Here is a 245,211-nt window from a genome sequence, read left to right on the forward strand (position 1 = left end):
CTGCATAGGATAGGTTGAAAGGCTGAGACAAGGGGGAACTCCCTGGCATGCAGAACAAGATAACTACCTATAGTGTCTGTTAATATACTAAAAAAAATAGGCCCAAATTTGTCAGTGAATGGATTTACTAACTTACATCATTCTTAGGTCCCAATAATACCTCCTTAAAACCATGGGCAGGCAGGACCCAAGATTGAGTCCTGTCATTGGTATTTGTGAAGGGGGAAATGTAGGAGCCAACCATGATAAGCTAAATAGAAACAGACCACCCGAAGGAAGTTCTTTACTTCCAACCATCATCACCTGCCAGAGTAGGACTCAGCCATCGATAAGTTTAATGGAGGCCTGAGTCTCAGCAGTTTACCCTGAAGCAACACCTGGTTGCAGGAAGAACCACAAACTGAGATAGCTGAGCACCACCCAAGAACCATCCAACCGCTGTAGATAGGATCACCTGCCAGCACACTCACCAGGACACCCCTAGACAAATGTCGGTCAATTGGGGATCCTCTATCTTAGAAACCCCTCACCCCCACCTTTACTACTATAAAATTTCAACTCTAACTAAGCTCAGGGCTCTGCGTTTATTCCAATACGTTGAACATGCGGAGAGACCAAGTTTGCAAACTTGCATAAAATAAAGGCTCTTCGCTTTCACATACGGGACTCGGCCTCCTTGTTGGTTTTTGAGGGACTTCGCAGATCTGGGCATAACAGTGCCAATATGGATTTTAGTATAGATTACAAACAATGGTAATACTAACATACCTAAAACTTTTATCTCTTTTACAAACTTAAATCATGTAAGCTTCAGGAACTCAACTTGAACCCACCTGTCACAGGTCAAATGGTCAAAAAGTACTCCCATCAACCAACAGCCTAACTTTCCCCATTTGTATACTCTCTATTCCTGAAGGTGAAATCTCTCCCCCTTTCCCTGGTCTTGAGACTCTCCTCCCCCAACTACCAAGACCATGGGCCTAAAAGTATCTTTTCTTTATTTTTTTCTTTTTTTTTTCAAGACAGGGTTTCTCTGTAGCTTTAGGGCCTGTCCTGGAACTTGCTCTGTAGACCAGGCTGGCCTCAAACTCCCAGAGATCTGCCTGTCTCTGCCTCATGAGTTCTGGGATTAAAGGTGTGTGCCACCACTGCCTACCTTAACCTAAATGTTTCAAATGTATATCCAAGATAAAATGTTCCCCCATTCTGTCCCAGGAGATTTCAGACCAGCCCCTGATAGCTCTAGCAGCTCAGCAGCCCCAGGTGTTCCCTTGGAATCTGAATCCCTAGATAGCTCCTGAGCAGCTATTCCCGGATGGTCCGGCCTCCCAAGCTGCTCCAAAGCTGCCTACTCTCCCCTGGCTCCAGGTAGTCCTGCAGAGCCTGGACAGCACCTGGCACAGCCCACTCTTCCCAACCTTGACTGACCGACATTCTGGTTTCCTTGGGTTCCTAACAAAGATGCCCATACCCCAGTATCAGATGGGGGAGCCTTATGCATAAAATAAAATTTTTGTTTGTTTTTTGAGACAGGGGTTCTCTGTATAGCCCTGGCTATCCTAGAACTTGCTCTGCAGAGCAGGCTGGCCTTGAACTTACTGAGATCTACTTACCTCTGCCTCTCAAGTGCTGGGAATAAAGGAGTGAGCTCCCACAGTGTGTGCTGGGATGAAAGTCAGGGACAACTTGCAGGGCTTGATTCTCTTTCTACCATGTGGGTTCCCCAGGTTGTCAAGCTTGACGGTGCCACTAAATCATCTCACTGGCCCTGACTTTTTATTTTTGGCTTTTTAGGGTTGGGGTTTTTATTATTATTATTATTATCATTATTATTATTTCTGCATTTCCCTGTGACTGGGTCAGCAAGGTGGCATCATTGAGGAATTGCTTCGAGACTGGATTGGTGCTGATTGGCACTGCTGATCTGTCCTGGGAGCAGACCCATAAGGGCTTGAGCTACATCTTAAGAGATAGAGCTTAAAATGGCTCAGTGGTTAAGAGCACTAGCTGCTCTTCCAGGGGTCCTGGGTTCAATTCCCAGCACCCACATGGAGGCTCACATCCATCTCTAATGCGACCTGATGCCCTCTCCTGGAGTGTGGCACACAGGCAAGTAGAGCACTCATACACATAAAATACATAATAAGTAAATAAATCTCTTTAGAAAAAGCCTTAAGGTTAACATGGGCGGGGAGTGGGAATCACATGATGAGACGCGGGCACCCTTTGGCTGGAGTTTAACAAGTGTTTTGGTGGCAATGGCGGCGTCCTCTGAGCTGATACCATCTTCCACCTGTGAGCTAGCGCCAGGACTTGGCAGTGGTAGCAGGATTTATGGAGTGTGTGAGGAGCAAGCCTCCTGGTTGTTGATTTTGTCACCTGAGACGCAGTGGAAGGCCCTCCAAGGTAGCTATTTCATGAAATGACTGTCTTTGCTGGACTTTAAGAGCATTGGCCCCCAACTAAACCAGGTCAGGATGAGAACCCCAGCTGGAGGTTGGTAGAATGGTATTTTGTAACATCATTGTTTTACTTACCTTTCCCTTGGGTGTTTAAGACCATGTAAGTGACCAAAAAATAAACACATGTTTTATTCTTGTGAAAATCAGTTGAGGTCCTCAGGGGTTACTTTTAGGAACCGGAAGAAGCAAGTTGGCTACTTTAGTTTTGATTTTTTTTTTTTAAACCAGTAGTGGGATCTGCTGGAATAGGTCAGGGACTTGCTGAACATGTGGCTTCCCTTGCAGGCAGCGAGGACATTCCCTTTGTGGTGACCCTCCCTTCTGCAGAACATACGCTGGCTGGAGTCCAACCTCTGGTGGCTCATGGCTCCTCATGGCTCCTCTGATCAAGTTGACAGGTAAGGGTTGAGGATACAGCTCAGTTGGCTGGGTGCTTGCCTAGTGTACTGGCCGGTTTTATGTCAACTTGACACAAGCTAGAGTCATCAGAGAGAAAATGCCTCCATGAGATCTGGCTATAAGAACAGGTGGTGGTGGCATATATCTTTAATCCCAGCACTTGGGAGGCAGAGGCAGGCAGATCTCTGAGTTCGAGGCCAGCCTGGTCTACAGAGTGAGTTAGTTCCAGGACAGCCAGGGCTACTCAGAGAAAAACTGCCTCAAAAACAAAACAAAACAAGACAAAAAAGATACGGTTATGTGGTATTTTCTTAATCAGTGATTGATGTTGGACGGCCAACACACTGTGGGTGCTTCCATCCCTGGCTGGTGGTTCTGGGTTCTATAAGAAAGCAGGTTGAGCAAGCCATGATAAGGAGGCCAGCAAGCAGCACCCGTCCATGACCTCTGCATCAGCTCCTGCCTCCAGGTTCCTGCCCTGACTTCTTTAGTGATGGACTAAGATATGGAAGTGTAAGCCAAATGAACCCTTTCCTCCCCATCTTGCTTTTTGGTCGTGGTGTTTCATCACAGCAATAGAAACCCAAACAAACTAAGACACCTAGCTTACATGAAGCCCAGGGTTGTCATCTCCGGCACCATATAAAACCACATATGGTGGCACACACCTGTAATCTCGGCACTCAAGAGGTGGAGGCAGGGGGATTATAACATCAAAGTCATCCTCAGCTACAAAGTAAATTCCTGGACTGCCTAGGCCGCCTGAGACCCTGTCTCAAAAAAGATGACAGGTGCCTTTGAGCTGCATGGCCTTTCTAGAGTTACTCAGCATGCCCTGGTCCTCTAGGACCTAGGAGATTCGGGGACGGCTGGATTGAGTGATTGGATGGGCAGGAAGGGGTTTAAAGCAGCAGCATTAATGAAACACAGCCCCCAAGCACAGCCAGATTAAAATTACAAGCTTGTGGCAGTTTGAGCAAGAATGGCCACTGAGGGTCATGTATTTGTATGATTAGTCACCAGGGAGTAGCGCTATTTGAAAGGGATTAACAGGCATGGCTTTGCTGGAGGAAGTGTGCCACTGGATTTGAAGGTTTCAAAAGCCCGTGCCAAGCCTGTACATCACCTAGCTCCCTCTCCAGCACCAGGTTTGCCTGCCTCCAGGTTCCCCATCATGATGACCAGCCCCCAATTAAATGCTTGCTTTGGGTTTTGTTTTGGTTTCTTGTCTTTTGGGGTTTTGAGACAGGGTTTCTGTGTAGCCCTGGCTGTCCTGGAACTCACTCTGTAGACCAGGCTGACCTTAAACTCACAGAGATTCCCCCTGCTCTGCCTCCCGGGTGCTGGGATTAAAGCCGTGCACCACCACACGGGACAAAAGCTCTCTTTTGAAAGAGCTGCCTTGGTCATGATGTCTCTTCACGGCGACAGGACAGTGATTGAGACCACACAGCTGCAGCCCTAATCTCTCCCTCGTAACCAGCGCTGCCACCCCTGTAGGCAGAAAACACGGAATTCACCATCTATAAACTGCATCAGGAAGTAATCTTAACTTTTACTTCCCTTTCTCCAGACTGCTCCATCTGATTGCAGAACTTTCTGAGGCACCATTCTCTATCCTTACCCAGGCTCTCCACATTCCCAGACGTGAGCAAGGAAAGAAGTCAGAGGATGCAAGAGACATGGGTGATCTGCTCGCCTGAACTATGGCTGCAGAGTGAAACCATCCTTAGCTGGAGTGCTCTCTACCCACCAAAACCCGAGCAAACCAGAAGGCTCCTGCTGAACAGACAGGCTGAGCTCTGAAGGTGCATTTCTGGCTTCTCCTCCTTATCATCCACATCTTGAGACCTCTGAAGACACCATCCGGCACACAAAACATCTTCCAGGAAGGTTTTGTCACAGCTGTGGCCTCAGAGCCACAGGTTTTAACTGCCCTGCCTTATCAGCCCAAACAGGGTGGGGCGCCATCTGTTTTCCCTCTCGCGCCTCAAGCGCCACCTGGTGGTTGCATACTGTAAGAGGCGGTGTCTCAATGGACAAGGCTTGCGGGTGCACAGGGAAACTTTATTTTTGCCTCCAGCGGGAAGCACAGGGTCAGATGTAGTATTCAATCTCAGCACTCTTTAGAAGACAGAAGGAGAGACAGGATTTGAGGAAGCTTTCTTCTTGTCTTCAAAATCTACTGTCAGTCGTCAGTCGGATAATGCTCCCCCATCCTTGGTTGCTATCAGACCTCATTATAGTCTGGAGTCAGGACTGTCTAATTGAATGCTGACCCCATTCCTTAGTAATCTCAGAAGCCTGGCAGAATATACATGTATGTTTGGCTTTCAATTTCTTAAAATTTTTATTATATCTAATAAAATTTTATATTCTTACAATTATATTTATAACTATATATATTTTTCCATGATATTTATTGAGCTCTACATTTTTCTCTGCCCCCCTCCCTGCCTCTCCCCTCCTTCTTCAATCCTCCCTCAAGGTCCTCATGCTCCCAAATTACTCAGGAGATCTTGTCTTTTTCTACTTTCTACTTCCCATGTAGATTAGATCTATGTAAGTCTTTCTTAGTGTCTGTATTGTTGTCTAAGTTCTCTGGGATTGCAGTTTGTAGGCTGACTTTCTTTGCTTTATGTTTAAAAACCACCTATGAGTAAGTACATGTGATAATTGTCTTTCTGTGTCTGGGTTACCTCACTCAAAATAATGTTTTCTAGTTCCATCCATTTTCCTGCAAAATTCAAGCTGTCGTTATTTTTTCTGCTGTGTAGTACTCCATTATATAAATGTACAACATTTTTCTTATCCATTCTTTGATTGAGAGGCATTTAGGTTGTTTCCAGGTTCTGGCTATGACAAACAAAGCTGCTATAAACATAGTTGAGCACATGTCCTTATGACACAATTGAGCATCCTTTGGATATATACCTAAAAGTGGTATTATTGGGTCTTGAGGAAGGTTGTTTCCTAATTTTCTGAGAAATCGCCACACTGACATCCAAAGGGGTTGTACCAGCTTGCATTCCAACCAGCAATGCAGAAGTGTTCCCTTTTCCCCACAACCTCTCCAGCATAAGTTGTCATCAGTGTTTTTGATCTTGGCCATTCTTACAGGTGTAAGATAGAATCTCAGAGTTGTTTTGATTTGCATTTCTCTGATGACTAAGGATGTTGAACATTTCCTTAAGTGTCTTTCAGCCATTTTAGATTCCTCTGTTGAGAGTTCTCTGTTTAGGTCTACTCCATTTTTTTTTGTTGGATTATGTGATCTTTTGGTGTCCAGATTCTTGAGTTCTTTGTATATTTTGGAGATCAGACCTCTGCTGATGTGGGTTAGTGAAGATCTTTTCCCATACCGTAGGCTGTCGTTTTGTCTTGTTGACCATGTCCTTTGCTTTACAGAAGCTTTTCAGTTTCAGGAGGTCTCATTTATTAATTGTTGCTCTCAGTGTCTGTGCTGCTGGGGTTATATTTAAGAAGTGGTTCCCTGTGCCAATGCATTCAAGTGTACTTCCCACTTTCTCTTCTATAAGGTTTAGTGTGGCTGGCTTTATGTTGGGGTCTTGGATCCATTTGAACTTGAGTTTTGTGCATGGTGATAGATATGGATCTATTTTCATTTTTCTACATGTTGATATCCATTTATGCCAAATTTTATAATTTTATAATTTATATGTGTGTGTGCGCGCACACATGCCCGCGCTTTGCCTGCATGTATGTCATGAGTGCCTGGTACCTGAGGAGGTCAGGAGAGAGTGTCATTCCCCTGGAACTGTAGTTACAGAAAGTTGTGAGTAGTGATATGGATGCTGGGAATTGAACTCAGGTCCTGTGGAAGAGCAGCCAGTGCTCTTAACTCTGACTCATCTCTCCCTAGGTGCAGTTTCCTTTTCTTTCTTTTTTTTCTTTTGTTTCAATTTAGGAAAAATTTTTACTTTTCTCCATGCCTATTTTTGTCTACATCATACATTGAATATATGTCTATATGAATAACGTTTAAATTTTCCACAATGAACAGTTGGTTTTCCTGCAGTAATCTTTGAAATTTCCAGGAAGAAGATGGGGCCCCACAACAATGACTCCACCTGGTTGAGAGGACATTATGATGCTGATAGCCCTACTACAAGACCAGTTTTGAGGTACCAGCTGCTGAAACGGTGAACCTTCTTACAACATTCTGGCCAGAACTCCAAATAAGAACTTCAGAAAAACCCTACTGACTACTCAGAGAGCGTTTTCAAGACAGCAATCTTGAAACTTAATCATCACTTTACTTTCACAGGATCCCATAGAAAGAACATTGCCCCCATGACAGCTGGAAGCAATTCTAGAAGACAACGTCCCCTCTCCCAACGACGTTTGTCCTCAGGGTTAAGGAGACCATTTGGGGGTTGATTATTACTTGTACAGGCTTGAGGGTTAGGATGGAAATTATGTAGGCCCAGAGATGGCCTTTAAAAAAAAGGAGGGAAAACTGAATGGGACAATAGGTAGTTTAGTGTGAACTTACTCACACTAATAAAATAACAGTGAGTAATAGTACACTGTTATAGATTCTTGTATATTGATACAAGTTCAAATTGTATTTGTTATATTGAATATGCTATTTCTATCTACAATATTTGTACACCTATGCAAAGTTATTTTGTCAGATTGTATGCATGCATGTTCCTACCTCTGTTTAAGACATTTTGTATATTGATACAGTTTTTAGAATATAGTTATCATATTGCATTATATATTTCTACCTCTGATCAAGATATTTATACATTGTTTACATTTTGAGGTCATTTTCCTCATTTACTGCACAATTGTTTAAAGATTATTTAATATTTTTGATATGAAGTCTTAGCCTTTAAGTTATACAGGTATTAAGTATTATAGGTCAATAGTCAATCATGTTTCTTATCCTTATAGTCAGACTAATTAGGTTCTTTAGATACATAGAGATTGTATTCTGCATAGATAGGTAATCTTCAACTACTTCACAGATTTGTAGAACATAGCATTTAAATAACTTAGGGTTCTGTTGATGTGAGACATGATTGCTCCTGGCAACACCAATCTATTCCCATGAATCAGCACACACGCAGACAAACAGATCTCATGTGTGTGCGTGTGTGCATGTGTGTGCGTGGGTGCATGTGTGCATGTGTGCGTGCATGTGTGTGTGTGCATGTGTGTGCGTGGGTGCATGTGTGTGCATGTGTGCATATGTGTGCGTGCGTGTGTGTGGGTGCATGTGTGCGTGCATGTGTGTGCATGTGTGTGTGTGCATGTGTGCATGTGGGTGCATGTGTGCATGTGTGTGCATGGGTGCATGTGTGTGTGCATGTGTGTGTGCGTGGGTGCATGTGTGCATGTGTGTGCATGGGTGTATGTGTGTGTGCATGTGTGTGTGTGCATGTGTGTGTGCATGTGTGTGTGTGTGTATGTGCGTGTGTGTGTCTTGAGCACGTGCCAGGCAGTTATGAACTGTGATTTGAGTCCTGGGAACCACACTCAAGTCCTCAGGAAGAGCAGTGTTGCTAAAACTCTTCTGAGAGAGACACACAATATATCCCTCATTCTGAAGTTTCAATGACAACCAAAGTTCCGGGGGAGGGGGGCGACCCAGTGAGTTATTAGGCTTCTTTACAGAGCAGCGAGTGAGAAGTCATGAGCGGGAGCACAGGTGACCTTAGAGCAGCACACTGGACAGTCTGTCCCCAGGAGGGACGATGGCTTCCTCATGGCTGTGTAGAGACAACCTCATTCCCTCAGTCTTTCCCACCGATATCCTCCAGCCCCACCCCCAAGAACCACGAACCCAAGTCATTTAGGGCAAAACTCCATAGAGCTGGTTGGCAGGGTTGGCTGGATACTCAGATGAGGGTCCCATGACCCTCCTGCCTCCTCCTTCTAGGAGAGCAGACCCAGGAGAACTCCTAGACGGCAGTTCGGGTTGGAAGTTAGTCCCGCACAAAACCTCTACCCCTTCTTCCAGCTCTTACATTCTTTCCACGTCTCTTCCATAAGCATCCCTGAGCCTGGGAGTCAGGGGCAACAAGTTGACCATTCTAACTCCAGTGAGGTACCACCCTTGTGCCCTTTCTGTCTCAAGGCTGTGTGTCTTCTACAAACACCCGAGAGGAAAAGCACGAAAATAGAAAGGAAGGACAATCCGAGTGGACATGGACTGTAGTAACAGCCTACCACTGTATGTACGGACGTGGGAAGTCACCTGACCTAGGGCGTCCTTTAACCAGGTGACAGCAACTGCTCTCCACCGGAGCTTAGGGCTTCTCTGCTCACAGGTTTTTAAGTTCACACTAGCAGACACCTTTCCCCCAGTGAAACAGCCTTACATCCGACCAGAAGGCGGGATCATATCCATCACAAAGCAGCTGGGTAGGATTTGGACCCCAATCTCCCCAGCATCCCTAGCAGCACCCTCTGGAACTTACAGGAGCTAGCTGGCAGGAAGGGGATACTTCCTACCCAACCCTAGCCTTATTTCTCCGAGTCCTGTGACGGAAGCATGTGACATCTTCAGCAATAGGTTACCATTACAACTTGTTGGGAATATTAAGGTGTGATACTTTCGTTTATGTTGCATTTGTTTAACTCTGTGAAGCTGTGATGCTTGGCCTGTCGAGAACACCTGATGGCCTAATAAAGCTCTGAATGACCAATAGTGAGGCAGGAGAAAGGCAGAGAGACTATGCAGAAGACTAGGAGAAAGGGGTCCTTCTAGAAGGATGAGGACGCTAGGGGCCAGCCACCTAGCAATCCACACAGCAATCCACAGAGCAAGAGTAAGATTTAAGGAAATAAGAAAAACAGAAGGCCAAGAGGCAAAAGGAAGAGGGGATAATATAAATTAAGAAAAGTGGGCAAGAAATAAGCCAAGCTAAGAATAAGCCTCTGTGTAACTTATTTGGGAGCTGGGTGGTGGGCCCCCCAAAAGAGTCCAAAGAGTTCAACATTATACTGCTACCATAGCAACCGAGAACCTGCTAGTAGCATGTATGTTTCAGGGGCCTCTAGGACCTCTGTGGCCAGCAGCTCCCAGGGAGATGGCGTAGTCCTAGCACTGGGACTCCTGACTAGCAACCTTCTAGCTTCTGGGAGCACCCATTTCCACCTCACTACATAGCTCGCTCACCTTCGGCATGTGCAGGCCCTGGCTGTAGACTTCTCTTATCCACCTTGCTGAGTATCACTTGGGCCTGAGACAACCCATAGAGCTCCCAAGAATTCCACAGCAACACCTGGCTTTTGAATGTTTTGAGAATTACTTCCCCATGTGGGATTCACTTAACAGGCGTTCACATGTTGTTGTTATGAGGGTTTCACTAATGTAGCCCAGGTTGGCTTCAAACTCAGAGATCCACCTACCTCTACCTCCTGAGTACTGGGATTAAAAGTGTGTTGGGGGCACCTTTAATCCCAGCACTCAGGAGGCAGAGGCAGGAGGACCTCTGTGAGTTCAAGGCCAGCCTGGTCTACAGAAGAAGTTCCAGGAGAGGCTCCAAAGCTATAGAAAAACCCTGTCTTGATAAACAAACAACATCCAAAAAAATATTTAAAAAAAATAAAAGAAAAGAAAAGAAAGAAAGAAAAACAACAAAAAAAGTCACCAGTCAAGCACTGGGCTGAGCTCCAGGAGTCCAGTTGAAGAGAGGGAAGAGGGATCATATGAGCAAGGTGGGTCAAGATCATGATGGGGAAACCCAGAGACAGCTCACCCGAACTCCTGGGATCTCATGGACCCTGGACCGACAGATAGGGAGCCTACATGGGACCAACTTAGGCCCTCTGCATGTGGTGACAGTTGTGTAGCTCAGTGGGATCACGACCTGTCTCTGGTGCATGAGCTGGCTTTCTGGGATCTATTCCCTATGGTGGGATGCCCCGATGCGGTCTTGATGCAGGGAAAGGAGCTTGTTTCTGCCTCAACTTGATAAGCCGTGCTTTGTTGAGGCCCATGGGAGGCCTGCCCCTTTCTGAGGAGTAGATTGGGGAGGGGAGGCAGGAAAGAGGAGGGAGAGGGAACGGGAAGAGGGGAGGAGGGGAAACCATGGTTGGCATGTAAAATTAAAAAATTTAATTAAAGGGCTGGAGAGATGGCTCAGTGGTTAAGAGCATTGCTTGCTCTTCCAAAGGTCCTGAGTTCAATTCCCAGCAACCACATGGTGGCTCACAACCATCTGTAATGAGGTCTGGTGCCCTCTTCTGGCCTGCAGACACACACACAGACAGAATATTATATACACAACAAATAAATAAAAAAAAAAGAAAAACAAATTTTTAAAAAAATTTAATTAAAATAAAAATGTGTGTGTCGCCACATCTGGCCCAGAGATTATTTTTTCCTATCCCCAGTAGCGTCTCAGCAAGCCCTGCAGGCGCTTCCGCTGCCCTGGTCTCTGGAGCGTTCCTGTCTCTGTGCATCCCCATAGTCACATGGTGGACCCCACGCTTCAAGCTGTTGTCACTTGAGACTACACAGAAGAACGCCACCAGGGGTTCCCCTACAGACACCCTACGATCAGGTAACCCCACCAGTTACGTGTGTCAATATCCTCTATACTACCCAGGCCTCTGTCACCACCCCCACAAGCCCTCTAGGGATGCCATGTCCCTCTATAACCAACCTACTTCAGACTGTGACACCTCAGCTGTGCGGGTCATACTTCTAGCAGGATCAGTACCATGTTCTTCCCAAACTCATCCTGGATTTTGTTATAGCCTGCCAACTATGGCAAGTGTTTGGAAAATTCCTTCCCTGTAGACATACACGATGCCTACCCCTAATTCTAAAGTTCCAAAGACTAAGGCACAATTGCACCAGTTCACCCGGGGCTGAATGCGTTGTTAGGCTTACTGGGCAGCGAGTGAGAAGTCGTGAGCAGAAGCACAGGTGACCTTAAAGCAGTACACTGGACAGTTGCACCCGGGAGGGACGATGGCTTCCTCGCAGCTGCGCAGCTGCATAGAGAAGACCTCATTCCTTCAGCCTTTCCCACCTACGTCCTCCAGCCCCGCTCCCAAGACCATGCTCCCCCCCCCCCCCCCCCCCGCCCCCAGGTAGAAGTGCGTGCAGTTGGTTGGCTCCCATCACCCTCCTGCCTCCTCCTCAGAGAGATGGAAAGCGTGGACAGATTCAGCAGTGATGCGCTCTTGCAAGCAGGCCGGGTGAACTCTTGAAGATGGTGGTAGTCTGGCTCCTGTACAAAGCAGCAAGCACAGTTCGCTAGGCTCAAACCTGGCACAAAAGGCTAACGGAGGTGCCTATTACCTTGTCAAAGCGGACTCAGGCCACCAGCCTCCCTCAATCCCTACCTGTTACAGAGTCTCCTGGCTGGCACATGCAGCCACCTACTCCAAACTCTCCAGCTCAGGATCGGGCTGCCTTTCCCTAGATAACCAGTCATTTGGCTACCCGGGTCTCTGCCTCTTGTCCTCTTGGTCTGAGGCTCCTGTATTAGCCCCACTCTCGGTTCTCTGTCTTAATCAGAGCAGCTATGATAACCTACAGATACCCCTCCCTCGGCAAGATCTTCGGCCTGCTGAGGTTGCCCCAAAGATGGTGGAGGGTCATCAGAGCCCTCCTCGTGAGAGACCAGCAATTCGCTCCCTCCTTGGCATCCTTCCCCAGTAATCTTGCCCCGTGTCACAGGGGCTCACGAGGTGCTAGCGTACATTTCGCGGCTCTGTGGAATTATCACGCGTGTCGAGGGAACACTTGATAGCGCTGTTGGGCATCACGTCACTCACGTCCCTTAAAGTGACCCTAATGATCCGGGCGGTGGTGGCGCACGCCTTAAATTCCAGCACTCGGGAGGCAGAGGCAGGTGGATCTCTGTGAGTTCGAAGCCATCCTGGTCTACAGAGCTAGTTCCAGGACAACCAGGGCTACACAAAGACCAAATAAATAAAACCTAATGAACTCATTGGCTTCTCAGGCTGGTTTCCAATGGCTAGTTATTATGGTGTGTTGTCGGTACCCTGAGGTGAAGAGGGGATTGATTATTCACCTCTTCCCAAAGTTCACAAAGTGTGGTTTCTTGTGTTCTTGAGGCAGGATCTCATGTAGCTGTGACTGATTTTGAACTTTCTAAGTAGCCAAGGCTGACCTGGAGTGCTTTGCTGTTGATAATTTACTTTATGGGTGTTTTTAGAATCCACAGAAGCCAGAAGAGGGTGTTGGACCCCTGGAACTGGAGGTACAGACTGCAGTGAGCAGCCGTGTGGGGGCTGGAAATCAAACATGGTCTCCTGAAGAGTAGCCAATGCACTGAACCACTGAGCCATCTCTCCAGTTTGGGGCGGGGGAGAGGGAAGGGAGTCCTGGAACTGGAAATGTGAACATGGTTGAGCAAGTGCACACACACACACACACACACACACACACACACACACACTATCTACATAATTTAAGCACACCTACACCACACACATATCTCATGATGTCTGGCCTGACAGAGCTGAGCTGATGGGCTCACAGTTTTGGTGTTGAGCCTAATACAAAATATTAGCACAGCCGGGCGGTGGTGGCGCACGCCTTTAATCCCAGCACTCGGGAGGCAGAGGCAGGCGGATCTCTGTGAGTTCGAGACCAGCCTGGTCTACAAGAGCTAGTTCCAGGACAGGCTCCAAAGCCACAGAGAAACCCTGTCTCGAAAAACCAAAAAAAAAAAAAAAAAAAAAAAAATATTAGCACAAAACAGTCATGCCAGGCGGTGGTGGCACATGCCATTAATCCCAGTACTTAGGAGACAGAGGCAGGCAGATCTCTGGGAGTTTGAGGCTAGCCTGGTCTACAAGAGCAAGTTCCAGGATAGCTAGGGCTATTACACAGAGAAACCCTGACTCAAAAACAAACAAAAAATCCATAAACCAAAAAAACCCCAAAAACCTCAAAACCCAACACCATCTGTGCTTCAATGACTGTGATGAAGACAAGAAATATATATTTTTTTCTTTTTGCTTTTGTTTGTTTTTCGAGACAGGGTTTCACTGTGTAACAGCCCTAACTGTCCTGGCACTAGCTCTTGTAGACCAGGCTGGCTTCGAACTCAGAGATCTGCCTGTCTCTGCCACCCAAGTGCTGGGATTAAAGGCACGGGCCACCACTGCCTGGCCTCCAGTCCACAATTTTAAGCACTAAACAAGGTCAGTGTACAAGGCACAAAGAAACAGACGTCTGCTCCTGAGCTGTGATCGCTGCTCCACCGCCACCACAGCTCTAACCCATTTATAAGAGTTGATTCTCCTTTCCCCCGCCCCCCTGAGACAGGGCTTCTCTGTGGCTTAGGAGCCTGTCCTGGAACTAGCTCTTGTAGACCAGGCTGGTCTCGAACTCACAGAGATCCGCCTACCTCTGCCTCCCGAGTGCTGGGATTAAAGGCGTGCGCGACCATCGCCCGGCATCACCCAGCTTCTTAATGACTCCCGAGTGGCTTAAAACCTTCTGTTCTGCCGGGCGGTGGTGGTGCACGCCTTTAATCCCAGCACTCGGGAGGCAGAGGCAGGCGGATCTCTGTGAGTTCGAGACCAGCCTGGTCTACAGAGCTAGTTCCAGGACAGGCTCCAAAACCACAGAGAAACCCTGTCTCGAAAAACCAAAAAAAAAAAAAAAAAAAAAAAAAAAAACCTTCTGTTCTTGTGTAGAGACAGAGAAGAAAGGATCAACTCCTTTTCCTATATTATTTTTTTGAGATGAGGCCTCAGGTTGACCTTGAACTCCGGATCCTCTGGCCCCCTCCTCCCAAGTGCTAGGATTAGAGGTGTGCAAATACATATCTGCCTTTTCCTAGCATGACGGAAGCCTGGAAAGCTCAAAGCTCTGGCCATGAAGTATTGGAGCAGGACACAAACTGCCATCAACAGCTCGGAGAGGCACCACCACCTGTCCCACTGTGTGAACAAGGGAAGTATCTGTCAACATAACACCCCATAGCCCCATTTCTCAGTACATACACCCTCCTCATTACCTGCCCCCCTAAATGACCCTAAGAGCCCTGGTTACTAAGGCAACCTGGGAACAGCACATGAAGACAGAGACTAGAAACAGATGGGGCTATTTTTAAACTAGACTAGGTGGCTCCATTTCTTTTATCCCACAAAGTGCCTTCCCAGACCAAAGTCCCATCTGGACATCTCACATCCCTGCCCTTTGTCGCTGGCATCCACCCAACTTACACAAGCCACATGAGGGCAGGTCTTTACCTTACTTTATGCTCCCATCTTCCCCAACAGTCATCTAAGCAATTTTCTCTTTCTTTGTTAAAAAATAATGTTCTTTTATTTCTTTGGAAAGTAGTGGGCACTGCCCTACAGATTTCCAGGCCAAGCTTGGTAAATGAATGTTCCCCAGTCTTTGGGTTGGAGTATTATGGTCCCAGCCTTCCCAGGGACCCAGGAGCATTCTGGGCCCCAAATCATCTGAAGGCTTGTGTGAGGCCTTCTCTCCTGAACACTCACTCTCCCGATCTTTCCTGGCTTTCCCTCTGAGTGGGGAATTTTCCTCTCCCACACCAGTGCTGGAACCTGTGATGTTCACGAGTGAGGACAAGACCAGGGACATCTCCAGCTTCCTATGAGTGAACACAGTCCCTCAGTCCCTTCTTTCTGCTGGCTTCAGTCTCGCCTCCTATGCAAGCCTCTGTCTAGGAGACCTGCAGGACAAGAGAACCTCAAGCACAGCCCTGTCTCAGGAGCTGCTCCTGCAGAACTTCCCTTGTGGTCTCTGGTCCTCGTTTTTGAGTGCCCTGCAGACAAAAGGGCTGGGCAAGTGGGGAGGGGCCATGACCCTCACCCCAGATGCTGTGACAGGGAGCAGTGTCCATTAGTCCTGTCAGTGCGGCATGGCTGTGATGCGCATGCTCTGGGAAGCAATGGGGTAAGTCACCATCGGAGTAGTAGTGTGGCTCATGGTGATTCCTGCCAAGGGCTGCGCCATGGACACAGCCACAGGAGCCACAGGTGCCACAGACACAGCTACAGGGGCCATGGAAACAGGCGGGGGTGCCATCCCCTGGGCGATGGTTTGAGCCAAAGCGGCTGACAGTGGCGTGATCTCTGGGTTCAAGTGTGGAGGTGGGGGTGGTGGAGCAGCAGGAGGTGCAGCATTAGTTGGGGGAGCAGCTGGAGCTCCAGCAGGGGCCACAAGTTCTTGCTGGGACACAGGGCGAGGCTGCAGAGCCTGGCTGCTCAGCGTAGTGTGGGTCTGGGCGATGCCGTGGTTAAAAGTGGCCACGGTGCCCACCGTGGGGGCCAGGGTCTGCTCAGTCGCCGGTGCAGTGGAGCTCAGGGTCATGACCTTGGCCTGATTTCGGAACTGGGCATTTTGTTCCAGAAGTACCTCATTGGTGGCCAGCAGGTTGCTGACCTGTTTCTTCAGCTCCTCCACTCGTTTCCTGAGCATGGCATTCTCCTCCTCTAGCAGTCTGCATTCTACTCCACGGGACGGAGCCAAATTATATTCATAGGACTCAAAATGGGGGCCATCAGGAGGGCAGCATCCACCTCTCCGGCGCTTAGGGCCTGGCTCATGGTCCTCAAAGCCCCTTTCAGGAAGGTCGTAGATATCATAGAGATCATGGCGTCGCCCCGAGGGAATGGAGCCTGTTGAGCCTCCACCTCCAGTACCCCCTCCACCTCGAGCATCAAATTCAAAATCCCTTTGCAGGTGACGGAACTTGCACTTGGTGCCTCTCTGACAGTCACCTTTGAGGAAGTCCCGGCAGATAGGGACCTCCTCCTTCCCATTGGGCAGGTCAGCAGGGGAGAGACCCAGCCCAGCCGCCACTTTCTGCCTCAGCCGAGGAGGTAGCTCTCCTGTCTTCTTGTAGCCGTCCTCATCCTCCTTGGAGCCGTGGATGAAGCGGCAGTTTGGGCGGCTGCACTCCTTGTTTTGAAAGTCATGGCAGAAGATAAATTCATTCTTGCTCACCCCCAGGTTGGACACCTCGCTCATGTCTGGGTGGCGGTACCGACAGCGCCTGCCCCGCTTGCACACATTCCTCAGGAAGTCTCTACAGATGGCATCTGAGGTGGCCCCCCCACTGCCTGTCCCTGCCCCGCTGGCCTCCTCATTGCCACCACCTCCAGGGACTCCACCGCTGTTCCCAGTGCCGTTGGCATAGTTGTCCCGGTCAGGCATCCTGGTCCCCCCCAACTCAGGATTTTCTTCCTTTTCTTGCCACTCTTGGGGACTGTTAAGAAAGAGAACCGTGTCAAACAGGGGCCCTCCAACGAGCTGCTACTCTCCCTGACTCTACAGTGGGCAGTCCTCTGGGGCAGTGGCTCCGCAGAGGAGAATCTAAGGGAGAACTCTAGCTGGCCTGGCTGCCTTGCCAGAAGCCCCGCCCTGGCCCTTGTGCACCTGGTCTTGGTTGGAGTGATTCACACTTGCCTGGCTAACGGAGGAGGGAAGAGAGCTGAGTGAAACCACTCTTACAAATGATGATGAGCCAAGAAGGGGGCAGGGAGAGACTAGTGTTATATTTTACCTTCCCTTCTTACTGTGAGAGAGAAATGAAAACAGGCGTTGGTGTGTGAACAGACAGACTGGAGACACCGCTCTAAGACGGGCTATTTCGCTTTAAGAATTTGTGGGTGAAGGGGCACCAGTGACAACACATCCCTGACCCCCTCTTCAATGGGAAGTCAGCTGATGTCTCTATGTGTTTTAGACATCTGGGGTGACCCTTCAGGTGACTGGTGTCACCGGCTGCAGGGCAGTCCTTGAAGCTTGTTAATGTCCAGCCTGCTCACACACAGACCCCTCCACTTCAGGGAAAGAAGATCTCAGTTCAGATCTCTACCTCGAGGACCCCAGGACAAAACTGGAGCACGGTCAAGGTGGGAAGGGGTTAATTTCATAGGAATGGTGACCTTTCCCCATTCTCCACCCCGCCTCCATGAAAAGATCCCACTATCAAACCACAGCACTCCCTACCCCATAAAAATCCTCTTTATTTATAGACTCTATAAAAGCTTTTTAAGTCTCCTGTTTCCCAGGAGAGCTCTGGAATGTCAGTCCACTGCCCTAATTCTAGCCCCCCTTCTCTCTATCCCCCCAGAAGACTGGAGTCCCTGCAACCACGTGTCTGATCGCCTAAAGGTTTCCTAAGCAGTATTCAGGCTCCCCCTGCTGACCAAATAGGAGTCCATACATTTTGCGTTGAGCATAAGGATACGTTTCTCGATTTCCCCATTCACACAGCCTTTAGATTTCCCTAAAATGACTAACCAGACCAGAGGCCAGAAATACCCAAGAATCTGCACAGTGGAAGAGAGTTACCCCAGAAGAAAACAAAGAAGTTCTAAAGAGAGACAAACCCTAAACGACCAGGTGAGGAATAAATGTACTCAAAGCCTGACCTGCGTTTCAGGTCGCACCAGAAGCAGATAACAGAAAAGGACGATACTTTTCCTCGCCCAATTATCCCAGAATCAATACCTGAGGTAGCTCAGGTGAAGTCCGGGGCTCCTGCGAGTCTCCACTCCCACATCACTGCTGGGTTCTGAACAAGAAAATAAACAAAAACAAAAGCAAAAAAAAGAGAGAGAGAGATTTGAGTGGAAGAGGGGAAAAGCGTGAAGGGCTATGGGGTGGTTTTCATAAACTGGAATGAATTTTGACAAAACGTTAAGAGCTTTGCGGCTTTTCAGGATTCTCTTACAAGTTCAAACTGAACGTCACCTCCGAAGGGAAAAGGATAAAGGTTAGAGCCTACCAATAAAGTCTGGGAGGCTCGGCTGGAAAAAAAAAAAAACAGTTCTCGGTGAAGGATGAAGGGAGCTTTACCTCATGATGAGAAGGATATGGGGGTCAGAGTCCGGTCTAGGGTTGGAGTTCGGGGCGCCGAACCTGAAGGCTGGACAAGGGCAACAACTGACAGTAGTGGGAAAGCGAGACTAGCCTCGGGGGCGGTGATTAAAACGGTCCCCAGCACCCTAGAGTTCCCGGGAAGTCTTCGGGCTCGGCAGGCCCCGTCAAGTGGCGCCAGCACTCAGCGTGGACCAGGTGACTAGGACACTGAGGAAGCGCTCAGTGAGCGGGGAGGGGGTGACATCAGGCTGAGGGGATGGGCAGGGCTGTGACGTCACGGAGCTGGCGTTTGCTCGGGAAGCGGGGTCAGTCAGAAAAGGGGTTCTGCTCTGGGTAGCCGGGACGAGCCAGCTCGGTTCGGGGGGAGGGGGGCTCGTGTGGCCCGGCAGAGCCCGGCCGCTGGGCCGGCCCCGACTCCTCCCCTCCGGGCGCGGCCTCCACCTAAGTCTCCCGCCTCCCTCACCTGCCGCCGCCGCCGTAGTTGCTGCTGCCGCCTGCCGGTCCTCTAGCTTCGACAAAGAGCCGCCCACCCTACGGTTCTTCCGCTTCCTGCGGAAGCAGTGGCGCTCTAGCCACCAGACCCGGAACCACACTCTATGGTCTCCTTTGCGCGCTACGAGCCGCAGGAAGCTCCCAGCAAGCCTTGCGTGTCACCATGGCAACACAGCTCCGCCGGAAGATAAGTAGCCGTACCTGCCCACAAAAAGCAGGACGCGAGCGGCGAACGCTCGAGCTGCCTTGCATGGCCTCAGGCGCACACGCTAGAGCCAACCTGCTTCCAGCCCGGTCACAAACACCCAGGCTGTCGCCTGCGCAGGTTCTGGACACGCCACAGTACAGACAAAGCTACACTGAAAACTTCCCACCCAATGGAGCCGCAAAAAACACGTAACAGCAATTGCATTCTTCAGCTGACAGCGACAATGATGGTTTATTGTACACGGGTTACAATTGGCCACAGTAAGGACAGAACTAGTCCAGAACGCCACAGGTCCAGGGCAATGGCCAGCGGGCTGTTGTCATGACGGCAGGGCGTCGGTCTCTCGGTGGTCTCCGCGAGCGGGTGGCGAGGTCGCGGGTCCTGAGACTTCCTCCGGCTGCAGCTCAGTCCAGCTTGTCCCTGCGTCCCGGCCTCCAGCGTCCCTTACTGCTGCTCCTGCGGCCTTCGTGGGTGGGCAGGCGAGTTTACTTGGACCTCTGCCTCATCTTTCTTCTCTTGCGCTTCAGTCTGCAATGCAAAGCACACCAAACAGCCGTAAACCCGTCTGCACTGCATATCAGGGCTGACAGAACACACGAGCAATCGTTCCGATTGTACCGGGCTCACGCCGACACTGACACTTTCAGTTTAAACTTGTAGGTGTAACGAAACCCCGAAGCTTAGCCCCACCGCCCTTCTCCGCGGTCCATCAACATACCTGCGCATTCTCTTCTTCCTCCACTAGAAGCCCGATCACGTGAGGGGGGGGAAAAAGAGGACGTTAGCAATAGTAATCAGAAAAACAGGCTAAAGAATTGGTAGCAATACCGGTTGCAGATCAATTTAGGACCCGAACCCCGCGGTTCCCCAGCCCACTTCCCTCCGCCAAGGGCTAGGGCGGCTCTAGTCGGCCTCCCCAACCGTCTCCTGAGCACCTTTGAAAGCCCGGAGAGGGCCGATGGCGGGCGGACTCACTGCCTGGATCCGCCTGCCTCCAAGCCCAACACTTCAGGAACGCTCACCTTCGCTCTCATGGCGCAGGGATGTCTACGGCAAAAGAGAAAAAAGTTACGGTTAATTTGCTGCGATGATGGTAAGTGCTGAAGTCAGATGCTAACGGATTGTACTCGAAGCCCGAAGACCGGCTACAACGAGACTCACCAAGGAAGATGGCGCTAAGGCCGAGAGAGCGGGGAAGCCGGGCTACTGCTTTTTAATGGCGTGCTCTGTGTCGTCACTTCCGGTACCACGCCTCCTGATCCCCGAGGGGCGGTGCTGCTCAGGCGTGTGACAGTGACTTCCGGCTGCCTTACCGAGGGAAACAAATATTTTGACTGCGAGTTATCAAGCCCCACCTTCTCTAAGATTTATTTTAAGGACATTGTATTATTTCAGCACGAGCATCTGTTTCGAGTATGGGACAGAAAAAAAATTACATGGGGAAAAAAAAATAACTTCCGTCTTCTCCCTCGTTGCTTCTTGGGAGTTGCAGTTTCTTGGTAAATACCTCCATTTTATTATGAATAGCTGTGGCTTGTAAAAAGAATTACTGGCTTTAGAATTACTGGCTTTGAGCAGGGCTTTGATGCACACCTTTAATCCCAGCTCTTGGGAGGCAGAGGCAGGCGGATTTCAGTGAGTTAGCGGGCAAACTGTTTCAGGACAGCCAGAACTCTTACACAGAGAAACCCTGTCTCGGAAAAACAAAGAATTACTGGTTTTGGCCTGGCAAGTTAGTGCACACCTTTATTACCAACTCTTGGGACCCTTGGGAGACAGAGGCAAGCAGATTTCTGTGTGTTAAAGACAAGCCTGGTCTATATAATGAGGTCTTGCCTAAAGTAAACAAATGCATAAATAAATAATTTCTAGTTTCGTTTTGGTTTGACGCCCACAGATCCTCTCCCCCTCCCCTAGTTAAACTACTTTGGAAATAGTTGATCTCTGAGTTTCTAAAGATTTAAGATTTTAGAATCATCTGAGCAGAGGTAGCACAAACCTTTAATCCCAGCACCCTGGAGGCTGAGTAAGGCTGATCTCTGAGTTCAAGGCCAGCCGGTTTCTACAGAGTGAGCTCCAGGACGTCCGCGACTGTTACACAGAGAAATCCTATATGGAAAACCAAAACAAACAACTTAGACATGGGAGAACAGAAACTGGCAAGCTGAGAAAGCTGTCAACTGCAGGCACAGCCACGGTGCCGCACTTGTAAGCACTAGACCTAAGAATTTTTCCAGTCTACACTGAAAGTAGGCTTGGGTTTTTTGTTTTGTTTTGTTGTTGTTTGGTTGGGTTTTTTTGTTTGTTTGTTTTTTGGATTTTCGAGACAGGGTTTCTCTGTAGTTTTGGTGCCTGTCCTGGAACTAGCTCTTGTAGACCAGGCTGGCCTCGAACTCCCAGAGATCCGCCTGCCTCTGCCTCCCGAGTGCTGGGATTAAAGGCTTGCGCCACCACCGCCCAGCTTGGTTGGTTTTTTTAAGACAAGGTTTCTCTGTGTAGCTTTGGAGCCTGTTGTTCTGGAACTCACTCTGTAGACCAGGCTGGCCTTGAATTCACAGAGATCCTCCTACCTCTACCTGCTGAGTGCTGGGATTAAAGGCGCGCGCCACCACTGCCTGGCTAGTAGTCCCTATTTTATTTGGCTACCAGGATATGGTGGCACACAACCTAATTCCAGGAGACAATGACAAGGATATGAGTTTGAAGCTAGTCTAAGCTAGCCTACTCTGCCCAGTGAGTTCCAGGCTCACAGAAGGGTGCAGAGGCAGGCAGATCTCATGAGTTCAAGGCCAGCCTGGTCTACAAAGAGTTTCAAGACAACCAGCGCTACATTGAGAAATGCTGTCTGAAGGAACCAAAAAAAAAAAAAAAAACCTATAGAAGAGTGATATAAAAAGAAGGGGAGAAAAGGCTGGGTATGTGTCTTGAGTTCCAAAGGAAAAGCAGGCATAATAGCACACATCTGTCTGTAATCTTAGCACTTAGAAGGCTGAAGCAGGATCATAAACTTGGTAGCTTGTGATACATAAGGAGTTCAAGGCCCATCTACATTAAAAACTCATAAACGTAGGTATAGAAACTTCATCTTGGTAAAATAATTTAGATTTTTGTTTTGAGACAGGGTCTCACTATGTAGTCTTGGCCAGCCAGGATCCATAGATGACAATAGCCCACTCAGAGAATGGGATTAAATCTCAAGAACTGGGATTAAATGGTGTGTAAAACATCTCTGGCTCAATATTTAAGAGAATTATTAGTATGTTGATTATAATCCTTCCTTTCCAGTGGCTTCCTTAACACTTCCTTGTTGTAGCCACGTAAGGTGGTGTATGAACTGGCACTTGGTGGGTCTCTTGAGAGTTTGAGGACTTCATAGAGACCCAAACAAAACAAGTCAGGAGCAAACTGCTGGGGTTAAAGCATTAACTGAGCCATTCCCAGTTTTAGCCCTACATTTTTCCTTTTTCAGACACCATTTGACAGATAGGCCAGGCCTTCACTGTCCTGGAATCAAGAGATCCACCTGTATCCAGTGTGCTGGGTTAATGGTAGGCACCACAACCCAGTTTAACCCTTCAAATTTTGAGTTGGATTCTTGTTAAACAAATGCTACCAACTGAGCTACAACTGCAGCTTGAGCTAAAGCTCAAAAATCCAAATAAAAACCTATTGAATGACTTTATAGCCTGAGCTGGTGTCTCAAAATAAAAGAGCATTTTACAAATTCGAATTACCAGTTTATATGAACTCGGAGGGACCCGGCTCATGTTTGGTGGTTTTAGGTTTGCAGAATTAAGGACCTCTGCACACTATTCTAGGTTCCCATATGGTCTCTCAGTAATCATGCCCATCAACAGCCAATAGGGTGAGAAAAACATAACTCAGGAAAAGCAAAGATAGCCTACTGTGTATGTAACAGGGTGTGTACCTCCATCCTGAAGCTTCTGCTCACCCAAGTACTCACAGTTCAGCAGTGAATATAGTAACCTTATAGTAACCTTACTCAAGACCATCACAGCTTGGCACTGAAAACCTCAGCACTAAGGAACTAAGGCAAACTTGCCATGTTGCCCTTGTTAGTACATAGTAAGTGCCCCAGTTCTAACATAACAATTCTTGCATAAATTACCAAAATTCCACACTAAGTAGTTGAGATTCCAAAACCAGGTATACACACCTTTAAACCCAGCACTCCTAAGGCAGAGGCAGGTGGATCTATGAGCTCAAGGTTCCAGGACTGGCTCCAGAGCTACTGAGAAACCCTGTCTCAAACAAAAAGTAGCTCAGCTGGACAGTGGTGCTGCCCTCAGTTAGTCCCACCAGGATATAGAAGCAGGGAGGTCTGAGTTCAAGCCAGCCTGGTCTGCAGTTTTCCAGGAACAGCCAGGGCTACACAGAGAAATTACCCCATCCCCACCACAAAGACAAAAAGAACAAATGCATATTATGAGCAAATCCAAATTTATTTTAAATGCCGTGTCATTTCAAAAACCTCTTAAGTTAGTGGGAGCCTTGATTCCCTGGGACAGCATGCCAGAGGTACAAACGGTAACCTTTCTCTACAACCCCCAGCGAGTCACCCAAGTCCACAGCTTCTGAAAGTCAGCTCTCTTCAGTCTGCTCCTCTGGTTCCTGGCTTTTCTTTCATGGGAGGGAACTCAAAATATTTCAGACAGGAAGCTGGGCGTGGTGGCGCACGCCTTTGGTTCCAGCACTCATGAAGCAAAGGCAGGCGGATCTCTTTGAGTTTGAGGCCAGCCTGGTCTACATAGTTGAGTTCCAGGACAACCAGAGCTACATGGTGAGAACCTGTCTCAAACCAAAAAGACAAAAGAAAAAAAAAAAAGATCAAATAGGCAACAACAAAAAAACCCAGTGGGATTTTCAATGTAGGTTCAACGATGGAGCATGAGGAAAAACCCACTGGTCCCAGAGAGGGGGGCAAAACCAGCAACAACAAAAGACATGGGTGGGGATGATTGCTGCTGCTCAACTGTGAAGATGGATGGATGTAGGACTCTGCAGAACAAAAATGTCTACAAAAGTTTACAAACGAGAATCCATTTGACAGATGGTAATTATCTTCTTAATGGAGACATCAGCATCTACCATCGGAAGGCCCTAACCAGATACCCTACATCACGAGGTGAATAAAAAATACAACTGGTCCTCCTCCTTGATGGCAGATTAAATTCTCGGTGACAGTGGGAAACAGATAAGCCCCCAAAAGAACGAGAAAATGACATTGGTGATGTAAAAATTTCAGCAGAGGTTCTAGTGGTGGTGGCAATTTAGCCTCCTTTGTTCTGTTGTAGGCTCTCAAACCTTGACCAAGCAGAGTAGAAAAGGCCAGAAAGAGGGGCTTGAAGACGGTGCATTTTGACTCCTGATTTTATTATCAATTTCTTTTTCTACTGAAAGTAGTCTTCAGTGGCTGGGAAGCCTGGCCTCCCAAGACCAGAGTCAGTTGGAGCTGGTTTTTTGTTGGAAAGAGTGGGTGGGTGAATGGGCGGGGATCTGGGATGAGGGCAGAAGACCCCGCTCTGCTGGCGGTCTTGGGTGGCGAAGACGAACTGCACTTCAGAGCCTGGGGTGCGGTGGGAAGGGGGTGAGGCAGGAATGACAAGCTGGGGATACGGGACCCACCTCAGTCCCCAGCTTCATTCTCTTCTAATGTCTCTCCACTGGTTGCATTCTCTGCAGTCTTGGAGGCCTACATTCCAAAACAAAAAGACATCAATCCCTAACTCCTTTGGCACCAACTCCAAGCAGAGAAGGGTGAGCTCCACCCCACCATTATCAGAAGACTTCCCACCAGAAGATCACACACACCTTCTTTTTCTTCTTTTTCTGTGTTTTTCTACTTGCAGAACTCTGGAGGAGAGCCTGAAGACAGGAAGAAGACAACTCTGAGAAATGTGGGCTAAGCAACTTCACAGGTAAGTGCCCCATGGTCACCATTTTCCATCCCACACTGACCTTTAGCTCTGCATCCTGGACTTCCATCTCCGACTTGTAGAGGTCAGGCTCGAAGGGACCACTGGTTATCCGCATGGGACCATTAGGCATGAGTAGGACTGTAAATTTAAACTGGGCAACATATTCACCTGGGGGGAAACAGCAAGTTCCAGTCCCACTTAGCTTTCTGAAGTTAAGGGAGGGAAGCATGTAACTGGGGTCTAAAGTGAAGGCCTCCTTAGGACTCACCCTCCTTCTCATAGAGAACATTAAATGGCTGCAGTAATTCATGCTTGGCACATTCTACCACACCCATCCGAGCCTTCTTCTCATCTTCAAATGCTCTGGGAAGAGAGACAGCACTCAGGTCTCCTTAACAACCGACCAGGTCATTACCACTTATTCTCATTAGTGTGACTACAGGCATGATGGGGGCTGGGGGCAGGGCATGGGTGTGCAGACCAGGACTTTCTGAGTTGGTTCACCCCCTACTGTTACATGGGTTTCAGGGTTGAACTCAGGCTGGCAATCTAGCAAGCTCCTGACCTGCAACTGTACAAGCAGCTGGCCCTATTTTTTACGACAGGTTCTTATTTAATGTAGGTCAGGCTAACTTAGAACGCTTCTTCCTGCCTCAGCCTTCAGAGTGTGGGCATCACAAACACTGAATCATTTCTATCCTTGTAAAGAAATTATGTTTGGGGTTGCTCTTCTGTATTATATTCAACCAGGAGATGGGCAGGACAGAGGACGTGCATTCAGGCAGGAGCTACAAGTCTGGGCAGGAAAGAGAGGAGGGAGGGGTCAAGGGAAGGGAGAATGTTTCTGAGGTACAAACTGAGTCAGACTGGTTCCCAGCCCTGTTCTTGCTACATGCAGTACCTTAAAGTAAATGGCATGGCATCAAAACGCCTTTCCACCTCGCTGAAAAAGGCACGTGAAGTTTTCATCTTCAAGCCGTACTGTTTAGAGGGGTCACGTTTGTAAATGGTGGTTCTCTGTCCTGCATCTTTGGCCTAAAAGAGTTAAATCAGGTCAAATGTGGTCTGGTGAACACACCTTCAAGTTATCCCCTTTGTTAGTTATGGAATTCCTACCTTGCCTTCTCCTGAGCTGACGAGGACATCCACAGCATAAACTTCATGTACCTCAAATTCAGCCTTTTCATGGTCCTTCCTAAAAGAGGGAACATAAGCCAGACATAAGGATGCAAGCCTGTGATCTCAGCATCAGGAGGCAGAGGGGAGCAGTGCAAGTTCTAGGCCAGTCAGGACTACACAGTGACAACTCCCCACAAGAAAGATGGCTCAGTAATTAAGAGGACGCATTGCTCCAAGCCAGGCGGTGGTGGCGCACGCCTTTAATCCCAGCCTTTGGGACACAGAGGCAGGCAGGTCTTTGTGAGTTCAAGGCCAGCTTGGTCTACAAGAGCTAGTTCCAGGACAGGCTCCAAAGCTACAGAGAAACCCTGTCTCGAAAAAGCAAAGAGCATGCATTGCTCCTTAAAGGGACTGAGTTCGGTTCTCAGCTCCAAGGGGGCTGATGCCCTGGCTTCTATGGTCTGCACTCACATGTTCAGACACTTGAAAGGCAAAGAATGGGGCTGGCACCTACTTCTGCTGGTCTGTAGGGTTCTGGATGATGGTTTTCTCCCCATCGATCACGTGCTGCTTCAGCTGGTGTGACAACATACCTGTAGACAGGATAAAGCCTATGGTACCAGCTATACCGCCCCCAACAGCTCCCAGATCCACACATGTAAGCAGTTTGATGGGGCACAGACAGGTATCTATCTGCATAAGACAAGGCTAGATTCCAATTCTACCACACCTCTCACTGTTAGACCTTTAACCCCATTATCTGAGGTCTCACCTTCTATTGGCGTGCAATTAAATGAGTGAGCAACTTTGTTCCAGGCTTCTGTCACTTGCGTGTTCTATAAGTACAAGAGCAAAGGAAAAGTGATATAGCTGATCTTTCCATCTTATTCTAACACCCCCTCGCCAAATGCCAGTGATTCTCATTCACAATCTTAATCCTATAAACTAAAACACAGATTTTAATTTTTTAAAATATTTATTCATTTATTATGTATACAATATTCTGTCTGTGTGTATACCTGCAGGCCAGAAGATGGCACCAGACCCCATTACAGATGGTTGTGAGCCACCATGTGGTTGCTGGGAATTGAACTCAGGACCTTTGGAAGAGCAGGCAGTGTTCTTAACCTCTGAGCCCCAAACACAGATTTTAAAAATGCAGCCACGCTATGGTTGGAGGCCAGCTTGGTGAGTTCTAGGTCAGCCAGAGCTATAAACTCTGTCTCCAAAAACAAAAACAATTGCTTTCATAAAGGTGACAACAGTTCTTAAAGACCAGAGCAGATCAAGATGAGGAAACAGGCTCAAAATGGCTAACTGATTTTTCTTCAGCTAAACCAGTATTCAGCGGAGAAGCCTCGCCAACCGTGCTTTCCAGTGTCAAATCTAGGGTTTATCCTTAGCATTCTACCCGATGGAGAAGAGAAACAATAAAGCTTATTTTTAATTTTTCAAAAACTTCTGTGCTAGCCGGGCATTGGTGGCACAGGTAAGCCTTCAATCCCAGCACTCGGGAGGCAGGAGGGTCTCTGTTGAGTTTAAGGTCAGCCTAGAACAGAGTGAGTTCTAGGACAGCCAAAGATACAGAGAAACCTTGTCTCGGAAAACCAAAAATAAACTAACAAAAGAAAACAAACATTACTAAATAATGTAACATCTAGGATTCGGTTCTCACTTTCCATCAGGTAGGTCCTAGGATCAACAGGTCAGCAGGTTTGGTTGCGAGGGTCCTTTCTGATCCTAACACTGATGTTTACCCAAAACACTCATTTAGTCCCTCTGACCCAAGAGCCCCAGGTCAATCCCACTTTTCCTATTTTACAGACGACAGAATTTGAGCTCAAGACTACTTACTACTGGCCAGCTATGGTGGAGGAAGACGGAGTCAGCGACACCGGGATGGGGAAGATGGCTTTTAGAAAGCTAAGTGCACAGATCGCATGATTCCACAGCTATTGACTAGCGACTGTGCAGATAAGCAAGTGACAACTGCTTTAAGAATTGCTGCAGGCAGGCACTGCTCAAAGGGCTTGGGAACACTCGGAAGTCAGTGTGCCACAAGGGACAAAGGCAGGATTTTAAACAGAAAGTATGCAAGTAATCATGAGGACGACACACCAGCTGAGTGCAGCATGAGCAACGAGAATGCAGAAACGGAAAACAAACTTCTGAGTGCTTCTCTGAAGTTAAGCTTCAGAGAGAATGTCCAGAGAATCTAAGATGCTACTGTTCGCTCACAAGAACTACCTGCTCGCCGGGCGGTGGTGGCGCACGCCTTTAATCCCAGCACTCGGGAGGCAGAGGCAGGCGGATCTCTGTGAGTTCGAGACCAGCCTGTTCTACAAGAGCTAGTTCCAGGACAGGATCCAAAACCACAGAGAAACCCTGTCTAGAAAAACCACAAAAAGCCGGGCGGTGGTGGTGCATGCCTTTAATCCCAGCACTCTGTCCCTTGTGGTCCCTTGGGTCAGAGGGACGCAGAGGCAGGTGGCAGGTGGATCTCTGTGAGTTCAAGGCCAGCCTGGTCTACAGAGCTAGTTCCAGGACAGGCTCCAAAGCCACAGAGAAACCTTGTCTCGAAAAACAAAAAACAAAAAAAACAAACAAACAAAAAAAGAACTACCTGCTCCAGGTTTCCTGATACTTTTTTTTTCAAACAGAAGAATTTGATCTCTTAGACATGAATTTGCCTGTACTTTTTCTACCTTTTAAAGAGTTTTAAAAAACTTGTTCCATTGTTAGTTACCCACCTCAAATTATTTTAGGGTCAAAGTGCACATACAGAATCTAAAAATGGCCTTTATAGGCTCCGCAGTGGACAGTTAGACCCCCCCCATCCCTTGCATGGACTGGGGTAGATACTCAAGAGTTAAAATAAATGCTGTTTGTAGGTGCCTGATTCCTCTTTGCTTCTGCCAAACTATGTAAGTGCAGGAAGCACCTTACCTGGTTTCCAGGTTTGACCAGTCGTAAGGCAGCTTCAGCACAAAGATGAGCTGCCTTAATGACGTCTGCTTTCCGCCCTGTGACCTGGGTCCCCTGTGGAGAACAGAACCATGATCATTCTGGAAAGTTCCACTAGTGTGCTTCATACACAGGGCCAGTCAATCATACAGGAGAGCCAGAAAGGCCTTCCTTTCGTTTCTCTAGATACTCCACGTGGTACTAGAGTGGAGATGAAAACCCAAATGGCAGCACGCCCCTCCCCAAGACAACAAAGCTGAAAAGCATGCTACCTACCTGAGCTACACCAATCACAAAAGTGTGAGCCACGTTAGCAATGAAGCCGTCCACATGGACTCCAAGGTCACTGAAAGGCAGGGACAGAGCGCTGCATTAAGAGCCAACACTGTGGACATGTAGAAAACGACAAATTCTCCAGAATGGCTTAACCTTACATTTTTACCAAGTCACCTTCCTTGAGTATATAGTCCTGGTCACTCTTCAGAGGGGAGAAGTGACATACACAGTTATTTACCGAAATGCTGGTAGGAAAGGCAATACCTGTAAAAAGAACCATCAACCTTACTGCCTTGCTGTCTTGGGAGCACCTGTTGCCCTTTAGGAAACCGAAGGGGTTTTTATTCTAGGGACTTGTTTCCTCAGCTGGGAAGAAACTACCCATCCCACTGCTACTCCAGACTTCCAGAGATGGAGAGAAGTTCCTCTGGGAGACGGGGCTGGATGGGGTCAAATGGGGGGAGTTAAGAGGGGTTCTTTCTCTTTACCTTTCTTCATTTCCTTCTCTTTCTTGAAGATTTTCCCTGTCTCTTCCATGATCATGGCATCTCCTTTCTCACACAGGCTCAGTACTGACACACCTGAGCTGGCAGCGTCCACCAAAGACCGAAGTACCCCTGGGAACAGAATCCCACAGGTCAGTCCTGCATGCATTCATAATTTAATTAAACCTAAAGTGGAATTCATGTTTCCAATACTCCCTAGTGCCGTTGTTGAAAAGAGGAAAGGAAACAAACTTTGTGTACAATCTATCCTCCTTTAATGCCCACCTTTTTTGTTTGCTTATTTTGAGATACCCCTGGCTGTTCTAGAACTCACTATACCAGGTTAGCCTGGAACTCAAAGGTGAGCCTGCCTTTGTCTCCCCCAAAACAAGTGCTGGCACAAAAAAGCACCACCACACCCAACCTTACTTTCTACCTTTCCTTCCTAAAATAAAGGTTAGCGCTCACAGTTCTTTCAATCTGACACCAGGGCAGATGGAGACCTCGCACCTTCCAAAGATGTTATGGTATTCAGAATCATGGACATTAGGGAACTGTGCCCAGATACCCCAGATGCACAGGCAGAGACCAAGAAATTTATAGGCGTCGGGGACATCGGGAAGGTACGCCCAGAACTGCTGAGTCAAAGCTGAAGCAGTGTTAAATGCTGCCTTCTTCCCTCCCCTAGACACTCTAATTAGGTGTTAGCAATCACAATTTATGTAGATGCATTTCCCCATACACGTATATAAACCCAGGGGAATTAATCTAAGGTCTCAAAGGTTCAGGGGACTCAAGGCTTACTTTCAGTAGATGAGTTTCAAAACTATTATAGGAAGTCACAACGGTCTAAAGCTGTAAGATGTATGGACAGAAATTGTCCGATTTAAACCAATAATAAACTACTAACACATCATCCCAAATAGGGCTATTATTTTGTATATGTCCTCTTTATGATCCATGGGAATTCTAGGTTTGACTTCTTCCATCTTATTTTAGTTATTCTTTGGAATCCAGAAAAAACTCGGGTTTAAACCAAAGGCATCCTAAATACCTTCTATTTTGTAAAGACCATTTTAAAATCCTAAGTGGCTTTTAAAAATGCAAAGAGGAGCCGGGAGTGGTGGCACACGCCTTTAATCCCAGCACTTGGGAAGCAGAGATACAGGGATCTCTGAGGCTAGCCTGGTCTACAGGAGTACTAGGTCAGGCAAGGCTACACAGAAACCGGGGGGGGGGGGGGGGGGGGGCGCCTCAAGCACTAACTGGAAAGAGAAAACAAAGTTATCTGCCCAAGTGGCAGACAACTGTTGAGACAGAGCAAGCAAGGCTCCAGTAAGAATTGCTTATGATAGCCCTAAAATCAGCCCCTCTCCGCCCCGCTCCAGCATTATTGACAGGCTCGCCTAGCCGTGGTCTGCGCAGGACCTCCGAACACTGTCAAGCCTCTAAGAACAAATATTAAAGGCCATCTCACAGACGGGGGCAGCAGAAAACCAGGTATCTTTCAGAGTTGTGTGAGAAGCTCCAGACGAGCCCTCCAACGGTCCCTCGAGCTAGGCTAGGGGAGCAGGGGGCCCCCACCAGGAAGACCTGAAGTAAAGACTTTGCAAAGCACGTGGTGGGGAAGCACGGTAGTAGAGGAAATGGGGAGCCAGCGGTCCGCACAGGGACCTGGCAACACGTGCCGGCCTGGCTCCCACGGGTCAAGACCCGCGACTGCCAGAGGGGCGCTTCTGTCGCCAACAGCTGGGAGCTTCTTTTTCGAGGTGGCCTCACTGCTGCCAGTCAGAGGAAGCAGAGATCCGGACAGACCGAAGGGTGATGGGCAGAAGACGACGCGCCTTGCCTCCTTACCAACCGCCTAGGGTCGGAGCAGGTCTGGGCCCCTCTGCGCTCCTCGCGGTCGCCGGCCCGCACCTCCACTCTCCAGCCCAGGCATGGCTGCTCAGTCCCCGAGGCGACACCAGATCTCCCCACCACGTCGCCCCCGGTCGTCGGCACGCGCCCCTCGGTGGCTCACTCCGCAAGACCCAGCCGCTCCAGCCCCTCCGGAGACAGCCCCAAACCTCTCCCTCTCAGCCTCGATTCCAAGACCCCCGAGGCCGCACTCACGGTTGGCGATGTCGCCCCCCATCTTATACTTGGTCACGACCAGGTCCTCGGCGATAGTTTGCTCCTGCTGCTCGTCTTCGCCCGACATCTTCCTACCACCACTACTGCAGCTTCACTTTCCCTGAGCTGCGGCCTCCGTCTCCCTTCCCAGCCACAAGCTGTAGCCAGAGTCTCTACGATCCGCGAGGAAAGCGCGAGCAAGCAAGGGAGCGGGAGGGCGGGCGGAGAGAGCGAGAAGCTGCGAGCGCGCGGTCTGAGGCGCAGGGCACCTTGGGAGAATGAGTCCCGCCGGCGCCCAGCCTCCAGCCGCCCTCGTGGCCTCTAGAACTACAATTCCCAGCCTGCTCCCCGGCCTCCTTTGCCAAGCCCTGGGGCCTTGCCCTCCCAAGTCTGCGCACGCCGGAATCGCCGGGCACGCTGGGAAGGGTCTGGCTCCGGCGGGAAGGCGGAGCCGTTGGGGAGCTTGAGGGAAAGCGTGGTCTCTCCGGGAAAAACCTCATTCACCGGAGCTGGGAGCCAGAACTCGTAACAGAGGGGGGCGGGCTAGGCGGGGCGGGGCGGAGCCACGCGGGGAAAAAGGTTCAGAGGCCGCTGGGCAGGGCGGAGCAGGGTGGGGCCGGGTGGAGCCAGGGTACCTGGGTCACTGTTTGTACACCTAGGGCGGCTATAGTGTGCACGTAGCCTTGGAATCCCGGGTAGGCTAGCGTGACCGGCCTGGCCAGTCCAGTCCTCCTTCTCTTCCTCCTCCTACTCTGCTGGCAGAACGGGAAGGGGCAGAGCGGAGGTGGAAGATTTAGGGTGAGCGAGCACTAACTGGACAGTTTGAGAGATTATTCATTTACCATGACTTGTTAGCATAACAAGACCAGACTTCCTACTGTACTAGAGTAAAATGGCACTTTTGTCCCGACGATAGGTTCTGATGGGGGCCTCTAAAAGAAATGTTTAGGAGGTATGTGGTCACTCTCAAGAGAATGCTTTCAGTATTCCATCTGTGAAGGAAAATCCACAAAAACAAAACACATTTATGGCTTTGGGCTTTTTCCATTTTCCCAAGCAAGCGCTTTGACTTTTTTTGCTTACACTTGCTACTTTGTAGCAATTCCCAGTAAAACCGGTTGACAAAAGGGATTAGAAACAGGGTCTGGAGAAATGGCTCCGCGGTTATAACCTGGTATTCCTGCCGAGGAAGGGAGCTCCTAGCACCCACGCCAAGTTCACGAACCACCTGTAACCTGAGCACTCTTTGGAGCTCCTGGGGCACTGCACTCTCCCCATTGCCAAACCTCACACTCTCTCACATACACGTAATTAAGAGTAAAATCTTAAAAGCATTTAAATAAAAGTTTAGATGAGACAGAATAATAATGTCAAGAGAGAAAGCTAAGAAGCAGATAAGAGCCCAATGGTGGTGGTGCACGCCTTTAATCCCCCCACCACTCAGGAGTCAGAGGTAGGCGGATTTCTGTGAGTTTGAGGCCAGCCTGGTCTACAAGAGCTAGTTCCAGGACAGGAACCAAAAGCTACAGAGAAACCCTGTCTTGAAAATAAAAAAATAAAAAGGAAGAAGCAGATAAGAATGGTCTCATGCACTTTTTAGTTGGCAAGAATCCAAAAAGAAAAAAAAAACTTTGGCAATTTTTTATTCAGACACGTATAAAAACAAAACAAAAAAACTTTAATGGTACAGGAAGACATTTTTCCCCAGTTCCCATCCAGGAAGACTGAGGTCTGAAGATGGATCCTCTTTCTATCCCACCAGAAGTTTCTTATTACTGGTTAAATATGAGTCTCAGAACCTTTGTGAATTGTCTTGTAAGGAGTGTATATCATCTACAACATATGTGGGCTATGGCTTGCACAAAAAATGTCCAGTTAGTTGCCCTTCTGCGTTGTCTTCACTTCTTCCTGAGATGAGAAGCCTGGGTACTGGAGGAAAATGTAGCCGTTGGCATTTGCTTGATTCAGTGCATAAACAAGAAAAGGAGTCTGGTTCACACGTGCAGTCACGGCCTTTGGAAGGCTGAGACAGGATTGCTGAGAGCTGAGTTCAAAGCTGTCCTGGCCTACGTAGTTCCAGGCCAGTCTACAGTCTACAGAGTGAGATCCTCGCTCTCTCTCTCTCTCTCTCTCTCTCTCTCTCTCTCTCTCTCTCACACACACACACACACAAACAACACACACACACAAAGCACGCGCGTGCCCCTTACAAGGACTTGACATAGGTACTCCTTGACACCTTATAATAAAAGTACAGGTATTGGAATTGGGAAGAGTTTGAATCCTGGACCGGCTGCTTAATTTCTTCAAGGCTCAGTCCCCCATTATCTGAGGTTTTGCTGTCCATAGTTTTAGTAGCCTATGATCAACTACAATCTGAAAATGTCGGATGACAAATTCCTGAAATAAATAGTCCCTTAAGTTTAGATTGCACACAATTCTGAGTCATCTTTACCTAGCGCGTCCATACCAGTAACCTTAGTTATTGGCTAATAGCCCATAAGTCACTTCATAACCCACCTGCTATCAGACTGACTGGCAGTGATATCATAGTACTTGTGTTCAAATATCCTTATTTTACCTACAAACAGGTTCAGAATGCAAGAGTAGTGATGCTGGCATTCAGACATGCCAAAGGGAAGTGGTTTTTGTTTGAGAAAAGGTGAAAGCTCTTGACTTCATATGGGGGGAGAATCATGTGGTATTATCTATAATAAATCCATGAAATTATGAAAATAGACAAAGTAGTACTACTTTTGCTGTGGCACCTCAAACTAAAAACACTGCGGCCATAATGCATGATGACGTCTTAGGTAAGATGGAAAAGGCGCTAAACTATAGCATTCAGTTTTGTACAACAGCTAAAACATTGTTTAAAAAAACTATAGGCCGGGCAGTGGTGGTGCACGCCTTTAACCTCAGCACTCAGGAGGCAGAGGCAGGTGGATATCTGAGCCAAGTTTGAGGCCAGCCTGGTCCACAGATTGAGTTCCAGGACAGCAAGGAGAACAGAGAAACCGTCTTGAAAAACCAAAAACCAAACCAAACCAAACTACAGAATTCAGTACTATCCACAGACTGAGGAACCTGCTGGCTATCTTGGAACACTCGGGGGACTCCTGTATTGGTAAAATGGGATCAACTCTACCTCACAAGATTGTAGAGATGTGGCTGAGTTCACCTTGATGGCGCCTGGCTCACAGTGAGCGCTCATTCATAGTCACTGCTATCTATTCCTAACTTTAGTCCATAAAGCTTTAAGTTTCTCAATCTTTCCATGGGATTTGGCCTCACGAGCCAAAAATTTCCTTTCCTCTTCCAGCTCTATGTCCTTTTCTCTTCCTTAGGACAGTCTGATGAGAAACAAGGCCGTCTAACCCTACCAAGTAAGAGCGGAGAGAAAGGGGCTTAGAGAGTAACCCTTCATATCTCCAGGAGTCTCCCTGAGGAAGATGAGGAACGGGATTGGGAAAGTGGGCAAACAGGAAAACCTTCTCTTCTCCTGGGGCTGGGGAAGAGGAGAAAGTGCACCGCTGGCTACGTACCACAAATATTGCGTAAGGATATGTATACAAGTCTCCGAAGACTGGACGGCATTGTCTAGGGCTGGAGAAATGGGGGTGGGACCCGAGGGAGAGGGTGAGGGAGGGGTACCCTCAAGAGGCACTAGCTGCCATCAGATGCTCCCTGAGAGTCTCAAGGAGCAGAGGTTAAGTTCTCTGGGCATTAGCCTTGGGGAAAAGCCTGCTGTGCCAGTAGTCAGGGTTGTCAAAGGCAGAGTCAGTGGCTTCTAAACTGCGCAGAGTTTTGAGACGGGCATAACGAACATGAGGGGCATGATGTCCAGGCCCCTGGAAGGCTCGCATCTCTTCATACCCTTGCTCCGCTGCTGGGCAGGCCCCCATGGCGGCGTAATCACCCCCGGCACCACCTACGCCACGCCTGCGGTTCATATACTCATAGTCCTCATCTGGAGTTGTACCAGCAGACGGTACGATGGCCATAGGATGCAGTGGGCAGCTCTGTGTACTGCCCAGAGAGGCACTGAGCTCTGAGCCCACATCCATGTACTCGTAACCCAGCTCCTCAAGGGAACCGGGCCGAGGGGGCCGTGGTGGACTGTTCCTTCTCTTCCGGTTCATGTACTCATACTCCTCATCTTCGTCTTCCTCTTCGGTACCCAGCACAGAACTGAGACCTACTGAAGAAAGCGTACCTTCCCGGGAGGAGGATGTACCTGTGGGTGAAAAAATTCAAAGTGTGTATAGTACTTCAGAGAAATAACCAGAAGGAATGGGGGTGTGACTAGGAGATATCAGAGATGAAAGAATTAAAGGGAGTTTGGAGAAAGAGATTAGAAGATTTAAGGGAAAAGCTGGAGGAAGAACCAGGTACCTTTGAGGTGTGTATCTGGCATGACATAGCCATTGACATCCTCTTCCTCTAACCCTGGTGGGGACAGCGGGGTGACAGGAGTCAGCAGGCTGTGTCGCTGGGAATGGTAGGCACTGTCTCCACGTGGCCGAGGGCTCCGACTTCGGCTCCGGCTTCTACACATCAATACTTTCTCCTGGAGTTCAGCCTCAGAGCCTGTCACATGGCCCTCTGATGACTCTGACGTCAGACGTCCCCGTGGGATTGGGTGCAGAGAGATGGGACGAGGGCACTGTTCACTACCCCCAAAAACTGCAGAATCCTAAGGAGGAAAATAACAGGAAACGATACAGGGAGAGGCAAACAGATTCAGAAGGAGGTGCGGCCGGCCGTTTAGGGCCTTCTCAGTTGCAGGACGCTGATGAAATCTTCAAGATTTGAGGTGTTTCCCTCCATATTTCTATCAACACTTCCAAGCCCATAAGACTCCGCCACCCCAGCTCCCAGCGACAGATCTTACCAGACAAGCCTCCCCGAGATTATTCTGGTTCATGGGCATGTATCCAGACGAGGGGCTTAAAAGACTCTGGCTCTAGGGTGAGAAGGGAAAGGAAAGGGTTAAAATGAAGGAAGAACTCTTATTAGCACTGAAGCTAATGAGTGGGGATGGCTCATAGGGGTTCATGGGGCCGAATCTCATGCAGTTAGAAGGTCTCCTACCCCACGTGGCCGGGTAAGTGTTCCCACTGGTAAGCTGAGGGCAGAACCCAGTGTGGTCGCCAGGCTGTCCTCCTCTGCCTCCAGGTCTAGGTCGAGATCCAGTTCAGGCTCCAGCTCTACTTCCTCCAGCTCTTTGTTTGTGAGAGCAGAGGGCTCTGCCCCAGGAGGTATTCCAGGCCCACTCTCTCTCTACAGGAGCAGACAAGCGTTAGGGCGGATTCTAGTTCTCTGAATGAACTTGACATCCTCTGGCCCCCACTCACCTTTATCACCAGATATCGCGGTGGGTCACGGGCCATCCTGGTGAACTCATTGGCTAGCTCTTTAAAGGTCGGGCGAATATTCTCATCAATCATCCAACCTGGGGATGGAGGGGGGGGGTGATGTAACAGGGGGCGGGGTCAGCAGAGAAGAGAGCCGGAGGAGAAAGGAGGGAAGTCGGAGAAGGCAGGGTCAGCAAACAACTCACACTTGACCATGACCATGTAGACGTCAATGGTGCAGATTTGGGGCTGTGCCAGCCGCTCGCCCTTCTCCAGCAGGTCTGGTATCTCAGCCAGTCTCAGCCCCGCATAGGGCTCTGCCCCAAAAGTCATCAACTCCCAGACGGTGACACCTGACAGAGAAGTTAACTAGTAGGCATGAAAAATAGACACAGGCCATTTAAAAGTAGTAAAGGAAGGTCAACTTTGCTTTAAGGCAGGGTTGGAAGTTAGGCTGGTAGTTCCTAAGAAGAGAAGACACAAAAGATTGGGGGCTTGGGCTGGTAATGACACGGGAGGGGCCGCCAAGTATACTCACCATAACTCCAGACATCACTCTGGTGTGTGTATTTCCCGAAGTGGATACACTCGAGGGCCATCCACTTAATAGGAGTCTGAGGATGAAAGAGAAAGGTGCCACTGGTTAATTTTCACAAATTTTCTTACTGTCTTAAAAATCCCAAGCTCTCAAACAAACAAACGAACAAAACACCCAGGTTCTCTACCATCCTGTTGTCTGAACTGAAGTTTTTAGCCATTCTCAGCTCCCTCTCCCGGAACTGACCGTGACTGCCCTGCTCATCTCAGAAGGAGCCCCGGACCACTCTGCATCCCATGCACACTCCACCCTGGTCACCTCACCTTGGCCTCACTGTGTAGTAACTGCTTGTCTTCCGGGGGCAGCAGGTCAGCCACACCGAAGTCGGCCACCTGGACCTGACTAGGTGACTTGAGCAGCACGTTGCGGAGCGCCAGGTCCCTGTGCACCATGCTGTGTTCCTCGAGGTAATACATACCCTAGAGACGGAGGCAGTCTCAGGGTGGGGGTACCAGGCACTGAGCAGCAGGAGCTGCCCAAACCCTGAAGACGGTCCCCAGACTTCAAACCCTGGGTCTCCCTGCCCCTGCCCTGGCTATCGTAGGCTCCTCCAGGTGCCCCTCACCTTGGCAATTTGTACTCCCCAGTTGAGCAGCAGCTGTGGTCCCAGGGCTGCGCGGTGCTGTCTCACGTAGTCAAGGAGGGAGCCCAGAGGCAAGTACTGAGTGACAAGCTGCAGCGATGATCCTGGGCACAGCCCCAGGAGCCGCACGATGTGGGCGTGGTCTAGGCTACCGATGGCCAGCATATGCTGTGAAACAAAGGAGGTGTCAGCCAGGAAGGAACAGGTTCACGTGTGCTCCACAAAAGCACGCCGAGTCCAGAGGTCCCACTAACGCTCAAGAACAGCATGCCTAACACAGAGCTAACATGCAAAGTCATATGCCAGCACGCCTGGATCCAACACTGCCTCTCCTCTGGCGCGGCAGAGACTGCCTCCCTTCACTTACGTCAGTCACAGACTGGAAACTTTGCCGCCCACTCTTATCCTCGATGACTTTGATGCAGACTGGAATCTTGATGGATTCACCCTCAGGGATCCAAATACCCTGGAAAGTTTGGGGTGGACATGATGTCAAAAATCATTCTTTTCGTTTTCTTTTTTTTTTCTTTTTCTTTTTTTGGTTTTTGAGACAGGGTTTCTCTGTAGCTTTGGAGCTTGTCCTGGAACTAGCTCTTGTAGACCAGGCTGGCCTTGAACTCAGAGATCCGCCTGCCTCTGCTGGGATTAAAGGCCTGTACGACCACCACCTGGCCAAAAATCATTCTTTTATGTCACTATTTTTTTATATTTATTTATTATGTGTACAGTATTCTGTCTGCATGTATGCCTGCAGGCCAGAAGAGGGCACCAGACCTCGTTATAGATGGTTGTAAACCACCATGTGGTTGCTGGGAATTGAACTCAGGACCTTTGGAAGAGCAGGCAATGCTCTTAACCACTGAGCCATCTCTCCAGCCCCCTTATGTCACTCTTTTGCCAAAATCCTTCTCCCATCTTCTCTCCATCTCTTTCCCAGCTCTGCAGACTTCCCGTGAGCCACTCACCTTGTGTACGGTTCCAAAGACACCAGAACCCAGCACTTTAAGCTTCCTCAGCTCTGGCTCTTTGAAGATTCTGGCCAAGACTTTGTTTGCCTTCTCGCTGGGGTCCAGAGGCTCGATGCTCTGAGGAGCACACGGAAGAAGGTGTTCAGAAAAGCCTACTCCCACAAACCCATCCTACTTACTGCCCATAGGAGTTGCCAAGGGCAGCAGGGCCCGGAGCTGAGGGCGGGAAGAGAGGGACACCTCTCTTCAGGAACAACAGTTCACACTAGGTTTTCTGTCCAAGGGAAAGCAGTTTCTTCAGAGTCATGGCAAATGGCAAAAGCAAGATGAGAACACGTGTTCCCACTTCCGATGTGGACTGGTGCGCACATATATGTACATGTGTACACGCGTGTTTCTGGGATTGAACTAAGGTCCTTGCACATGTTAAGCAAGCAGTCTGAGCTATATCCATTGCTCTACATTGTCCTCTAAAAGACAGGGACTAAATTCCAGGGAAAGAGGAGTAGGGACCATCCAACCACTCACCCTAGGAACAGATTATAAGTGTCCCCCAAAGTTAAACATACTCACCTCACCCCGTTCCAGGTAGCGCCTCATAGCCCTCTTATTCTGAATCCTGCGTCCACGCCAATAGAGAAAAGAGCCTCCCAGAATCAGAAGAGCCACGGGCAGTCCGACCATCCCAGCCATGGCCAGATGGGTTTTGCTATGGGATAAAGAAAGGCCAACATTCTAGGTTTACAGCAGCTTCACAGAGGTCATCTCTATGGTCTGGATGTGATTAGTATTCATCTCTACTCATATCCATGAGCACCAAAGGAGCTCTAAATATGAGACTTCCCTCTTGTAAGCTCGCGTGAGTTAATTTTAGGAAGGGAATGCCGGAAGCCACAATTCTTGAGCCCAGGGATGGCGGACTATTTATAGAAGAGGAAAGAATAACCCTAGTGGACGCTTCCACGCCCACATGCATACGGTGGCACTAAGAGGACTCGGGGTTATTAATAGCAATAATGAAAAGGAGGACAGGAAACCAGGAAGATGACAGGCTAAGGGAACGAGGGAATCTGGAGGGAGATAATGGTGGGTTGGAATGATAGAAATACATTATATAAATGTACTAAATTTCCAAAGAATAAGTAACATTATTTAAAAGGGTGAGGTGGGGTTGAAAAGATGGCTCCATGGTTAAAAGCACTGACTGATCTTGCAGAGGACCTAGGTTCGGTTCCCATCACCTATATGGTGGCTCACAACCACCTGTAACTCCAGCTCCAGGAGATCTGATGCCCTCTTTTGGGTGCATCTGTACCCAATGTACCCACACCAATACAAGTAATTAAGAACTCTTACAGAGGACCCAGGTTTGGCTCCCAGAACCCACGACATGGCTCACAACATCCATAAACTCCAGATCCAGGGGAATCCAGGGCCCTCCGCTGGCCTCCTCAAGAACCAGGCACACATGGTGCACACACACACATTCAGCTTTACTCATACATAGAAAAAATAATTTTTTAAAAGGGAGAAATAAACTGGGCAGTGGTGGTGAATGCCTTTAATCCCAGCACTCAGGAGGCAGAAGCAGGTGGATCTCTGTGAGTTTGAGGCCAGCCTAGTCTACAAGAGCTAGCTCCAGGACGGGCTCCGAAGCTACAGAGAAACCTTGTCCAGGAAAAAAAAAAAAAAAGTGGTGCACACCTTTAATTTCAGTACTTGGGAAGCAGAGGCAGGCAGATCTCTGTGAGTTTGTTCAGTCTGGTCTACACAACAAGTTTCATATCAGCCAGGGCTATATAATGATACCCTGTCTGTCACAAAAACAAAACAAACAAAACTATATATATATATATATGGTCGGGGGCTGGAGAGGTAGCTCAGAGGTTAAGAGCATTGCCTGTTCTTCCAAAGATCCTGAGTTCCCAGTACCCACATGGTGGCTCACAGTCATCTTTAACGAGATCTAGTGCCCCCTTCTGGCCTGTAGGCATACATGCCAGCAGAACACTATATACATAATAAATATTTAAATATATAGATAATAAATCTTAGGAGAAGGGCAGAATGGGACACTGGAGTGTTGGAGCACTCGCTGCTGTTGTGGAGGTCCTGAGTTTGAGACCCAGCACCTACATGATGACTCACAAGCATCCTTAACTCCAGTTCCAAGATATCCCATACCCTCTTTTGGTCTCCAAGGAGACCAGGCAAGCAAGTCATGCAAAGATATACATGCAGACAAAACAACCGTACACATAACATTTTTTTAAAAGGCAGAATGGGGCCAGGCAGTGGTGGCACATGCTTTTAATCCCAGCACTCGGGAGGCAGAGACAGGCGGATCTCTGTGAGTTCAAGGCCAGCCTGGTCTACAAAAGGAGTTCCAGGACAGACTCCAAACTACACGGAGAAACCCTGTCACAAAATAAAATAAAATAAAAAACAATAACAACAAAAAGGCAGAGTGAATAACATGGAATAGCATGGGTCTCCCCGCAACCTTTCTCCCAAACATTCCTGGTTCCACAATTAATTCCCCCTTACCTCATTAATACCTCTGTTTGGCCTAAACAGTCTTGTAGTTCTGGTCCCTTACACCTAGAAAAGAAAATGGTCTTCTTAGTTAAGTAGACAATAGAGGCTTAGCTGGCTCAGCAGTGAAGGATTTACTGCCAAGCCCGAGGACCCGAGTTTGATTCCTGCGACCCGTCTACGGGAAGGAGAGAATAAACTCCTTATGTTGTCATTTGATCTCCATACACACACCACAGCACACACACACACCCATATCCGCAACAAATAAACACGATTATAAAGTAAATGGAGGCTCAAGTCCAAGAGCCTCCACTTATAAAAGCTTGTTTCAGGGGCTGGAGAGATGGCTCAGTGGTTAAGAGCACTGGTTGCTCTTCCAGAGGTCCTGAGTTCAATTCCCAGCAACCACATGGTGGCTCACAACCATCTGTAATGAGATCTGGCGCCCTCTTCTGGCATGTGGGCATACATGGAGGCAAAATGCTGTATACATAATAAATAAAATCTTACAAAAAAAAAAAAAGCTTGTTTCAGAACAAAGCTACTGTGACCTCTCATCTTGGAACTGGAAACCCAGCCCCTGAACAGAGAGGACTCCACCCCCCCACCCCCCACACCCCATCCCCCCCCCATCTCCATGGTCTTATCCTCCATCTCCACCCAGTGAGCCTTTCCTGAACGATACTCCTGAGCTTCTTCCAGCTGCCCTATCCGTGCGATACTTTCGTGTCGTGAGTTTCATGTCCTCCAGTCCTCCACAGATGGAAGTGAGGCCTTAAGCAGCCAACCCTTTCTTCTTGCTTCTCCCCGCACCCTAATTCTGTGTTCCTACTCCTGCTGGGCCCCTCCTTCCTTTCATCCCGTCACTGACCCCTGGGTGCAGTTCTCGTGGCAGGGCCGACATTCATTCTGAGCGTCTGGATACTTGTAGATTGGACCCTTGGCACCTAGGATTCCATTGGGGCAGCTGTTTACACAGTGGGGGCCATCACGGAAATGGGCACAGCGAGCACAGGCGTCAGAGCCCTGAGTAGAAGAGAAGGGGATGTCGCCCTTGAGATCTCAGTGCTAATTCCAGCCTTCCCCATAAGGCCCAGTCCAGCCCTCAGGGTCTTCCACGGACAAATTCCAGGCTTCTCTGACCTCCCTGGGCGCACCTGGAAATCTGGCCACCTCATTCCCTAGACATTCCCCGCCTCCCATACAGATCCCAGGGCTGTTACTGTACCGAGCCATTGCACGTGCTGATGCCCTCCATGGGTAGGCATTCGGGGTGGCAGGAGAAACATTCACCCTCCTGGGCAAACTCACGAGGTTCCCTGCCATGGGGAACACAGAGAGAGGTCACTGCCAAGTTCCGACCTTCATGTTCTTATTCTGTAATGAGGACCCCTGACTTCATGCCCACCAAAACACAAGCAGAAGGCTGGCTACAAAACCAGGTGTAGTGGCTCCCATCTGTAATCCCAGCCCTCTGGAGGCTAAGGCAGGGAGATCTCCACAAGTTCAAGGCCTGCCTGGATTACAGAGAAAACCCCAGTCTAAAAACAAAAGCAAGCAGGAAAGCAAGAGAAGAAGAAAGCAATGGGGGGGGGGGGCACGGGCAGCAGAACACACTTTTAACCTCAGTGCTCAGGGAGCAGAAGCAGGAGGCTCCCTGAGTCCTGTCTGGTCTGCATAGCAAATTCTAGGCCAGGACTATGAGGTCCGGTCTGTCTGTCTCTCCCGGCCCCCCTCACTTGCACACTCGTTCACATGCTCAAGCCAGACATGGTGGCTCATAGCTGTGATCCCAGCATTTGGAAGGTTTAGGCAGAAGGACTGAAGGCCTGCCTGGCCTATAGACTGAGTGGGTTAGAGGGGGAGTGGGGGTGGGAGGAGAGGGAACGAGAAAGAAACACAGCCTGAAGGTCACGGCACCTGCACTACTCCAACCCTCCCGGGCCTTACTCCCACCACCTTGGCCTTCTCCCCACTGTACCCTTCCAGAAAGTGGCAGTGAGTCACACAGACGCCTTCTCGGCTGTAGTTTCGACAAGACAGGCACTGAGCAGGGCCTGGGCCCCAGCATCCCCCAGAGGAGCAGAGCGGGTCACATACTTTACCCTCTGACACTGGGAAAAGAACAGACACGTTAGGAAAAGACTCCGGACTCCCAGGAAGCCTTCAAAACCCTCCACGGCTGCCTCCGCCCTCACACCCTCTTCCTCATCGGTCCCATCCCTCAGGGTCAAACTCTCCCTGTTCCTCTCCCCGCCCTCTCCCCAAGACCACCCGTCCTCACCCCTCCTAGGCCCTCTCTCTCACCACAGTCTCTTCGAGGCCGGTTATACTTGATGTCGAGTCTGTCTTCTGGAGGGCCCCGAAGCAGCCTCGTCCAGTTCAGAGAGTGGTGGTAGCAGAGCTGCTGGTTGGCACTAATGTAGACACGCCCAGCACTGATTTCCTTCAGGGACCGGAGGCCCAGCGAGGTGACGTTCAAGTTCTTCATGATCAGCAAGGAGAAGCCCCGGCTGGAAGAAGGAGGTAGGGTTAGAAGGCAGACGACAGAAGGAAATTAGACCTACAGGAGATTTATGTCCATTCAACCATTGCTCCAGGTTACATTAGAACCATGGAAAGGGGATGCCCTCTGTGGCAGATGCATTTTCTGAGGCAGGTCTGGAACTCACTGGTCTTGAACTTGCTGTGATCCTCCCGGGTCAGCCTCCCCATTGGTAAGACGACAACATTGCAGTTGGCTTTCCCCTGCCTTTCTGCCTTTCCCCTGCCACGTTAGCACACGATTGCCCCGCTCGCTGTCTGGAGACACCACCGCCTCCGCAGCCTTACTCACTTGTAGAGGCTTCTGCCCCCGATGGTTGTCAGGTTGGAGAAAACACTGAAGTTCTGCATGTGTGGGGGCCAGGACTGGATGTTCAGGTACCCTAGAGGGTTGGAGAGCGGCAGATAAGCAGGGAGTTCTCCATCACCCGCCTCGCTCTGCTGTGATTGGAGAGTGATCTTTCTTTCTTTCTTTCTTTCTTTCTTTCTTTCTTTCTTTCTTTCTTTCTTTCTTTGTTATGTATACAATATTCTGTCTGTGTGTGTGCCTGCAGGCCAGAAGAGGGCACCAGACCCCATTACAGATGGTTGTGAGCCACCATGTGGTTGCTGGGAATTGAACTCAGGACCTTTGGAAGAGCAGGCAATGCTCTTAACCTCTGAGCCATCTCTCCAGCCCGAGAGTGACCTTTCTTAAGTGGCTTAACTTAATACACGCCAGAAAGTCATCTGCTCCTCCCAGGAGGAGAAGCCTCTCTTCCTCACCTGTGATCTCCCGTACTGTCCTGAAAACATTGAGCTTCTCCGGGTCCAGAGCAGGGATCTTGTGCCAGGGGTCTCTGGGGGAACAGTAAAAACCTCTCAGTACAGCAAAGGTATGTCTCAGTGGTAATAAACACACCACACCTCAGAACATGGTTTCTAGATGTCCTTCTCCCCTCAGTGCTGGGGATCAAACCCAGGGCTTCAAATATGATAAGCAAGCTGTTCTCCTAGAACCAACCCAGCCTCTTGGCTCCTACATCAAGTCTTCAAACTAAGGAAACAGAGCTCCTCGGAGAAATATAAATACATGTGCCGGGTGCATCCCATGCCGGAAAGAAAGGAATTGATGCTCCAGGGCTGCCCACAGCAGGCTATAACTCCAGCTCCATAGCCTCAGACGCCCTCTTCTGGCCTCCTCAGGCACTGCATGCACATGGTGCACAAACAAACATGGAGGCAAAGCATCCATATACATAAAAAGATAAATAAACTAGGGCAGAGATGAAAGCACCCACCTAAAATCTCAGCACTAATACTTGAGGAGCTGAACAAGGGTGGCAAGATAGAGGTCAAACTGGGCTACTATGGAGACCTTATCTCCTTGGGAACAAAAACAAAAACAAAATAAAACTGAGGTCAAAGGTGTGCATACCTGTGTATGCACAAAAAGAGAGAAATGGTTTGTTTTTGTTTTTGGGGGGCCTGTCCTGGAACTAACTCTTGTAGACCAGGCTGGCCTTGAACTCAACAGGTGAGCATTACCATCACTCCACTGAGAGAAATTTTTAAAAAATGATCAAAACAAAAAATGTATAGTTGGGCATAATGGCACTTGCCTTTAATCCCAGCACTCAGGAGGCAGTGGCAGGAAGATCTCTGTGAGTTCGAGGCCAACCTGGTCTACAGATCAAGTTCTAGGACAGCCAGAACTACATAGAAACCCTGTTTCAAACAAACAAACAAACAAACAAACAAACAAGCAAACAACACTAGCTGCTCTTGCAGAGGGCCTGGGTTTGATTCTTAGCAACCACATAATGGCTCACAGCTGTCTGTAACTCCCGTTCCAGGTGACTGACTCAACCTCAACACCCTCTTCAGAGCTCTGAGGACACCAGATACACGCATGGCTCATAGACACATGTGTAGGCAAAATACTCACACATGCAACACATATAAAATAAATAAATGTAAAGAAATGAGAAATAGACAACCATTTTCATTATTTTTAGTCTTGTGTGTGTGTGTGCGTGCGCGTGTGTGTGTGTGTGTGTGCGCGCGCACGCCCACTGAGACCAGAGGCATAGACAGCTGTGGACCTGTGGGAGAGCAGTATGCAATCTTAACCCGTGTTGTCTCTCCAGCTTCCTCTTATTTAAATTTAAGGAAGAGCTTCTGAAAACTTTAGCTGGTCCATACTGCCCATGTACCACATCGTTCCTCAGGGTAAACTGTGCTGCCTAGGGATGGCCTTGAGGGACACTGAGGGACAGCAAGCTCCAGGTGGAAGGAAGGCGGAGCTACGCATCCTCTCAGGTTCTTTGTAGCTCTTACGACTTCATGCCTTACATTTCTAGCCAGCTGCACTGGAGGGATTTAAGTCACTGAAGCAGATTGTGTGGTGGATGGGGCCGGGAGGTTAGGGTGGGAAGACAGAGTCTCTTACCCGTTGAGGCCAGTGATAAGGAAGTCCAGGTTGCCCAGGATCTTGGTGCAGTTCACAAACCCATCGATGTTGCTAGAGTCCACGGTCTGGTAGCGGCTTCCAGAGCCTGTCCCCTCACAGGCTGCCAACACAAAACAGTCTCAGCGCTGGGTTCTGGCTCATCTCAGAGACAAGGCTGGATATAAGACTGCTCACCTTTTGGGCACAATCCTCCGCAAGGCTCACATATCTTGAGTCCATTTTTATCTACTTCCATCTTGTCAGGAGGGCAGGCCCTGACACAAGATGTCTGATCAACCACAAAGTTATCTAGGAAGGAGGAGATTGATAGTCATTAGATATGAAAAATGCTGCCAACTACTAAGACCCCTCCTCTTTTTTTTTAAAGATTTATTTATTTATTATGTATACAACATTCTGCCTCAATATATGCCCGCACGCCAGAGGAGGGCGCCAGATCTCATTACAGATGGTTGTGAGCCACCATGTGGTTGCTGGGAATTGAACTCAGGACCTCTGGAAGAGCAGCCAGTGCTCTTAACCTCTGAGCCATCTCTCCAGCCCCCAAGACCCCTCCTCTTTACCCCTGCTCCCCTTACACACCTGCAACCTAGAGTTCCTCAGGTTTGTCCTATAAATTAGACATCCCTTTGTTCTTAAGAGAGCCTCAAGGGGCTGGAAGGATGGCTCAGCAGGTTAACAGCACTGGCTGCTCTTCCAAGAGTCCTGAGTTCAATTTCCAGACCCCACAGGGTGGCTCACAACTGTCTTTAACTCAGTCCCATGAGATCCAATGCCCTCTTATGGTGTGAAAATATACATACAGACAAAACACCAAGGTACATAAAGTACATGAATAAATAAATCCCTTTTTAAAAAGATAGCCTCAAGCCCTTTATGAGAAAAAGATTTAATTATGTATTTTTTTAAAGATTTATTTATAAAAAAAAATAAAGATTTATTTATTTATTACGTATACAGTATTCTCAGTGCTCTGCCTGCAGGCCAGAAGAGGGCACCAGATCTCAATACAGATGGTTGTGAGCCACCATGTGGTTTCTGGGAATTGAACTCAGGACCTTTGGAAGAGCAGGCAGTGCTCTTAACCACTGAGCCATCTCTCCAGCCCCTTAATTATGTATTTTTAAGATTCATTTTTGTTATGTTTAATTATGTGTTTGTGCACGCACAGGTGCTCTTGAAGGCAGAGGCATCAAATTTTCCTGTGTGGGTGCTGGGAATCCAACTCGGGTCTTTCGGAAGAGCAACAAGTCCTAACCATTGAGCCATTTCTCCAGCCTCCTATTTTATGTGTATACATAATGCCTGTGTGTAGGTATGTGTACCACATTTGTGCCTAGCATCCGAGGAGTCCGGAAGAGGACGTCAGGGCCCCTAGAGCTGGAATTGTAGGCTACTACGGGCTGCCTGATATGGGCACTAGGAACTGAGTCCGTTGGAAGGGCAGCGATTGGTCTCCTCAACTGCTGAGCCATGCTGGCATCAAACGCTTCACGTAGCTGAGGAAGACCACGAGCCTCTGATCCTCCCGCCTCTACTTCCGAGTGCTGGGAGTACAGTACACTGTTTTGCCCAGTTCATGGTACTGGAGTTTTCGAAGCCAGGGCTCTGTGCACACTAGGCAAGCACTCTCTCAACATTCCCAACCTCCTTTGCTCTTTGTTGTTCCAAGTGGCCATGGCCAGAAGCAATGTCACTCACTAGTTGAGGTCACATGATCACACATAGGTTCCAGAGTTAACATCTATCTTAATCCCTCTTCTTTGTTTTTTAAAGTCCTGGCTATTCTGGAACTCACTCTGTAGACCAGGCTGGCCTGAACTCAAACTGAGATCACCCTGCATTTGCCTCCCAAGTGCTGGAATTAAAGGTGTGTGCCATCATTGCCCAGCAATTTAATCCCTTTTGCATTCCAAATTTTTCTTGGTTTTTCGAGACAGGGTTTCTCTGTAGCTTTGGAGCCTGTCCCTTGTAGACCAGGCTGGCCTCGAACTCACAGAGATCCGCCTGCCTTTGCCTCCCAAGTGCTTGGATTAAAGGCGTGCACCACCACCACCCGGTTTGCATTCCAAATTTTTGTCTCGGATCTTGGGTCCACTATGTTGTCCCTTCCCCTCAGATACTTACGGGGACAGTTGGCAACGCAGACCCCTCCATACTGATACTTGGTGTGGGGGTTGGGCTCAAGCTGGAACGTTAGCTTGTTATACACAAGAGGTTGTGGACAGCGAGGCACACAGGCCCCACTATCATTGAAGTGTCGGCAGGCCTGGGGATGAAGAAGATTCCTAGCATTTATATTTTCCATATACCCCTACTCCTCTCCAAAGCCTGTACCCCGGTTTCAGAACACAGACACTACGTACAAAGCAATCCGTGTCCTGGGGTCCAGAGCAGCCCCCTGCACACTCGTCATGGCAGCACTGGTTGGGGTTGGGCCCAAAGCAATGACCGTTACACTGAGGGGCACAGATGGTCTTGGTCACTGTGGAAAGAAGTATAGCGGTCAGGGCTAAATTCCGAGGCCATTGCTCATTTTGACCATTAGGATCGACCCAGGCAGGGTGAGGATGGCCTAGGGGGGGTATGAGAGGATATGAGCTTTAATGTTTTAGAAGGAAATTCAAACCCACATATCTGGCAGTCTTCTGGTCCAGGCCCCCAGCATCGCCCCTTGCAGGCCTCATGACAGGGTGGACCTGGATGGGAAACAAGACAGCACCCTCAGGACCGTGGGGCTGAGAAAGACTTGCTTGAATCAACAGGGTATGATGTCAGCACAGAAACACCTCAGCCCTGGGAGCGAAAGCCCTGGGCTGTGTCTCTCCCTGCCCTTGGAGAGCAGGGCTGGGCACAAGCGAACCTGTCAACAAGGGTGGAACCACTCCCCCACACTACCCACTGGGCAGCTGAAGGGGAGGGACTGGGACAGATGCCAACTTCAGCCCCAGTGCCATCCCAGGAACTTGGTTCCTCCCAGACAAACAGAGTGTGTACTTGAGTGGATAGGAGAGGGAGACTACTAGGTCAAGGTGGCAGGGAGATGTCATATTGGCAAAGAGCAATCGGGGTTGGTCCAGATCTGATCTCCCCGCTCAGCATCTAGACAACTTTGACCTCTTTTCTGGATACACTGGTTTGGGCTCCAGGAGAATGACCTGGTCCCTCCTGGCAGACAGACTCTTGGGTCAAGGGCCTGAGGTAACTGTTTGGGGAAGGTGAGTGTTCAGATAAGGGGTCCAGTAGGGATGAGAAAGGAGTCACTCTGGTTTGCAGGGACAAGGGGAGCCATCTTGATTGCCGCCACCGCCGCCTCTTACAATTTTTCCCGTTGTTCTTCACCACGATGTCGGCCCCTCGGACCCTCACGATGTCGCTCCAATCAATCGTATCCATATGGCAAAGTTTGTCATTCTTCTCAATATAAACACCCCCTGACAGAATCTCTGTGGTGGGGGAGAAAAGCCACAGGCTGAAGTCCGCAGCGTGACTCCTCTATTATACCTTCCTACCTACCCAAAGACTCAGGCTGGTGGGGGGGCCACAGGCCTGGCCCACAGGTGGTCCAGCCAAACACAGGCTTCTGGAAAAGCCGGCCCTGGAAGAGGAGGAGTCAGGAGCGCCTGCCTCTTCAGACACCTGTCTAGATCCGGTTTAGCCAGTGGGGGAGGGGTGGGGAAAGCAGGACAGGACACCCTGATTCAATCCTCTAGGTTTAGCTGAGTGTTTTCCAAGCAACTGGAACCGAGCAGAGGGTGCTCAGATTGTGTTTTAACCCACTGCAGTCTTCCCTGGTCGAGGCAAAGGTAAGATTCCAGGGAAGCGGAGAGATGGAGCGACTCTTGGACTTCAAAGTTGGAGGCATAGGCAACTGATCCAATTCCCAGTCCAGCCCCACGGTCACATAGGGTCCCTTCTTCCCGGAGCAGACACCCCCAGTTCCCTCCTGGGCCCCTCTACTGCTTAAAGAACGGTGGGCTTCTAAACCAGCAAGGTAGTGGGTGGCTAAGACGAGCTGAGAGTTAGCCATCTTGGGTCCTCACCAAGGCCCTGCCTGTCAGCAGGGAGGCTGGGAGGGAGACCACGAGTCATGGACACTAACCAGTTAGCTGAGTGAAGCGGAGCTGGCGCAGGGCATGGCTGGAGTTGGTGTTGTAATTCAACATGACAAAGATGGCAAACTTCCCGTCGTACACCTGGGTTCCCCGGACCACTCGGAGGTTAGGCAAGGGTAGTGTAGAGAATTCATTCATTGCCACGAGGACATAGCCTGTCACTTCTCGGATCCACTATGACAGAGCAGGTCGTGTCAGTGAAAGGCAGAACAAGGCAAAGTCTCAGGGATCCCTCTTTCCTTTAAGGCATGGAGGAAGGAACCCTTAACTCACTGAGCCACAGCGGCCCCTTGACTCCCATGGCCCCCTGACTCCCGTCCTGAACTCTCTGGTCTTGAACTCTGGGCTCCAGCAAGCATTACCCCACCTCAGTTTCCCCAATAGACGAGCTTACAGGCCCGTTCCTGGACCAGCCTCCCTGTGGACCGATTCCAGAACCTCATGCATGTTCTCCAAGCACCCCACCACCGAGCCAGCACCCCAGCTCTGAATTCTTTCCAGTTCCTCATTCGTAGGAAGTATTGCTATCACACTGCTGTGCCGCTTTTGTGAGCAAACACTCCCAGAAATAACCAAGGACCTACGTCTGCAACCCATTTCTTCTCGGAACCACTTATAACGGGAAGGTTCCGGCTGGGTCCCTCTGTCATCTCCCCAGCTGCTTCTGGGTCCTTGCATGGCTTACTGTTCAGTTCTGCCTACCAGAACACCAGCTGTTCTGTCCCTTTCTGTGGCTTCTACACCTCCCTGGTCATAGGACCAGACTCCCCGCCCCCTCCCCATTAGGAAAAGGAAGAGGAACCAGGAGAGGTGGGCTGGGGTGGGGGGCTGTGCACACTCACCTGCAGGAAGGAGAGGTCAGCGTTGTGCCCTGTGAGCACAATCTCCAGGTTGCCCATCACCACCTCACACCGGTCGTAGAGCTTGTACAACGTCTGGTACTGATTCTCTGCGTCACCTGTGACGCTCAGCCCGTTCAGCGTCCCAGGACACACTGCAAAAGGGGAGAGAAGACAGGCAGGTAAGCTAGATGTCCCCTCCACGGAAGCCCCTCGGGTGTTTACGGTTGCATTCACTGCCTCTAACTAACCCTGCCTTCTAGCCCTCCAAGGCTGGGGCCGCCCCACTTCCCGTGCTCCCCTCATCATTACAAACAGAAAGATGAAGTGTGTTGTGTGCTTTGCCACACCAGAGTCCCCACCGTGCCTCTGTCAGGCACTCAGTCAGGCACTCATTTGGTCACTGAGGGGTTAACGCAGAAGGAAGACATCAGGGGACTTTTCTCCTCCCTTGATAGGACACATAAGGCAGGGATCAAACTTTGATTACCCTCTTCTCAACTAAGGCACTTACTTCTCTGCCCCCATCCTGCCTCTCTCTAGACCCTGGAATAAACATCTCTTTGGGGCTAGCACACAGCCCCTATTGTGTCTACAGAGGGTGGGATGGGGGCAGAGGGTGGAGGCAGTGCCTGGGGCCACAGTTCAGCCCACAATGAGGCGATTCTATCCAGGAGGAGGGGGCTGCCCCACCCTATCCCAGACACCCCATCCTTAGCAGCACCCCCCCTCTTATCCTGGAGCTTTGGGCTCAGACAAGTGACCTCACTGGAGGGAGCAACCCTGGTAGTAGGGTAGGGGGGTCAATGGGAGCTTTGTCTCTAAAGCTGGATAAGGAACTGCGGCCTCCCCCTTCCTGAACTCTGGTTTCCCTTCTAGTCCCTTTCCCTGAGCCAACGTGTTCCAGCTTCCCCCAGCATCACAGGGCAGCCCTGGAGAGAAACAGCACAGAGCCTCCACTCTCGAACCTTCTTCCAACTTCACCGTCAGCAGTAGTCAGTAAAAAGACCTGTATGTAACTGTGCCAGTGCTCCCAGGGGAGCCCAGAAGAATGGCCTGGGAGTCCAGTCTTGGCTTTCACTTCGTTCACTTTCCTTCGTAAGAAGGGAGGGTAATGGGGTTTAGGAAGACTTGGCCCTGGAAGTGCTAAGGATCTTTCCTCTAACACAGCACTTGTGGAGGGTGGGGGCAAGGGGGTGAGCCACCTGTTCTAACCACCCTTCCCTGAGGCGGGGCAAGAGCGGAACAGTGGGAAAGAGAGAGACAGAGGCCCCAGCTTCTCCTGCTAGCTACACCTCTGGTCTGACCCCTTCTTTAAGATCCTCCATGAAGGAAGGAGTGGGCCAGCCAGTCCCAGCAAGGAGGTATAAACAGGTTAGACGCTCCCAGAGGCATCCAGGAACCCCAGGGTCCTTGGACTGAAGTAAAAGACTAGGCAGGTTAGTCATTTCTGAAAAGGCCCCGCCCCTGTCCCCTTCCTGGCAGGACACCCCTCTTCCAAGTCAAGGCGCCAACCCCTTCTCCCCGATAAGGGAGGAGCTAGGATCTCTGGATAGGGAAGTGATGCGTGCATAGGTGTGCATGAGCACTGTCACACCGTGAGTGCACACACCGTGTACTGGCACACAAACACATACACAGTTCCCCTGGCTCACACATAGAGATTGGTTTGCCCCTGGGATCTGTACTGGGAAGTATTACAAGGGGCCAGTCCATCCCACTTGCCCACAGTACCTTGTACACTTTGTGTCTTACGCTTTGCAAGGCCTTACAGGTCTCGGTTACCTGCCACCCTGAGGGTAAAGTCCATATTTCATAAACAGGGGCAAAGGGCCTGGGCAGGCCAGGAGTATAAACAACTATCCAGGAGGAACCCGGCAACTTGGGGAAATCAGCAAGGAAGCAGTGAGAACCGTCCGTGCACAGAACCTACGCTCCCAGAGCAATGGCAGAGCCCTTCTTAGGTAGGGAGAGAGAGCACTGACTGGGGTTGGACACAACAAGAACATCCAGCCCCTTAGAAGCCTCCCCTCCGTTGCCCTAGCCACACACACAAGGGGACAAAGGGGCTATACAAGGTTTGAGACAGGGCCGGATGCCCAGAGGCTGCAGGACAGAGATAAAGGGTAGAGAGAGACCCAACCACGGCTGCTCCCTGCCTCTTGGGGAGGGTGGTGAGAATCCTGGACTCTTGGGTTCCTGGTTAAGGGGGGGACACAGTCAGATGGAAGAGTGATAAGGTCACTCCCCTGGCCCCTCCCACTCCAGTCTCCAGACCACCCCCTCCACCAGCTGGGAGTGTTCACTTCTCAAGATCCCAGGGGCTAAATTTAGGCCCAGCAACTGTGGGGGAAGCACAGGTGGTTTCTCCCACTCCCATCCTGGGGAAGGGGCCCTGGCTGTACCCCAAGCTGAGCTCTGGGGGTGAAGTGAGAATTACACCAACCCCAGAACTCTTCAGGTGTCCACAGTTCTGGAGACACCCATTCCATGGCGGAACGGGAGGTACAGTCTGGGCTGTGTCTGAAGTTAGACAATAAACTGAATGGAAGGGGGGGGGACCTAGCAGGGAGATCACGGACCACACCATTCAGAAGGTGGGAGAGGTGACCTCAGAAATAGGTCTAATTGTCCTTTCTCCCACACCTGCAGGCTCAGGCATAGACCCTGGAAACGTATACTATATAGTAGATGCCCAACATGTTAACTGAATTGACCTGGGTCTTGGTAGAGAGAAGGTGGTTAAATTGGGGACCAGCTTATCTTGTGGGAAGGCAGCCAGCCAGCCTCCGTGAGGCCTCTCCCTCTGATGTCACCTGGACTTGGCCCTCAGGTTAATCTCGGCCTTCTCAGGGCAGCCCCACTCACGGAAGAGGAGGTGCCGCTCTTGTTTTTCCAACATCAGACAACAACAACTTCAAACCCTTGCATAGCTCCGCCCTGTCGGCAAAACAACGAAACTGGGGGTTGCTGAAACCTGGGGTGGGGTGGGGGCCACGGAACCGCAGAGCAAACGGAGACCCTCAAGTCAAGGCTTCTCAGGTTTACAGAAGGGTCCCTACCCTCCCTCTCTGCAGGCTCTCAGAACTACTGTTTACATCAACCTGATCAGAAAAAGAGCAATCAGAGGGTCCCCGACGCCCTGGGGAGAAGAGTAGGCATCCAGGAATGCGGTCCCTGCCCAGCCCACTCCGAGAACCGAGCCACACGGTCCCCTCTTTGCTTGTTCCAGTAGACTCGGGGTCGCACCCCCCAGTTCAGCGGGGCAGAACCCGAACCCCCTTGCCCAGGGTCTGCGCGCCCTCAGGTCGCGCTCTCCGCTTCCAGCCTGCTGGTGCTCCCCGCGCGGCTTACCTGCCTGAGAGTTGCCCATCTCGGAACCCCGGGCCAGGCTGAGAAGGAAGCCCAGCACCTGCAGAGTCGCCTTCATGGTGAAGGGAGGGTGAAGGGAGCCCAGCCGAGTCTGGCCCGGGGGCCCCTGGATTAGGACATCGAAGCGACGGCCACCTGAGCAGCCAGCGAATAGGTAGTGCAGCGGCGGCAGCGGAGGTTGCGAACAGCAAGAGGAGCCGGAGTCCGAGTCCGGAGCGGGACTGCAGGGGAGGCTCTGTCTGGGAAGGAGGGAGGGAGGGAGGGAGTGAAGGGGGAAGGGGGTGTGAGTCACGGCCGCGCCCCCTCCTGTGCGAGGCTGGAGTCGCGAGGGTTGCAGGCAGCCTGGGACAACCGCCCAGAGCGCGCCCCGCCAGCCCGCAGCTTGGCCAAGAGGGTCAAGGAGGGGTCTCCCTCTAGCAATTTCCCCCGGAGATGGTTAAGAGGAGATCAAGAATTCAAAAGTCCCCAGGCCGGGGAAAGGTAGTGAATGCGGGTGGGGAGAGCGCCAAAGCCCAGCCCCCTGAAAGCTGGCCTCGCCCATTAACCAAATCACTCAACTCCCCTAGCCGGTTGGATCACTTGAGGGATTTTTTTTTTCTTTTGGAGTATGAATATTTCCATTTTTTGAGTGGGAGGTTGTTTTTTAGCCTTGCGTTCACGCCACCTCAGTTTCCCCGAGACGCAAAGCCTCATAACTCATGTATCCGGCCCGGGAACCCGAGCCCCGGAGGCCGCGTGAAATCGCTCTGTCTCCGGCCGCTTCCTCCCGCAGACCCGGCGCCGGCCCGGCCTCTCGGGGGGATTTACTTGGGGGGTGGGCGGGGGTGGTTTCCAGCCTGGGAACAGACCCCGGAGCCTGCCTTCCCACTTCTGCCCTGGGAGGGGCTCCCGCACCTGTCGCGGTCCCCTCTGCTGCCCCCCACGGCCGCCGGAGAGAACAGCTGTCTCCAAGTCTTCGCAGGGACGAGTGACCGACCGCGCCGTCCGGGTGCCCGCGGTTCCCGCCTCTCTTCCGCGGACCCAGAGGAGCACACCGTCGCCACCGCGGCGCTCACACCCGGAGGGGACAGTGGAGAGGAGCGCGGAGAGGTCACTACAGACGGCGCGCACGAACCGCACGGCTCCCGGGACCTCCCGCCTTGCAAGGAGGTGGTGTGGCTACCGTGGGTTGCTAGGTCCGGGACGGGTCCGACTAGTGCCCCCTGGTGCCCAAAACGTTGCATTTCACACCCCTTAAGTTGGCGTTCCAGATCTTGCCTAGAGAACTTATTGTCCCCTTCCCCTCGGGGAAGACTACTAGCTAAAATCCTTTCTTTTCTGTGTGGGTTTTTTTTTTTTTTTTTTTGAGACAGACAGGGTCTCACATAGTTCAGGCTGGCCTCGAATATATTATGAGGCTGAGACCGGTGTTGATTGGAGATCTTTCCTCTTCCACCTTCCAAGTACAGATGAGCGCCGTGTCCAGCTCTCCCCCTACACTTTTTTTTTTTTTTTTTTTTTTTTTTTTTTTTTTGGTTTTTCGAGACAGGGTTTCTCTGTGGCTTTGGAGCCTGTCCTGGAACTAGCTCTGTAGACCAGGCTGGTCTCGAACTCACAGAGATCCGCCTGCCTCTGCCTCCCGAGTGCTGGGATTAAAGGCGTGCGCCACCATCGCCCGGCCCCCCTACACTTTTAAAAAATATTTTAGGGGGCTGGAGAGATGGCTCAGTGGTTAAGAGCTTTGCCTGCTCTTCCAAAGGTCCTGAGTTCAATTCCCAGCAACCACATGGTGGCTCATAACCATCTGTAATGGCCTGCAGGCATACATGCAGGCAGAACACTGACTACATAATAAATAAATAAATAAATAAATAAATAAATAACCTTAAGAAATAATAAAATTAAATAAAAAAATAAATAAATAATATTTTAGTTTGTTATTATTACCGTGTGTATTTTTCGGGGGCGCGTGCGTGCTACCGTGTGAGTGTGGAAGCCGGGAGACAACTTCATGGAGTCAGTTATCTCTTTCTGCTTTTACGTGGGTTGGGGATGGAACTCAGGTCAACAGGGCTTCTCTGCAAACCTGTGAAGGCTGGAAGAGAAGTCATCGCATCCCCTGGACCTGAAATTACTGCTGCCATGTGGGTCTAGGGATCGAACCCTGGCTCTTTGGAAGAGCAAGTGTTCTTATCCACTGAGCCGTCTCTCCAGTTGCCCCTATCCCTCGCCCTCCTGGAACAATTCTTTAAACTTGCTGCTGCACAGATGTGCCACCTAAGGGTTTCTCTACTCTCGGCCTTTCCCGGGACCAGCTACATAACAGTCACGCTAGGAAAAGCAGGAAGAACACAACCGTTAATGGAGATGGGTTGAAGCAGGATGCCAGCAAATTTAAGGCCAGCCTGAGCAACTTAGGGAAACACTGTCTCAAAAGAGAAGAGGGGGGAGGCTGGTGTTTGCCTAGTATTCTTGAGGCTATAGCTTTGATTTCCAGTACCCAGACCCAAACCTACAAAAAGCATATGAGCTAGGGATGTCACCTCAGCTTTTCAGAACTGGAAACTTGTGAATTTTCTCCAGATCTATCTATTAGTGACAGAAGGAGAGGGGCTCAGAATTTGACCTAGGATTTCTTGATTCCTTCCTTCCTTTCTTTCTTTCTTTCTTCCTTCCTTCCTTCCTTCCTTCCTTCCTTTCTTTCTTTCTTTCTTTCTTTCTTTCTTTCTTTCTTATTTCTAGTCAGGGTTTCATCTGTGTAGCTTTGGAGCCTGTCCTGGAACTTGCTCTGTAGCCCAGGCTGACCTCGAACTCACAGGGATCTGCCTGTGATTAAAGGCATGCACCACCACTGCCCAGCTGGCCCAGGATTTCTCATGATAGTATACCAAGACTTCATGTGGTCAGATTCAAACTCTTTTCAGCGCTAGATGTAGCTTAGTTAGTATTCAAATGTTGCTTAGCCATAGGCCTGGACTGTTTGATAACCCCTACAACGGGGGGGCGGGAAATGCCTCCCATCACGTGCCAAGGATAAGGTTATTAAGAGCCTCCTCTTCCACCTATATACCCCCAACCAAAGAGCCTTTCACATCATCACACGTTCATCTCCATTTGGTGAGTGTGAGGGATAGTTTTCAATTTGACACAAACTAAAGTCATCTGAGAGGAGTGAATCTCAATTAAGAAAGCACTTGGGAGGCAGAGGCAGGCGGATCCCTGTGAGTTCAAGACCAACCTGGTCTACAGAGTGAGTTACAGGACACAGAGAAACTCTGTCTCAAAAAAAAAAAAAAAGAAAAAGAAAAAGAAAGAAAGAAAAGAAAATGCCTCCATAATATTCAGCTGTAAGGCATTTTCTTAATTAGTGATTGATGGGGAAGGCCCAAACCGTAGAGGGTGGTGCCACCCCTGGGCTGGTGGTCCTGGGTTCTATAGGAAAACAGGTTGGGCAAACCATGAGGAACAAATCAGTAAGCAGCACCCCTCCATGGCCTCTGTATCAGCTTCTCCAGCTTCCTGCCCTGACTTCCTTCAAGGATGGACTATGATGTGACCTTGTGACCTTGTGAACCTGTCCTTCCCAACTCGCCTTTGGTCATAGGGTTTCAACCCAGCAACAGAAACCCTAAGACATTGTTCAAGACCCTATTCTCGCAAAGAAGTTTCATTGTTCAAAAGCCGTTGTAAGGCTGGGATGTAGAGCAGAGGTAGCCTGATTGCCTGGTGTGTGCAAGGCTGAGTTCGTTCGTTGCCCAGCCGGAGAGAAAGAGAACGCCGTTGACTGTTCATACAATGGTTTGGACTTGAGAGGAAGAGCCAGGCGTGGGCATCATGGCTCACACTTGTAACCTCAGCACTGGAGAGGCCGGGGCAGGACGATTGCCAGGAATTTGCGGCCAGCCTGGGTTACACAGCGAGTTCCTACACATAGGGAAATCCTATCTCAAAATAAGTAAATGAGTAAATAAATAAGGAGGAGGCGGGCCGAGAGTCCTCGGTAACTGTGCTGTTCTCGACCTTTATGAAGCATTTAGTGAATGCTAGCTGTGTTATCTCCAACCCCACTGCTGCCAGCTAGATCCGGGCACTTCAGTTCCTTCTTTCCCTAAGTGAGATGGCACCCTAAGCATCTGGGATATAAACAGTGCTGCCAGGCTCTGCAAGAGCTTCCACGAATAAATTAACGGGAAGAAGGGAGGCTTTGTGAGCGAGCACTTTCTGTTTTCCTGCATCCATAATCTTTTTCCATTCGTGCCCCTGACTTTGTGGTCTGGTGTGTGTGTGCACGTGCATGCACAAGTCCACATACATGTGTCAAGATCAGAAGATAACTTGGGTGGGTAGGAGTCAGTCCCCTCTGTCCACCAGTGGGTCCTGGGACCAATGGGTGGGTGGGGGAGAGTCAGTGCCCTCTGTCCACCAGTGGGTTCTGGAGACCAAACTCAGGTTTAGTAGCAGGTGCTCTGTGTTTCTCTGTGTAGTTTTTTTTTAAAATATTTATTTATTTACTATGTATACAATATTCTTTCTGTGTGTATGCCTGCAGGCCAGAAGAGGGCACCAGACCTCATTACAGATGGTTGTGAGCCACCATGTGGTTGCTGGGAATTGAACTCAGGACCTTTGGAAGAGCAGGCAATGCTCTTAACCTCTGAGCCATCTCTCCAACCCCATTCTCTGGGTAGTTTTGACTGTCCTGGAACTCACCCTGTAGACCAGGCTGGCCTCACACTTGCAGAGATTCCCTGCCTCTGCTTTTCGAGCGCTGGGATTAAAGGCCTGCACCACCACCACCCGGCTGTCATTAATTTTAAATTACATTTATTTAGCTATTTGTGTGTGAGAGAACCATCTCATTAGCCCTGTTTTTGAGACCTCAAACTTACAGCAATCCTACTGTTTCAGTTCTTGGCTAGAGGTAGTGTTACCATTGTTGATGGTCAGTGTCTGACCGGGGTGCTTCCAGGTTCTTGGTGTCTTATTCAGAGGATTGAAAAGGAGGTACACATGAGCTGGAAAATATCGACAGGAGCCCAGTTCCGGTGGACACATCTACAAAACAACTTCTGAACCCAAGTCTCAGGGAACACTCCAGAAGAAAGGTGGGAAGACCAAGAGTCAGAGGATCAGGAAGCGAATATGCTGTGAGATTGTCACTCCTAGTAAAGCCACAGCCATCGAGTCTCAGCTACTCGGCTGCCCAAACATGAGCTGAACAAGGACGACAGACAGAGAGACAGACAGACAGAAGTGGATGGGGAAAGAGAGGGGGCCTCGACCCCACACTAGGAAAGCTGAGGGAAGTCATTTACAATTGGACTCCGAATATCAAGTGGTCAGTCCTGAAAACATACATACAAACAAGAGCATAGGACTGAGCAGGTCACATTTAGGAACATGGATATGCAGGTAACAACCAACCGCTAATGAAAAGAGGCCAGGAATGAAAAGAGAGCAAGGAGTAGTATGTGGGAGGCTTGGAGAAAAGGGAACTGGGGGATGATGTAACGATATTATAATTTCAAAAATAAAAGGCATTATAATCATAATAGAGAGGAAGCTTTAGTCAGAGGCAAGGTGACGGCTCAGATCGGAAAGGCTGCCAGAAACAGCAAGTGAGATTCTCTGGGGGAAAAGTCGTCAAAGGACCCAGGTTATTGCCTGAGCTTCTTTATGGGATCCGAAGAAAAGAGGAGGTGGATGGCAAGGGTGTAATTTAAGAGGTTTTCTGTTTTAATTGACAATTTACAGTTTTACTCCATTGCACACGTCCCTTCCTGTACGTGTCTGAGCTGAAGCATTTGCACACCCCATTATTTGTAGGCATAAGATGGTAAACCCGAGTTTTCTCTAAAGGTTCACTGACTCTGTATACCTTCCATGTGCAGATATGTTCTGAATATGTTTGAACAGAAACTGAATTTCTAGCACTTTCCTGTCTCCATTAAGCTACAAATGCATTGTTATATCCTTTCTCTCTCCTCTGTCTTTTTTGTTTTTTTGTGGTGGTGAACACTTTTAATCCCAGTACTAGGGAGGTAGAGGCAGGTGAATCTCTGAGTTCCAGAACAGCCGGGGCTACGGAGAGAAACCCTGTCTTGAAAAACAAAGACTAAACAATAAAGAAACAAAATTTTATAGCGTGTGTGTGTGTGTGTGCGCACACACACATGAGGAGTTGGCTCTTTCCTTCTATCATTCAGGTCTCCGGCCAAACGCAGGTCTTTTGATGGCAAACCTCTTTACCAGGGACCCAGCTCCTGCCACTAGCCCATCATTTTTGTTTGTTTGTTTTGTTTTTTCAGACAAGGTTTCTCTGTGTGGCACCTGGCTGTCCTAGAATTTGCTCTGTAGACCTGACTGGTCTTGAACTCACAGAGATCAGCCTGCCTCTGCCTCTGCCTCTGCCTCCTGAGTTCTGGGATTAAAGGCATGGGCCACCACTGTCCAGCCCATAATTTTTTTTACCTTAATTTTGTCATATGTTAAAGTCCCAATTTTCTTTTGGATTCTTTTTCCTCATTGCTGTTCTCTTCTGTTCATGGCAGGAGTTTCCTGGAGGCCAGCCCCAGGGGAAAGTCGTACAGGGCATTCACGGGCAAGAGCTCTTGCAATCAGCTCTTACAGTAAAGAAGGGAAGAAAACAGGACAGAAGGCCGTTCAGCTGCAGGCTGTTCTTCGGTTAGTTCTGAAAAGACCTTTAAGATAATGGTAGCGTGCGTTACTGAGGTTTTGGTAGCGTGCCTTACGGAGGTTTGTGAGGAGCCTGACATTCCTGGGTGGACCAGTTCTTGGCATGATGTTATGACTATCCTGAGGATCTGGGAGACGATCCTGTGGTCAGTTGCACTCTGGTTATTTTATGGTAGAGGGCAGGAGAACTCACAGAGCCCCGGGGCAAGGTATGTTGTTGTCTCTTCCAGGGAAATGTGAACTGTTGCTTCTCTCTGCAGAACAGGGGAGAGTGTGGCTTCCCATCAGCTTCCTGTGATTTGAGTGAGCTAAGAGTTAAATTGGCATAAAACTGGAGAGTCAGAGGGTAATTGTAAACAGTTTCTAGGCCATCCTGGGCTACGTGGTAAATTCCTGCCTAGCCTGGAAGAAAGAAAGGAACAAAGAGCAGGAACTAGTAAAGAGCTGGCGTGGCAAGCCCACCTGTGTGCACAGCTGGCGTGGCAAAGCCCACCTCTGTGCACAGCTCGCTTAGCAAGCCCACAGCTGGCGTGGCAAGCCCACCTCACCTCTGCGCACAGCTGGTGTGGCAAGCCCACAGCTGGCGTGGCAAGCCCACCTCTGCGCACAGCTGGTGTGGCAAGCCCACAGCTGGCGTGGCAAGCCCACCTCACCTCTGCGCACAGCTGGTGTGGCAAGCCCACAGCTGGCGTGGCAAGCCCACCTCTGTGCACAGCTCATGTGGCAAGCCCACAGCTGGCATGGCAAGCCCACCTCTGTGCACAGCTCATGTGGCAAGCCCACAGCTGGCGTGGCAAAGCCCACCTCTGCACATAGCTCATGTGGCAAGCCCACGTCTACAACCCCAGCAGTTAACAGGCAGCAGCAGGACTAGTCTTTATAGACATCCAGACTGGCCATGGCTACATAGTAAGACATTTTGTCAGAAGGAGGAGAAGAGGAAGAAACTAAAGAAATACAAAATAATTGTATAATACTGAAGATGGACAAAGCTGTTGGTTCTGACATCAAAGATTTTTAAAAAGTCAGGCCTGCACTCAGGAGGCAGAGGCAGGCAGATCTCTGTGAGCTCGAGGCCAGCCTGATCTACAGGGTGAGTTCTAGAGCAGCCATGGCCACACAGAGAAAACTTTTGGTCTTAAAACCAAAAGAAGAAAGAAGTCACCAGGTACGCAAACGTGAATGGGGTGGGGGTGGGGTTTCCTGCATTGCAGAGGATGCTCTGGAATTTATGGTTGGCCAGAGTGTCCTATCACAGGTGTGTGACATCACACCTGATAAGGAGCAGGCTTTTGTGGACCAAGCCCGAAACCTGAGTTCTACTCCCTGAACCTACGTGGCAGAAGGAGAGAACCAGTTCCTGCAAGCTGTTCTCTGACACACAAGCCGTGTCCTGAGTGTATACACACACAAAAACAGAAAGTAAATAAGTGTGATACTTTTAAATTTTTACTTGTTTGTTTGTTTGCTTGTTCGGGACAGGGTTCCTTGCTGGCATGGAACCCGCTGTGTAAACTATTTTTTTTTTTTTTTTTGGTTTTTCGAGACAGGGTTTCTCTGTGGCTTTGGAGCCTATCCTGGAACTAGCTCTGTAGACCAGGCTGGTCTCGAACTCCCAGAGATCTGCCTGCCTCTGCCTCCCGAGTGCTGGGATTAAAGGCATGCGCCACCATCGCCCGGCCCGCTGTGTAAACTAGATCAGCCTAGAATTCTGCCCCTTTTTGCTTGTTTGTTTGTTTATTTATTTATTTATTTAGGTTTTTCGAGTAGGTTTTTCTCAGTGTAATCCTGGCTGTCCTGGAACTCACGCTGTAGACCTGGCTGACCTCGAACTCACAGAGATCTGCCTGTCTCCTGAGTCCTGGGATTAAAGGCGTTTGGGTGTGTGCTACCACTGCCCAGCTGCTTGTTTATTTTTAAAACTTAGTTAGTTAGTTAATTTTGAGACAGCAGGTCTTGTAGCTCAGGTTGGCTTCAAACTGGCTATGTAACCAATAATAACCTTGATTCTCTTGCTTCGATTCCTATAGTGCTGGGATTGGATTACAGACCTATGCTATCAGGCCCAGTTTATGTTCAGGTGTAGACTAGGTACGGTGTTGCTGGTATAGGGGTAGGCATGGCTGTCTTCTGTCTGAACAATAATGATAAAAACCCAAACCAGAAAACAAAGATTAAAACAGGCAATGGTGGCACATGCCTTTAATTTCAGCGCTTGGGAGGCAGAGGCAGGCAAATCTCTGTGAATTCAAGGACAGCCTGGTCTACAAGAGCTAGTTCCAGGACAGGTTCCAAAGCTACAGAGAAACCCTGTCTCAAAAAGCCAAACCAAAACAAAACAAAAAGCCAATCCAGAAAATATTTAATGTAGTCTTATACTAGAAGATACAAAAGGATAAATATTATATGTATACATGTTTTTTTTATTTTTATTTTTTTATTTTTTGGTTTTTTCGAGACAGGGTTTCTCTGTGGTTTTGGAGCCTGTCCTGGAACCAGCTCTTGTAGACCAGGCTGATCTCGAACTCACAGAGATCCGCCTGTCTCTGCCTCCCGAGTGCTGGGATTAAAGGCGTGCGCCACCACCGCCCGGCTACATGTTTTTTTTTGTACAAAAGTTTTTTTTGTTTTTGTTTTTTTTGTTTTGTTTTTTTCGAGACAGGGTTTCTCTGTGGTTTTGGAGCCTGTCCTGGAACCAGCTCTTGTAGACCAGGCTGATCTCGAACTCACAGAGATCCGCCTGTCTCTGCCTCCCGAGTGCTGGGATTAAAGGCGTGCGCCACCACCGCCCGGCTACATGTTTTTTTTTGTACAAAAGTTTTTTTGTTTTTGTTTTTTTTGTTTTGTTTTTTTCGAGACAGGGTTTCTCTGTGGTTTTGGAGCCTGTCCTGGAACTAGCTCTTACAGACCAGGCTGGTCTCGAACTCACAGAGATCCGCCTGCCTCTGCCTCCCAAGTGCTGGGATTAAAGGCGTGCGCCACCACCGCCCGGCTTTTTTGTACAAAAGTATATCAATAAAAACCTTTTATGCAGAGTGATGGTGGCTCATACCTTTAATCCTAGCACTCAGAAAGCAGAGGCAGAGGCGGGTGAATCGCTGGGAGTTCAAAGCCAGCCTGGTCTACAGAACAAGTTCCAGGACAGCAAGGACTACACAGAGAAAGTCTATCTTAAAACAAAACAAAACAAAAACAAAAAGCTTTTATTGTTTTGCATTTGTTTGTTTGTTTGCAGGGTCTCGTGTAGCGCAGGCAGGCTTGCAACCCTCTACTGTAGCAGAGGCTAGCCTTGAATGCCTGATTATCCTGCTTCTACTTCCCACCTGCGGGGACTACAGCCGTGCACAATGCCAGGCCACCAAACTCTTTTTATTGATATATAATATATTAGCCAGGCGATGGATGGTGGCACACACCTTTAATCCCAGCACTCGGGAGGCAGAGGCAGACGGATCTCTGTGAGTTCGAGGCCAGCCTGGTCTACAAGAGCTAGTTCTAGGACAGGCTCCAAAGATGCAGAGAAACCCTGTCTCGAAAAACCAAAAAAAAAAAAAAAGAAAGAAAGAAAGAAAGAAAGAAAGAAAGAAAGAAAGAAAGAGAGATATAATATATTAATATATGAGTAATATTTTGTGGAGGAAGAGGACTTATAGCACACATCCAGGGCCAGAGAGATGGCTCAGCAGGTGAAGGTGCTTTCCACGTAGTCTGATGATCTGAGTTCAAATGCCCAAACCCCCTACGGAAGGAGAGAACATACTCCCAAAAGTTGTCCTCTGACCTCCATGCACCTGATACGCTGTAACACACACATGCTTACACTCACACGCACACTTCATACTTTGAGTTTTGATTTTGAACTTCTGGTCTTGCTGACTCCAGCACATGAGTGCTAGGTTTACAAGCAATGGGTCACCATGACTGGTTTTATTCCGTGCCAGGATCTAGCCTAGGGCTCTGTGCGTGCTAACCAAGTAATTACTTTTCCACCTGAACTGCATTCCAACCTTCTATCTCTACTTTTTATCACACATAATCACCTCGAGAAATCTTTTTTCTTTGTTTGTTTTTGAGACAGGGGACAGGGTTTCTCTGTAGCTTTGGAGCCTGTCCTGGAACTATACTTCGAGAAATCTTTTTTTTTTTTTTTTTGCTTTTTCGAGACAGGGTTTCTCTGTGGCTTTGGAGCCACCACCGCCCGGCTACTTCGAGAAATCTTAAAGCTCAGATAATGCCAAACAAAGAATGAATTTTGTGCACAACACAGGTACTTTACAAGAAAAGAATGTGTAGAACCCTGGCTGAAATCTCTTTTTTTTGTTTGTTTGTTTGTTTGTTTGTTTGAGACTGGGTTTCTCTGTAGTAGTCTTGGCTGTCCTGGAACTTGCTCTGTAGACCAGGCTGGTCTCGAACTCACAGAGATCCGCCTGCGGTGGCTAGAATCTAAAATTCTCAGCCGGGCGGTGGTGGCACACGCCTTTAATCCCAGCACTCGGGAGGCAGAGGCAGGTGGGTCTCTGTGAGTTCGAGACCAGCCTGTTCTACAGAGCTAGTTCCAGCACAAGCTCCAAAGCCACAGAGAAACCCTGTCTCAAAAAACCCAAATAAAATAAAATAAAATAAAATTTTCTTCTATACATGAAGACAAAAAAACAAAACAAAACAAAACAAAAAAAAAAAAAAAAAAACGCCTGTCCTAGCATGTGGTGCATGCCTTTAATCCCAGCATTTGGGAGGCAGAACCAGACTGATCTTTGATGTCAAAGCCAGCCTGGTCTACACAAGAGTTTTAGGACAGCCAGGACTACATAAAGAAATCCTGCCTGGAAAAAGAAAAGAAAGAAGAAAAGAGGGCTGGAGAGATGGCTCAGAGGTTAAGAGCATTGCCTGCTCTTCCAAAGGTCCTGAGTTCAATTCCCAGCAACCACATGGTGGCTCACATCCATCTGTAATGGGGTCTGGTGCCCTCTTCTGGCGTGCAGGCATACACACGAACAGAATATTGTATACATAATAAATAGATAAATATTTTAAAAAAAGAAAGAAAAAATCTCCTGTCCTTCCCATTGTCTTTCTTCTTCACCACCCTAGAAACTAAGTCCAGGCCTGCGTGCAGCTCCAGGAGGCAGACTAGCAAAGATCTTTCCTTAAGTCACAGTCCTTCCCACGCCCTGATAAAGTACCCGTGAGCACAGACTGTGGGGAAGGCTGCAGAGGTGTCGGTCCATGGTCACTTGGCTCTGTTGTTGCTGTGCCCACTCATCCCGAGGCAGAACATCACTATAGGGACAGGGTAGCAGAGCAAAGCGTATCCCTTCATGCTGGAAGGAAGGCCACAGCCCCCGCAGAAGCTGGAGGAAAGATGTACGTTCCAGGCACTCTCCCTCAGATGGGGTGTACATATCCTACTTTCTTCCATGTCCCAAGAATGCCGTTAATTTGAAATGACTTTAATTAGATTAACCAATGCATTAACCTTTTGAGGAAGTCAGAGCAGCCAAGCTGTGACATTTCAGATCCAAGTCATGACATTTTTGTATGGTTTGAATGAGAACAGCCCCCACTGGCTCCTATATTTCAACACTTGGTCCCCAGCTGGCAAAACTGTTTGGGAAGGATTAGGAGGCGTGGCCTTATTGGAGGAGGTGTGTCACTGGGGGGGTTGGTCTTTGGGCTTCAAGAGCCTCCACCATTCCCAGTGTGCTCTCTCTGCCTTCTTGTTCTAGACGTGAGCTTTCGTCCATCTCTTCTGTCCTCCACCATGGACTCTGGCCCTCTGAGAGTATAACTGAAATTAGACACTTTCTTTTTTTTTTTTATTGAAAAGAAAAAAAATTTTCCGCCTCCTCCCAGCCTCCCATTTCCCTCCCCCTCCTCCCGCCCCTCTCCCACTCCCCCCACTTTTCTCCTTTCTCCTTAGACACTTTCTTTTACAAGTTGCCTTGGACATGGTGTTTTATCATAGCAATAGAAAAGTGACCAAGACAGTTTCCCCCAAATAAACAAAGGATTGAGGGCGTCGTGGCACACACCTGCTGTGGAGTATTCCCTCACACTATACTGCGATTGGTTTAATAATGAAGCTGGCGGGCCAAACACTGAACAGAATAAGGTTAGGCAGGAGAGCCAGACCAGGAGAATGCTGGGAGAAAGAAGGGCAGAGTCAGGAGAGTCAGAGGAGACACCAGTCAGCCACTGAGGAAGCAGGACAGAGAAAATGGGGTAACAAGCCAAGAGCTACATAGCGAGGCATAAGTAAGAAATTTGGGTTAAATTTTTAAAAGATTTATTTATTTATTATGTATGCACTATTCTGTCTGCATGCATACCTGCACACGAGAATCTGCACCAGGTCTCATTACAGATGGTTGTGAGCCACCATGTGGATGCTGGGAATTGGACTCTGGAAGAACAGTCAGTGCTCTTAACCTCTGACCCATCTCTCCAGCCCCAAAATATAGGTTTATTTAAGTGTAAGAGTTAACTAGTAATAAACCTGAGCTATCAGCCGAGTGTTTATAAGCAATATTAACCCTCTGTGTTGGTCATTTGGGACCAGGCAGTTGGAACAGGAAACGCCCATTTACAAAGGCCTTTAACCACAGCACTCCCGAGGCAGAGACAGGAGGATCTCTGTTATTTTGAGGCCAACCCAGTTTATATGGCCAGTTCCAGGACAAGTCAGGACAACACAGAAAGATCCTGTCTCAAAATAAACAAACAAAAGGACATTTGTGAAGGGAATATTTGACCATTTCCTATTTTTCTTTTTTTAAAGATTTATTTATGTATTCTATGTATAGAGTGTTCTTTTTTTTTAAAATATTTATTCACTTATTTTATATATATAATATTCTGTGTTCATGCATGCCTGCAGGCCAGAAGAGGACACCAGATCTCATTACAGATGGTTGTGAGCCACCATGTGGTCAGGACCTTTGGAAGAGCAGCCAGTGCTCTTAACCTCTGAGCCATCTCTCCAGCCCCCTAGAGTGTTCTTTTTTGAACGTACAACTTTAGGGTATCAGATCCCTCTGTAGATGGCTGTGAGTCACCATGTGGTCACTGAGAATTGAACTCAGGTCCTCTGGAAGAACAGCCAGTGCTCTTAACCTCTGAGCCATCCCTCCAGCCCCTATTTATTTTTCTTGAGACAGGGTCTCAAGGAGCTCAGTCTGGCTGGCCTTGAACTAGTTAGGCAACTGAGAGTGACCGTGAACTTAGATCTTGTCTCTGCATCCCTGCTTCTGGGATTACTGGCATGTTTTGCTACACAGAGTTTTCATGTTAATGGAAGCAGAACGTAGGGCTTCCTAGATGCTAGGCAAATGCTCTACCAACTAAGCCACATTCCCTCGGCTGAATGTTTCATACTTCAGGGCCTAGAGTCTCTTCTTGTTTCCCACAGCCGATTGATATTTTGATTTTATAATTGCCAATGCCGAGAATGACACTTTGTGTAATGCATAGTACAAAATGGCCACAGTACGCTAAGGACCATTTCAGGGATTGTTGGAAATTCTGTCCTAGTCCTAAGCTAAAATACAGTCTGTGGTTATTTGTACCGTCCGTACTACGTGTACTACGTTACTGCGTTCCTGCACTACAGGACCATTCGTGAGCCCCGCAAGGGCCTGGAGATTTAAACACCCCAAGACACACAGACAGAGACAAGGGTCATCCTTGAAACAAGAATGTCAGCTTTATTGTAGACCAGAGCTGCTTATAAGTGGACTCTTAACTGATAGCCATGCCCCAGCCAAACCAGCCAGAAACCACTCCCCTGCCATCAGGAACTCCTGAGGGTATGGTGCTCAGTGTAGCTGCAAACAGGAAAACAGGTTGTTTTGCTCAGCGTAGCTGCAAGCAGAACCAGTTGTTTACAGGAAATTCAAGGTCTGGATCCACAGCCCCCAACAGTTACTTTATTTTGGAGACAGGGCTCACCTGGTAGCCAAGGCTGGTCTTGCCTCTCAGCGCTGCTGGCTCTTCCCACCTCACTGTCCTCAGTGCTGGGACCATAGGTCTGAGCCACCACCATGCAAGGCTTCCTTGTCTCCTTTCTGTGTAAGGACCCTTTAGAGTCTTGAAGGTATCTTTTGTTTCTCATTGGTTTTCTTACCTCCAGCTAAATGCTTGTAGATCTTCTCACATTCTTCAAGTGGCTTAGCTGACAATCCCTACTGTCCCTTCAGCCTCTTTCAGTTGTCCCTGGTCCAGCATATCACTGTGTGTTGTCTAGAGAGAGTAACAGATTACTGTTAATCTGGTGGAGGTATCATTTAGCTCCTCCCGAACGCTATATCTTATTAATGGAGCAAAAGAGAAAATGGCCCGTCCAGTCAAGTCCTGAGTTCATAGAGAAAAGAAACAAATCCTCATCAAAGCTCTGTCCTCTTGGTAGCACGGAAGATGTAATGTGGGCTTTGTGTATGCCAGGCAAGCACTGACGCATCGAGCTCCACCCTCAGCATGGATTGTTCATAATAGCCACGAGATGGAAGTAGCCAATGCCCATCAGTGAAAGGATGACTTTATAAAATGTAGTGTATTGAAACAGTGGCTACTGTCCGGCTATAAAAGAATGGAGGGGCTGTTGAAATGTCGTAGCTGGTGAGAGTATTTGCCGCTCAGTACCTGAGTTTGATTCCCAGAGCACAGGGAGCCATGTGGAAAGAAGAACCAACTCTGATCTGCACACACACACACACACACACACACACACACACACACTCATACACCACAATGCCCTCATCTGACCTCCTCGAACACCAAGCATGCCAGTGATACACAGACAGACGTACATACAGGCAAACACTCGTGCACATAATCGTGATTGAAGAAGACTTCCTCACATTCTGGTCTGACATCCTTACACATGCACACACACCATACACATGCGCATACCACACACACACATACACACAGATGCACACACACACACACACAGAAAGAATGAAAGGTTCTGGTAAGGACCCAGCTTGAGTCTGTAGGGTAAGCACCCTGTTTGCTCCCCATCCTCCTACTTCTCCAGCATTGCTACAGGGGAACAAAACCATTAAAGCAACCTGTGGTGGGAAATTACCTGCTTTTCTTTTCAGAGGCAGCCACAGCTGTCCCGCACTCCTGGGCTCAAGCTGTCCTGTTCTCTGGGCGGCTGAGACTGCAGCAGGAGCTAGCATAGGCACCGACCTTGCCTGACGCCTTTGCCTGAGTTTTAGGTTGAGATAAAGCAGGCTAGACAAAAGCCATCTTTCTTCTGAGAGCCTCTTCCTGCTTACCCAGGGCTTGGGCTCCAAGTCCCAGCTGCTACCCTGAGTCACAATTCTGTCACTGTCCGTGAGTCCTCAGGAATTTTACTCTGGCATCCTGAATCCGTCTGTCTTCTCTCAACACCTGCCTGTGGGTTATTTTACCGTGGATTTCCCAACACAGATACCTGAAAACACTGGACTTTAGTAACTGTCATCAAAGCGTAGCTGTGAGCTATAAGGGAAAAGTCAGGCAGCTGTGTTGTTGTTGTTGCTGTTGTTGTTACTTTGATCCAGCTGTAACCCAGAGTAGCCTTGAAATCACAAAGACCTTGTTTCAGTCTTTAATTTTTTTAAATATTTATTTATTTATTATGTATACAATATTTTTTCTGCGTGTATGCTTGAAGGTCAGAAGAGGGCACCAGACCTCACTACAGATGGTTGTGAGCCACCATGTGGTTGCTGGGAATTGAACTCAGGACCTTTGGAAGAGCAGGCAATGCTCTTAACCGCTGAGCCATTTCTCCAGCCCCTAATTTTTTTTATTTTTTGGATTTTTCGAGACAGGGTTTCTCCGTAGCTTTTGGTTCCTGTCCTGGAACTAGCTCTTGTAGACCAGGATGGTCTCGAACTCACAGAGATCCACCTGTCTCTGCCTCCCGAGTGCTGGGATTAAAGGCGTGCGCCACCACCGCCTGGCTCTCTAATTTTTTTTTTAAATTACCTTTCTAAACATTTAATCCCAGCACTAGGCAGGCAGAGACAAGCAAATGTCCCTGTGTCTGAGACCAGCTTGGTCTACAGAGCGAGTTCCAGGACAGCCAGGGCTATTACAAAAAGAAACTCTTGTCTTGAAAAACAAAAACAAACAAACAAAACAAAAAATTACCTTTCTAGCTGGTTGTGGTGGCTCTCCAACCTTTAACCCCAGTGTTAAATCGAGAGCATAACCCCAGCTCGCATCCCTGCATCCATCCTAGCCTCCTGGCCTGGGAGTTGCATTGTTCTGGACTCCAAATCCCAGCATGCCAGGTCCTGAGCCGCCCACTTCCACAGGGTATTTTGGGCTCCCAGAGGCAAAACAGTGGTTCCTGGTTTGCATGTGCTCCCTGCTTTCCTGTTTCCTCGCCATGTGCTTGGCGACCCAAATAAAACAATGGGCATTTTAATTTATATTTATTTATTTAATTTATGTTTTGGTTTTCTCGAGACAGGGTTTTTCTGTAGCTTTGGAGCCTGTCCTGGAACTAGTTCTTGTAGACCAGGCTGGCCTTGAACTCACCGAGACCCGCCTGCCTCTGCCTCCTGAGGATTAAAGGTGTGCGCCACCACTGCCCAGCTTTTTAATTTGGTTTAGGCTGACCTAATTGGATTTCTTCGCACTGATGGAGCCTCCCGTTTTAGGATTTTTTTCCTAACACCCAGCACTCGGGCGGCAGATCTCTAAAATTTGAAGCCAAGGTAATTTACAGAGTGAGTTCCAGGACAGCCAGAGCTACACACACACACACACACACACACACACACACACACACACACACACAAAACAACTTGTTTTAAGAAAAACCCAAGAAAAGCAAAAAAAGAAAATTGTTCCCTAATCTCCACACATGATGCACGTTTGTGCCCTGCTCTCTCTCTCTCTTCTCTCTCTCTCTCTCTCTCTCTCTCTCTCTCTCTCTCTCTCTCTCTTTTTCGCGCACGCGCGCGCGCGCACACACACACGCACTGTTGCAGCTACTACTACTTCTAAAGAATGCAGGCAATTGAAGACATGCATAGGAAGAGGTCAGGGAGAGTCATGAACTTTTGTTAAAGTTGGAATACGTACAGTTCCTTCCACCTTCCACTGGACTGAGAGAGATCTTATATGTGTTTTGGGAAGCCTTCCCTTTTTTGTTTGTTTGGCTTTTTAGAGTCCCAGACATGTACTGCCTTTTTTTGTGTTTTGCTTTGTTTTGGAATTACGGTTTTATATCTGTTAGTGTGATGGAAGGAATGCACCCCAGAGGCTCTGGCATCTGAACAGCTGGTGCCCAGCTAGCGGTGCTGTTGGAGGAGGGTCTAGGAGATGCAGCCTTGCCCTACGGGAATAGCTAAGCATTGACAGCTATGCAGAAATGACAGCACAGTGGGACCAGGATGTCAGTGGCCTGAGAGGGAAGCCCACAAGGCCTGTTTGTTTGCATTCTCCCTGTCTTCTTTGGTCAGCCAGCCTTCCACCCTGCAAAAAAGGTAGGCCACTTTCAGAAATGTCCTATGCAGCCGCACGATGGTGGCTCACGCCTTTAATCCCAGCACTCGAGAGGCAGAGGCAGGCGGATCTCTGTGAGTTTGAGACCAGCCTGGTCTACAGAGCTAGTTCCAGGACAGGCTCCGAAACCACAGAGCCTGTCTCGAAAAACCAAAAAAAAAAAAGAAAAGAAAAGAAATGTCCTATGCAAAGCAGACAGACAGAGGGTGGAGAAGATTAGTTGGTGTGACCTTCCTTAAAGAAGAGCAATTTTAGCTTCTGTGTCTTGCCTTGGGAAGGTAAGTTATGAACAGTAGGAAAAACAGAATACTTATTTCTTACATCCTACCCACAAGTGCACACCTTGCTTCAACAAAAGCAAAATTTAATCAGCTAAATATTAAACCTCCATCCTGTCTTCTAATTCTCACTACCTGAACTCAAGGGTTGGAATCTATGCAAAGACAGAGCCGATTGGTGGTGGTGCATGCCTTTAATCTTAGCACTCAGGAGGCAGAGGCAGGTAGATCTCTGAATTAGAGGCCAGTCTGATCTACAGAGTGAGTTCTAGTACAGCCAGGGCTGCCCAGAGAAACTGTTTCAAAAGAAAAAAAAAAGACAAACTAAAACAAAACAAAAATGGAATCCACATAAGATGAAAGGAGAGAACAGACTCCCCCAAATTGTTCTTTGACCCCTCACGGTCTGCCTCACTGTCTCAACACAACATGCAGGCACACACAATAAGAATTAAATATAAAGAATTAAACCTCTGAGATGTATTTATCTACCTTACTATTTGAGTATGTGTGTGTGTATGGATTAAGGTGTGCCACTTGTGTAGGAGTTCAGGAGGCCAGAAGAGGTTGTGGAATTCCGGAACTGCAGTTCAGATGCTGGTACATTTAACTGCGGGGCCATCCTCCCATTGCTAGGACTACAGGTTTGCATCACTGGGCCTGGCATTTTTACATGGATTCTGGGGCTTGAACGCAGATCCTCATGTTCAAGGCAAGCCCTTTGCCAACTGAACCATCACCCTAGACACCGTATTACTTTCTACAAAGACGTAAAGACATTTCAATGGAGGAATAATAGGGTTTTTGTTTGTCATTATTGTTTTGTTTTGTCTTGTTTTTCAGTATGAAGCACTGTTACAGGGTTTTGTGACGGGGCTTTGTGTGTATGTTATTATGTTGTTTTTTGAGACAGGGTTTCTCTGTGTAGCCCTGGCAGTCCTGGAAGTCCTTCTGTAGACCAGGCTGTCCTGGAACTCGCACAATCTGCCTGCCTTTGCCTCCCACGTGCTGGGATTAAAGGCATGCACCACCACTGCCTGGCTTGTTTTGTTGTTTTAAAGAAGGCCTAGTGCAGCCAAGGCTGGCTTTGAATTTGCATGTAGGGAGAGATGTCCCTGAATTTCGGACCCTCCTGCCTCCCACTTCTGAGAGCCAAGATTACAGAAGTGCACAGCCATGTCTGGTTTTACCCAGTGGGATCGAACCTAGGACTCTGTGCATGCTAGGCAAGCGTTCTGACACCGGAGCTCTGCCCTAGTTCCAAATGGGAGGTTTATTAAGGAAAGACTTCAACGCGGCTCAAACACAGAAGTAGGAAGTGAAGTCAGAGAGATCAGGAGTTCAAAGCCAGTCTTGAGTTCAAAGCCAGCCTAGGCTACATCAGACACTGCTTCAAAAATAAAAATAGGGTCAGCAAAATGACCCAGTGGGTAAGGTGCTGGCCACGAAGCCTGGCAACCCGAGTTCAGGAACCCACAGGGTGGAAGGAGAGAAGTAAATCCTGCAAGCTGTCACATGACTTCTCTGCATGTGCCATGATGGCTGGAGTCCAAGGGTCATACCCAGTACCCAGGCAGTCCTAGGGGACAGGTACCTTTACCCTTTACATTTAGACAGCCCTGTTTGGTTTTCTTTTGTTGTGTTTTTAGACAGGGTTTATATTTTGTAACCGGAGTTGGCCTGGACTCCTTATGTAGTTCAGACTGACCTCTCAAATCCTCCTGTCTCAGCATTAAACGTATTGGGATTATAGGTACTCAGCAAAAATAATTGATGTATATACCCATGAAACCACCACTGTATTCAAGATGAACATGTAGGTCTCCCCCAAACTGGCTCTTATAATATCCCCACGCTGTCTGTCTCTCCTACCCTGTTCCTAGACACCACAGCTTTCTGTTGTTGTAGAACACTTTGCATTTTCTAGGGTAAATGGAATTCTACAGGTTATGTTTTTAATCTTAGATTCTTTTTACCCAGCATGCTGCATATAGTAACCGCTGGCTCCTTTAATTGATCAGTAGATCCTATTGTATTGTTTGGGGTTCGTCTGCTGAGGGACATGAGAGTCACCTCAGGATCCCCACTCCCCTGTACACTCTATTTCTCTCTCATTCTGGGATTACAGGTGTGCAACACCAACCCCCACACGACAGACAATCCTCAGTAAAGCTGTTAAAACGTTAATCTGGGGGCTGGAGAGATGACTCAGAGGTTAAGAGCACTGTCTGCTCTTCCAGAGGTCCTGAGTTCAATTCCCAGCAACCACATGGTGGTTCCAAACCATCTGAAAAGAGATCTGGCACCCTCCTCTGGCGTGCGGGTATGGGGCAGAAAGTTGTATACATAATAAATAAATCTTTAAAAAAAAAAAACAAAAAACAAATAAAACGTTAATCTGGGGGTAGTAAATCGAAGGGCTAAACCCAGGGCCTCACGCATGCTAAGGTTGGGCTTTTGCCACTGAGGTAGTCTCAGTGCACTGAATGGTTGGGGTTTGTTTTCCTCTATAAGGGTGCTGGAGAGCAAACCCAGGGCCTCCTGCACAGTAAGTATGCAATCGCCACCTCGGTGTTGGTTTTGTTTGTAGACAGGGTCTCATGCAGCACAAGCTTTTTTTTTTTAATATTTATTTATTATGTGTACAATATGTCTGTATGTGTGTATGCCTGCAGGCCAGAAGAGGGCACCAGACCCCATTACAGATGGTTGTGAGCCACCATGTGGTTGCTGGGAATTGAACTCAGGACCTTTGGAAGAGCAGGCAATGCTCTTAACCTCTCAGCCATCCCTCCAGCACCACAAGCTGGTTTTGAACTTACTGTGTATCTAAAGATGGAGAATGACTGGCCTCCTGAAGCTATTTCCTCCTCCGCGCCCTCCACCCTGAGGGCTAGCGCTAGTAAACTGGGCAGCACATCTTTTTTTTTTTTTTTTTTGTCCAAAGACTTTATTTATTTTATATACAGTGTTCTACCTGCATGTATGCCTGCAGGCCAGAAGAGGATACAAGATCTCATTACAGACACCATGCGGTTGCTTGGAATCGCACTCAGGACTTCTGGAAGAAGAACCAGTACTCTTAATTGTTGAGCCTGGGCTGTAATCTCTAAAGATCAACTTTAGAGTTAGACTAGGTGTTGCATACCTAAAATTCCATGCTTGGGTGGTAGAGGCAGGAGGGTCAGGAGTCATTCTCAGCTACAAGGAGAGTTTGGGCCAGCCTGGGCTATATGTGATGCTAACTCAAAAAAAAAAAAAAAAAGCTTTGGGTGTGGTGGCACACATTTAATCCCAGCTCTTGGGAGAAAGTGAGAGAGGCTGGCAGATCTCTGTGAGTTCGAGGCCAGCCTGGTCTACAGAGAGAGTTTCTGGACAGCCAAGGCTACACAGAGAAACCCTATCCCCAAAAAACCAAGAAAAGTCCGATCCATCCTTCTTTCCTTAGCACACTCTCACTTTCTCCTTTCTTTTACAGCTTTTTATCTTACTCTGTAGCCTAGGCTCCTGGTCCTCAGTGACTCATTAGGCAGCCCTTGCTGACCTTGGCTTCGCCTAGGTTGAGCAGGGCTCCCTGTGAAGCTCTTAGCCTGAAACTCACTATATAAACCAGGCCAGTTTCTGACTTGTAGCGATCATCTCATCTCTAGGTGCCCGGATCACAGAAGGGCACCCCCACATCTGGTTTATTTCTACCTATTTTCTCCTATTTTGCTGCAGAAATAGTAAGCTTGATCCTCGTTGCTGTTCTAAATCCCTTTTAGGATGTTATTATATATGAAGCAGATATGCACTATGTTACTACTATAATCTTTACCTCTTTACAGATGGTTGTGAGCCACCATGTGGTTGCCGGGAATTGAACTCAGGACCTTTGGAAGAGCAGGCAATGCTCTTAACCTCTGTGCCATCTCTCCAGCCCTTACTACTATAATCTTGAAACTCATGGCAAAACAAGTAAGGGCCCAAAGATAAAGGCTCATAAACCTGAACTGTTCCACCAGACACTGCCTGCCTCGCTCTCTGTAACATACCAGCGTGGTAGGCATGCTCCTGCCTCAGACACTTTGTCTTGTCACTTCCAATGCTGGCTAGAAAGGTCTTTTCTGATGTATCCAATTGGCTTCTTTGCCTTTCCAATCCCCCTTCTCTTTTTGGGGGGAGTGGTGGTCTCATAAAGCCTTGAACTCCCTGTGTACCTAAGGATGACCTTGAGCTCCCGGATCCTATGCTTCCCCTTCCTAGATTCTGGTATGCACCACTACCCCTGACTTTCCTTCGTATTTTTTAGGTTTATTGTTAAACATCATCAGTAGTTAAGTCTATCAAGAAGTAGAGATGACTCACTGGTTACGAGCACTGACTACTCTTCTGTAGGTCATGGGTTTAATTTCCGTTTACCTACATGGTGGCCAACAACCATCGGTAACTCCAGTTCCAGGAGATTCAAGGCCCTCTTCTGACCTCCACAATCACCATGGGGTACACATACATACATGCAAGCAAAACACTCATACACATAAAAATAAGTAACAATTTTTAGAAGCAATGGCTACCCTAGGAAGGGGTATGGGGGCACATACCTTTGATCCCAGCACTGGGGACACGGAAGGGGGAGAAGGATCTCTGAAATGCAGTCCAGGCTGGTCTACAGAGTGAACAAGTCTGAGAGGGGCAGGGGATGCTACTTGAGTGGGTTGTAGATGTGGTTCAGCTGGTGGAGTGTACGATGGCTTCCGTCCCCAGCACCACATACTCAGGCGTGGTAATTGTGCCTGCAATCCCAAGCGACAGGAAATTCAAGGTCCCCCAGTGAGTCTGACGCCAGTCTAGGCCATGAGAGACCATGCCTCAGAAACAAAGGGGAGATGGCTCCTCTGATAAGAACTGGCACTGCTCTCTAGAGGACATGAGTTTGGTTTCCAGCACAATTCCAGGGGACCTGATACCCACTTCTGGACTCTTCGGGGACCTCCACACACATGGCATGCATACACTTATTCATGAACACGAATAAAAATAAAATCTTTCTTGTTATTTTGTTTTTTTCTAGACAGGGTTTCTCTGTGTAGCCCTGGATATCTGGGAACTTACTCTATGTCAGGCTGGCCTTGAATTCGTAGAGATCCATCCTCCTAAATACGGGGATTAAAGGCATGTGGTTCTTTTAGAGTCTTAATCCTTTGGCTTTGTGTAATTTAGGACTTGGACTCTGAAGGAAGTTCCCAAGAACATAGGAAATGAATATTTACTGAACAAGGCTGGAGGGCTAGGCTCAGCAGTTAAGAGCACTGGCTGCTCTTCCGGAGGACCCAGGTTTCACGTCTAGTAACCACACCTGAGTAACCAGTCTCAAAAAACGGAAATAAAGCCAGTTCCAGAGGATCTGGTGCCCTCTTCTGGCTTTCATTGGCACTGCATGGTGCCGTGCACGGACATAATAATCAGGCAAAGTATCCATATACAAAAAATAAAATTTAAAAATTACTGAACACATACATTTATATTCTAATGCCAATATTTTTCATCTATGGTGATAAGACTCATTAGCTTAACTTGTAAGACTTTAAGACAATCCTGAAGCTATTTTTGACAATTCTGAATCCTCTCAGCCTCTGTGCCATAGTGCTTCCCCTCCTCCCCTGGGAACCAAGGACCTAACAGCTACACACGTACGCACTCAGTTCCTGAACAATTACCCATATACGTATGCTTTGGTTCGGTCCCCTGGGAAACGGGGTCAAAATGACCTCTTACCTCATCTGATCTGGCAACAGCTCTCCAGTCAATTATTGGTAATAGCCCTTTCGAATAAGCCAATCAGAATAGTCAAAGAACAACCCCCCTTGCTTCTGTGGCCCTTTTAAAAGTAGACTGTACCAGCTATTCGAGGTCTCTCAGCTTTCTGAATGCTGGGGGACCCTGTCATGACAGAATTAATAAAATCCTCATGCTTTTGCATCGGCTGTGGTGTGTGAGATGGTTTCTGGGGGCGACTCCTCTTTGGTGTTTGGATGCTAGAGTCCAACAAACTCATTTGTGATGGCTAAAGAAATTCCATTTTATGCCAGGCTCCATCTTGGTACCCATTAGCGGTTGTCTCTGACTCCAGTCCCTGGAAGGTAAGCTCTCAGTAACCCTGATTCAGTGACTCCCCCAAATGTACAACAGTGACTATCTAACTTGTTATGATTAATTGCTTACTTTGGTTTCTGTAACTTGCTTATGTAGAAACCCCAAAATTGTTTTAAGTTGCTTTAACCACTTAACTTGGTAGAAGAGACAAGTTATTACTTGCCTGCCTAGATACTGAAGGTCTTCTTATGGTTTTCCCTTTTTATTTTGTTGGGGTTTTTTTTGTTTTGTTTTGTTTTTGTTTTTTTCTGACAGGGTTTTTCTGTAGCTTTGGAGCCTGTCCTGGAACTAGCTCTTGTAGACCAGGCTGGCCTAGAACTCACAGAGATCTGCCTGCCTCTGCCTCCCAAGTGCTGGGATTAAAGGCGTGCAGCACCACAGCCCGGCTGTTTTCCCCCTTTTATTAATTAATTAATTAATTAATTTATTTATTTGGTTTTTCTTTTTTTTTTAAAGATTTATTTATTTATTATGTATACAGCATTCTGTCTGCATGGATGTCTGTGCACCAGAAGAGGGCACCAGACCTCATTACAGATGGTTGTGAGCCACCATGTGGTTGCTGGGAATTGAACTCAGGACCTTTGGAAGAGCAGCCAGTGCTCTTAACCTCTGAGCCATCTCTCCAGCCCCTTATTTGGTTTTTCGAGACAGGGTTTCTCTGTGGCTTTGGAGCCTGTCCTGGAACTAGCTCTGTAGACCAGGCTGGTCTCGAACTCACAGAGGTTTCCCCCTTTTAAAAGCTCTTCCTGGACTGGAGAGAAAAGGCTCAGAGGTTAAGAGCAATGACTGTTCTTCCATAGGTCCTGAGTTCAATTCCCAGCAACCACATGGTGGCTCACAACCATCTGTAATGAGGTCTGGTGCCCTCTTCTGGCACCATGCAGGCAGAACACTGTATACATAATAAATAAATTAAAAAAAAAAAAAACCTTTCCCATACTCCTTGAAACCTGAGACTGGGCTTCAAGGCTATTTTTCTGCTAGCAGCTAATGAATAAATCTTTAAAGTATAATTCATTGAATCTACGGTCTTTTCTCAGTGGTCACAAACGCCCTAACACATTAAGTGGATGTATCCATATCCCTCATGGTAACTGCAAGAATTGACTTTGGGAACTAGCAAGATAGCTCAATAGATAAGGGTGCACCAGGCAGTGGTGGCCCACGCCTTTAATCCCACTCAGGAGGTAGAGGCAGGCAGATCTCTGTGAGTTCGAGGTCAGCCTGGTCTACAAGAGCTAGTTCCAGGACAGGCTCCAAAGCTTCAGAGAAACCCTGTCTCGAAAAACAAAAAAAAAAAAAGATAAGGGTTCATGCCATCAGTCCTGATGACCACAAATACACACACAATAAATATAATAGAAAAATTGAAAGGGGAGGACAGAGAGATGACTCAGACTTCTTGTCCTTGCGGAGGATCTGGGTTCAGCTCGCAGCACCCACATGGCCACGTGACGGCCCACCACTATCCAGCGCCCACATGGAGGTCTAATGGAGGAGGGTCATCTTTCTATCTGTTGTTTCATTGGTTAAGTAATAAAGAAACTGCTTGGCCCTCTGATAGGGTAGAATTTAGATAGGCGGAGTAAACAGAACAGAATGCTGGGAGAAAGAAGCAGATTCAAGGCAGTTGCCATGATTCTCCCACCGGACAGAGCTGCAGGTTAAGATCTTCCCTGGTAAGCCACCTCGTGGGCTACACAGATTATTAGAAATGGGTTAGATCAATATGTAAAAGCTAGCCAATAAGAGGCTGGAACTAATGGGCCAGGCAGTGTTCAAAAGAATACAGTTTCCATGTAATTATTTCGGGTAAAGCTAGCCGGGTGGCGGGAAGCAGCTCCGCTGCTCTTATTTCTACAGAGGTCCACCACTATCAAGCGCTCACGTGGGGCCCCACCACTATCCTTGACTCCAGTTCCAGATCTGAATCTCTCTTCTGACTTCTAAGGTTGCTAGGCACACATGTGGTGCACAAAAATACTTGCAGGCAAGATACCCATACACAAAAAACTAAAAAAATTAATATTGCCGGGCGGTGGTGGCGCACGCCTTTAATCCCAGCACTCGGGAGGCAGAGGCAGGCGGATCTCTGTGAGTTCGAGGCCAGCCTGGTTTACAAGAGTTAGTTCCAGGACAGGAACCAAAAGCTATGGAGAAACCCTGTCTCGAAAAAATCAAAATAAATAAATAAATAAATAAAATTAAAAAATTAATATTAAAAAAAAGTTTTGGAGGCAGTCGGTGGTCTGGCTCATGCCTTTAATCCTAGCACTCAGGAGGCAGAGGCAGGTGGATCTCTGTGAGTTGGAGGCCAGCCTGGTTTACAGAGCAAGTTCCAGGACAGGCTCCAAAGCTACACAAGAGAAACATTGTCTCAAAAACCAATAGAAAAGAAACCCTGGGGGCTGGAGAGATGGCTCAGAGGTTAAGAGCATTGCCTGATCTTCCAGAGGTCCTGAGTTCAAGTCCCAGCAACCACATGATGGCTCACAACCATCTGTAATGGGGTCTGGTGCCCTCTTCTGGCCATCAGGCATACACACAGACAGAATATTGTATACATAATAAATAAATATTAAAAAAAAAAGAAAAGAAAAGAAACCCTGTCTCTGAAAAAACAACAACAACAACAACAAAAAACAATAGAAACAAACAAGAAAGAATGATATTAGCTGGGCAGTGGTGGTGCAGGCTTTTAATCCCAGCACCTGAGAGGCAGACTCACAGAGAGGTGGATCTCTGTGAGTTTCAAGTCATCCTGGTCCACAGAGTGAGTTTCAGGACAGCCAGGCTACGCTGGCAGCTCTTCTAGAAGTCCTGAGTTCAGTTCCCAGCAACCACTTTATAGCTCACAACCCCCAGCTCATCTGTAGTGAGATTGTTGGACTCTAGTGTCCAAACACCGAGAAGGAGTCACCCCCAAAGACCATCTCACACACCACAGCCGATGCAAAAGCATGAGGATTTTATTAATTCTGTCATGACAGGGTCCCCCAGCATTCGGGAAGCCGAGGGACCTCAAATAGCTGGTACAGTCTACTTTTAAAAGGGCCACAGAAGCAAGGGGGGTTGTTCTTTGACTATTCTGATTGGCTTATTCGAAAGGGCTATTACCAATAATTGACTGGAGAGCTGTTGCCAGATCAGATGAGGTAAGAGGTCATTTTGACCCCGTTTCCCAGGGGACCGAACCAAAGCATACGTATATGGGTAATTGTTCAGAAACTGAGTACGTGCGAGTGTAGCTGTTAGGTCCTTGGTTCCCAGGGGAGGAGAGGAAGCACTATGGCACAGAGGCTGAGAGGATTCAGAATTGTCAAAAATGGCTTCAGGATTGTCTTAAAGTCTTACAAAACCTAGCACCCTCTTCTGGCTTTCAGGCTTACATGCTGACAGGATATGGTATACTTAATTAAATTAACAAATAAACTTTTTGGGTTTTTTTTTTTTGTTGGTTTTTCGAGACAGGGTTTCTCTGTGGTTTTGGAGCCTGTCCTGGAACTAGCTCTTGTAGACCAGGCTGGTCTCGAACTCACAGAGATCCGCCTGCTTCTGCCTCCTGAGTGCTGGGATTAAAGGCGTGCGCCACCACCGTCCGGCTTGTTTTGTTTTTTGAGACAGATTTCTCTGTGCAACAACTCAAGTTGTCCTGGAACTAGTTCTGTAGACCAGATTGGCCTCGAACTCACAGGGATCTGCCTGCCTCTGCCTCCTAAGTGCTGGGATTAAAGGCGTGTGCCACCACTGCCCGACTAATATTTTAATACTTGTTTACGTATAAAAAAAAAAGAAACTGAAGAAAAAAATTACACAGTGATAGTGGATGAGGCTATCTTCCTCACACACACTAACCAGTTCTGGGGTACGCAAAAGGGTAACTCCAAGCATTAGGGGGTGCGTGCAAAGAACCTCAATAGTCAATTTTCCATTAAATGGCCACCACAGGTCCACCTCACAGCTGAACACCAACCTACAGTTGGTAGAGCCAAAGACCCCATCTGCCTTGACCACTCTTGAGCACGAACACTTTAGAAGAATTTAGGTTGATTCCAGGCCGCAGCAAGCTCTTCTTCTAACAATGTTCATTACACCAGTTACAAACCAAACCTAGGGGGAAGGTTAATGTTGTCTTCAGTGTCATCAACTTGAAAGTCAGTTCTCAACAGGCTAAGCAGAAGGCTACTGGCTCTAATATCTGAAGAGGGCTGGAGATTGCTCGATGCATACTGCTTACAAAGGACCCTAGTTCAACTCCCAGCACCTCTCTAAGTTATCAAAGGCCTCTCAGGCACCCCCATCCACACCCATCTACACATCTGGAGATCCTAAGAACTCAACCGAGGGCCACTTCTGATAGTACATGACTTTCCTGTTTTGTTTTTTTCTTCTGATTTCTCAAGACAAGAGTTTCTCTGTGTAACAGCCCTGGATGTCCTGAACTAGCACTTGTACACCAGGCTGGCCTCAAACTCAGGAGATTCGCTCGCCTTTGCCTTCTGAGTGCTGGGATTAAAGGTATAGGTCACCACTGACCAGCCCAGCGACTTTCCCTTTTCAAGTAGGTGATGGGTATCTGTATCCTAGGTGACTTTCCCAGAAATGGCAATTGGTATGCTGAAGAAATGGGATAGGCTAACTCCAGAGCCTGATGCTGGTCAGAATCTAGCTGACCTTGAACTCCCAAATGCTCAAACAACAAGGCAGGACAATTTCGGATTATCAAGGGGGAAAAATAATCACTAAATATTTTGAACTAGAGTTAATAGTCGTGAGCTGCCACATATGTAAATGTGCCAGGAACCAAAACCAGGTCCTCTGAAAGCGTAGCCAGTATTTTAGTAAAGCTCTCTATAGTCTACCACATTTTTAAAGTTTGTTATGTATGGTTTTTTTTTTTTTTTTTTTTTTTGAGACAGGGTTTCTCTGTGGCTTTGGAGCCTGTCCTGGAACTAGCTCTGTAGACCAGGCTGGTCTCGAACTCAGAGATCCGCCTGCCTCTGCCTCCCGAGTGCTGGGATTAAAGGCGTGCGCCACCACCGCCCAGCTTGTTATGTATGTTTTAACTATGCCCCTCCCCCAGGGTCCTCATGCTCCCAACTTAGTTTTTCTACTTCCCATGTACATTAGATCTGTGTAAATCACTATTAATTCTTATTGCTAAATCTTTAATTAGAAAATAACCAAACTACTTCGCACTGAGTTAATTATTTGGGAAAGACTGAGGATTGATTATAGATGCTTCTTTTTTTGGCTTTTCGAGACAGGGTTTCTTTTTAGTTTTGGAGCCTATCCAGAACTAGCTCTTGTAGACCAGGTTGGCCTTGAACTCGAGATCCAGGCTTCAGCCTCTGGGACTGCTAGCATTAAAGGTGTGTGCCACCACCACCTGGCAGGTACTTGTTTCTAAACAAACCCGAGGATTGATTCCAGACCCTCAGTATAAAGAGCTCAGTGAGGATGAACAAGTTTTTTTATATATTTTTTTATAACTTAATGTGCATTGGTGTGGCGTCATCCCCAGGAACTGGAGTCACAGTTGTGGGTGCTCTGGAAGAACAGCCAGTGCTCTCAACTGCTGAACCATTTCTTCAGCCCCCATGAGCAAGTTTCATGTTTTCTTTTAACTAGCTCTTGTAGACCAGGTTGGCCTTAAACTCACGGAGATCCACCTGCCTCTGCCTCCCAAGTGCTGGGATTAAAGGTGTGGGCCACCTATTATACAAGTTTAAGAGGCAATGATCTCGAAGGTAGAGATCACACCTGTAATCAATTTCAGCACCAAACACACCAAGAAAGCCTGGGCCAGACCTTACTTCAAACCCACAAATATAAGAGGACAACGATAAACAGGGGCAAACTCCAGCCCAGAAAAACCTCTTGGCTTGGATTTTCTATCAAGTTGCCGACAGCTTTGGCTTTAGTTTTTGATGAAAGTGTTTGCAAACAGGATCACCTCCATGACCGTTTCATGCTGTTGACTGAATCCCCTGGGTCACACATACACAAATCTTTAGCCCAAGGCACCAACTGGCCACTTAGCTGGGTGTGGCCGACATACACCTTTAATCTTACCAGCTAGAGACCTAAATTTAAAGCTAGCAAGGCATCTGACCATGTACCCCAAAAAGCCAAAGAAAAAACAGCGAAAAAGACATAGTCTGTAAGACAGGAAAAGTCAGTGAGTGCCCTACACAAGAAAAACAAATGAAAAGAAAGCAAAAACACGGTAGGGTTTTCAAGAATATAAAATCTTGGTTGAGCCAATTTATCTCCAGAACTCACATAAAATTAAGTTGAGTCTGGTTCAAGCATAAACAGGATCCCTGGAGTTCACAGGTTGACCGGCCTGCAAAAAATTAGGTATACAAAGTACAGAGCCCAAACAATACCAATACGTTCTGCCTTACGGCCTCCAAAAGCACAGAGAAAATGAAATAGCACACAATTCACACCTGGCAAAAACACACTCAAATACTACATAAAGTTTAAGTTCCATTTTATTTTTCCAAGGTGTTTTCTTCTATCTTTATGAAGCCACTTTACATGGGTTTTGGTGGAGGTCGTGGTGCAGCACCCTGAAAAAAATAAAAAAGAGGAAGTAAATTAAAACTAAGTATCTAACATTGGTGCAATAGTCCACTTAACCCAGTACCCCAGAGACAGAAAAACCCTGGGCCAGCTAAGGCCACAGTAAAACTGTGGTGAAAAAATAAAAACACCCACCACTACCAAGAGACATGGTCTCTAGAAAACCCCAAACCCACTCATGATGAATCGTGGAGTTCAGTGACAGAGCACTTACCAGTGACAAGCGGAGGGCCACCCAGATATGGCTTCTAACATCACATCACAAAACCAAAGAACCCACCCAGAACCTCCATCACTAACAATGGTTTTGGGCCATAAACCATATGTAGTATGGTTCAGGCAAGACACCATACCATTCCATTGCAAACAGCCTACCCACTCTTGAAAAATCAAACATTTTAAATGAAGGTTACACCTGTCATACCAGGCTAAAACATTAAGTGGATATTTTTATGGTAAAGACCCCACGTCTCAAAGAAAAACAAGCAAAATTGACTTACAGCAGGTCTAAATCGTGGTGGGGGTGTTCGGTCCTTCCGAGCTTCCCGGGATCGATTCCTGACTACCTTGCTATGAATAGCACAGCTCACACAGTAATGCAGCTTGACATAGAGTTTGGGGAGCACATAGGCTGAAGAACAGAGAAGCAGTTCAGATATATGCCCACTTCCCATTATCCCCTCACTTAGGCACACCCACAAAACCTGTGCAAAAGACAACAGTAAGCAGTCTCAACATGAATAAACACCTCCTGAGAAGCAAGCCCACCTTGCCACCATGGAAACCAAGTTAGCTGTTGTGGCCCATGTTTTTAAATCCAGCACTAGGGAGGCATAAACTGGGATTTATGTTCTAAGTTCCACAACTTACTGCCTGCACGCTGCCGTATTTACAACTCAGTCTGAGCATGTTTCATTAAAAGTAGTTGTATGAACTATGTCTATCAAACGTCCACCTCTTACAGTTTCTTACAGATTGCCCTTTCCTAAACCGGCAGTCAAAGGGATGGGATGCTGGCTGGGTTTGCCTAGCATGTAATCCACCCAAAAAGAAAAAAACACCAAGTTCAAACCTCAGCGTTAAGCCTGCCTACCATGCCATAAAAGAGCTTCTGCCCAAAGCTGAACCAAAGGTAGCCATGGGCCCGCGTTCGTTCCTCATCCCTATACACTCACCGTCGAAGACACTTGCTTCGGATATATCCCTGACGGCAGCCGCCTCTACGATGTTCCGAATAACGAACTTCTTAATGGCCTTGTCCTTGGGCACACAGCGGGCGCAGTTAGTGCAGCGAATTGGCTGCACATGGCCGCGGCCCTTTTTGGCACGACCGTTGTTTCTCCTTTTTTTGGTCTGAATATGAAAAAATATCTTATTAAAAATGGGGTGCGACTAACAGCTTCAGCAATTTCCGGCCATTCACCGCCCGCAGCCCCGGCAAAGCGAGCCACACAAATCCCAGGCATCTTAACTCCGGGCTCAGAAGCACACGCTCCCCTTCCTCCTCCAAGGCTCCGACTCCCGAGTCCCCGCCACCCGAGAGCCTACTTTCCACTCATTGCTCAGGCTCGTGCTCTCTCCACGCGGCGACACTCACCATCTTGCAGCCAAGTCCCGAAAGAGGATCCGGCGCCTTGCCGGCCACTCTTATATAGTACGAGATTCCTACGCTTGCGCAGGGGAGAAAGAAAAAAATTTAGAGATGTGTAATTCTACTTAATCTTAGCAACTGCAATACTCAAAGTTACATAATTATTTAGCGTTTCCGATAAAATGTAGGTTTAAAATAAGTCCCTACGAATTACCTGTGGAGCAAAGTACCAATGGGACTATTTTACCTGCTGGCGGAAGGCTAAAAATTATAAGTGTGCGAACCAGGAAGTAATTCTCAGCACTATAGCATCCGGTTCACGTTGTCTCCAGAGCGGAAGATATCTAGAATTCGGTCTCAGGATGCACACTCCCTATTACGAGAGGCCGAGAGAGATGCATTGTGGGAGTTGTAGTATGAGTTGAAGAGGCTCTGGGGAGGACACAGACTAAAGGCGGCGCTACACCACCGTAAGACGCCATGACTTCATTTCTTTTAAATGTGTGTTCTAGTCATAAAAATAAGAAATAGAAGACTCGTGAGGAAATAAACCATTTTGTAAATTCATCCTTCCAAATAAAAGCTTCAGCCGGACATGGTAGCACAGGCCTATAATCCCAACACTCGAGAGGGAGAAGCAAATACATTTCTGTGAGTTCAAGGCCAGCCTGGTCTACATTAGAATTCCAGGTTAGTCAGAGCTACACAGTGAGACCCTGTCTCGAAAAAAACAAAACAAACAAGCCAAATAAAAGTTTCAAATGAAGCCGGGCGGTGGTGGCGCACGCCTTTAATCCCAGCACGCGGGAGGCAGAGGCAGGTGGATCTCTGTGAGTTCGAGACCAGCCTGGTCTACAAGAGCTAGTTCCAGGACAGGCTCCAAAACCACAGAAAAACCCTGTCTCGAAAAACCAAAAAAAAAAAAAAAAAAAAAAAAAGTTTCAAATGAGACAAATGTTTTGTTGGTGGGACTATTTCTTTGTTTTGTTTTGAACCACTTTTTTTTCCCCTCCAGACAGTGTGTTTTAAGTGTAACCCTGAGCCGGGCTGTGGTGGCACACGCCTTTAATCCCAACACTTGGGAGGCAGAGGCAGGTGGATCTCTGTGAGTTCGAGACCAGCCTGGTCTACAAGAGTTAGTTCCAGGACAGGCTCCAAAACCACAGAGAAACCCTGTCTTGAAAAACCAAAAAAAAAAAAAAAAAAAAAAAAGTACAACCCTGCCTGCCCTGGAACTGCTGTAATTCAGGCTGGCCAGGAACTCAGAGATTGCCCGCCTCTTCCCCTAGGATTAAAATGCTGAGGTTGAAATGCCCGGAGTGCTGAGGTAAAAAATGTATAACAACACACTCCAGTTTGTTTAGCCCTCCTTTTTATTTCTAGGTCCTATTAGCACAGGGGAAGCTCTGTAGTTAGTAGTTTGTATGAACCAACTCGATTTAACCGAACAAGTGTATCAGATAGATAGTTATTATCACTTTATTTTGAAACATAGTCATTTAGTCCAGGCTGGCCTAGAACTCTGTTTGTAGCCAAGTGTGTCCTTGAATTTCTTGAGTCTATCTCCCAAGTGCTGGAAATTCAGGCAACCCAGAGTAATCATGAAACTCAGGGTAAAAGCGTTACTCTTATAAGCCTGAGGACTGGATTTCAATCTCCAGAAGTCATGGAAAAGGCTGGTGAGGTGGCACACATCTGGAATCCCAGGACTGCTCGGTGAGAGCAGGTGGAGGGGGGAGGGGGGAGCTGAGACAGGAAGCTCACAGGATAGCGCATCTATAGCAGCGTGTGGTTGCAGCGAGGAGAATGCATTTCACCAAGGCAGACAGCTGGAACTGGCTTTTGAAAGTTGTCATCTGACTTCCACACACTTGCTGTGGCACACACAATTTTTTTTAATGTTAATTTTATTTTGCATGTATAGGTGTTTTCCCCAAATATGTGTATGTATGCCACATGCATGCCTGGTGCCCAGAAAGATCAGAAAAGCTAATCCAATCCCATGGGATTAGAGTTACAGATGGTTGTGAACAACCCTGTGGGTGTTGGGAATGGAACCTGGGTCCTCTGCAAGACTAACAACTGCTCTGGTGCCCTCCTTTAGTCCCAGCACTCGGGAGGCAGAGGCAGGTGGATCTCTGCAAGTTCGAGGCCAGCCTGGTCTACAAGAGTTAGTGCCAGAACAGGCTCCAAAGCTACACAGAGAAACCCCGTCTCGAAAATTAAAAAAAAAAAAATACTAACAAGTACTCATCAAAACCTCTGAGCTATCCATCTTTTTTTAAAAAAAGTTCATAATAGCTGGTCAGTGGTGGCACAGGCCTTTAATCTCAGCACTCAGGTGACAGAGTCAGGGAGATCTTTGTGAGTTCAAGGCCAGCCTGGTCTACAAGAGCTAGTTCCAGGACAGGCTCCAAAGCTCCAGAAAAACCTTCCTCGAAAAACAAAAACCCCAACACCCCAAAAATCAAAATAAACAAACAAAAAAAGTTCATCATTCCTAGCAATCAGAGAAATACAAATCAAAATACCTTTGAGATTTTTATCTTACCCCAGTCAGAACAGCAAAGACCAATGGACAATAAATGTTGAGGAGATGGGAGCTCTCATTCACGGTTGGTGGGCCTGCAAACTGGTGCAGCCACCATGGAAATCATACGACTCAGCTACCACTCCCTGGCATATACCAAAACGACTCAACATCCTACTCTGACGATGCTTGCTCAGCCTTGCTCCTTGCTGCTCTAGTCATAAAAGACAGAAAATGGAAATATCCTAGATGTCCTACAACGGATGGCTAACAAAAATGTGGTCCATATACACTATGGAATACTATTCGGTTGTTAAAAAAAAGACAAGCAAGCAAGCAAACAAATGGAAACCATGAACTTCGCAGGTAAAGGGATGAAACTAGAAAAGGCCCTGTTGAAAGAGATAACACTGACCCTGAAAGTTCACCCACCTACAAAGCTCCTAGCTCTAATCTCAGGTGTGAGCGCAAAGCCTAGAGCAAGTGCAGAAATCAGGAGGGTGCAACAGAACCCTTGCCAGGACATGGGGTCTCTCATCAGAGATGCTGCTCCCTCGAAGACCACCTAGCAAAAACCCCAATACTAAACAATGACAAGAAGAGAACCCCTCTTTTGCATGTGTATGGTTTTTCTTTTTCTTTTTTTTTCAAGACAGGGTTTCTCTGTAGCTTTGGAGCCTGTCCTGGAACTAGCTCTTGTAGACCAGGCTGGCCTTGAACGCACGTAGATCCACCTGCCTCTGCCTCCCAAGAGCTGGGATTAAAGGCGCGCACCACCACCGCCGGGTTGAGAAGCCCTCTTTTGAATTGTTGGACAGAGCTGTCCAAGAGACGCCCCAGACAGGCAGCTTATTCCCATTGGAGGGTAAGTCCTCATTATTGCTGAAGACGGCTTGCACTTCGGAAAGGGCCCAGAGACCCCTGCGCTGGAGCTGCCCTGAAAGCTCCTCCCTGAGGACCAGCTCTCATGGGACAAGAAGGCACTAGGCATGCTTCTGAAGGAGGAAGTCAACTAAGAGTCCTTACAAGCTGTGATGCCTATGAACCACATCAGAAACTGGGAGCAAGAGAGGTGATCCTCCCCAGGGAAGAGAGGTGGTCCTCCCCAGGGAAGAGCACACCAATGGGCTGTCCAGTGCCAAATGGTCAGCCCTGAACCATACATACGTGTAACATTATACAGACTGACCAGGCTATATCTAGGATATGGATATGCATCTATACATATATATTATCCAGAAATACATATGTGCAAACGAAAATGATAAGAAAAAAGGGAGACTCTGACTTTGGAAGAAATCAGGGAGGATTTGGAGGAAAGAAAGAGAAAAGAGAGGGCTGGAGAGATGGTTCAGAGGTCAAGAGCACTGACTATTCTTACAGAGGTCCTGAGTTCAATTCCCAGCAACCACATGGTAGTTCACAAACATCTGTAATGAGGTCTGGTACCCTCTTCTGGCCTGTAAGCATACATGCATGCAGAACACTGTATACATTATTAATAAAAACATCTTTAAAAAAAAGAAAGGGGGGGCCTGGAGAGATGGCTCAGAGGTTAAGAGCATTGCCTGCTCTTCCAAAGGTCCTGAGTTCGGTTCCCAGCAACCACATGGTGGCTCACAACCATCTGTAATGGGGTCTGGTGCCCTCTTCCTGACTGTAGGCATCCACATACTGAATACTGTATACATAATAAATAAATAAATATTTTTAAAAAAAGAAAGGAGAAGGAGAAATGTTGTAATCAAATTATAATCTTAAAAAATAATAATTGCTAGGCGGTGGTGGCGCATGCCTTTAATTCCCGCACTAGGGAGGCAGAGACTGGCAGATCTCTGTGAGTTCAAGGTCAGCCTGGTCTACAGAGCAAGTTCCAGGACTGGCTCTAAAGCTATAGAGGAACCCTGTTTTGAAAAACCACACACAGGGCGGTGGTGGCGCACGCCTTTAATCCCAGCACTCGGGAGGCAGAGGCAGGCGGATCTCTGTGAGTTCGAGGCCAGCCTGGTCTACAAGAGCTAGTTCCAGGACAGGAACCAAAAGCTACAGAGAAACTCTGTCTCAAAAAATCAAAAAAAAAAAAAAAAAAAAGAAAAACCACACACAAAAAATTAATAATCCAGGCCTCCCATTGTGGCCCACACCTTTAATTTGGGAAGCAGAGGCAGGCAGATCTCAGTGAGTTCCAGCTCAGCCAGGCTACATAGACTCTGTTTCAAAAATAAACTTCTGCTTTGCTAGACCAGCAACTTAAGTGGTATTGTCTGGCTCCCCCTCCATCTTAGATTTGTCTGTACCTTGAACAGAGAAATAGCGATATGAAGCCTGTCCCAGAAGGAAAACAAGGCGAAGGGAGTCTCCAGGAAGAAACAGAGCTGTTAAATTACTCGTGTTTATTTATAACAGACCTTCAGCCAGTACAGTACAAAACTTACAGTAGTATTTCTCCATTACACAAATATTTACTTACAGTATATTACATATATAAAATGCTTTGCAGGAAGTCTCAAAAGCTGGTTTAACTCCCTTTGAGGAAGGAGAAAACTCTTTAAAAAGAGGGAAGGGGGAGGGTAGGTAAGGAACCGGACGAAGAGAGAAGAGGTGAAGGAGCGAGGGTCAAAAGGGACACCAAACAGGTGCAAAGGAACCTGGGGGAGGAGGAGAGGTGGTATTGCACTTGCTTCTGTGTTTATTCTATTTTTGATCTTCATAATTTCTGATTAAAAATATATATATATGTTATTTACACAAGGAAAGAAGCTGCCAGAAGTATTACAAAATCCCACCTGCAGCTTAGACACTGACACACACATACACAAAGGTCTGGAAAAGTGTCTGTTTAGAAATTCTCTCCCTCCCCCCTACTTTTTTGTGGTGTTGTGTTTTTTGAATAGTAATAAAAAAGAAAACACCTCTTTTCTCTGTGTGGGTTTTGGTGTTTTGGTGTTGATTTTTCTTCTTTTTCTTTACTTTTTTTTTATGCAAAAGGAGCTGGGAGAGAGCATGAGGGTGTCTGAGGTTCCAGAGCTGGAAGGCTCTGGAAAGTAGGATTTTGTACCTAAGACCCTGGTTAAAGTGCAGTGATGGGCTGGAGAGAGACGGGGTGTCCCTCTCCTCCCTAGCACCTGGTCTTGTCCTCCCATCTCTGCTCTTGGGGGCACAGAGTATAGCCTCGGAACATAGTCCTTCGGGTTTCTGGGGGTCACAGGTGCTAAGGCTGACTGAGGAAGGGAGGAAATGGGGCACTCAAAGGCTCTGATGCCCCAGAGGAACTAGTTCTTTTGAGGTATCCCCAGGTACATGGCAGACACAGAAGTGGTGGGAACAGGGTCTAGTGGGAAGAGGCTCAGTAGCCAGAACAGCACAGGAGCAGCACAGATACTAACCTCAGCTCTGCTGCCGGCCCAAGGTTGGTTGTGAAGACCCTTCCCTTCTCTCGGGACCACTCCCCTGGGAGCTCGCACCCCAGGCTCCACCTTTGGCAGCACCTGTTTATTGCTACTTTGTCAAGGAGGAAGAACCACCTCACAAAGCTCCTCCCTGCCAGTCTGGCCCTTCTGGGAAGCCATGGTAACACAGGAGAAGAAGGGAAGAAAAAGAAAGCTTTTCCACCCCACCCTTCTCATGATGGGGAGAGTAGCGTCTCCAGAAGGCTAAGAGCCCCAGTCCCAGGATCTGATCTAGCCAACCTTCTCATGCCTCTCCATGTCCCTAAGAGGGAATGAGAAAAGGAGAGAGAGGCAAAAGAGCCAACCAAGGAAGGGCGTGTGGAAAGAAAGATGGAGGGAAAAGGAGAGAGAGAAGAGAAGACCAAGACTTATAACTTATGAGGTGCTGTGTTTGGTTTCTACTTTTTTTTTCTTATTTTATTTAAACATAGAAAAAACAGCCTTTGGTTTGAATCTCAAAGAAGCAGAGAGTGGGATGGCTGTGGCCTTGGCAGGGAACTCTTTATAGAGAGAGCCGTGCAGTGGGGCTATGACTTCTCCTGCACGGTCTCATGAATCCTCGATTATCCAGAACCAGGGGCTCTGCAACCACCAGAGAGGGGCAGTGAAGGGTGGCTCCCAGTTAGCTGAGTCCATCCCATTCTTGCTAGAACAAGGGCGGATTGGTGGACGGGCACATACATGTCATTCATCCTGGGACAATTTTTGGTTACACTGAAAATTAGCAGGGAGAAGAGACACATTCCTTTCTCCCTGCCACTGATAATAAGAGGGCCCAGGAGCCCGGGAATGAGACGGTGGATCCTGCTGGAAGGGGGAGGAAAAGGCAGCATGACAGATGGGGCTGAGCCCCTGGTCACTGGGCAGCCACCCACCAGTTTCTCATACAGCGGGGACAGCAGGGGTCCCTGAGAGCCCAGGAAGGTCACTGGAGTGAACAAGTTTGAAGGGTGGAGGAGAGACGTCTACCCACCCCCTTTCCCGTGCCCTGGTTCTCAGCTAGGCTCCCCATGTCAGGCAGGGTTGCGGACCTAGCTTTAGCCCCTGAGAGTATAAAATGGGGGCGTTCCAAGAAGGGAAAAGCCACCAGTGAGGGACCTGGCAGGTTGAGACCAGAGTGGTGTGGAGGGGTGAGCTAGAGAGAGAGAGAGATCCTGAATGGAGGCTTTAGGGAGCTCGCATTCCCAGGTGAGGTCAAGAGGACCCTCAGTCCACAGTTCCTGGAGAGTTTCTACAGCCCTCCTACTTCCAATGAGGAAATTCTTCGTTCGTGTAAGAATAGTGCAAGCTGCCTAAAGTGAGAGGGCACAAGAGGTATGAAGTACCAGGTCGGAGGGTCCCAGAGAGGAGATAATAATGCCACAGAGCTCAGGTGGGGCCGCTGGGAGGTATCAACATCCAAAGAGTCGGAGGAGAAGTAAGGGTGCGGATTAAAGCAAGAAGCTCAGAGTCCCTTAGTACAAAGAGGAGCTTCCAGGCCCTGGGGCTGTCAGAGGGTGTGGGATCGACTAGAAAACAACAAGGTTTAGAGCAGAAGGGGGAGGGAAGGAGTGGCCAGAGATCGCAGTAAGTCTTCAAAGGCCATGGGAAAGTCACTAACAAACAGCAAATATGCCGGGAAGAGAGGGGTTCAGAAGGAGAAATATAAGCAAAAGACTGGTCTCGTCGCAATGCTTAAATCAGTCAGGGTAGAAGGGAACCGGCGAAGAGGGTCAGAGTCAGGTGTGAAGTGAGGTGGCCAGTGGGCGGGGCTACAACGCGAAACTCCTCGGGGTGTAATAGGAATCGGGCTAGACACCTGGAGGTGGGGCAGTGGATGGTGGGCTGCGGGCAGGCGAGGGGAAAGAGCTCGCTAGCCCACCTTATGTTCCCCCCGGACAATGTGGGAAGAGAACTCATACCGGTCCTGGCTGTGGTAACCACAGATGTTACACTCGAAAGGGTCTCTGAAGCCATGACAGCCCATGTGGATGGTGAACATGACGTGGTCCAGGAAGAGGATGCGGCAGTGTTCACACTTAAACGCCTTCACAGGCTCGCCGCTCTCACCCACCACCCGAAGCACTTCCTTGGAGGGGCCTGGGGTGCCCCGCAATAACCCCTCTTGTGGTTTGGGGTCCTCTTTGGCATAGGCGGGACTGTGCCGGCCCACCACTATGGTGGGAGGAGGTTGAGGTGGGGGACCCTGAGGGAGGGACACCACCCCGCCAATCCGATCTTCGTGGTTGCTCTCTGTGTCTGTGGAGTCCTGGCAGCCATTGCTGGGGGACGCCCCAGGGTCAGTCAGAGAGCCTCGGGCCCGATAGAGAAGGGGACCTCCGTCTCCCAGGTCCTCGGGTCCCTCACCTGCTTCTCGGGACCCTGGAAGCTCCAGTCGGCTGGGGAGGGGCTGCATCTGGGTGTACACAGAGCTGATGACCGGCGTGAGTTCCGAGATGCAGTTGGTGGGTGGGAGGCGGAGGGGACGCAGATGCTCGGTACCCACGAAGGCTAGAGAACCTCCAAAACCAGGCTCTAGGCCATGGTGCGCCACCAACTCCACATCCTTTTCATAGCCACCGCCGGGGTTCACATCATAGGGGAGGTCCGAGAGGCTGAAGCGCATCTGCTTTTCGCCTGGGGAGAGTAAGATCTCGTCAGGACTGGGTTTGACTAAGCCCCCAAGTTATGCCCAGAATTCCTTCTTTGTTTTCTAATCATGGGACCGACACCACAGATGCTAAGCACACATTCTACCAGGGAGCTTATACCCGTAGTCCTCGGTAACATGGTTTACCACACCTCATTTACTTCCAGAGGGTCAGGTCCAAGGCAACCTGGCATCTAGGGCAAGGCGTCTCTATGAAGTTTCAGATCTTCAGCGAGAGCTTGCCATTTGCAGGTCAGAGAACCACATGTTCGCTTCCTCACACCGGCTCTAAGGCCAGCCCACACAGACTGATCCTCGTCATTTTCAAAAGATGGAAAAGCTCGCCTTCCCCGTGAGTCCTCAATACCGACCACTCTCTACTCTGTCTTTTATGTGTGTGCGCACCACTGCATATTCATCTCTGTGCTGGAAGACGTGTATTTATGTGTGCATGAATGTGGGCTCAGAGGACAAGCTTGGGTGTCAGCCTCAGGAGCACGGCTATCCACCTCCTTTGAAACAGGATCTGTCATTGACTTGGAGCTCACCAATTGGCTAATTGGCTAATTAGGCTAGCTGGCCTGGCCAGCCACCCCAGGGCATCCTTCTGGCTCCGGCTCCCCAGGGCTAGGATTACAAGCACATGCCACCATGTCTGCATGCTTATGTAGGTTCTGGGGATTGAAAACCCCAGTGCTCATACTTGCAAGGTACACACGTCACAGACTGAGTGATCTCCCATCTGAGGGGGCGTCTGAAAAGCGTGCCATCCCTCTTGAGCACCGCAGAGACCACTAGGCTGCTTCTCCCCGCTAAATCCAATCACCAGACCCAAGCCTGTGGTCTGATAGCAATCAACGCCTTGACTGACTGGAGCCATGACTTAAAGCTGGGGTCTCCTTTCCAACAGGGCTCTTCTCACCTACAAACTTCTGTGGCGTGGAGCGTTTGCGTTTGGTGAGGCTGTTGGCCAGGCGATCGATGAAAGTTGGCCGCTCAGACGTTGAGTGCAGCATCGAGTCAGGCACCATCTCCAGGTCCCGCATTTCGTCACCTGGAGGGGAGGGGCAGGTGGTAGCAGCTGAGCGTGAGGGGCGCCGGCCCAGCACTATGTAGCCGTAGCCCTGGCTGGCCTTGAACTCACTCTGTAGACCAGGCTGGCGTTGAACCCACAAGGATCCACCTGCCTCTGTGTTCTAAGTAATGGAATTAAAGGCGCCGGCCACTATGGGCTCTTTGTCCTACCTAAAGCTCACTCTGATAACCCTTCAGACCATTTGAGGACTTACGCACACCTACCCCTTGTTCTTTGTGCTTTCTTTCCCATTAGACTGAAGATATGAATCCAGATTTCCTCTATGTCTGGATCTCCCTTATAGACTGCCCCAGAGCTGGGCATTCATGGGGGTGCTTAGGAATGGGTGCCTGGAAGGTCTAATGAGTGCAACCTGTGTTGGCTGAGGGGCCAGAGTCCCCCTCGCCTGCGCCCCTGGCCCCGCCCTCCGCTGCGCCCCTGGCCCCGCCCTCCGCTGCTGTGAGGCCTTCTCCACAGCCCCACCTGGCTGGCCGGCCAAAGCCTGGGCTTCAGTGCTGAGACTCTGCAGGTAGTTGTGGCAGCGCTCTTTGTGCTCCTCCAAGGTGCTCTGCTGTTTGTAGCTCCGGCCGCAGTAGTTGCACTTGTAGGGTTTGCCCACTGTGGGAGAAGAGACTGTGGAGGAGAGAGCACAGGCAACGTGAGAGTAACTGCTGCCTGCACCTGGCTCGAAAGTTTGCAGCATGCAGGAGCAGCTGCATGCTGGCATGCAGAGGAAAGAACCTTGTTAGCTTTTTTTCGGGGGGGGGATGGGGGAGTGGGGTTGTGATCCCTTCCCCAACTCTACCTACAGCGAAGAACAGGTGAACCAAATGTGAGGAAGGGTGACAAGGTACAGCTGAAGGAGGGGACCCATGGCACACAGCTTCACACTGGTGGTGGGACTCTAGATGCTCTGGCTGCTTCTGAAAGGAAGTGACGACCTGGGGACTTAGCAGGGGATCTTCCCTGTAAGTAAGCACAGCAGGCCCCACCCCAGGATCTCAGAGTCTGGGGCTCAGACTGCGGTTTAACCTTTCCATGCGGCAGGCGGGTGTAATAGCTGTTTATCAGACAAGGGGACTTTCTGCTCGCAAGCAAGCGCTCCGCTTTGGCTGGAGGAAAATTGGTGGGCTGAGGCGACGCAGAAATGAGAGCCCTTCGAGCTGCTAGCGCGGGAGGGGCAGCGGTTGCTGGCCTTGACTTGGGCTTTTTTACCCTCGTTTTCTCTTCCTGGCCCTATACTGAGACACTGAGAGAGCCCCCAGAGTCTAGCACTGATGAGAAAAAGAGATGAGAGGAAAAGAGCAGAGGTGACGGAAGAGTACAAGGAGAACGACCGTGTTATATTTTCTGCTTTAAGAAGAATGCGTTATAAAGCTCTAAAGGAAAAATGGGAAAACTGAGGCTGTAGCTTTGTTTAAACACCTCCCCCCCAAGACAGGGTTTCTCTGTGTAACAGCCCTAGCTGTACTGGAACTACTTCTTGTAGACCAGGCTGGCCTCGAACTCACACAGATCCTCCTGCCTCTGCCTCCCGAGTGCTGGGATTAAAGGCGTGCGCCACCACCGCCCGGCTAAACACAACTCTTAGGAGGCATTTGTGTGTGTGTGAGAGAGAGGAGAGGAAAAACTCGAAGAGGAACAAGGTACTGTGTATCTGTGTTTATTGCTATCATTGATGAGGGAGGCAGAGGCATCGCTAGGAAGCTGGTGACTATCACTCACCCACAGACATCTACAGCTACGACTCAAACAGCCTTGGTCGGCTGCTCTTCATCTCTAGTCGGAGTGCGGAGTGCATGCTTAAGGGATGAAATGAGCACCAGGGCCTCTCCTCTGAGACCCTGGGGGAAATGGTTTGACACATCAGGAGGGGACCGGCCCTCTAACCCTCCTTCCTTACCCTGTGATTTGTAACAGGAAGCATCTCACAGAGATGGGACGTACACATATATCTGCTCTCCCCCTAGTCTCCTACGGAACAACATTTGACATCCGGTCAGTTGACCTTGTCAAGAGTTTGGGGGACTATAGGGCATGGTGTATTAAAGGTACATATCTTTAATCCCAGCACGTGGGAGGCAGATGTAGTTGGATCTCTGTGGTTTGAAGCCAGTCTGGCAAGTTCTAGGCTAGCCAGAGCTACACAGTGAGACCCTGAGAAAAAGAAGCACATGTTTGGCCATGGGGTCTTGATGGAAACAGGCAAGGCTATAGTCTACGACACTGATTTTCTTCTCCATAGCAACGGTTTCCTTGTTAAACAAACGGGCAGGGCAGAGGGGGGAGTTTTAGGGCTGAGGCTGAAGCTCAGTTGATAGAGCACTTGCCTAGCGTGTGGGAAACCTTAGGTTCCATCTCCAGTGAATCACAGGAATGGTGGTGTGCCCTGCAATTCCAGTACTCAAGAGGCAGAGGCAGGAAGACCGGGGTCAAAAGTGAAGGTCCTTGGCTAAACAGGGGGTTGAGGTCAGCTTGGGATACATGAGACCCCAGTTCACCAAGCAGAGTGCCGGGGGTGGGGCATTTTCACCTGGAATTCTTTTTTTTTTTTTTTTTTTGGTTTTTCGAGACAGGGTTTCTCTATGGTTTTGGAGCCTGTCCTGGAACTAGCTCTTGTAGACCAGGCTGGTCTCGAACTCACAGAGATCCGCCTGCCTCTGCCTCCCGAGTGCTGGGATTAAAGGCGTGCGCCACCACCGCCCGGCTTCACCTGGAATTCTTTTCTCACTCCCCTGCCTGCGTCTGAAATTGTTACGATGAGCATAAGTTATGATGTCGCCAGACTTCTTCCACATGCAGAGACAGAGAGGTCCCCGTTATGTGGGAGAATCGGAAGCGAGGCAGGATGGAGGAAGGAGAAGTTGCTTCAGTGCCTCTCTGTCTCTTTAAGTCCTACTCAAGAGGGCTTAGGAAAAGAAAAAAGCCTGTGGAAGATTCTGAGGCCAGACAATTAATTTTTTTTTTCCGAGAAGGTTTGCTCTGTGTAGCTTTGGATCCTCTCCTGAAACTTGTTCTTGTAGACCAGGCTGGCCTCAAACTCACAGAGATCCACCTGCCTCTGCCTCTCAAGTGCTGCGATTAAAGGCGTGCACTACCACCACCTGGCTCCAACAATTAATTCTTTTTTTTTTTTTTTTGGTTTTTTTCGAGACAGGGTTTCTCTGTGAGCTCTGTAGACCAGGCTGGGCTCGAACTCACAGAGATCCGCCTGTCTCTGCCTCTCGAGTGCTGGGATTAAAGGCGTGTGCCACCACCGCCCGGCCCAACAATTAATTCTTTACCCTCTTTCTTCTCCTCAACCCTCAGCTCCCCTCTCTTTGCCAGTTCAATCCAACCAGGAGTCCAAAACTTAGTAAAACACCCAGAGAGAGGGTCTGGAGAGATGATGGCTCAGTGGTTAAGAGAACTGGCTGTTCTCCTAGAGGACCTGAGTTCAATTCCCAGCACCCACATGGCAGCTCACAACTGTCTATAGCTCCAAGATTGACACTCTCACAAGATATATATGTACATATTTTTACATAAAAGTAAAAATAAATAAGTTCTCTAAAAAACACCCAGAAAGCCCTGTTTCTCCAGTTCCTTCCAAAATATTCCAATTCAAAATCTTCCATTTATTTCATTATTTTGAGAAAGGGTATCACAGAGCCCAAACTGATTGAATGCCTGACCTTCCTGCCTCTGCCTCTCCAGTACTGGCCCCTGGGTTCCCTCTGGATTTGCGTTTGTCTATGAGAAAATCACCACTTCTTGGGATGCAGAGCAGAAAAGGGACAGTCCTTTGCTATTTGGAGGTCGCAGCTCCCTTCCTTCCAGTTTGGGGGCCCGTGGATATTCATGGGGAGCACTAGGAAGTAGAGGGGAGGGCCTCTGGTTTCCTGGAAGTAACAGGGGAGGAAAGATAGTCCCATAGTGGGTCCTGGACAAATGAGAGTGGGAAGGAGCCGCCCAGGGGCTCAGAGTTAGGGCGAGGGGACATATACGGTGTTAGCAACACTGAAATGTTTAGAAACCAAAGGTCAGGGACAAGCCAGGGACATTAGCCATGCTCTTTTTGCTGCACATCACAGAATGTGGCAGTAAAATACCCCAGTGAATGCCGGGCTGTGGGGGGCGTGCGCCTTTAAATCTAGCACTCAGAACCGCAGAGGCAGGAGGGTCTCAGTGCTCCCCTCTCCGGGGCGGACGCGAGAGCTCTGCTCTCTGAGGCAGACGTGATTCAGCTCCGACCCAGGATGGACGTAGGCTAGAATCCTCCCTGGTAAGCGCACCTCGTGGTGCTACATAGATTATTAGAAATGGGTTAAGAGGTTGAAACTAATGGGCCAGGCAGTGTTTAAAAGAATACAGTTTGTGTGTTGTTATTTTGGGGCATAAGCTAGCCAGGCGGCCGGGGTGCCGGGGACGCAGCCCCGCCGCTCTTATTACTACAGGATGGCCGGCTCAGCTGGGGCTACACAGAGAAACCCTGTCTGGAAAAACAAAACAAAACAAATAAGCAAACAAAAAAAACCCAATGAAGAGCCCCACAAATTCCTCCTGAGTCAGCTACATGCGCTGTCAGTGCTCCGTGAGTGCTCCCAGCCCTCAGTGAAAGACATTGTCCTCCTCCAGGGCAGAGTGGTCTTGAAGCTCTTTTCTGAGCATGCTCCGGCTGGAAAGCCACTGACCTGAGTGTGTGCGGAGGTGGCCGGTGAGCGCATCACGCCGGCGGCAGGCATAGTTGCAGAAGGGACATTTGAAAGGCTTCTCGCCGGAGTGCAGCTTGATGTGGCGCAGCAGATTCCCCTTCTGTGTGAAGGAGGCCCCGCACTGGTTACAGTGGAAAGGCCTTTCCCCTGCAGGGGGAAGAACAGGTTCCAGGGGACTGACTTGAGGGGTGTCCAAGGGAGAAAGGGAAAGTTCTCTCTGAGCACACTCTGGAGGGCAGTGAGTGCCACACAAACCAGGCCTACTCTACAGAGGTCAGGTACCTGGGGCCCTCTTACCCTGGAAAGGTGTGGATTACAGGTGTGTGGTGTGAAAGCAGAGCAGAGCCTAGAAGACCTGCCGAAAGACTGGTACCCAAATAGCTCAGCGAAGCATTTAAGTAATTATTCTCTCTCTCTCTCTCTCTCTTGCTCTCTCTCTCTCTCTGTTGCTCTCTCTCTCTCTCTCTCTCTCTTGCTCTCTCTCTCTCTCTCTCTCTTTCTCTCGTTCTCTCTTTCTCTTTTGGTTTTTCAAGTCAGGGTTTCTCTGTGTAATAGCCCTAGCTGTCCTGGAACTCGCTCTGCAGACCAGACTGGCCTTGAACTCCCAGAGATCTGCCTGCCTTTGCCTCCTGACCATCACCGACTGGCTAACTAATGATTCTTTATCAGTAAAAGATCGGGAGTCCAGAGAAAAATGTAGAGCTCAATAAAAATCAATTTAAAAAAAAGAAGGAAGAAAAAAGATGGGGAGTCAGACATTGCTAGGAGGTGACTAGGGACTGGTGGCTTTTCCACAGCTTCTCTCTGATCGTTCAGGTTGTTACCCCAATATCCGACTCCTGATCTTTTACTGATAAAAACAATTATTTAAGCTCATCAGTTCAGAGTCCAGTCGTCCAGGGAGCTCACAGTCTGAGGAGGGTAAGCAGAGGCTCTCTGCGACACCGCCTTTTAAATCATGAGATGAGAAGGCCCTGGAACTCTGTCCCTCTGGACTGACTGTGGGCAGTTCTCCCCGACGTCTACAGACATTTTTTGGTCCATCACAAGGCCTTAAACATGCGCCCCCCATCCCTGATCTATACTGAAGCATCAGGAATCCTTCTAGAGGCCCAATGCCCACTGTCTCTCCACCCTGGGCAGAGGAGTAGCTTCTTTGTCACAAAGGCTGAAGGTAAGGGCCAGGAAGGTATAGATGTTCCGAAGGGTTCACATCCCTTTCTCTCCTTTGTCATCTAGAAAACATGCTCCTGAGTCACCCCCACCCCTGCAGCCGGTCTGGTCTCTTCAACTCCTCCCTACCAATGTCCTAGCGCCCCTTTGCAAAGGCCCCTCTGCCTCGCAGCCCCGGCCTCGCCCTCCCGCTCACTCACCCGTGTGGCTGCGCTTGTGAACCATGAGCACGTTGGGGCCGATACAGACCATGCCACAGACATCACACTTGAGCTTGCCGTTGGGCAGCCGGATGCCACCAGGGGAGTGAGGCTCTGGTCCACTTCCATCGCAGTAGCCCAGGGGCTCCGACAACGAGTCCTCCACAATCACGCTGTCCTCCTTATCCAGGAGCCGCTCGTCAGGCCCCAGCAGTCGGCTCGACTCCTCATCGCTGTACATCTCCACCTTGATGGAGTTGGCTGGGGGTCAGGGGACTGACGTTTAGAATAGGGGCAGGCAGAGGGACAGCCGCTTCCAGGGCAGGATGGCACTTTGACAGTTCAGCAGCGAGACTGCGGACCCAGAGGCTTACAGTGTTAGGAAGGGTAATTGCCAGTTTATTATGTCAGGTGTCGTTCCAGAACTCACCTGAACTGGAAACAGTCTTCCCCACCTGCCACCCACCAGGCAACTAGAGTTTAAAAGGGGGAAAAAAAAAAGAGAGAGGAATACACAGGGTATCTCTGTCAGCGGGCAGAAGAGATGACTTAGAGGAACTCGGCCTGCACTCTCTTGTCATCAAGAAAGATGTTTGGTTGGGCCGTGGTGGCGCATGCCTTTAGTCCCAGCACTCGGGAGGCAGAGCCGGGTGGATCTGTGTAAATTTAAGGCCAGCCTGGTCTACATAGTGAGTTCCAGGTCAGCCAGGGCTACATGGCAAGACCCTGTCTGAAAAAAGAAAAAGGAGAAAAAAAAGAAAAGAGAAAGAAAGATAGATGCCTGGGTTGGCCTCGGGCAGGAAGCCAGCGAGTGACAGTGGCGGGAAAGTGGCCCTGGGGAGGCTGAGGGGACAGCAGGCCACCTGAGTAGAACTGAAGACGGCTGTGGTGTATCCTCCCCTATGAGACAGAACCCCATGCCTCTTCCTAGGAACCTGAGGGGACGCGGGAAGAGCTTTGGCACTCGTTCTGACCTACATTCTTGGCTATTTCAACCATCTAGAGAATGTCACAGATCTAGGGCCAGCTGGGGAGGGGCATTCGGGGGGACCTTGCCTGGCAGGAGAGGGACAGGAGGGGGGGAAATCTTGGTACGGTTCATTTTCTACCTCTCCCTACCCAATGGACACTTCTGTCTCCAGTTCCAGAATTTTCTTTGGAACCATTATTCCCCCCTCCACACCCCTGCCCCCCCACAGTGTTTCTCTGTGTATCCTTGGCTGTCCTGGAAATCGCTCTGTAGACAAGGCTAGCCTTGAACTCAGAGAGCCAACTGCCTCTGCCTGCCGAGTGCCGGGACTAAAGGCGTGCACCGCCGTGCCCTGCTGAAACCTTTATCTTAATGTTACCCGTACACCTTTTAGTTTCACCCCAGTCTGACATTAGCTGTTTACTCTTTTCAGAAGCCAGGAGAACAGTACGCACCGGGCTCCTTCCCACTCGAGTCCCTGAGCATGGAAGCAGGAGATGATGGGGAAACGGTGGCCAGGAGAAGGCAAATTGAGGGCCAAACAAAACTGCAGCCACCCAGTGCCAGGAGTGGAGAGAGGGTCACACTTACCACTGAGTGAGCGGCTGGGCGAAGAGTGCTGGCTGTTTGGGGTGCTCACCGAGGGCCCCACTGGGGCCCCGAGGAACTCCTTCTCCAGAGATGAGTCCCCGCTACCTTGGAGGAGAGAACAGATCTCAGGTAAAGTTTGGGCTGGAGCCTCTACAGTCTATGAACTAATCTTTAAAAAGCTCCAGTTAAATATCACAAGCATTTATCATATAGCCACGTACAAGGTAGGCCGAACAGGAGTACCCTACCTTGTGCCCCAAAGGCCTGGTGCCCAGTGGTGCCCGTGACTTCCGTGAACTCAGCAGTCTGGCCTACCCTACCTTTATCTGTGCCTGAGGGGGAAGAGCATCACCCGCTGCCCTAACTCTGCAGGAAGCAGGGCCAGGGCTGGGCGGGCCAGGGCAGAACAGAGAACAGGAACCCGACGAGAAGGTGGCATGGGACATTCTTTCCTATTGCTCTCTCTGAGGCTCCCAGTAGCAGCTTTGGAATCTGCAGGAGACTGTCTAGAACCTGAGGATAACGCTCGTTAACCTAGTGAGTGTATCCTTATGCCAGGCTTGGTCTGTGAGCTCAGAACGCACGTTCTCCTTCATGCTTTGTGACCACCTGATGAAACAGGGGCCATAGTATTGCTTTAATTCTTTGGATTAGGAGATGCAGAAGAAGTTCACTACCTGCCTAAGCTGGGGTGGGCCACTGACAAGAGTGCTGAGTCCTTGGTCGAGGCTTGGCCAGCTCCTACCCACTGGGGGTGAGTCAGGATCAACTTTGAAGAATCTAGAACGTTTTCTAGCTGATCAGAGACTGATCCCATCTTTACCATTTCATGTTCTCTTGACAACTAAATATTGATTATCCTAAATGCATCCATTTCAACTTGTTGACCAAATACTTTGTAAAAATGCTTTTTGCAATTACGTCTTTTAAACATCTGATAACATCCCTGGAAAACATGACTGTCTTCAAAACTACCCCCTCCCCACAATTCTCTGCAGAAAAATGTGCGTGAAATAAAAACACATGTAGAGAAACACACAAACACAGATCACATAGGTAGATACACATAAAGAGAACATACCTACTGGGGCAAACATCACAGCCGTCTATATTATCTGCTAACATGAACATGCATGGGTATATGTGCAAAGGCCTAAACATGGAAGAGAGAGAGAAAGAGAGAGAGAGAGAGACCCTAAAATTCATCCCTAAAATCCACCTAAGTTAGCGCTTTACCCCGCTTCCCGACTATGCCCATACTTACTTTCACAAAATAAAGATTCCATTATAAAATGGTTGGAGTCCTGGGCCTGAGGCAAGAAATCCGGAACACACCCTCCTGAGGGATCCCTCTCCAGCTTTGGTTAGTGGGAAGAAAACAACCACTCAGGACTTTGGGACCATTTCTCCGTTCACATCTTTTCCTAAAGTCCCCTTCCCCATTCTAGCCCACGGAAGCCCGAGGAACCCTGTTCACCAGCCACAGAAAAAGCCGTATGGCTTGAGTCCGACTTTCCCCAGCTGAGGCTCCTTAGGCGAATAATGGTTTTCTTTAAAAGTTGCCTGAAGTCAGCACCAGACATAAACCATGATGTGAGCAGCCCCGTACCATTGTCGATTCAGGCCCGGTTTTAACACGTGCCCTTTCAACTGAGTTTACTGCTGTTGGAAGGCTAGACAGGCTGGAAATGGCTAAGTAAGTTACACTCCTCCTGCCTCGGCCTCCCCTGAAGCGCTGGGATGACAGGCATGCACCACACCCGGCCTCTCACTCCTTTCCAAAGGCTAGGGCTGACTCGCTCCAGATCACTCAACATGGGTAAGGAGGAACCTGTTAAAGCCTTGGTCCTACATGATGAGGGAGCCTCTCGGAGATCCATATTGGTCCCCGCCTCCTCCTGGAGCTGAGGTTGCCTCTGAGCCTAGGGGCTAGCTAGCTGGGGGATACTTGGGGACTGAGAGGAAAGCATTCTTTATGGCTCTCCCAATGAAGGGCTGGAAACAGGAGGGAATGCAGGAGCCTCGAGGCGCACCAGTAATCACAGAGGCTCTTTGAGGCTGGTGTCATCCCTAGGATAAAGGTGAGAGGGGAGAGAGACTCAAGTCTACTTTCACGGCACTAAAATCTAAGATGGAATCTGTGTCAAAGGCCAGAAGGTCTTTGTGGGGCTCCAGGGATTTAGATTTTTAGCCTGAGGGTTGACAGGGACAAAAGTCAGATTTGGGAAACTCATCAGTTCCCAAACCTCTCAGCCCCAGAAACCCCAGTGAGGGAATTTCAAATGCCTGGGACTTCCAAGAAATCTCAGACTGTCAAAGCCAAGAATTAAGGCTGCTCTCAGGTATCAGAGACATTTTCTTGGTCAAAGCCATCATGGATTGGCTGAACCCCCAGGGAGCAAAGCTAAATTGTGAGGTTCACATCAGAGCAGCTAGGAGGTGGAGAAAGGGCAGAAAAGCGGGAGGGAAGGGATCGGGAAGCGGTCTACCAGCTAAATGCATCTCACACACCGAAGGAGACCAGCCCTCTTCTGCATCCCTTGAGTGGTTGCCCCTGGGGAATAGCCTGGAGCCCAGCAAGCCTCAGCACCTCTCTGTAAGGGACCTCATCTTCCTGCTTTCTCTTCTTGACCATGGGCTCCAGGTGGCAGGATGCTAGCCTGCTCTCAGGGACCAGTGAGGGCATGAGCAAAGAAAGACAGCCATCCTCGGCTCTATTGTGGGCAGGAGGCTGAGGCCCCTCACACCTCTGTTCCAGGATGAAGCATCTGCTGTCAAAGCTCCTCTTCCTCACTTCAGGTCTTTCTACTCTCCATTCCCACCCAGGCCTGTTTCGGCATTCCACCCCTGACTGCTCTACCTCTGTCCCCAAGGCCTAGCCAAGATGTCACCACAAGCTCCCACTGTCCAAGTCACCGTCTTCGCTTAGCAACATCAAACACCCTTTCCCATCCTCCCCAAGTGCAAGGAGGAACGCCCCCTCCCCCGCTACACACACAGCCCCCATCCTTTCCCTCTCCTCAGGCTTGGGAGTTGTTACTGAATTGGCTCCCTAGCCCCATCACCCCCCCTCCCCCCTCTGCTAGCCGCCTTCTGCCTGAACTTACATTATCCTTCCCTTGCCGGTGAGACCCTGGGGTGCGAACGCGGCCGCCGCCTTGGAAACGGCGAGGGAGTGCGGGTGGTGTGTGCATGTCTGCGTCTCGGTGGCAGGCAGGGGTGAGCCCAGCCACTCACCTTCCAGGAAGCGTGGATTCCTGGAAGTGAGGGGAACCGCCGTCATTTCGCAGGCAGTGGCAGCCGCACGGTGAGCAGGGGCCCACGGCTGCAGCCGGCAAGAACCGCTCAGCCCAGGGTGTATGTGCTAAGAGCCTGGCGCGTGTGTGTGTGTGTGTGTGTGTGTGTGTGTGTGTGTGTGTGTGTGTATTGGAGAGAGCGAGAGGCGTGGATGTGCTTGGGGAGGGGGCAGGAGAAAATGTACAAGTGTGTGTGGTGTGTGGGGGGGGATGCTAGGCTACAACATTTCTTTTCTAAGACAGTGGAGGGGTGGGAGGGGAGGCACACAAGGAGGGGAGGCAGATGTGTTTGCCCTCCTGCCCAGGAGACAAAGAGGAACTGCACAACAAATGCTTGAGAGGGAGGCAAGTGTGTGTGTGTGTGTGTGTGTGTGTGTGTGTGTGTGTGAGAGAGAGAGAGAGAGAGAGAGAGAGAGAGAGAGAGAGAGAGAGAGAGAGAAAGAGAGGCAGGCTTGTGGGGACGAGGAAAGGGGGGGTGTCCCAGGGAAGGCCCAATCCTCTGCCAGCTAGGGAAGCCAAGGCCCCAGAGGTCATGGGGCCCAGGACACAGGGGCAGCCTCCAGGCTCTAGAAGTGGCAGAAAACTCCACCCCTCCCACCTCCAACAGCAAACTCAGTCTCCTGTCCATCTCCTCCTCCTCCTGACAATCCCACCCCGGCCCCCCTCCGCCTTCAGCATCACAGTCTAGCCTGGCTAGTGGAGATCTGTGACCCTGAGCTCTTTCTGATCGCTGGTTCCCTGGTTCCGTCTCCCTGCCTCCCCTCCCTCCTGTGCCCCTGGGGCTCCAGCCGCAGGAGTCCTGGATGAATCTGTCCTCTATCAGGATAAAGTCCTTGCTCCCTTCCCTTCCAGAGAAACTGCTCACTACTGAACTGACCTACTTTGGAAGACTGGATTTTCTGATTCCAAGAATTTGGGGGTGGGAGGGGCCATGAAACTTTGGGTAGCTAGTCCTTGCATCCTTCCCTCCTCAGGTTCTCCTGAAATGTTGTCCAGTACCAATATACTCAGGGCAAGTACTGCTCCCTCAGACCTCAGCTGCTTGCTTGATTTCAGCAACTCAGTTTCAGGTTTGGGGGTTGTGGGGGTAGGGTGGGAATCTGTGCAGTAAATCTTGCTTTCCTCCCCTCATCCCCAGGGGAATTATCTGTACCTTTAGAAAGGAAGGGGGCAGAGGCTTTCAGCAGGTTCTGTGAGGTGGTAAAATCCCTGAAAAACAGGAGAACTCCCCGTTTATCAGGGTGGCCAGTAAGGAAATCCATCTACCCGCAGGCAGAGCTATGATGACCCAAGAAGGGGTCGGTTAAAGGCTAGACACCTGGGGAGAGGCAGCCCTCTGTTTCTGGATCAGCCTGGGAGGGGTGGGGATCAGTAATGGGTTCTTAGATACCTCAGTTGCTCCATCTTGGCCCTGTCTAGCCCTGAAGGGGGCACTCTTTAGACTTAATGTCATTCCTGCCCTGACTTTTCAGAGGGTAGCTACTGACATCTAGAGTTCTCAAAACACACAGGCGGCATGGTTTGGGCTTCTTACTCACAAACTTCTGTGCAGAGGCCACTTCTTAGCTAAGCAATGTCAACCACCTTGAACAAGGAAAGCTGGGTTTCTTGGTGTAGCGAAGCAAAGGGCCCCACAATCCCCTGCTGGTGTCATTCTCCAGAGACACTGCTTACTGGGCAGAGCCCGTGGGGCATGTCCCCTGCCTGCGCCCCAGCTTCTCATTGCCTACCATACGGCAGGAATTGGGTTTTATCCATCTGATGGTAACCATTCGTCGCTAAATGCTCCATGCTCTTTTTGCTCAGTAGTATAGACTTGACCAAACCAGAGGTGGGAGAATTGGCTAGTTCCTCAGAAGGGCCTTTCTTCTTTCCTTCCTTCCTTCCTTCCTTCCTTCCTTCCTTCCTTCCTTCCTTCCTTCCTCTTTTTTTTTTTTTTTTTTTTTTTTTTTGGTTTTGAGACAGGTTTCTCTGTAGCCCTTCTTTTCCAGGAACTAGCTCTGTAGACCAGGATGGCCTCAAACTCACAGAGATCCGCCTGCCTCTGCCTCCCGAGTGCTGTGATTAAAGGCATAAGCTAACACCACCAGGTCTGAAGGGCCTCTTTCAATTGAATCAGCCCATCTGAACTGTGTCATTCTGCCCAGCATGCGGCAAGCACTGCATGCCTGTACCTAATCCATTTTACATCCAGGAATCAGCATCTTTCTGTGATTGCCCAGATGAGGACCATGGGTCTTCGGTGTGTCTGACTGACTCTGTGATTGCCCAGATGAGGACCATGGGTCTTCGGTGTGTCTGACTGACTTTGCTATTTCCATCAGTGCAGGTCAACAATCCCTCCATTGGTTCCACTACAAACAAAATTAGTAATACATTTCTACAATAGTACTTGGACTTCTTTTATTGAGACAGATTTTTTTGTTTGTTTGGTTTGATTTGGTTTTTTGAGACAAGGTTTCTCTGTGAAGTTTTGGAGCCTATCCTGGAACTCATTCTGTAGACCAGGCTGGCCTCGAACTCACAGAGATCTACCTGACTCTTGTGTCCTGAGTGCTGGGATTAAAGGCGTGCACCACCACTGCCCGGCTGAGACAGGGTCTTAATATGCAGTGAAAGCCTTGAGTTCATGAACCTCCCGCGTCTAGCTCCTGGGTGCTGAGATCGTGGCTACCACAGTCGCTGCCATGTTCTGTTGCTGATGCTTTCAGGTAAGGTGATGTACCGTTGGCTGACCTGGAACTGCTTATGCAGACCCGGCTGGCCTTGAACTTACAGAGATCTGCCCACTTCTGCTCCACCTTGCCAGGCTCAGCCATTTTATTTTTAACTTTAGTTAGGATCTTGGCTCACAATTATGGATAATTCAGAACTCATGATCTTGTGTTAACCTCCCACGTATAGGATTATAGCTGCATGATACCATATCATACCATACCTGTTTCTTTGATCCTGACATTCTAAAAGTTAATATATATGTATATAAGACATATATATATGTGTATACACACACATACAAATATTATGGTGGTTTTTCGAGACAGGGTTTCTCAATGTAGCCTTGACTGTCCTGGAACTCACTTTGTAGACCAAGCTGGCTTGAACTCACAGAGATTTGCCAGCCTCTGCCTCCCAAGTGCTGGGATTAAAGGAGTGTGGTGCCATCACCGCCTGGCCAATTTTTTTCTTTTTTCTTTTCGTTCTTTTTTTTCTTTGGTTTTTTGAGACAGGGTTTCTCTGTATAGCTTTGGAGCCTGTCCTGGAACTTGCTCTGTAGGCCAGGCTGGCACTGAACTCACAGAGAGAGTTACATCTACCTCTGCCTCCTGAGTGCTGGGATTAAAGGCAAGCGCCACCACCGCCCAGCCCACTTTAAGGCTTTTGAAGACGGTCCATTCTACTTGGATGGGACAGAATTCTGTTCTGGTGACCTTATAACACAGGAGAAAGAACCACATTTTCCTCCCACCCACTTGCTCCAGGTCGTCCATTTCATAGTCCCATCTTTATTCCGTTCCCTCTCCATGGTACAGAAAAGAACCACCATCAGGAATATAAAACCACAGGGGATTGCACACTACCTCCAAGCACGGCCGCCCTGAGGGACAGCTGCCACTGACATTTAGTCAAGTAGAAGTCGTGTGCCAGGGCTGAAGGCTCTCTGCCTTCATCCACAGGACAGTGTCTGCTCCCACGCCCATCCGAACGGAACACACAGTAGGCATACCAGACATATAGGAGCGGCCATTGCAGTCTTCTATGTCCATCCTAAAAAGGTCCTGTTGAAAGAGGAGAGACTGGCTGTTAGAGCCACAGATGGGGAAGGATGAGGTGCTTTGTTTGTTTGTTTGTTTGTTTTACATTCTGGAATAAATAAATCTAAAGGGTCAGAACAAAAACTTTTTTTTTTTTTTTTGGTCCTGGGAAGTAGATAATGCGTCTTGACTTTTAAACGCAGAGATTTCCTTCAGCCCACATTTTTTTTTTTTTTGGATTTTTTCGAGACAGGGTTTCTCCGTAGCTTTGGAGCCTGTCCTGGAACTCCCTTGGTAGACCAGGCTGGCCTCGAACTCACAGAGATCCGCCTGCCTCTGCCTCCCGAGTGCTGGGATTACAGGCGTGCGCCACCACCGCCCGGCTGTCAGCCCACATTTTATTTATTTATTTATTCACCGAGACTCACAGCCCTGGCTGGCCTGGAACTCACTGTATGTGTGCCTGTCTCTGCCTCGTAAGTTCTTTAGGACTCCTAAGCCTCTGAAATAGACACAGTCACATTAGCGGAGTGGTTTTGGATTTTGGGGTGTGCTCTTGCTTTTCAGTGGGGCTGATGTAGCAGGCGGGTTACAATTCTGTGCTAGAGAAGCAAAGAAACAGCGTCGCAGAAGGGGCAGACTTCAGCTAAAGGGTAGGAGGGAAGAGAAGCTGAGTCGGACCATGGATGCCGCTGCACGCCTGCACTAGGAGGCGAGGGCTACAGGATCCTGGGTTCCAGGTCAGCCTGGACTGTGTAATGAGATTTAGGTAGGGGGAAAAAGCCAAACTCAGCACGCCTTTAATCCCAGCACTCGGGAGGCAGTGGCAGGCGGATCTCTGTGAGTTCGAGACCAGCCTGGTCTACAGAGCGAGTTCCAGGACAGGCTCCAAAGCCACAGAGAAACCCTGTCTCGAAAAAAAAAACCAAAAAAAAAAAAAAAAAAGCCAAACTCAGTTATTTATAGGTATTTTTCTTTTGGGGTGTGTGTAGCAGAAGGTAGGGTGACAGGAGAGAAGCCCCCCTCAAGGTTCAGTGACAACTCTGTTGAAGGTATAATAAACATTTTATCTACATGTATTGAAGAGCAAATCCATGGCCTCACCCATGCTAGGCAAACGCTGTTCCACCTCTATGCCCCATGCCTAAACTTACAGGCTTTCTATATAACTCTGGCTGTCCTGGAACTTTCTATGTAGACCAGGCTTCAGGCTGGCCTCAAACTCATAGAGATCTGCCTGTCTCTGTCTCCCAAGAGCTGGATTAAAGTCCTGCATCACCACACCTGACTCCCATGCCTAGACTTTCAAATGGCTTTTCCCTGGTTGATGTTTATTCTATTTATTTGTTTGTTTTGTTTTTTGGTTTGTTTGATTGTTTTTGTTTTTCGAGACAGGGTTTCTCTGTAGCTTTGGAGCCTGTCTTGGAACTCACTCTGTAGCCCAGGCTGGTCTCAAACTCACAGAGATCCACCTGTCCCTGCCTCCCAAGTGCTGGGATTAAAGGCATGTGCCACCATCACCCAACTTATTTTATTTTTAAAATTTTTATTTTTATTTTGTTTTTCAAGGCAAAATTTCTTTGTGTAACCCTAGCTATCCTGGAACTTGAGCTGTAGATCAGGTTGGCTTGAACTCACAGAGAACCCCCACCCACCCTGTCTCTTCCTCCCGGGTGCTGGGATTAAAAGCATATACCACCACCTCCTGGCTTCTTTTTAATTTTTAAAAATATGTTTAAATTTGATTTGGTGTATGAGTGTTATGCCAGTATGTATGTATTTGCACCACATGGGTGCAGTGTTTGAGAAGGCCAGAAGAGGGCAGTGAATCACCCAAAACAGGAGTTACAGATGTTTAGGAGCCAACATGTGGGCTTTGGGACGGAACACGGGTCTTTTGCAACACAATAATTGCTCTTAACATCTGAACCATTTCTCCAGCCCCACCATGTTTATTTAAAAAAAAAAGAGTGCATACACCTGTTAACACTTAGGAAGAAGAAGGAGGAGGATCAGGGGTTCAAGACTAACCTCAGCTACATAGTGAGTATGAGGCCAGACTGGGATACATGAAATCCTGTCTCAAAAAATAAATAATTAAGAAAGAAAGAGTTGTTTTTTTTTCCTGTGTAGCCCTGGCTGTCCTAAACTCAAGATGTAGACCAGGCTGGCTTTGAAGTCAGAGATCTTCCTGCCTTTGTCTTTTGGGTGCTGGGATTAAAGGTGTGGGCCACCACCGCCTGGTGAGAGAGAATTTTAAAATGCATGCTAGTCTATTTATGGGAAATAAAATAGTAGAGTATTAAACAATTAAAGTGATAATTTATTGCAGTGGAGTCCTTGGGAGGAGGACAAGAAAAAATATATTTAGAGCTAGGCATGGTGGTTTATGTCTGTGATCCCAGCACTTAGGAGGCAAAGATAAATGGGTCTCTTATTTCAAGGATAGCCTGGTCTATGAAATCTAGTTCTAGGCTATATAGTAAGACCCTGTGTGTGTGTGTGTGTGAGAGAGAGAGAGAGAGGAGAGAGAGAGAGAGAGAGAGAGAGAGAGAACGAACTGGGAGGTGGTGGTATACGGTATACACCTTTAATCCCAGCACTCCAGAGACTGAGGTAGGCGGATCTCTGTGAGTTTGAGGCCAGCCTGGTCTACAATTGGAGTTCCAGAACAGCCAGTGCTACACAGAGAAATGCTATAGAAAAAAATCTTGGGGCTGGAGAGATGGCTCTGTGGTTAAGAGCCCTGGTTGCTTTTCCAGAGGACCTGGGCTTAATTCCCAGTGTTTGCATAGCTGCTCAAAGCTGTCTGTGACTCTAGTCCCATGAATCCCATGGATTCCATGCTCTCCTCCAGCCTCTGTGGGCACTGCACACACGGAGCACAGACAATCATCTAGGTAAACACTCTTACAAATAAAATAAAGATAAAATCCCAAAAGAAAAACCAGATGTCCTCCTTGGAACTCCAGGTCACACGGTGTACTTTACATACAGGTAAGCACACATACGCACATAATGAAATAAATGCATCTTTAAAAAAATCTATGTGGGGCTGGAGAGATGGCTCAGCGGTTAAGAGCTTTGCCTGCTCTTCTAAAGGTCCTGAGTTCAATTCCCAGCAACCACATGTTGGTCCACAACCATCTGTATTGAGGTCTGGTGCCCTCTTCTGGCTAACTGCATACAAAATAAATAAATTAAAAAAAAATCTATGTGGTGGGACTTTATTTATTTTTAAATATAATTTATTTTTATTTTATGTGTATTGTTCTTTTCCCTATGTATGTCTGTGTGAGGGTGTCAGATCTTGGAGTCACAGACAGTTGTGAGCTGTTATGTGGGTGCCGGGAATTGAACCCAGATCTTGGGGAAGAGCAGTCAGTTCAGTACTCTAACCTCTGAGCCACCTCTCCAGCTCCAGGAAGTTTATATGCATCCCAAATTGCTTTGCCACTCTCCTAGCTCTGCGGAAATGAAAGTGAACCGGAGCTGGGAAACCTGCGCTGCACCAGGGTCGGGGAAAGGTTTCACTAGCGCAGGTAGATGACGGCGTGGGTTGTTCGTCATACTATCTTAAGGGAACGTGGACAGCTCACAGGGAGAAGCGTCTGCTTTCCTGTCCCGACCTTCTGCGAAAGCATGAAATGCAGGCTGTGTTCACTCTTGCAAAGCAATTCTCCCTTTCATCTCATCAGAGGTTCCTAGCATCAATCTTAGGGATCCTGGTGGTGTGGGAACAATTCTAAGATTATTTTCAACTCCTCTTGTCTTGACCTCCTGGGATGGTCTGAACTTTGGAACCAGAATTTTAAAAAAAGCCACAGTTCTGAGCTGCGTTTCCAGTTCCAACAAGCCACGAGTCTAAGTGGTTCCTTAAACTTCCCCAGGGGGCAATGATTAGAAGAATCGGAGTGTGCACGGTCAGACAACTCACACCCTCTGGAACTACCACAAATCTCGAGGTGGCCAGAGATCCCAAGGCACAGGAGACCAGGCTCTGCTCAGAAACCATCGGCTCCACCAATGGCCTTTGGGACCTCTTTCAAAAACAACTACAAAGATCAAAGTGTTACGCGTGACCGTCCTCAAAAGTCCCCTCCCTGGTGCAGAAGGGAGAGGCTGTTCCCGTTTTTCTGTTTGGAAAAACTGAGCCTTAAAGCAGTTAAGCCGCTGCCCCAAGGCTTGTCTGTCAACACTGAAACTAGAATTAGAACACAACTCTCCTGCTCTCTGGGCACGCTCTTCCTTTAAAGATGTATTTTTTTTTTATTATTTTTAAAGTGTGTGTGCACACGCGTGCACCTGAGTGCAGGTGTCCTGGGAGGCCAGAAGCACTGGATTCTCCTGGAGCTGGAGTTACAATTGCGTGCTACCCAATGCAGGCGCTGGGTCCTCTGCAAGTGCAGCCAGGAAGACCGCGTCCCTGAGGTGTGCTCTTTACACTGGATGGCTTCCTTTGAGAAGCTAGGCCAGGGCTGGGGCTACAGCTCAGTTGATGAAGTGCTTGCCTAGCCTGCACAAAGCTGTGAGCTGAATTCCTGACACAGTGGCTCACCTGTGATTTTAGCTAGCGCTCAGGAGCTGGAGGCAGGAGGATGGAAGTTTAAAGTCATTCTCAGATACAAAACTGAGTTTAAGGCCACCCTGGGCTCCAGAAGACCTTGTCTCAAACAATATAAAACAAAGCAAGTGCCGGGCAGTGGTGGCGCACACCTTTAATCCCAGCACTCGGGAGGCAGAGGCATCTGTGTGAGTTCAAGGTCAGCCTGGTCTACAAGAGCTAGTTCCAGGACAGGAACCGAAAGCTGCCGAGAAACCTTGTCTCGAAAACCAAAAAACAAACAAACAAAGAAAAACAAAAACACACACACATACACACACACACAAAAAAAAAACACAAAGCAAAGCAAAATAAATAAGTAAGCAAATAAATAATTAAATACTTAAAAAAAATTTTTTTCTTGCCAGGCGGTGGTAGCGCACGCCTATAATCCCAGCACTCAGGAGGCAGAGGCAGGTGGATCTCTGTGAGTTTGAGGCCAACCTGGTCTACAAGAGCTAGTTCCAGGACAGGTCCCAAAGCTACAGAGAAACCCTGTCTCAAAAAAACCCAAAAGGAACAAAAAACAAAAAAATTAAAAAAAAATTTTTTTTCTTTTGAGTGACCCTTGTAGGAGAGGGTTTTTCTTTTCTTTTTTTCCTTTCTTTCTTCCTTCCTTCCTTTTTTTTTCTCTCTCTCTCTTTTTTTGGTTAGTTTTTGGTTTTTTGAGACAGGGTTTCTCTATAGTTTTGGAACCTGTTCCGGAGTTTGCTTTGTAGATCAGGCAGGCTGGCCTCAAACTCACAGAGATCCACCTGCCTCTGCCTCCTGAGTGTTGGGATTAAAGGCCTGCGCCACGACCACCCAGCACTCAGTATTTGTTTTCCGAAAGCTAGGAGCCAAACAGTAGATGGACTTTACTCTTTGCCCAAAGCTCCCACAGCACATGACTCTCCGCTTTCCCACTCGCCACCCCTCAAAGCTCCTCCTCCCTACACCAGCAGGTAAGCAACTGTCTCCTTAGAGAAACTGGGTGAATTTAGGCAGAGCCTGCCTGAGACACCCTGCCAGGCACTGTACTAGGTAGTATATGGAGAAAGAAGCTAGCAATCCAATATAAACTTGGCTCAAAGACCTCAAATGAGAAGGAAAATGGTTTAAAGCAACATGAATACATTGGGCCTGCTGGTACACACCTGTAATCCCATCATTTGGGGGAGACTGAGTATTGCCATGAGTCTAGGTCAGCCTGGGCGATACAGTGATTACTAGGGCTACAAAGCAAGCCTTGTCCACGCGCGAGCGCACACACTTACGTGCACAAACATGCACGTGCACAAACATGACCGAGCACGCACACACGCGCATGCGCGCGGATACACACACAAACACACACACGCACGTGCACAAACATGCACGTGCACAAACATGCACACGCACACACGTGTGCACACACACACATCATCACATCCCTGAGTTTCCAACACTTGAAAGGCTGAGACAAGAGAAGTGCTGTGAGTCTGGGGGCCAGCCTGAGCTACGTAGCAAGACCTTGATTCGAAACAAAAGCAAAATCACAATGCCACACAGTGATGGAGTCTAGTGACCTTCTGTTTGTGTTTTAACAGATAAAGTTCGTCTGAAGATCAGAGTGCAGAGCTAAGCCACTAGGGGCCACGGAGTTCAAGGCCACCCTGGACCTTCAGTGACCGAACCTGTCTAAAAGATAAACAAAGCTCACACAAAGGAGATCCCAGCACTTGGACATGCCTTTAATCCCAGCACTAGGGAGGTGGAGACAGGATTGATAAGGCTGGGCAGAGAGAGGAATATAAATTGGGAGGAAGCAGGAGCTCAGTGCAGTCTGAGCAACAGTCTGAGGCTGCAGTCTAGGCCTTCAGTCTGAGGACAGGCTTGGTAGAGATGAGATCTCTAGTGGCTGCCAGTCTGCTTCTCTGATCCTTCTCTTTCACCCCTGATAGCTGACTCCGAGTTTTTATTAAGACCAATTAGAATTCATTGCTACAATGGAGAGAGACGCATGTAGTGTATTGTTCAGCTCAGTGAATTGCAGTGCAGCTAGAATACAGAGCAACTAGAAAGAGCCTGTCTCCCCCTCTCCTCCCTGCTAAGAAGGAAGTACTAGAAAAAGCCGGTCTCTCCCCCTCCTCCCCGCTAAGAAGGAAGCACCTCTGTAAGGGATGAATATCAGTCATGGTGATCTCAGGGTGAAAGAGAGGAGCCCTCCCCCCATGCTAAGGACTAAAGCCTGGTTTTCGGACGTGACAGGCAAGCCTCCCTGGCCTCCCATGTTTTTTATTATTTATTTAAAGTTATTTCTGTGTATGCTGTGTGTTTGTGTGTGCTGTATGTGCTGTGTATGGTGTGTGTTGTGTATGGTGAGTGTGTTTGCGTGTGTCAGAGAGAGAGAGAGGCCATGGTAGAGACAGACAGACAGAGAGAGAGAGAGAGACAGAGGCCATGGTAAGCCTATGTGGGTCAGAGGGATAACCAGTAGGAGCTGATTCCCTTTCCACCATGTGGGTCTCAGGCATTAAACTTCGGCAGTAAGCGTTTTTACCCATGGAGGCATCTCACGGGCCCTCTCACCGTTTTCTGAATTACTCGCCAACGTAACCAAAGTCCTCCACGGCACTGACTTCCTCCCACCTGTGAGCAGGAATGGGTGACAGTGGCACCCATTCCTGCTCCCCACTGACTCCTAGTAAGGGGCAGTGAGGTCAATCCAGGTCTGACTCTCTAGAGCAGGTCCACCAGTCCCGTTCTCCCAACACTTGATGGCTCTAACTATTTAGGAAAAACAATATGAGAAAACAAAATTTTTTCCATGGAATAACAAACTGACATTGTTGTTCTTGTTTGGTTTTCGAGACAGGGTTTCTCTGTGTAGCCCTGGCTGTCCTGGAACTCGCTCTGTAGATCAGGCTGGCCTTGAACCCAGGGATCCTTCTGCTTCTGAGTTAGGATTAAATGCAACCACCTGGCTGGGTTTTGGTGGTCTTTTGTTAAACTTTTGAAATGGGGTTTTGTGTACCCTTGGCTGGCCTGGGGATTTGCTATGTGACCTAAAGCGACCTTGAAGTCGCTCACCCCCCTAAAAGCTGGTATTACAGGCTGCGTGTCACCAGGTCGTATTTGTTTATTTGTTTACAGATGAGGTTTCACTCTATAGCCAAGGCTATCCCAGAACTGACTATGAAGACTAGGCTGGCCTCAAATTTATATCCAAATTCTGGGATTTTACAGGCATGAATCACCTTGTCCTGCAATGGACTAGCTTTAATAGGCTGAAATAGTAAGGTTATCTTCAGTAAGCAAAACTGTTCAAATCTGCCAGAGAATCCAGTTTAAAGGAATGATATCAAAATTTGGGGATTTGAATCACACTCCTTGTGATCTAACGGGCAGAAAAGCAGCTGGGAGGACCATGAAGGCAGACAGGTGGTATGGCCACAGGCTATACTTTGGGTTATTTCTTCCAAAGGACAGCAGGGAGATGTGGAGACATTTCTGTGGTTCCCCTTGGGACCTGAGTTTGCGGTGGAGTTCGGTAGCTCTCAACAAGTTCAAACCAAGTTTCCAGAGTCTTGAGTAGACCAGACCTATAGCATTATCCTCCCCTGTGTGTGCCTCTCCAAACAGAATGAACTGTGAGTCAAGATAGGCTGAAGCTAGCTCTGCTTCCCACGGGGGCTCCACAGAACCGGGCTGGAGCGGGAACAGGACTAGAGATAAACATAGACAAATGTATTGTGTTGTTGGCTGCACACAGGAAATATCACTACACACACCCCTTTCCAGGCTGAGCAAAGCCAGCTTCAACAGGCTCTTCCTGTGTGTTTATGTATAAACCAGTAAAGAAGTTCTGAGTCGGGATCCAAGTGCCTTAGGAGCAGGCCAACAGGAGCAAAGTCCCAGGTCATGCTAGGAATATCCAGTCTTTAAAATAAGAAGCAGAGGGCGTAAAAACAACGCTAGGGCAGGGGGACTTGTCACGCATTATCTCCTTTTAGATCTCAGATGGCTGCATCTTTCCTCTTATTCCTTCTGCTTCCCTATCCTCGCCATGGAGACTGCAGAAGAGAGCTCAGGTTTACTGGAACGACCAGAATCTCCCCACTGTAACTCCCCCCCAATCCATATCTCATTTCGGAATTTAAGAAACGAAGAAAAAAGGCCAAACTAGTTACTTTAAATCACAGGGTAAAGGGTACAAAAGATGACGCTTTCTGAGTCTTGTGGCTATGCCTCTGAGCATCCAAGCCCTGTGTTTATGGAATGACCCTTTAGGGTCACTACCGTTCAGCTGTATGCCTGGAGGGATAGATAAAGTAGAGCAGGGAACTCAATGTGAGCTTGATTAGTTCTTATTTTTTGTTTTTAAGGCAGAGTCCTTTGTTTGCTTGTTTGTTTCTTTTGGCTTTTCAAGACAGGGTTTCTCTGTGAAGCAGCCCTGGTTGTTCTGGAACCTTCTCTTGTCAACCAGGCTGGCCTCAAACTTAGAGCGATCTGTCTGCCTCTGCCTCCCAAGTGCTGGGATTAAACGTGTGTGCCACCACCACCCAAAGGCAGAGTCCTTTTTTTTTTTTTTTTTTTTGGTTTTTTGAGACAGGGTTTCTCTGTGGTTTTGGAGCCTGTCCTGGAACTAGCTCTTGTAGACCAGGCTGGTCTCGAACTCACAGAGAAAGGCAGAGTCCTTTTTAATTCTTATTTATGTGTGTGGTGAATGTGCATGTGCGCTCGCTTGGGCATGGGCATGTGTGCTCACTTGGGTAGGCAGAGAACAACCCTGGGTGTCATTCCTATTAATCTGTGCATGTGTGTGTATTGTGGGGGCACATGTAGAGGTCAGAGGGCAACTTGAAGGAGTTGGCCCATTCCCTCTACTATGCAGGGCCCCTGGAAGTGAACTGATGCTGGTTTGACAGCAAGTGCCTTCACCCCTTGATTCAGCTGTACCCTGACTTTTGAGACAGGGCCTCTCATTGATCTGGAGCTGGGCAAGAAGTTAGGGTAGCTGGCCAACGAGCCTCGAGGATCCTCTTGTCCCTGTCTCCCAGTGTTGGGGATAGGACTGAGCCATCTCACCTGGTGATTGATTTGTTTATTCTAATTTTTTAAAACATAGATCCCAGGGGTTTGAGCACAAAGCAAGCTCTTTACCAACTGGACTCTCACTCCAGCCCCAAGTAAGCCTCTTAAGAATATGTTGTGTTCTAGGGGCTGGAGAGATGGCTCAGTGATCAAGAGCACAGGCTGCTCTGCTACAGGACCTGGGTTTGATTCCCAGCACCCAGGTGACTCCGCTTTCAGGGGACCTGCTGCCCTCTTCTGGATTATTCAGGCACTGCATGCACACACCACACAGACACGCAGGCAAAACACGGGTAAAATAGAATAAGTTCATTTTTAAAAAGACCATTTGTCATTTTAAATTATATGTATGAGGGGCTGGAGAGATGGGTAAGCAGAAACCTGAGTTCCTAGCACCCATATCAGATCCCAGGCACCTGCAACCACGGTTCCAGGAAACCCGACTCGTCTGGCCTTCACACATGCCTGCACTCACGTGCATATACCGCACCCATCACACAATTCAGAAAAAATACATGTATGTGTCTGTGTCTACTTATGTGTCAGTGCCTGAGACCAGAGGTGTTATATCCCCCTGCAGCTGGAGTGACAGGTGGCTGTTAATTCTCTCCGTGGGTGCTGGGACCTAAACTTAGGTCATCGGGAAGAGCTGACAGAGCTCTGAACAGCTAAGTCATCTCTCCAGCCCTGAGGCTATCTTTACAGTTTTTCATCTTTTTATTTTAAAATTTTGCTTTGTGTGTATATGTGTGTGGGCGTTTATGCTATAGCACAAGAGGGGATGCTCTAAGTTTACTCCTAAGAGTCAGTTTTCTCCTCCTACCATGTAGGCTCCAGGGCTTGAACTCAGGGTGTCAGGCTTAGTGGCAAACACTTCTACCTGCTGAGCCAGCTTGCAGGTGCCCCCTGACAGAATTCTCTTTTTTTTAATTACAGTAAGATTTTTTTCAATTATTATTTTATGTGTATGTATTTTTTGAATACATGTATGTCTGTGCACCACATGTGTGCCTGGTGTCCGAGGAGGGCAGAAGATGGTGTCAGATCTCCTGGAACTGAAGTTACAGAAGATGAGCCACACCACATCAGGGCTGGGAATTGAACCCCGGTCCTCTGGAGGAGCAGCCTGTGCTGTTAAGCACAGAGTCATCTCTCTTAGCTCCTAAATTACATTTTTCTTATTTTTACTTTTGTGACTGTGTATGAGCACGTGTGGAGGTCGGAAGACAACCGGCGGAGTTGGTTTTCTTATTCCACCGTGCGGGCTCCAGGACAGAATGCAAGTCGTCAGGCGTGGCAGCACGTGCCTTGACCTGCGGAGCCGTCTCACCTGCCCAACAGAGTCTTGATATGGAGTCCAACCTAGTCTGGGATTTACAGCCTACACTGGCCTGTAATCACAGCCATTCTCCTGCATCAGCCTCTTGCGTATTCGGATGGGTTATAGTTGTGTGTAAGCATGCTGGCATTGATTTGTGCTACAAAGATTTCACAAGTAGGTGGCTGGAATCACATAGGTGCCTTGATTGGAGCAGGGTGGTAGAGCTTTGAAAAGGTGGCAAATGTTGCCTTTGGTATGAACCTGGCCAGAAGTTCCCCGGTGCGTGCTGCTCTGAAGAGCTCACTGTAGCTTGGGCCAGAATTCCAGGCTCCTTGGGTAACAAAGATTCTTGCTTGTGGTAAGCTACTTTGGTAAGCCTCTTTACTTCCTGAACCAGGCCCAAGGCAGAGGCCTCCAGAGCTTAGAGATGGAACGGAGCTGAAAGTTGATCCCTAATCTTTTGGAGACCAAACCAAGCCCAAAGCCACTTATCTGGTTAACAAGTAGCAGAAATGGAGCAGAGGTTTTTACCGTGGTGTTTAATCTTGTCCCAGCTGGAAAGCTTGGGAAGCTCTGTTTTGTTTCTCAGTATGTGTGAATGTATGCGCGTTCACATTCCTGCGGGTGCATGCGTGTGAGTACCGTGCACATGGAGCCCAGAGTGTTGTTGGGTGTCTTTCTTTCTCCCCCATATGTGTACTGGGTCAGGGTCTCTCAGTCAAACTCAGAGCTCCCTAATTTAGCCAATGTGTGAGCCAATTTGTCCCGGGGTTCCCACGTCTGTGTTGTGTGCTGGACTACGCGTAAGCCACCTCTGCTGGCGTTTCTGTGGAAACTGGAGAGCGGAACTTCAGTCTCACACTTAGCCGGTGGACGGTTTTTAGGTCTCTGATCAGGGACTTAAATCCTTGAACTGGAAACACAAGATTTATAAAGAATAATCCCCCTTAGTCTTCTTGTGTCTTTTCAGAAACTGTGGGTTCGAGAACAATGACAAACCGGTACTCACTGGATCTTCTTATGCTAACAGCAGCACCAGCCAGCGTAAGGTTGGTGCTGACAAGTACCGACAAGGTCCGTCTTACCTAGGGACCAGGTTCACGTCCACCTCACATGTTCTTAGATGTTTTCGTCTGGCAAACTTTGACCCTGTCTCTCCGTTTCCAGGACAAAGTCTACGATGCTTCTGAGAAGAAGGGGCAAATCAACAGCCTGGCAGTCAAAGCCAGCCGAGTCTCCAGCTGGCAGAAGCATGAGACCCATAGGGAAAGGGAGGCTCCCCCGCCTCTGACACCGTATTGTTTTACAGGCAAAATGAATGAATCGAGGCTAGATGCACCTGCCAACAAGGCTTATCCTTCGTTAGCGTCCTTAGCGAGCAGCGTGGATGTGCGCACCCACACATTGTATGTAAACCGGGAGTGGAAGTAAGGCGGATAAAGTGTATGACACTTAGAGAGAAAAGAATTCTTAGCTGGGCGATGGTGGCGCACGCCTTTAATCCCAGCACTCGGGAGGCAGAGGCAGGCGGATCTCTGTGAGTTCGAGACCAGCCTGGTCTACAGAGCTAGTTCCAGGATGGGCTCGAAAGCCACAGAGAAACCCTATCTCGAAAAAACAACAACAACAACAAAAAGAATTCTTTTGTGGATTGTGGGTGGGACATGGGGGGCGGGGAAAATGGGGTAAGTTTCTCCCATGCTGAAAAGAAAGTATAAGTTCACAGATTTCAAACTAAGAGGAAATAAGAAGAAAAAGTCAGTTGCAAAAACAACAGTGGACTCTTTGGACCAGCATGTATCAGGGATTTCTGTCTGGCATTGCCACCGAAGACAGTATTTTCTGTATCCCCCAATTTTCTGCCACCCTTCCCCAGTCAAGATACCTGAAAGAGATAATCTTTGGTTTCAAAAGTGACAAGTTTGGAAAAAAGGTCACGTCTTGGAATATGTGTTACTCTTAATTTTCTGAGGTGAAGGGGATTGCTTAGAAGCTGGGCTTGAACTCACTGCCCTCAGACATCAGCGTGTTTGTGGCACCAATTTCTATCGGCTGGGGCAAGATGAAGTTCTGAAGCTGCTCGCACAAAGGCAGCTCTGATCACCCTGCGAGTTCACTGCAGAAGCTCCAGAGAAGCCTCCCCTGCTTCTTCTGGAAAACTCAGTTTCTCCTAAGACAATTTTGGTTTGAGGCGCCCATTCCTCTTCCTATTCTTTGTTTGTTGGTTTTGAGACACGGTTTGTCTGTGAAACAGTCCTGGAACTTACTTTGTAAACCAGGCCTTGAACTCACAGAGATCCGCGTGCCTCTGCTTCCTGTGAGCTGGGATTAAAGGCGTGCACCACCACAGCCTGGCCCTCTTGTATTCTAAGGAGCTGCCTGGAAGGCTAAAGTGTATACCACCAAGGAAGACTATGACCTACTACTGCCCACGAAGAGGTGAGGAATCACTAGCTGGGCGTTATATAGACACCCACCAAACAAGGCAGGTTTGGTTTTTTTTTTTTTTTAATTTGAATACAAGGAGATTTTTTTTTTTTCGAGACAGGGTTTCTCTGTGGTTTTGGAGCCTGTCCTGGAACTAGCTCTGTAGACCAGGCTGGTCTTGAACTCAGAGATCCGCCTACCTCTGCCTCCCGAGTGCTGGGATTAAAGGAGTGCGCCACCATCGCCCGGCTGGAGATTTTATTTTTGTACAGGAGATTCCTTATAGATAGTTGTGAACCACCATGTGGTTGCTGGGAACTGAACTCAGGTCCTCTGCAAGAGTAGTCGGTGCTCTTAACCTCTGAGCCATCTCTCCAGCCCTTAATATTATTTTTTATGAATAAGCATGGTCCCCAAAGGCTCATCATGTAGGGGGCGGCACTATTTGGAAGGATTAGAAAGACTAGGTGTGGACTTGTTAGAGAAAGTGTGTCACTGTGGGTAGGCTTTCAGATTTCTTTTTGTTTGCTTTTTTCCAGACAGGGTTTCTTTGTGTAGCTTTGGAGCCTGTCCTGGAACTAGCACTTGTAGACCAGGCTGGCCTCGAACTCACAGAGATCTGCCTGCCGTGGGGCGGTGGTGGCACACGCCTTTAATCCCAGCACTCGGGAGGCAGAGGCAGGCGGATCTCTGTGAGTTCGAGGCCAGCCTGGTCTACAGAGCGAGTTCCAGGACAGGCTCCAAAGCAACAGAGAAACCCTGTCTCGAGCCCCCTCCCCTGTAAAAAAAAGTCCACATTCCATTGAGCGTTCCACTTATCCCACGAAAGGGCTACTAGTCATGATTTAAATAAGACAAATAGCAAGACTCACATGATGAGGGCCTGTAATCCCAACACTTGGGAAATGGAGGCATAAGGCTCAGAAGTTCAAAACGATCCTTAGCTATAGCAAAAATGAAGCCTTCTTAGAAAACATGAGATCCTGGCCTAAAACCAACAGCTGAGCATGGTGGCACTTGCCTTTAATTACTGCAATCAGGAGGCAGAGGCAGATGAATGGATCTCTGTGAGTTTAAGGCCCGCCTGGTCTACAGCGTGAGTTTCCTGCCAATGAGGGCTATATAGTGAGACTGTCTCAAACAAATCAACCAGCCAAAGCCCCAACTAGCCAATCAACCAACCAAATAAGCAAAACCCCACAGAAAAACATCACAGTTGCAGCTGCAGCATTCAGAAGCCAAGGTAGGGGAATCACCACAAGTTCAGGGGTTAGAGGCCATCATGAGTTTCATGGTTCAGGCCCAGCCCGGATTACAAGAGACCCTGTCTCAAAAAATCAACCACGGTTCACTTGCCTTGAGAGCCTGGAGACATCACTTCAATTCCTGGAACTCACATAAAGATGGAAAGAGAGTACTAGCTTCAAAGTTGTTCTGGTGCTGGCACACACACACACACACACACACACACACACACACACACACACGCTACTTCACCAACCAACCAACCTAGCAAACCACTAAACAACTCTAGCAGATAAAGGGTAAAAAGCCGAGATGGATCTGTATGAGGATGGTTTTAATATTTAGAAAGAGGCATTTTGCCACCCGTTTATGTAGCTCCCATCCAGAGGTTTACCATAGGGCTTCGTCTGTGGATTTTTTTTTCCTTCCCAGCCTTGCTTCTCAGGTTCCCTATGCTTCTCACCCAAATAGTAGGACAGACAGGCTCCACTCTGTTGTTTCTTCCCCTCTGTCACGGCCTCCTGGAGACAGTCCTAGGAAGGCCTTAGCCTTTTCCTCCAGCATTCTCAATGAAGCCCGCGGGCACCTTGCTTTTTCTGGTACTCGGTCGCTTTGTCTGTCCCTCTGTCCCATCCTAGCCCTTCCCCACACAGGAGCCTCCCACAGGTCAGTTCCTGTCTCCCGACCAATCCCCAATTCTGAGGTCTCTGGCCAAGGTGCTGCAGACAAGCTCCTGCCCCTCAGACCCAGCCCGCCCCTCCCCCAGGCTGCGACTCCCCAGCTCGACTCCAAGCTAAAGCCCCGCCCCGAAGGCCAGGCCCCGCCCCCGCCCCTCTCGGGCCCCGCCCCTCACTCACCTGAGGCGTCTCCGCGCGCGCGCAGGCTGTTGGGGGTTGGGGGAGAAGGGCGGTGTCGGGTGGGAAGAGGGGTGGCGAGTCCCCCACTCTGGCCCAGGTGGCCCAGCGCGGGGGGGATGGGGTTACTGAGGCGGCGGCAGCCAGGCCGAAGCCGGGATCCGGGCGCTCAGGGGTGGCGGCTCCATCTCCATCAGGGGCTTCACCTGAGGAGGGACCGGCCCCCCCACAGAGCCCCCCTTATTACGGCCATTCCCCCCCTCCGGAATAACTTCCGGTCCCACTACCAGGCGACAGGCGACTGGGCCAAACACCGAGCGCCCCCAAGCCGGGGAGACTGCTGAGGGAAAAAAAAGGGAGAGGAGCTAGGGGAGAATAGCCGAGCGCCGAAAGATTTAAGTCCAAAAGGCCCTGCCGCGCAGAGGTTAAGCCAAAGCTATCTCTTCATCTGCATCTAAATTTGCAAACTAGGTGCCCGCGTCTGCTCCGCGTTCCAAGGTTTGCCCCTGCCCTCCCCAAGCTAATATTGATTTCAACCTCTTGGCATTATTTGTCAATCCTGCCGGGAGAGCAGGAATCGTGGAAACGGTTTGAGGGTACCAAACATTTGAAAACAATCGCACCTCTCTTCGGAGGTATCGCCAGGTCAACCAGCTAGGTTGAGACCCGCTCCTTCATTTCCAGAGACTGCACCCAAGAGGTCCCAGGCATAATCTTAAACAGGCACTTTATTGGTGTATTTTCTCAAAGTAGAGCCCTAAGGGGGAACCCCTGGCATCCCATAGGCAGCAGAAGATAGGAAAGTACGCTTGTTACACATTCCCACACACTTGGCTGAAGAAGGCCTGGCTGGGGAGGCCTTAGAAGCCGAGGTGCGGTTGGGTGAGGAAACATGCTGTCACCTCCAGAGTCTCCAACAGCTCTCTTTCCTGGCACAGGGTCAGAGGCCAGGAACACGTGTGCCTGGGCACAGCTTAAGACACAGTAAACACAGGGTTGTGACCCAAGAGGCAGAAGGAAATGTTTTTCTATGACGCCGATTAAAGATGGGTTAGAAGGGAGTTTAGGTGGTTCTCTGGGTACAGGTGGCTCTGCTCGATGCTTTCATGGGACGACACGGACACGGACACGGTGCCAGGCATTGCTGAGGACGCCTCTCAGGTTCCAGATGGGGGCCACAGTGTCTGGCTGCACGTTGTAACTGTCATCCACAGCTTTACAAACGACCTCCAATTCCCTCTGCTCTGCCGGCACCTGAGCTGTCAAATGCCATATTCGCCAAGCCCAGGCCTTCCGGGGACACTGCTCCTCTCCCTCTAGCTGAGCTTCTTGCCAGGTTAGTCCACCGTCTATAGACACATCCACCCGAATCACGGCCCTGCCGCCGCCGCTCCACGCGTAGCCCTTGATAGTCACCTCTCCCGATTCTACAGTTGCCCCGTCTTGAGGTTCTGTGATAGCTGACTGGACAGGCAGCTCCTGAATCGCTGGGGCTTGATCGAAGTCTACCGTGTCCCAGTCCACGGATGGGGAGAAGCCTTTGTAATCCCGCCGCTGCCAGTGGCTGTAGCTCTCCTCCGACTCCACGCTTACCCTGCCGAGCCATTTGACCTGGCGGGCACCTACAACACCGGGAACCACCACCCGCACAGGGAAACCATGGTCCCGAGGCAGAGGCTGACCGTTCATTTCATACGCCAGGAGGACCTCGGCTTCAGGATCCAAGGCCCGAGACAGAGGGATAGATGCTCCATAGGCAGTCCCAGTGGGGTCTGAGTCCAGTCCTTCAAAACAGACGTGGGCCTCAGTCTCGCGGGGTCGGTGGCCAGCCTGGGCTAACACATCGCAGAGTCGTGCCCCAGCCCAGCGTGCAGTGCTGATGGCTCCTGTCCGCCACTCCAGACCCTTCACTGCCTTAACCTTATTCATCTCGGCGCGCCGGTTGCCAGCACATTGCAGAGTGACAGTGACCTCATGTTTGGGAAACTTATACAAATCATCCAAGGACAGGGACAGCGACTGACCTCCAGGAGCCCCTACTATATGCAAGCGATAGGTGTCTGGGTCCACGTTAGGTACAGGCAGGTGGTTCCGCGTGAAGAAAATAGGGTTTGGTGTGATGTAGTTTTCTGTTAGCAGTTCAGGGGGAGGCTCTGCATTAAAGGGGCGCTGGCTATTAATCCTCAGGGCTGGATGACGGCTAGGATCATCGGCATAAGGGTCAGAGGCCTCCAAGGTGGGGGAGACATTATCTTCAGGGTTCAGTTCCCCAATCTTATACTCAGCCAGTAACTCCCGTACATGGGGCTGGTTGTGAGACGCATAGAGGGCCCAGAAGGGTTCTATGGGACCCCCAGCTGCTAACATCAGTTTGGACGGGCCTCCCGGATGCAGGTCCACAAATTTTGTGACATCAAAGACCTCAGAGCCTAGAGTGACCCAGACTCCAGTTTCAAGGCTGTTGTGGGACCTCACTTCCTCTCTGGTATACACCCGGGGTGATTCCTGAGCGGCCTACAGACAAGGGAGGGAGAAGGCAAAAGGAAGAGACGTGAAATCACTCTAGGCCATTCTGACCCCATCCACAGACTGAGCCTGGGAAATGGAGGGAGCAGATAATATCTCTGCAGTGTATGCAGTCAGAGCCCCTTTCCTGCTTACCCTGTAACGATGGTCATGGTAGGCCAGCGCTGCACCCAGACCTAGTAGGGCCCCCACCACTTTCCATCCCCGAGTTCGCGAGTTCTCATCAGGACAGGTGAGGCTGGGGTGCTGGGGTTTAAATGAATCATTTGTGGAGCACACTGGGATGCAGAGCCTCGAGGGGGTAGGCTTGACTCTGGAAGAAAAAGATCTTTAGCCTCAGGAAAGTCCAGTGAAAACCAGGGAAAGTCTGCGGCTGCCTCTCCCTACTTAGTCACTGGTTTTCAGTTGGGGTTTAGTTTCTTCCGGATGGGTAGGACCAGTGAATTGCGGCTTTCTCCTTGCTTCAGGGTCATCTCTGAGCTGCCTTATCTTCCAGATAAGATAAATATCTACCAGGTCAGCAACTGTGAGATTGGTTGGGTGATAGTGTGGGCTGGGACAGCCTACCTGACGGCCCGCGGAAATCCCACCACCGCCAGCGTTCTGCACAGCCGCAGCAGCATCGTGGCAGACCTATAGGAAGAAGATTCTGCGTTTCAAAACAAGAAAATCCCTGTGAGGGGACATTTGGGAGACCCGAGAATCCGGGGTCCCAGTGGGTTCCGGGAGTAAACTTGGAGCACGTCAGCGCGAGTGGGGGTGGAGTGGGGTGGGAAAGTACACCGGCTTCTAGAACAATGCCCCAGGCCAACGCACCTAAGGACAGATGGTTTACCAATTATTAAAAAAAAAAAAAGGAAAGGAAATGATACTGGGTATTGACCCCAAGGCCTTGAGAATGTTAGTTAGACAAGTGCCCTACCACTGAGCTTCTGTACCTCCAGCCCCCAGGTAGTGATTATTCTAAAGTGTGGCTGGTGAAAACAGAGACAAGAAGCAGCAGGAACCTAACGGGGTGAAGGAGTCCAAATCTTTGAAGCAAACTGCCTTGGGGTTATACAAGGCCTTGTAGTTAACCGGCTCCCCGGGCAACACAGCAGGCCTCTCTGAACTTGTATCATCTCTACCCAGAGGACCTGATATGAAGAGTAAACAAGTAATAACATTCATTAGCAGTTCTCTCCCTCCACCCCCTCTAAAATAAATACCCCGTCTAGGAACTGAACCCCCAAGGCAGTGTCTCCACCCTAACCTGGTAGTGTCCGCCACGAACTGAGAGAAGTCAATGACCAGGGTGTGAGGGGATGGGCTAGAGGAGGAAGTTAATTTTTCTCCTCTCTGTCCCGCAACGGTGTCTTCCTCACAGCCCAGCGCCTCTCTGACCCAGGAGGGTCAAAGAGGAGAGGGGTATGAAGCTGCGGGTTTCTGGGATGCTAGGGGTGGGGTTGTTACGGATGGGGGAGCCAGGAAGATGGAAATAGATGACAATTCTACTGCTCTTCATGTCTGGGTCCTGGAGACCTGCAGTCTTTCTGCCATGTACTCTTAATTTCAGCCACCCGATTTTACCAGCTCGGTCCGAGGCTTGGGAGCGGTGGCCTGCTAAATACTGAAATGCCACTCTTTGGTGTGAGCTCCTTACTTTCCGGGACACTTTAAGTGGGAGGGTGTGTCTGTCCAGAATTCGACCTGGAAGGTAGCCCTGCGACCCCAGGAGCACCCAGACATCGTAAAAGGAGGTACTGGTCCTTTTGCTACTCCTAAGATTTGGAGCTTCACTGACCGTCTTGGTCCCACTGTTGCTCTCCCTCCTGTCTCTCCCGGTGGCAGGGTCCCCTTACCCGGCTCGGCGTCCGCAGCGGAACAATTTCACCCGCCCCATGCGGGGCAAGAGCTCCCCGCGCGGCTGGGCGGGGCGGGGCGGGGCGGGGCGGGGCGGGGCCTGGCCGTGACGTGCACGGTTGTGCAGGCGTCCTCACGCCCCTCGCCCGCGCCGCAGCCATTGGCCCCTAGCTTCGCGGCTGCTCCAGAGGATTGGCAGCTGTCACGGGGTCGCCGGATACGGGGCGGGGGGCGGGGCGCCGCCGGCTCCTGGCTGCTGTAGACCTCTCCCTCCTAGGGCAGTGGACACACACTGATGACCAGAGCCGACCGACCGCAGCTACGCAGGGCAATGAGAGGCCTCACTGATGAAGGTGACGAGGGTCCCGAAGGCGACCGCGACGATGGGGACCAAAGCTAGTTTCCCCGGGAGGTCTGTGGGTATGTCCCGCGCCTCTGCAGTTGTTTAGAGCGTTGCAACTGTTGAGGCCTGCTTGTTTTAGGGCCAAAAATAACAGAAGAAATGACGCGCCTTAAAATAGTGACTCGAAGGTTCCCATAGTGAATTTCTGAAGTGCGAAACCAACAGCACTGAAAATCCGTCTTTTATTTATTTTGAGACAAGGTCTTTCTGTGGTCTTTGCTAGCGTGGAACTGATTTTGTAGACCAGGCTGGCCCAGAATTCTTGAGTGATGGGCTTAAAAGTGTGCACCACCATTCCCAATCCTTAAAACCATCTTTTAAATTTTTCAGTGTGTATTGGGGGGTGGGTGCAGGCGTGGTGGTGCATGCCTTTAAATCCCATCACTCGGGAGGCAGAGGCAGGAGGATCTCTGTGAGTTTGAGGCCAGCCTGGTCTACAGAGTGAGTTCAGGGACAGTCAAGGCTGTTACACAGAGAAACCCTATCTTGAAAAACCAAAACCAAACAAAAAACAAATACACACTTTAACAAAAAAATGGCAGTTTAACAAAAGTATGAACATTATGGTCTTGTATATCAAAGTAAAGGACACTAATAGAATAAAGTCCTTTACTCTTAACCAGTTACTAGAGACTGAAAACTTGACGCTTTGCTTGTGCGCCCGGTACAAACATTCTTAGACTGCCCTCTAGAGATCAGAGATTGAGCTACAGACATCAGTTTAAAGCAAAACATTCCAGAAGATTTTTTTTCCTTTAGTTTTCCAAACAGGACTTTTGAGCAGAATCAGGGACCCTGAGCAGGGAGTATACTCAAGAGGAAACATGATGGTGAGAAGGTGATAGTGGCTCTAAAGTTTCTGGAACGGAAAGGTTCCAGCCTTTGTGAAGGTCATCCTAATGGCTGCTCAAGTTTCAGCTGGTGTTGTAAATTTAGGGAGGCTAAGGCCATCCTGGACGATATACACACCAAGACCCTATCAAACAAGTAAATGCTACTTGGTATGGTTTCTCCCCCCATCTACAAACACCACCCAGTTTTACTTGATCAAGCTAGCATCTCTTGTAGCTCAGCTGTCTCAGACTCGGGATGTGCCTGAGGATCCACAACCTGGCTCAACCTTCACACTCATCTCACAGATGGAGAGACTGGTGAATCAGGAGAGACAGCTTGGAAAGAAAGGGCTGCCTGATCCCAGTGCTCTGAACATTCTAACCTGAGATTCTTGTAACTATACCCATTCTCCTGTTTCACTTGCTTCCTGTGTCTCAGCTTCCTTTGGACTGTGACGAATGGAAGGACTTGAAGCAGAAATAAGAAACAGATCCAGGCAAGAATTTTTTTTGGGGGGGGTGTTAGGGCTGAAGATAAGTTAATTCAGTCATCATTTTTTTCTTCCTTTTTGGAGATATGGTCTTGCTAAACTAATACTGAGGATCCCCTCAAACTCACTCTTACAGCAGGTACAGGTCACCATACACAGCTGTCTTGTCTTACAGATGTGTACCATGTGTGTACCTGGTGACTGTGGAGGCCAGAAGACATCAGATCCCCTGGAACTGGAGTTGTGGATGGCTGTGAGCCACCCTGTGTGTGCTGGTTATTGAACCAGGTCCTATGCAACAGCAACAAGTGCTTTACACTGCTGAGCCATCTCCCCACTATCTTTTCATGTTTAGGTTACAGCTCCAATTCAGAAACTAATATGCAAACGAGTCCTAGGAAAATGCAAAAATATTGCATAGCATTTCCAACAGCTCAGCTATGCCATTCCTCTTCCAGTCTCAAGAAACTCCAAGAGAGATCCTCAGACCACACCAGTGCACACAGGAACGATAGAAGTCCTATGTGAAGCCGGGCGATGGTGGCGCACGCCTTTAATCCCAGCACTCGGGAGGCAGAGGCAGGCGGATCTCTGTGAGTTCGAGACCAGCCTGGTCTATAGAGCTAGTTCCAGGACAGGCTCCAAAGCCACAGAGAAACCCTGTCTCGAAAAAGCAAAAAAAAAAAGAAAGAGAAGTCCTATGTGATAGGTTATCATGTCTTTGAGCGGGAACAGTTCACAAAACAAAGGTTATTTTCCAAATTGGTTCTTCAGGTGTCCAAGAAAAGGTTAGAGAAAATAATGAGGTGCCATTAATAAGATGGGGAGGAAGGTATGTCAGAGGTTCCATAGTATCTCACTGGGTTCTTTCTTCCCAGTTTTTGTTTGTTTGTTTGCAAGATAGGGTACCTGTGTAGCCCTGGCTGTCCTGAAACTTGCTCTGCAGACCAGGTTATCCTCGAACTCAAGAGATCTGCCTGCCTCCTGAGTGTTGGGATTAAACGTGCCCGTGCCCACCACCGCCCGGCTTCCTTCCTGATTTTGTTTCAGGCAGACAAATGGTAAAAACAAAGCAAGAGTCCAGTGCACTTTCTTTTTTTCCTTTTTTACTTACATTAAATACATCGATAAATCAGCAGTTGCATTCTGTTACCACGATTGTTATGTTAGAAGGAGAGGGAAAGAAAGGCAAATGCTTTCTTAGGAAAAAAATGAAGGCAAAAAAAAAAAAAAAGATGACTCCTCCCCCCAAAAAATTGATCAAAAGAAAAAAGATAACAGGAGGACGGGTAGAGAACAACAAGAACCCTCAAGCCCAACAGAGCTCAAATGAAGGCAAAAGAGCTGGTAGGAGTAGATAGAGGGGAGGCAGCAGCCAGGCCCGGAGGCTAAGGCCAACACTGTTCCTAAGAGAGGGAGGGAAGGAGGGAGGAGAAAAGCCCAGGGAATTGTTCTCCCAGCCCCTAGGCAATGAAACACCTTCACTCTTGTCCTCCACCCACCCCCACCCCCCACCGAGACTGCAGAGAAGATTTAGCCACCCCAGAGTCTCCAGATGCACCTGGTGCTTTGGAGGATTCACGGGTTCTAGGAAAAGTTGGAGACTTATGTGTGTTTCAGGGCTGTGAGAACTAAGGCTGCCCTTGGAAAATAAAGAGAATTGAAGCCTAAGTAGAAGACCCTGAGCAGGGTCCTTGAGAATCTTGGCTTCATGGAGGATTCCTCAGCAAAGGTAGTCTGTCAGCCAAGGGACAGAAAGGCTCTAACTCTAAGTTACTGTGGTCTTTCCTTTCTTCTGCAAATTTCCCAAAAATTCTGGCTAACACACAAAACAAATGAATTCCCTCTTGCCTTGATGGCTTCCCACAGACACCCTAAAACACCTAAGGAAGGATGTAGAGGCTAGAGACTTCGGAAGGACCACGCCCTCTGATGACACAAGGCAGCTGTGAGGCACCTTCAGTTCTAGCTGCGCCTGTCATAGGACAAGTGGCCTCTGTGGCAGGAGCCTCTAGTGGTGCACGGATTAAGTAAGAGTTGGGGGTGGGTGAAGGAGGAACTAACTCAAGATACTAAGAAAAAAGGGGCAGCAGGGGACAGAACGGCCTGTACAGTGGGAGTAAAGACTAAGTATTTACAGGGAAGTAGAAAAGACACGGTGAGATATAGCAAGGTGAATATGAACCCTGGGAAGATAAGACACTCCCTTTGCCTGACCCTCTTTCACTCCACTACCATGGCCCATGCTGTCTGAGGCCACTCCGCAGCTGTTCAGACAGAGGCATGAATCGGTCAGAGGAGGCTAGCAGTGGAGACTGGGCTCGAGTAGCTGCTACTGTTACTGTTTTCTATAGTGCCCCCCAAACCTCATACATTGTACATTCCATTTAATTAAAAAGGTTGAAGGATAGGTAAATCAATCAAAACCCCCGTAAAACATGTATGCTCACTGAACTACCATCAATTAAAGTGCAAACTGCAGGGGCATGGCGTCTGGGGCGAAGGCCATGTCAAGGCCAGGGTAGGGAAATGCCTATGTATAACCAGAGGATGGGTACCAGAAACTGGTACCTCCCCCAATTACTCACAGCAGAGCTAAGGGTGCAGGCAACCAGTGAAGATTCTTTGGAGCACTCGGAGGTCCAATCCCCACACTGGAGTGGGGGTGAGTGGGTGAGGGAAAACAGCTTTGGGATGAGTTCCAGAGCCACAGATGACACTGCATCTCAACCTTTATCCAATCAGCTAATTCAACTCCCAGACGGGGCCTGCAGGTTTCCCTCCCTATCTCACTCCTACCTAGGAACACCGTCCACCAGTCCAACTGATGGGTGCTGCAGTGTCTCACAGACAAGAAACTCCTACCAGATAAATAAACAAGTATTTCCTTACTCCTTCCTGCTCTGAGCCTTACCGTCCCTGCAGGGCCCTTAATGTAACTAAAATTACACTGTCTCCCTTCTCAGTCCCTGGTTTACCTTTCATCATCTTGGGAAGAGGAGGAAACAGGATCAAGGACAGGGAGTGATGAGAGGTGGGACAGGGAAGAGGCAGGAGACAAAAGTCTTCCCTGAAACGCGGGAAGAACACAGTGGGGGAGTAACAATGAGGAGGCCACTGTCTTGCACCTAGAATACAAAGTGAAGAAAGTTTGTTTTGGAAGGAAGGTCCTGGGGAGATCTGACCCCCAAACCCCAGAGTAGGGCATAGTGGTGGCAACAGCTGCCTGGTGTTGGTTGCTGAAGCATTAAAAAGTGCCATGACAGAGCTGTCAGGTGCAGCCCTTGGGAGCCGGGGCTCAGTGTGCTGTTGCCGTGGGGCTGTGTGCTGAGGGGTGGGGATGGAGGTTATGTCTTAGCTCTCGTGCTAACTCCACACTTGTTTGCTGCTAGCCACCCTCAGTTGCTACAACACTGGCTCTTGTTCTGCTGGGACTGCTCATGAAGATCCACGCCTCGACTCCGGCCTGCTGCACCCCCCAGATTCTGGGGTTCACTCTTTGGCAACTTCTTTGCTAAAAATAAGAGAATGGAACAAAGCAAGATTAAATAATCACCTGAAGAGGACGCAAGTACTTGCAGACCTTACTAACACAGGGAGCTAAGGCTGCAGAGGATGGAAGTTATTAGAGGAAACGAAGCTGTTTCTACAGCTGGAGATTTTCTTGCTTGATGGTGCTGGGGTGCGAACCCACTGCTGTCTCTGACCTTGGCTTCTCTCACTCTGTAGTCCAGACTAGCTTCAAACTTTTGATCCTGTTTTAGCCTCCCAGATGGCAGGATTACAGGTGTACACCACCACACCACTTTTAATTTTTGTCCCCCCCCCCCCCCCCCCGCAAGACAGGGTTTCCTGTAGCTTTGGAGCCTGCCCTGGAACTAGCTCTTACAGACCAGACTGGCCTTGAACTCAGAGATCCACCTACCTCTGCCACCCAAGGGCTAGGATTAAAGGCGTGCACCATCACGGCTGGCTTTGGTTTCTTTTTATTATGTTTTAAACTATGTGTATGAACAGGTGCCCTCAAAAGCCAGAGCTGTTGTACCCCCTGAAGTTTGAATTACAGGTGGTTTTGGCTACCTGATTTTGGTGCTTGCAAACCCACATCATTAAGAATACAAGAGCAAAGGCTGGAGAGATGGCTCAGAGGTTAAGAGCACTGGCTGTTCTTCCAGAGGTCCTGAGTTCAATTCCCAGCAACCACATGGTGGGGCTCACAACCATCTCTAATGAAACCTGGTGCCCTCTTCTGGCCTGCAGCATACATGCTGAGTTTGAGGCCAGCCTGGTCTACAGAACAAGTTCCAGGAGAGGCTCCAAAGCTACAGAGAGAAACCCCGTCTCAAAAAAACAAAAACAAGCAAACAAAAAACAACAAAAAACAGAGAATGTATTCTTAACCACTGAGCCATCTCTCTGACCCACTTTCTGTTTTTTAAGCAAGGTCTCATGTAGCCAGGTTGGCCTCAAACTCAGCATGCCCTTGATCCCTTGTCTCCATTCCCAAGAATTATGATTATGGGTGTGTTTCACCTGTCTTCACAAACAGCTTAGGCTGCAATCTTTCTGCTCCAGCCCGCTGCCCCAAATGAGACTGCGTGCATGCACTACCATGCCAGCTTGAAGGGTTTTGATTTACCTTTTCCCCTTCTTTTCTTTTGTTTTTTTGAGTCAGGGTTTTTCTGTGTTGCCCTGGCTTTCTTAGAACTTGCTCTGTAGACCAGGCTGGCTTTAAACTCATAGAGATCTGCCTGCCTCTGCCTCCTGAGTGCTGGGATAGGCATGTACCACCACTGCCCGGATTTTCTTTTTTTCTTTTGAGAAAAGTTTAAACACATAGCTAGCTCTGGCTGGCCTAGTATTTTTTTTCTTTTTATTTCCTGAGATATGGTCTCTCTGGCTGTCCTGGAATTAATTACATAGGCCAAGATGGCCTTGAACTCAAGTACACACCACTGTGACAATCTCCAGCCCCGCACCTACAGTGATCTATACAACCCCCTAGCCTTGGTCTGGTTAAGGGCAGCTTTACATAATAGACAAGGAGAGACGGAAGACTTCGGGTCACTCTGCCCTTACCTATTGCCAGGAAGAGATCATTCACGTTCATAGCAGTCTTAGCTGAAGTCTCCATAAATAATAAGCTGTTGTCATCTGCATATGCCTGAGCCTCCTAAAAGGACAAAAGTAGTATTGCTTTCTCATTCTCATGCAGTACTCTAGAGTGAGGGAATACTTTTCATTTCTCCACTTAAAGCCTTTTTCTACCAGTTGGCCCCAGCCCATAATATCATAATGATTTCCCTCAACATAAACCCACTAAGTTCAACAAAGAGATGTCAGGAACCTGTGTGTGTAGATAACGTTCAGATGTGTCCACATGTATAGGTCAGAGGTTAACTTTGGACATGTTCCTCAATTGCTTTTCATCTTGTTTTTTCGGTTTACTGTTTCTATGCATGTAGTACATGTGTGCATATGTTTGTACATACAGGCCTGATTCCTATGCTGTACTGGTGGAGGTCAGAGTCAACGATGGAGTTGGTTCTCTCCTTCCACCTTCATGCGGGTTCCAGGGATCGAACTGAGGCCTCCAGGCTTGCAACTTTTCCCGATAGACTTCTTACCAGTTCCCACCTTATTATATTGTTTTTGGTTTTTGATACAGGGTTTCTCTGTGTAACAGCCTTGGCTGTCCTGGAACTTACTCTGTAGAACAGGCTGGCCTCAGACTCAGATATCCGCCTGCCTCTGCCTCCCCAGAGCTGGGATTAAAGGTGTGAGCCACCACCGCCCAGCACTTTATTAGTGTTTAAGACGACATCTCTCACTGAACTAGAAACTGACTGTTTTGGCTCGAGTAGCTGCCAGCCAGCCCCTGCGATACTCCACTCTTCATATCCCTAGCACTGAGACTACAGGCATGTGCTACCTTACCAAGCCTTTTTCATGTGGGTTCTGGGATCCCCAAGTCCTCAGCTGGGCCACACAAGCACTGTACAACTGGAACCACCTCCCCAGTGTAAGGAGTTCTCGTTATGGAGAAGGGTGAACTGATAGGAATCTGTGGGTTATGGCATGTCAATACGTCCTTACCACAAATTTAACTGCTCCCTTCTTCCTGTTTTTACCCTGGTCACTACAAGTGAAATTTCCTTACCCCTCTGATCTGCAATCTTCTAACTCTTCTAAAATCTTCTGGCTGCCGTTATGGCCACAGTGTTGCTGTATTTAATGTGGTGCACAACTAGGAAGCGGAACAATGAGTGCCTCGCGTGACTTTTCAAGAGTATGGTGTGTGTTAGGGAGGGGCTCTGTGGACCATCTTACTTCATACTCCACCATGCGCTTGTTGGCAAGGTCAGCTTTGTTCCCTGCCAAGGCAATAACAATGCTAGGGCTGGCTTGTCGCTGCAGTTCCTTTACCCATGTCTTTGCCCGGGCAAAAGTTTCCTAGGAAAACATGAGAGAGAGAATGAGCTGGAATGAGTGCTGATCCACAATTGCCACCTTCAAAACCCAGTCTCACAACTCTCCCCAGGTGCCCTTCCCGCTCTCGCTCACATCACTGCCACTCAGTCTCCCAGGTGCCCTTCCTGCTCAGTCTCCTCCTTCCCGCTCTCGCTCACCTCCTCTGGTTGACTACTTGGAAACATACTCAGTACTTTTATTGTGCTATTTCAAGAACCTGTTTCTTCTCCCCCACCTAATTTAATTTCTACAAGTAAGTCTTCTCGATAAACAATCTTCTCAGTCCACTTACCTGATTAGTAATATCATAAACCACAATTGCAGCCTGGGCACCCCTGTAGTACATAGGGGCTAGGCTGTGGTATCGCTCCTGCCCAGCCGTGTCCCAGATCTCAAACTTGACTGTTGTGTCATCTAGACACACAGACTGGGTAAGGAAGGCCGCTATGAAGAAGAAAATAAAGAAGCTGTAAGTGGGAGGATGGATGGGAAGATCCTACAGTTCCCACCCAGGTTCGTCAATTACAGGCCTAGTGTTGTGTGTGTGTGTGTGTGTTGGAACAGAACTAAGATGGCCTCTCAACATTTGTTGGCAAAGGCAGGAGTGTCAGGAGTTCAGGTTATACTGGGGTATTTAACAAGTGTGAGGTCAGTCTGGGCCAAGGTCTCAGTGTGTAGCTCTTGGAACTGATTAAGGCTGGCCTTGAAGTCAAAGGGATTTGCCTGCTTCTGCTTCCTGAATGCTGGGATTAAATACAAACACAAAAGGGCTTAGCAGCAGAGAACACCGCTATTCTTCCAGAGGACCTGAGGTTCAATCCCAGCAACCACATGGCTCTAGTCCAAGGGATCTGATTCTCTTCTGTCTCCACAGACACTGCATCCACGTGGTATACAGGTGAAACACTCATACACATAAAAATAAATCCTAAGAGAAGTTTTCTAGCTAAGAAATGGAGAATATGGCGCGCTGCGAGGGACAGAGAATATATTTGGCACTTGCATAGTCATCCATATTCTACCCTTTTGTTGTTTATTTATTTTTTAAGACAGGGTTTTTCTGTAGCTCAGTCTTGGAACTCACTCTGTAGACCAGGCTGGTCTCAAACTCACAGAGATCCGCCTGCCTCTGCCTCCTGAGTGCTGGGATTAAGGTGTGCACCACCGGCACCCAGCTGTTCTAGCTTTAAGGGGCTGAGAAATAATGAAGTGCTAGGCGGAGGGTGGTCCAGCACTCCTTAGGCAGAGGCAGGCAGATCTCTGAGTTCCAGGACAGTCAGGGCTATAAAGAAACCCTGTAATAAAAGTAATAACTTAAGGGGCTGAAGAGATGGCTCAGTGGTTAAGAGCATTGCCTGTTCTTCCAAAGGTCCTGAGTTCAATTCCCAGCAACCACATGGTGGCTCACAACCATCTGTAAAGAGGTCTGGTGCCCTCTTCTGGCCTGCAGACATGCACACAGACAGAATATTGTATGCATAATAAATAAATAAATTTAAAAAAAAGTAATAACTTAAGAAGAGTGAGAATATTTTCAGGGCATGACACACCTGTTCTAGCACTTGGGAGGTGGAGGGAGGAGGACCAGGAAAACAATAGCATTCATGCTACACCAGTCTAGGCTACACGAGTCCCACAACACTTTAAAGCTTGAGGGCAGGTGCTAGGACAGTCCTCTCCTTCACCTTTACAGGGGTTCTAGGGACTGAACTGTCCTCAGCTTAGCACAGTAAGTACCTTTAGCTTCTAAGCCATCTCACTGGCCCATATTCTCCCCCCCCCCCCCGCCCCCCAGTAAAAATGGCAATTTTTCTTTTTTGAGACAGGGTTTCTCTGTAGCTTTGGAGCCTCTCCTAGAACTTGCTCTTGTAGACCAGGCTGGCCTCAAACTCAGAAAGATCTGCCTGCCTCTGCCTCCGGACTGCTGGGATTAAAGGCATGCACCACCACTGCCCGGCCGGAAATTTTTCTTTTCTAAAATAGTTTACCACTTATTTGTGTGTCTATGACAGGTGTGTGCATTTGAATGCAGACACCTACATGAATCAGAAGCGTGGGAGACCCCGGGCTGGAATTACAGGTGGGTGCGAGCTGCCCACCTGATATGGACACTGGGGATTCAGGTCCTCTGAAAGAACCACAAGCTCACCTAATCACTGAGACATCTCTGGCTTCCCAAGAATATTTTTTAGAAGGGGTTCTAATACAGATTTTGCAAGGTTACTAAGTAAGAGTGGTGTTGTTTAAGAACATGTTGGGTTTATCAAAAGATTCATCTGATTACATATTTGATCACGAATTACTGTTCCAAAACAGAAAAATCAATTTTGATGGGATGGTGCTGAGGCTGTGCATGCTGTAATCTTAGTCCTTCTTTGCAGTCAGGGTCTTGTTTGTAATGCAGATTGATCTGGAACTCACTCTATTACAAGTGTTGAACTTGGATTCTCCCTCTTTAGCCTACCAGGGAGCTAGGATTACAGGCCTAAGTCTTTTGCTCTTAAAGGTTTTATTTTAAGCAGGCAGTGGTCTTTAATCCCAGCACTTGGGAGGCAGAGGCAGGCGGATCTCTGTGAGTTCGAGACCAGCCTGGGCTACAAGAGCTAGTTCCAGGACAGGCTCCAAAGTTACATAGAGAAATTCTGCCTCGAAAATCAAAAAACAAACAAAATAAGGGTTTTATTTCAAATTATGTATATGTTTCTAAAATACCTATGTTTATAAATGACATGTATTGTGTGGGCAGTGCTAGTGTCTGAGGAGAACTAGGGTGACAGGTGGTTGTGAGCCACCTGAGAAAGGCTTGTTCAGAACCAAACCTGGTCTGTTCCCAGTGTGTCTCTGCCCATTACGTGCACCCCCCCCCCCCGACCCCCGGCCAAGAAAAGTGTGTACTTTTAACTTCTCAGTCACCTCTCAAGTCCCTGAGACTTGACATAGGGTCTTGTTAGGTAGTCTCAGGCTAATCTGGAACTTGAAGCAGTCCCCCACCTTGGCTTCCAAAGTGTTCCCATGTCAGCCTGCTCTATTTCTATCTCGTGACGTCACTCAATGGAGCTTCACCGAGCTGGGCAGTGGTGGTGCACACCTTTAATCCCAGCATTTGGGAGGCAGAGGGAGGAGGATCTCTGTGAGTTCGAGGCTAGCCTGGGCTACAAAGAGAGTTATAGGACAGGACTACACAGGGAAACCTTGTCTAGAAATCTAGAAAAACCAACCAACCAACTAAATAAATAAAAGGGAGCAGGAGAAAGGGTAAGACGGCAGGAATGTCACTGGCCTTTGTCGTCTGGCAGCAACCTTCTTGGCTTGGGTCTCTTGAGAACTATGATTGGAGGCATTAGCTACAGGCTCAGCTTTTAATTTGCAATTTATTTATTTATTTTGAGACAGGGTCTCTTTACATAGCTCCGACTATCGTGGAACTCACTATGTAGTCCAAACTGGCCTGAAACACACAGAGATCTGCTTACTTCTGCCTCCTGAGTGCAGGGATTAAAGGCATCTGCCACCATGCTTGACCTAATTTTTTTTTTTTTAATTGTCACAGGGCCTCATGTAAGCCAGGCTGGCCTCAAACTCTAGACTGCTAAGGATCATCTTGAATACCTAATCTTTCTACAAGGTTTTCATTTCTGAGATTCCCTTCAAGCCCACTCAGTACTGAGCCTTCATTAGACACTCACCTCCAATGGTCCTTTCAAGCCCACTAAGTACTGAACCTTCATTAGACACTCACCTCCAATGGTCCTTTCAAGCCCACTCTGTACTGAACCTTCATTAGACACTCACCTCCAATGGTCCCTTCAAGCCCCACTCAGTACTGAGCCTTCATTAGACACTCACCTCCAATGGTCCTTTCAAGCCCACTCAGTACCGAGCCTTCATTAGACACTCACCTCCAATGGTCCTTTCAAGCCCACTCAGTACCGAGCCTTCATTAGACACTCACCTCCAATGGTACTTTCAAGCCCCACTCAGTACTGAGCCTTCATTAGACACTCACCTCCAATGGTCCTTTCAAGCCCACTCAGTACCGAGCCTTCATTAGACACTCACCTCCAATGGTACTTTCAAGCCCACTCAGTACTGAGCCTTCATTAGACACTCACCTCCAATGGTCCTTTCAAGCCCACTCAGTACCGAGCCTTCATTAGACACTCACCTCCAATGGTCCTTTCAAGCCCACTCAGTACCGAGCCTTCATTAGACACTCACCTCCAATGGTCCTTTCAAGCCCACTCAGTACCGAGCCTTCATTAGACACTCACCTCCAATGGTCCTTTCAAGCCCACTCAGTACCGAGCCTTCATTAGACACTCACCTCCAATGGTACTTTCAAGCCCCACTCAGTACTGAGCCTTCATTAGACACTCACCTCCAATGGTACTTTCAAGCCCACTCAGTACTGAGCCTTCATTAGACACTCACCTCCAATGGTCCTTTCAAGCCCACTCAGTACCGAGCCTTCATTAGACACTCACCTCCAATGGTACTTTCAAGCCCACTCAGTACCGAGCCTTCATTAGACACTCACCTCCAATGGTCCTTTCAAGCTCACTCAGTACTGAACCTTCATTAGACACTCACCTCCAATGGTCCTTTCAAGCCCACTCAGTACCGAGCCTTCATTAGACACTCACCTCCAATGGTCCTTTCAAGCCCACTCAGTACCGAGCCTTCATTAGACACTCACCTCCAATGGTACTTTCCTGGTATTCGTGGAACTGCCCTTTGACAAAGCGTAACACCAGGCTAGATTTCCCCACTGCAGACTCTCCCAGCAGGACCAGTTTGAACTGGCATATTTTGCTGGCCTGGGGCTGCCCATTGGGCCTGGCTGTACTTCTGCTAGTCATATCCAGGTTGTCCAAGCAGGAAAGGGTAGAGGGAGGGGGATGCCACAGAGCGGCAAAGGGGGAGGGGAAGGGGAGGGACTTCAGGCTTCAACAGTCCTGTAAGGAAAAAAGTAAATAAAATTAGACACAGGATCATTTAAACTGCAGTCACTTCTTTTCCTCTTAGCATTGTTTGTTTGTTTTTGTTTTTTGTTGAGACAGGGTTTCTCTGTGTAGCCCTAGCTGTCCTAGAATTCACTCTTGTAGACCATGTTGGCCTCGAACTCACAGAGATCCACCTGCCTCTGCCTCCTGAGTGCTGGGATTAAAGGTGTACACCAGCACTGCCCAGCTTTTTTGTTTTGTTTTATGAAATGGTCTAAAAACTTTGGCCTATAGCCCAGGTGGGTTTGAACCGGGGATAGAGGCAGGAGCCACCACACTCAACAGGGTTTCTCTGACAGTATCTAGACAGCTCAGGGCGACTTTCTAATCTTTCTGCCTTTACCTCCCTTAAGTGCGAGAATTGCAGGCCCACATGCTCCCCATGTCCAGCTTACTTTGGTTTTCTGATATAGGATCCACTGCATAGCCTTGGCTGGCCTGGAACTCACTATGTAGACCAGGCTGGCCCTGACATTACTGTGACCTCCCTGCCCCTGCCTCTGAGTGTTGTAATCACAGGTGTGTGAAGTCACTTCATTTCCCTGTTCCTACAGCTTAGCTCTGGTTGCACTTCTGATTAAGGTCCTCCACAGCTGACATTCAGTAGTAGGTGTGGGAGACGGAGACATTCAGGGCACTGAGGCAGGAGAATCAGCATTACTGAGGCCAGGGCAGTCCCACACTCCACTATCATCATCATACAAAGAACTGCATCTGCAATCAAGACTGCTCTACCAGAGTGTGACTGGCAAGGGAGCCGGAATGGTCACGGAAGAGTTTTTAATTCCCTAACCATGTCTTCAGATATTTTTCTGAGTCACAGTAAATCCATCAAACTTTTGTTGGCCTGTCCAACCACAGGCACACCAGACATGCAGTATGCCACGGGTTTTCGCCTGTTTGACCACAGGTACACCAGACACCCAATATGCCATGGGTCCCCCCCCCCCTCCCAAGACAGGGTTTCTCTGTGCAACAGCCCGAAGCTGTCCTGGAGCTCACTCTGTAGACCAGGCTAGTCTTGAACTCACAGAGGTATGCTTGCCTCTGCCTCCCCAAGTGCTGGGATTAAAGGCGTGTACCACCCCCATCTGGTTCTGGGGATTTTCACAAGCTGGACAAGTATTTCACTATTGGGGTATATCCTCACTCTAGTTGTTTTAGATAGGATCTCACTATATAGTTAGTGTGGTGCTTATTATGTAGCCTAGGCTGGCCTCCATCTATGGGATTTCAGGTGTGGACCACCACACCTTGATTTTTTTTAGTAACTTGATTATATGCATATACATTTAATATTTACACATATACTAATTATTATTATATCCCTGCAAAGCACCCAAGATCTGAAAGAGATACATACATGATGGGGGAGAGTCTTCTGTTTTGTGTTAATTTCATTGGTTAAATAAAGAGACTGCCTTGGCCCTGATAGGATAGAAAATTAGGTAGGTGGAGTAGACAGAATGCTGGGAGAAAGAAGCCAAGGCAGGCAGTCGCCATGATTCTCCCACCCAACACAGCCGCAGGTTAAGATCTTCCCTGGTAAGCCACCTCGTGGGCTACACAGATTATTAGAAATGGGTTAGATCAATATATAAGAGCTAGCCAATAAGAGGCTAGAACTAATGGGCCAGGCAGTGTTTTTTTTTTTTTTTTTTTTTTTTTTTGATTTTTTCGAGCAGGGTTTCTCTGTAGTTTCTGGTGCCTGTCCTGGAACTAGCTCTTGTAGACCAGGCTGGCCTCGAACTCACAGAGATCCGCCTGCCTCTGCCTCCCGAGTGCTGGGATTAAAGGCGTGCGCCCCCACCGCCCGGCAGGCAGTGTTTAAAAGAATACAGTTTCCGTGTAATTATTTCGGGTATAAAGTTAGCCGTGTGGGCAGCTGGGTGCCAGGAACGTAGCCCGCCGCTCCTATTACAACACATACAAATCAAGGGGAAAAGGTAAAAATGAAATTATACAGAGGGTTGAGAGGGTAATCTACGGAAATGACAATTACTAATCCTGATACACAGTATTATTAACGTTTTTTAAATCGACAGGCATGGTGACACACACCTTTAATCCCAGTGCCCGGGAGACAGAGGCAGGAGGATCTGTGAGTTTGAGGCCAGCCTGATCTACAAATAAGAGTTCCAGTACAGCCAGAGCTGTTACACACAGAAGCCCTGTCTCGAAACACCAAAGTTTTCAAATCACTTATTTTGTGTGTGTGCTGTGTGGCGGTCAGGAGACAATTTACATGATTATCTCTCTCCTTCTACCACATGGGTTCAGGGACTGAACGCAGGCTGCCTGGCTCTGAGCAGGGTCTTTACCTGCTAAGCCTCGTCACCCTCCTCACACTCTGGTGGATGCAGCGCTGCACATTTGGGAGCAGAGGCAGGTGGCTCTGAGTCTGAGGCCAGCCTGGTCTGCACAGCAAGTTCCCAATTAGTCTGGCTTTCACATGTGTATGTGTGCACACCTATACACGTGTACACACTTAAAACACACACAGCACACACCATTAACTGTCCCAAGAAACCTGAAAATGATCACTGTAAATCAGAATTAGTCTGCTTCTTAAACAACTGTGCAGTCTTTCTCAAACTGGGGGCTGTACACCAACAGATATATCCCCACAGCAATGTCTAGGTGACATATCCCCCAACACACACACACACCAGGGAAAAGTTCCCAGTTAAAGTATATGATCCAAGGGGAAGAACATTAAGCCTCAATGTTACCTTTTTAAATATGGAAACACGAGCAGTAAAACAGGTGAATTCTTATAGCCACAGACAGATGCATCACTCTGGCCCTGGGAAACAGCCGGAGCATGGGGGAGAGCGGGGAGAAGAGTCATAAGAACGCTTGGGTTGCAGAGCCTTATTATCCCAGAGACCGAAGTCAAGCAATAGCTCACTTAGAAACAGGTCAGCAAACTTTCTTGCTCCTAAGCAACCTGGGGTTGTTGGAAATTAATAACTATGGAGTTAGAAAAGACCACCCCTCACTTCAATAGGTGACCTCAGCCATCTGTTCATTTTTGCTCTTCACTGTAACTGACGGGCAACCCAAACTATAAACCATCATTAATCTCATCGTGATTATAAAAAACACCATTCTTAAATGCAATAACTAGACTCAAAGATCAGAGGTGTAGAACTGAAATGGATGTGTAGGATTCAAGTTCAGCATGGTCACACATGCCTACAATCCTAGGATTTGGGAGTCTGAGGCAAGAGAATGAGACTGAAGCTCGCCTAGACTACACAATGAGACCCTGTGTAATGGGGAGATGGCTAACACTGGTTGCTCTTCCAGAGGACCCCGGTTTAATTCCCAGCATCTACACTGTGGCTCTATAACTCCAATCCTAGGGAAACCAACACCCTCCTGCCTCTGAGGGCACTGTACACACGGGATACAAAGACATGCAGACAGAACACCCAAGAAATATAGCCAAAAATAAAGGTTAAATTTTTTTAAATTAAAAAAACAAACAATCCCAGCACTCGGGAGGCAGAGGCAGGCGGATCTCTGTGAGTTCGAGACCAGCCTGGTCTACAAGAGCTAGTTCCAGGACAGGCTTCAAAGCTACAGAGAAACCCTGTCTTGAAAAACCAAAAAAAAACAAAAAAAAAAAAAACAAACAGCTGGGCAGAGTGGCACACGCCTTTAATCCCAGCCCTTAGAAGGCAGAAGCAGGTGGATCTCTGTGAGTTTGAAACCAGCCTGGTCTACAAGGCAAGTGCCAGGACAGGTTCCAAAGCTACACAGAGAAACCCTGTCTCGAAAAGCCAGAAACAAAACAACAAATAACAATAATAAAAACCGAAACCTAGCTCTTTGGCCTCGGCGGCAGAAGCAAGATGACGAAAGGAACGTCATCCTTCGGAAAGCATCGCAACAAGACGCACACGTTGTGCCGCTGCTGTGGCTCTAAGGCCTACCACCTTCAGAAGTCTACCTGTGGCAAATGCGGCTACCCTGCCAAGCGCAAGAGAAAGTATAACTGGAGTGCCAAGGCTAAGAGACGAAACACTACCAGGACTGGGCGGATGAGGCACCTAAAAATTGTCTACCGAAGATTCAGGCATGGATTCCGTGAAGGGACAACTCCTAAACCCAAGAGGGCAGCTGTTGCAGCATCCAGTTCATCTTGAGGATTTCAATCTGTCATAAAATAAATGTTCTGGTTTCCAAACAAACAAACAAACAAACAAACAAAACCAAAAAAACCGAAACCTAAAACAACCAAACATTTGGGGCCCGAGAAGTGGCTCAGCTGATCTTCAAGAGGATTCAAGTTCAGTTCTTAGCACCCATGTTAAGTGGTTCATAACTACCTGTAAGTCCAATTGTCCAATTTCAGGTGATCCAATGCCCCTATCCTCCATGGGAACACACACACACACACACATAATATATATATATATACACACACATATATATATACTAAAAAATATATTTTAAAAAATTCAATTTTCTTTTCTTTCTTTAGTTGTTTGTTTAGTTTTAGTTATATATATATAAACTAAAAAAATTCAATTGATTTCCTTTTCTTTCTTTAGTTGTTTGTTTTTTTAAGTAAGGGCCTAATGTAGCCCAGGCTGGAATTCATAATCCTCTATTTTCTCAAGTGCAAGGACTCTAGATGGGGCACCAGGCCCCATCATCAATTCAACTGATTGCTTATTCTGCTAATTTTTGTTTTTTTAAAAAAGTCTCATTATAGCCTCAGATGGGCTGAAACTCGCTTTGTACACCATGCTAGCCTCAAACTCAGATCCTAGTATCTTTGTGTCCCATCCCACATGCGTGAGCCCCTCCCCTGCACTCCAGCATGGAGTTAAAGGTGTGCACCACAGGTGTGAGCCCCTCCCCTGCACTCCAGTGATGGAGTTAAAGGTGTGCACCACAGGTGTGAGCCCCTCCCCTGCACTCCAGCATGGAGTTAAAGGTGTGCACCACATGCACCTCCACACCTGGCTTTTTTTTGTGTGTGTTTCAGTGTTTTGCCTGCATGTATGTATACCGTATGTATTCCTAGTGCCTCAGAACTGGAATTATAGAGCTGTGAGCTTGGAACTGAACCTGGGTCCTCTGCTAGGAACCGCTGAGCTGTCTTCCCTATTTATTTTGAGTGGGGATCTTATTATGTAGCCCAATTGCTCTACCTCACGCTGCACCACCATTCCCAGTTTTTTGTTATTTCTAGAGTTGACAATGGGAAAATGATCCACTTAAAGGCAAAGAAAAAAAGTGAGTGCTTTGGCTGTAACAAGTCATCCACCAACCTCCATCCTCCTCCTACACAGTTAAAAGTGAGGAGTCCCTCTTAAAGAACAAGTCCTGGGGGCATTGCCTGCTCTTCCAAAGGTCCTGAGTTCAATTCCCAGCAACCTCATGGTGGCTCACAACCATCTGTAATGAGGTCTGGTGCCCTCTTCTGGCGTGCAGTCATACACACAGACAGAATACTGTATACATAATAAATAAATATATATATATAAAAAGAACAAGTCCTGGAAAGGACTGTTCAGTCTAGGTGTCAGGCGCTGCCTGCTTGGACCTCCAAACAAGCTCTCAAGGTCTGAAGGCAAAAAGTAAACCAAAGCACAGCCGCAGGTGTTATCTTTATCACCTTCAAGCCTGAGGCCATTCCTCCCTTTCACTTTCAGTGCAGTTGAGCAGGGCCTCCTGGGTCAAGCAGTTAATCCAGCACTCAGGGACAAAACCACCAGGAAACAAGAGTTCCTGGTACGTGGCCGCCAGACTCTACTCAGTCCAAAATACCAGCCCTGTAAGTCAGTCACGCAGGTCAGAGCCAATCCATACATCAGATAGTCCATCTCCACTTTGCAAGTAAGGAGATTGAGGCTCATAAAATTAGTCAATTTATCAGGTATTAAGGTATAGTCAGCCAGGCCGGGCGGTGGTGGCGCACGCCTTTAATCCCAGCACTCGGGAGGCAGAGGCAGGCGGATCTCTGTGAGTTCGAGGCCAGCCTGGTCTACAAGAGCTAGTTCCAGGACAGGAACCAAAAAGCTATGGAGAAACCTTGTCTGAAAATTAAAAAAATAAAATAAAATGTATAGTCAGCCAGGCTGGGGAGCAGTAGCTCACGTCTTTAATCATAGCATTCAGGAAGCAGAAGCAGACAGAACTCTGTGGCCAGCCGGATCTACAAACTGAGTTCCAGGGCAGTCAGAGCTGTTTATAAAGAGAAACCATCTCAAGACAGGCAGTGGTGGCATATGCCTTTAATGACAGCAGGCAGATCTCTGTGAGTTTGAGGCCAACCTGGTCAGTCTACAAGAGTTAGTTCTAGGATAGTCTCCAAATACAGAAATCCTGTCTTGAAAAACAAAACTAGGGCTGGAGAGATGGCTCAGAGGTTAAGAGCATTGCCTGCTCTTCCAAAGGTCCTGAGTTCAATTCCCGGCAATCACACGGTGGCTCACAACCATCTGTAATGAGATCTGATGCCCTCTTCTGGCCTGCCGGCAGACACACAGACAGAATATTGTATATATAATAAATAAATATGTAAAAAAAACAGAGAGAGACCATCTCTAAACTGTAAATAAGTACAGCAGCTATACAGAATTCTTGTTTCCTTTATAGCACTGCACTTTTTCCTTCCTTCCTTTTTCTTTTTTTCTGAGATAACGTTTGCCTGTGGCTGTGTATCCTAGGCTGGTCTTCAGTTCATAGCCCAGCAGCGGTGGCACCTGCCTTTAACTCCGGCACTCAGGAGGCAGAGGCAGGCAGAACTCATCTCTGAGTCTGGTCTGCAGAGTAGGACAGCCAGGGCTATAGAGAAACCCTGTCTGGAAGAACACCAGAAAACACGCATGGGTCTCTGCCTTCTATGTGCCGGGATACAGAGATGTGCCGCCACACTCAGCCTCCTCCACTGTATTTTGTTTTAAACATTTGTGGAGACAAGACAGTCTTATTCTTGTTATCATCCTGTCCCAGCTGCCCAGATCCTGGGATTATAGATGCAAATCACCTACCCAGCTCTACTGAACTTTCTGTTGTTGTTGTTGAAGACAGGGTTTCTCTTTGGCTTTGGCTGACCTGGAAATCACTTTGTAGAACCAGCTGGCTTCAAACTTAGACTTGCTTGTCTCTGCCTTCCAAGTGCTGGGATTAAAGTCACCTCCAGGCCAGCCTCTACTGTACCTGTACACATGCATGCATATGGTGACAGAGGACAACCTGAGATGTCTCTCCAGCACTGTCAATTGGCTTTTTGAAACAGGGTTTCTCACTGGCTTACCAATTAGGCTAGGCTGGATGGATAGCCAGTGAGCCTCAGGAACCTGCCTCTCTATACCTCTCTAGTGCTGGGATTACAACTGTATACCAGTTTTGTTTTTGTTTTTACATGGGTGTTAGGGACCAAAATCAAGTCTTCAAAAGCATGCTTCCCACTGAGCTATCTCCCCAATGCCTCCACTGTACTTCTCAAGGAATCAGGAAATGCTTAACTTTGGAGAGGGCACCAAAATACAAATATTAGTGTACACTGGATAAAGCTTCTGTCTCGATGAAACTCAAAACAAGCTAGGAAAGCAGGCTTTCCCTAGGATCTGGTCTCACACTGTTCCTATAGGACGAGAACTACTCCTGTGTTACCGGATCTTGACCAAGCCCTGCCTGGATAGTTGGCAAAGGGAAAACTGTGGCAATCTGTAGGAGCTGGTGATCTCTGGGGTCAGTGTGAGCTTTTCTAAAGGATGATGGAACATAAGCCAACAGATACCCTCATTTCTCTTCCAACTTGGTTCAGACCCAAATCACCAAAATCTTGAGCTGAGATTTGCACTACTTAGCTGAGCTCTTTACTTCTGCTGGGTCAACATTATCCAGTGAGTCACTGCTCAAGAGTTCTACCTCCTCCAGCCTCCCCCTTGTACTTGTTCAAAAGGCAAAAAGCATGCTTATCGCTTATCAGCATGGTAGTACTAACTCCCTATTATTGACCTGGGAAAGATTGGAATGCCATTCCTTAATTTGTCTGCCTAGCAAACACCTAACTTACAGGGTTGAGTATAAATGTCACCGGTGACACTGTGTAATTATCTTTTTTTTTAAAATATTTATTTATTTATTATGTATACAATATTCTGTCTGTGTGTATGCCTGCAGGCCAGAAGAGGGCACCAGACCCCTCTACAGATGGTTGTGAGCCACCATGTGGTTGCTGGGAACTGAACTCAGGACCTTTGGAAGAGCAGGCAATTCTCTTAACCTCTGAGCCATCTCTCCAGCCCTGTGTAATTATCTTCTGACTACAGCAAAATTCTTCATTGCTCTAGAGTCCCAAGGAAAAGCTAAGAGCTGGGCAGTGGTGGCGCACACCTTTAATCCCGGCACTCAGAAGGCAGAGGAGGCAGATCTCTGTGAGTTTGAGGCCAGCCTGGTCCACAAAGTGAGTTCCAGGGGAGCTAGGGCTGTTTCTCTGTTACACAGAAAAACCCTGTCTTAAAAAACCAAAAAAGAAAGAAGAAAGGCTAAGTTAGACCAAGACTGAGGGGCTGAAGAGATAGCTAAGCATTAGTAGCACCACTGCCTTTTGCAGAACTTGGTTATTACAACTATAACTCCAATTTTAAGGGATATAAGCTGTTTTGTCCTTCAGAGGCACCAGCTAGGCTTGTAGTAAACATACGTACACGTAGGTAAAAGACCCATACACATAAAATAAAAATAGGTGAATTTCTAAAAGTTAGGCTTCCCTAGGCAGTAAATTCAAAACCAGTGTGGGCAACTTATCTCAAAGCAAAAAGTTTAAAAAATTTTAAATAAGTGAAGCCAAGAGCTGGAAATATAGCTCAGTGGTACAGCACGGTTAACATGCTGTATTCTACTCTACTAACTCTTTACTGTTCAAACACATACACACACGTGTGCCTATGGTAATAGAGCATGTACACATTATAAATATGTATCTAATAATATACTTACACATATTTTTAAAAGGAAGGTACAATTGTATTTCATTAAAAATCTTTTAAACATTTGTTGTATATGTGTGCACGTGTGTGTGTGTGTGCCTGAATGTCACAGGACATTTGTGGAGGTCAGAGGACGATTTCTGGGAGTTGCGTGTTCCCCTTCCATAGGGTGGGTCCTGGGACAAATGCCCTTTCCATCACATCGACTTACAATCCATTTGCTCTGCTAAGCCACTAACTTCTCAAAGAGTCGGATTTAAAAAAATTTATGTCACCATAAATCTTCAGAGCAGTAGTAGTTGTTCCTAAGTACTCCTGAAATCAAGGGCAAAGTGATCCTTCCCAACCCTCAGTGCCACCCGAAGAGACCGCAGCTCAGCTTAGGGACTGCGGGCAGGCTTCAGAAACAGTGCTTTTCTTAGGATAGAGGAACCCCACCTGCAAGGTGTACTGTTGTAATTCTCATGGGCTAACTGCTTTTCCTGTCTCACAGGCCTAATCGCACCCAGTGTGTCTTTATAACACTGAAGCAACTCCTAGTGCCCCAAAACAAAGCTCTCTCTCTCTCTTTTTTTTTTTTAAGTTCTGAGTCAGTATACCTGTGTTTATCCGTGGCCCTGAGAAACAAATTTAGGAACAAAAGTCATACCACCATACAGCCATGTACCCACAACCCTTAAACAAAAACTACATTCTAGCCCAGAAATCAACCTTTCCTGTCTGGGAGACTCCTTTCTCACTTCAGTTACTGTTCAGTGAATGGCTGAATCTCTCCTGAGATATTCTTGGGAGGTAGGATATCATGTGTGGCTTCAGAGCACCCTCCCTCCCAGACAGCCACGGCACTTCCTTGCTGTCCACTGCTCCACACTGCAGTTACATTTGGCTTCACGCATACGAGGCATCTACACCACTGACCCCTTCCCACCGGAAATGCCTTAGGATTTGGAAGCAAGCAAATTTCTATCAACACACACTGACAAGGAAAACACAAAGGAGTAATCTCTGTGCTAAAGCAAAGTAAGAGAAGATACAGGACATGATTTCAAGAGCAACAAGAAAAAGCCCTCTTCTCCAAACACACTGTTTGGACCCTTGACTTAAACCATCACCATCCCTCTGAGACAAAGGAGAGACAGCCCAGTGCTGTGACCATGTGAGGGGTTCAGTTCTCACACAAGCAGAGATGCTAATAACCGTCCCCAACAAAACTCTTTCCACGAATGTTGCTTTCCTGCCCATAAAAAAGTGTTGCTCATGTATCTGGGCAGTTTTCAGGCCACCCAGTGAACAACTGTGCATGCACTGAAGAAGGCAAATGATAACCCAGAGGACAACTCTACGTTGTTCTGAATTTGATAGAAGATGAGCTGCAGAAGAAACACAATAAATAACAGAGTTATCATCCAAAAGGAGAATACTGTGGAAAGAATGAGAGAAGAGAATTTAGGGAGAACATGAAGAAGAACCCTCTCTTTGGTGGTACATCGCTCAATAGGAAGATCAGTCTTATTTAATATCTCTAACTGCCCTCAATGAAATAAGCTACGTGTGCAAAGATTCAGATTTCGCATATTTCTGTAGAGCTTAAACATTTTGAAATATGTATATATTACTTTGGTAATTAAGAAATGTAGTGATACAAACTAGAGATATGGCTAAGTGGTTAAGGGCACTGGCTGCTCTTGCAGAGAACCTGCGACCTCAGTTCCCAGCACTCACATGGCAGCTCACAGTTGTCCATAACTCAGTTCCAGGATCCAATACCTTTTCTGACCTCTGAGGGCTCCTGCACACATGTGGTGTTCATACATACTCTGGTGTGTGTGTGCGCGCACATATATATGCAGGTGTACATATGTGTGTATATGCATATATATGTATGTGTATATATGTGCGCACACACACACATAAAAATAAAAAGATGTGCAGTGATAAATAGCATTAGTATAGGAAGGAAAGAGGAGGTAGGACCCTAAGGAGAAACCAACAGGGTCCGATGATATATGGAAAACTGACAGGTTGGTAGACCTCTCCCTCCTTCCCTTTCTCCACACACACACACACACACACACACACACACACACACACAAAATTTTAAAGTCATCTTCATTCTCTATAATCCTTTCCTAACTACCTCAGGGTTTGACCTCACTAGTTAATCACACAACAGTTCCCCCTGAAGAGGTGGACAAAGGAAAAGCTCCGATGCCAACTTTCTGGGAGGGAGCTTCTCAACTCTTCCCCCAAATCCCCTTAGGGATATCACCTCACAGTTCCAGGCCTGGAGAACCTCCATTAACTGTCTAGAAAATGCCCAAGCATTTCACAGAAACTTCAAAGAAGTTTCAACAAACATGGTCCATTTTTCTAGTGCCTGGAGATCCCTAAACCCCTTTCCACGCAGATGACAGAGTCCCCGATTCTAGGTCAAAGTTGAGAGTAGTCATCACAGACCACATTCAGAAGTGGGAAAGACTGGGCAAAGCACCCCAAGATTCTTAGTTCTTTCACAGTACATGCGATAGGAAAAACCAACCTAACAAACCAAAAAGACAGCAGATGCAGTAAAGACCAGCTATGAGGCCAGGGCAAACCAAAGTTGGGGGGAGGTAAACCTGGAGCTACTAGGAGCCAAGGAGAACAGGATTTTACCTGTCTTCATCCCTACTCCGGAAGTACCCCCAAACTTCAAATCATCACATCCAAATGCTAAAAGAACAAAAGAGTAAGGAATAAGGAACTCCAAGATTCAGGGTCTCTCCTCACCATCATTCCAGAAGTTCCCATAACTGATACCAGGCCCTGCTTCTACTTCCTTACTTTGCCGTTCTAGCTCAGTAATGCATTCTTCATTTACTGACAATCTTCCTTCACTGCGACCGGATCCCTCTCGGCAACACCGGAGCCGCTCAGTTCCCTTTTCAACAGCCACTTTTCCTGAAAAGATCGCCTCTCGCTCAGCTAAGAAGCCCCGACACCGGCCGCCTCTGGGGACCCAGCCTCAGCTCCCCTCGGGGCTGGGCGTAGCACTGACCCCTCCACACCTCCTGCCAAATGGGCTTCCCCTCCCTGGCTGCCGGGTCCCCGACCCAGTTCCTTCCTCCACACCGCGGAGCTCAGAGCACCAAGGCCGGCCCTGGTCCTCCCCGGCTCCGGTCCCCACGCCCGTGTCCCCCGAGCGGCCGCAGCCAGAAGCCAGCCGCCTCCCCGAGCGGAGGCTCGGCTCCAGCCCCGCCGATCACCTCCTCAGCGCCCCCCCTAGGCCTGCCGGGGCGGCCCCTGCTGCCCTGTCCAGGGGCCTGGCTAGCCCTGGCCCAGGCCCGAGTGGCCTCTGCCGCCGGCCAGGCTGCGCTCCTCTCCGGACCTCCGCCTCTGCCCTTGTGGGCTCCATCAGCTCGGTACCTGGGGCTCCGTCTCCCCCGTCGGGCCCGAGCCTGTGTGGAACAGACAAACAGCGGCTGCTCAACCAAACCTCCTGCCCCCTTCTCCTCCGCCTCCTCCTCGCAGGGCGAGGGCTCCAGCCAATCACAACACCGCCCGCCTCCTGGGGAAGGTGGGCTATATGCGCGCCCATCCGCCAATCTTCTGGAGAAAGGCGGGCTTTGGGGGCTCTCACCAACCAGTACAGTGAGAGACTTGACTGGCGGGGCCGCAGGCCAATACCTAGGCGAGAAGCCCTGAAGATGGACGGGATGAGGAACCATTAAAGAGAGGATCCTGAGAAAGAGGGCGGTGCAGCATTGACAGACATCTGTGCCAGCCAATAAGACCTCGACACCCGTGACACCCCTCCCCCGCCTTTTGACTCGTAAACATCTAATCAGGTGAGTGAAGGAGGCGGGTCAGAAGGAAATCTTAACCAGTGCCAGGGAATTTCCGAATTTGAGTGACAGGCAAAGCGAGCGCGAAAGAAGCCCTAGGAAGGCTTTCGGCCGGGTGTGGTTTCGCAAGCAGTCGAATCCCAGTTTTGGGAGGTGGAGGCAGGATGAGGAGTTCTAGCTCATCCTACTTCACCTAGGGAGTCTAAGGCTAGCCTGGGCTCCTTGAGACAAGGTCTCAGTTTAAGAGAAAAAGGAAAAAAAAATCCGAAAAAAAACCAAAAACTGGCCTTAGTGGCCCATGCCTTTAACCCTAGCAGTTTTCATGAGTTCCAGGCTAGCCTGGTTTACACAGTGAGTTCAAAACTACGTAGTGAGACTGTGTCTAAATAACAAAACAAACAAGAGACCGGTATTAACCTCTCCCTCCCTTGGCCTGGACTTGGGCGGGGCTTATCCCAGTGTCCCGCCTTCTAAGTCAATTGAGAAAGTAAAGCCAGCCTACCCCCCCAAGGCCTGAAACCAGGGAAACTTCTCTGCTCAATTCGTTCTAGTGAAGCATTAAAGAACAGGAGTTTTTGGGTGGACTGCCCTTTTTTTTTTTTTTATGGTGTGTAAAACTACGATTAAAAAAAGTGGTAGTCTGAAGACACTTAAAACCTAAATTTTCATAGAATTGATATTTCTGAATTGTATGTAAACGTGAATAAAATAGCTGGACAACTTGGCTGAGGATATTTTGTGGTACGGAGGATTGAAACTCGGGCCTCAGACAGGCTAGGCTACAGGGATGGCTCCGCAAATGCCACTCTTGCAGAAAACCAAGGGCTGCTCCCAGTACTCACTCCACAAGGCTCACAACTGCCTGTCGCTAGCTCTAGGAGATCCAGGGTCCTCTCCTGGCCTCTGCAAGCACTTGACGCTCCCGTCTACATACCTACACATGCCCACGTAATTTCAAAACCAACAAACCCTACACAAATAGTAAAAGCTTACAGAGAAACGGGGTGTTGAAGTGAGTCCTCCTGAAGGCCACTCAGTCAGGGTGCTGCCCAGAGTTAGCAACTATTCACATGCATGCGTGAGTAGGGAAAAGCACAGGCTGGCTGGTTGGTAGGAAAGCGTAGGAAGGAAGCTTCGGTGTCCTTACCCGTCAAGTGGGGACAACACCCAGTTTGCTCACCCTTACAACCATCCCACTGCAAAGGCATGGGAGGATGTTCTGCGTACACAGCCATCAGGAAGAGGGCCCTGAAATCACCACTCATATCCAGGTTGTCCCCCACACCATTCTTCCAGGAAATAAACAAATGACAAAATATGAAAGAGATTCACTATACAACTGAGAATATTCTCTTTTAATGAATTACAAACTAAATTACAAATAATATTAACAGAACACTGGAGGACAAGGGGTAGGTGGAGGGAGATCATAAAAGAAATATTTTCTTTGAACAATTGAATTACAAAATTCCAAAGTGCACATGGTAACAAATCCATCCACACTGACAAAAAGAAAAAACAAAACACTAAAATATTCAAACTACTATAACTTGAAATATAAATATAATTGTTAACTCTTTTTATAGAAAATTTCCCCCAATGACCTGACCAGGTCACAGCCTTTAAGAAGTACTAGCAATTCAAAATAACATCTAAAGCCTCTCTTCCACTATCGAGTGAGGGGTGACTCTCGGAAGACGATGGCAACAGGGACCTCTGACAACTGAAGAACTCAAATTCCAAAAAGAGGGCTAGAAATCTGGCTCATTGGTGGTGCATTTGCTTAGTGAGGAAAAGGTCTTGGGCTCAGTCGTCAGCACCAGAAAACAAGAAAATTGCTAACAGGAAAGATCCCAGCGTCTTTCACCTTGCCCTGTGACCCACGGTGACACACCAATCCCTGCAGAAGGTAGGCGAAGCACTCAAGGGAAACATTTCTGCTTCTCCAGCTGGGCCTCCTTGATTGTCAGGTGAGGCCAAACACTAAAGCTAAGGTATAAACTGTTTGGATCTATTTTTTAAATCTAATTCATCACAACCCTTTTGCTTGGTTTTGAAATGTCCCAAACTTAGATTTCTGCTTATCAGTTGGCCTTTACAAAACAGGAGGTCTGGGCTGTTTTCCTAAATATGGGACATAATAATTATGAGATAGTCTAAGATTGGGATGACAAAACTTGACATTGGGGGAGGGCAGGGAATGGCCAGTTTTGTTTTGTTTTGAATACCAATCCTCCTCAGGAATGAAGAAGGAGAAGGTAGTGGAAGCTGGGTTAAGTGCATCTAATACCAAAACTTTTTCCTTCCACCTCATCATCTTTCCCTGCACTTCTGAATCCCCAGAACTGGCTGGTCAAGAGAAAGCGTGAGTGCTAAGACAGCCAGAGAAGAGGAGAAGGCTGACCTGTGTCCAAAAGGCCCAGAGTCAAATCAGACCAAGGGTGAAGAGGGCTTTGGGAAGGACATCACAGTCGCAGGTGGGGTACTGGCTTAGTCACATCTTGGAAGAAGGGGTGAGCCAGGGCTGCTTTGGCGGAAATCCTCTTGTTGGGGTCATAGTGCAGCATTTGCTGGAGGGAGAAAGACAGTCTGACTTCAGGGCGACTCAGAGGCCTGGAAACCGGCATCCTTTACCCAGCTCTCATTTCCCTCCTCCCACGTCTGAGCCAGCCTACTGAGGAGGAGAGGAATCAAGGACTAGGGGACTTCTAACGGAGTTCAGGAGCTCAGCTTCTCTTCTCCGGGGAATGGGACGGGGGTTATACAGGCAACTCTAGGCTCTTACCGATAACAAACTCCGTCCATCTTCATCTAGGGGAGGCACAACTTTGCTAAAATCTTGCCGAGCCCACTTGGGGAAACTTGGCTTATAATCAGGCATAGAAGTAACTCCTGGCCAAACCACCTCATCTGGGGTCCCCAGAGTCCGAAAGATCCGGAAGAGTTGATCAATCTCAGAATCTCCAGGAAACAGGGCCCGTCGGGTCACCTGAAAGTGGGGAAAGAGGAAAGGCCAAGACCCACTTGACGTCAGTCAACACTGCTCCTTGTACAGAGGTTCCCACAGGCACTGGAAGGTCATCAGGGCCCCATGACTCCCCTCCCCGGGGCTTTGCATGGGGTCGGTCACACAGAGCTTGAGACAATGAAGTCCCTTCATCGGTCTCCTCGCCCCCTCCTTCCTTCCCCCAACCATGGCTTTGTAGATCCCCAAGGCTGGGTGGGGTTGGGAGGGGGTGAATGTCTGGGGTGCCACTGATATGTAGCAAAGGGATCCCAAGCCACTCACGGGGTATGGGGTAGACACTGCGGTCATCCCCCCTCCTTGTGATGCAGCCACTTCTAGATAGGAGCACAGCGGGCAGAGACTGTGTCTTCCATTTCTTCTGTGCTCCCCACAGCACTTAGCATGGTGCTGGGTACACACTAGGTGCTTAACAAATATTTTTTGATGAATTGAGAGAGGAATATGGGCAATTGTAAGGTACTGGTGGATAAATTCACATTCTATATGTATCATCTATATCTAGGCTAATGGTCTCCAAGGCCCCAGTTTCAACCCAGGTAAAAGACCAAAAAAAATATTAATCTGCTGATCCACTGTTGCATTAAATGGGATGGGAGCTCCCATAGGAAGCTAGGCTTCAAGGGCCTTCAATCTGGAAAGCCAGAGGTCGAGGGGGCAGGGCATGACCAAGTCCACAAAAATGATAGATGCACTCAGCTTTACTACGTTCCTCGTTTCCAAGGACAGGTGTATAAATTAAATGACAAAAACCAGACTTGTCCAAACTTTTGACATTGCGACAAAGCTCAACCTTAAATACCATAAAACCAAGTTTTTAAAAAAAAAAAAAAAAAAAACAAGGGGTGGAACTGGGAGGAGGGGAGGGAGGAGAAACTTTGGTCGGGATGCAAAAATAAATAAATAAATAAACAAATCATAACACAAAACAAAACAACAAAAATACCCCATCACCACGGAAACAAAACCACACTCTGCTTTAAATAAGTTTATGATTGTGTGCTGTGGCCACATTCGTAACTATCATTGGAAGCATGTGGCCTGTGGGCCACCTGTTGCACTAAATGGAATCCATTCTTCCGAATATTTGAGGATTAAAGCTGAAACAGCTGAACGAGTGGGGCCAGCATGGCGGCTCATGCCTGTCAGCTAGTCCCAGGGGCTAGCTGGTAATGGTGGGAAGCGGAGCTGAAGCAGATCAAAATGTAAAGCCCGTCGTGGCTACACAGTGAGACGATCTCAAAACAAAACAGCAGAAACAAAAAAATAAAATCTATTTAGGGATATTCTAAAACTGTGGTTGGTATCAGGGCAGCTCCCTCTCTGGTGCTGGCACTTGAGAGAACACTGTGATAAAGGGCCATAGTTAGGCCAAGAAAAGAGTTTTGCTCCTGGTTGTGGGCAAGGGTGGGCTGGATAGAACCTGGCAAGCCTCCATACCATCTCAGCGAAGATGCAGCCCAGGCTCCAGATGTCCACGGCTGTGGAGTAGTACTTGCAGCCTAGAAGGATTTCAGGTGCTCGGTACCACAGGGTCACCACCTGGGGAGCAAGGGAACAATATGGTCACAGACCTCGCTCCACAAAACCCTGCTACCTTCCAGCCGCTCTTTTTTAAAAGGAATTTTTTCTCGAAAAGCCAAAAAAAAAAAAAAAAAAAAAAAAGCTAGTTGCAGGACAGGCTCCAAAGCCACAGAGAAACCCTGTCTCGAAAAACCAAAAAAAAAAATAAAAAAATAAAATAAATAAAAATAAAAGGAATTTTTTTTTAAACTTCAGTACTCAGGAGGCAAAGGCAGGCGGATCTCTCTGAGACATTTAAATGGTATGCCAACCTGCTTTCCTGGCTTAGTATCTAAGTCCAAGTAACCTCATAGTATGAATTTAGCACATATCCTAAGACCCTTTGGTTAAGGGCTAGAAAGCTGGTTCAGCAGTTAAGAGTACTTCTTTGTGCAGAGGACCCAGGTTCAATTCCAGCACCCATATGGCAGCTCACAACAACTTATAACAACAGTTCCCGGGGACCAGACACTTTCTTCTGGTCTCTGTGAGCACCGGGCAGGCATGCAGTACAAACACACATGCAAGCAAAACTCATACACTTTAAATATATAAGTGAAATTCTTTGCGTTGTTAGAGATCCCATTACCCAGGAACTCCCGTCCTGGGTTTTGCTAATCTGTGAATGCTGTTATAAGCATCTCCCAAGATCCTTAAGAAGAAAACCATGGAAGGACTCACCTCATGAGTGTAAGTACGAACAGGGACTCCAAAGGCTCTTGCTAGTCCAAAGTCGGCCAACTTGATGGACCCCTCTGCATTGATAAGCAGGTTCTGGGGCTTGAGGTCTCGGTGCAGGACCCGGTGAGAATGGCAGAATGCTAGGCCCTGGAGCAGCTGGAACAGATAGCTCTGACAAAGGAGAGAGGGAGGTTTGTTCAGTCACCACGGTGAACAGATACAACTTGCTCTTTGCCCTCAAGATGCAACAAAGCCTTAACTTTGCTGATAACGCCACTACGTATTTGGGGGAGTTTATTGAATTCTCTAGATTACATTTTTACTGATTTATTTATGGGGGGAACACGCCATCGTGCATACGAGGAAGTCAAAGAACAACTTGCAAGAGTTGGTTTTCTTGCACCGTGTGGGACCTGGGAATGGAGTTCAGGTCGTCAGACTTGGAGGCAGGAGCCTTTACCTGCTGAGTTATCTTGTCGACTCTGTTTTTTAAGTGTCTTCCTTGCCTGGAACTGTGTAGCCTAAGCTGTCCCTGTACTTACAGACATCCTCCTGCCCCAGCCTCCTGAGTGCCAGAATTATAAGTAGGAGCCAACACATATAACTACAACATATCCACACTATTAATAGCTATTTCTTTCATTAGATTTTTAGTCTGTCAAGGATAAAAACCAGATTACTCACTTTTTGTATCCCTTTCAACTCTGTGCCTAGCACATTGAAGGTGTTAAATAACTATGTGCTGAATATGTACCTGCTGATACATCAGTTAGTTCCAGCAGCCAATCAGCTCTGGTTATTTCTCCCACATCACAGGTGTTTTTTTTTTTTTTTTTTTTTTTGGTTTTTTCGAGACAGGGTTTCTCTGTGGTTTTGGAGCCTGTCCTGGAACTAGCTCTTGTAGACCAGGCTGGTCTCGAACAGAGATCCGCCTGCCTCTGCCTCCCAAGTGCTGGGATTAAAGGCGTGCGCCACCACCGCCTGGCTTTTTTTTTTTTTTTTTGAGACAGGCTTTTACTGTGTATCCCTGACTGTCCTGGAACTCACAGAGATCCATCTGCCTCTGCCTCCAGAGTGCTGGGATTATTAAAAAAGATGTGTGCCATCTCCGTCCTGCTGGGAAATATTTTTGGAGGAACCCACCAACCACCCTTAACCCCATTTATCTGAGTGTTATCAGATCTGCCTGAGCTACCTAGGTTGGCTCCAAGGAGCTCAATTTTGATTCTTCTGTCCGTCCTACGGTTGATGACTATAATGAACAGGAAAAGCAACACAAATCATCACTAGTCGGAATCACCTGCCTTTAGCTTCCCCTAGAATATGTGAGCTGGGGTGGGAGGGGCTTACCTTGATGAGGGGGAGAGGGATGCCAGTAAGAGCAGAGGCATCCATAAACTTCTTGAGGTCCTGGTGCAGAAACTCAAAAACCAGGTAAAGCTTATTCTCTGTGTGGATGACATCCAGCAGCCTGTAAGAGAAGGTCCAGGAGTTGAGAGAGTAAACAAAACAGAACCCCTCTTGGTGATCATCTCCCAGGCTACACTTACTTGACAATATTAGGGTGGTTAAGTTCCTTGAGTAGAGAGATCTCTCGGATGGCAGTACTAGGTACGCCTTCAGTCTCACTTGGAGAGGTTGGGAGAACAGAGATGAGAATTCGGTTACAAACATTGCTCTCTCGGGGAGACACCATCCCCCAAGCCCCTTAGGAAGTCAGAAAGGAAAGGTACTATCAGGAGTTAATTCCTGGGTAGTCAGGGTGTGGCTTTTAGACATATTTAAAGTCATAGTTTCCTCTTTTTCCAGTGGAAGGTAAGGAGAGCCTCCAGGTGAATGTGAAGCAGAGGAAAGGTTATGGAGGAGGGGGGTGAGAGTAGCTCCCAGCCTCCCTAGAGGCCAGCGAGTCTCAACTGCCATTCTTTTGAAAGAGGGGCAGGGTTCTACGTACGGGGCTGGAGCAGTGAGGCGAGCTCTCCATTCAGAAAGGAACTAGTCTCTCGTTCCCATCTACCCCCAACTCTATGAACACTCCTGGACGTTGCCTCGGCCCCCAGCCCCCCACTTTCTCTTCCCAAGTCTCTCCGCTTACAGATTTGGGAGCACACCGGGTGAAGCGCACCCGAGAAGAAAGTTTTCTCTCGATTCCAGCCCCCGACAGTCTCCTCCGAGAGAGCGCCCACCGTCCGCCGACCCACCCCTCACTTGAGTGCCTCCCCGCTACCTTCCGGTCACGACGGCTATCTGCCTGTTGGGGTAGGGGGTTGGGGGGGGCGGACAGTCGAGAGGTCGCGGGAAAGGAGTTCCGGCTCCGGAGGCCACTCACGTGTCGAGCCGGATTTTCTTAAGGGCCACCACTTCTCCCGTCAACTTGTTCTTGGCTTTGTACACCACTCCGTACGTGCCCTCTCCGATCTTCTCCACCTTTTGGAAGTTCTCCATGGAGCGCTAGCGAGGCGGCTCAGGCCCCCGGGAGCGGGGCCCGGGAACCCTGAAGAAAGCGGGCCCGACACTCGGGGCGGAGGACCTGGGGGGCCAAGGTGAGCACTGCAACCCCAGCTCGGGATGGAACGCAAGGAAAGCTCAGCCCTTGACAATTTGTCCAACTTGAAACAATGTTGCCGCCTCCCCCACCGCTCCAGACGGCCAACCGAGGCCCCGCCCCTCCTTCCCGCGTTTCCCTGGCTCCGCCTTCCAGCCTTCGGATTGGCCGACGTCATGAGGGTGGGCGGGACCCCTCGCTCCCGCCGAGCATTCCCCGCCGTGGGCGGGCGAGCTGAGGGCAGGCCGCGCAACTTTCTCCAGTTCCTGGTTCGGGTTCCGCCGGCCGGAACTGGTGTGGTCTCTGGTCTTCGGATTGCACAATTTTCACATTCCACCTGGTCAAGGAGAACCTCCTTTGAAAAGCAGAAACTTGGGAATCTTTTTTTTTTTTTTTTTTTTTTTGGTTTTTCGAGACAAGGTTTCTCTGTGGTTTTGGAGCCTGTCCTGGAACTAGCTCTTGTAGACCAGGCTGGTCTCGAACTCACAGAGATCCGCCTGCCTCTGCCTCCCGAGTGCTGGGATTAAAGGCGTGCGCCACCACCGCCCAACTGGAATCTTTTAAAATATATATATATAAATAATTTATATATTATGTTAATATGTTTATATTATATTTTTTTCAATTATGTGTATGTGTGCGTGTCTGTGTGTAGGCTTTCACAGAAGCAGCAGATCGTCCGGAGCTGAAGAAGGAGGCTGTTATGAGGTGTCAGGCTTGGGAGTTGGGGCAAACTCTGATCTGCAAGAGCAGCATATGCTTTTAACTGCTGAGCAGTCTCTCCTGCTCTCCCATCCCTTTTTTGAACAGTACCTCTTAATGCAACCCTGACCAGCAGGAATGCGTTTAAAAAAAAAAAATTCAGGTTGACTTCGAACTCTCAGAGATCCCTCTGGCTTGGCCTCCTGCATCATGCGGTTCAGAAAGTCAGGGCTCTTATTGTAAAGGATTTTTAGGCTAGGTAACAAAGTCTTTGTAGCTTAATCCCGGCTCACTGTTTTAGTGATTCGTGGTTCGTTGGTTGGTTTTGTTGAAATCTACACTCCCAGCCCCTTTGGACCGATTTTGGATAAAGCAGTTTTCTGTCTTAAGGGATTTGACTCAATTCATGGCTTCACTCTCTCTTGCTGAATTGGGACTGGTGTCTGTGGAGTGTGGCTGCCCACCAATGAACTGTTTCCAGAGTGATAGTGTGTCTTGACAAATGTGACCTCAGTAAAACTGCAGAAAACCTGCCCTGGACCTCCGGGGGCTGAAATCAGGAGGAAGGGCTATGCAAATGAGTATCCCTTCCTATAAAGGGCTCCTCCCCAACACCCTGGCACCTTTGGCTGCTGAAGGGAAGAACAGGATGAATGTGCCAAGGTGCTGCCTCTGTCTGTTGGTGCTGAGTGCTGTGCTGGCTGTGGGGGCCATAGAAGGTGAGTGTGAAGTGTGAGCAAGAGCAAGTGCCATTAGCAGTTGGACACCTGCTCCGGGTTCCCCTTCTCAGGAGACATCGAAATATTTCAGGCTTGTCCTATTCGATTTAGTGAGGAGGAAGTTTCGTTTGCTTTCATTTGTTCAAGGATGGCCTTGAACTCCTGACCCTCAGGCTTCTACCTCCTAAGTACTAGGTTTCCTAACGTAATCAGTTTTATTTGTGAAGTTTAGGATTGGGCACGAAAGTATTCCTATCTGACACAAGGGGCAGAAGGCACCGCAGTGATTCTGAGGCCTTGGAGGACAGAGCCTCCAAGGAGTAAAACTGCGTGGGCGATCCTGTGGGTAATACCTTAAGAGCTTGTGATAGGAGATTTAAAGTGGACAGAAAAAATATGGTATTCAAAAAGACCAAGCTGATACCACCTTCTGCGCTTTGGGCTTGGTATGGCTGAATACAGGCCAGGCCTTATGTTCTGGGAGGGATGAGCAGAAGGGTCTCAGCTGAGCATCACATGAAAGGACTCTGGGGGATTGAAGCCTCGTGATAGGAGCAAGGGGAGGGAGTGAAGGGTGGTGAGAGGGTCTGGAATGTCGCGTGCTGCTGAGGAGGGAGGGTGGGCAATCAGAAAAGAATAGTGCATCTTATGATTGCTCTTGCTTCAGTGCTCGAACACTCTCTGAGATGACCACAGACCAACCCCCAGCAGAATCTCTGGCTTCGCCATGGGCATTAGAATCAGGATAAGGGGGGTTGGGGATTTAGCTCAGTGGTAGAGCGCTTGCCTAGCAAGCACAAGGCCCTGGGTTCGGTCCTCAACTTCAGAAGAAAAAAAAAAGAATCAGGATAAGGACAGTTTCTGCTATATTACAGGATTCCCATCATATCACAGCGCCTTTCTCTCTCTGGATCCTTGGCCTCACCAGCTTCTAGAAATTTCCTCACTCTGGGTCTTCATATGTCCTGCAATTTCCAGGCTTTTTATTAATTTGTTTGTTGTTCTTTTCATCTTTTCATTCCTTTTCTAAGATGGAGAGTCTCTTGTATCCCAGGCTGGCCTTAGACTTACTATGTAGTAGATCTTTTTGCTTCTACTCTCTGGGGGACAGAATCACAGAGAGGCGTGTGCTACCAGGCTTTTTTTTCTTTTTCTAAGTTTCTTAAAGTAGTTTTTGAAATGTTCTGTTCATACCCACACATCTGAGCCTCTTACGATACTGTGCTTACATTTTGAAGACTGACTTTAGTTATTATTTTTTTCTACCACGTGAGTCTGGAGATCAAACTCAGGTTGTCGGGCTAGGCAGAAAGTATCATTGCCAAATAAGCCATCTCACTTGCCTGAGATTTTCTTCTGAACACATATTTTAGACAAGAATAATTAATGCGGATAAAGCAAATTTATCAAAATGTTGCTAGTCATTGAGTTTGGGTGAAGGGATGTGGAAGCCCATTATATTTCTTTCTCCTCTTGTCAGATATGTATGTTTTAGCTCTGGTCTCCCAGTGTAACCCTGACTGGCCTGGTACTTGCTATGTAGACCAGGCTAGCCTCCTACTTTGCAGTGATCTTCCTGCCTCTGTCTTCTGAGTGTTGAGATTACAAACGTGAGATGCTATACCCAATTCAATTATAATAATTATGTCTACTTTGTCCCCTCCTCCAACCTGTGCCTGGGTCTACTCATTCCTCTTCCTCTTCTTCTTTTCTTCCTTCTTTTTCTTTTGAGACAAGGTTGTGTAGACCAGCTAGTTTGGAACTTACTATCTATTAGCTGATCTCAACCTCATGGCGAGCCTTTGGCCAAAGACTCCTGAGTCCTGACTGAAATTACGTTTGTGAACCACCACATCCTGATGCCACAGTGGCCTTTCTAAAATACAAATACCACCATGTTAAAAAAATTCTCTGAAGGGCTAGAGAGTTAGCTCAGTGGATGTTCTAACTCGGGTTCAATCCCCAGCATCCACATGGCAGCTTATAACTGTTTGTAACTCTAGACCCAGGGAAACAGATGCCCTCTCTGACTTCAAGGGTCACCAGGCATGCATTTGGTAGACAGACGTACATGCAGGCAAGTCACTCACACAAGAAAACAATTATACACACACACACACATTATATATATATATAATTTGGTTTTTTGAGATAGGGTTTCTCTGTGTGGCCTTGACTGTCCTGAAACTAGCCTTGTAGATCATGCTGGCCTTGAATTCACAGAGATTTGCCTCCTTCTACCTCCTGAGTGTTCGGATTAAAGGCACATGCCACCACTGCCTGGCAAAAATAAATATTCTTTTTAAAAAAAATCTGAAGCTGGGTGGTGGCACAAGGCAGAGGCGGGCAGATTTCAGTGAGTTCGAGGCCAGCCAGGTCTACAAAGCAAGTTCCAGGACAGCCAGGGCTACACAGAGAAATCCTGTCTAAAAAAGACAAGAAAGGAAGGAAGGAAGGAAGGAAGGAAGGAAGGAAGGAAGGAAGGAAGGAAGAAGAAACAAGAAATTCTGAACAAAAAAGCACCAGGTGTGGTATCTGTGGATGCACTCAAGAGGCAGAGGCAGAGCCGGGCGGTGGTGGCGCACACCTTTAATCCCAGCACTTGGGAGGCAGAGGCAGGCGGATCTCTGTGAGTTCGAGACCAGCCTGGTCTACAAGAGCTAGTTCCAGGACAGGCTCCAAAGCCACAGAGAAACCCTGTCTCGAAAAACCAAAAAAAAAAAAAAAAAAAAAAAAAAAAAAAAAAGAGGCAGAGGCAGGAGAATGGCAAATTCCAGGTTGTCTAAAAAAACAAACCCATCACCACTAACTACCTTCAAAGAACGGTCATTCTCCTCAGCCTGGAACTGAAGCCCCTAACTCAACAGTTCTCAGTCTGTGGATCTCAACCCCTTTGAGGGAGGGGTCAAATGACCCTTTCACAGAGGTCACCTAAGACCATTGGAAGACAGATATTTACATTATGACTCATAGCAGTAGCAAAATTATAGTTATGAAGTAGTGACAAAAACAGTCTTTTAACCGGGAGTCAGCACAACCCAAGAAACTGTGTTAAAGCATCTCAGCATCAGGAAGGTTGAGAGGCACTGCCCTAACTCGTCTTCTCTGCCTTTTCTCAGTGTGTATCAGTCACCGGCTAGCAACCCTAACTTGCCACGTGACCGCCCGCCTCCGTTAGCTCTCCTCACTGAAGTCTCCCTACTCCGCTAGAGTGGAATTAATTAGGCTGGCCATCTCCCATTTGGTTGCACCGTCTTATGGTCCTTTACGACACATGTTAAGCGGTGGTATGGTGACAATTTGTGTGTGTGTTCATTTCTTGTGTTTCATTTTAAATCTCTTCAGAGCCTTATCTTATTCACTTCCAAAGTCCTGTGTGCGTAGAGTAATGCATAATATAGAATGAGTTCAGCAAATTAAAATGTCCTTTGAAGGGTTGGTAAAGAGCTCTCACTGTTCTTCCAGAGAACCCAAGTTCAGTTTCTTTTTTTTTTTAATATTTATTTATTTATTATGTATATACAATATTCTGTCCGTGTGTATGTCTGCAGGCCAGAAGAGGGCACCAGACCTCATTACAGATGGTTGTGAGCCACCATGTGGTTGCTGGGAATTGAACTCAGGACCTTTGGAAGAGCAGGCAATGCTCTTAACCACTGAGCCATCTCTCCAGCCCCCCAAGTTCAGTTTCTAACAACTACATCTGGTAGCTCAAAACTGCCTGTAATTCCAACTCCAGGGGGTCTGATTAGAGAAAGAAAGGAAGGAAAGAAGAGAAGAAGGGAGGGAGGGAGGGAAAGAGGGAGAGAAGGAAGAAAGGGAGGGAGGGAGGGAGGAAGCGAAGGAGGGAGAGAGGGAGGGAAATGGACTTTGAAAGTCAGGCATGGTGCTACAACTTGAAATCTGAGTACTTGGGACACTGACATGGGAGGATTACAAGTTTGAAGATAGCCTGAGCTGTATAGTGAAACCCTCTTTCTCAGAAGTAGATAGTTGGGGCTGGAGAGTCGGAGGTTAAGCACACTGGTCTTGAGTTCAATTCCCAGCAACCACGTGGTGAGCCACAACCATCTGTAATGAGACCTGGTGCCCTCTTCTGACCTGCCGGCAAACATACAGAGAGTACACTGAGTAAATAATAATTAGATAAATTTTTTTTTAAAGTAGATACATAGGGCTGGAGAAATGGCACAGCAGGGAAAGGTGCTTGCTGCTAAGCCTGATGACCTGAGTTTGACCCCCGGGACACATACACTGCCCCCCCCCAACAGTGTAATAAATTTTTTAAAAAACAGCCAGGCAGTGGTGGTGCACGCCTTTAATCCCAGCACTCGGGAGGCAGAGGCAGGTGGATCTCTGAGAGTTCGAGGCCAGCCTGGGCTACAAGAGCTAGTGCTAGGACAGGTGTAAGCTGGGCCCGTGAGATAACTCATTAGCTAGAGGTGCTTGCTGCTAAGCCTGACCTGAGTTCGATCCTCGAGACCCACATGGAGGAAGGAGAGAACTGAATCCATGGACAGTGCTTTGTCCCTCGCACGTACTCTGTGGCACTCCAAACACACACATATATATTTAAATACATAAAGAGGTTCGCGGTTGATGTGAGATTCCCCTCTGTATACTATCAATATGTTTTATTACCATTGGTTATTGAAGAAGCTATTTCGGCCAATGGCTCAGTAAGGAAAAGTCAGGCAGGAAATCCAAACAGGGATACAGAGAGAAAATAGGCAGAGTTGGGGAGACACCAAGTAGCTGCCATAGGAGTTACATGCCGGCACCAGTAGGCCATAGCCTAGTGGCAATACACCGATGAATAGAAACGGGTTAATTTAAGATGTACAAGTTAGCTAGAAATATGCTTAAACTATTGGCCAAACAGTGTTGTAATTAATATAGTTTCTGTGTTCCTATTCGGGTCCGGGCATCTGGGAAACGAAAGAGCAGTCTCTGTCTACACGTGGTGTCTTACCTGCTACAGATACTGTGACACTCACGAACACACACAAATAAATTTAAATAAATAAAGAGGTTCATGGTGGTTTACCTGTATTCCCAGCACTTGGGAGACTGAGACAGAATTCCACGAGCTGCGGGCCAGCCTAGACTTCTACAGTCTAGAAAAACATGGTTATGAACTGGAAAGTACTGTCCTAGGGTCTGTAGTTTAGTCAGTAGAGTGCTCTTAAACATGTCCTAGGCCCTAGGTTCAGTCCCAGCACCACAGAATCCGGGCATGGTGGTATAGGCTTGTAATCCTAGCTCTTGGAAGTGCCATCCTGGCTTCACAGTGAGTTTGAGGTCAACCTGGGTTACACAATAACTTATTTTTAAAAAGAAACAACAAAAACTAAGTGCTTCCCTAGTGTGCTTATAACCCTGGGCTCAATCTATAGTACTGTAAGCTTTTCAAATTTTAATTAAATTTATGTAACCTCCACACATATCCCCAGGCTTAGTGTGTGTGTGTGTGTGTGTTGTATGTACGTGAGCACACACATAAAAATAAATCATTTAAATAAAGAAATGAATAAATAAATAAAACTTGGGTTTTTTTTAATAGAAAAAAAACCTTTTGTGTTTTTTTCTTTCTTTTCTCAATGAAAAAAAAAATAAATAAATAAATAAAGAAAGAAAGAAAGAAAGAAGAAAAAAAAACCTTTTGGATATGATGATGCACACCTTTGATCCCAGTACTCAGGAAGCAGAGACAGGAGGATCTATCTCGATGAGTTCGAGTTCAACCCTGTCTTACAGAGAGAGTTCCAGGACAGCCAGAGCTACACAGAGAAACCCTATTTCAAAAAAAAACCAAACACACACAAAAAAATTTGTTTCTGTGTTTTTTTTAGACAGGCTCTCTTGAGCCGGGCGGTGGTGGCACACACCTTTAATCCCAGCACTCGGGAGGCAGAGGCAGGCGGATCTCTGTGAGTTCGAGACCAGCCTGGTCTACAAGAGCTAGTTCCAGGACAACAGGCTCCAAAACCACAGAGAAACCCTGTCTCGAAAAACAAAACAAAACAAAACAACAAAAAAAAAAGACAGGGTCTCTTTGTATCCTTAGCTGTACTAGAACTTGCTCTGTAGACTGGGCCAGCCCCAAACTCACAGAGATCCACCTGCCTCAGTCTCCCGAGTGCTGGGATTAAAGGTATGCACCACTATGCCTAGCTAAAAAATTTTAATCAAAGCATTTAGGGAAAAGAAGAGAGCTGAGAATACATCTCAATGGTAGACTTCTTACAGGTGTTAGGCCCTGTGCTCCTTCTCAGTGTCGCCCTCCGTCCCACCAAAATTAACCCATTGCGCTTCGAATGCAGCAGTGAGATCACATGGGGCACGCGCTGTCTTCTGAGAAGACACTAAGGATCCTAGCATCTTTACAACACTTCACTTTTAGGATCCAGGAACCAGGACTGGATTGGTGTCCCACGGCAACTTGGAACTAACACCTGGAACAGGCAGCTGTACCCTGAGTGGACGGAGGCGCAGGGGCCCGATTGCTGGAGAGGTAGGATTTAGATTTCCTTGGAAAGACCTTGTGGGAATGGGATAGGAGGAGAATGAAGACTGGGCTAAATTTAAGCAGGTTGGCAGAGAGACTTGGAGAGGAGAAACCAGAGTCCCAGCTAATTCAGCTTTCCTTCCCAGGGGGCCAGGTGTCTCTGGAGGTCAGAAATGACGGGCCTACGCTGGTTGGTGCAAACGCCTCCTTTTCCATTGCCCTGCAGTTCCCTGAGAGTCAAAAGGTCCTGCCAGATGGGCAGGTTATCTGGGCCAACAACACCGTCCTCAATGGTAAGTTCCTCTCTCGGTACCTCCTGAACCTTATTCCCGGGGCTCAGATTCCCAACTATCTCCAGCAAACCCAGAGGAAACCCCCTTCCTTCTCCTCCTCTCTTCTTTTTGGTTTTGCAAGGCAGGGTTTCTCTGTGTAGTCCTGGCTGTCCTGGAACTTCCTCTGTAGACCGCAGTGGCCTCAGATTCAGAGATCCCCTTGCCTCTGCCTCCCAAGTGCTGGGATTAAAGGTGTGCGCCATCACCGCCCAGCTCCTCTTCTATTTTTTAACAGTGCTGGGTTCAAACCTAGGGCCTCAAACACTCTTGTCAAGTGCTATTCCCTTGGCCTTTATCCCTCACAGACTCTAAAAAATTATGTTTATACTCATTACAGTCAATACATCCTGTAAATATATAAAAGGTAATATATACTTATTGCGCTAAAATTAGAAAATGCAGATAAAATTGTAGTTTCCAAGTTGGAGAACAGCAGATTCCTCAAGTTGCATGGGCTGAGATAAATCCATAACTAGATATGACCGTGGATGAGCAAGTGTCTTTGTGTTTGTTCTTCTGCCTATGAAGTGGGTGTGGTACCTCAACAGATTATTACAAAGATGAAAACAGTCTCGTCTATATAAAGTATTCCATAGAGTTGCCTGGACCTACAGTAAATATTTAATGTGAGCTGCTGCTGCTGCTGCTCTTAATCTCACGAGGGTCATTGTAAACATTCTATTCTGTGGATAGCCAATCTTTTACTTATGTTCTATATGCATCTGTATCTCAAGTTGTAGTTTCCGTACATCCCCCACTCTCTAACTGCCGTCCCATATGGGTTCTAGTACGGGAGAGTGTAGTTCCGGCTAAGGAGTACTCCTCCTGCCCCACCCATGAGGAAGTATTTTAGCTTAGCGCCGCGTGAGCACACGTGAAAGAATGCCAGGGCTTGAGATTGACTGTCTACTTTCCAGGGAGCCAGGTGTGGGGAGGACAGCCGGTGTATCCACAAGAAGCTGATGATGCCTGCATCTTCCCTGATGGCGGACCCTGCCCGTCTGGTCCTCAGCATCCAAGAAGAAGCTTTGTCTATGTTTGGAAGACCTGGGGTAAGGTCTCCTAGTAGCCCCTCACAATGTAGTCCAACCCAGGGAGCCCGGGAGGAAATCCTCAACCTCCTGTCTCTCCAGCCTTTTTCAAACTGTTTCCCAGTTTTCTTTAACCTGTTGCCTCCTCTCCTCTGCTTTTGTCTTGAAAACTCTCAGGACGATACTGGCAAGTTCTGGGGGGCCCAGTGTCCAGGCTGAGCATTGCAACAGGCCACGCGAGGCTGGGCACACACACCATGGAAGTGACTGTGTACCACCGACGGGGGGCCCAGAGCTACGTGCCCCTTGCTCACGCCAGTTCCACCTTCACTATTACTGGTAAGATATCAGAAAGGAACACAGCCAGGCTGGCAGGGGGCGTGATGTGGGGAGGCTGGTTTGGTCTAGAAAGAGGAAGTGGTCAGAAACCTACAAAGGGGAGGGGTAGAAAGACTTGGGCAGAGAAGTGTGTGGTTTAGAGACGATAAAGGCCTGGCTAGCTGTGTGTGGAGAACGTGGCTGTGAAGGAGATATGACCCAGGCCTGGTTCCTGACTTCTCTGGCTCTGACCCCAGACCAGGTCCCCTTCTCCGTGAGTGTGTCCCAGCTGCAGGCCTTGGACGGAGGAAACAAGCGCTTCCTGAGAAATCAGCCTCTCGTCTTTGCCGTCCAGCTCCACGATCCCAGCGGCTATTTGGTTGAGGCTGACCTCTCCTACACCTGGGACTTTGGAGACAACACTGGGACCCTGATCTCTCGGGCAGTTGAGGTCACTCACACTTACCTGGGGTCCGGCTCGGTCACTGCCCAGGTTGTAGTGCAGGCTGCCATTCCCCTTGTTTCCTGTGGTTCCTCCCCAGTCCCAGGTACCACGGATGGCAACATGCCAACTGCAGAGACACCCGGAACCACATCTAGGCAAGGGACCACTTCAGAAGTTGGTACGACAGCTGGCCAGATGCCCACTACAGAACCCTCTGGAACCACAGTCGTACAAATGCCAACCACAGAGGGTACAGCTACTACCTCTGAGCAGCCACTGACCTCAGCGGTCCTAGATACCACACTGGCAGGGATGTCAACTACAGAGGGTATCGGTACCACAGCCACAAGGCCCTCTGCAGCCACGGTTGCACAAGTAACGACCACGGTGCTGGTAGAAACTACCACTGAAGACTTACCCACTCCTGAACCTGAGGGTCCAGGTGCCAGCCCATTTCTGCCTACAGAAAGTTCTACAGGTAAGAACGCATGAATGAGGTTCTTGGAGGTGGGTTGTCAATTCCCTACTTGTAGGGCCCTGGTCTCCCTTATTCCTGTGGTGCATTTGTGGGGACAGTTTATGATCAACTCACTAAGCTTCCTGTGTGTTTCTGTGCTATGCCTGCCCCGCCTGGTGGTTAGCTGCAGGGCATTCACTCCATTGATAATATGGTAATTTCCTACCTGCCTGGGTGGAGATCGTGGTTAGCTGCAGGGCATTCATTCCATTGATAATATGGTAATTTCCCACCTGCCTGGGCGGAGATCCTTGTGCTGCAGTCAGGTAGATAAAAACTCCCCCAACACTGAATAAAGTGGCATTCGGCTGATCTCCTTCCGAATGACCCTGGTCTCTCTGTGTCTTCTTTTCAATCTCCAGGCCCTTGCCCGACTCGCGTTCGGTACAGAGGCGCGCGAACTGTACCGAGGGTGTAACACCAAATCGGGTGTTACAATTGGAGGCACCGCTGGGATGATCATCGGCAACTAGACCCATCTGCGAGATCGGGAAGTAGGGAACCCTGAGAGGTCGCCCTCGGGAAGGCTGGCCAGCAGGTAAGAAATTGTGCGGCGAGGGTGTATTGGTTATGGGTGCAAGTTATTCTGTTCCTGTGTTAAAGGGCCGGTTAACAGGCCAGTTGTTAGGTCTTTTGGAAAATAAAGGCACCGGTATTAAAGTTGAGACAGCAGAGGAGATCATTAAGACAGTTTTAGAGTTTAGTCCCTGGTTCCTACATGCAGGGGGTTTTAATATTACTGATTGGGAGCAGGTAAAGGCTGATCTTCAAAATGCACTGAAAGAGCGAGGGCCACAAGAATTCCCCGTGGCGATATTTTCACTATGGCGCTTGGTCAGAGATGCTCTTCTCAGTGATGATGTTAAAGTGAGAGAGCAATTAGAGAGTTTAAACAAAACCCTTGAGGAGATTCAGGAAGTAGAATCTGTGAGTTCTATTAAGAGTTTTGAGGAACAGGAAGTTACAGGAACAGGAAGTATTAGAAAGGATATAGAAGAAGAAGAAGAAATTTTAGAAAAGGAGATCGCACTGATAAAAAAGAAGTTAGAAAAAGAGGAAAGGAAGGAAGCAAACGGAGATGTCTCCATGAGACCGCCTCCGCATAATCCTTGTACTACTGCTTCTGCCCCTATGGACTTAGAGGCAGAAATCCGAGAGATCCGGGACAGGTTAAATTATCTAAGTGGAGAGAAGCAGATTTATCCTGTTGTGGAAAAGATTGATCAACAGGGACAGAGGACCAGGCAACATAACCCTCTGGCTTTTAAGGATATTAAGCAGTTGAAAGAAGCAGTTGTAGACTATGGAGCTCATGCTCCTTTCACTGTAGCTTTATTGGAATCCTTTGCAGACCTCAACCTTATACCAAATGACTGGATGCAGCTTTGCAGGGCTTGTCTTTCAGGGGGAGATTATTTGTTATGGAGAGGTGAAATGCAGGAAAATTGCAAAAAGACTGCGGGCAAAAATGCTGAAGCAGGTTTCCCCAGAATAACCTTGACATGTTAACTGGTGAAGGACAATATGCTAGCTTAGAAGCACAGATTGCTTATGATCCTGCAATTTATGCTCAGATAGCTGCAGCGGCCGTTAAAGCTTGGAAAACTTTACCTAACAAAGGATCACGAGAACAGCTTTCTAAGATCCTTCAAGGATCTTCAGAACCTTATTCTGAGTTCATTGACCGCCTTCTACAGGTGGGAAGCCGCATTTTTGGGGATGTGGATTCAGCTATGCCAGTCGTTAGACATTTGGCCTTCGAAAATGCAAACAAGTTCTGTCAGCAAGTCTTACGCCCCCATAGAGATGGAGATTTGAATGATTTTATCAGATTATGCAGAGACATTGATGGCACCCACGTGATGGGCCAGGTCATTGTTTCTGCCCTCAAGGAAGGTCAGGGTGGAGCTAGACCTAGGAATTGTTTTCAATGCGGAAGGTCAGGACATCTCAAAAGGAACTGCCCTGCCGGTAAAGGAGCAATTAATCAGCCTAGAAGGAATCCAGGTGTTTGCCCAAAATGCCAAAAGGGAGTTCACTGGGCCAACGACTGTCACTCTAAGACGGACAGTCAAGGAAATCTTATCCCCAGGTCAAAAAACGGGGGGAGGGGCCTGCCCCGGGCCCCCAATACACAAGTGTACGGGGCCATGAGCGGAGCAGCAGCTCCCATCAGATTCATTCCTCAGAGAAATGCCTCACTGTCAACGACCTTGTACGAGGCACCTCAGGAAGTGCAGGACTGGATCTCTGTACCTCCGCCCGAGTAGTATTGACCCCACAAATGGGTGTGCAAGCCTTGGGGACTGGAGTATTTGGACCTATCCCAGAGGGTTCAGTAGGTATAGTTTTGGGTAGAAGTAGTTCTGCGCTCAAGGGAATCAAAATTTTACCAGGAATTATAGACTGTGATTTTACTGGAGAAATTAAAATTATGATTGAAGCTGGTATGGGAGTCCTTGTCATCCCTCAAGGAGCGAGAATAGCTCAATTAGTGCTTTTGCCCATGTTTCGCTCTACTAATCCTTTCTTTAAACAAGAACGAGGGGACAAGGGATTTGGCTCCACAGGATCCCCTGGAGCTTATTGGGTTTCTAGTTTAGAAAATCGCCCCACTCTTACTTTAACAGTCAATGGGAAAAGGTTCCAAGGCCTTCCTGATACAGGGGCTGATTCTTCAGTGATTGCTAAAAGGCACTGGCCTGCATCCTGGCCTCTACAGCCAGCCTCTACAACCTTGCAGGGAGTAGGAACGGCCAGTTCTCCAGAGTGCAGTACTCAATATTTAGATTGGGAGGACGAAGAAGGCCATAAGGGCATTTTTAAACCATTTGTCCTGGAACACCTTCCTCTTAATTTGTGGGGAAGAGATGTTTTGCAAGCTATGGGAGCAGTTCTGACCACTGAACCTGTGCAGCATATGCTATTGAAGCAGGGCTTTGTCCCTGGTCAGGGTTTGGGCAAAAATCTGCAGGGAGATGTGCAGATTTTAGCAGACAAGAAAATAATACAACAGTCACCTGGACAGCGTGCAGGGTTAGGAAGTTTTTCCTAGGGGCCATTGCAGAGCAGCCAGAAAGCATTCCTATAAAATGGAAAACTGAAAAACCTGTTTGGATAGAGCAATGGCCCCTGAGTAAAGAAAAATTACAGGCTGCTCGTACTCTAGTCCAGGAACAGCTAGAAGCAGGACACATAGTGCCATCCACTTCTCCCTGGAATACCCCTATCTTTGTTATTAAGAAAAAGTCTGGTAAATGGAGGTTATTGCAAGATCTTAGAGCAGTAAATGATTGCATGGAAATTATGGGGGCAACTCAACCTGGGTTGCCTCAGCCTGTAGGTATTCCTGCAGGATATTATCTTTTAGTTATTGACCTGAAGGATTGTTTTTTCACCATTCCCTTGCATCCAAAAGACTCTGATAAATTTGCTTTCAGTGTACCTTCTATAAATTTCAAAGAACCTTACAAGCGCTACCAATGGGTAACATTGCCCCAGGGTATGGCCAATAGTTCTGTAATTTGCCAAATGTTTGTGGCACGGGTTATTGCCCCTATTAGGTATAAATATTCTCAACTGTATATAAGTCATTATTTGGATGACATCCTATTAGCTGGACAGAACCCAAAAGTAGTCCTTGAGGCTTTTGCTGACTTGCGAGTATGCCTAGCACATGCTGGGTTAGTTATTGCTTCTGAAAAAGTACAACAACAGTTTCCATATCAATACTTGGGGCATCAGCTGTTGCAGACAGGAGTAAAACCGCAGAAGGTTACTCTTCGCCTAGATAGACTACGAACTTTGAATGATTTTCAAAAGTTGCTTGGAGACCTAAATTGGGTCCGGCCCAGTCTGGGAATTCCTACTGGAGACTTAAAACCACTTTTTGACATTCTGCAGGGGAATCCAGACCCAACCTCCTTTCGTGAGTTAACACCTCAAGCAAGGCAATGTATTACTCTAATTGAAGAAAAGCTTGCCTCTGCTCATATTAATTATATTGACTATAGTCAGCCACTGCTGTTGATAATTTTCCCCTCCAAGCATAGTCCTACTGGAGTTTTTTGGCAGCAAGGACCCATCCTGTGGGTACATGAACATGTGTCGCCTGTAAAAATTGTCATCTCTTATCCATCAGCTGTGCTACGTGTTATTCAGAAAGGATATAAGCTTAGTTTGCAAACTTTTGGAATGTTACCTGATAAGGTTATTACACCTTATACCCAGGCAGAAATAACTTGGTTACAAAATTTTGCTGAAGATTGGACTTTATTTTTATGCACTAATCCCTGCAAGTTAGACAATCATTATCCTTCTGATAAGTTAGTCACCTTCTTTAAAAATCATCCGGTATGTTTCCCTAAAATTATTTCTTTGCAGCCTCTGGCAGGGGCACGAAATGTGTTTACTGATGGATCTTCCACCGGGAGAGCTGTAGTAGCCTCCCCTCCTGATTTTGATATTCAGTCTGTTAATACTAACTCTGCTCAGGTGGCTGAATTGGTTGCTGTCCAGATGGCCCTAGAGAAATATGCTGATATTCCATTTAACCTTTTTACTGACAGTCAGTATATAAGCAAAATTCTTGCACCGTTGGAAACTGCAGCTTATATTGCCTCTATCTCGAGTCCAGATGCAGTTATTGGCTATTCAAACTTTGCTTTGGGCCCGATCTGTACCCATTTACGTAGGGCATTTGCGGGCTCATACTGACCTCCCTGGTCCTTTGAGTGAGGGAAACGCTTTGGCTGATCAGCTTACTCGTCAGATTTATGTAGTTAGTCAGGAATCTTATGAAGCTGCAGAAAAAGCTCATAATCGTTTTCATCTCAATGCTGGATCTTTAAGATTTCATTTTAAGATATCTCGAGAGCAAGCCACTAATATTGTTAAAAAGTGCTCTCTGTGTACAGAACTTTTAACTGTTCCCCATTTGGGAGTTAATCCTCGTGGGCTTGCCCCTAATCATTTATGGCAAATGGATATCACCCATGTTCCTTCTTTTGGGCGCATGCAATATGTTCACGTAACCGTGGATACATATTCTCATCTCATTTTTGCCTCAGCTCACACAGGAGAAAGATTACGAGATGTTAAAAGTCATTGTCTCCAGGCTTTTGCCTACATGGGAGTTCCTAAAACTGTAAAAACTGATAATGGACCAGCCTATACTAGCACTGGCTTTGCCAAATTTTGTTCTGAGTTTTCAATTTCTCACAAAACGGGTATACCTTATAATCCTCAAGGACAAGCTATAATGGAGCGAGCGCATCGCACGCTCAAAGCCTATTTGCATAAAACAAAAAAGGGGGAATATGGTTCCACCCCCAGAGATCATTTATCTTTTATTTTATACATTTTAAATTTTTTGACTGTTGATGCTCAATCTCATACTGCCGCTGACAGGCATTGGCGGCCAGGTTCTTCCGGGATGCCTCATGTCAATTGGAAGAATCTATCAGATGGCACCTGGCATGGTCCAGATCCTGTACTGGTGTGGGGAAGAGGGGCTGTTTGTGTTTTCCCGCAGGATGCTGACAATCCAATATGGGTACCTGAGCGGCTGGTGCGTGCTGTGGATTTTCCTGTCCAGAAGCCTGAAGACAGGACAGAGCCGAGAGATCAAAGAGATTCTGGCTTGTCAACTGAAGAGTTGCGGGTTTCCTGAGGAGCTGGCTGCGGTGGTCCGAGTGCCAAGGATTGTTCCTCGCCCTTCTACCTATCTATATCGGCAGCCACAGCTGTTGCTGCCACAGCAGCTAAGCTGCTGGATTTTTCATTAGTCAGTCAGTTGCTTCCTGCTAGCACAAGGATACCTTCTCAGGACAGGTTGCAAATGCCGTAGCCATCCAAATTGAGCTAAATTTACAAATGAATATTGCAGTTAATTTTGCTTTTGGTTGTGGTTAAAGACCACTGCTAGATGTTACAGTAATAAGCTTATTGCTGTTGTTTACGGACCCTGAGGTGTACAATTTACAAATTGGCTCTTAAAATTATTCTAGTTAGCTATACCAGGGTTATTTTCACCAGCGCTGAGACCTTACTTAAAGGGCTCCAATTTGGGCAGAATTATTAAGAATTGAGCAAGCACAGTCTCCTTAAAGGATGCTTACATATGCTGGAGCATCATCTTCATGGTTATGATGCCAGAGCCAAAGGCAAGCTCAGGTCAATGTTGCCATGTGGCAAGTCCTCTTAGCTATTGCCCCAGAGAATCTTTCAGCACAAATCTGGCTGAACTCGGTGTTGCATGACTAGTGAGCCAAAGACGGGAAAGGCTTTTGGGGGGCTGCCTCAACCTAAGACAGGAAATGTGTTTTGACCTGGATGCTTTCCCATGACGGGTAAGGGGTATTGCCTGACGTCCAATGCCACCCAAGACAGGCCTAGTCATAATTTATACAAAAGGGGGACCTGTAGGGCCCTGGTCTCCCTTATTCCTGTGGTGCATTTGTGGGGACAGTTTATGATCAACTCACTAAGCTTCCTGTGTGTTTCTGTGCTATGCCTGCCCCGCCTGGTGGTTAGCTGCAGGGCATTCACTCCATTGATAATATGGTAATTTCCTACCTGCCTGGGTGGAGATCGTGGTTAGCTGCAGGGCATTCATTCCATTGATAATATGGTAATTTCCCACCTGCCTGGGCGGAGATCCTTGTGCTGCAGTCAGGTAGATAAAAACTCCCCCAACACTGAATAAAGTGGCATTCGGCTGATCTCCTTCCGAATGACCCTGGTCTCTCTGTGTCTTCTTTTCAATCTCCAGGCCCTTGCCCGACTCGCGTTCGGTACAGAGGCGCGCGAACTGTACCGAGGGTGTAACACCAAATCGGGTGTTACACCTACTCTGGTCTTGCCCCAAGATCTAGATGCTAATGGGTCCTTTCTGTAGCACTGCGGCTGCCTTGGAATTCTCACTAGCTCGAAAGCCAGAGTGTCTCAACCACATGCAAGAGACGTGGAGTTCAGGAAATGAGTTTTCCCCTAGCCACAAGGAAAGGAATGAGCTGGTTCTTCCTCCAAGGATAACAGCTAGGAAGCCAGGGGAGCTGAACAGCCTGTGGTCATTTACAAAACTCGCGTTCTGCTGAAGAGTAAATGCAGAGATGCGCCAGGTTCCGACAGCCTGGTTCTCCATTTCCCACTCTGGGATTCCTACCCCAAAGCAAAACAAAGGAGTGAGATCCGATGCTGAATGGATCAACACAGGCCAGCCGTCTAGTCCAGGACCTGACCAGTGTGGGACATGACCAATATTTGGAGACTTTCTTTATAAAAAAAAATTAATGTGTGTGATGTTTTGCCTGCATTGATATATACCACTTATGTGCCTGGTGCTCATGGAGATCAGAAGAGGGCATCGGATCCCCTTCCCTGGATATGGAGTTACAGGTGGTTGTAAGCCACTATGTAGGTGCTGGGAATCAAACCCAGTTTCTCTATAAGAGTAACCAGTACTGTAAACCACTAGGGCATCTCCCCAGCCCTGGATTGTGTGTGTCTTCAAGAGTAACAAGTGCTTTAAACCATGAAAACATCTTTTCAGCCCTTGATTTGTGTATGTATGTGTGTTTTCTCTTTCCTTGACTGTGTGGGGGTAAAAGCAGCATTTTTTTCCCCATTCTCACACAGCTTTCTTATATATAAAGTGAGACCTACCACCTCTTCACTAATTCAAAGCTCCAGGAGCCTGTAGCCTTGGCTGTACTTGGGGCAATGCCTGCTTGGTCTGTCTCCAAGAGCGTTACATCTCTTGACTTTGCCCCCTCAAATCTTTTCCTGCCAGGGCCCATCACCCCTCTCCTGGATGGCACAGACACCTTAATGCTTGTGAAGAGACAAGTTCCCTTGGATTGTGTTCTCTACCGATATGGTTCTTTTTCTCTCACCCTGGACATTGTCCGTGAGTCTTGCCTTTGTTGGGGACCAAGGAAGGGAGGTATAAGCTAGCTGCCAGGGCTGGCAAGTAGTAGCATATCTTGGGAGAAAATAATTGAGAATACTCTAATGGCAGAGATAGTATTGGAAGAGCATCCCTTGGACTTTCTTGTGTACTGTCTTGGTAGAGGAACACTAACTTAAAATGTTGCAACCTCACAGAGGGTATCGAAAATGCTGAGATCCTGCAGGCTGTGCCATCCAGTAGAGGTGATGCATTTGAGCTGACTGTGTCCTGCCAAGGCGGGTGAGTGTCCTGCTGGTCACTCTCTGGAGTGACTGTCATCCTTTCTGTTGTCCTGCCCCTTCGCGGATCTCTTGATGCAAACTCATACTCTTGCAGGCTCCCCAAAGAAGCCTGCGTGGACATCTCATCGCCAGGGTGCCAGCTCCCTGCCCAGAGGCTGTGCCAACCTGTGCCACCAAGCCCAGACTGCCAGCTGGTCCTACACCAAGTACTGAAAGGAGGCTCAGGGACTTACTGCCTCAACGTGTCTTTGACTGATGCCAATAGCCTGGCAGTGGCCAGCACCCAAATTGTTGTTCCTGGTAGGTACTTGACAAGAACTAGGAGGAAGGGAATGGACAGAGGGTTGCTGGGAGGGAAAAGATGCTGAAACAGTACCTGGGATTCTGCTTACAGGTCAAGAAGGTGGCCTTGGGCAAGCTCCGTTGCTTGTAGGTGTCTTACTGGTGTTGATGGCTGTGGTCCTTGCATCTCTGATATACCGGTAAGAGCCCTGCCATCCTGATCCCCATCCGTTATTACCACCAACCACTCTTCCTTCAGGGGTGAAGGAACCATCACTCCCTTCGAGGAAGCATGGTGTCCAGGCGAGCCCCCGTGGGGACATCAGACAGGCCTGGGCTATCGTCTTGTGGTACCTTTGGGGAGGGTTTGAAGCTTCTGAGGATTATTGGTATTAGAAGCTACGTGGGCAAGCCTCCTGGGGCAGAAACAACCAATGACGTGGAGCTGTTGTACATATTAGGAGTGGGTCAGAGGTCAGTGATTGGGCTCAGTGGGGAAGCCCTCGCTGCCAAAGGCTGACCATTTGAAATCAATCCCCAGTGCCCACAGGCTAGGAGAGAACAAATTCCCCAAAATTTCCCTCTGGCCTTCACATGTGAACCATGGCACATGCCGCCCCACTCCCCATAAGTAAATTTAAAAGTGTAAAAAAACAAAACAAAACAAAACGAAAAACCAGGGCAGTAGGGTGAAGCAAGTTATTCACCTGTGAGAAAGGTACAGTCAGCAGGATGTGGTGGCACATGCCTTGGTTTCAGCATTTGGGAGGCAGAGGGAGATGGAGCTCTGTGAGCCTGGTGTAGAGTGAGCTCCAGAACAGCCAGAGCTACATAGTAGACGCTATCTCAGAAGTGGGGTGGGGCAGATGGCAGATTCCCCAGTTAGCTAGCAGTGCCAAGGACCTCAAGGTGGAGAAACATTGGGGTAAGGGGGAGTGGATGGCAGCGGTTATAGAGACAAGCGAAGATGAACGCTAGGTAGGGTAAGGAAGAGGGGAGAGAGCTGCGGTCGTGGCCAGGTAAACCTGGACAGACCGGCAGCCACCGCTGACCACTCTCCCTTCTTCTCTCCATACTAGGCACAGACTTATGAAGCGGGGCTCGGTTCGTCCTGTTTCCCAAATGCCACATGGTAGCACCCACTGGCTGCGCCTGCCCCCAGTCTTCCGCACCTCCCGCCTTGGTGAAAACAGTCCGCTCCTCAGCGGGCAGCAGGTCTGAGCGCCCTCACCATGTTGTGAGTTTCCTGGGGTTGACAGCGATGCCTGATGCACTCCTGCAGTCTTCAGGAGACTACCAATACCTGAAATAAATTCTCAGAACCTTGCACTAGGGTTTTTGTTTGTTTTGTCTGCTCTTAAATCTGTCTCTAAAGGGGTGAAGCTATAAAGAGATGTATTACTCATTTAACACATATCCCAGTGGTGGAAAAAATACTTTATTAGATGAGGCACTTTCAGTGTTACGCGTTTTTGGTTCTGTGTGAGTGAGCGTGTGGGAACAGTGAGGTGTACAGGGTAATAAATACTGTGGAAATGAAGAAACATCCTTCTGGGCTGACAGGAGGGCGTGGCAGCAATGTACAGAGTACAGAGGGAAATCTCCAGGAACAACAAGGCGGGCTCAAGGCAGAGGCTATCCTCAGCTCCAAAAGCCAAAGAAATTGTTGGAGTTGGGGGCTGGGCCCATAAGCATAGGCATCTGGTTCTTATGGGTGATCTTGATCTGAAAGGGAAGGAAACGTATTTGAAAGCCTGTCCTGGTGCTCTAGGGCTGAGACATACATTAGGGTTCTGGGGTAAGTTGTTGGGGTCCTGAGAATCCAGAGTTTGGGGATAATGGTGCACAGGGGAACCTAGGGCGCCAGGAAGCAGCAGCTGTAGAATGGAGACTTAGGCCCAGCTTCTGCAGGCATAGAATACTCACTGTACAGGGCGCCTGCATCCACGGTTCCCCATCAATTTGCATGGGGAGGGTTTTTGTGGTCCTGTGGGAGGTGAGGAAAGACTGGTTGAGGTTTTCTTACCAACCAAAACATTAACACTCCCAGGTTGGCTTTGAGACCGTCTGTCCTGGAGAAAGACCTAAGAAAGAGATTCCCACCCTTCCCGTGAGCCACCACCTCCCTTTCCTCAGGAGCCCTGGCCCAAGTCCTCCTTACCGGAATGTAATCTCGGAGCACTTGGCCAGCCGATGTCCAGCATTCTTGAGCTTGGTATAGATCTGGCCCATCTCAATTGCACCCTCTATTCCTACTACTTCTAGCCGCTTGTCACTCATGTCTGGGGGTTAAAAGTAGACAGGATCAGGTTCTCCTAAACAAGTCACACCACCTCCTCAGATCTGACGACGTTAGCTCCAAGGAGACTTGTCTCACCTGGCACCGAGGTTTTCAGGATATCGGGGTCTGTAATTATTTTGGCCGTACTGCCTAATGCCTGGTTGATAGTAGAAGTATCCCCCTGAGGTCTCCTGATATCACCCCAGAGGTTGGAGCCACCGTGTGTGCTTGGGATATTCAGTACTGCAATGCCTTCTAGGGAAAGGTCGCTGAGATCCAGGGGCTTCCCACAGATCTGAGGGGAGAGGGACAGAACCTTAGCTGGAGAGGGTGTGGAGTCTCATCTGATAGCACTGTCGTGGAATGTGGCTGCTCCTGCTGGGATTGAGAGGTGTGCTAGAGAAGGGAGGGAGGGAGGGAGGGAGAGAAGGAAAGGGGGGAGGGAAGGAGGGACAAAGAGAAGGGAAGGGGGGAGGGAAGGAGGGAGGGAGAGAAGGAAAGGGGGGAGGGGGGGAGAGAAGGGAGGGAGGTAGGGAGGGAGAGAAGGGAGGAAAGGAGGGATGGAGGGAGGAAGGAAGGGAGGGAGGGAGGGATGGAGGGAGGAAGGAAGGGAGGGAAGGAGGGAGGGAGGGAGAGAAGGAAGGGAGGGAGGGAGAGAAGGAAGGGAGGGAAGGAGGGAGGGAGGGAGGGAGGAAGAAGACCTAATATATATGTAATTGCTTTTTGAGATAGTAGGTTTTTTTTTTTCTCTCTGTATAGCACTGGCTGTTCTGGAACTCACTCTGTAAGCCCGACTGGCCTGAGAATCAGAGATCTACCTGCCTTTGCCTCCTGAGTACTGGGATTAAAGCCTTGTGTTGCCTAAGAAATGTATTTAGTAGCCCAGCATGGGCCCACGCCTTTAATCCCAGTACTTGGGAGGTAGAGGCAGATAGATCTATGAGTTTGAGGCCATCCTAATCAACACAGAGCTCCAGGACAGTCAGATCTACATAATAGAGACCTTGTATTAAAAAAAATAAAAAATGTATTTATTATTTGTCTGTATATGAGGGGATGGGGGCATTATATGAGCATTCATATAGTAAAGAGGAGAGTTTATAGGAGTTAGTTCTCTCCTTATGCCATGTGAGTTATGGGGATTGAACTCTGGTTATTTGGCTTGGCAGCAAACCCTTTACCTGCTGAACCATCTTACCAGCCCCGAGACTAGTATATCTTAAAGACTTAGTAAATTGGAGTAATAGGTCCACATGTGTGTGACATTCGCAGGGACTTCTGTGTAGGACAAACCTGAATACAAGAAGATGAAAAACTTGGGGGCTGGAGAGATGGCTCAGAGGGTAAGAGCACTGGCTGCTCTTCCAGAAGTCCCGAGTTAAATTCCCAGCAACCACATGGTGGCTCACAACCATCTGTAATGAGACCTTGTGCCTTCCTTGCCAGCAGTACATTGTATGTTTAATAAATAAATAAATCTTTAAAAAAAAAGAAAACGAAAAACTTGCAATCGCAGAACTTAGGGATTTGATGCAGGAGAATTGCTGCAAGTTCCAGGCCAGTCTGGGATACAGTGTGAGACCCTATCTCAAAAAAAAAAAAAAAAGTTAAAAAGACGTGGCTCACTTGGTTTTATCATACGCACCTCAACTGTTAAAGACTCTTCCAGCTTTTTGCATGTTGAGAAGATAGTTTCAGATGTGGCAAATTCCAAGTACCACAACTTGTTTTTCATTCTTCATCAACCCGAACAGAAGGCCCAAAAGGGAAGAGACAAGTTACACACACAGTAACAACAAAGGGGGCCAACTTCCGACTCCAGGGCCACAGTGGCAGCTTTGGTGAGGGGCTGCTAGCAGCTGCTTCTGCCTACACCTAACCATTCGGCGTCAAATTGCTCACAAGTCCAGTCTTTTTATTAATTTTTTTCCTTAGAGACAGGATTTCTCTGTGTAGGCCTCATTTGAGACCAGGCTGGCCTTGAACTCAGAGACCCTCCTATCTCGGCCTCCCAAGTGCTGGGATTAAAGGTGTGCTCACCGTGCCTGGCACAAATCCAGTCTCCACACTGAATGTCCATTCCCTGTTTCTTTTTTTAAAATATCTTATTCATTTTGTGTGTGTGCTCATTCATGCATATGGAGACCAGGTGATAACCTGCAAGAGTCAGATCCCCTCTTTCTACCATGTGAGTTCCAAGGATGAAACTCAGGTCGGTCTTCAGGCTTAGGGGGAGACACCCACTGAGCCACCCTTCTCCCCTCTTTCTTTCCTCACCTGCTGTTGAACTTCTCAGGATATTTCTCTCGCATGACATGGAACTGGTGGGCGATTGAAGCATCCTGGAGGGTTACAAGCATATTTCAGAGACCAGACTCCTCCCTGCTCAGAACTCTTTCTCCGCTACATTCTCTTTCCCTTTGCTCTCCCTTTCCTTTTTTCCTCCCCTCTGGAGTACGGCCCATCCCACAATCTTTCTGCAGCACACATCCCTAGGTACCTAACTCCCAGTCCCGTCCCGTCCCCCCCCCCCCCCCCGTGTTGCTTCCTTTCTGGTCTCCTCCAGCTTCTGCCTGCTTTGCCCACACTTCTCCCCCACCCTACTGCACTGACCACACCAATGGAGAAGTAGTTATTGATGATCTGAGAGGGGACGGGGTCACTCTTCTCGTTTGCTTGGAGTGTTACTTCCAGGAGCCACCGGTCGAGATATACCACCTTACTCGTCTCTATGTCCTTGAGGATCTTTCCCAAATTCTCACCTTCATAACCTAGGGGCAGAAAAGACAGGCTTGCATGGATCCCTGGCCTCTGAGAGCCCACTCTGAGCCCATCTGCACGGATTCCCAGGGATCCTCTGTAGGAGCCCCCAGGCCTTTGCCAGTGAAAGGGCAAGATGCCCAAGCCCCAGGAACCAGTGAGCAAGTCAGCTTCTGGCTGTCTCTGCCTGCTATGAAAAATGAACATTCCCAATGTGTGTCCATATGAACATTATTCCACATACGTCTTGAATAGTGCAAGATACACCAGGAAAATGCTGAAAGAGACGAGTGACAGCAAGTTGTGGTGGCTCAAGTCTGCAACCCCAGCGCGTGGGAGGCTGGTCAAAAGACCACCCTAGGCTTCATGGGAGTTCAAGGTCAGCCTGAGCTGCACAATGACACCTCACCCCAGAACTGGTCATAGTAAATACAGTTAGCTAATCCTTCCTGGCCCCAATCTAACAAACGCCAAAAGCTAAACGTGTGCCGTTAAATTTAGTTAGCTATTTCTTTTTATTATTGTTGATGTTTATTTTATGTGTATACGCTCTTTGTCTGTATACCACATGCATGCCTAATGCCTACAGAGGCCAGAAGAGGGCAATGGATCATCTGGAACTGGAGTTACATATGGTTACATAAGTTGCCATGTGTGTACTGGAAACTGAACTTGGGTCTACTGTAAGAACAGCCAGCATCCTTAACTACCAAGTCATCTCTCTAGCCCTTTAAAACTTTTTTTGACACAAAATTTCCACACACATACATGAATAGATGTATATGAAAGTATTCTTGGAATGAATTGAAAAAAAATTAAGTATCCCTCAGTATAAAAACCTATGCCACTGCCAGGTGGCACACACCTTTAATTCTAGCACTTGGGAGGAAGAGGCAGGCAGATCTCTGTGAATTCAAGACCAGCCTGGTCTATAAAGCAAAATCCTTTCTCTCTCAAAAAAATTCTATGCCGGGGGCTGGAGAGATGGCTCAGAGGTTAAGAGCATCGCCTGCTCTTCCAAAGGTCCTGAGTTCAATTCCCAGCAACCACATGGTGGCTCACAACCATCTGTAATGAGATCTGGTGCCCTCTTCTGGCATGCAGGCAGGCATGGAAGGAATGTTGTATACATAATAAATAAATAAACAAATATTTAAAAAAATTCTATGCCACAAAAATGTGATATAGGTATTAGAAACCGTGAAATACAATAATATGGAAAGACTGTCAAGACACATAATTAATGAAGAAAGTCCTAGAACAATCTAGACATAGTATGACCTTGTGTGTTTGTTAAAATGTCACGTGTGCTGGGGTAAAGCGGCTCAAGAGGGTAAAATGCTTGCCCACAGGATGGCGACCAGAGTTTGAATACACAGAACCTAGAAAAGCTAGGCACAGTAGCATGGAGATATCCCCAGGGCTTCTTTAGGGAGATGAGGGCTGGCTACCGTACACCTGGAAGCTTATACCTGCTAGCCTGGGACATCCATCAGGATAAAGACAAGAGGCCAGGAATCTCAAAGGGGATGGGAGGTGAGGATCAACCATGGAGGTTGTCCTCTGACCTCCACACACACACTGTGGCACACACATGCCTGTACTTACACACACAAAGGCACACCCATGCATCCTACACACACGCTAGGCCAAGATAAAAATGTGCGGGCAAACATGCCTGCACATATATACACACATGGCACCAGCGACATGGCTCAGTGGGTAATGACACGTGCTGCCAAGCCTGAGGACCTGAGTTCAATCCCCGAGACTCCTGCAAGCTGCCCTCTGACAGCCACAGGTACAGCAGGACATCATCCTGCCCGCCACTAATTAAACACACGTAAATTAAAGCAAAACAGAAGCTGAGCGTGTTGACACACCCGTGTAATCTTAGCTCCTGGGAGGCTGAAGCAGGAGGCTCACAAGGCTACGTTGCAACAATCTGTCTCACAAGGAAGGAATAAAAGAAAATTATGAGAAGTTTCCGTATTGGTGTGTATCCGGAACAACACGGAGGGATAGACCCCAAAACTTCAGGGAGTATAAGGAACTTCTAACTTCCTGGGTATGCGTATCTGAAATAGTCATATTAATTTGTTTCTACTGTTTCTTATTTTTGTAACGAGGATGATTAGGAAAGAGTATTTCCTACAGCTCTTCTCCCACTCATCCAGCTCCACTGAGCGAAGCTTCTTGGGCCAGCAGGTGGAGGCACAAAGCCTGACAGCCTGAGCGCGATCCCCAAGACTGAGAGTTGTCCTCTGACCTCCACGCTTGTGCTATTGCCTACACAGAGGGGGTTTTTGTTTGTTTAAGATTATCTTGGACTCTTGCCAAATTCAGTACTTTGTATATAGTTCTCCATTTAACTGGTTGTTGGTGGTGGGTTTTTTTTTTTAAGATTTATTTATTATGTATCCAGTGCTCTGCCTGCATGTATGCCTGCAGGCCAGAAGAGGGCACCAGATCTCATTACAGATGGCTGTGAAACACCACGTGGTTGCTGGGAACTGAACTCAGGACCTCTGGAAGAGCAGCCAATGCTCTGAACCTCTGAGCCATCTCTCCAGCCCTGTTGTTGTTGTTTTGTGACAGGATTTCTCTGTGTAATAGCCTTGGCTATCCTGGAACTCACTCTGTAGACCAGGCTGGTTTTGAACTCAGAAATCCATCTGTCTCTGCCTCCCGAGTGCTGGGATTAAAGGTGTGCGCCACCACAACCCGGCTCCACTTAACTCTTACAATTCTTCATTTGGCCTCTAAAACCTCACTCTTTTTGTTACAGGACCCTTCACAGAAGCCATTCCTTCATAGCGTCTCTCTCTCAGAGATCCACATTTGAATCTTAACACTCACACAGGGGAGCCAGGGCTGGTGGCCTTCCTGTGTAGCCCCAGTTCAATTCCAGACAGGAAAATGAGTTCAGAAGTTTGCAACCAAATTGGACAACATAGTAAGACTTTGCCTCAAATAAAAACAATTATATTAATAAGGCAAAATATCAAAGAACCTCACTTACATGGTGAGAGATTTTGCAGATGTGCTTACATTAGGGACCTTGACTGGGTCATTATCCTGGCTTATCTGGATGGTCCTGAAACAATCACAGTCGTGATTAGACGTGCAAGGGCCAAGCGTGGCAGGGCAAGTCTGTGATCCCAGCGCTGACGCTGATGCGAGGGAATTGCCTCAGCTTTAAGGCCTGTCTGAGCTACACAGTGAGTCACCCCAGATAGGCCAGTGAGCTGGTTTAGCAGATAAAGGAGCTTGCTATCAAGGCTGATGACCCGAGTTCAATCCTTACGACTCCTTAGTGTGGGGAATGGACTCTTGCACATTTCCTCTCACTTCCATTTCACCATTGTGGCACACTCGTGCCCACACACATGCATACGTACACATACCTGGCAACATTTGTTATTGTTGTTATAGGAACTCACTATAGTCCAGGCTGACCTGAAACTCTCTATGTGGGCCTGGACCTCAAGGTAATCCTTTGGCTTCAGCCTCTGAGATAATTGGTGTGAGCCACCATGCGTAGGTCCTGACGCATTTCTAACCACCCACCACGGCATCTTCGCCTGGCTGCTCCACTGCTGCCTTAGCTTAACATGCACCAAACTGAATCACGGTTTCTGGAAATGGACTTCCTTCTACATCTCCATCATCATAACAGGCGTCCCCATCGGGTCAGACACAAACCAGGAAACCTGTCGCTACCTCCTTTATCTCTGTTCCACCAGTTACCAAGCACCGTGGCTTCTACCTTACCCGTCCCTGTCTCCCTCAGGCAACTCACCCTCCTCAGAGCTCCCATAGCGATATTCCTTTTACCTCCTGGTCTTCAAACCTTTTGATAGCTTTTACTGTCTACATAAATTTACATTAGTTCTGTATATTCTTGTGGTCATGATTCAGGTTGAGTAAACAGAACTCTGGGAGTGTCTCACTGACAGAACACAGTGAGGACTCAAATGTATAATTTCGAAGTGCCAGATATAACAATGGAGAAGTCAGATAAAAACTGGTCACCCACACACGAGGCTTGGGTGAGGGCTGGAGAGATGCTTAGTGCATGAAGGTGCCCACTGCCTCTGCCAACCTGATCCCAGCACTCACACGGCAATAGGAGAGAGTTTGCTGATGTACCCATGTAAATACACACACACACACACACACACACACACACACACACACCATAAAACTAAAAAAGTCTTACATTATAAAATAAAGTCAGAAAGTTTTCCTTTTTTTCCCTTAATTTCTTTGAGAACTATCTGTGGTTCAAGGTTTACACATTCAAATATTTCAGTGGCCAGCAGAGGTGTGGGAAGTCCTTCTGTCCACGTTTTGCTTTCATTGGTTAATGAATAAAGCTGATTCAGGCAGTGGCTTAGCAGAATGGGACAAGGCAGGAGTTCCAAGTAGACAGAGGAGAGAATAGGCGGAGTGAGCGAGAAGCCTTTGACCTCGCCGGACAGATGCCCAACAGAACTTTACCCAGTAAGCCACAGCCACATGGCAATACACAGATTAGTGGAGATGGGTTAGTTTAGGATATAAGAACTAGCTAAAAATATGCTTAAGCTATTGGCTAAGCAGTATTGCAAATAATATAGTTTCTGTGTGATTATTTTGGGTCTGAGCTGCTGGGAAGGAACAAGCAGCCTCTGCCAACATAGCAGGAAGCCAGACAGACTGAGGTGAGCTGGCGAATACAATTAGAATATCTGACCTCCATGGACGCCAGGCAAGCACATGGTACACAGACATATATGTAGGTAAAACACAGAGTAATAATTGTTTTAAAAATACAATGAAGAGCCTGGTGGTGGCGCACGTCTTTAATCCCGGTACTCAGGAGGCAGAGGCGGGTGGATCTCTGTGAGGTCAAGGCCAGCCTGGTCTACAGAGTGAGTTCCAGGACAGGCTCCAAAGTTACAGAGAAACCTTGCCTCAGAAAAAAATAAAATAAAATAAAAATTCAAAAAAATCAGTGAGCTGCCTCAGTGGGTAAAAGCACTTGTTGCCAAGTCTGACGTCAATCTAAGGAACCCACGTGGTAGAAGAGACCTGACTCTCAAAACTTGAAAATCGTCCTCTGGTGAGTTCAAGGCCAAGGCCAGCCTGATCCACAGAGAGAGTTTGGGGCAGCCCGGCTTAAGCAGAGAGCCCATCTCAAAAAAGAGAGGAAGGAAGGAAGAAGGGAGGGAGGGGGGAAAGTGAGGGAAGGAGGGGGATGGAAGGAAGGAAGAAGGAAGGAAGGAGGAAGGGAGGAAGAAAGGAAGGGGGAAGAAAAAGGGAAAGAAGGGAGGGAGGGAGAGAGAAGGAAGGAGGAAGGGAGGGGGAAGGAAGGAGGGACAGAGGGAGGGAGGAAAGAGGAAGGAAGGGGGAGGGAGGACAAGGAGAAAGAAGGAGTCCTCTGATATCTGCAAGCACACTGTAACACAAGCATATGTGTGTGTATTGTGTGGAATTTTCAATAATTAGAAAGAGAAACAAGCGGTCACACACTCTTCAGCACCCCACACTGCGCCTTGTTACCCTATCACATTCCCTTATCCTTTGGGCCCTAGGACCTTGGGGTGATTAGGGAAGGAGACTGTCACCCTCCACTCTTCTTCGTTCTTCCCCAGCTCTCTCTTTATACCAGACCCTTAGGGTGTTTGCACCACGTACACGCAGTGCCCACAGAGGACGATGTCAGGTCTTTGAGCACTGTGGTTGCAGAAGGTTGTGAGCCACCACGTGGGTGTTGGGAACTATGCCCAAGTCCTTTAGAAGAACAGTCAGTGCTCTTAACGCTGAGCCATCTCTCCAGCCCCCCACCCCCATGCTCCAGCCAAACCCTTCATTATCACTCACCTCTTCCCCACCTTAGGCAACGAGCCAGATCATTTCCAGTGCCCAGGGGCAGCACAGCAACAGGAGGCACAACCGGAAAGTTGGCTTTGTCTGAGGAGGCAGGCGAGGAGAAGGGATGGAAGGGGCTGGCCCTGGAACACTACTTCCCCATCCCCTGCCCAGAGGCACCTCTCCCTGCACTGACCAATGCTTTCTAGAATCCAGCCTACTGTGCCGTCTCCACCACACACCAATACCCGGAATTGAGGAACGTCTCTGAAAAATTTGAGCCTGAGATAGGAGGAAAGAGAGAAAATGAAGAAGGAAAACTGGAATCTACCAGGTCCTGAGCAGATAGGTCACTTCTTATCTCTCATGCCTAAGACCCTGTTTCCCATTGTGGAACAGACTTTAACTGTGCAAAGGTGTGTTGCTTTTGTTTATGCTTCATTTGTTTTATTATGTAAAGATGTGCTGCTGTTTCACCTTGCCTGCCTAAGGCGCCTGATTGGTCTACTGAAAAGCTGAACAGTAGAGGGATAGGCGGGGCTGGTAGGCGGAGAGAAGTAGGAGGGATTTAGGCTTGAGCAATAAGAAAAAAGAGAGAATGAGGGAGAAAGGAAGGGAGACACCCAGGGCCAAGTCAGCCACCAGACACAGAGCAAGCCGTGAAAGATGGACATATAGAATGAAAGAAAGATAGAAAGCCTCAAGGCAAAATGTAGATGAAGAGAAACAGGTTAATTTAAGTTGTGAGAGCTAGTGGGGCAAGTGTAAGATAAGACCGAGCGTTCATTGCTAATAACAAGTTCTCCATGTCATGATTTGGGAGCTGGTTAGTGGCCCAAAAGGAAGCAGTTACAGTTCCCCCCTTGCCAAAAGACTTCAGCTTGGGGCAGACAGGCTAACTGAGCTGGGGAAGCACTGACTTTCCAAGCCCCAGGACCTGAATTTGATCCCCAGAACCAACATAAAAAGGCCAGGCATGGTGGTGTGTGTTGTCACTACAATGCCACCTGGGAAGCAAGCCAGAGGGTCTCTGGGCTGGTCAACCAGTTCAGCCTTGTCTCAAAAGAAGGACGGCATTCCTAAAGGTGACACCTCAAACTGTTCCACGGCCTTGATCCACCCAAACACCCGCCCCCCAACAACTCCCCTTCCTTCCCCCCCACACGCACGCACACCTGTGGGCACACACGCCATTTTTAAAGTACATAAAAAGGCTCGCCGAGCAAGCTCAACAACCGGACTTCAAGCCTCACGACTCGATTCTCAAAAGTTGTCCTGTGACCTCTATTCATGTGGCATATACACACATTGATGATGATATAATAATAATAATAATAATAATAATAATAATAATAATAATAATAATAAATTAAATGAAACTGTAAAGAGCTGGGCAGATGGCCAGGTAAAATTTCTTCTCATCAAGCACAAAGATCTGAGTTTTGATCTCCAGAACCCATGCTAAAACAATAAACAAACAAACAAAATACAAAGAGCAAGGGTGACCATAGGCTCCTGTAAACCTACCACCGGGAAAAATTGAGGAAAAAAAAAGATTTCAGATTTTAATAAGGGTGGAGAAAGGAGAATGAACAAGTTCTTGCTATCCTTCAGTGGTTAGAGAGGATTCTCTCTGTCCTTTGAGAGCAGAACCAAGAGTCAGAAAATCGGAAGTAATGGGATCATAGTGACTTGAAGGGAAGACAACATTTGGGAATCCAAGCTCTTGGGTCTCCTCTAACAGACACACTTTCTTGCTCTTTCTCTCTCTCTCTCTCTCTCTCTCTCTCTCTCTCTCTCTCTCTCTCTCTCTCTCTCTCTCCACACACACACACACCCCTCAAGCCCTGTGATACAGCCCCTCGTCTATACCCACCCTTGCTCTGGACCATTTTTCAGGTTGTACACCTGCCGAGGGTTTAGCATATACTGGAACTTCCAAAGCACCCTGTGTGAAAGGAGAAGACAGGCAATGTGGCCTGGCTGACAGCACTGATATGCTGTGCTGTTTCCATGGCGCCCCCAAAGGACCCCTCCACACACATTCCCTCCTCCCTCCACACTCTGTGCTGTTTCCATGGAGCCCCCAAAGGACCCCTCCACACACATTCCCTCCTCCCTCCACACTCCTGGCGCTCCCTGCCCTACTAGGAAGAACAGTGAACGTCCGCTCACCTCTGCCCCTGCTTCCCTCCACTCTTAGGATTGACAAAGACTAGAAGCGGATGGGTGTTAGAAACAGGGTCAATCTGCAGTGGGCACAGAAAATAAGGATAAAGAAAGCATGATTTTGTCAAAGCTAAAGGTGGGGCCTTCAGAGGCATGACTGGCATTTCCTAAGCCGCTTTTCCCCTCTCCTGTTTCGTCTCCCCTCTCCTCCGCGACCAAGGTGAACCATTTAGACAGCAGCTATATCCCGCTGCGGTTTCTATTCCTCTCAAGAAGGCTCCAGTCAAAAGCTGGCATGACCTTTAGGCCCAAGCCCCTCATCCCTGTACCCGAAGAGCATCGATGGTAGACAGGGTTGCGTCATCTGCGGTCTTCAGCTTGTGATCTGGTACAGATGCCTGGGAAGGGAAAGAAAGGTAGGTTATGCAGGAATCAAAAGCGTGGGTGTCACTGGAACACTGAAGGTCCTGGCTCTCTGTTCTCAATGTCCCTCTGGCTGGGTAAGGCGGCTCACACCTATCCTATAATCCCATCCCTTGGGAGGCAGTGGTAGGCAGATCTGAGTTCAAGGTTAGTTTGGCCTACACAGCAAGTTTCAGGCAGGCCAGGGTTACGTAGTGAGAAACAATAACAAAACCCCACATCTATGGAGAGGTGTGTTCACGGAAAAGCAGGGATAGGCTGTCCCTTCCCAGCTGCTGTGGACGGTCTCACCAGAACTCTGGGATAAATGGAAGACGGAGGCAGGATATGATCACGGAGCGGCCCACAGTCACACTCGGTCCCCACAGCCTGCAGACAATCGTCATGGATCTAGGAGCACAAAACGGGAACAAATCATGCAGGAGGCTTTATCAGTTCTCAACCTGAGAGTCTGGACAGGAAAGAGAGCCCTTGGGAGCAAGAATGACTGTGGTAGTTAGAGAGGTGGGGTGCTCTGGTCTCAGCCTCGGGCGGGGCGGGGCGGGGCGGGGCGGGACTGGGCGGGGAGGGGAGGGGAGGGCGGGGTGGGGCGGGGCGAAGACAGCTCCTGTACTGACCTCCAGGTGGCACCACACACAATGCAGTCCTGTGAGGCTGTGGTAGGTGCGGATCTTTTTCTGGCAGCGGTCACATCGTCCAGAATCACAGCCTCCTCGAACCCACACATGTGACTGGACCTTGGGGGAGAAGGCAGGGCCTTGTCTGGGAGGGGTCTTGTGTGGGAGGGAATGAGGACAGGGACCAGGGGTTGGCAGCGTGGGAACGAACTGGGCGTGGGGTCACTCACACCAATGTCTTTCCGAGACTTGGCATAGGTGCTGACTTCACAAGGCTGGGCCTTCATGGCACAGTGGTCATGAACAATGTACTTACAGACTGGGGAGAGGGAAGAAGGGCAGAGCTTTAATTGTGGCCTTCCCCCCTCTTCTTCTTTCTTGGGAGTGAAGAAGAATCACTCGCTGGAGCAAGACCTGCAACCCTTGCTGCCAGATTGTGGTAGAGAATTAAAGTTTGCAAGGGCAAGCCTTGTCTCAGTCTCCTAAAAAGGCAAATGATGCCACCTCCTATCGGTCCCTACATCGTTCCCATGGCTGGCTGGAACTATGACACCTCCTATCGGTCCCTACACTGTCCCCATGGCTGGCTGGAACTATGCCACCTCCTATCGGTCCCTACACTGTCCTCATGGCTGGCTGGAACTGACATAGCAAGTTCTGGTCAGCCAAAGCTACACAGCGAAACCTTGTATCAATAAAATAATTGAATCTTTGATGCAATGTCTCCCTTTAATTAAGTAATTGAATTTATTTGTGTGAGTGTGTGGGTAGCATGTACCACAGTGTACATGCAGAGGTCATAAGACAACTTTCTAGTCCATTTTCTCATTTCACAGGTTCTCGGGATGGAGCTCAGGACAGCAGGTCTGGCAACAAGTGCTTTCGCCCACTGAATTATCTTCCCAACCCCTGTTTGCTTGTTTTGAGATGATAGGGTCTTATGTAGTCCAGGCTGTACAGAAGGCTGACCTTAAACTTCCTCTGTAACTGGGGCCAGCCCTGAACTCCTGATCCCCCTCCCTACAGCTGAGGAGTGCTGTAACCATGTGTTACCATGTGTTACAAAGGCTAGTTGTATGAACATATCTACTGTTTACAATTCCTTCCTCTTTCTAGTCAAAGAAACTAAAGCTTAAAGAAAATACACGAAACTGGGCATGCTGACTCACCCCTTTAATGCCAACATTCAGGAAGCTGAGGCAAGCTAGATATGGTGTCTAGCAATTAAGTGCCAGCACTCAGGAGGAAGAGGCGGGAGGGTCTCTGTGAGTTCCAGGCCAACCTGAGCTACAGCGCAAGAGCCTGTCTTTTTACTTATAATTTTTCTTTAAAAAATTATAAAGATTATTTGAAAAAAGAGAAAAAAGATATACAGACTTCGGTTTGAATCCGAGCACAACACACAAATAATAATTAATAATAAAGGTTACGTTGCTTTTGCAGGATCATATAGAGGGAGTGTCGGAGCCTACAGTTCTAATCCTTGTTTCTCTGAGTTCATAACATCATGTCCCCACTAATGCCGGGCTTCCCTCTTCCCACACCCCGGGTATCATCACTCACGGTTACAGCTCAGGCCCTGTTTGCCAAGGCCAATGCTCAGCTCGCATAGGTTGCAGTAGACTGGTCTGGGGAATCTCTTGGGTCTCCACATGTGTACCCCATCATCCTTCAGCGTCTAGGGGGTCACAGAGGATGCCAGCTTCTTAGAAGGCCAGTTCTCCGGTGAGTATAAGCCAAAGACAGCTCTTGACCATCCCTACCAGTATTTCCCACTCACCATATCTACCCCCAGAAGCACAAGCAGCGGCACAGTGGTGGCGCCAGCCCGGACCCACTCAGCTAGGGAGACAGAGCCACTGCCATCATAGTCGATCTCTTTCATCATCTCCTGGAGGATCTGAATGGAGAAGAGAGGAAGCCCTTGCCGAGAGTGGCCCCAGACACCTCCCCGCTCTCTCAGGTGTCTCTCAGGACACGCAGCACAATCATCCTATCAGAGGGACCCAAGTGCCCATTAGAGATGGGATAAGGCAGATGCAGGATCGTGGGGAAAAGGGCACAAAAAGGCAAGGGACAAACTGTCTTACCGGCCTCAGCTCGGACACATCCCAGTCTAGATATTCGGCCACTCGAATCATCTGGTGGATAATTCTTTCTACTTCCTGGGGCAAAGAGGGTAAAAGCCAGAGCTAGTCACCTCCTGTCACCACTACTCAAGTCTAGAAACCAGGGCTCCTGGATGCCCCTTCCAGATGCACCCCTTGTTCTCAGGTACCCTCTGACAAGTCAGTAAACATGTGGCCGCTTCCCATCTCCAGCCTTCTCTTTCAGAGTTCAAGCTCTCAGGAACCTCTTCATATTTGGTCCTAGTGGACTAAGAATCCTCTAGACACCATTGTCTCCTCTTTTTTGGGGGGTTTGTTGTTGGTGGTGGTGGTGGCGGTGAGAGGGTAGTGTTGGAGATGAATTTAAGGCCATGTGCATGCTAGGCAAGCACCACACCACTGAGCTGCACCCCCCCCACCTTTGCTCTGCTTCTGGAGACCCCGGCAAAGTCCAGGTGGGAGAGCACAGGCAGATGGACAGAGTCTCTTGCTCAGCACACGGGTTCTCACAACTCACCGAGCTGTCCAGGATCCCGTTTCTATCCGAGTCGTACAGCTTGAAGGTGACTGTGAAGTTTTGGAGGAACCCAGTCAGTTTGTGAGAAAGATCTAAAGAATTCACTCCAAGGCCAGGCTTGAAAGGGCTTGTAATCCCAGCACTTGGAAGATGTCTATGAGTTCAACCCTGATATACTTAGTGAGCTCCAGGCCAGCTTGGGATACATAGTGAGACCCTGTCTCAAAAACAAAACAAAACAAAACAAACAGACAAACAAACCCACAACAAAAACCAAAACAAAACAAAAACCCCAAGTATTCAGAAACCAGAGGAAAATAAAGAGATACGGAAGTCAAGAAGAGGATTGAGGCCGGCAGTGATGGTGCACACCTTTAATCCCAGTACTCAGGAGGCAAAGACAAGGGGATCTCTGTGAGTTCAAGGCCAGCCTGGTCTATAGCGTAAGTTCCAGGACAGGCTCCAAAGCTACAGAGAAACCCTGCCTTGGGGAAGAAGAAAAAAAAAAGAATAGGTTTGATAGAACAGATGAACAGGAAGGGCAGCTGGAAGCCCAGATATACACCAGGACTCAGGAAGCTGAGGCAGGAAGATAGAGAGTTTGAGACCAGGACGACTTACACATTGTGAGACCCTGTCACATGCATATAAAACAAAAAGGTAGGGAAAACAGCAACGTATGCCAGCCCTGGTAAATATAATAAAGACAGCACACACTTCTGTGCACCATGAGCATCCAAGGCCACCTACGTGGGGATGTCTAAGGCGTGGGAACTGGTGTGACACGCGGTATAGCCTGTGTAGGCAGTCAAGAAGGACGGAGAAAATAGGCCTGCTCTCTGGCGCACCCTTGTCAGCCTTTAGAAATTCCAACGGAATGAGGAAAGGGGGTCTGGGGAATACTTCCCTTCCCCTGCTCAGAAGAACGGCAGGCAGACTCACATTCTAGCTTGTCTTCCGGCCGGCCGCCCTCCAGGAGGGAGAAGTAGCAGGAGACATCACTGAGGCAGATCACATTGCCTACAAAATGAAAACACGCAGAGCCAAGGTCAGGCCCCTTCTACTTTGGGTCTTTCTCTTGCGCTTACCTCAGCTCTCCCCTTTATCTTTCTTTACACTAGCTCCTAGCGCCTTCTCTCTTGACCTGCCCACAATAAGCGACTGCTTCAGTCCTCATCCTCCCAAATGCAAACTACTTTGGCTGTTTTTCCAGAGGCCCAGCCCAGCTCCACCTGCTTAAATGTACCTCTTGACTTAGTCATTTCTAAGCTTTGACTAGCGTGAAAGGACCAAAACAGAGACCAGCAGAGGTGATGGGGGACTTCATCCACTTCCAGATAGAGTTTCAGGAAATGCTCAAATCCCACGTAGCCAATGACCTATGATAAGAGTTGAGCATTACACTGGGAAGTCTGCAGGACAGAGAAGCTGAGGACTGAGGAATGGGGAGCCACACAATAGAGGCCCTGCTGCCAGGCACCAGAGGCGGAAGAATGGTTACTTGGGCCATCTCCTGAGTTACTAGGATCCCTCACCTTGTTCTAAAGCAACAGCTCCAGTAACACTCAACAATGGGGTATTTGGAGGTGGGAAAGCAAGAAGTGGGTCCACGAACATTCCCCGCAAGTTGGGAATCAAGGAGAGGGCACCCCATGACACTCACATCTTCTTGGCAAAATCTGTTCATGTCACCATCCTCAAAGAGCTTCAGAACATCACTGACCTTTTTGGTGGAGTCTGCGTAAGAAGAGAGTAAGACAAGATTAAGAGCATAGCTTGGTTCTCCTGGCCTTCCGCCAGAGTTCCACTTGGCCATCTACAGGAACAAAGGTTTGAATGAGAGGAGAGACTGCAAGAAGGGAAGAGCCGTTCAGCTTCTCCACAGCAATGCCCTTGTTTTCTCCGCTGAGGCCTGGAGCAAGCAGTCAGGTAGGGGAAACGTGGGGAGAGAGCTGAGGCCTTAGCATGGGCTGTGTGAAAAGGGGATCAGCTTCTGGTGGCTGGGACACGGGTGGAGGGTACCGAGAAGGAAGCCTCCAGAACTGAGGGGCGGGGAGAAAGACTCACATTCCATGTATTGCTGCAGCTGAGCAAAGTCTTCTGGGCTGATTAGCCCCTTCTCTTTGGCCATCCTTTTTCTCTTCTTAAGGTATAGCACAACCAGAACCCGGTAGTACAGCTTATTGCGTTTTTTTTTCAGAGGGTAAACCTGGGGGAAGACCAGAGCGGTCATGGAAAGTGGCTACCTGTCTATATCTTGTGCCGGCTTTCCCTGTGCCTGTCTCTAACTCTCCCCGACAAGGACTGTTCTCCGTCTTCCTTTCTCTGACTCATCTCTGACATTTCTGGATCCTTCTTCCACTCAGACTTCTCCCATCTGTTTGATTCAAAACACACACACACACACACACACACACACACACACACACACACACACACACACACACTGCGCCTGGCCTTTTTCAGTCCCTTGCCCTCACTTCAGGCTCTGTGGCCTCTGCCCATCTCCTCCCACCCTCCTGAGAGTCTCACCTCACGGCGGCACCTCATGTGGCAGGACCCCATCTTGCTCTCCCTCCAGCTACCACTCCCCGAGCCCCACACACCCCCGCCCCGCCCCGCCCCACAACGACCTCCAGCGCTTCTGACAAGAGGCTCAGAACTAGCCGGGAGAGATCTAGCTCTGTTCACATCCCATGGGGCTCTACTAGGGACGGGAGGGAACTTGGCTCGTGGGACTGGGGAAGGTTGGACAGGAGACTTCCTGGGTTTCCTGGGTGCCGAACGCGGAGCTGCAGGTTCCGCTATGACGCCAGATCCCCCACCCTGCTGGGTTACCAGCTTTTATGGAACGGCACCTTTTGGTACAGATCCCAGGATACAAGCAGGGATCACGTAGTCCTAACTCCTGCTGAAGGACTAAGTAGTAGAGGGTGACATTTCTAGACGATTTTATTTTGTTTGTCTGCTAGGGTCTCGGTACTATGTGGCCCTGGCTGTCTTAGAATTGGCTGTATAACCAAGGCTGCATCAAACTGGTTCAGCAATAGGCCTGTCTGAGTCACGTGATAAGCTATTGTATCCAGGGCCCTGAGTCTCCGAAGCAAATGTTTTACAATCGAGCTACACTCACCTTAATTATTTAATATCAGCAACAACAGTAATTACATATTTTACAGAAGTAAGTCGTTCAGGGCTGTTGAGGCGTCAGATCTAACTGGGTTCCACACTTTGCTGTGACGGGCCTGTGGCTTGAAATAATTACACCTGTAACAGGGAGAACGGCACCTATGGTTCACAGGTGAGAAGTTAACTAAAATAATATATTAAAAATAGCACAAAAAATAACACAAATAATGACAGGCATAAGTGAAGCTTACAAGAAATGGCAACTATCACTGTATTAATACAGCTAAAATTTTAAATGAAAACATTTTTTTTCCCAAGACAGGGTTTCTCTGTAGATTTGGAGCCTATCCTAGAAATAACTCTTGTAGACCAGGCTGGCCTCTAACTCACAGAGATCCTCCTGCCTCTGCCTCCGAGTGTTGGGACTAAAGGTATTTGCCACCACTGCCCAGCGAAAACATTTTTTAAAAAATTTATTTATTTATTATGTATACAATGGTCTGCCTGCATGTGTCCCTGCAGACAGAAGTTGGCACCAGATCTTATTACCGGTGTTGTGAGCCACCATATGGTTGCTGGGAATTGAACTCAGGACCTCTGGAAGAGCAGTCAATGCTCTTAACCACTGAGCCATCTCTCCTGTCTCAAGCAAAACAAAAACTATAAATGACAAACAAAAGCATTTTTAAAAAATGTGTTGCATGGGGGGTGGTACGTGCCTTTAATCCCAGCACTTGGGAGGCAGAGGCAGTTGGAGCTCTGTGAGTTCGAGACCAGCCTGGTCTACAGAGCTAGTTCCAGGACAGTCAGGGCTGTTACACGAAGAAACCCTGTCTTGAGAAACAAAAGACAAAACAAAAAAACTCCAGTGTCAGACAGGTGTAGTGGTTCATGCTTGTAATCCCTAAAGCCTGGGGAGGCTGAAGCAGGAGGATGGCCAGCTTGAAGATGGTCTGGGCTACATAGTGAGATCGTGTGTCAAAAATTCCAACTAAGCTTCAAATGGTGGCACGCGTCTTTAATTGAAGCACTCTGGAGCAGAAACAGGAGGATCTCTGTAAGTTCAAGGCCAACCTGGTCTATAGTGAATTCCTGGACAGCCGGGGCTACTTAGAGATCCTGTCTCAAACCAACCAACCAAACAACCACAACAGCAAAAACCTACTTGCTTCATTTTCAGAGAACTTAATTTGATTTCCAGCACACATACACAACAGTTGGCCTACAATCGCCTAATATTAGTTCTACCTTTAAGGGACTTGATGCCCCTCTTCTGGGCCTCCATAGGCACTGCACACACATAGTGAATGCTCAAATATATACACATAAGTTAAAAAACATCCATCAATCTTGGTGACCTATGCCTTTAACCCTAGCACGGGCAGGGAAAGGGACAGGTGGATCTCTGAATGTGAGAATAGCCTGCTCAGGACATACACTTTAAGACAGAGCTACATAGTGAGTCACATAGCAGCACATAAATTCATAGGAATGGGCTTATTTCAGTTATTAGGGCTAATTAGAAACAAACCTAAGCTACCGGCCAAGTTTTCATAATTAATAATAAGTCTCCTTGTCATTACAGAGGAGCTGACAGGTCTCATGAAAATGGCACCCAACGTGGGGCACATATTTCCCACACAAGCCTTGAGAAAGCTTAAAAAAAGGTTCCAAATACACAAACGTGGCTTCCTAGTCCTGCAGTCTCTCATGCAGGCTGCAGTACAAAGACATCTCTCAGCCACTACTCGCAGGTTTGAGCTGACAATGCCATGAACTAAGCCACACAGCAGTTTAAGATTTAGCTCATGCAGACAGAAAAGGTAACAGTATACAGTACACAGAAAAGCAGGTTCAGGGGCTGGAGAGATAGATGGCTCAGCGGTTAAGAGCATTGCCTGCTCTTCCAAAGGTCCTTAGCTCAATTCCCAGCAACTACATGGTGGTTCACAACCATCTGTAACGAGATCTGGTGCCCTCTTCTGGCCTGTAGACATACACACAGACAGAATACTGAGAATATTGTATACATAATAAATAAATATTTAAAAAATATTTGTAGGCTTAAAAAGAAAAGAATGGGTATAGATGGTCATAGAAAAAAACAGTCTTATAAATCATAAGACAAAGTCCTTAAAGAGAAAATAAAATAATACAAAAAGGATAAGTCATGCCAGGCGATGGTGGCGCATGCCTTTAATCCCTTAACTCGGGAGGCAGAGGCAGGCAGATCTCTGTGAGTTCGAGACCAGCCTGGTCTACAGAGCTAGTTCCAGGACAGGCTCCAAAGCCACAGAGAAACCCTGTCTCAACCCCCCCCCAAAAAAAAACAAAAAAAAAAGGATAAGTCATGTAGAGACAGGAAATACACAGGGAGTCTGGATCCTGATTGATTTTTACTATGTTGTCTTTAAATGTTTTGATTGTTGATGAGCAAACAATAGCTGCTGAGAGACATTGTAATATAAAAACTACTAAATTAGGGCTGGAGAGATGGCTCAGAGGTTAAGAGCACTGACTGCTCTTCCAGAGGTCCTGAGTTCAATTTCCAGCACCCACATGGTGGCGCACAGCCATCTGTAATGAGATCTGGTGCCCTCTTCTAGCATGCAAGCATATAGACAGACAGAACACTATGGACATAATAAATAAATAAATCTTTAAAAAAAACCTACTAAATTAAACCAACCTGTATATTTTTAAAATGTCTTAACTTCAAAATGGAAGTAAAAAGTATGTTACATTGGGGAAGAGGTTATGCTTTTGCTTCCAAAGGAAATGAAAGGCTGTGGATTCATTCAAGGTTGATGGAGATCAGAGTTGATCAGGAAAGACTCCCTGAAAATCCTGGTTACTGACATAAAGAACTAAACCTAAAATAACTACAAGACAGGTGATGTATATTTTACCTGTTTGAACATAAGACAAATATCATCTTTGGCTGGCTTGTGTACAACACACACTCCACACTTATCTGTTAATGCACCAGATATGTATGTTACCTTTGAAAGTTTGTATGTTTCAGAGGAAGGGGACCAGACACCAAGGAAAGTGGGTGGCCCAGGTGGTACAACCTCACTGACTATTACGCCAGTCAAACTTTATATAAACTTCATTTTCCCACGACACTGAGATTAGACAACAGCAGCTCTCCCAGGACTTGACCATTATCCCAATTTTCTCAGGGTCCCCTAAAAGATACCAGTGCCCCCAGAAAACAGAAAGCAGTCTAGAGAACACAACACTCACATTCCCAAGAGATGGGGTGGATGGTTTTTGGTCATTCAGTGGGTTATGGATATTTACCATTGTTTAGGGGGTTAAGTATTGGTCATGGTCAGAAAAAAAAAAGCTGAACAGAGATTTGATTCAAGGATCTTTTTCTGAAGAGAAAAAGGGGGGATATAATATAGAAATGATGAGATAAGAGGGTGGATTGTTGGGTTTACTTTTGAACAACCACTAATCTCAAATATTTTACATCGGTATGGAATTTTGTATGTTGATATAAATTTAAGATTATTTTTGCTATACTGTATAAATGTTTCTACTCTTGTTTAAGGTATTTTTGTATATTGATACAAATTTAAGGTTATTTTTGCTAAAATATACTGTACATATGTTTCTACTCTTTTTTTAATTTATTTATTTTATACACATTTGTGTTTTTGCCTTCATATATGTCCATGGAACTGGAGTCACAGACAATTGTGAGCTGCCATGTGGGTGCTGGGAATCGAACCCTGGTCCTCTGGAAGAGCAGTCAGTGCTCTTAACCGCTGAGCCATCTCTTCAGCCCCATGTTTCTACTCTTGTTTAAGGTACTATACCTAGGGGCTGGAGAGATGGCTCAGAGGTTAAGAGCATTGCTTGCTATTCCAAAGGTCCTGAGTTCAATTCCCAGCAACCACATGGTGGCTCACAACCATCTGTAATGAGGTCTGGTGCCCTCTTCTGGCCTGCAGGCATATATTGTATACATAATAAATAAATAAATATTTTTAAAAAAAGGTACTATACCTATGCAGCTCATTAAGCAATATAATGTAAATTTCTAGTCCTTGAAATTATTATCATTTAGGATAATAAAGAAATTCATACTAGTAGTTAGTCACCTATAACAATCAAACAGAGTTATGTTAGGTATATTTTTAAGGTCAAACATATATTGTAGATAGACAGGTGGTCTTCAAACATGTCTATCAGAGGAACCTTGGGGGACTGTCCAGGCAGTGGCTGTCTCTGTCATGTCTACAGTTTTGGAAGTTGTTTGCTCTGCACTTCCGGTTATTATTATTACCTATTATTCAGGTAATATGATATCCTTCTGGGGTCCTCGATGGAGTTCAAGACTAGACAGTTATAGTTTTCCTTGGTTATGATAGAAAGTAAATTAAGTATAGAGCTTTGGATTCATCAGGATAGAATAAATAACGGAGCATTTTCTTCAAATATGTCAAATACAAATGGACTGGACATTGTAACTGTTATTCTTACTTGATAATTGTTTTTTTTTTTTTGGTTTTTTGAGACAGGGTTTCTCTGTGGCTTTGGAGCCTGTCCTGGAACTAGCTCTGTAGACCAGGCTGGTCTAGAACTCCCAGAGATCCGCCTGCCTCTGCCTCCAGAGTGCTGGGATTAAAGGCGTGCGCCACCATCGCCCGGCTTTTGATAATTGTTCTTATTGTATATTTTTATTATAGTTAAAACCTTTGTTTTTTATTTAGACACAAAGGGGGAAAGGTTGTGGACTATTCCTTTACACTGTATGAAGATGCATCACTGTGATTGGTTTAATAAAAAGCTAAATAGCCAATAGCTAGGTAGGATTTCCAGGGCAGAGGGACCACTGGGAAGAAGGAGTCATCAACAGCTAGGCAGAGAGGCAGCAAGGCATGCAGGAAGACATGTAAAAGCCGAGAGTCATATAGCAGCATGTAAATTAATAGAAATGAATTAATTTAAGTTATAAGAGCTAGTTAGAAACAAGCCTAAACTATCAGCTGAGCTTTCATAATTAATAAATCTCTATGTCATTATCAGGGAGCCGAGATTCCTGATAAAAAAAAAAGTCCAAGCCAGGCGGTGGTGGCGCACACCTTTAATCCCAGCACTCGGAAGGCAGAGGCAGGCGGATCTCTGGGAGTTCGAGACCAGCCTGGTCTACAGAGCAAGTTCCAGGACAGGCTTCAAAGCCACAGAGAAACCCTGTCTTGAAAAAACAAAAACAGGGGCTGGAGAGATGGCTCAGAGGTTAAGAGCACTGGCTGCTCTTCCGGAGGTCCTGAGTTCAATTCCCAGCAACCACATGGTAGCTCACAACCATCTATGAGATCTGGTGCCCTCTTCTGGCCTGCAGGTGTACATGCAGGCATAACACCGTATACATAATAAATAAAATAAAATAAAATAAAGAATTAAAAAAAAAAAAAAAGAAAAAACAAAAACAAACAAACAAAAAATGTCCAATTATATCTTGTCTCAAAAACAAAAACAAAAGCCCCAAGGAACCAAGAGGGGCAACTGAGAAAGTCCAGCAGATAAAGGAGCTCATTGTATAAGTCTGGAGGCCTGAGCTGCATCCCCAAAACCCATAAAAAAGTCAGCAGCAGCCAGGCGGTGGTGGCGCATGCCTTTAATCCCAGCACTCGGGAGGCAGAGGCAGGCGGATCTCTGTGAGTTCGAGGCCAGCCTGGTCTACAGAGCTAGTTCCAGGACAGGCTCCAAAGCCACAGAGAAACCCTGTCTCGAAAAAAAAAAAAACAAAAACAAAAAAAAAAAACAAAAAAAAAGTCAGCAGCTGGAGAGATGGCTCAGCAGTTAAGAGCACTGATTGCTCTTCCAGAGTCCTGAGTTCAGTTCCCAGCAACCACATGGTGGCTCACAACCACCTATTATGAGATCCAGTGCCCTCTTCTGGCCTACAGGCAGGATACTGTATGTATGCATAAATAAATAAATAAATAAATCTTTAAAAAAAAAAAGTAAAACAAGAGCCAGGTGGTGGTGCTCACGCCTTTAATCCCAGCACTCAGGAGGCAGAGGCAGGCGGATCTCTATGAGTTCGAGGCCAGCCTGGTCTACAGAGTGAGTTTCAGGACAGGCTTCAAAGCTACAGAGAAACCCTGTTTTGGAAAAACAAAAAAAGTAAAAGAAAAATGAAGAAACTCCACAAAGTTGTTTTCTGACCTCTACACTGATACCACACTGGCAGGCAGGCACACAAACACACACACGTACACACACACTAAAAATAAACAAAACTTTATAAAAGAGAACTTCGAAACGGAAGAGAGGAGAAGGAAGATACACCTGAAGCTCAAAGCCATGGGCTGGGATAACCTAGGACAACTGGAAGAAGCCAAGTGAGGCTCTCGCTCCCAACAGCATAGTAAGGTCTCTGTCTTCACTCTGCTCCGCTCTCCCTGTCACACACTGCTTTCTGGATTTACGGGACCCAAGCGTTTGCCTCATTATCACCATGATAGCCCCTCTCCTGCCTGATTAGAATACCTTTCCCTACTCCTGGCAGAGCCATTACTCTAAAACACCAGCTCATGAGAACTTCTCAGATGTTCAATCCAGTTTAGTTTCTGAGACAGTCTCGCTAGCCCAAGCTAGCCTGAAACTCATCCAACCCTTCTTGCCTTAGTCTCTTCATGTTCTTGTTCTATCTCGGCCGTGGCTCCCTCTTTAAGTGTTTATCATCCACCAAAATGTTGGTTTCACAAAAGCAGGGACTTGTCGGTCTTCTTTCCTACCCTGTCCTCAGTACCTAAAACAGGACTCAGCATGGACTCGGGCTTTCAATATTGGTTGTGTAAACCCGAGTAGTCATTTTTTTTGGGGGGGGGGGACCATAATCCAATTTTAGATAAATAGGATACCACAGAATGTCCACTTGGCAGCCGGAGAAGTATGAGATAATTTGGAGGATAGATAGTAGGTACTAAATAAATAGTTGTTGAATTTGGGACTGGGGCTAAAAGACACTCATTGAGGTATTCCATTGGACACTCTGGTCCTGCTGGAGGGGTAGCTCAGCTGGTAGAATATGAGCTCAGCATGCACAAATTCAATCCCCCACACAACATAAACCAGGCATGATGATACGTCACGACGATGCCCGTAGTTCCAGCATTTGGGAAGTGGTGGAGACAGAAAGATCAGAATTTCCAGACCAGAGAGGCCTACAGGAGACCTCGACTCTAAAACAAAACACTGTGACCTCTGTGACCTCTGTCCACTGATTTAGGGAACATTGGTCTGGACACGGAGAAGCCCTTGGGGGCTATGAGAATAGCTCAGGTGTTTCCTTTCTGATGGTCAGGTCTCCTCTGAAACCTTTGTCCCATGACCTGGGCAGCACAACGTCCGTGTTCCAAGGATTCCTGAGAACACTTGAAAAGCATCTTTTAGGACGGTGACACCCATCCCAGGAAAGGACTTTGCCCTTCTGGCTTTCATCAAGGACTATAATCCATCCTCTGCTGCCAACAGAGCTAAGGAATATGAGTTTTATGATCATTAGAGCTTATAGCTTAATTAGCATCTCTGATTACTGCTGAGGATGGAATATGGGAGATGGAACTGACGGGGGAGAAAGGATAGGGAGAGCAAACTAGGGACAATGAGAAGGGGAGAGGCCACGACTCTTCTCTCTAGTCCCTTTCTTGGCTCCCCAGGTCTTAACACCTATTTTATTTTATTGTTTGATTCTGAGCCAGGGTTTACTATACAGCAGTTATCACAGCCTCTGGAGCGCTGGGATTCCAGGCGTCTGCCACCACACCCTGCTCAAGAATGAATCAGGTTAGAATCCGAACTCTCCGGTGAGTCGTTTGATTCACTGAACCACGTGAGTGTTTTTAAAGCTGGGATCGAACCCAGGGCCTTAAGATCTCAAGCAGGAGCCAGGCAGTGGTGGTGCACACCTTTAATCCCAGCACTTGGGAGGCAGAGGCAGGCGGATCTCTGTGAGTTCGAGGCCAGCCTGATCTACAGAGCGAGTTCCAGGACAGGCTCCAAAGTTACAGAGAAACCCTGTCTCGAAAAACAAAAACAAAACAATCTCAAAGCAAGGCAGGTAAGACTTCTACTGAGCTATACACACTAGCTCAATGTCATCAATGAATAAGTACCTAATCACAGAGTGGATTTTAAGTAAGTTTATATAAGCAAGTGTACATAGCAAACTGCATAATACAGAATAAGAACTCCATAAACATCAGCTCATATTATGTAAAGTAATACGCAGAAACTAAGTTTATGTCTGGTGAGGCGGGGTGGGATAGGCAGTTCTAGCTACTCAGGAGACTGAGAGGGGATGAAAAGCTAACAGCCCTACTCGGACTACAGAGTAAGTTCAAGGCTAGCGCGGGAAATTTTGTTGAGACCCTGTCCTCCACCTACCCCTCCCCCCCAAAAAAAAGTGAAAAAAAGAAATACATTGGATGTTAGGAAAAATTATACTTTTAAGCCAAGAACTCACAAATTCTAGTGATTTCCACGGGTAGTGAAGCCCAGTTATGTACCTTCCACCCAAAGTAGAAATACCTATGTCAGGCACAGACATGTAGTAGCATCAAGATCATGAATTTGCCTCTGAGAAACGAGGAGGTGGCTAGAAACGTTTGCGTCAGGGACATCTGTGGGTTGGAACACTGGACATGGGGTCTTCTAGGGGAATCTATTCAGTTTGCTCCTGGACCTGAAGCGGAGGGAGCAAAGTGTTGGATCCTGGGGCCTTAAAGACCCGGAACAAGTCCAAAGTTGTCTTTCAGCTCCAACACGACCCTGAGGCTACAACCTGGGCTAGTCCAGACACCGCAAGGCTGGAAGGGTGGGGTCCCTACCGTAGCCCTACCCTCAGATGTTTGTGACTCACCCGTCCCTTCCCTCCCCTCTACCAACCTAGGGTGAGACCGGAAGAAATCGACTTGGAGGGAGGGAAGGAATCCTACAACATCCTGGGTTCAGAAAGACAGTACCCCCAAGTCTCAGTGCCTCTCATTCTCTCGATCTAACTTTAAACATCGAATACTAAAATTGCAGTTATGATCAAAGAGCTAAGGTTTCCACCACCCGGCACTGACATTTAAAGTTTCCTTTTCACTTCATTGCTCCCTTCCAAGTTCACCATTAGTCGAGAACTAGAGGTGTCTCTAGGACATTCAGGATGTCCCAACAAGGCACTTCACAGAGCAAGCACGCCCGCACTCCCAGTTTCAGCGCCAGGCCTGATGAGCTGGACTTAACCATATCAGGGATGGTGCCCCCTGTTGCACAGGGTTGACGGTCCATTCTCTCCTCCCCATCCCCTGTGCTAGCCAAGGGGAATTTTTGTTGTTGCTGAAGCATCAGAATTCATTAAATCAACCACAAACATCAGGGATGATTGTTAGCCTGGATGGGGGGGGCACGTTATGTTCCTGTGCGGAGGGTGTCGTAGCTTCTAGTACAGGAGGAAGTTACGATGTTGGCATAGCTGGGGGATGAGGGCTTGTGTTTTCTGAAGGTGGAGAGATGGCCAATAATATTTGTTTTTCTTCCTCGATAATTAGGTTCATTTATCGTATTTAAAGCTGAAAAGAAGGATTCCCACCCAGTCTTCTCAGAAACTTCCCCGCGACAGGTGTGGAAAGGATGGGAGGCCACAGAAGAACCCTTCTTCACCCGTGTGGCGGCACCGTGGCTTTCATAAGGGACCTTTCTTCCGAGTACCCAGGAGTTGAGCTTCCCCAGCTCTCGGAGTAACCAAGCGGGATGGGGGGTAAGGTCTGGGGGAAACGCCGCTTACCCGGGTCTTGTGCAGCCCTCCGGCAGTTCCCGCGAACTAGCGCAAACCCTTGCAGCAGCCGGTTCCAGCTGTCAACGCTTCCTCCTCCGGACGCCGCAGCCCTCACTCAGCCGGCGGAGCGGCCCCTTCCGCGGCCCTTCTGCCCGGGTGCGAAAGTGTGCGGAGTGGGGCGGGGCTCGCGGGGCTCTACCTTGCCCCGGGAGAGCTCACCGTCGGAGCTGGGGCGAAGGAGCCCGAGCAGGGCTGGAGGGGACGGGCTAGGCAGACGCGGCCCGGCCGCCGCGGGGCCGCCCAGCTCCTGACGACACACTGCCCGCCCCCCACCTAGCCTGCCCTCCCGCCGCTCCCTAGACCACCCGCTGTTGCCAGCTTTCCAACACGACCTTCTCCTGGGCTCCAGAGTATCTCAGGGCTCTCAGGTCTGTGGCACTTTCTCCACTCCTACGCTTCTGTCTTCCCACGCGTGGGGCAGCTCTACTTCTTTTTTCTAATTACTCACAGTCTCTCCCATTATCCCTCCCCTGGGCGGCCAAGGGTAGGGGTCAGGGTGCTGACTGGAGCTACCCAGCAACTGGTCAGCAATTGGTCCGCCCTTCAGTGTCCACAACGTCATCTTGGACGCACCTGCCCAACTCAGTGACTCTACACTCGGGAGAACCCTGAGGGGAAAGGCCAGAGCTACACACTTCACGACTTAAGGCCTAGGTACATCTGCCTCTCTACATAGCTCCACATTGTTTGACTCTGTCTGAGACAATTACCCATTTCTCCTCCGGGTTCCTCAGCACCTTTCCAGACTTGTCTAGGCACACTTCTTTCTATCAAAATCCATATCCTTCCCTTAAGACTAGGGTGGGCGTTTGGATGTCTAGGGCACCGTTGGTTGTCTGTGTTCACCTTTTCTCCATACCCAAGCCTGGCACATTACTCTCTGGCCTTGGCAGATGGCACAGAAGGCTCTGAAGCCTTTCAGTTCCTACCCGTACTCTGGAGTTGTCAGGATTCTTGGGGCAGCTTGGATGGTGTGAGGCTGGGAGAGTAAGGGAGAAGAGACCAAGGCCTAGGGATTTACTGGTAGCAACTGGGGACCCAGGCATCCTGACTAACTCCCTCCTACCCTTCTCTGAAGTCAACAGCCTTGGGTTCTTGGAACTGCCTCCTCGTATCTGGGAGTAGAGAGTTGTGGGAGGAGACTCTGCTAGTTGGAACCGTGTGTATCTGTCTGAGTGTGTTGTGTACACACCCACACCTCATATATATAAATATTTGGACCCAGTGAGGGTCAGAGGGGAAAAAAAAAAGAATACATTAGGCCCTCTAGTGGAAACAGAGAACTAAGCAGTTCTCAAATATTTGGAGACAAGCTTGTTGAAGCAACTTCTCTCTAGAGTAAATGGGGTTTGTGTTATTGTGACTATTATTAATTTTAACTGTAGCTCCAGACCAGATCTGTCTCTGTGCCAGGTCTTCAGATCAGGGATTGGAGAATGATCTGTCTCTGTTCCGGATCTTTTTTGTTGTTGTTGTTTGTTTTGCTTTGTTTTGCATCCTAATTCTTCATTGTCCGCTTTTCCTTTTCTCTGTCCTCCACCATCATTGTCACCATCACGCCGCAGATGAACTTCAGTGTCTGGAACATGCTCTCCCAGCGCTCTTCCAATGACGTACACCCCCATGCCACATCCTTCCATTTTAACATTCTTCATTGTTTGGCTTTGTTCTTTTCTGAAACAGGGTTTCACTGTGTAGCCCTGACTGTCCTGGAACTCACTCTGTAGGCCAGGCTGGCCTTGAACTCACAGAGATCCCCCTGCCTCTGTCTTCCGACTGTGCCACCAATGCCCCAATTCTCCGCTGTTGGTAAAGCTTCATCTTCCGTGTTTTACAGTCCCCTCATTCACAGTCAACAAACTTTTTTTATTTTTTCTCTGAGACAAGATTTCAGTGTGTATGTAGCCTAGGCTAGCCTTGAATTTGCCATCCTGCATCGGCCTCTCAAGTTTACTGGGGTACGCCACCCCTCTTGGCGTCAACACTTTCATTCTTAGTTCCGTAGGATAAGCGAAAACAGACTGGCCAGGTGGTGATGGCGCACGCCTTTAATCCCAGCATTCGGGAGGCAGAGGCAGGTGGATCCCTGTGAGCTCGAGGCCAGCCTGGTCTACAAGAGCTAGTGCCAGGGCAGGTTCCAAAGCTACAGAGAAACCCTGTCTCGGAAACAAAACAAAACAAAACAAAACATAGATTGAACCAAGCAGATAGACATGTGAAACTCTCCAACTCTTGGTCACTCTAAACAAAGTCTGCTTAAAAGGTACAATGTCCCAGACTACTCTCCCAGTCAGTCCTTACATAAAAATACTCCTATATTTAAAAAACATCCGTTGGAATATGGCTTCTCTAATGCAGAGTAAGAGGATATCAGTCTTATTCCAGCCATCCTGTACCTTTAGGATCTTTGCTTCATCATAGCCCAGGTCAGCTCTTGCTGGAGGCTGGAGAGCGGGCACAGAACAGCGCCACGGAGATGTCTAATGCCTCCAGTTCCAGGTGCTCAGGTCTTTAATCAACCACATCATAAAAGTCAGAAAGAAAGAGACCACAAAGAACAAAGGGAAAGGAAAAAACAAGCCTGTTTTCCCAGCCTCTTCTTCCTTCTCTGGGTGGGGGTACACATCCGGGGCCCAGGGCTGGGTCCAAGGCTAGTCGGCTAAACAGACAATTGAGTTTCACTTCCTGCCAACCTTCAGAGATGGGGGCAGGATGTTTGAGGGGTACAGTGATGGGGAGTGTCCAGGGTTAGAGAGTAAACAGATCACATTTGGGTTTCCCCTCCTTGAGCAGGTCCACTAAAACTTGTAGAAACCACTTTTGAAATAGTTCAGTCAAGAGTCATACACCCCACTAAGTTTTAGAGGCACCATTCCGTATTCGCACGCCCTTTTCCCCACTGAGGAAAGGGTCCTAGATGGGCAGGGCTGAAGAAGAAGAGGTGTGGGTTGGTAGCTGGGGTGTCGTTCCCTCGCCAGAATGGTTGTCTAGCGCATGCTAGCTAGACTCCAGGCTGCATGCCCAGCACCCCTGCGCACACCACACACTCACAAAGTGAGGGATGAGAAGTATTGCCAGGCGGTGGTGGCGCCAGTTCTTAATCCTGGCACTCAGGAGGCAGAGGGTCTCTGTGAGTTTAAGGTCAGCCTGGTCTACAGAACGAGTTCCAGGACAGCAGGGCTACACAGAGAAATCCTGTCTCAACATTCTCCCGCAGCAAAAAAAAATAAAAAAATAAAAAAAATTATTAGAATATTTGAAATAACATGGAGTACATGGAAATAGTTTAAAAGTGACTTTGAGACTTGTGTTGGACCCTAGAGAGAGAAACCAGAGCTCGGAGAATTGTAAAGAAGACAATGTATAGACTTGCAAAACCTTCTAAGGCTGAATTTAATTAAGGTCCTTGTCAACCTGTTTTTGATTTTTTTTTTTTTTTTTTTTTTTAGGTAGGATTTCTAATTGTAGCCCTGGCTGTCCTGAAACTCGCTCTGTAGACCAGGCTGGCCTCGAATTCACAGAGATCTGCCTGTCTCTACCTCCGGAGTGCTGGCATTAAAGGCGTCTGGCTTCCTTTCTTTCTTTTCTTTTTTTTCTATTTTCCCCTTCTCAATTCGAGAGGCCCTGTCGTACATTCACCGAAGCCAGAGGAGGTCAATAGAGGAAGGTGAAAGAGTTAAGGAAAAAGCTAAATTGGTTAGGAGGTTAGAGTTGGACACCTGAGGAGAGGAGCCTTACACCTTCCGGGCTGCAAAGCAAACAAGTTTAACAGGATTTAGCCCCGAAGGAACTAAGTTGTTGAAGGCGGGAGTGGGGAGTTGTGGGGTGTGGGGCACGGGGGACGTGGACACGACACTCGGGGTTCGTTTGAAGAACAAGGCACCCGACGGGGCGCAGCCTAACAAAGGGAGTGGCTACACGTGTCCCTAGAGTGGGAAGAGCGGCCCCGCTCGCGGTCGCCAAAGCTAATCCGGACACTTGGGCGCGGCTAATTAGAATACTGGCTGGGTCCGCCCAAATGCCTTCACCCTGTGGCCTCTGACCCGGGAGGATCCGCTGCTGGGCGGCCGAGTCTTCGCCGCTGAATCTCGGTGGGGGGGCGCAGAACTGACGAGGGCTGCCTGCCCCACTCCGTCATGGAGACCGCCGGCACCCCTGAGGCTCCGGGGACAGGTGACCGACCCGCAGTGCCCCCCTCTTTGCGCGCCCCGTTCCCAGGTCTCTGTCCAGAGTTCAGCCGGGCTACCGAGAGAAGTCGCCGTGCCAGGTCGCCCTGCCCTCCTCCTTAAGTGTTGTCTGGGGTTTTTACATTCGTTCCCAGACACATTCGTGCGTCCCTTGCAACCCCGGGACTTCTCTGCCCCGTGTCAACAGTCGCCCTGGTGTTTGGTGCAGGCCAGGGGCCTCGTGCATTCCTTTCCTGTTTTACCAGCGCCCGGGCGCCTTGGGCACGCGGTAGGAGTAAAGGGTTTATGTCGGAACTTCTCTTGGAGCCCAGAGGACTGTCTTCTATGCTTCAGATGTTAAATAATGGTATCGGTGGTCGTAAAAGAGTCCACGACTTTATAAATTGCTGTGAGCTGCTTCTACCCTCCCGTTTCCTCCACCCGAATCGACGAAATGGTGCACTTTCTCTTTAAGATTAAAATGGTGGCTTGCTATGGATGAGGACTCCACTTCCGGTGGGGAGGGGGCGGGACCCCAGCCCGCTCACGCCGGAAGTGGTTCGGGTTCTCAAGATGGCGACTCCCTATGTAACTGACGAGACCGGCGGTGAGTGCGGGAATCGCGGAGCCGCTTCTCCCGGGACTCTTGGGTTAGGGGTTCAGACTTGGAGAGGGGTTTGTGCCACGCCCATCCCGGGGCCCCTCCTTTGCCCCGCCCCAGGACCGCCTTCCCCATTCATCCCTGTGGGTTATCACCTGCGCCCCCTTCTGGTCTCGTGTTTTGGGGGGGGTCTCCGTTTCCGGTCTCCCAAACCCTGGGGGTCCTTCAATGTCCCCTGCACCGGGACCCTTAGGAGCCTCAGCTGTTTGTAGCTGTAGGAGTCCCATCCCTTTCCAGGGTTCTCCAGCCTTCCTGGCTCCCACACTGTCGGTTCCCTCCAATTCCTGCCCTCTCACCCCCTCCCCCGTTTCTTACTGTTAGACCCGCTCTCCACCCTCCCGTTTCCATTCTGTTTCTCCAAGCTGTGTCTCAGCTAGCTGAAGCTCTCCTTGCTACATACCGCTTTCCTCACTCTGCCTCATCTTCATTTGTTGGGGGGGGTCAGAAGTCCAGAGGTGCGAAGGGAAGAGGAATTTAACTTTCAACCTGGCTTTCCTCATTAGTGGAGTTTTCCATCTAAAAGTGAGAGAAAACAAACAGGAAAGCATCTACAGGCCTTTCTCTCAACCTCTTTGACAGTTAATAGGACCCCCGTTATTGCTTATAGCTTGAGTAGAATTTTCAGCCCAGCGGTCTGAAATGTTGAAGTCTGTGTTTGTGTGTGAAACTGAGAATTAGAATTAGTTTTCCTCTTATTTTTTTTTTGTCTTATTCTAACTGCTTTGTCTTTAGAACAGTGCACAATAGCAGTGTTGACCTGGAGATGATCAGATAGTTAGACGAGAGACTTTTGTAAAACGCAGTGCACGCGCCTGGTTAGTATTTTTGTGTCCCTCACTGTAGTCCTCGTGTGTAGTCAGTGACTCTAGTGTTTCACAGAAGTGATCCTGTGCAGTGTATGCATGGCTTGTTTAAACTGTGTCATGTATGCCTCTTGGTTTGCTTTCCATGTTTCTTATAGGTAGGCTTCCTACATTATAGTACTTACTGACAAGTTGGTTTCCTGCTCCCGTTCCCTATTCTTGCATTTCAAAGAGTGATAGCAGCATTTCTCTATGTTCTCTCCTCAGTAGGTCTTTAACTAGCAACTGAGTTTCGGTTTGTTTGTTTTAAGGCAGAATCTCACTCTGTATCCCTGATGGGCTTAGAACTCCCTATGCAGACCAAACTTATCTTGAATGCAGAGAGATCCACCTGCCTCAGCCTCTCAGGTGCTGGGATCAGAGGCATGTAACCACCATGCCCAACCTTAATAGAAATCACCCCCACACACACACATGGTCTTACTATGTGGCCCTGGCTGGCCTTAAAGGCATAGAGATCCGCCTGCCTCTGCTTCCTAAATTGTGGGAATGATGGGCAGCTGGCAGCTTTGGGTGTGTACCCTATTATTCCTTTGATCCACATAGCCTGCCTGACCCCTGCCCTGCCATCAGAGGTGTTGTCTGTCTTCTGTGACTGTGGAGACTATGCTGCTCTTTTGCTTTTCTTCCTACCTCCTACTGTTACTGTGACCCCTGTGTAATGTATTGCCTGTGATTATAGTGGTTCCTATAAAATTCCCAGAAAGCCACAGTGTTCCCATGAATTATGTTTTGTTTTTAGATTTATTTTATGTGTGTGAGTGTTTTGTCTGTGTGTATGTCTGTGCACCATTTGTGTGTTTGGTGCCCATAGAAATCAGAAGTATCACATCTCCTGGAACTGGAGTTAGAGCTGTAAGCCACCGTATTGGTGCTGGGACTCAAACCCAGGTCCTCAGTTCATCTCCATGAGCCACTTTGAATCCCTGAGCCATCTCTCTAGCCCTTTTGTTTTTATTTTTGATGTTGTTATTCTGTCTCTAGCGCCTTGGGAATACTCTGAACCCCTAGTTCCTGAGCACGAGATCATTGACATCCCTTTGTATTTTCAGCTACACCTCAGGATCACTCCTTCCTGGACCTCATCTGTGACACTACTTTCCTTGCAGGTATTCCCCTCACCTTAGCTCCCTTACCAGTCACCATTTGACTGTCTCAAGTCCACAGAGGCAGGTTTTCTGGTTCCATGTGTGTGTGAATGTGTGTAGCTGCCCGTGAGCACGTGCGTGTGTGGGTTCAGGTCCACATGCGTGTGGAGGCCAGCTGTTGATGCCAGGTGTCTTCCTATCTCAGGCAGGATCTTTCAGTGTAACCCAGAGTCTGGTGATTGAGCTAGTCCAGTGAGCCAGTTTGCAATGGGGATCCCGTCTCTATCTCCCAAGTGCTGGGATTATAGGCCTGCCACCAGCCCACAGCATGTATGTGGATGCTGGTGGTCTGCATTCTGGTCCTTATGTAGTGTGGCAAACGCTTTACCCTCTGAGCCATATCCCTAGCCCCCTCTTTTATCATTTTTGTTGTTGTTGTTGTTGTTGTTTATTTTTGGCTTTTTGAGGCAAAGTCTTGCGGTGTAGGCTGGCCTTGAACTCCTATTCTTTTTGTTCCCACCTATGCCTGCATTACAGGCATTCAGTTCACTACTGTGCTTGACTGTCTTTATCTCAGTGAGATCCATCAACTCTGTTCTCGGTTTCTGATTTTAGACTGTAACACATTGCTAGAAAAGAAAAAACTTAAGAGTTAGTGAAGTGTTAACTTCTGTCAATATCACAGCTTTTGCCAACTCTTACTTTCTAAATTCTCCCATGGCTATTTCACCAACTTTTTTCTAAACCCCTGTCACTATGTCTTTAATTCTTCCTTCTGTGGCAAAAACCTTCACTTTCTATTTCATTGAAAAATTAAAGTCTGTCATTTCTGTTTCTCTCTGAGTCACAGCCAGGTATTTGTTGTTTTCTTCCTACTCTCTCTCCTGCCTTCCATCAAGGTTTCACTGTGTAGCAAGTCCAGTTTGCCTCGGATCTATGGCAGTCCTCGTGCTGTGGCCTTGTGAACACTGTTTCTCTTTAGCTTTGCTGCCTGTCTGTCCTGGAACTAGCTCTCGTAGACCAGGCTGGGATGAGAGGTGTGCCACCACTGCCCGGCTTGTTTTTTTTTTTTTTTTTTTTTTTTGAGACAGGTTTTGTGTGTGTGTGTGTGTGTAAAACAGTCCTGGGTATCCTGGAACTCACAGAGATCTGCCTGACTCTGCCTCCTAAGTGCTGGGATTAAAGGCGTGCACCACTGTGCTTAGCATGGGTTGCCACTGTTAAAATCCTGATTTCTTGAAAATCAGGTTTCACCTGCCCTTTTTAGTTGCTCACTGCTTAATTTGCTGCTCAATTGTAGTTATTATCCTAGCAGCAGCCTCTCTCCAGAGCTGCTCTGTTTTCCAATGCTGAGTGTCTCAATGTTTGGATACACTGTCACATTTCATGTCAGCTCTTGTGATCGTTCCATTGTTACTCCTGTTATGGATACCCTTTCTTAACTAACTCAGGAACAATCTTTTCTTTTAAGGCTTGACTGGACTTTGTTTACTGTGTGACAGTGAGACGGTATAGACTTTCTCTCTCAGAACAGTGGTAGATTCTTAGAACAGTTACAAAGATGCTACAAAGAATATTTTGGTTTTGGTTTTCTGAGACAGGGTCTTTGCCTACTTGTAATAAATACCTAATGCAATGTAAACAGGACATGAATAACTTTTATACGGTATCATTAGAGAATAATGACATGAAAAAATTTACATATTTCATATGGATTCAGTATTTTTGGTTTTTTCTTTTAAGAGGTGGAAAACTAAGTGTGGTGGCATATGCCTAAACCCCAAGACTGAGGCAAGAGAAGTGGGTGGCAGGAAACCCGGGCCAGTCTGAGTACAGCAAGATGCTATCTTCAAAAATAAAGGCGCTGGGGAGCTATGTCATGGTTAAAAGCACACACCACTCTTGCAGAGAACCCAAGCTCAGTTCCCAGCACACAGGTCAGGCCTCTTCCAAATACCAGCAACTCCAGCTCCAGGATCCAACACCCTCTTCTGAACCTTGTAGATTGTAGGTACCTACACACACACACACACACACAACTGGGGAGGAGGTTCTTGCTATGCTGCCAGAACTTCTCATTCTCCCCAGTAACCAGGACTGTAGGCACACATCTTACAGTTTATTTTCAGTCCAGGGCTGATTGAGTTGAAAGGGGCAAAACCCACAGGTACAAAGGAGCAGATGAGTTATAAACTAAGAGCAGGAAAAGTGTAAACAGCTACCGCGACATGAGAAGACTTGAAACGGTTCACATAGTATTGAGAGAAAAAATTCATAAAAGTGAAAAAAATGATAAGCCGGGCGGTAGTGGCGCACGCCTTTAATCCCAGCACTCTAGAGGCAGAGGCAGGCCTCTGTGATCTCTGTGAGTTCAAGGCCAGCCTCCTGGTCTACAAGAGCTAGTTCCAGGACAGCTATGGAGAAACCCTGTCTCGAAAAATCCAAAAAAAAAAAAAAAGAAAGAAAGAAAAAAATGATAGATTCAGTTTGAATCTATCAATAGGATCCAGTCAAGATTTATACTGGAGAAGACATAACCAAAAATATGACAGAGGATTTAATGTGGTATTCACATGTATACTATTAATTTTCATAATGCATCTATTAGAAAGACACGGTAATAACATTTATGCACGCATGGCTTTTAAATGTTTATTGAGCACTTAGGTTGTGCCAGTCACTATGAACAGGAGCTAGAGATGCATTAACAATTAAAGCAAGCGAATTCTTGCCTGCTTGTAGCAAGGAGATGATAAAAGAAAACACAAACAAACTAATTACAGTATCACATTTAAATGCTGAAAACTGGGAGAATTAAAGCCACTGATGCAAAGAAAACAATTTTGAGAAAAGCGAATTCAACTAGATAAGCAATATCATAGAGACGCAGGGACAGAGCAAAAACCAGACATTACAGTACTACCCTCACCTACGGAGACACAGTCCAAGCTGTCCCGCACTGCAATACCCAGGTGTGGCGCATGCCTTTGATCCCAGCACTTAGGAGGCACATGTAGGCAAATTTCTGAGTTTGAGGTTAGCCTGGTCCACAGAATGAGTTCTAGGACAACCAGGGATACAAAGAAAAGCTCTTGTCTTGAAAAAAACAAAACAAACAAACAAAAATAAAAAACAGAAAGGGAAGGAAGGGAGAGGAAGGAGGGAGGGAGGGAGGAAAAAAGGAAGAGCAAGTACCACTGAACTCAGCACACAGGTTCAACATCCTTAATCCAAAAATCTAAAGCTGAAATACCCACACCCTGAAAATTTTGGATGTTGACAAGCTGCTAGAGTAGAGAGTCTAACGCAATCTAACCTCGTCACAACTAAAGCCAAGTACATGAAAGACACTTTATAAGATTAAACTTTGGTTCAGGCCACTCAAGACTACATAGTGAGGCCATTTTAAAAAATAAATAAAAACCAAGGCTACTTGCTATCGATATCGAGCACAAGCACTCTCTATAAAGAGAGCACTGACCCTGTGCTCACCATGTGCCCCACACTGGCCCCAGGTTTTCTACCATCCACTTCTCTTCCCTCAGTCTCCAAACAGTGGAGTTACAGGCATATGCCACCACCACACTTATCCTGTATATTCTTTTCTTCTTTACATATAAACCTATGATAATGCTGGGTATAATTTCTACAAAAGAAAACTCTAGTGCCAGTGAGAATGCTGAGTGGGAAAAGCTGCTTGCTGTTGGCCTGACCACCTGTTTGTCCCTGAGTCCATGTAGAAGGAGAGCCCTGACACCTGCAAGATGTCCTCTGACCTTCATAAATAGAGTGTGCAAGTCCTCTCCCAATAAATACATAAATAACTGTAAAAAGAGAGAAAGTATAAAGAGTGTCCAGATTAGACACATGCCATGCGCCCGATCGTAAGGTCTGCATGCCATGGCCCTATCGTAAGGTCTGCATGCTGTGGCCCGATCGTAAGGTCTGAATGCTGTAACCTGATAGTAAGGTCTGAATGCTGTGACCTGATAGTAAGGTCTGCATGCCATGACCCGATAGTAAGGTCTGCATGCCATGCGCCTGATAGTAAGATCTTCATGCTATGGCCCGATCGTAAGGTCTGCATGCCATGCGCCCGATAGTAAGGTCCTGGACTGCATCCGAAGTCTGCACATCCTCCACTGCACCAGCACATTCTTCAGCGCAGCCAGACTGAGGTTGCTGTCTACATCCCATCCTCCCCAGACCTGTCTGTTTTATGTATGTGAACGTTTGTTTGCATATATGTCATGTCTGTGCATGCGCCTGGTGCCAGTGGAGGTCAAAAGAGGGTGTCACAGATCTGGAACTAGAGTCACAGATGGTTGTGAGGAATCAGACCTGCGTCCTCTGCAAGAACAAGTGCTCTTAACCTCTGAGCCAGCTCCCCACTCCTTCCCTTGTCTACATTCGTGTTTCTGATTTTTGTTTCACAGTGAACTTCTCTTTCAAACCCATTTTTGACTTTTCATTTACTTTTTAAATTTGTTGTTTTTTGAGAGTGGCTTCTAGGTAGCCCAGGCTACCTGTGTAAATTGCTGTGTCCCTGAAGTCTTCTGCCTCCACCTCTAGGTCCTCTGGAAGAGCAGCCTCGCTCTCAATTGCTGCCGTTTTGATTCCAACTTGGCTCTTGTTATCTCTGATATCAGCTGACTTTCAGGAGAACTGTTTTACTGATGAGCGTGGCTTAGTGGTAGAGTGCTTGCCTAATTTATGCAAGGCCCTTAGTTCAATTCCCAGTATCCCCCTGCCTGGGGAAAAAAACAAACAAGGAACTCTTCTGTTCCCTAATTATCACTCCCTTCCTTTACCATGTCTTTATTTGCTTTCCTCTCTCACCTCTGTCTGTCACGTCACATCTTAACCATTTTCCTCTTTAAAATTCTTCACTGCGTGTTTGCTGAGTGGTGGTGGCGCACTCCTCCCAGCATTTTGGAGGCAGAGGCAGGTGGATCCCTGAGTTGGAGACCCACCTGGTCTACAGAGCAAGTTCCAGGACAATCAGGACTGTTACATAGATAAACTCTGTCTCAAGAGGAGAGAGAAAAACCAAAAAATTAATACATTTTTACTTAGTAAGTGGAGTGTGTGTTTGTGTGTTCGTGCCACGATGCACAAGAAAGTCAGTTCTTGTTGTCGTCAGTTCACCGTGTGGGTCCTGGGGATATAATGCTTCTTCACCCCCTTGAGCCATCTCTTCTCCCAGCTCTTGCCCATTTTGAACAAACAGATAAGGAAGAACTCCACAATTTACAAAAGAGCATGAACATGCAATCTATGTAGGAGTCCCCAGATTTGACTCTCTTGAATTTTATTTTTTGTTTTTATTTTTGCTTTTCCAGATAGGGTCTTACTATTATGTGTGGGTATGTGTGTTTGAGTGCAGGGATCTATGGCAGACAGAAACATTGGATCCCTGATGGAGCTGGAGTTACATATGAATATGAGCTTCTGTGTGGGTGCTAAGAATTGAACCTGGGCCCTTAAAATAGCAGCAAATGCTTTTAATTGCTGAGCCGTCTCTCCAGCCCTCTAAAAATTTATTTGAATTATTTTGAGTCTATGTATTTAGTGTATGTGTGTGCATATGTACCACGGTGCAAGTGTGGACGCCAGAGTTGGTCTTCTTTCACCATGTTGGTCCTGAGGCTCAAATGTAGGTCCCCAGTGCCTTCGCCCACTGACCTTAGAGCTTTTTATGGAGCTGGGGGTAGCTCATTTGTAACATGCACCAACTCTGCATAGACTGGGTTGGTAATGTAAGTTTGAGGCCAGCCTGGGATACACAAGCCCCCACCTCAAATATTTATCTATATACCTATCTATTTGTGTCTATATATTTTTTATACAGTACTTGATTTTTTTCTAAATAGGAGTAATTCTTGGGCTCATGAGATGCCTCAGTAGGTAAAGTGCATATACAAACCTGAGAGACTCAGTTTAATCCCTGCAATGTAAAGGTGGGGAGAAGGAACTGACTCCTGAATAATGTCCTCTTGATTTCTGCCTGGGCACTGTGTTACGTCTGTGTGTGTGCAGATGAACCCCACAGTAATAACTTTTTATTAAAACAATATTACTCATTAGCTTTTTGTTCATTTTTTTTAAGTTCTGGGATTGCAGGGGCTCGAGAGAGAGGAATCAAAGTGGGGCATCTGACAACTGCCTGGAACCCTAGCACGCCCTGGCACCCATACACATCCACGAATAAAGATAGAAGTTCTAGTTACAGCCATGTGGTGTTAGGATGCCGACCAAGCACTCAGAGCCATGAGCCCCTGCTCACCACTTTCATTAGAGTGATAGTGTCTAGTGGTGGTGGGCCCTGGAGGCAGAGGCCAGTGGACTTTTGTGAGGCCAGTCTGGACTATAGAGCAGGTCTCAGGACAGCCAGTGCTATACAGAGAAACCCTGCCTTAAAAAAACAATAAATAAATAAATAGAGAGAAATTAATAAGTTAATGATCTCTTCCATCTCTCCTACCAGTTACTCCTCTTCCCACAACAAGCATCACAGCTGCTGTGTGTTCTTCACATTTTTTTTTTTTTACTGTTTTTCAAGACAGGATTTCTATGTGTAGCTTTGACTGTCCTGGTGCTAACTCTGTAGTCCAGGCTGGCCTCAAACTCACAGAGATCCGCCTGCCTCTGCCTCCCTCCCGAGTGCTGGGATTAAAGGTGTGCACCACCACCGCTCGGCCCTTTTACATTTTTCTTTGTCCCTGAACACAGGCAGTGTGGACCTTTGTCTCAACAAAAATGGGACCAAACAATACTTCAGTGGTTCTTAAGTATCCAAGACCCTTGGGGGATCCCCAACTCCCTTTCATGCTAATATATATATACACACATATATATGAATATATATCTATATATATAAAATAAAAATACATGTATGGATAAATATATGCAAATTTTGTATGTGTACAATTTATAAATAGATGTTGTATATTATATGTGTGTTGAAATAGGAGCAGCGGGGCTGTGTCCCGCCACCCAGCCGCCTGCATGACTAGCTTTATACCCAAAATAATTACATGGAAACTGTATTCTTTTAAACACTGCCTGGCCCATTAGTTCCAACCTCTTATTGGCTAGCTCTTACATATCTATCTAACCCATTTCTAATATCCCTGTAACACCACGAGGTGTCTTACCAGGGAAGATCTTAACCTGCGTCCGTGTCCGGTAGGAGAATCATGGCGACTCCTTGACTCAGCTTCTTTCTCCCAGCATTCTGTTCTGTTTACTCCGCCTACCTAATTTTATGTCCTATTAAAGGACCAAGGCAGTCTCTTTATTTAACCAATGGAATTAACACAAAACAGAAGACTCTCCCCCATCATATGTGTGTATCCAGAGTATCTTCATTGTTGTACATACCTCACTAAAGGGGACCTGGTCACGGGTTACATGATGAACGTGACCTGTTTTATTAAACCCTGGTCTTCGGTGCATAACTGTTCAGTGGCTGAGAGGGAAGGAACGGGAGTGGCGTGCCTCTGCCACACTCTAAATAAGGAGGAGCCCTGTGAGCTGCAGGCGAGATGGCTCTCTAGCCGTGGACACCCTGGTCCTTGACAGGACCTCTTGAAGATTATGGAAGTCAGCCGGGTGCGGTGGTGGTGCAGGCGGATCTCTGTGATTTCGAGGCCAGCCTGGTCTACAGAGCGAGTTCCAAAGCTACAGAGAAACCCTATCTTGAAAAACCAAACCAAAAAAAAAAAAAAAAGATTATGGAAGTCAAGAGGTCTGATGGTCATTTTCCTGAAAAGGAAAGAATAAACCTCTTGTTCTGCCAGCTGCTGGTGCCACATGCATTTACTCCTAGCACTCAGGAAGCTCATGGCAGTTTTGAGCTGCCATGTGGGTGCTGGGATTTGAACCAAGGTCCTCTGGAAGAGCAGCCAGTGCTCTTAACCACTGAGCCATCTCTCCAGCTCCATACAAGTCAAACCTTGAAGTAAAAATTAAACATTTGAAGAGCTTTTGTCTTCCACAGTGAGCTGACTGACAACTTCCTAGTATTTTTCTAGGAGCTGGGGATATGGCTTGTCTCAACAGGTGCCATATTGATCTTCCAGAGGACCTGGGCTGGTTCCTAGCACCCACATCTAGTGGCTTACCGTTAACTGCCTGTAACTTCAGCTCCCAGGGATCGGACATCTTTTGGCTTCCACAGTCACCTGTACTTGTGTGCCCACATACACAATTACAGAAAATAAAAATAAGATTTTTCTGAATAAATATGATTTCTTACTGTTGCATAAAGAAAGAAATGCATGCTGTAACAAAATAAGAGTATCAATGGGTCTCTAAACAAACTCTGAGAACTTCCACATAGCCTACACTTGGCTTTTGTTTTTGAGATAATCTCTTCTATCCTGGGCTGTCCTCAGACTGGCTGTGTTGCTGGGGCTGACCTTGAACTTTTCCCTTCTTCAGCCTAATGTGTGCTGGAGTTATGGTGTGAACCCCAACTTCCATATTGTAGAATATTACTTGAAGATGTGTAATGTTCGTTTATGCCGTGGAATATTTGTTTAATGATGCAAAGACGTGTTACATTTGTTTGATTAAATAAGATTAACCTGGGTCAGGCTGAGTCAGCAGCTAGCTGGCAGGAAATGGTAGAGAGGGAACCCTGTGTAGCTAGGATTCTGAAGTGGGGGCTGAGCAGAAGGAAGCCTGTTTTGTGGGAGAGGAGGTTAGCTACTTGCTATTCAGCTTCTCTGAGCCTGCAGAATTTCACCTCACCCTTTGAATCCTGAGTTGGTAGAGAATAGAGATCTAGATGAAGATGCCTTTAGCAGCTGAGTTAGAGCCGGTAGAGCCGGTGCCTGGGGAAGAGAACTCCCGCCTGGTTGCAGCTGACCAGCCGCTGGTAGCTGCATGGCTGCAGCTGCTGATTAAGACAGCACTCGCTTAAGAGGCAGCTACCGAATTCTTTGAAAAGCAACATTTCCACTTAGTAAATTATGCTTTTCCAGTTAGTAAATTATGAACACTTTTAGTACCACTACTGAATATTTATTAATATTAATTCATATCTAACTGTATTATTTTACCAACGGCATGGTGTTCCATTGTATATATGAACCAAGGTCATATGTTGTGGGCCTTTAGATTGCTTTCAGCTTCTGGCTAGTTTAAATGTGCGGGGCTAGAGAGATGGTTCAGTGATTAAGAGCATTTGCTGCTTTTCCAAAGAATCTGAGTTCAGTTCTCAGATTCACACCAGGAACCTCACAACTACCTGTAACTCTAGCTCCAGATAATCCAATACCCTCCTAGTCTCTACAGAGAGAGGCACACACTCGCCTAGAGACACGTACACATACGTAATAAAAAGGAAAAAGTGCATGAGCAAATGTCCTTTCCATCCACGTGTTCTGATGCCTTTATGATGTGGTTTCCTACGAGTTTGTTTTTCAAAGTCTGTGTTGTGAAACTTGTCTCATCTTCCCCACCCTTCTCCACGGACTTCTTGTTTCGGCCCCTTTATAATCTGGTTCTTTACTGCTTTTGATGTTTCCTTTGCCTTGGACCTTTGGAGAATGCCATCTCTACCTGCTCTGTCTTACATGCATTATTTAAAAAAGAGGCCGCAGCTCCTTGAAAGCAAGGATAGTGTGTTAGTGAGTGACAGAAGATCAAAAGTTGACGTGAGAAATGATGCCTTAGCCGAGTGGCATTACTTACCTATAATCTTAGCACTCAGGAGGTGGAGGTGGGGGAATTCAAGTTCAAGGCCCACTTGGTCTACTAGTGAGCCCTTGTCTTGCGTTAGGTGGGTAGACGGGTGCTGGGGAGAGGGGTTGTGCACATTTATAAACACTTGTCTAATCTTGGGAAATGTTTGAAAATAAGAGAGACTAACTTCAACTTAATTTCTGTCATTTCAGGCAAGTACATTGCCTCAACACAGAGACCCGACGGGACTTGGCGCAAGCAGCGGAGGGTCAAAGAAGGATACGTGCCCCAAGAGGAGGTCCCAGTGTGCGTGGTTAGGCTTAACAAGGGGTGTTTAGTGGGGTCCCTGCACAAGTATAGCATAGCGTGCCTTCGAGTTCAGGGATGACTTGCCTGAGCCCCAAGGAAATGGAAGGAGGGAAATGGTCTCAGAAAGGAGACGAAGGAGCTAGGATTAAGGGGTGAGTGAGGGTTCCCCAACTAGGCTTATTCCTTTGGCCCCTATTCTTCAGAACCTCCAGACAGCGATCTGAGAGCAGAGCTTTGAGTTCTAGGACTTTCCTAAAGATCAGGGAACCTGAAGGGCAAAGGAAATGGGGTGTAATGGGAAGGCAGTGAGGTGGAAGCCCAGGGGAGGAGCTCGACGGCATCCTTAAAGCTATAGTTCTCCTTTCCTGCAGCTACGAAAATAAGTACGTGAAGTTTTTCAAGAGTAAACCAGAACTTCCTCCAGGCCTGAGCCCCGAGGCCACGACACCCGTCACCCCATCCAGACCTGAAGGTGGCGAAGTAGGCCTCTCCAAAACAGCCAAACGCAACCTGAAGCGAAAGGAGAAAAGGAGGCAACAGCAGAAGGAGGGAGAGACCTTGAGCCGGACTCTTGAAAAGGTGTCTCTGGGAGACACGGCCCAAACGCCCAGTGTCCTCCAAGGCTCCCAGGACGCCCCTCCAGCTGCCTCCGATGCCTCCGACTCTGCCTCCACCACAGAGAAAGCCAAGAAGATGAAGAACCTGCGGAAGAAGCTGCGGCAGGTGGAGGAGTTGCAGCAGCGCATCCAGGCCGGCCAGGTCAGCCAGCCCAGCAGAGAGCAGCTGGAGAAGCTGGCCCGGAGGAGGGCTTTGGAGGAGGAGCTGGAGGACTTGGAGCTGGGCCTGTGAGGCTTCGAGAGTAGGGAGTGACTGCGGAATAAACCATGGGGTGCTCTGGAGTCCAGGGGGTGTGGGCCGCAGCAGTCAGGAGGGGCACCCCCATACTGGCTCACTTCCACCTGTGGCCAACTCCGTCCTCCAGAGCCGTAGGCTCTCCTTCGTTCCTTCCCCTTCTCAGCTCCAAATTTTGGACTTTTCCCCCCACCCGTTCCCAGTGTTCAAATTCTCAGTGATGACCCTAGGTACTTCTGCTGCTGATCTGGGTGTCTTGTTGAAAAGAAAACCGGGGGGTGGGAGTTTGTTAGAGATCTGAGGTTGAGGTACAGGAGTACCCCAGTACCCCAAGTCTTAGAGTCTTTGTTCCTGTTCACAGTGTTTATGAGTTATTCCCCTGGCCATCCCAAAACCACCTCCTCTTTTTTTTTTTTTTTTTTTTTAAGAAAGTAAGAATAAATTCAAGTAGACAGCATGTGGTCAGGTATGGCTCTGTTCTCAACTCTTGTCAGTTTGCTGAAAGAAGACACTTAAATTAAGTTTACATTTGGTTCTGTTTTCATTTTTTCAAGAGGTTTCTTCTGTAACAGTGCTGACTGTCCTGGCACTCCCTCTGTAGACCAGGCTGGCCTTGAACTCAGAGATCCGCCTGCCTTTGCCTCCCAAGCACTAGGATTAAAGGCGTGCGCCACCACTGCCCAGCTTCAGGCTTAACTTTTTTAATGGTGCTAGGGATTGAATCCAGGGCCTTGCACACGGTAGCTCTACCGTTGGTCTATGTCCCTCCTCCCTGAGTGCAGCTGGCCATGGTAGTGAGCACCTGTAATAGTACTCCAGAGGCAGAGGCAGGGTTGCTAGCATTTCAAGACCAGCGTGCACTGCAGGGTAAGACTATCTCAACAAAGAGTAATGTATGACAAAATTAGACCTCAGTAAATGGAAGTTAGTGCTGTTATCTGTGAAATTTAGAACAAAATTAACTTGACACGAATGTATGTGTTGTGCCATGTAGCAAGGAGTCTGTTGTACCTTCCTCGCTGCGTCTGAAGATAATTTTGATTTATTTCGAATGCCCAGAGTAGCTCTTGAAATTTTACCTTGGATGCTGCCTACGATGACACTGCGGGCAAAGTCATGATGTATGTAGACATCTGGGAGATCTGCCGCTGCGTGTGTGTTTCACCGTGTGTCACCTGTGCTGCGCCTAGGTTGTAGACTAGCGGGGAGGAAAGGGAGCGGCCTCTCAGGAATTCAGGAGCCCCACAGAAACCAACCCTATTAAATCCTCTCCAATCTTTTCTTGGCTTCTAGATCTTTGGGAATCCCTCCCTTGCCGTTCCCCTCATCCTAAACATTAAGCCACCCATCTCTTGGATGTGTATGCACATGTGTGTGTCTGTGTGCCCACAAATGTGGAGGAGCCATGCACCCTGTTTTTTGAGTCTAGGGTCCACTGACTACTCGGCTGGATGGCTAGTAAGCCCCAGGGACCCGTCTGTTCCTGCCTCCTTAGAACCCCCCCACCTCAGCCTCCTTAGACCAGCCCCCCCCCGTGACCTCAGCCTCCTTAGACCCCCCCACCTCAGCCTCCTTAGACCAGCCCCCCCCGTGACCTCAGCCTCCTTAGACCCCCCCCCCGACCTCAGCCTCCTTAGACCCCCCCACCTCAGCCTCCTTAGACCCCCCCCACCTCAGCCTCCTTAGACCCCCCCACCTCAGCCTCCTTAGACCCCCCCACCTCAGCCTCCTTAGACCCCCCCACCTCAGCCTCCTTAGACCCCCCCCCGTGACCTCAGCCTCTGCTCCTCTTCCCTACCTGTAGGTGTAGCTCTCAGTGCTCTCTCTATTGTGTTTGTCTAGTCTCCAGCCACCCCTCAGACCCGCTGCTAAACTAGTTGGCTAGTTTGAGACAGAATCTCTGTGCAACCTGTGCCAACTTGGAACTGGAATTCGCTGTGCAGACGAGGCTGTGGTCCTCCTGCAGCTACTTCCTCAGTGCTGGGATTACAGGTGCAGGCTACAGAGCCTAGCAGTTCAATTCTCAAATATCCAATGAAATAAGGTCTGAACCGTGCATAGAAAAGAACACAGGTGATAATAAATACTTGACTGGAACCAAAAAGAGACCAAAAGCCCGGGTTCCCTTTCATAGGAACCCAGGAATAGTTTACATCGTTTCTGATATTGTACATGTATGACAAACATACACATCATGCATGGTTAAGTTCCTGAAGGGTAGGGCAGGGGCGAAGTTAGACAGCCGAGTGCTTACTTAGTGTAGATGAAGCCCTGGACATAATTCCCAGAACAACATAAGACAGGATGGCACAAGCCTGCAGCCTTGGCATGCCGGCGGCGGCGGCAGCAGCAGCAGCAGCAGCAGCAGCAGCAGCAGCAGGAGGACCAGAAGTTAAAGACATTCCCGGTGACGCCTGAGTCCTCACTGCTAGTGCCAGAGAAATCTAAGAGAGTAAAGGTTGTTTCTAAGGAGACACACCTACTTTGCTGGATTCTGGGGGTAGTGATCTGCTTGACCCCGTGTGGGTAGTTTTACGTCACCTTGACACAAGCTGACTTCATCTGAGGGGGCAGAATCTCAAGAAAACGCCTCCATAAAATTGGGCCTTTGGGCATTTTCTTAATGGGTGGTACTTTCCCTGGGCTGGTCCTGGTTTCTTTAAGAAAGGTTGAGAGCCAGGTGAGGGCGCTGCTTTAATCTCAGCACTTGTGAGGCAGAGGCAGGCAGATCTCCGAGTTCGAGGCCACCCTATCTACAGAGTGAATTCCAGGATGGGCAGGGCTACAGAGAGAAACCTTGTCTTGAAAAACCAAAATAAAATAAAGCAGGCTAAGCAAGCCATAAGGAGCAAGCCAGTAAGCAGCTCCCCTCCGTGGCCTCTGCATCAGCTCCTGCCTCCAGGTTCCTGCCCTGTTTGAGTTCCTGTCCTGACTTCCTTCAGTGATGAATAGTGATGTGGAAGTGTGAGCCAAACAAACAAACCCCGTCCTCCCCAACTTGCTTTGATCATGGTGTTTCATCACAGTAATAGAAACTCTAGGACACACCCTTTTTTAAATGATTTATTTATTTATTATGTATGTAGCATTCAGTCTGCATGTATGCCTGTAGGCCAGAAGAGAGCACCAGATCTCATTACAGATGGTTGTGAGCCAACACGGTTTCCGGAAATTGAACTCAGGATCTGTGGAAGAGCAGCCAGAGCTCTTAACCCCGAGCCTTCTCTTCAACCGCCTACTATAAGATTTAAAAATTAAAAAATAAAAGACATCCTCAGCTACCGTAGACTCTGTCTCAAAATTAAAGTGAATCATTTTTAAGGATTTATTTTTATACTTGTGTGTCTGTATAGGTGAGTGACATCTGAGTACTTGTCCCTGGGGAATTCCAGAAGAGGGTGTAGGAGGCCTTGGAGTCGGAGTTGCAGGTGGTCACGCCTGAAGTGGGTGCTGGGAACTGAATTCAGGACCAACCTCTGCAAGATCATTGTGCTCTTATCCAGGCCTGATAAAAAACCCTTTACTAAAGCCAGACAGTAGCCAGGGGTGGTGTGCATGCCTTTAACTCAGGACTCAGGCGGACAGATCTTTATGAGTTTCAGGCCAGCCAGGGCTATGTTGCAAGATCCTTTCTCAAAGGAAAAAAATAAAGGTAGCAGCATAGTTGCTATGTGTTTCAGTTACTTTTTTAACAGTTTATTTATCATGTATACAGTATTCTCCCCGCATGTATGCATGCACACCAGAAGAGGGCACCAGATCTCATAGATGGTTGTGAGAACTGAACCCAGGACCTCTTAACCACTGAGCCCTCCTCCAGAAGCAGTTCCACCAACTGGGGACCAAGCATGGAGTATACGAGGCTATGGGGGCGTTTCATTCAAACCACCGCACTAGGAATGGCTGAGAGAATTAATGCTGGTGTGCTTGTGTTACGGTTACCTCAAGATAGGCTCTTGTTTTGAATGCCTTCTACCCCAACTACTGGAGCTGTGTAGGAGGCCGTAGCCTCTGAGAGGTAGAGCTAACTGGAGAAGGGACTGGCGACGGATGTCTGAAGGCGATGCCTGTTGTCCCCCACGGTGCTTTCAGCTCCTTGGCATGCTCTGATGTGAGCAGCCAGCCTCTACCACACGCCCCCATTCCTGTGCCTTCCCCACCACAGTCTACGGAAACTATGAACCCACAATAAATCTTTCCTTGCTTAAGTTGTTGCTGCCAGGTGTTTTGGTCTCAGTGACTCAGAAGTAGTTTCTGTGGGAGAACAATGGCTGTTTTAGTTTATTTGGGCTGATGTAGCAACTAGTGCCCCACAGACTGGGTACCTTCCGGATGCCTGAGATTTACCCCTCATAGTTAGGGAGTCTAGGAACCCCAGGACGGCGCTTTGGAGTTTTGGTGTCTGTGAAGGGCCTGTTTCTCCGTTCATAAAATGTTCCTTCTCACAGTGTCCTCCCAGGGTGGAAAAGGGACAAGGAAGTTCTTCAGGTCTTTTTTGTTTGTTTGTTTGTTTCGAGATGGTTTCTCTGCGTTGCTTTGGAGCCTGTCCTGGAACTAGCTCTTGTACACCAGGCTGGCCTTGAACTCACAGAGATCCTCTGCCTCCCGAGTGCTGGGATTAAAGGCATGTGCCACCACCTGGCTCTTCAGGACTTCTTTGGCAAAGACACTGCTTCATGATTATTCACCTCCCAAAGGCCTACTTACTAATATAATCATAATGTTTTTATTTCTTGTTTGAGACGAGGCCTCTCTGAGTAGCCCTGGCTGTCCAGGAACTCACTCTGTAGACCAAGTTGGCCTAGAACTCAGAAATCTGCCTGCCTCTGCCTCCTAATGCTGGGATTAAAGGCTTGAGCCAAGCCCCCCAGATTGGGTCTTACTATATTACCTAAATGGCCTCAAGCATCTTTCTACATCAGCATCTGCTAGTGTTAGGATTATGGGCATCTTCCTATATCAATATCCCCTAGTGTTAAGATTATGGGCATCTTCCTATATCAATATCCCCTAGTGTTAGGATTATGGGCATCTTCCTACATCAGCATCTGCTAGTGTTAGGATTATGGGCCTACCTCTGCCTTCTGAGTGCTGGGATGAAAGGCGTGCGCCACCACCGCCCAGTGAACATATTGGTTATTTTAAGTTAAAGAAAAAATACAATACTGGTGCTCTGTGCTTTCCCCTTTCTTCCTGAAAGCCAAGGTAAGGCACAAGGTGAAGGTACCTCCTTCCCAGAGGAAGGAGAGACATTCTTGTCAGCAGAGATGGGGAAATAAGGCGGAGAGAACTCCACCTCCAACAAAGCCTGTTAGCTAGGTTTGGTGGGCTGTGCCTGTACCCCAGCACCCGGGAGATGACTCCAAGGGCATCAGCAGTTCAAGTCATTGCTGGCCAGATGGTGAGTGTGAGGCCAGGAGACTCACCAACCCACAAATAACAACAGAAACCCACCCGAGGAGTAAAGTCTATTAAACTGACTTATCTTTGCTTACATTTCCCAGCGGCTGCCCGGTCTCCTCCCAGCTCACTGCAAGCTTCAGCCCAGCTGCCCTTCGTGCCTTCGCTGCCCTTGTGGAGGTGCTCCAGGCTCCAGGCACACGTAACCGTAACTGAACACAGTCTGTGGGCTTTTATCTGCTGTTCTAACACGGATCTGAATTTCAGACTCAGTCAGACTGTGGAAAAGCACTCCGATCTTTCTGACCCAAACCCACTGCGGGAAGAGAGTCCATAGCCTATCGAGGGAAACCAAGGGAGGAATTCAAGGCCATAGAGGAGCCAGGCTTGGTGGCCACGCTTTTATCACAGCATTTGGGAGGCAGAGAAAGAATGGTTTTTGAGTTCAAATTCAGCTTTGTTTGTGTAGTAAATTGATGGAGGAGGGTCATCTTTCTATCTGTTTCATTGGTTAAATAAAGAGACTGCCTTGGCCCTTTAATAGGACATAAAATTAGGTAGGCGGAGTAAAAGAACAGAATGCTGGGAGAAAGATGCTGAGTCAAGGAGTCGCCGTGATTCTCCCACTCCAGGCAGACGCAGGTTAAGATCATTCCTGGTAAGCCAGCTCGTGGGCTACACAGATTATTAGAAATGGGTTAAGTCAATATGTAAGAGTTAGCCAATAAGAGGCTGGAACCAGGCAGTGTTTAAAAGAATACAGTTTCTGTGTAATTATTTCGGGGCATAAGCTAGCCAGGTGGCAGGAAGCGGCCCGCCGCTCTTATTACAACAGTAAATTCTACACAAATTTTAGACCATCCAGGAGACCCAGTCTCAAAGCAACAACAACAACAAAACCCAATCAGCGAGCCAACCAGCCAACCAAGCAAGAAGCAGCCCTAACAACAACACAATGCCGGGATAGGAACGTGGCTTCCTGACTCGTTCCTGCTTTTCAACTCAGCTAGCTTTCTGATACAACCCAGCCCTACCTAGGACAGTGATTCTGAACCTTCCTAGTGCTGCGACAATTTAATACAGTTCCTCATGCTATGGTGACCCCCAACCAATCATAAAATTATTATTATTAATTTTTTTTGTTTTTTGAGACAGGGTTTCTCTGTAGCTTTCGGAGCCTGTCCTGGAACTAGCTCTTTTAGACCAAGCTGGCCTCGAACTCACAGAGATCTGCCTGCCTCTGCCTCCCTAGTGCTGGGATTAAAGGCATGCACCACCACCGCCTGGCTCATAAAATTATTTTTGTTGCTACTTCATAACTGTAATTTTGCTACTGTTATGAATTGTAATGTGTGTAATGTAATTGAATCTGTGTTTTCCCATGGTGTTTTGTTTTTTTCAGATACAGGGTTTCTCTGTAGCTTTGGAGCCTGTCCTGGAACTAGCTCTTGTAGACTAGACTGGCCTCAAACTCACAGAGATCCCTCTGCCTCTGCTAGGATTAAAGACATGAACCACCACCACCGGGCCCCATGGTCTTAAGAGACCCCTGTGAAAGGGTTACTTGTCCCCCTAGGGGGTCTTGACCCACAGGTTGAGAACTTGAGAATCACTGGCCTAGCCTCCTCCAATTAGCCTCAGGAAATTAGCCACGGACATGCCCACAGACTAATCTGAAGCAGGCAATTCCTCACTTGAGGTTCCCTCTTCCCAGATGCGTCAAGTTAATAAGCAAGAATAGTGTAAAGGAGGAACTTCACTTCCCCACAAAATCTATTGAGAAAATTACAGCCAGTATTTCAATCCCAAGAGGTTTTTCATGTCGCCTTGCATGGAGCTGCCCTTTTAGGTACTGCTCTGTGACTTTTCCTGAGTTTATCGTACCGGCACACAGTAAGAGTTAATTCATTTTCTCTGGTCCTGCACACTCGGTTCCCAGTGGTGGCTGATGAAAAAGGTTGTTAGCTCTTGGCTCTCTTTTCTGTTCCCATGGCTGTGCTGCTCCATGACCCTTTTCCTTCCTTACGGTCTCCCCTTATGTGTAGCCAGCAAAGGCTCTAGGAATTTGGAAGTGGGCTCTTTTAGGACTGGTCATTTGGGATCAAGACGCCACTGTCTTTTCTGTCCACTAGGTGGCACTGAGAGGCCAACTGTTTGGAAATTATTGTCACCTGCTTGCTCTCTCCCCCCCTTTGTTCCTTCCTTTCTTTTCTTCTTTTTTTTCTTCTTTTCTTTTTGCCCCGCCTATTTCCAAAGCAGCAAATAGGTTTGTTCTCTCCTCTATAGAGGCCGCTGACAGACCTCCATAGCCCCCCTTTCAGTTCTCATGAAGTACAGGCTACCATAAGAAAACTCCCTGTATTACTGAGGATGACCTTAAACTCTTGATCTCCTTGCATGCTTTGATTATAAATAGCCTTATGTGCTGGACAGTCTTTCTTATTTAGTCTCCCAAGAACCTGAGGAGATGGTAGCTCTCTTCTCTCTTCAAAATTAACCCACTTGGTGGAAGGAGAGAAACAATTGCTGCACCTTTTCTGACCTCCACACGGGCACCATGACATACACAATAAAAATAAACCAATGTGGGCTGGAGAGGTGGCTCAGCGGTTAAGAGGGTTAAGAGCACTGTCTGCTCTTCCAGAGGACCCAGGTTCAATTCCCAGCAGCTCACACCTGTCTGTAAATCCAGCTCCAGAGCTTCTTACACCATCACACCATGCACATAAATAAAAATGAATTTAGCCGGGCAGTGCTGGAACAAACCTTTAATCCCAGCACTTGGGAGGCAGAGGCAGGCAGATCTCTGTGAGTTCAAGGCCAGCCTGGTCTACAAGAGCTAGTTCCAGGACAGCTAGGGCTGTTACACAGAGAAACCCTGTCTCGAAGAAAAAAGATTTACTTCAAAAAAAATTAAATGTTTTATATATATATATATATATTTGGGCTGGAGAATTGGGGTCAGTGGTTAAGAGCGTTTGCTATTCCTACAAAGGATTCAGGTTTGAGTCCCAGTACTCACATGCAGGCTCACCACATTCTTGGGCACTAGGCATACATGTGGTGCACAGACATACATGCAGATAAAACACTCATACACATAAAATGATTGAAAGATATTTTGTGGACTCTTTGTGAACTGTTCACATAGGCATGAATTTGAAAGGTTCGAATTGGGAGTGATGGGGTATGTCTGCAACCCCAGTGATCCACATGGCTCAGGTTGGAAGATTGATTTCTACAGTGAATTCCAGGCCATTCATAGTGAAGCCTTGTCTCAAGGCACTATAACCAGAACCAAAAAACAACAACAAAAATATTGGGCTTGATGTCACACACCTGTAGTACCAGCACTTGGGGAACTGACACAGAAAGGATTTGGAGTTCCAGGACACCTTTAGCTACACCGTGAGTCAAAAGCCAACTTGAGCTACCTGAGGGATGGAAGTCCAGGGATTCTGGCCCACTTTTCCCACTTCTCTTCTTCTCGTGTATCTTACTTACTTTTCTGCTGTCATCACAAATGCCAAGACAAGGCAACTTAAGAGAAAGCATTTAATTTGGGATTTCATGATTCCAGAGAGCTGGAGTCCATGGCCATTATGGCTGGAAGCATGGGAATAGGCAGGTATGGTGCTGGAGCAGTAGCTGAATACTTAAGTCTTGAGACACAACTATGGTGGGGGGGGGGGAGAGATCTAATTGGTAACAATGTTGGCTTCTGAAACCTCCAAGTCCACCCCTAGTGATACACCCCCTCCAACAAGGACACACCTCCTAGTTCTTCCCAAACAATTCCACCCACTAGAAACCAAGCATTCAACTATTTGAGCTTATGGGGCCATTCTCATTTAAACCACCACACATAGGAGCACTGGGATTATAAACTTGCTACATAGATTCTGGGAATCAGGATGCTGCTCCTCAGGATTGCATGGCAAGCACTTCTACCCATGGGGCCATCTCTCAGCATCTTGGATAAAACCTCACTCCGTAGCCCAAGCTGATGCTGAGTTTGATATCCTGCTGCCTCGGCCCATGCCCCCAGGCTTGACCAGTCCCTTCTGCTTGGCTCTCTTTTTGCCACTGGCCGCCATTGTCAGCCTCCTTGCAAGAGGTTAAGGCCCTTGCAGATCAGTTCTTCTCAGTCTTATTGACCACCACGGCCATGTTTTGTTCTAGTGATCAAGTGAATGAATGTTCTCCACCCATTCCGATGTTTACTTTATAAAGCTCTCTGGATTTTTCTCTCTCAGTGTACACCTTACCTGATGATCTATGACTTTTGTTTTGAAAGTAGATAGGGGGCTAGTGAGAGAGGTCAGTAGTTAAGAGCACTTATACTCTTTTTTAAAAAAAGTATTTAATTTTATGGACATTGGTGTAAGGGTTTCAAATCCCCTGAAACTAGAGTTGCAGACAGTTGTGAACTGCCATGTGGGTGCTGGGAAATGAACCCAGGTCCTCTGGAAGAGCAGTCAGTGTTCTTAATCACTGAGCCATCTCTCTGAGCACTTTCAGAGAACCCAGGTTCAATTCCCAGGACCCATAGAGTGGTTAATGACCATCCTTACCTCAGGAGGACCACTGATTTAACCTGTGAACCATCACTGCAGCCTCCTGCACCTGTGTTTTCCCATGGGTTCATGGGCCCTTGTGCTCATGAGGTACTTTCCTGGTAGTCATGTCCCCAACCTGGTAGCCATGTCCCCAACCTGGTAGCCATGTCCCCAACCCTGGTAGCCATGTCCCCAACCTGGTAGCCGTGTCCCCAACCTGGTAGCCGTGTCCCCAACCTGGTAGCCATCTCCCCAACTCTGGTAGCCATCTCCCCAACTCTGGTAGTCCCCCAACTCTGGGGCTGTGTGTGTTCATTTTGCCAAAGTTGTGTGAGTCTAAACGCAAGTTGGACAGGGCCTTACTGTGTAGCCCTGGCTGTCCAGAAACTCACCACGTAGACCAGGCTGGCCTCGAACTCACAGAGATCCACCTGCCTCTGCCTTCCTAGTGCTGGAATCAAAGGCTTGCGCCATCACTCCTGGCTCAATTTTTTTTTAGATTTTATTTATTTATTATGTATACAACATTCTGACTCCATGTATGCCCACATGCCAGAAGAGGGCACCAGATCTCATTACAGATGGTTGTGAGCCACCATGTGGTTGCTGGGAATTGAACTCAGGACCTCTGGAAGAGCAGTCAGTGCTCTTAACCACTGAGCCATCTCTCCAGCCCCCTCAATTTTTTTTTTAAGTGTATGGGTGTTTTGCCAGCTTGTATGTCTATACACCACTTGCATGCCTGCTGCAGGTGGAGGTCGTAAGAGGGCATCAGATCCCCTGGACCTGGAATTCCAGACGCTGGTGAGCTTCCGCGTGGATGCTGGGAAGGGAACCCTCTTAACCACTGACCCCTCTACGCCATTTTCTGTTTTTCTAAGACAGGGTCACTAGCTCACTGTGTTAACTGAGAGGTACTTCGAATTCCTAATCACAAGTGCTGAGATCACGGTCACAGACCAACCACCAAGCCCGGCTTTGTGGTACTTCTAAGTTCTCTTTTCCTTTTCTGTGGGGAGAATATCAACCTTGCTCCGGATGCCAAATTAATGAATCAAAATGCAGCAACGGCAGCCCACTGGTGACTGCCCTCCCCCTTTAAGTAAGTTAAGGAGGCTTTTACCTCTCCGAGGTAAAGAAGACCGGCTATGCCTCCGCTTCTAGACCGCTCTGAGCCCCGCAGCCGCAGACTCTGTAGCTGCTGACCTGGCAGACACTGGGCCGTCCTCTCCAACCCCACAGTCCTCTGTGAAAACGAAGGCCCGAGCGGGACTCTTTCCCTAGCCAGCTCCCTAGTGAACCTTGGTCAACAGAAGGGAGCCAAACATTTTCCAACGTCAGGACAGAACTGTTTCCTGGGGTCACAGAGAGAATGGACGAGAGGCCAAAGTGCCTTTCCACATAAAATCAATGCTAATCAGCATTTTGTGAAAGAAATGGCCACGGTTCCCAGAAGGAGCAGAATACTGTTGTACTATCAGGTCCCTGCCGTCCCAGAAAGCGACAGAGCCCTGAGCGTCCTTATTTCTCTCTCTTCCTCCCAGTTCTGGAGCTGCCGGTATCTCCTCAGACCTCCTGGCTCCCAGCAGTTCGCCAGCAAGGGAGGGGTCTATGAGTAGGTGAAGGGGAGCGGATCTCGATTCTTCGTGCTTTGAGAAGAAGTGAAGATACAGGATTTGGCAGTGTTGAAGTCTGGGGCATCATGGGAATAGAATGTGCCTGCCCAGCCCCTGAATCATCCCTCCGAAGCCCCTCCCACTCCCTTGGACACTAACCCATTCCAGCTGTACGCAGTCCTGGTCATCACCTTCCATATGGTTTCGAGAAACTTATGACTAATTAAAGGAGTGTGTTCTGTGGGGGCTGGGGGTGGGGAGGGATGCTCAAATAAATACAGGTTTCCACGGTAACAGACTGGCGAACTTAACCTCCCTAGCCCTGGAAGATTCCTTTTAAAACCTAACTCCCTCAGGACTCTGAAGGAAAATAGACCATAGGCTAGCCCCCTCTCAACTTTCCACACTTCAAGGTTGGAGTCTAGACAGTTTTAACTTGTTCCAAACAGGTTTTAAAGATCTATTATCTAGCTGGGCTGGGCGGTGGTGGCTCACGCCTTTAATCCCAGCACTCGGGAGGCAGAGGCAAGCAGATCTCTGTGAGTTCGAGGCCAGCCTGGTCTACAAGAGCTAGTTCCAGGACAGGCACCAAAGCTACAGAGAAACCCTGTCTCGAAAACAAAATAAAAACACACAAATCTATCTATCTAGGCAGCCTCCACTGCAGAGCGGAGGACACCGATAGGTCTCCTCCTTTCACCACGTGGGCCCTGGGATACAACTCTGGTTGTCAGGCGCAGTGGCCAGCGCCTTTCCTTACTAAGCCATCTTGCCAGTC

At 48.1% G+C, this 245,211-nt stretch overlaps 12 protein-coding genes and 2 long non-coding RNA genes across 38 annotated transcripts; 4 read left to right on the plus strand and 10 right to left on the minus strand.

Moving 5' to 3' along the window:
- Window positions 1-15,142: 15,142 nt before the first annotated feature.
- Zc3h10 (zinc finger CCCH-type containing 10) lies at window positions 15,143-19,272 on the minus strand. Of its 2 annotated transcripts, none has more exons than XM_075954347.1 (3): window positions 19,157-19,272; window positions 18,322-18,385; window positions 15,143-17,071 (listed from the first exon to the last, which is right to left on the minus strand). In XM_075954347.1, exon 3 carries the CDS (start codon window positions 17,017-17,019, stop codon window positions 15,712-15,714), a length of 1,308 nt encoding a protein of 435 aa, XP_075810462.1. In that variant the 5' UTR covers window positions 17,020-17,071; window positions 18,322-18,385; window positions 19,157-19,272; the 3' UTR covers window positions 15,143-15,711. The 2 variants fall into 2 exon arrangements, with proteins under 2 accessions (XP_075810462.1, XP_075810461.1); XM_075954346.1 differs by lacking the exon at window positions 19,157-19,272 and adding an exon at window positions 18,670-19,105.
- Window positions 19,273-19,591: 319 nt separating this feature from the next.
- Window positions 19,592-20,636, minus strand: LOC142838734 (uncharacterized). Of its 3 annotated transcripts, none has more exons than XR_012908623.1 (4): window positions 20,555-20,636; window positions 20,416-20,440; window positions 20,112-20,134; window positions 19,592-19,921 (listed from the first exon to the last, which is right to left on the minus strand). It is a non-coding gene; the product is annotated as an uncharacterized LOC142838734 (long non-coding RNA). The 3 variants fall into 3 exon arrangements; XR_012908624.1 differs by having other exon boundaries at window positions 19,760-19,921; window positions 20,369-20,440; window positions 20,555-20,628; XR_012908622.1 differs by lacking the exon at window positions 20,555-20,636 and having other exon boundaries at window positions 19,760-19,921; window positions 20,416-20,550.
- A 3,199-nt stretch (window positions 20,637-23,835) lies between these two features.
- Window positions 23,836-32,546, minus strand: Pa2g4 (proliferation-associated 2G4). Of its 2 annotated transcripts, XM_075954209.1 has the most exons (14): window positions 32,292-32,546; window positions 30,180-30,308; window positions 29,850-29,955; window positions 29,692-29,761; window positions 29,398-29,490; window positions 27,224-27,287; window positions 26,966-27,044; window positions 26,449-26,527; window positions 26,234-26,367; window positions 25,601-25,695; window positions 25,373-25,500; window positions 25,226-25,279; window positions 25,040-25,106; window positions 23,836-24,202 (listed from the first exon to the last, which is right to left on the minus strand). In XM_075954209.1, exons 1-13 carry the CDS (start codon window positions 32,377-32,379, stop codon window positions 25,041-25,043), a joined length of 1,185 nt encoding a protein of 394 aa, XP_075810324.1. In that variant the 5' UTR covers window positions 32,380-32,546; the 3' UTR covers window positions 23,836-24,202; window position 25,040. The 2 variants fall into 2 exon arrangements, with proteins under 2 accessions (XP_075810324.1, XP_075810323.1); XM_075954208.1 differs by having other exon boundaries at window positions 23,836-25,106.
- Window positions 32,547-33,918: 1,372 nt separating this feature from the next.
- Erbb3 (erb-b2 receptor tyrosine kinase 3) lies at window positions 33,919-56,708 on the minus strand. 2 transcript variants are annotated; one of them, XM_075954646.1, is made up of 29 exons: window positions 56,552-56,708; window positions 55,640-55,896; window positions 52,289-52,440; window positions 51,434-51,620; window positions 50,652-50,777; window positions 49,965-50,030; window positions 49,698-49,816; window positions 49,459-49,600; window positions 47,506-47,619; window positions 47,311-47,431; window positions 45,645-45,718; window positions 45,172-45,262; window positions 44,643-44,848; window positions 44,317-44,449; window positions 43,564-43,654; window positions 43,207-43,361; window positions 42,345-42,398; window positions 40,371-40,506; window positions 39,795-39,914; window positions 39,197-39,295; window positions 38,812-38,997; window positions 38,510-38,665; window positions 38,187-38,262; window positions 37,855-38,001; window positions 37,649-37,746; window positions 37,386-37,574; window positions 37,186-37,257; window positions 36,687-36,987; window positions 33,919-36,528 (listed from the first exon to the last, which is right to left on the minus strand). In XM_075954646.1, exons 2-29 carry the CDS (start codon window positions 55,713-55,715, stop codon window positions 36,002-36,004), a joined length of 4,014 nt encoding a protein of 1,337 aa, XP_075810761.1. In that variant the 5' UTR covers window positions 55,716-55,896; window positions 56,552-56,708; the 3' UTR covers window positions 33,919-36,001. The 2 variants fall into 2 exon arrangements, with proteins under 2 accessions (XP_075810761.1, XP_075810763.1); XM_075954648.1 differs by lacking the exons at window positions 55,640-55,896; window positions 56,552-56,708 and adding an exon at window positions 55,003-55,225.
- A 30,030-nt stretch (window positions 56,709-86,738) lies between these two features.
- Window positions 86,739-94,443, minus strand: Rps26 (ribosomal protein S26). 3 transcript variants are annotated; one of them, XM_075954655.1, is made up of 5 exons: window positions 94,355-94,443; window positions 88,445-88,517; window positions 88,023-88,200; window positions 87,348-87,478; window positions 86,739-86,834 (listed from the first exon to the last, which is right to left on the minus strand). In XM_075954655.1, the coding sequence occupies exons 2-5, from the start codon at window positions 88,445-88,447 to the stop codon at window positions 86,799-86,801; spliced, it is 348 nt and encodes a 115-aa protein (XP_075810770.1). In that variant the 5' UTR covers window positions 88,448-88,517; window positions 94,355-94,443; the 3' UTR covers window positions 86,739-86,798. The 3 variants fall into 3 exon arrangements, with proteins under 3 accessions (XP_075810770.1, XP_075810769.1, XP_075810771.1); XM_075954654.1 differs by lacking the exon at window positions 94,355-94,443 and adding an exon at window positions 88,653-88,753 and having other exon boundaries at window positions 88,445-88,512; XM_075954656.1 differs by lacking the exon at window positions 94,355-94,443 and adding an exon at window positions 88,686-88,731 and having other exon boundaries at window positions 88,445-88,512.
- Window positions 94,428-128,608, minus strand: Ikzf4 (IKAROS family zinc finger 4). Of its 5 annotated transcripts, none has more exons than XM_075954651.1 (8): window positions 128,309-128,608; window positions 112,773-112,824; window positions 105,750-105,854; window positions 104,189-104,449; window positions 102,795-102,962; window positions 98,605-98,754; window positions 97,969-98,100; window positions 94,428-97,033 (listed from the first exon to the last, which is right to left on the minus strand). In XM_075954651.1, the coding sequence occupies exons 2-8, from the start codon at window positions 112,810-112,812 to the stop codon at window positions 96,270-96,272; spliced, it is 1,620 nt and encodes a 539-aa protein (XP_075810766.1). In that variant the 5' UTR covers window positions 112,813-112,824; window positions 128,309-128,608; the 3' UTR covers window positions 94,428-96,269. The 5 variants fall into 5 exon arrangements, with proteins under 5 accessions (XP_075810766.1, XP_075810767.1, XP_075810765.1 ...); XM_075954652.1 differs by having other exon boundaries at window positions 105,750-105,850; window positions 128,309-128,533; XM_075954650.1 differs by lacking the exons at window positions 112,773-112,824; window positions 128,309-128,608 and adding exons at window positions 107,010-107,107; window positions 108,857-109,142 and having other exon boundaries at window positions 105,750-105,850.
- Window positions 128,609-129,016: 408 nt separating this feature from the next.
- On the minus strand, window positions 129,017-132,746 carry Suox (sulfite oxidase). Of its 2 annotated transcripts, none has more exons than XM_075954491.1 (4): window positions 132,673-132,746; window positions 131,399-131,464; window positions 130,967-131,144; window positions 129,017-130,819 (listed from the first exon to the last, which is right to left on the minus strand). In XM_075954491.1, exons 1-4 carry the CDS (start codon window positions 132,711-132,713, stop codon window positions 129,410-129,412), a joined length of 1,695 nt encoding a protein of 564 aa, XP_075810606.1. In that variant the 5' UTR covers window positions 132,714-132,746; the 3' UTR covers window positions 129,017-129,409. The 2 variants fall into 2 exon arrangements, with proteins under 2 accessions (XP_075810606.1, XP_075810607.1); XM_075954492.1 differs by having other exon boundaries at window positions 132,615-132,696.
- A 128-nt stretch (window positions 132,747-132,874) lies between these two features.
- On the plus strand, window positions 132,875-134,591 carry LOC142838829 (uncharacterized). Its single transcript, XR_012908638.1, has 3 exons — window positions 132,875-133,026; window positions 134,349-134,406; window positions 134,576-134,591. It is a non-coding gene; the product is annotated as an uncharacterized LOC142838829 (long non-coding RNA).
- Window positions 134,592-135,484: 893 nt separating this feature from the next.
- On the minus strand, window positions 135,485-158,358 carry Rab5b (RAB5B, member RAS oncogene family). 4 transcript variants are annotated; one of them, XM_075954757.1, is made up of 7 exons: window positions 157,658-157,769; window positions 148,607-148,680; window positions 145,568-145,826; window positions 141,164-141,315; window positions 140,731-140,853; window positions 139,480-139,573; window positions 135,485-137,914 (listed from the first exon to the last, which is right to left on the minus strand). In XM_075954757.1, exons 3-7 carry the CDS (start codon window positions 145,728-145,730, stop codon window positions 137,799-137,801), a joined length of 648 nt encoding a protein of 215 aa, XP_075810872.1. In that variant the 5' UTR covers window positions 145,731-145,826; window positions 148,607-148,680; window positions 157,658-157,769; the 3' UTR covers window positions 135,485-137,798. The 4 variants fall into 4 exon arrangements, with proteins under 4 accessions (XP_075810872.1, XP_075810868.1, XP_075810869.1 ...); XM_075954753.1 differs by lacking the exons at window positions 148,607-148,680; window positions 157,658-157,769 and adding an exon at window positions 158,240-158,358; XM_075954754.1 differs by lacking the exons at window positions 148,607-148,680; window positions 157,658-157,769 and adding an exon at window positions 158,080-158,228.
- LOC142838971 (large ribosomal subunit protein eL37-like) lies at window positions 149,723-150,081 on the plus strand. The gene has a single exon (XM_075954758.1). It carries the CDS (start codon window positions 149,735-149,737, stop codon window positions 150,026-150,028), a length of 294 nt encoding a protein of 97 aa, XP_075810873.1. The 5' UTR covers window positions 149,723-149,734; the 3' UTR covers window positions 150,029-150,081.
- A 1,627-nt stretch (window positions 158,359-159,985) lies between the features above and the next one.
- Window positions 159,986-166,606, minus strand: Cdk2 (cyclin dependent kinase 2). Of its 3 annotated transcripts, none has more exons than XM_075954408.1 (8): window positions 166,254-166,606; window positions 165,478-165,555; window positions 165,278-165,398; window positions 163,928-164,098; window positions 163,124-163,225; window positions 161,948-162,091; window positions 161,444-161,647; window positions 159,986-161,228 (listed from the first exon to the last, which is right to left on the minus strand). In XM_075954408.1, the coding sequence occupies exons 1-8, from the start codon at window positions 166,367-166,369 to the stop codon at window positions 161,124-161,126; spliced, it is 1,041 nt and encodes a 346-aa protein (XP_075810523.1). In that variant the 5' UTR covers window positions 166,370-166,606; the 3' UTR covers window positions 159,986-161,123. The 3 variants fall into 3 exon arrangements, with proteins under 3 accessions (XP_075810523.1, XP_075810525.1, XP_075810524.1); XM_075954410.1 differs by lacking the exon at window positions 166,254-166,606 and adding an exon at window positions 166,020-166,140; XM_075954409.1 differs by lacking the exon at window positions 161,948-162,091.
- On the plus strand, window positions 166,493-186,814 carry Pmel (premelanosome protein). Its single transcript, XM_075954879.1, has 11 exons — window positions 166,493-166,763; window positions 174,294-174,404; window positions 174,545-174,691; window positions 175,600-175,782; window positions 175,939-176,100; window positions 176,337-177,002; window positions 184,834-184,950; window positions 185,148-185,232; window positions 185,329-185,534; window positions 185,629-185,716; window positions 186,596-186,814. The coding sequence occupies exons 1-11, from the start codon at window positions 166,493-166,495 to the stop codon at window positions 186,735-186,737; spliced, it is 2,178 nt and encodes a 725-aa protein (XP_075810994.1). The 3' UTR covers window positions 186,738-186,814.
- A 119-nt stretch (window positions 186,815-186,933) lies between these two features.
- On the minus strand, window positions 186,934-216,347 carry Dgka (diacylglycerol kinase alpha). 4 transcript variants are annotated; one of them, XM_075954588.1, is made up of 25 exons: window positions 215,176-216,332; window positions 205,381-205,514; window positions 204,315-204,456; window positions 203,911-203,984; window positions 203,494-203,626; window positions 203,190-203,267; window positions 202,248-202,297; window positions 201,713-201,787; window positions 201,403-201,522; window positions 201,186-201,300; window positions 199,853-199,941; window positions 199,623-199,742; window positions 199,297-199,395; window positions 198,912-198,980; window positions 198,589-198,662; window positions 198,290-198,361; window positions 196,610-196,695; window positions 196,426-196,515; window positions 190,411-190,568; window positions 190,075-190,139; window positions 189,443-189,533; window positions 187,894-188,092; window positions 187,678-187,798; window positions 187,443-187,503; window positions 186,934-187,241 (listed from the first exon to the last, which is right to left on the minus strand). In XM_075954588.1, exons 3-25 carry the CDS (start codon window positions 204,376-204,378, stop codon window positions 187,158-187,160), a joined length of 2,187 nt encoding a protein of 728 aa, XP_075810703.1. In that variant the 5' UTR covers window positions 204,379-204,456; window positions 205,381-205,514; window positions 215,176-216,332; the 3' UTR covers window positions 186,934-187,157. The 4 variants fall into 4 exon arrangements, with proteins under 4 accessions (XP_075810703.1, XP_075810704.1, XP_075810705.1 ...); XM_075954589.1 differs by lacking the exons at window positions 205,381-205,514; window positions 215,176-216,332 and having other exon boundaries at window positions 203,550-203,626; window positions 204,315-204,379; XM_075954590.1 differs by lacking the exons at window positions 186,934-187,241; window positions 187,443-187,503; window positions 187,678-187,798; window positions 187,894-188,092; window positions 189,443-189,533 and adding an exon at window positions 189,541-189,954 and having other exon boundaries at window positions 215,176-216,342.
- Window positions 216,348-219,170: 2,823 nt separating this feature from the next.
- Window positions 219,171-233,315, plus strand: Pym1 (PYM1 exon junction complex associated factor). 5 transcript variants are annotated; one of them, XM_075954594.1, is made up of 4 exons: window positions 219,172-219,399; window positions 221,969-222,025; window positions 231,910-232,003; window positions 232,378-233,315. In XM_075954594.1, exons 1-4 carry the CDS (start codon window positions 219,363-219,365, stop codon window positions 232,853-232,855), a joined length of 666 nt encoding a protein of 221 aa, XP_075810709.1. In that variant the 5' UTR covers window positions 219,172-219,362; the 3' UTR covers window positions 232,856-233,315. The 5 variants fall into 5 exon arrangements, with proteins under 5 accessions (XP_075810710.1, XP_075810709.1, XP_075810711.1 ...); XM_075954592.1 differs by lacking the exon at window positions 219,172-219,399 and adding an exon at window positions 219,539-219,999; XM_075954595.1 differs by lacking the exon at window positions 221,969-222,025 and having other exon boundaries at window positions 219,171-219,444.
- The last annotated feature ends 11,896 nt before the right edge of the window (window positions 233,316-245,211 follow it).

This window comes from Microtus pennsylvanicus, chromosome 20 (assembly GCF_037038515.1).
Source record: "Microtus pennsylvanicus isolate mMicPen1 chromosome 20, mMicPen1.hap1, whole genome shotgun sequence".
Lineage (NCBI taxonomy): Eukaryota > Metazoa > Chordata > Mammalia > Rodentia > Cricetidae > Microtus > Microtus pennsylvanicus.

Bases quoted from the DNA above. Each gene is read 5' to 3' on its own strand.
- Zc3h10 (XM_075954347.1), bottom strand. From the start codon at position 17,019: ATGCCTGACCGGGACAACTATGCCAACGGCACTGGGAACAGCGGTGGA.
- Pa2g4 (XM_075954209.1), bottom strand. From the start codon at position 32,379: ATGTCGGGCGAAGACGAGCAGCAGGAGCAAACTATCGCCGAGGACCTG. The intron at 29,491-29,691 runs GTAGGTAGCATG...TGTTCTCCACAG, and splicing joins TTGTGATTGGTGTAGCTCAG to GGGACCCAGGTCACAGGGCG. The intron at 25,280-25,372 runs GTCAGTGTGGGA...TCCTGTCTTCAG, and splicing joins TCCAGGATGCAGAGCTAAAG to GCTCTCCTCCAGAGTTCTGC.
- Erbb3 (XM_075954646.1), bottom strand. From the start codon at position 55,715: ATGAAGGCGACTCTGCAGGTGCTGGGCTTCCTTCTCAGCCTGGCCCGG. The intron at 39,296-39,794 runs GTGAGTGGCTCA...CAAACTTTCCAG, and splicing joins TCTTTGGAACCGTACACAAG to GGTATTTGGATCCCTGAGGG. The intron at 38,263-38,509 runs GTGAGGTGACCA...TTTCATCCTCAG, and splicing joins TACTACACAGTGAGGCCAAG to ACTCCTATTAAGTGGATGGC.
- Rps26 (XM_075954655.1), bottom strand. The intron at 87,479-88,022 runs GTGAGTGTATAG...TCTGTTCTTCAG, and splicing joins CGAAGCAAGTGTCTTCGACG to CCTATGTGCTCCCCAAACTC. The intron at 86,835-87,347 runs GTAAGTCAATTT...TATTTTTTTCAG, and splicing joins CACCACGATTTAGACCTGCT to GGTGCTGCACCACGACCTCC.
- Ikzf4 (XM_075954650.1), bottom strand. From the start codon at position 108,943: ATGCACACACCACCCGCACTCCCTCGCCGTTTCCAAGGCGGCGGCCGC. The intron at 105,851-107,009 runs GTATGGGCATAG...CCTCCAAGGTAG, and splicing joins TCTTTATTTTGTGAAAGTAA to CGGGGACTCATCTCTGGAGA. The intron at 102,963-104,188 runs GTGAGTGAGCGG...TTCCCCCTGCAG, and splicing joins TCACAAGCGCAGCCACACGG to GGGAAAGGCCTTTCCACTGT.
- Suox (XM_075954491.1), bottom strand. From the start codon at position 132,713: ATGGGGCGGGTGAAATTGTTCCGCTGCGGACGCCGAGCCGG. The intron at 131,465-132,672 runs GTAAGGGGACCC...TTCTTCCTATAG, and splicing joins CGCTGCGGACGCCGAGCCGG to GTCTGCCACGATGCTGCTGC. The intron at 130,820-130,966 runs GTAAGCAGGAAA...CCTTGTCTGTAG, and splicing joins ACCATGACCATCGTTACAGG to GCCGCTCAGGAATCACCCCG.
- Rab5b (XM_075954753.1), bottom strand. From the start codon at position 145,730: ATGACTAGCAGAAGTACAGCCAGGCCCAATGGGCAGCCCCAGGCCAGC. The intron at 141,316-145,567 runs GTGAGTGTCTAA...TCTTCTTCATAG, and splicing joins CCAGGAAAGTACCATTGGAG to CGGCCTTCCTTACCCAGTCT. The intron at 140,854-141,163 runs GTAAGTGGACTG...ATGTTTTCCTAG, and splicing joins TTTATGATATTACTAATCAG to GAAACTTTTGCCCGGGCAAA.
- LOC142838971 (XM_075954758.1), top strand. From the start codon at position 149,735: ATGACGAAAGGAACGTCATCCTTCGGAAAGCATCGCAACAAGACGCAC.
- Cdk2 (XM_075954408.1), bottom strand. From the start codon at position 166,369: ATGGAGAACTTCCAAAAGGTGGAGAAGATCGGAGAGGGCACGTACGGA. The intron at 165,399-165,477 runs GTAAGTGTAGCC...CTTCTCTTACAG, and splicing joins AACCACCCTAATATTGTCAA to GCTGCTGGATGTCATCCACA. The intron at 162,092-163,123 runs GTATGGAGGCTT...ATATTTGTTAAG, and splicing joins GCTGCATCTTCGCTGAGATG to CACCTAGTGTGTACCCAGCA.
- Pmel (XM_075954879.1), top strand. From the start codon at position 166,493: ATGGAACGCAAGGAAAGCTCAGCCCTTGACAATTTGTCCAACTTGAAA. The intron at 184,951-185,147 runs GTGAGTCTTGCC...GCAACCTCACAG, and splicing joins TCTCACCCTGGACATTGTCC to AGGGTATCGAAAATGCTGAG. The intron at 185,717-186,595 runs GTAAGAGCCCTG...TCTCCATACTAG, and splicing joins CTTGCATCTCTGATATACCG to GCACAGACTTATGAAGCGGG.
- Dgka (XM_075954588.1), bottom strand. From the start codon at position 204,378: ATGGCCAAAGAGAAGGGGCTAATCAGCCCAGAAGACTTTGCTCAGCTG. The intron at 201,788-202,247 runs GTGAGTTGTGAG...TCTTTGCCCCAG, and splicing joins ACGGGATCCTGGACAGCTCG to GAAGTAGAAAGAATTATCCA. The intron at 196,696-198,289 runs GTGGGTATAGAC...CTCCTATCTCAG, and splicing joins AAAAATGGTCCAGAGCAAGG to GCTCAAATTTTTCAGAGACG.
- Pym1 (XM_075954592.1), top strand. From the start codon at position 219,891: ATGAGGACTCCACTTCCGGTGGGGAGGGGGCGGGACCCCAGCCCGCTC. The intron at 220,000-221,968 runs GTGAGTGCGGGA...TTGTATTTTCAG, and splicing joins TGTAACTGACGAGACCGGCG to CTACACCTCAGGATCACTCC. The intron at 232,004-232,377 runs GTGCGTGGTTAG...CCTTTCCTGCAG, and splicing joins CCCCAAGAGGAGGTCCCAGT to CTACGAAAATAAGTACGTGA.